Raw genomic sequence first — 202542 nt, forward strand, 5'->3', positions numbered from 1 at the left:
TTGCCTTAGGGCTTACTGTAGAAAAATTCTGGGAAAACCTGATTTCAGCACCTTCCTGGGATTATCCTCTGCCCAGGCAGGCTTCCCACATAATTTATTTGCAGCTGGACGTGGTTTTATGGAGAAGAGCATGGATGTATGGCTGGTGGTAAGGCTGAATGGATTATTTTGGGATGTTCCAGTTTGTGGCCACGAGTTGAGGCTGAAGGATGCATTCAAATCCCCTGTACCTTTCTCTGCTTACAGGAAGCTTTCTTGTCTTCTCCCTTGCTGTATTTTGTTGTTGTTGATTGGTTTTTCTTTTGTCCTGTCTTCATTTCTCTTACCTCTGGGCTTTTTGCATTTATCCTCTTGCTGGATGAACCGGTCACTCAACCTCCAGGCAAGACCATTAATCCAGCTGAGGCTGAACCATCTGTCCAAGCAGAAGCTATAGAGGGCTGTTTACATTTTTTGGTTTTTGATATCAGGGTGAAATGGAAGGAAGACCCTATTTTACATCTTGTTTGGACAAATTGCCATACTTTGTGGTTTTACCGTTGACAGATTTTTTTTTCCTGATTTCCCCTTCCAACTTGCCTTTGCAAAACACCCCCTAAGAATACTGCAAGTATTTACTGCTAGTAAAATAAGCAGAAAATTTCACCAAATTTTCTAATATTTTAAGTACTTGAAATTGTTGCCGCAGCTGCCTCTGTCAGATTCCTGAAGGTTGAGCAAGGTAACTTTGATCTGGACCTTTCCTGACCCCTAGCCCCAACCTGCCTGGAATGGGGTCTTGAGCTGTGAGCAGTGCAGGGGGACCCCAGGATGGGCTAGTCAGGGACAATGCTGTCTGTGAGTGTCCTCAAGCCCCTGAGAGGCCTGGTATTGGGTAACTGACAATTTTTTGCACTCTTGCCTTTAATTTCTGCCAAGAGTCACTTTGAGTGATGTACTGAAGACCCACGTGCATCTGAGCAGGTTTTTTATGGACCAGGCTCTCCCACCTGTACTCACTAATAATCCCTAAAAGAATGCAAATGTGTATACACGTGGGTTAATGCCTTGCAGGGCTTGGGCTACACCCTCATATCCCCAGAAGAAGAACAACACAAACACAGTAAGGGTCTATCTTCTCTTGAGTCTCCTTGATGCACCCACAGCTGTTTTGCCAAGGGAGTGGGTTGTCCTCTTGATAACCAGGATTGATTCAGATTGCTTCTCCACCAGGAAGAGTCATGCCTGCTTCCAAACCAAGCAAAACCAGGTAGCTAAACCCTTTACATTTCAGCTTCTTCGGGCTTTTATCTAATCAGTCTTGGTGAAAGGACTTCCAAATGTTCTCGCCCAAGCTCATAGCCTACAGTGTGACTTTAAATAAAGGTGTTTCTTAAGCAGCAGTATCATCTTGCCTCTCCAGTAACTCAGCCTTTGTGGACTTTCACCTGATGAACATGGGGGACCTCCTTTGAGGCTCTGGTTTGGGTCATCTCCTGAGGGTCACCTCCCAAATACACAGACCAAGTCAGGACTACAGTCTTCCAGCTGTCCTAGGCCCTGTCATTCTGACTTACTCATAGTCATAAAGGATACCAATGAGATAAGCCTGGTAATTTAGAAAACTTTAATCTCAGTTCCCTTATTCTTGACCCATTTTGTTTGTTGTTCTTCTTATAAATTTTTTTTTTTCCCCCCTGGTTTACAGCATGAACACCACCCAAGAATACCTTGGGCTTTGATGTACCACACCCTGTGGTACCAACAAGAGGTTTTGTAGGGATATCTAAAGCACTACATTTCACATTAGTTTGGCTTTGCTGACTTCAAGGGTTCAGGTGATGCCTTGGAATTATTGATGGCTCAGTACCATCCCTCTTCCTGGAGGGAAAGCCCATCAGTTACTTGGCAAGGAAGAGAAATAGATCTGTTTGCTTAAATGTTTTGTCTGGGATCCAAGATACCCTGTGTCTATTTACTTGGTTAATTTATCTTTATCCTGTGGGAGTCCTAAAAAGAACTGAGTCTTCTTTAAAGAGCTCCTGTAAAAACAATTAAGGTAATTAAAATTATCTGTGTTTGTGCTGGGTGACCTGTTTTCCTTCCCTACTTCACCCAAATAAGAGCTCCTTGTGATCTGAGTTCCAGCCCTACAGGTTGCATAATGCACTCTTAGTGCAGTTTTACTGCCTCCACCACAATTTCTTCTGCCCAGCAATGTGCTCAAAGAGAGTCTTTAATGCCTTTTCTGATTTAAGTAGTGATGCCTCCAACCGATTCATGATGAAAGTGGAACTGGCATCAACACCTCTGTGGCTTTGCTGAATGCTGTCTGTCTCAATTTCTGCTGGCACTGAATGAGAATATAGTCAAGAAAATTAAAACAATCTAATCAAGAAAATTAAAACAATCTAAGTTCAATAGATCGTAGTGACGTGTCTCAAATGGTGGACATTCATCAGTACCCTCATCAGGAATCAGTAGGTGAATAGACAGCTTTTCAGCTGTAGAAATACAGTTTTCCACTGTAATCCAAAATATTTTAAATGGCATTTGAAGGAAATTGAAAGCATGAAAGGATTGTAAAATTCAAAATAGATTTATTGATTTTGGTTTGGGAAAAACCCAGACCAAATGAAAGAGCACATGGCTAATATTTCAATCCCAATCAACGTGGCAATCATACTGGGCTTCTGTCTTCATATTATCCTTTTAAGATGCATAATTTTTCAGCTTAGGGATAAAAAAAGAATTAATTTTCTCAGTCTGTCTTTGACTAACACAGTTTTTTTAAAAAACAAATTACTTGTGACCAGGAAGGGTATTTCCTTTTCACACCTTGCAGTTCTCCTGTTTGTATTAACTCTGCCTGCTCCTCACTTATCATAGAATCATAGAACTGGCTGGGTTGGAAGGGACCTCAGGGATCATCGAGTCCAACCCTTGAACCACCGTTGCGGTTGCTAGACCATGGCACTGAGTGCCACATCCAGTCTCTTTTTAAATATCTCCAGGGATGGAGAATCCACTACTTCCCTGTGCAGCCCATTCCAATGTCTGATCACCCTCTTGGTAAAGAAATTCTTTCTAATATCTAACCTAAACCTCCCCTGGCACAACTTAAGACCATGCCCTCTTGTCTTGTTGAAAGTTGTCTGGGAAAAGAGACCAACCCCCCCCTGGCTACACCCTCCTTTCAGGGAGTTGTAGAGAGCGATGAGGTCTCCCCTGAGCCTCCTCTTCTCCAGGCTGAACAGCCCCAGCTCCCTCAGCCTCTCCTCATAGGGTCTGTGCTCAAGTCCCTTCACCAGCCTGGTTGCCCTCCTTTGGACCTGCTCCAGGACCTCGATATCCTTCCTGAGCTGAGGGGCCCAGAACTGGACACAGTACTCGAGGTGTGGCCTCACCAGGGCTGAGTACAGGAGCAGATCCTGCCACTTTATCCTTTCTGTATCAGTCCAGAAGCAACATCCTTGGAAGGTGACTCTTTGGATGTGTCTAAAAGAATCATAAGCTTATCAATGCCAAAGAGCTAGAGTTTCAGTGTGGTAGAGGGGTGTAGTCATGTTACCTGTGTTACCTAGGGGCAGAAATGGGATTTATTATGTATTTCTGATATAGAGCACTGTATTTAAGAGTTGAAATACAGTTGAAATAGGTTCAAATTAAATCAAGACAATATATCACCAAAGGTACCCTACATACTGTAATACTAAGTTGCAATAAAACCAGTTAAATCATAAATGAAATTAAAATCAAGCCTTGGGTTTGTTTTGTGGGGTTTTTTTTGGTTGTTTGCTTGAGTTTTATTATGATATGCTCAGTATAGTAAATTATGTATCAAAATAATTGTTAATACTAAGATTACCTTTTCTTATATAAAATCTAAAAATTTACTCTCAGTTTGATCAAGAAGTCTGGGCTAGAGAATTTTACTGAATAAACATAAAATGTAGGTGAACAGAAAAGTAAAGCTTTTTTTTTTTTGAACCACAAACTCAGAGGCAGCAACAGAGCTCCCTTTAGTTTTTATTGTGACATTCCTGTTACTGTCACATTGCTGTTACAGAGTCTTTCTATAATAAAACCATTAGCAAAACAGCTTCAGTTGGACTCTTAACAACCCTTAATTAAAAAAATCACATGACATACTCAAATCTCTAGGTTATTTTAGGTGCATAGAATAGCTCAGAGGCTCTCTTTAAGATGAGAGGGTATTTAGGATCAACTTGAATCTTGAGAATTTTTTCTCACCTACCCTCTCCTATCATTGGCCTTACTGACAGCTTTTTTTCTCAATCTTTCTTCAAATATCACACCTCTCAGACTCACTCGATTCTTTTCTTAGGAATCTTACGTATTTCAGCCTCCAAAATTTACAGATCAATCAGGTGTGAGCTCACAAAGACGCGAGTCCGCTTGAATTTGAGGCAGGTCACTAAAAAAATGGAGTTATTTTTAAGCAAGTAACTGAAAAAGGTCTTGCTGTTCTCCACATCACAGACTCTCTTCTTCTGATGTCTTTTTGCAGAAAAATTGTATGACAAATGTTTTTAAATTCTCAGTACAGCCTTATCACACTGAATGGTCTTTAAAAAACTCTTTGCAGTTGTTGTGGTAGAAGTCACTAAAGAAATTGCAATTAGAAAGAGACCCCTAACACAACAAAGTCAGCTGCTCAAACATCAATTTATTGGAAAAATATAACTAAGAACTCCTTAGTATAACCTAAAACCTTGTTCTTGGTAACATAGCAGGTAGGGTGGCTTTCCTGTTTCAAACTAAACTGGGTCATGGATCACCTGACTCATTTCTGAAATTCTGATAGAGAAAAATGGCATGAAAGTTGACCAAAAAAGAAAAATTTGACACATCAACCTATTCCTAGGCCAGCCTCAGCAGCTGCAGGTGATGTGCCATCACCCCACAGCAGTACTCATTAGCTCATGAGGCTTTTACAGCTGGTACAGGCTGATTGTTGGTGGGATTTTGTCCCCCAGGCAGCAGTCTGACTCAGCTCTGGAGCTTGTAAACCCACACAGGGCTTAAGGGTGTTACATTGGTCATTAACAAATTAAAACCCCACTGCTCAATTTGAAAAATCCCTTGTGCCAGCAGCTTTCTAATTTGTTCGGGCACTTTGGCAGAAAACATCTGATGGAAGTGGCTAGCAGAAAGGAAGGAAAGCATGAGAACAGACTGCAGAACATCACCTGACACAGCAGGGGGATTTTTTGCATGCTTATGAAGATATGAACATACCAGTCTGCCTCCTTGTTATTTTGATATGGCCCTGTATTTATGGCAGTTGCAGTTAGAAAATGCAAATGATGTGAGTGATGTTCTGGTTATTTAGATGCTGAAGGTGGTATTCCAGGCATCTGAGTGGGGTGTTAATGTGTGCCTGAGACTGTCACCTGTGCTTTACACAGGTTTTGTAATATTGCAAGTATATAATAGATTCATGCTGCAGAACACTGAGCACTCACCTCTGTTTCTCTGGAAAGACATTCTCATGCTGCACTGGAAAAACTCAGCTCATATTCTGTTGAATCAAGCCTTATATTAACCTACTATAGTTTTATTTTAAGTACAGTGGTGAAGCCATACAGCTATGCAGCCTTACAGAAAAAAAAAAAAAAAAAAGCTCAATTAAGAAAATAAAGTTTGGGAACTTCCTCTTTGTAAATTAATTGAAGTCCATTGTCAGGAACATTTAGGATTTAAATACCCTAATATAAAGTCACAATTCAAAGGAAAAGTGACAGCCACACAGCAGAGAGTGTGTTGTTACAGATAAAGCATTAGAGTAGGATTTTTCCTATCTGGATGCCATCGCTTTTTCTTTTACACTGAATTACAGCATTGCCTGGGACCAGTGATTTCCCTTGTCTGAGCCTCTTAGGGTTTGTCTGTTTGTGTTGATCCTGACTAGGGATACTGCTGTAATGAATAAAATAAGAACACATATGCAGCTCTTTGCAAGAGCTGAAAAGGGTATTATCCTGAAAAACATGCAACATAAATATCTAGGTTTCAGGATAAATTGGAAATTCAGAGCTCCTCTAGCCACACCATCTGCCGAGACCTACAGGCAGAGCTTGACTGGTATAGCATCTAGAGATAAAACAATTTGCAGCATAGAGGGATAAAAGTATCTCTGCAGCGGGCAGATTAAGCTGCTTTTTTTCTCATTCTAATCTGTTAATCATGCACAGGGCTTAAGTATAGCTCAAGGCAGGCCAGACATTAAATGATTTAATTTTGCGCTATTTATTGAACTGGATTTAATTTGAAGATAGGCTGTTACCCACTGCTCAGCAGTTCTTCAAAAAAATGAATATCCATAATGAGATTTCTGCCATGAATCAGTGATTGTGTGTTTAAAATGGGTCACACAGGGCTGGACTTCCCAGGCTCCTGCGACTGCAGCTGCATTTACAGCAGACAGGAGGGTTTCCCTTTGCAGAATTCACTTGAGGGTCAAATTTGGGGGCACTCCATCTAAATTACTTATTGTCCCTTTTTTTGGTTTTCTTTTGTTTAAAAAATAAGTGATGGGGGCCAGTAGCTTAAAGCAACTGCAGCCAGCACAGAAAGCAGATCATAAAAAGAGGGAGTCAGGTTTGGAGGTGAGGAGATGAAGTAAGTTTGAGCTCAGCCTAGAAGCTGGAAGCCAATTGCCCTGCTGGCCCAGGGGAGAGTCTGCAGCAGCTCCTGGGGAGAAGGGGATGGGCCCCACTTTCAGTAGCTGAAAAGGGCTGGGATGCTGAGAGTAAATATATGTCACCTGGCACCTGTAACACATACACTTGCTGCCAGCATCACAGCTAATCCCAGAGGGAGAGAAAGGACCAAACATGGAAAGGACGCTCTGGGAAAAGATGGAAAAACAGCTAAATAATGGAGGCTATTAAAGCATGCAGAGAAGAGGCTGCTATTCATTTCAAAACTTTTGCACACAAGTGCATGTTGCTGAGACTTACTCCTGGTTCAGATTGGTCCTGGCTGTGAGATCTGTTGCTGTTCCTTAGCTCACACACAGGGCTTGGAAGTGCTGACCAGCAGCAAAGCCTGTGTGTTCCTTCAGGGCAGTGATCTTTGGCTGCAGCTGAACATTTCTTTTGGCTGGGAATATGAGGAAACACTTTTGTAAGGAACCAAGACATTAAACAGGACTAACTTATAATATTCAAGTAATTAGGTCTGTTAGATCATCTACTCCCTTGCCACTTAAACTGGATTGCTTCATTTCGCACACTGAAAGACAGAGGTCTTACTTTCTACCATGACATGATTTAAAACTGGATAGCAAAGCAGAGAATCAGATCTCTCATGAACTGAATATATCAAGAAGGCAATAAAGAGGTTGAGTATAAAATTGCCAATGCCAACCTAATGCATCCATCTTTCTCTGCTTCTTTCTGAGTAAGGCAAGGAGTGCTTTCAATAATCACCAAGAATTTTGATGTTTTGTTTTTCCTTCTCCTTCTTCTCTCCTCAGTTTCCTCCTAGCAACACTCCTGGCTTGGTAAAAAAAAATGTATTCAGATAGTAAGTGAACATTTTTGGGATATAAATTGGAAAAGAATGCTAAACCCCAGAGGGAAAACTGTGTTGTGGAGATGAACGCCTCACCTTGCAGCCCAGGGAGGGCTATAGCTCTTGAGTGTGGCAGGTGGGTTTGGTGGGATGGGAGTATTAGGGACTCAAATTCTTCATTTGTTGTGACTGTACTGCTAAATATTTTCCTCGGGTTTACTGATAAAATCCTCAGAGCTGAAAGTGATGGAAAGTTAAAGGCTATATAAAGCAATATAAACTCTTTCCTTCTGAGCAGCCATCAGTCCAAGAATGTTGCCATGGATGTCCATCTGTCAAAGTTACTTGCTGGTACCTAGCAGTGTCTTGGACACATGAGAAAGTTTAGTTCTGATTATTTTTTCCCCTGAGTTCATGAAAAGTATGGAGGACATTTTAAGGTTTTTTTGGGGGGGTGAGAATTATGGCTATTATGGGCCAAGATGCTCCTGGAGAGCCTAGCCTACTGCATTAAAATATAAACCTAGAGAATACTGAAAAAGAAATCCTATGATGATTACTAAGGGTATTACATTCCCTCTGTAACTCAGTCAGCCCATGGGCAGTTAGATGCTATATCTGTTAGGGGGGTGCAGAGGAAAGTTTCTTTTCCTCACACCTCCCTACTTCTTCACACACTATCATCACACTTTAATCCCTGACTCATAACCAGCTTCTAGATGACTCCACTTACTTCTTTGAGTTGATCTATTTACAGAAATTAGTGACAGAACAAAACTTTCAGGAAAATAAGGTGACCTTTTCCAAGTTAGTTTTGGCCATCACAGTCTCCTCTGAAACGTGCCATTAGAAACATTCCTCCATCCTTCCCTTTTCCTATAACAGCTGCACATTTATTCTCTCCAGCTCAAGACATTTTGTATTTCTTAGCAGAAGACATTAGTTCAACACTAGTTTGTCTGGTCATACAGGGATAGAAAAATTATTATTTATAATTGGCTAACTCTCATAATATCAAAAGTTGTTTATTCAATTCCCAAGGGCCACAGTTTCATGTATGCCTCTTCTTAACAATGATTAATGGCACAGAGATCAATATCTTAACAAAATTAGGATTGTCTGTGATAGGGCCAACCCTTCAGTAAGTTTTCTTTTGCTTTCCTGAAAATCTCTTGCTGAGCTTCTGGATGTGTACTATCTTGGCAAAGCTACCAGATGAGTAAACACAGTGGACAGTATTACTGACCCCTCATGACTGTCCTGTTATCTCAAAATCTGTGAAAGAAAGGACATACAGCTACTTTGGGCACATGGCTTGAGGGCCAGCTGCCTTTGGCTGCTTCTATTTTACATGTTGGTATTTTGCCTGGGGTTCATGGCATCACAGGATGGTTGAGGCTGTGGGAAGAACCTCTGGAGGTCCTATGGTCCAATGCCCACTTCTTCTGACTTGGTTTTATACCTCTCTGTTGAAAGCATTTATAGCTGAGTCAATGACCTTGCCTGTCCTTTACAGTCAGTGGAGAAAAAGCACCAAATTCAGGGCACAGCTTGTCAGATCAGTGCAAATACCAGTTTTCAAATGGGATGAATCATGCCCAGAAACATCTGCTGCTCCCACTAACTACAAAGAGAGCCCAATCTAAAAGCAGATGCTTGTACTGGGAATGTCGAATCTGAGCAGATTTAGCCTCCTCTCCCATCTTTGTATTTGCCTTTTAAAGTCTCCTGACACAGCTCTGTATGTTCTTTCTGGTCTTGCTCCTTGCTGCTGAGCTTGAAAACTTCACCCACAAGGACTGGGTAGAATCTGCATTGTCCTGTCTGAATTAGTTCAAACCTCCAAGTGTTTTGAAATTCCAGCTAAGTGATGAAGGTAGACTTTTCCCACTGGGCTGACATCCTTAGACTGGAAGGTGCAAGATCCTCTTCCTGCCCCCAGGCAGGCTCTCTCTGGCTCCCTTTGACATGGAGACTGGGTGTCTCAGGCTGTGCAGCCTCAGCTGGGCTACTGCTGGTTTACTCTGCAGACTCAGCTTTGGTAAAGAAAACCTCAGCCACTCCTTGGGTTTTTTTGGGTTGGTTTGTTTGTTTGCTTTTCCTTCCCTTTTTATTCACACCATGTATTGGACACAAAAATACAATTTGAGCACTTGGTTAAAATCTAAGGTGACCAGCATGACCTTTGTTCATAAGAACTTCTTCAAGTTTCTAGTAACCCAAAACCAGTTACATCTGCTCTTAGGTATCACTTCATCTTTTTTCTCAATGTTGAGTTTCCTTGTCTTAGTTCCATGATTCTTGGAAGCTGACCCACGTTATTGCTGTCTGCTTCTTCTTGTCCAACAACTTCATGGCATTGCTGACTGATTTTCTTGATCTTTATTACAGTTTTTAATTTTCTACCTTTTTTTTTTTATGATTTTTTTTTTTAAGTTTCATGTTATACCTAGCCAGTATTAGATTGGCTTCTCTCCTAGTTCAACTTGCTTATAAGGCAACTCTTCCTCCTCTTTCACATCTTCTGTTTTCATAACTTTCTTCCAGAAGGTAGCAAAACAAAATTTGATTTATACACGTGTGGCTTAATACCAAAGGTGCAATTTAGTGAAAGTTTGTTATATCACCCTCCCCTTAAGAGCAGTCATCTGTATTATTGCCATCTTGTGCTTGAAAATGTTTTCCAAACCAAGTGACATTTGCCATATGACCAGATGAAAAGTAAAATAAATTAAAGAGCTAGCCAGGAGATTCAGGAAACAAACAAAAAGAAACCAAAGCAACAACAAGTTTTATTGGCTATCTGTGTCTGGAGAGATTCCCAAAGTCCTCTTTATGTTTTGTTCAGCTAGGAGCTGCCAGGACACGTCTGCAGCTGGTTGGAGCCAGGAGATGATCATCCTGACAAGCTGGATGCCCTGGCACCATCTCCCCTGCCACAACCTGCTGGTTACAGCAAAACTCTGCCAAGAAATTTCTCAGCACGCTAGAGATTGAGGTGAATATAAACACAGTTCTGGAGACATCATGAATCCCACAGCCATGACACTTCAGTTTTAAATAGGGTATTGATTTATGGCTCCCCAGTTTGTGAAACATGTCTCAGATAGCACTAGCTTGGGATTTCTCAACGTGTTTTGGAGATTCCAGGCTGGCCACTTGGTCTACCCTCTGTTAATAACAACTTCTCAATAAACAGTTCACTTCTCTAGTGCAATCATTTTCCTTTTGACAAATAGGTTCATTAATAGCTGAATTCACGAGAATCCAAGCACATAGATTTTCTGTATTGCAGGCCTGAACAGCTACTTACTTTAAGATTTGTTTGCTGCTAACAAGAAACATAGCTTCTTACTAGCTTTAGACAGAAAGCAGTTACTATAGCTTTGGGATTGCATCAATTACATCACGTAGCATCCCATTTTTGCCAGCAGAAAGGTGACAAGTTTGAAGAGGCTTGTGAGAATTTGGAGGTGGTAAAGTGAGGTGCTCTTCCTTAAAAGGATTAGAGTCTGATCTCAGTGTCACAAAGCAGAACTAAGCCCATTGAAAATACACAGGTGTTTCAGCCTCACAAGGAAGTTAATGAATATGCAACCAAGCAGGGTAGGAATGACTTGTCTCAGACAAGTTAAGTACTTGAATGGCTTGTGGGACCTATAGGAGGTTTAATAAGTTACTAATATATACCTGATCAAAAGCACAACCTGCAAAATATTCTGGAACACAGAACCCTTTTATAGCTTTTGTGCTGTTCAAAGCAGCAAAAAGGGCATTTCAGAATTGTTAGGATTGCTAGGATTGTTAGGAAGGTGGCAAAGCCAGCCAGCCATAGTTCCTCTGAAACCTTGCAGGTTTCACTCCTCTGAAGCCCTTGGCTCTCAGAACATCTCCAACCTTAAGTATGCTAATACTGTGTACAAGCAAGAGAATTTTTATTATATAAAAATAATCAGTCAGGAACTTGGACAAAAAATAGCAGCAAAAAATAAGAAACCAACTTTGACAGAAGCTCATCCACATGCAACTCCCTTTCTTGTGATTTCCAGATGGCATCCATATCTTCACTTGTTATGGAAGTCATGTTGATGGTGTCCTGAATCTGTCTGTCAATTGTCTTTCTGTACTTGATGCTGATGTGAGCTTGCCCTAGTTAGAATTCTTGATGTTGCAAGAAGATGCTTCTCTAGGAACTTTTATTTTGGAATAAGTCAATCTTTTTATTAGTCACCCTGGTGGCTTTCCATGTCCCCACACCAAAAAGTATGAGATCTGCCCTGAAACTATTTCTAAGATGTTCTTAGTTTTATGAAGGTTGTTTGTTACCTAGTTGCTTGTTGCCTATGAAGATAAGTAAAAGTATTTTCTTCCTGTTCTTCTTCTAATACTTCTCTATGCACCCAGGTGTTTTGGAATGCATATAGAAATACACTTTGATTTCTCCAATTGAATAATAAATTTCTTTGGCACTAAGTAATATTTCTAACAGATCAGGGCATTCAGAATAATTAAGATAATTCAAAGAAATCCAGTCACTCACTATAGTTACCTTCTACCTATTTCTGCTAGTAGTGAAGAAATATTATGCTGGATAGGGTGTTGCGCATCCCACTTCTAAGTCTGGAAAGGTTTTCAGTGGCTGGTGCATTGCTCTGTGAACATGGCTTGTACCAAAGCTACTAAGTACCTCGGGTGCTGCTCTGAGCTCACTGCCTTGGCCAAGATGGAGATAGTCCATAGGAGGAAGGGTATCACTCAACCATGTGTGTCACTTCTGTAAAGAACAGGTTCAGTGTTGTACTTCTGGGCTCCTTATATATTCTTATATATCCTTATATAGCACTGTGCCATATATATTGCAGCTGCAGAGTGGTCTAGAAACATCTGTGTAAGGTAGGTGTGGAGATCTATTTGAACCTGACAGATTCCAATTATTTGCTTGGCATTAGAGTTAGGAAAAAGTGGTGATGGTGGCTCTGAACTTTGGTCCCAAAAGCACTGTAGTAGCTACATTCATCCTGTTTGGTAGTAAGAGGAGCCTGACACTACCTTGTATATCCGCACCTGCAGCACTTTCCTCTTAAGACCACTGGAAAGTGGCAAGTAGGCTGTCCAGCTGCCAGCCATTCCCAGTGTCCTGCTTAGCTGCTCTGTATGGAGCTCAGGATATTCTTTGGTGACTTTGGATATTCTTTTGGTGATTGCTTAGCTCTTCGCTTGTTTTGCATTCAGATCTTCCTTTGGTCTTCTTTCTTCCTTTCTTCTGCTGCTTCCTGATAAACTGTTTTGCTAGTGCTGTTATTCTCCCTGCTTTATAAGTAGTTACCTCATGTTTTTTCATGTATTTTGCTTTTTGCAGCTGCTGTGATGAAACTGAAGCAGCTCTTCAGTTGTAGGGGACACACTGGCTGTTTCTGTCTTTCACTGGTGGGCTATTGGAAAGGTGTCTTACTTGCTCTCTTCATTTAAATGAACTTCCGTGATAGTTTCATGACCATGCTAATAGGGAATGTACATTCACCTATAATTGTTAGATTCTCCAGAAATGCCTTTTTTTGCAGCACACTCTAGAGAGTTCCATGGCATTTAATGCATCTGTAAGAAGAGCTCCGTAAATCAACACTGTATTCACACATCAAAATTTGACTTAATCATTCACCATTTTGATTAGATTCAGAGCCAGTCCAAAAGGGCCCAAAAGATTTTAAACAAGCCATGATTGTTATTTTGCATTAAAATTGCTACCTAGGCACTATATCTCATCTTCAAGGAACACATGCTGTCACAAGTTATCACAAGAACCTTAATCTTTTCTGTTTTTTAAATAGGTTTTCAATCCTGTATGTATGCTATTTTGTTTTCTTATCCAAAAATAAACTCTAGCAGTTCTTTCCCTGAGGGGTTCCCCCTGGGTCAGTGCTCGCTCTGCTTCCACCAGGACTGAGGCAGCACTGCCATATGCCTGTCACAGAAATTCTGGAAGTGGGCAATGGTGATTTTTGTTCTGATGCCTAATTTGCTTGAGCTAGACAACCTCCTAATAGTAAATTTAAGGGTACTGAAAGCTTTCTATTCTACCATTTTGCCTCATTAACTCCACATTTTCCAATTCGATTTTCATTACTGTTGTGGTCTACAGGGCTTCTCAGGACCTGGATTTCTTCTGTTTTGGCAAAAGCCCACCACATTCTTCAGATTAAGCTGTTTGGTGCAGATTAGTGGATTTTAAAAGGAAAAATCATGAAGGATCCTCATCACCAGCACAATTCTCTCTACTAAAAAGAATATACGGAGTTCTGCTTTTTTTAAAATATAGAAAATCAGAAAAATTGACACAGTTTTCATCACCTAGCTCCTTCTCACCAAGCTCCTCTTTTTCCCTCTCCTATCTTCTCAGGATCATACTGTGATCTTTGTTTAGACTGCTCAGAGGTCTTCCTATCTCCTTCACCATCTGTACTCTCTTTCATCCTTCTAGATGCAACAGAATCAAAACAGTTCTTAGTAAGGGCCATGCTAGTTCCTGAGAAACTTTGGAGCATCAAAGTAATTTTTCCTTCTTTCAGGCCAGGACTTTACCAGTGTTTTGGGTGATAAGGCTGCCTCAATCTCTGTTTCCAGCTCAGATAAATGAACAAGTAGACCTCTTGCAACACTCTGAAATGAAAAAATAAGGTTACTTCCAATTATTTAAAGATGCTTTAATCCATCTTGTAATCATATTAAATTAACAGTGATCTGATAAATGAAGCTTTTCCACAATGTAGCCTATTATATAACAATTATGTCATTTGCTATATGTTTATTAGAAAATTTCAGCTCAAGGACAAGCTCAAATTAATTTGTTGCACTTCTTTTACTCTTGAATGTCATCCTTACACTTTGACTTCCATTCTATGCCTGGAAATCAGATTCAAATCCCGACACCACCACTGGAGCCACAGCTAAAAGCTGCAACTCCACTACTGAGTGGAATAATGATAGAAAGGGGTCCACAGCCATAAGTAGATAGAGGTTACAATGGGCACAGAATCAAAGAAAGGCTCAGCTTGAAAGATACCCCTGGAGGTCACCTGGTCAAGCAGGGGCCACTTAAAGCCAGTTGCTCAGGAATATGTCCAGACAGCTTTTGAATATCTCCAAGGATGGAGATTCCACAACCTCTTTAGGTAGACAGTGCCAGTGCTTGGTCACCCTCACAGTAAAAATGTGTTTCCTGATGTTCAGAAGCAGCCTCCTGGTTTGATGTTATGTGTGTTGCCTCTGGTTCTGGGCACCACTTAGCACAGCCTGGCTCTTTCTACCATCAGGTATTTACACGTAATGATAAGATTGCCCCGAGTCTCCTCCAGGATTAACAGCCCCAGCTCTCAGCCCTTCCTCATAGAAGAGATGCACCATTCCTTTAATAATTTTTATTGCCCTTCATTGGACTCTTTCTAGTTGGTCCATGTGTGGCTTATTCTGGGGAGTCCAGCAGTGTACCCAGCACTCCAGGTGTGGCCTCACCAGTGCCAAGCAGAAGGGAAGGATTTCCTCCCTTGGATGCCCATTAACCAAAGGCACCTGGTGGCTTATGTTCAACCTGGTGTTCTACAGGACCTCGAGGTTCTTTCCTGCAAAGCTGCTTTCCAGCTGGATTACCAAGCACACATTGGTGCATGGGGTTATTATTCCTCCTCAGGTGCAGGACTATGCACCTGTTGAATCTAACAAGGTTCTTCTCAGCCCATTTCTCCAGCTTCTTGAGGTCCCTCTGGATGGCAGCACAACCTGCTGGCATATCAGGCACTCCCCTCTGTCTTGGCAGATGTTTGTGGCATCCACAGACTTATTTAACAAAGATGTTGAATGCTATTGGACCCAGTATTGACCCCTGGGCTACACCACTAGTTACCGGCCTTTGGGATTATCCTGGATTTGGGATACTGATCACTGCCCTCTGGGATCTGCCACTCAGTCGCTTTTCATCCCACCTCACTGTTTGCTCATCTAGGCCATACTTCAAAAGCTTCTCTATGAGGATATTACGGGAGACAGTCTTGAAAGCCTTACTGGAGTCCAGATAAACAATATCCATTGCTCTCTTCTCATTTACCAGGCCAGTACCTGCCTTGAGAAACTTTTGATCAAGAGATTTTCAAAGTTGGTGCTCCATGACTTCATAGATTGAGGAGTTTTACATATAAAGCCTTTATTCCCAGATCCCTTTGTAAACTAGTGAAATTGGCATTTAAATCTGAGAAGATGTAGATGGTCTTGAAAGCCCAGATATTTTTCTACATGAGGGAAGAAGCTGTTATCACATTCTTGTTTCTCTATAGATAAATGATTGCACATCAGCGACAAAGCCAAGCAACCACTACCCAAGTTGTGACATTTCTGCACATATGAACAGAACAACAACACCATCCCAGAAGGATCTGTCATGGGTGGAAACTTCAGCCAGCACATTTACAATCAAGACATTTCTAGAAGAGCAAAATATTCTTGGTTGGAAAGGGTACAATGAAAGAAGAAAGCAGCCATACTTTTTTGGTAAAAAGAAAAGCAGCAGATGGTAAAACTGTCAAAGAAAGTTTGAAGGCTTCATTGGGAGGAAAAATGAAGAAAGCAGAACCAGAATATAAATGGCTGTGACAATCTCCACAAACAGAAACGCTTGCTAGTATCCATGAAGGCCAGGTTCACACAGAGGATTAAGCTAATGGTTCCCCAGACTAATCCACCAACAGGTAAAAAAACCTGGGGCACAGGGCAATCCCCTCACCTTTTGGGATTATATTACTGAAGGAAAATGCACTATAGCCACATAAAAATTCAGAGTAAGGCATCATTTTTTCAGCAGATATTCTCCATGGCTCTGGTTTCACTAAGCTACAGTCTGACAGTTGCAGAGTACTTATTCAGTAACACTAGAAAGATTTCAATAGTCTAAAAATTTCCTGTTGGTATTGGAACATTGACTTAGGATACAACATGATTTCTATATTCTGTGACCAAGTCTTGCATGAAATTGAACAGGAGAAAGTATTGCAAGTGCTACTACTACTGACCTGGTGAGAAGTATCACAGAAACCTAAGCCAAACCTCACAGACTGCTACCCTCTGTTATTTAATCTGTATGAAACTATGAAAATATCACACATCTCTTGCTTTGCTGTAGTCTCCTGCTAAGCTCTTTTTAAATGTTCTTTCTGTGTGCTGACTGCATCCCTTAAGGTCTCCAACAGGCCCAATATCTGCTTTCTACCTCTTTCTTTATCCACCATGTCATATATGTTTGTTTTTTGTTGATCTAAAAAAAAAAAAAAATTACAAGTCTATAAGTTCAGCAATATGAACATGTGATGAGTGGCTGCTGGCCCACCTTCCAAGGTCTGTAAGAAAAAAACCTGCACAGTCAGAATTTTATTTAATATTCTACCCTGTAGCCAAAACAATGCTTCAGGTACATGAGAACTGTTCAATGATCTTTGCTGAAGCTGAAAATAATGATGTAATTAGAAGATTGGTAGTACACATTCTGTTTCAATAGTCAAATAACACCCCAGAGTGGAAATTTAACTGCACGTTAAATCCTGATTTTTAAGCGGGACTTTGACACAATAGAAAATTCCTCAAATTATGCCTACTGTCCTACTATCTTCTTTTGTTAGTCAGCTTGGTACTCTTATAGTTTCTTTATCTGCAGCCCTCTGGACTCTTTTTTTCTTTAGGACTGCATCAAATCTTTATTGGTCTTGCAGAAAAATCTTCTGAATCTGCAAGTAATGATACCCTTAACTAAGGCCCTGAAATGTGTATTTAAGCATACACCAAACTAACAGGAAGCACAAACCATTATAAATGGCAGACTTAAAGTCAGTTTCAACAGTTTTTTAAATCTGTCCTATGTTGTATGTAGTTGGGAAACTCCACCAGATGAAGAACTGAGAGTAAGAAATCATGGTTGCATCGCAAAAACTGTTGCAGAATGTTATCAGATTACCTCCTTCCTGTTAAGGATAAAGATCGGGTACATCATTTTCCTGTTGCCCTTCAGAATTATGTTTGTGTAAGTTCTGGTGTAAATCATGAGCTCATAGCCTTCTCTGGTACTTAGTCACCTGGACTGATTTTTGGCTAACCATAAAGGTAGGTCTTACTCTTTACAGATAGCTCAGTATTCACATTAGCTTCATACATCTTAGTTAAAGAAGAGCACAGCTATAACATATTAATGATAAATAATAGTTTTCTGTGACCCTCTCCAGCTAATTATTAAACAATAATTCTCCAGCTAATTAGTAATTATTTCTATAGACATACCTTAAAATTTTAAGTATATCTTTAAACACAATATTGTACATATACTCTCCCCCACTCCTGTGTAATTTATCCTATGCTCTGCTGGTAACAGAAGTGACTGATGAAACTGGGGGTTGGAACTAGATCAGCTTTAAGGTCCCTTCCAACCCAAAACATTCTACAATTCTATGATAGATGATAGTGATTGTCCAATGGTCCACTGCAGCCTGACACACTTCACCTGGAGCATTTCTTCTCCTGCCTTCAAATCCTGCTTGGCAAGTTGACTCCTCAGTTGAGGGTGAGAAGCAAGGGAGAGATTGCTAGGCCTTGCTGCTATAAATTGGCAAAAGGAAAATAGAAATGAAGCTTATGATGAGGAAAAGTATATAAAAAAAAAATAAAAATTTCAGCATTAAAGCCTTTTATGACTGAGGCAGCACAGATGTTATACATTTGTCCCAGCCCTTGTATCCTGTTTTGAAAACCAGCCACAGAACTCTGATTCATCAGCCACAGAGGGTGTACATTCATTACCTGGGGGCTTTAGGGTATGTGGTTCGTCCCTCCCTTATTGATGCCTCCAAGGGAATGGATCAGTGAACTGACCTGGGTTAAACTCCTGGAAAAACAGAAACAAGGCTATTTTTAACCTGAATCAATTCCCCGATTCAGGATTCAGCTCACTGTGTTGCTCCACAAAGAGCACAGCTGAGGGTGTGGGGGGAAATGGACTTGTACTGGGAAGCAGGAAACCTCTCAGACAGCACCGTCATTAAAGCCCATGTTTCATGGTACTCAGCTTGTCAAAAGGCAGCTGCTAAGATCTGGAATTCTTCTTGCTGCAAAAATCCCCCCTTTTTTTTTTTTCTTTTTTTCCCCTTTTTTTCCTAATGGGATACTGTGAAATGGGTTGCTGCCACAAAGGGCACAGCTGCCACAGGCATACTCCTGTCATGCTGCAAAGCCTGGAGCTTTCTCCCTGAGCAGAGATCAAAGAGACAGCATAAGCATGCTTAAATATATGGGAGATAACTACAGTTGGATTGTGTGAAGAACACCTGAAGGCTTAATATCTAATAATTTTGTCTAAATGCCATTCCTGGCATTCCAACTATCAATTACTAAGTTATATACCACTGCAGTGTCTACTGACTGTATAGACTTTTAATTAAAAACTAGGACAACAAATTATGTCATAAAACATTGTCTGACAAAGTCAAATAAAAAGACTGCGGCTAATCTAAAGTAGAAAAAACATACAATGTCGGAGGTGATGTAGGAAGATCAGTAAAGTTTTGCAGACATTTCCTTTGAATAAATGTTTAGTAAGTTAAGGCTTTAAAATAAAGGTCCTGGAGCAGAATCCTTCTGAGCTCATGCTCCTTTTGAGCATCCTGCCTGCAGATGTACTGCGGCCATCACTTCCTTGTAGTTCTGCACCTGAACCCTCAGATAAGATTTAGCCTACCTGGGTGAAAACACCCTAGTGTTTCTTATTATAAAAATCTCAATGTTATTTTATTGTTGTTAGGATTATGAAAATATATTAATTACTATATTTTTCATAATGCTTCACATTATGTTGATACATTAAACATATTTTAACTTAAAAAGGACATTTATGAGGCCTTCCTTCCACTACTCCTCCTGATCCATTAGCTACTACTGTAGTTATGCTAATATAAATTATTTTATGGAGATGAGGAATGAAAGACTTTTAAAAGACTTTTTTTTTTAAAGGCAGGTTACAGTCCAGTGGTTTTTTTTATGAGATCAAGGAAGGCAAAGCCCAAACACGAAGGACATGACAACTGCAACAAATCAGGGCCTGTTATAGGAATCAGTCCTGAGGGGAGACCTTATTGCACCCTGAAAGGCTGCAGCCAGGTGGGTGTTGGTCTCCTCTCCTAAGTAACAATAAAATGGAAAGGAGTGTTCTCAACTTGTGCCAGAGTAGGTTTAAGTTGGGTATTAGGAAAAATGTCTTCACTGAAAGGGTTGTCAGGCACTGGAACAAGCTGCCCAAGTGAAATGGTGGAGTGCTCATCTCTGGAGTTACTTGTAAGATGTGTAGATGAGGTATTTAAGGACATGGTACACTGGTGGACTTGGCAGTCCTGGGTTAGCAGTTAGACTTGATGATGACTTCGTTTTTTCCAAATAAAACGGTGCAATGATTCTATTCCGTGATCCTATGTACCAAATATCCACTAGGGGTGGTTCATCCAGCTGTGCAGAAGCAGGAGGCTCAGACAGGGAGGCACACAGCCAGCTGCTTTAGAAAAGCTGGGTGGCAGCCAGGCCTGCTGGTGCAGGGTGACCTCAGCAAGATGCAGAAATGCAGTCTCTTAGGTTTTAGGAACTCAGCAAATCTGACTGAAGTGGGTGACAGGGTGGCCCTCCAGAACACCTCTGAGTGACCGAGCATCCTACCCGAACTAAAATTAAACTTACAGAATAAACTCTACAAAGCAGAGCCGCCCATGGCTACTAATGGGTAATTATCACCCCGGTGACCAAGCCATGGCGAGGGTACTTGCCAAGAGCAGTGACATTTCCCCGACAGGAAGATGAGGCAGGGGTGTGGCTGGAGGGCTATGCCCACCCCAGCCCATCCTCTCCCGTCCCTCATCAGTTCCCTCGGTAAGCCGTGACAGGAGGAAGTGGGTGGAAGCTGCGCCAGGGGAAGTTTAGGCTGGGTGTTAGGAAACATTTTGTCACTGAGGGGGTTGTCAGGCATTGTTATGTCCTGCCCAGGGCAGTGGTGGTGTCACCATCCCTGCAGGCATTTTAAAGGCGTTTGGACCTGCTCTTTAAGGACATGGTTTAGTAGTTAGCTTATGGTGTTGGTCAAAGGTTGGAGGTCTCTTCCAACCTAAACATTCAGTGATTCTCTGAGGGCACCCCTGTCCCCCTGCCTCCGGCCCGGCGCACCCCTCCCTCCACATCCCCGGGGCAGAATGCTGTTCGGGGGTGCTGGCTCTCGCGAGAGGCACGGCGAAATCTCGCGAGAAGTGCTGCCCGCCCGTGGCGGCGGCGGCGGCGCGGAGGCGAAGGGCGGGAAGAGGCGGCTCCCCGAATCCCCCCCCTCCCCTTCTCTCCCCCCCAGCCGGTCCCGCCATGGCGGTGCCGCCGCTGGTCTCGCCCGGACACCGCAGCCGGTTCGAGCAGGAGCAAGACCGGGCGGTCCGCGCTTTGGTGCGCAGCGTGACCGGGCTGCCTGAGGAGGATGAGGATGAGGAAGAGTTGGGCGGCGGGCGGTTCCAGGCGGCGCTGAATTTCGCTTGGTCCAACTTCAGGTCAGCGCCCTCCAACCCCGGGGAGAAGATCCGCGGCTGCGGCCCTGCCCCTCAAGCCGCCGGGGCTGGGGGGCAGCCGGCGGGGCCTGTCGCCCCTCTCCCGCCTTGGCCCACCGGCGCTGCCGAGGGAAGGAGCCCCCTCGGAACCGGTACCGGCTGGCGGGCCGGATCCCTTCCTGTGTGCTGGAGCACCGCGGTGTGGTGTGACCCGCCTGGCAGCCGCTGCCACCTACCTGGTGGCTGCCGGGGTGTGGTACCGGGCCGTGTCCTGCCCAAGCCTCGGTGCACGGTGCCTGGGGTCCGCCCGCGGGTCCCTGTCAGAGGGCCGGTGGGGGGTTGCTCCGTCGCTGTGATTAAATTCGGTCTTTTAGGGCTGTTCTTCTGATCTCTGCAAAGAGATACCTTAGAGCATCTTCTTTTAGCCGGCAAAAAAATCTGTTTGCTGAAGGAAAGTGCAGAAATAGTAACTGTGTGTAAAGAACAAGTAAACAGAACTGCCAAATCAAGATAAAGCTTCTGGCCAAGAAGCTGCTTACATGAGAGGTTACAAGGCTGCAGAATAAAATGCATTTCGTGTTCTTTGAGCTTGTCAAAACTGGTTTTATTGGCCTGTAATGTGTATTATCAGCATCACTTTAGTGCTGTTACACTGACGTCTAAAATGCCCTTACTAGAACTTTACATTCTGCTCCTTCAGTTACCACTGTTGTCATTTCAGTGTCTGCTGCCAGTTTTTACATGTTTGGTCTCCAGTTTCCCATACCCTCCTTGGAGTCTTAAGCACTTGCATAATCTGATGCAGCAGGTACCCAAGCAATTTAAAATCAGTGCTACTTGTATTTTTTTTTAATGCTGTTTAAATCCATCTTTTGGAGTGAGTAATAATATAACTGCACTGAATTAAGTTGGACTGTGAATCCTAACTACTGTTAGGCTCAAATGAGCCTATTCAAATAGCCAGTGGTCAGCAGCAAAGGTCAGTCTGAGGTGTGGGAGATCTGGGTATGACTCTGACTGTAGTCAGTGTTTTGACAAGTTCAGCTCTGTTAAGTTTTCAGTAGGCTACTTGTACTTATTTGGAATATAGGAATATGGACAGCATCCTGGCATTGCATTTATTGGTTGTGTATCAGTGTCAGAATAGTTGCTTGTCAGTCATTATCCTCAGCCTGCAGAATGGTTTGGTGATGGTAACAGGGTTTCTTGGGCAGGTAAATGTGCCCTGTCTTCATCTCCTCTTGTGACATCTTTTGGTGACCCAGTTGCTGGTGTAGCTGTGTGGTCTTTTAGACTGGGAAATTATTGCTTTGAATTTGTTTTAAGAACAATGTCATTTAAACAGAGGGAGTGATGCAGAGCTGGTTGCAGGCTGTTTTGACAGGGCTGAGAAGAAAAGGGATTTTATGACAGAATTGTTGTCTAGGAAAATGGGTGTGGAACTTCAGCCTGAGATTGACTAATACTGTATTTACGAGCTGTGAGATCCTAGGTGGTAGCAGAAATTGTTTCTAGTTTCAAGTTTATGAATCGTGTGTTTTGTATTGTTGGATTTGATGATGTTTCGATGTTATAGTTCTCAGATTCATCTGTTCCTTTCAATGCAGTATGGTAGTTCACTTCTATTCATAATATTCCCATTTTGCCTAAAGAAATGTATACTTTTTTGGGGTGTGTGTGGCAGGGTCATTAATTAAACTTTAGGTAATAGCAGACTAAAAGAATTTCACTTACAACTTCCTTACAGCTTAATTTTTCTTTTCAGTAGAGATTTTTTGGTTATTTTTTTTATAGTTGTCTTTCCAGTCTGTTTTTTATAAACCTTCCAGTTCTTGTAGTTACCACCATTTTCCATTTGAGTTAATGATTTCCTCTGTAAACTGATGTTCTGTAGTAGATGAAATAAGCTACATTTCTTGACCTAAATGTTAGCTACCTCACTCATTAATGTTGTATATTATCATACTTTTGTTCCAAAGCCTTACATACAGCTCAAATAAGACTAATGAGTCCACACTTCTTTAGTGTGGACATGCTTTCATCCTAAAGTGATACTTATTAAAAATCTGTGCTACTTGCCTTACGATTTCATTTTCTAGCTTATTAGTTAGACATTGAGGTACTTTTAGATTGTCTTTCTGAATTCAGCCTGTTTAGCTTAAAATTTTGCTCCTGATCCAGATCCAGTAGTTCTCATTTCTGTCTGTCGTCATCAGAGTTTCCCAACTATATCCCGTACAGTTGTTTTTCTCTCTGTGGGACTGAGTACTCTAATTTCTTCTGCAAAGTTCATCTTCCCTTTCATGGTTTCGTATTTTGACCCTGTACATGCTGCCTTTGGTGCTCTATTTTCAGTTTGATTAAGCTCTCTTCTGGGCACTCTCCTTTGCTATTTATGAAGGAGTTTCATTTGGATTTAGAGGTCTTCCCATGTGGGTGTTTTGCATGTAGTTGTGATGCAAATATTTTTTGTGCATTTGACACGTATGCCTTTGGCAATATACTTCTTGATCTCCTCTCTCCACTTGGCTAACTGACAGCATACTTTGCTTAGTTTGCTGGTACAGTGTTAATTTTCCATTCAGCTGAAAATGTTGGTTAAATGTAACCTGTATTCCATTTTCCCATCTTTAAGGAGAGTTGCAGTTAATCCTTGAGTTAAGAGACACTAAGATTAAAACTTGTTGACATTTAAGTGCCCTTGCTGAATTAAATGGGTTATTAAATTAGTAATGTTGTTCTCATGTATGTAAATGAGCATTAATTTCTTCTTCATTTAAGCTTCCTTTATAAACATGTTGTAATACAGATTTCTTACACAGATTTCACCGTTTTCTTGATGTGAACAGTCACAAAGTAGAGAGGACGATAGAAGGGTAAGTTTCATGCTTATGGATTGATAATGGATTAGGTAACTTTTTTGAAGCATTTTTGATACTATTTTTGTTATCAGAATACATGAGAAATTGATAGTTCATTCTGACCTTGGAAAAGCAGCAAGCTGGAAAAAACTAACAGAAAAATTTCTGAACTCACCACTCCCAAGTACAGAAGAAACAAAGGTATGTACGATGAAATTTTTTTTTTTTTAACCCAGCACCTCAGCGTTTATACTGATAATTGGGACTTCAGTTGTTGTGGAAGTTGCAGATGACTTAGCAGTGGGTTTTGCTGTTGCTCTTCAGGTCATGAATTTTCAGGGTTGCATTCTTTAGTGTCCTTATTTGTTTTAGAAATGTGTTTGTTGTCTTGTCAGGGTTTCAGTATGCATGGTTTCATGATTAAAGTGACATAAAACATCTGCTCTGCAATGAGACTATGGTCAACATTGTGCAAATGTCCTCTGTGTTCTAGAACAACACGTAACTGAACAATTCTTACCTTTTGCATGCTTTTTTCACCTTAGGGTAGTACGTCTGGATGTTTTCATTTTACTGGTTCCAAATGGAGTGTTCCTGTCCTGTAGCTTCCTTATAGAGATTACCTGTATGTTTCAACTTGGATACATTTTGTATCAAATCAGTGTAGGAGGTGGAGTGAATGGATATGGCAAAAGTTACACTTAGGACACTTTTCAGTGTGATATTTAATAATGAACGTGATCTTTGAAAACTGAAAGTTCCTGTTATTTGGAAATTTAAGCCTGTGAATTAAAAGTTGTTTCTTCATCTAATGATATTCTTTAATAGTGCTGTGTGTTCTGAGTTGTAGTCTGGTTTTACTTCCTATTGAACTGATAATTCCTTTCTTTCCACTGCTTTAGATTTCCTCTAATTTGTGGGGAAAACCCTGGAACACTCAAAGTTATAGTTACTGTACTGTGCTCTTCAAATTTTTGAAACAATACCTTTAGTTGTGCTTGGTTTGAGAGTCAAAGAAAATTAGAACCAAACAAACCAAAACAAAAGGCCAAGCAAGTACCTAATACTTGAATGTTGCAAGTATCCTAGGATTTGGGAGAGATTTTTTTGTTTTCCCTCTTTTGAAAATGCAACTGGGGTATAGCTGGAGAGAGATAATATCTTGTATTTGGGAAGTTAACTGCCTTTAGTTTTAGCAGTGGCACATAAATTGGAAGATTGAGTATTTATCAGTATTATGACTGGTAAATTAAACACCAGCTCACACGTGTGATTCTGTCAATGACTTCTGAGTTTGTTTGACAAACTCTTGTAGAGTCCGTAATGTTTGATAGGAATGTATTATATTCCATATATATGCACTTGATGAGTATGATGCTGCCTTATCAGAAATTTGAGAAATTTTTGTTGTTTTTTTTTTTTAATAAAAGTGGATCTCATTTCCAAAGAGCTATGTAAGTGTGTATATATATGTGTCAATATATAGGATGTAGGCAGAAAAATCTCCATGTGTTTAGCTATGAAATGAAAAATCAGGCCAAAGAAAAGCCTTTGGTTAGTAAGAAATTGTTGTGCTGTAAGCAGGTAGTAGAGAATAGGCCATAACACAAATCTCTGCAGCATACCAGTGTGGGCACAACCTGAATGAAGGCCCCTGTTCACAGCTGCATTAGTGCAGTATAGGAGTTACAGATGCATTTTTAATGCTTTGTGTAGACTTTCAGATGAGGGAAGATAACAAGAACATGATATGAAAACGTAGTGACTATAGCAAAGTGTTTCAGCCAACTTCATTTTAGCCTCTATTTAAATAATCAGCCATACGAATAAGGGAAACTAAGACTTGGTTTCCTCTAGGCTCACTACTTGTGTCCTTTTGTCTCATCCATGTTAATGTAGCTGTCCATTATCACTTGCCCACTGGTGGCTTCCTGCTTTCACAGTACTTCAGGGCTCCTTTTCTCTATTTTCCATATTCTCTTATTATTAGCTCAGTAAGAAGCAGCTTATGATGTGGCTACTTTTGAAGTATTTGTATGTTTATTGCTAATTGGTAGGCAAAGAGGATGGGTAACATTCAGTATCATGCTGCAGATATGATTTTTGTAATTCATGGCTGGGGAATGGGGACCAGCGGGGAGCATTCCTGCAGATAATAGGCTTTTAATGCTAACTGAAATCTTCTAGACACTTACTGACTTGCTTTTCAAAAAAATGTGTTTTAAAGACAGATACACACTATTCCATACTGTCTCTTCTGTTGTGTTTATCTGATTCTCCATCCAACACCACCTATGTGGAAAAGCCAAGAGTCAAAGAAGTGGGTAAGTTCACAAAATGTTCTTATTTCTAATAAAAGATAAAATCCATTAGCACAATCCATTAAGAAGGACGTTTGATTATCTCATTCACTTCAAGGTACTTTATTGATTATCTTTTTATGATTTACGCATTTAAAATAGCCTGCAAATTTTTCCTCCCCCATTTATGTTACATCACCTAATCAAGTTTGCCAGCCACCAAAGTTCCTCAGGAGCTCTTTTTGACTTGTACTGCTGTCACTCACTAATGTTCTCCACCAATTCAGCTGTGCTTACAGGATCAAAGACAGGCAACAGGGTCTCTACCCTCAGTCTCTGTCTTGCACCTCGACAGGAGGTCTTCTGAAATGTCTTTGGTGGTGTAAATTGCTTTATTTCCTATGCAGTCAAGGAAAGGGAGGTACCTTTGAAGGTTTCCAGAGGGAGATCCTAGATAACTCGTTGCTAAAGCAGGGCTGCTTCACTCAGTGCCTAAAAATGAGGCTTGTGCTTAAGTTTGAGTGGATACCATCCCACATTTGTTTACAGTGTTGTATCATAGACTGAAAGAAGAATATTTCAGACTAACCTAAAGAAAATCTTGCATCTTAAGATTCCTTTTTGAATGATCTCTGCACATTCCCTCGGCGGTGTTTTGAATGCACTTTCAGCCCATTCCAGGAATGTGAATATGAAGAGGTTATCTCAAACAGCACTAATTACAGTTGAGTAAGCTTCATGTTTAAGATATAATATATTGTAAGTGTGATTGTTATTTTTAAAGTATTACACATCACATCATGGATATGTGGTGTCTTTTTCAGAGAGTAAGACAGTTCTTGCTTCATGTTGTGTACAGTCTGGGATCCCTGTGCATATGTAAATTATACATTTAGAATGTTTCCACTGAGCTAAATGGGACTGGTCATACTAAGTGATATGATGCATTCTTGCATGTTTTTCCACAACGTAATGTGAAACAGATGAATGTGATGATGGCACATGATGTTACATATTTTGAATGTGTGAGCAATAGAACTGAGAACTGAGGAATAAGCATGGTTGTTATGTCACTATTCACATGTCATGTTGAAAATCTATAACCTTGTTAAAGGAACAGTGGTGTAACCTTAAGTGGAAGGGAATGCCTTTTGTTTTAGATTTAGAATAACAACAAATTTTAGCTTTGAAAATGTTTTTTAGGGGAAAGTCCAAGTTATGTGACACTATTTTTATATTTATCCTTCCCTTAGAAAAGGAAGAAGAATTTGATTGGGGAAAATATTTGATGGAAGGAGAAGAAATTTACTTTGGTCCAGGCATAGACACACCAGTAAGTAATTTCACAGACACAGGCAGACACAAATACAGACACAAGCAGATTAACACTGATGCAAATGCTTTTGTTCTTCACCCTGTTTGACTTAGTCCTGCAACTAACCATGCTCCTTCTGCTAACCATGCCTGCTCCTAATCAAACTTGGTGTAGTTCTGTGATCTTTTCCAGTTCTTTTATTTATGTGGTTATTAATGTTATGTATGACTTAAACCAATCTCTGGTAGACAGTTATATTAGTCTTAGCTCTCTGAATTAACTTCTTGGTGAAAGAAAGAAGGGTATAGTTTATGTTTGGCTTGAATAGGAAGTTAAGAGATCTGTCTGCTGTGTTGTACTGAAGTGTGCTGGGTTTTGTTGCACTTTATAGGATTGGTCTGGAGAAAGCGAAGAGGAAGAAGACACTCAGCCTTTGAGCAGGGAAGACTCCGGTATCCAGGTAGACAGGACACCTTTAGAAGATCAAGATCCAAATAAGAAAACAGTACCTAATGTTTCCTGGAAAGGTTAGAATAAGCTGTAATTCCTCTGCTGCAGTCATACATACTCAAAGCCAGCAAACTAATGCAGTTTTATTTATTACTTTTGATGAGGTATTATGTTTTAGATGTAAAGCTGTAGTTTTAAGGTGCACCTTGTTCACTGCTGCTTGTTTTGTTTCTAAAAGTAAAGAAGTATTGTAGAAGATTTGATCTCGTTTCTGTTGTTGCTTGGAGGAAGAATTCTGTTTATTTCTGAAAAAATAGATACAGATGTTCCAATGTAGAAATAAAAACTTACACATTAAATGCAGAATGTGATTGTATGGATATAATGTAAACTTTTGTTAATTATCAGAATACTGAAACAAAATTTATTTTGAGAAGAGAAATGGTTGACTCCATTCTGGGTATGAAGCATTTTTGGAGAAATATAATGAAGACACTAGGGGCTTACTCTTGAGTAGCTTCAGGGAGTACTAGCTGTGTCTGTATTTTTGCATAAGATGTTGTAGAGGGTACCTTGCATACAGGGTGTCTCGCATAAGAAGACAGCATATGTTCATATATTGTATAAGCAGTAGCTATGTATCTGGCATTAGACAAAGTTTTCCTGATAATAACATCTAAGAAAAAAAAAAGAACAACATTTTTAGGTAATGTACTGAATGGATACTAAGAGGGAACATAGTGACAAAGTTGGAGATATTTGGAACTTTTTTTTTTTAAGTCAGCTTGGTTTGGTATATATAGTTTGAGGATTGCCTGAGACAGAAGCACGTTTTTGAGGAAGAACAGGAAACTACATAGTTTATTATATTCAAGTTTATTTTTTAGGACTTCTGCAACATTTAGGAGATGAGGCATTTCTGTATAAATTAAATTGTGCGTGATGGTGTCGTGTATTGTGTGTCTGGTAAAGGGTAAATAGTTGTTAACTGTAACTTATTTGAAAAGCTCTGTGATTGTGCAGCTGCACGGACAGGCTTATTAATAAATTTTGCATGTATTTTATATGCACTTCCTGGATAAATAAGATCACATCACAGACTGTCATGTGTCTGTTTCCACAGTAGGTGAACCTGATGCCCGAAGCTGGCTGGAGCAGCATGTAGTTCCTCAGTACTGGACTGGAAGAGCTCCTCGCTTTTCACATAGTTTGCACTTGCATTCTAACCTAGCTGCAGTCTGGTAAGAAAACAGTTGCACTTATATATTCCTTGGAGGCCTCTAGTGCTAAATCATTACTTTATTAAGCATGAAGTCATATCAATTTAGTTAAAAACAGAATTAAAGTAATATGAATTTATAAGATGAACAAACGAGTTGGTTTGGTTTTTTCCTATTAATAGATTCTTTTTCTTTAATTTAGTTTTTATTATATTTGTCATATCAGAGAGAGGTTTTTCTTTTTCAGTTAAAACAAATCTTATTGTTGAATTTTGTTTGGGCTGACCCTTACAAAGGTCTCTGAGGTGTGTTGTAAGTGGTCCTGTAAATGAGTAGTTCCCTTAACTTTTTGTTTGGTTTTGGTCTCCTCCTTACAAAGTTAGTCTTAAAAACAGATTTTGTATGTGAAAGGAACATGAAGCACAGCCTTGTGATCTGCTGTGGTTTTGGAAAGAAAATCAGAGGAAAATCATTAAAAAAAAAAAAGCCTATTTGTTCTCCCTGACCCAAATTATGATGTGTCAGTTTTGCATTAATACAGGTCACTAGATTTGTCCATGATTCCTTAAATAATTTCTTCATCAAGGAGTTGAATTTTTGTGTCAATTGATTATCTAGACAGTTAAGAACCAACACATACAGTGAATATTGGGAAACCAGTAACACAGTTTAACACTGGCCCAGCTATTAAACCGAATAACAGATGCTCTCTATTAATCTCTCTCTCCTCCCTGATAAAGAAAGGAGAGAGAATAAGGGAGAGACACTTAGGGGTTGGAAACTAAACTACACAACTTTAATGAAACAGTAAAGATAAATAGGAAAAATTACTAAATATATACAAATATACAGGAAAATGGAAAGCTCATTCCTCCCTCCTCTCCCCCTGTTAACTCTCACGTCACCACTGAGGCTGCAGGGCAGCCCTGGGAAAGTCCAGGCTGGAATCCTGGGGTCAGCAGCAGTTGGGAGCTGGAGGCAGGAACACACAGATATGGGCTGGCACGAATCAGGACCACAGGCAGAGGAATGGACAGAATCCTTCCAGGATGCCGAGTGAAGGAAGGGAAGAAGGGAAATCCGGAAATCATGGCTTGGCCCTCGTGATCACTCAAATTTATACTGAGTGTGACGTATATGGGATGGAATACTCTGTTTGGTCAATTCTGGCATCTGTCTTGTTTGTTCCTCCCCAAAGGAGGGCTCAGGTGGGACCTCTGTGTCCTCCTGGATGGTAAAATGTTTTCCTCAGAGCTGAGCAGTGTCCTTGGCTCTACATACCAGTCTCTAGCAGTAACTGTAAACATCAAGTGTTATCAGTTCTAGAAGCACACACTGTCTGAGAAACTTGCTATTAATTTCAGCAAGTGCAACTACTTAAAGATGTTGGGGAAACAGTTCAGAAATATACAGGTTGTGAGCAATCCTGACTTACTTCAACTTAGGCTACATTGGGTTAATACTTATTGAGGCCTAGTTAGAGGCCTGAGAATAAGCTAATGGGAAAGAGATAACTAATTGGCAACAGGAGAGGAAAATAATTATGTGAGAAGATGGTTCCGTGAGAATGGTATGTTGATTGGAATACAAAGCCACCCGCCTGATAACATAATATAAATAAGACTTCTCTATATATAGTGGATGTGAGTTCTTAATAAACGATTTTCCTGCAATCATATTGATGCGTACATGGAATCCTTAAGCCTCCGCAGATTGTTTTCCCACATAAAGAGACTTAGCTGAAAGCAAGAAGTACAAGACAGAAAATCACCTTTATCCTGGCCCAAGCCAGGACACATAGAAAAAAGCAATTTTGTTTCTGTTGCAATGTTACAAGCAGATCGATGGTTTATGTATGTGTCTGTGATATATAATCAGTATTACTTAATTTTGATTTTTTAATTTTGACCACAAGTACATAAATTTTGTCACAGGTTATATTAATCAGTCAAAATGCTTGAAATGTAAATAATTGTTTTGTAATTCGCTAAAACATGAAAAATATGGTGGAAGGTTTACAAAGATATAACACAAGTTTACAAGGGAAAGTTATTCGGTGGCTGTGAAAGTTTCCATTTCTTAAGTCAACTTGTGGGCTAAAGTGTGAGTTTTCTTATATGGGTTAGTGAAATTTTGCTTTTTAGCTTAGTATTCTTAACAGAAAGTATCTGAATAATTTTATTCATAGTATTGAATGGGAAATAACAAGACAATCAAGGATCAAAAAGGTTTTTTTAAAAAAAAAGGTAACCCAAAACAACCCAGATACAGTAGCTCAGGTATTAGCTACTTAATTGCTTGTTTTGCTGTATATGATGAGATAACATTTGAAAGCTTTCTATAGTATTTTGCTTAACAGTATGAAAACAAATGCTGCTTTTGTTTAAATACTTGAAATGCCCCCATGAACACTGAATCTACGCAGATATAACTAGAACGAAACTGGGCCTTAAGATTGTTGTTTCCTTCTTACTTTCAAGTGATTCAGCTCTTATTTCAGCCATTAAATTGTTTTCATTTCCTTTTTTTCTAAGGGACCACCACTTGTACACCAGTGATCCTTTATATGTGCCAGAAGATAGAACACTCGTCACTGAAACTCAGCTTATACGGGAAACTCTTTGGTAAGAGCAACATCAAAATCTGGCATCTTAATGGTTAGTATTTCTCTCAAAGAAATGAGAGATTTATCTTTAAAGTTGTGTCTGAAGAAGGAATTATTTCTGAATTTTTAGCTTGCAGGATTACTGACAATAAAGATGCTGCTTATGTGTGTTAACCATTCAGATTCACAAAGAATTAGCTGACTGCCTCTTATATGCACTGATTCTTCCAGTCTAACTGTTAAGCAGCAACTTGTTTGTCTTCTGCTGCCATGGAGTTTTAATAGTGTCCAATTTAGAAAGCAGGTTTGACATATCCTATAGCTGGAAATTACCTCAAATGGAAAGAAACTCCAAGAGGGGTTTTCTTTATGCCAGTGTTTTATTGTTTTTGTTCTAGCAACAACTTAGAGTACCACTAGCGTTGTAGTTGATCTGTGGTCCCCTTTTATTTGAAGAAAAGAAACTTCAGGCAAGGGAGGGCTAATTCTTTTATTAATTATGTATTTGTAAGTCTATTAAGGGAGAAAAATTAACTGCTCTTTTTGTTCATTTTCAAGGCTACTTTCAGGAGTGAAAAAGCTTTTTATATTTCAGCTGAATGATGGGAAAGTGGCTGTGCGGAATGATATTATTGTAACTCATTTAACCCATGTAAGTTGTTTCTGAATTTCCATGTTTCCACCATTGTTAATTTTGTTTAGTCAAAACACATCCATTAATAAAATTGAATGGGCTGTTCCCATATATGAGAACAAGGTGAAGTGATAGAGATGGCATGTTTTTAATGGATTTTAATTCATAGAAATATCTTGTGACTTAGTTTTAGTCTTTATAAAACACACAGTTTTATTAGATTCTAAAAAGTGTGGTTGTTTTTTTTGTTTTTTTTTCTAGAATTGCCTGAGATCTGTATTGGAGCAGATAGCAGCATATGGTCAAGTTGTTTTTAGGTTACAGAAGTTTATTGATGAAGTGATGGGACACAGCCCAGAAAACATACTGCATGGAACAATTTCCACTCCAAAGAAAGCCACTGAAGCCCCATTCAGAACCTATCAAGCTTTTATGTGGGCCTTGTATAAATATTTCATTAGCTTTAAAGAAGAACTCACTGAAATTGAAAAGTGTATAATCAACAAAGGTACTGTGCAAGGCAAATTTTACAAGAGGGGGGCACCCAAGGAAATTTTTCTAAGAGGGAAACATGCAAAACATTACAGAGATACGTATTGGAACTGTGAATGGTGCCATGTTGCATTTTAAAACCTCATTGATAACATTGATAAGTTTGATTTTTCTATTGGATGTTACATTTATACGTATTTGGATTTTTTTCCAGATAAAACAGTCACACTTTCAATAGTAATAGATAAGTTGTCTCCCCGACTGGCACAGCTGAAGGTACTTCACAAAGTTTTCAGCACAGGAGTAGCAGAAGTGCCACCTGACACTAGAAATGTTGTGAGAGCATCTCATCTGCTTAATACTCTCTACAAAGCTATTCTTGAATATGACAGTGTGGGAGAAGCATCTGAGCAAACGGTAGGGACACTAATTCCTTCCTTAGTAGACCAACACACTGGAATATTTAGTAACTTACATTTCTTTATGGTGATAGAGTGTGCCATTCAGCCAGCAAGGACTGAAGACAAATTTGATAGTCATCAACATCATGCATTACTGTTAGCTGACATGAGTTTGCTCAGCCTGGGCAAAATCAGATATATAGGAGATCATCAGCAGTGTGTTTTTAGGACTGGGGGGCAAAACTCTGGGGAATTGGGGGCCAGGAAGATGTTAAGAAAGAGGGAGCTTTGAAATAGTTTTGCCTCTTTCTGTTTCTACAGCTGCATAATTCAGTTAATGCTGAAATATAGGGGTTTTGGTTTTGACAGGAACTTTTGTACTATACTAGTGAAAATACAGTAGATGTCCTTTTGTTTCCTGTTTTCTACATTATAAAACCATAGAAGGGTTTATGGCTATCACTTAAGAGATGCTAGAGTGAAAGGAAAACAACTGTGATGACAAACAAAAAAGTAACACAAGAAAGCATGCACAAGGAGTGCTTCCATTAGAACTACTGAAGCTCAACTATTTAGTTTAAATTGTAATCTTTAAAACATCCCTAAGTGTAGTTATGTATATCTTATGACCTATAGTTACATGATTAAGAGGTTTAGCTTTGCTATATTGCTTGTAATGCTTATTGTAAAAACATGAAGCCACTTCTTTCTTTCTTCCTTTCAATTCAGGTGTCTCTTCTATTCTCTCTCTGGGTTGAAACTGTGAGGCCATACTTACAGACAGTGGATGAATGGATAGTCCATGGTAATTTGTTTGATCCTGCAAAAGAATTTATCATTCAGAGGTAGGATTGCTGATATGGACACACATAGTGCTGTGCAAGCATGAATACAAAACCTGCTGTGGAACTTGAGATTGCCCTTAGGGTAATTGCATTCAATAGGGAATCCTACGAGGTATTGTTCTGGAACAGAGAGGTTTTAATTTTTGCATCTATAATAAATAATCAGCAGCCTGACTCTCAGTTTGTTGACTTTTCATAAAAAGAAATTCACCATTTTTCAAATTAAAGATTTTTGCAAAAATTTAAAAAATAAACTATTTTATTCTTTTATTAATCTATAGTTATTGCTGATATGGTGTCTTGAATTACCTGCATACATAGAATGAAAATGTAACTTAGACTTTTAGCTCATAATTAATGACCAGTTTCCTTCCTATCTGCAATAATTAGCTGAACCTCTGCTAAGGTGGCTCAAGGTGAGCATGAAGAGAACAACTGCAGTATTGTAATAAATCCCTATTGGCTGAAATCTTTTCTAACATTATTGTGTCCTGCTTGCCTTTATGTTGTTCTGCAGTTGTGTTCTGACTGCTGCCAGCAAGGTTGATTTCAACTTCTATTTGAACTTAATTTTAATTATCTAGTATAGGTTGCTTTCCATCTGACTTCAAAGACCAAGTTGGGTATCTGAAGTAAATAGCATAAAAGAGCAAAGTGAAGCTAGGAATTGAGTTTCACCTACTCTTTATGAAGTGTTTCAACTTCCCTAGCAGTATTTGCTTCGTTGTGGGTATTAAATAAATCTGCATGTCAATCACTAATAATTTTGTTATTAGGGATGAATGGCATTGTGGACAAATTTAATTATAAGTATTTGATTTGCCTTGGTTGGGTGTGGTGATTATTTGATATGTATTTTTTAATCTGTTGTGAGATAATTATTTATCCTCCTAAAGCTATAATCCTTTCATAGAATCATAGAATCATAGAATTGGCTGGGTTGGAAGGGACCTCAGAGATCATCGAGTCCAACCCTTGAACCACCGTTGCGGTTGCTAGACCATGGCACTGAGTGCCACATCCAGTCTTTTTTTAAATATCTCCAGGGACGGAGAATCCACTACTTCAGTGGGCAGCCCATTCCAATGACGGATCACTCTTTCCGTAAAGAAATTCTTTCTAATATCTAACCTAAACTTCCCCTGGCACAACTTAAGTCCATGCCCTCTTGTCTTGTTGAAAGTTGTCTGGGAAAAGAGACCAACCCCCACCTGGCTACACCCTCCTTTCAGGTAGTTGTAGAGAGCGATGAGGTCTCCCCTGAGCCGCCTCTTCTTTAGGCTGAACAACCCCAGTTCTCTCAGCCTCTCCTCGTAGGATCTATGCTCGAGTCCCTTCACCAGCCTGGTTGCCCTCCTTTGGACCTGCTCCAGAACCTTGATATCCTTCCTGAACTGGGGGGCCCAGAACTGGACACAGTACTCAAGGTGTGGCCTCACGAGGGCTGAGTACAGGGGCAGAATCACTTCCTTGGACCTGCTGGCAATGCTGTTCCGGATACAGGCCAGGATGCCATTGGCTTTCTTGGCCACCTGGGCACACTGCTGGCTCATGTTCAGCTTCTTGTCGATCCAGACTCCCAGGTCCTTTTCTGCCTGGCTGCTCTCAGCCACTCTGTCCCCAGCCTGTAGCGCTGCATGGGGTTGTTGTGGCCAAAGTGCAGGACCCGGCACTTGGCCATGTTAAACCTCATCCCTCATGCCTTTCTGAGGCATCTAGATAGTTTATGATGGTTCATATAGTTTTGAAACAGCTTCTTCACTATTCTAAAAGAAAGATAAAGCATAGAGCAAAGATGGTACACATTTTCTAGTCAGAAAATTTCATATTTTGAACAAGGAAGTATTCAACAGCTTTTTATTTCTTCACAGAAACAAAAATGTTCCAGTTAATCACAGGGATTTTTGGTATGCTACCTACACATTATATAGTGTGTCAGAGAAGACAGAGAATGAAGAAAAGATGAGTGATAATGCCAGTGCCAGTTCTGGCAGTGATCAGGCCCCTTCAAGTAGGCAACACACTATGGTCTCTTTTCTGAAACCTGTGCTGAAGCAAATCATTATGGCTGGAAAATCCATGCAGCTCTTGAAGAATCTTCAGTGCCAAGATGGCTCTCCAAAGCAGGCTGCATCAAGAGGTGAGATGTTAGTTTGTGCACTGTTGTGCCTTAAGATGTCTTAACATTATGGATGCATTTTTTATAGTAATGTTTTTGTGATTTTAGAATGATATAATTATCTTTGTTGAATGTCATTGTCATGGCTGGTAACTTGAGGCCTGATTGAAAACACTCTTCCAATGCAGATAAGTGAAAAGGGCAAAGTGAATAAAGATTGAGTGTTCCCTTTGCTTTTTATTCTGTTATATTTTTCCTAAACTTGTTTTCATGTGCTTGCAAAACTTTTTTTTTCCCTTAGGAACCAAGCAAAAACAGCTTGCATGGGCTAATAATAAAGCTGTTTTGTTATAATAAATAGCTGTTTTTTCCATCACTAAGTGGTTAAAAAATTCTGAGCTAGCATGTGGAACTTTCGTTTTGTTTTTTTCAAAAAAAAGCTTACTAATAATTAAGTGAAATATATTTGGATATTTATGGTAATTATCTTGACTGATTGCAAAATAGCAAAACAGTGTAACCAATATGTATCTGCTGATTTTTTTCTTCTTCAAATACATTGTTTTGCTGTTTCTTGATGTTTAGAAGTAGAGATAGTTTAATTATTTTGGTAGGCTTAATTCCCTCTTTGCTGGGACACCATAAACAATTCTAGTCAATACTGCAGGGTTGTTTCAAGTGCTAAGAATTCATTGCTTTTGCACGTGAAGGGAAGTTCTCTTAATAGTCCCAGAAATGCTTTGTATTCCAGACACCCATTCAGCAATCCATTTGAACACTCCTAACTTCAGGATTTGGACTAATCCTACCGGTTTGGCGATATTGGTTAAATCTGTATTTTCCTTCAGAGTAGTGTAAATTCAGTATGCTAAAACCGACAGAGTAAATACTGGACTAGAGAGGAGTTCTTGCAGTTCAGAACATTTTCTCTCAGAACAAAATCTTAACATGGGATGTGTTGCCCACTCTAGATGCTGAACGAAAGAGTTTGTATACGCTGTTCTTGGAGTCGGTGCAGTCTCGCCTGCGGCACGGGGAAGAGTCTGTTCCAGATATGATTACAGAACAGCAGGCCACAAAGCAGAGCCTGATAAAGATGCAGTCTATAGCAGAAAGGCACTTGGAACTGGATGATGTCCATGACCCACTGCTGGCTATTAATTTTGCCAGGTAAATGAATGATCTTCCCTCTGTGTTGTTGCAAACAAGCGAGTGCAGCATTAAAGAGGAGCACTGGCAATCAGCAGCAGGAGCTTCGTACACATTACCCTTGTGCTTAGTTACAGAAAACAAATTTAAATTTGTGAAGAATCTGCTGCTTACATCTGTTAGCATAGAAAATGAGAGTGGTCATAAAAGGCTTTCAGCAAATAGATGTTTTGATAGTGAATGCTGTTGTGAATTCTAAACTTTTAAATGTGTTTGCTTGAAATGTGTGCACAAGGTCGTTGATTTGCACCAAGTATATTCTTCGGCAGATGCAGCTTCAGCTATGCTGTGCTCAAGTAATTTAACTTTAAAGCCTTCCAAAATTTATGTTAATTGCATAAAAATTATTCATTCTTGTAATTAGAAAAGTCAGAGGTTGTAAATGTCTTGGAAATTAGCAGGAAAGATAAACTCTGAAAATCTTGTCTATTTCGTGATTACAGATACAAAGTAGCTTTTAATGTTTTTTTCTAAATGCTAATTTGTGATTTACATGTTTTGATTTCAGTCCTAGGAGGAGTTTGTTTTAAATAAATCATAATTAATAGCAGATAATGCTCCATTATGTCCCTTGTTTTTTGGGACTATTTTGTTTATCAAAACTGATAGATTAATTGACTGATTCATCCAGTCTATCAAAGTGATACCTGCTGTGAGCTTGGTTTCCACTTACAAGTGTGTTCAAATAGAGAGTAGCTTTTTACAAATTGCTATAATGATTCCATCCTTTTTGTGACAAGATAATTTAACTTACGAAGTGTATACTGCAGATAATTCTCTTCCCATGGTACAATGTTTCAGATGATATATAAGGGATCCCATACTTAAGGTACCTCAAACCAGGTCTACCTTTGGTGGTGGTGGTGGGTTTTGTTTGTTTGTTATTTTGTTGTTGTTCAAACTTTAACTTTGTTTCTGTAATTTTATTTTACTTTCCTTGGGAAATTCATCTAACTGCTGTACATGCAGACTGTACATTCATAAAGATCCTATGATAATGGATTTGTTTAGTAAGCTGTATAGGTTTTGAATTTGATGTTGCTTTTTCAGAATTACTCCTTGAGCAATTACAGTATCACAGTATGCCATCCTTTTTGTTATTCCTGTTATTCCTGGTCCCACAAAACCAGTATGAAGAATCACTTAATAGGCTTGATATGTACTGTGGTTATGAAACAGCTTTTATTGCTTCTGTGCTATGTTTTTAGAGCAGAGGATCCAATTGATCCAATTAAAATCTTCGTAGGTACTACATTTTTGTGTTATGTATTATATGAATTGTAAACCTTCTTCCCTAAGTAGTTTGTTTTACTTTGAAGGCTGTATTTGGAACAGAGTGACTTTCATGAGAAGTTTACTGGTGGGGATGTTTGTGTGGATAGATCCTCAGAATCAGTGACCTGCCAGACTTTCGAGCTGACATTAAGGTCTTGCCTTTATCCACACATAGACAAGCAATACTTGGAATGCTGTGGAAATCTAATGCAAACTTTAAAGAAGGATTATAGGTAAGGAAGTAGATCTGTTTTTCCTTAATACTTTTCTCTGATTACCAGTGGCATGCGATACACTAAAAGCAAGAATTTTTTGTTGTTTTTCTATTCCAATTTGATAACAACAAAATCAGTAAGGAAGAAAGGGGGATCTAAAGTGATAGAATCCTGGGTGAAAACTTAGTCTAAATCAACAACAAAACTGTCATTTGTCATCAGTGCACATTCAATAGAGAAATTGTTTCAAACAGTACTTTTAATAGTGTCATTTGAAACCGGAAGACAAATTTTAGGAAGCCAGAGTATATTTGTATAATATGAGATTCAGTTATGATACTATAAAATCAGAAGAAAAAAAGAATAATGTGTGGTATTTTTATATTACTTAGGGTAGAATAGCCTATTCCCTTTACCTTTCAGGTGGTCATAAGTAGTCATGCTTTTCTCTTTCTGAAATAATGAATTATAGTCATGGTTCTCATGAGAGTTGTAGCTTTACTATTCTTCCTACTTTATCCAGTAGGAAAAATCATAATTTTCTGGGGCTCCATAATAAAGTCTCTTCTAAGACAGGACAGTCCCTGCAATTGCATCTCCTTCCCTAAGTTGTGTTTATTTTGGTTTTGTTGTTGGTTATTTTGTTTAATTGAACATATGAAGGCTGTCTGAGGATGAAGCAAAGAATTCACTGTTGACTTCATAAAGTTAGTGTTCAATACTGAGATACTGTACTGAAGATATTTTTTCTCTGGGACAGTTGAGTTGTATTTCACTTACGTGATTAAGACTGAGGAAACGTGACATGTTTCTTCCCTCTTTAGGCTTGTAGAATATTTGCAGGCAATGAGAAACTTTTTCTTACTTGAAGCTGGAGATACCATGTATGACTTCTACACGTCTATTTTTGACAAAATTAGAGAAAAGGAAACTTGGCAGAATGTTGCTTTCTTAAATGTTCAACTTCAAGAAGCAGTTGGGCAACGCTATCCAGAGGACAGTTCAAGGTAAAATGCAAAATTCTGCAAAGTATACTCTGTTTATGTTTCTTTCACACTTACCTGTACTAATATATTTAACTTGCATAGTGCAATATTTATTATTACATTCTCATTACAAGAATGTGTTTGAATCTGAGCTCAAACTCAATGAAGTTTTGAGCTATTGTTATCTCTTCTGCCCAAGTACACCAGATTAAATCAGACTATTGGTATTTAGCAATAAGAAGTAAAAAGAAGATAGTTAAACTAACTACTAGTTTAAAACAGGTTGTTAACAATTAAATCATTTACTTCCTCGTATAGGTTGTCTATATCATTTGAAAGTGTTGATACAGCGAAGAAGAAACTCCCTGTCCACACCTTAGATGGTTTGACATTGAGTTACAAGGTAGTGAGTTAATATTGCTGTAGTTCTTATTCAAGAACGGATTTTAAATGTTCTGCTGAAGTGACTTGCATTTTCTCTCTTGATTTCGCTCATTTTTTTTTCTCAGGTTCCTTGGCCTGTGGATATAGTTATAAGCCTAGAGTGCCAAAAAATTTACAATCAAGTTTTTCTACTCTTACTGCAAATAAAGTGGGCCAAGTATAGTCTAGATGTTTTACGATTTGATGGTAAGAAACTTCTTCATTGAAAGATACTCTAAAAATTTGTTCTGTGGTCTAAGTAGTGTGCTGCTTTCTCCAGTAAGTAGTATAAACCAGTCAGAATTTTGATTCATTCTATAAAATACTAATCTCCATTAGCTTTGCAAATTAGGTACATTAAGCAGGGTATGTTTTTCACTGGTTTTCAGCCTCAGGGACATCACTATTTATTCATGCATGCCTTTTGTTGCTTTGATTCAGGTCTAGTTAGTTATATTGCAAAATTGTTACCTAATCCTTCAGACCTTGCTGTTGAAAGAAGGTCTGTCTACCACACCCTAATGTTTTGCTTTATATAACCCAGGTTTTTATGAGTAGTACCTTGCAAACAACTGAAGAAAATAGGATGAAAAGTACTCTATAAATAGAGATTGAAATAGTAAGCAAGATAGTTTAGAATACATACTGTGAGCTACAATTTAAATATTAAGGGATTGTAGAAAGAGATCTCATGATGTCTCCTTCATCAGGTTAATGTTTATACTCTTTCTGTTCCATATAAAGTAGATACATCCTTCATGTTCTAGAAAAATAACTTAGAAAATTAAAAGATCATCTGTGTTTCACACATTAGTTAAGTAATTCTTTTTCTGTAAGTATGTAAAACTAATGTGAATGTAAAAGGTATGAAAACCTATTGTTTAAACTTTATGGGTATGGCTTTGTGCTTAATTCTTTTTCCCCTTTGTGGAGATAGCATGCTTTTTTTTTTTTAAGTAGATTTTTAAAATCCTTCACATAATTAGCATTTCCTTTTGTAGCATTTATCAGATTGTATAGTACATATTCTGTCAGACTATTCAGTTTTAATAACACATCTGAATCGCAAGAAAACCTTACATTAGTATTGTGTGCAGAATAAGAAGTAATAAATCTTAGTTTTAAATAACATTTTAGGTATGTCATAAGGAATTCAATATAATACTCATGCCTTTTCTTTTTAGAACTAGTCAGTGCTGCAGAAAACCCACAGGCTAAGGAAGGAACTTCTTTAGAACAAGGAACACCTTCCGTATTTGGACTGCAAACAGAAAATATAAAACAACAAATACATCGCATGTTCCTCTTACGAGTGAAACTTATGCATTTTGTAAACAGCCTCCACAACTACATCATGACTAGGGTCTGTCAATTTCCTTTATTTTAAAATCTTGTAGTTGGAAATGCAGTATTAATTTTCCTTTAAAACATAAAGAAAACAAAACCAGAAAGCAAAATCTTAGTTCAGTACCCTTTCTGCAAGATGGTTGTGAGCTAAATGTTTAAATTTAAACTTGTCCATTTTAAATGAATAATTCTAAAAATGCTTTAGAAGTTCTTTATGCATATGATTGTCCTTTGGGTATTATTAGTTCTTTCTGATTGTTTATCCCAGTGACACATGACTGAAGCACAGTCATGTACAAATAAGTTTCTCTCAAGCTGCTGCTCTATTAAGAGCTGTTGTGCTTATATAAGTGTTACTACTGCCATTTTGGTTAAATGGATCCTTCTCAAAAATCTCTAGTACACACATACTAGAGATACAAATATAAAGGCAATGCCTGTCAATTCATATCTGCCCTACTATTGCCTTTTTTTCCCCATTAATATAATTAATACACTCAATCATCTCTTCCCGGGATAGTCTGTCTGCCTTTGTGTATTGGCAGTATTCCTCTTTAGATGAGGAATGTCATTGTGGAGTTATAAGAGTTCAGATTTTTTGCTGTATTGCTGGTAATTTGGACTGTGAGCCTTATGTTTGAGAGGAAAAAGTGATTCAGGCAATTTTTGGCTATTAGAAAAAATAATAGAAATTGGAAGAGAGTCATAAGCCTTTGTGTGCAACACAGAATTTAATAAGTATGCTCTTCTCTTAAGATTCTTCACAGTACAGGCTTGGAGTTTCAGCATCAGGTAGAAGAAGCCAAGGACTTAGATCAATTGATAAAGATTCACTACAGATACCTGTCTACAATCCATGATCGCTGCCTACTGAGAGAAAAGGTGAATAAAGAAATCGTCATATTTGATATATTGAGTTTAACAGAACAAGAAAATAGTTTAATACTAATTATGCTGTCTATTTTGCAGTTCATCCATACTAAGCAGTATATAGGTACTCTCAAGGAAATGGTAGCTTTTCCAGAATTACCACTGAGGTACAGTTTCCCTTGCAAATCCCAGCTTAATTCTGTTAAGGAGAGAAGATGTACTTAAATTCTCTGTATTGGATTTTACATAACTGCTTTGTTCCTAAGTCATGGCAGGATCAGAACAAACTGAGGTTTGGTAAGGTAATGATATCCCACATATTGGCTGCTGAGTCCTCAGTAAAACACTCAGCCACGAAATGAGTTGAAGAGCAAACGCAAAATACATCTCAAATATGGAACAATTACATAGAACTTGGGAGGTTCTTTTTACAGATTGGATAATTGGTGTGTGATGCTTTTGTGTTATTATGCCAAACAACAAATTTCTGACTTTACTCCTTTTGTTTTAATTGCTATTCCAGGTGAGCTTTGTGAAAGAAGCTATAATGAAAGTGTTAAATTTAGTATTGATGTTTGCAGACCGTTGGCAGGCTGGTCTGGGAGCTTGGAAGTGAGTATACATACCTAAAATACTACATGGACATAATTTCACAGCTCAGAATATGAATTTGAGATATTTTATGTGTGGAATGGCAGAATCTGGTCAATGTTCTACAGCAGATATCAGAAATTAATTTCTTTTTTTATTTAATTTTTAAATACCAAATAATATTCTTTTTATTAGCAATAGTAAAATTTAGAACATAAGTTACATGCCGTCATGTCACTATATAATCAGTATTTTCTATTCAGAGATGGAAAATATATAACTTCTGAGTGTTTGAAGACACTGTAGAGCATAGCAATAAAGAGGGTTTTCCTGTGTACTTGTTTGTAATGTTAAACTGAGAGGTTCACAGGTTTGGTTTAGGATCGTGTTTCCTGGTGATGATTGAACATTGTAGGCAGCTGGATGCTTACATTCATTCAATGGCTTTTGGAAAGTGAGGTTAGTTTGACCTTCATTCTGGAAGAAAACACATTTTTTTTCTTTAACAAAAATAGTCATCCTAATGTAATCTAAACATCCTTAAGCTTATAATCTGAACTGTCTAAAAAAAATCGTGTGAAAATGTGAAGGTGTGGAAGTAATTGAAAGTTCTGACTTTGGTATCAAGATTTTCAGGCATGTTTGATTCCATTGGTTCAAATGCTCAAATTCTGAAATTATTTTTGGTCTAATTTTTCCTACAGTACTTCTGTAGAAGCAACCTGGAATGGGTGTCATATTTGGGATTTTTAGAAAAGATGTGTGCTTCCTTATGTGTCATGATCGAAGTTAGAAACCTGTCTATCATTTCCAAGATAGGATTAATGCACTGATCTGTGAGAATAGACTATTTCATTTGGATGGGACCTAAAATGATCATCTAGTCCAACTGCCTGATGACTTCAGGGCTGACCAAAAGTTATGTTATTAAATACATAGTCCAAACGCCCCCTTAACACTGACAGGCTTGGGGCATTGACCACCTCTCTAGGAAGCCTGTTGCAGTCTTTGACCACCCTCTTGCTAAAGGAATACTTCCTAATGCCATGTCTGAACCTGCCCTGATGCATCTTTGAGCCACCCCTATGCATCCTGTCCCTGAATACCAGGGAGAAGAGCTTGGCACCTCCTTCGTGTTCCCTCCCCAGGACACTGTATAGAGCAATGAAGTCACCTCACCCCTCAGCCTTCTTTTCTCCAAACTAGACAGTCCCAAAGTCCTTAACCACTCCCCACAGGCTTTTCCTTCCAGTCCTTTCACCAGCTGTGTTCCACTCCTCTGGATGCATTCAGAGACCTTCACATCCTTCTTAAATGGTGGGGCCCAGAACTGCACACAGTGCTGAAAGCGAGGCAGCACCAACACTGAGCACAGCAGTATAACCACCTTTTTTGACTGACTGACTGCTGATGCTGCAGGTGATGCACCCCAGGATGGAGTTTTGCCTCTTGTCTGCCAGGGCACACAGCTGGCTCACACTGAGCCTGCTGCAAACCAGCACCCTCTTCTGCAGGGCTGCTCTCCAGCCACTCCTCTCCCAGTCCATACTGTGTATTTCTGCTTGTGTAACCTGCTGCTTGAAGGATGAGTGGTAGTGGGCAAGTCTCCAAGGCTGTGTCTTAACATGCAAGGGCTGATCTGTGGCCCTGAGGCCAGCTGGTGGGGACTGGCTGACAGATGTATTTTTCAGGATTAATTCTTTCTGGCACATACCTAGAATTTGGATCCCACTCTCTGGTGGCATTAGGAAGTTGCTGTTTTTTGAATTCTTTTCCAGTTTGAAGTGTCAGAAATAATTTGTGAAGGCTCTTGACAAAGACTAAAACTCAGATATGTAGTTACATGCTCTTGGATGAGGCAGGAGTAAGTCATAGCTGATATCGTGTCATCTGTATCCTCTTGGGAGGGGGAAAAAGAAAAGGAGTGACTGCTGTGAACTACATCTCCCATCTCTGTTGAGCACTAGCTGGAATTCAAGGGTTGGCTGATAGTAAAGCAGTGTGGGTGTCCCTGTTTCATTTGGCAGTGTAGGTTTACCCCAAGGAGCTCTGAAGCAATATGGACCAGGAATGGCTGTGTTGAAATACAGCAATGTAGGAGCAATGGTTGTCAATTGAAAGCACACGGTTCTTCACAGTTACTGCAGGGATTTCTAAGATGATGAGGAAGTTACCAACACCACTGTGACAGTGTTCAGACACTGCTTTCAAAATTGCCTTTGTTTTCTAGAAGTGGAATACACAGGTGTAACTGAAATATTCTAAGTTGAAGACAGAATGCTATGCAAAGAGAACTTTTCTCATTTACTGTAAAGTTTTGGCCATCTTTTGGAGTGGCTCATCTGTTAAGCATTCCTCTGTTGAACTGTTCCATAGGATGGAGTCCATAGAGAAGATGGAATCTGATTTTAAAAACTGCCACATGTTTCTCGTAACTGTTCTCAACAAAGCTGTCTGTCGAGGCTCTTTTCCTCACTGTAAGTACATAAAGCTTGTCATACAACCTGTATTTACACATGGGGTGTGCTAGGAACATATTTACATTTTAATCTGTTCTAGTGTTTCTCAGTACACCTTAAAGAATCTCATTTTGTGACTTACTCACAGAGGGACAGAAATTAACTTCATTATTTTTTAGACTATTTCTGCCATCTTGGGTTTTATGATGGCTTCCTTCAGTTTACCTGCTTTCTTGATGAGGGCATGCTGATGTAGCCAAAGGAATGACAAGCAGTTTTCTAAACCAGTGAATGAAATTTCAGTTCTGTAGGGCACAGAAGAGCATTATTTTTGTTGCTGGATGACAGCTGTGATACATCCTGAAAGGATAAAGTTTTTGTACTATGGTGCCTCAGCTGTAACTGCACCAAGCTCTTGGCTCTGCTCTTGTTGGAACTTAACTTCCTGCATAGCAAAAATGTCAGAAGAGTGCTTCTCTGCATGTAGCCCAATATTAGCTTAAATTGCCAGTCAGTGCCAGTCTGAGCTAGGGGGGCATCTGCTGGATGGGGTTAGCTGCAATGCAGGTACATATTCTAATGTATCTAATAAACAGATAATATCTGACATCACTGCTACTCAGTCTACAAGAGCTTGTCTTTAAGAATGGCCTACTGCATATAACAACCCCCCCCCCCCGAGTTTATTCATTGTTAATCTACAGCAGTTTGTATTTAAAACAATTTCTTAGCAGTTCTTGCCACCTGAAGTAACTAGTGGATAACTGATGATGAAAGGGGTGAAAGACTGTCTAAACTGTCAGAGATGCATAAAAAGCCTTGCAGTCTTCAATCCTGAAGTGTTACACTTTAGAAAACAGTTATCTGCCTTTTAAACTAGTGGATTTAATATTGCAATAAATATTAGCAAACTGCTGCCAATGCAAATATTAATTACTTTTTAATGGTTTTGTTCACAGTGGAATCTTTAGCTTTGTCACTGATGGCTGGCATGGAACAAAGTTAACACCTGAATCCATTGAATTACTGAAGAACTTCAATTCATTGAATCACTAAAGAACTGGAAGCAGCATTTGTATTGAAATTCCTATGTTAAAAAGCTGCAAGCATTTTACACTCCAGCTTGAAATGTGTATAGCTAAATTCCACTGAGGGTTTGGAGCTGTGTAAAATATTTTAAAATGTAAATAATGTACAGGTATTTATGTGTATTAGTTGTGGCAGTATTTTTCTCTGTACATACGTGTGTCAACATCAGATAACATTGTACAGTGTGAAATTCATCCTGTGTAAACAATATTATGTGAAAATACATAAAATTCACTTCATGCTCTAAAAAGGATTTATTTTTTTAAGATGAATAATCACTGATTGCTTTTTGCATTAACTTTGCAGCTGTGCAAATGTCACAGGGCAGTGTGGAGTGATGGGACTTAATTATTATTCAAAAGCTTAGTTGAGTTTATTTGGCCTTTTTTCCTTTGAATTCATCTTTCTTAATGGTTCTTGAAAACCCTTTGGGGACAGTTGTGACTTGCAATAAACTGATGTAAAAAAATGCAAGACTATAAAAATGGGCTACTGCAAGCCATAAAATACCAGTACTTTTTATGTTAAGTGATCAAATGATTACTAATTTCTAGGTAAGTCTTTGTCAGTTTAAATAGGATCAAGGTTAGGATGTGTAATATATGTAACTACTAGGTTGTTGAGATGTTTCAGAGGTGATCCAATATGACTTGACCTTTTTTCTCCTTCTAAGCCTTTTGCAAACAAACCTCATATCTAATAGCTCTTGTAAATCAAACAATTATTGCAATACAGAAGAGTACATTTCTAGAGAAGTAAACATGGAACATGTTCTGCACAGGATGACTTACCCTGTCTCTTCCCTGTGGAAGTTTCTCTGTAGTTCTGGCATCAGTACACCTGCATTTAGAAAGAGAAAATCAGTCATAGCCATCTACCTCTTTATTTGACTAAATAAATTATTTGCTGAGTGGAATTTCACTGTTGTCTGTGTTTCTGCTGAAATCTATTTGGCAGCTGAAGTCTGAGGGCTGTTTCTGCAAGGTAAATGAAGTGTATTACTACCAACTGTGAGACTCTGTGGTTTGCATTAGAAAACTATTTTTTTTTTAGCTGTGAACTTTTAATGTCTGGATATGTAAGTGAATTGTATGTGTAAGTGGGTTCTTGTTTGAACAGTTTATCTCTGAAGGCTCTTCAAGTTATAGCCATAAAATGTTTTCAGGAAAAAGAATTTTTTTAAAAGAGTAACACTGGGAAATGTTCTGCTGCCCTCCAACATGTTCTTTTTCTGTGTGACCAGAGGTTTTGTCTTAGGTAATGTGATGTTTCTATTATCCTCTACTACCCCGTGACATGCTTTTCAAAGGGGATGGTTTTTGTGGTAGGTAGACTCAGACTAACATAAATACTATGTACTTCCTATTTACAGTGATTGTTTATCATTGGAGATTCCATGTTACTTATTGCATGCAGAGAAAGTGCATGCTCTTTATTAACTGTTTCATGCTCACTCAGAGTAAAACTGAATAGCATAATCAGAGTTTGAAAAGACATATTTGTACTAGGAAGTACTGGTTCATTACTTGGTAATGTATGTATGTCTTGCATTCTGTGCTTTTAAAAATCTAGCCAGTGATTGCCATATTTCTCCATTCCGTATGGTTGTTACCATACAGTGCTTTTCATAGACAGACTTATCTTGGATATTATGAGCTGGATCTGAGGGGAAAAAACCCCACTTAAATCCTTCATGCTGACGAAACAAAAATTCCTAGTAAACAATTTTACAGATTTTACTTATTTTTATAAAAATATTTTTTTCCTTCTTTTGGGACCCCGTGCAAGTGAAAGAATTTGCCATTTCACCCAGTTTCCTATTTGGGAATTAACCTTGCATTCTGCAGAGTCTTCTGTGCACTTAGGAGGTGGATAATGCCTACACACCATTCTTCAGCCAGCTTCCAGTATGTGTTTGCCTGTCACAAAAGCACAGTGGAAAATTGAGCTGTGTCAGTGCTGGCCAATTCCAGTCACAGACGGGGTCCCTGCTTAGCTTTTTGTGTCTCAGCGATACTCAGCTGAAAAACTGTCTTGAATGAGGCTGCCTTGTGGCATCCATTTCTCTTTCTTTAGAACCACAGAAAAATAAGTTGCTTTTTGTGTGGTGTTCATGGGGTTTGGTGGTGGGTTTGTTTGTTTTGCTTTTAATGTGCATGCCCTGTCATGTCCCCAGGACCTTTTCATCATTGCTCTGGCAGTGGTCATAATGTCTATTTACCTGTTGGGGGGCGGGGGATAGAAAGGCTTGCAGTGAGGTTTGGGGTATTTTAGCTTTTTATTTGATGATATTCCTTGTCACATTTCCTGATTTCTTTGCTGAGCAGTGTTGTTACTTGGGATTCTCTCCTGGGTCTGCTCCTTTTTGCCGTTTTTTGACCCTGTTTTCAAATCCCTATTCTTACCAGTATACCTGAATTTATTTGAATCTTAACTTTTGGGCACTCTTACTCTTTGGTGGAGGAGACCTACCACTTGAGTGTGCTTGACTTGCACTTGAGGAGTTTCAAGTAAGCTGTTGCAGAGATGTTAGAAAAACAAAGCCCGATTTATTGCATGCATGTGTAGATTTAAGGGGATTCTGTTGTTGGATATTGTTATCTAAATTCATTGTTATCTAAATTCATTCAAATTATCAAGTTTAGCTAAAGGAGAGCAGAAAAATTACCCAGCAAACCATGTAGAAACTGAGCTTTCTAAGGGGAGTATCTCCTAATTTTAAGCCCACTAGGTGGCAGGGTTTTGTGGTTTTTCTGTGTTAGTCTTCCTGAGCTCATGGCTATTGGTTTCATAAGGTCAAAAGGCTAATCTGTACGAAAAATTAAAAAAGACATGCATTTTCCCCTAAATATGTCTGATCTAAAAAGCATAAAATAAGAGATACTTATTTTATAGTTTAAAATAACCATTCTTGATTATGGAAAAGAGTTCTTAATGAATTATATTGAAGGGGAAGAAACAATCTGGTTTATAATCACAGCCAGATTATTTTGTTCTTAGAGAATTTGAAACTAGATAGAGGAAAAAAAGATCTATTTAGATTAAGGTCTCGGCCATATTCCTCTCTTTTATGCTGAGGCACACCTTTGCTAAACCTGCTTGGGTTTTTCAAACATTAAAATAACTATTTAAATGATGTACACAAGGGAGAAGTGAATGGCTTTAAAAAGCAACACTGATACAGGTGGAACAGCATGGATTTGGGTGCTTAAAAGTAAGGGTTTGGTTAGGTGCTATTAGAGAAGGTTGTAATACCATCAGATGTTATGTCTGATGTCTAAAATTCTTTGATGTCTGAAATTCTTTGAAGAACACACTGCATTACTGCATGCTGTGGCAGTTTTGTCTGTGCTTCTTCTCTGCCTTTGTATGTTCTCCAACTTCTGTCTGTTCTGTCTCATAAAGTTGCACCATGGAAGCCCTTATCCATCTAGGCTCAGTATTTTTCTTCCTTCTTTTCTTTCCTGTGGGCTCCTATGATATCTTGGACATTTTTCAGCACAGGTGTAGTAAATTCTCTAATCCTTTCTTTGCTGTTTAGTTTTAATAACTCCTAATTAACCACTACCTCTTTGAGGATTTCTGCTTGTGTCAGGCTATTGATACCAAAAAAGTTAGCACCCAGTTTTTGATTGTGTGGTCTCCATGGTAGTGTAGATTAAAGAGCATCCCAAAATCATTGGCTGTTTAAAGATATAAAAAAAATTCCTCTGACATGCTTTTTAATATTATTAACTGTACAGATTTATAATTTTTTTCCATCTTTTCTCTTATACTCTTTTTCATGCTTACAGAAAAACCTTTCCAAGCTGATAAAATTCATATTTATTGGTTTGTGCAGTGGCTTTTTGCTGTGCTGTACATTTATTGCTGTGGGAAGGCTTTTGGAGATCACAGATCTTGATTCTGTAGGACCTGTAAGAGCTGTTGGTCTTGGGGTCTAGATAGATGAAGAAGTTACCAGTGTTAAAGGGGTAGGACTGTGGTGAAGAATGTGGTATGAGTTGCCTAAGATATGTGCCCTGGTTTCTGTACTGATGTCTTGCATAAGCAAAATGAAGGTAATTTTTAATAGAATCAGGAAGGGATTTGATGCTTGTTCAGACCTGTCAGGGAGTTTGTGGGTAGAATCCGGCACGGTCGGCAGCGCAGCATTGCAGCTTTCTTGGAAAGCAAAGTGAGGGGACAGGGGCCTGTTTGACAGAGTTAAATCCCCCTGAATTAGCAACAGAGCGTTTGTCTAGCATTGCAGGGATCTGGAAAGCAGAACTAGGAGTTGACTAGATCAATGTGTTCAGCACTGGGAGGGAAATTGGAACCAGAGAGCTGCACATGTCATCGTCTGCTAATGGGTATTTATGAATGTGCAGCATGCGTGCCATGGTCAGCTGTGCCCTTGGCAGCGTGTGTGCTCTCAGGGGTAGGAATTTGGCTGTTCCTGGACTCAGAGGTAGGTGTGGGTGACCAAATGACTCTACATTTACCTAAGGCATATTTACCTTAGAAGCAGAGTCCTGGCTGTAGCATTGGTAAGAGTTTCATCTTAGGTAGCTGACAAGGCTTCCTGCAATTAAATGAAGCTTTCTTCCATTTGCTGACCTGGCTGCCCATTGAGAGCTCTGAGACAGCTGCTGCTCTGTGCTCTGCATCTTCTGCTTAAAATCCCCCAGGGGCCAAGCCCTTTGCATAGATGGCTATCTCCCCCTGAGAGCTGAAAAAATGAGTTTGCTCCATGTAGTGTGGAAGCATTCAGTCCTTCTGTGTAGCCTTGCTTTCCTTTAAACCATTTGCCATGTCTGTGAAACCTGTGCTGGCTTCTGTGAAAATTCTTGTCCAGTCCTTTGGAGTATGGACAGGTGGCTGTTGTGCTGCCAGAGGTTGGATTTAATTTCTTATCTGATTCATAGACAATTACTTATTTTCTTTCTTCATAGTTTTGCATTGTGTTCTTGGGGTGACTGCAGCCATTACCCATCATGGCTTCATAAATACCTTTCTGTGTCAGGTCATGACAAGTTTCCTGTGTTGCCTTACCTTCTTTCTGGGGATGACAAGATTTCTGTGGAATCAGCAGGTAAAACCCCCCCAAACATTAATAGCTGTGTGTGCTACTAACCTTAATTGCTAAAATGTCTGAGTGGAAAGGTGCAAGAACAGAGAGTACATCAGCATCTTAGAGTAGACACTGTGGCAGGACCACAAGATTCCTGTTGAAGCTCTCTCTGATTGCTGTGGAATGGAATTACGTGGATTGCTGTGGGCTCACAGTGGGAGACTGACTTTCTTTTCACTTCAAATAAATATTAAAAAGGCCAAAGAAAGAAAGAAAAAATAAAACAAATGTAGCTGAAATTCAGGAAGTAGACTTGTCTGTGGGTAACATAATGCCTTGAATAAAGGCTTTATCTAGTCCTCAAACAATTGGATTAAGCTTGGTACTACCATAATACCTGATGTTCATCTGGTAAAAGTATAGGGTACTCAAGTTACCAGAAGCATGATACATTTAATGTTGGATATGCCAATAAAGATTTTTGGCAGGCATGAGTTAAATTGCAGGTGTAAATAAATACCACCCAAGAAAGGGCTGTTTGAGATCCTAAGTCTAACTACTGGCCTCATGAAAACCACACCTGTGTTCCCACGGATAGGAGATCATTTACTGGCTTGATCAGCAGTATGTAGGTACATTTATCTTTAGCTAGGCCTGCATTCAGTGTGGCAAGGAGAAGCAGGTCATGGAGATGTGATGAACCTCTTTAACCAAATACTGTCTGCAGACCATGAATTGTACAGAATGGGAAAGATCAGGGAGCTGAGGGAGTAACACAGAATTTGAACAGGCAGCTGGACTGATGATGTGGACTCTTAAAACAGGTTTGATAAACATGCCTCATTTAGCATGAGAATATAGACATCCAGGTGGTAACATGTGATTGTCATCTTAATTCCAATATCAAATAAAAAAGTAGTGCCAGTCTTGACTAGCTGCATATCATCAGTTATCATCAATCTTTTTTTATCTGACCTTATCAGTAGCTATAAACTCGAGTATGGGAATGTTGATAAAGAGCAGATTGCTCCAGCAGTGGGGAAGTAGCTCCTTCGCCCACTCATTTATTTCAGAAGGAGCTCAGCAAGGCCTGGGGCAGCAGCCAACCCTTAGGATGAGCTGTTACTGCCAGGACAGCTTTGTGCCAGCTGGCAGCATCCTCCTTCCATGCAAAGCAGCTGCTCCTGGCACAGCGTGGCTTTCAGCAGGTATGGGAGCTGTGGTGGCAATCTCACACAGGGGCACTACAAAGCCCCACCTGTCCGGGAGCAAGCTGCTGTTGCTGGGATATCCTTGGGAGCTTTTGGCTTGGAGCAAGTTCCCTCTCCTTGCTGCTCCACCGTGGCTTGGTAGCAGAGGTCTTGCTGCTGAGCTGGACCAAGCAGCTACGTTAAGGCTGCTCTGAATTGGCACTCACCCAGGACAAGGAAGCAAAGCCAATCCTGCCTTACAGAGGGGAGTTATTCTTTACTTTAGCAAGGTCTCTGTCACAGAGGGGAGTTATTCTTTACTTTAGCAAGGTCTCTGTCACAGACAGAGTTTGTGGAAAAGAGCACAGGATGGATTGCACTGAACAGTATCAGCTGTCGATTTAGAAACCGAAGCATCCAGCTGTGGTTGTGTTTTACAGTGTTGACTGGCTGGGTTTAGAAACTGGGCTGATAAGAAGCCCATCGGCAGGATGGTGAGGGAAAGGGCACAGCAGCAAGGATGGGGGAACCTAACCTTGGAGAAGCAAAGGGTAGTGCATAAGAAACCCCCTTAAGTGTCCTCTAGAGGTTGCTCCTGTTGCCTTTTTCGCATTCGAAATGCCACCATTCATCAACACCAAAGTAGAAAAGAACAAGAATGGAAGACACCTCCCACTTTCACTTGTCTTTCACATAAGAAGGCTGAAGTTAATTCATTTGATCTATGTGCTTGAAATTCTTCTGACTATGTACAAACAGGAGAATCAGCAGCCACATCCTAGGAAATTATTGTTTCCTAAAAAAAGATGATATTTCAGCACTGGGAAAAACATGACTGTGAAAATGTGTCTGTGATATGATGAAATTGTAACAATAACATTTTTTAATGATGCATAACATCTCCACAAGTTGTGAGAATTCTTGATGATATGGAATGGGTGGGATAATTGGATTATAGGGTACTTGAAATACTGAGAATTAGGGAGTTTAGCAATTTATTCCAACTTTTGAAAGGCTTTTATTTTTTGTAGATGCTATTACAAAATGGCTATTTAGGGGAACTGAATAGAGTGGAAGCTTGTTTGGGAAAAAAAACCAACCAACAATAGATGAAGTGAAGGACTAATTACTCTGTTCTCAGCATAAAAATCAGTAGTAGCACAGTGTCCTATTAACAGCTGTTGAAAACAGAGACCTAAAATATCTTGCTAGAGCAAGATGATGATTAGAGAGGATTTTCAAGAGTAAATAAATTTTTGGATGCAACTTAAAGCGATCAAATACAACCAAATATGCTTTGAAGATGATTTGTTTGGAAGGTCCCATGCTCTCAGCTGTTGCCCATACATTGTGAGTTACATTTGCCATAAAGGAGTGGATGGAAAGAACCATCTTGATGAACTTTAGTGTAAGAGATGTGGCAGCTTCATACTGTGATGCAGCATTGAGTTCATTAGAACTTGAAATGGGAGAACATGATATGAAAAAAAAGAAGCAAAATTTAAAATGAACAAGCACATGTGTGTATTTTGTGTTTTTTACAGAAAAGTGAAAGTGGGAGGTTGTCCTCCATTCTTGTTCTTTTCTATTTTAGTGTTGATGAATGGTGGCATTTTGGATGAGAAAAAGGCAACAGGAGCAACTCTAGAGGACATTTAAGGGGGTTTCTTATGCACTACCCTTTGCTTCTCCAAGGTTAGGTTCCCCCATCCTTGCTGCTGTGCCCTTTCCCTCGCCATCCTGCCGAAATTGTGAAGTGGAAAAAAGTTAATGCCGATCTCACAGAATCATATAATCATCCAGGTTGGAAAGAACCTCTGAGATCAGACTCCAACCCTTGATCCTCTACCACCGTGGTTCCCAGACCTGAGTGCCAGTGAGTGCCACATCAGTCTCTTCTTAAAAACCTCAGGGATGGAGAATCCACCACCTCTCTGGGCACCCCATTCCATCTCGGGAGGTCCTGGGGCTCCGTTTTTTTTGTTTTTTTTTTCTGTGGTGGGGAAGCAGGGGGCTCCCAGGGTGGTGCCGGGGGCACCCGGACCCCTCTTGGGCTGGGTGGGTTTGTCGGTCATTTTGCAAAAAATCTAACTTTAGCTGGTTGTAGGCAAGTACGGCCGGGGGGAGCGGTCGTCCGACAAATATATTTATCTTCTGGTGTACAGAATTCCCTGTGTGCATGGCACGGAAAAGGTGGCTTGCATCCAAAGCAGAGAGGCGGCTCAGGCCGAGTTAGCTGAGGGGGCAGGCAGCCCCGGGAGGGCTCCGGGCAACCCAGGAGAAGAAGGAGGAGGAGGAGCCGGAGCTTGCCTAGGGGGGGCGGGGAGGGGCGGCAGGTTTGGGATGAGGCGGGAAGAGGAGGAGGAGCTGGAGAGGCAGGAAGGGTGTTTCCCTGCGCAGCTCCCGGTTGAAGTGACTCAGGCAGGAAACTCCCCGCCAGGCGCGGCCCAGGAGCGGAGCCGCCGGCCCGACGCGACCCTCGGCGGCGTCGGACGGGCCGGGTCGAGTCGAGTCGAGCGGAGCGCCCTGGGCGGGCGGACGGACAGACGGGGCCCTTCTCGCCGCCGGGCAGTGCCGTTCCCGGGAAGCCGGCGAAGAGCGGGTGAGCAGCGCTTCCCCGGGCCCGGGAGCGGCCTGCCCGCGGGGTGGGGGCCGGACCTGCGGCGGCCACTCCGCCGCTTCGGCTGTGGCTTCACCCCCCTCTTCCCTTCACGGACGCTTTGCCGAAGCGCCGGACGGTTCCGCGCCCCCTCCGCGCCCCTCTCGCTAGCGACTGGGAGCACGGTACGCTTATTTTGCTGCTATTTATATCCCTTGCCCAGTTTTGGGGGCTCCCCCGGGGCTGCTTCCCTCGCAGCAGGCTGCCGCCGACCGCGATGCGGGGTCCGTCCCCCCCGTCCCCGGCGCGGGGGTGCGGGACTCCTGCGGGGCTGCGGGCTTGGGAGGTGCCCGGTACCGCCGCGGGGGATCCCGCAGCTCGGGCGGAACCGGGACCCGGGGTTCCAGGCGTAGTTTCCTAGGGGCAGCTGTGTCTGGACGGCGGGAAAGGGCAGCCCGGTCTTGTGAGACGGCAGCGGGCAGGTGGCCGCTCCCTCCTCAGACGGGCCCCACCAGAGAGTGAAGTCTCAGGGGTAGTTATTAAAAAAGCTAATTTATAGCCTCTTTTCCGGGTGTGGGGTCTGAATTGTTCTCTCTCACGCGAAACCCGTGTGTCTGTAAGGCTTGAGGCGGTACGAGTTCTGCTTCTTACCCTGTCTGGGAGCGGGTTAGGTGGAAGAATGCAAAGGTAAAAAAGAGCTATGGAAGCTTGTCCGGGTTTTCAGATGGAGGAGGTGATCTGGTGTTTGTCTAAGGACGTGCAGCGTAATTTCCTCACGGGGAAGTTGGGTTTTATCCAGCTAAAACAATTACACTGTGGTGAGAGCAGCAATGTGAGTACAAAACTCGCCGAATGGACGCTCTGGTTCCCTGACCCTCTCGGACCTGTCGGTGGCAAGCGAGGAGATGAGGACAGACACACGCTTCATCTGTGGTAGCACTCTAGTGCTCCTCTAGCAGCTCTGCTAATCGTCTGTGCCTCTCAGGAGACTCCCAGTGCCTAGATATTTATTCCTGAGCTGTTTGATGACAGGTTTGAGTAGCATTTAGACATGTAAATGGTTGTTTGTGCCAGGGAGGCTGCTAGGAGGAAGTTGTCTTTGTGGGATGCAGCCAGTCTGCCTGAAGAGGTGGCTGGAAGCACACATTAGAGGGGGAGGAAAAGCTGTCTGGAGGAATTTCTGTTTAATTAGAAGGTCAAACCATGCCTTGCTGTAAACTGTGGGAAATAGAAAGTTTAGGCTAATGAGCATCTCCAGTCCTTATTGCATTCCAGTTACTTATTTGGTGCAGCTATTACAATTAATTTACTGAGCAGGTACACACACACTGTTGCTGGCTAGTGTGTTTTTCAAAGTGGAGCTTTTAATAATACTGTAATGTACTTCTGTGATGTCTGGATTATGTTTATATTAATTTCACTTGAACACACGGGTTTATGCTCAGACTATCTCTGAGCTAAATGCTTGAAAACACGTTCGTAGTCCTCCAGTGTTTTGGTTCTTGGCTTTATCCAAACCCTACTTCTACCTTTTTAAAACTCCTTTTCTTTTTGAACAAGGAGCTCCTCCTGATTTAATGTAAAAGGCTCTCAAAGTGTTCCCAGACAACTGGTCTGTGAAGTCTGGCTGGTGTAGGCAGCCAGTGCCTCTGTAGCTGCCAGGAAGGAGGAGGAGGAATTCGGAAGCAGCCTGTACAGCACTGGGTACAGTGGGAAGGCTTAGTCCCAGTATCAAGGCTTTCTCAGCTTGTCTTCTAAGAAATGTACAATGCACAGTAGCTTTTCTCTGCAGTAGCTTAGATTATCTTTTATTACTTTTTTTTAAACATTGTGTTTGATAGAATTTCTCAGTTGTACCCTGTGGCTTTTGGATTGCCATACCTAATATATTTATTTACCTAAGAAGCCTCTCAAAGTCTTAGGAAAATAAACAGCACAACTCCTTCCTTCCCCCAACTGCCCTTCTGAAGATGAGTAAGACTTTGTTTTTTTTGATTTACAGACCTTGGCTTTGATTATTCCTGATGTTGAGAGTGGGGTAGTGGTTGAGATGTGTGAACAGTGTTATCTTAAAGCTTCTCACTTAACAGATACCACAATATTTAAACTTAAGTGAAGGTGGATTACTGAAGCTGTTTAAAAAATCATCTATGTTATAAGAAAGGCAATGTTTCACAAACAGCTCAGGTTTTTCAGTTCTTGACTTCTAAGTGTGTGACTTAAAAAGCTGGTAGTCCTTTCGTGATGATATGCAGTATCCAAAGTGTTAATTAGCAAGATTCTTGCTGCTTCAGTTAGCCTTATGTGGAAATTTGCCCCTGGGCTTGAACCCACAAATTCTCCTGACCCATTATACAGACTTGAAAGTGTAATTACATAGTTAACAGTTATCTGTTCTAGCTACCTATTTTATATTTAAAGTTTGTCTGGTATACTCAAGTTTTGGTTAATGCCTTGTTTATTCATTCTGTGAGAAAGGTACCTTGGAAGCTGGCTTGTTCCTGAAGGCAGGTTTCACAATCTTGTCATAACTCTCTTCTCAGATTTATCCAGTTTTTATTTTTCATTTTGTCTCTCAAAGATTTCCAAGGTATTCAGGCTGAGGCAGAAGCTTCAGGGCAGTTGGACTGGATTTGTCAAGTCTGAACAAAAAGTCCCCACAACACTCCTTTTCTTGGATTCAGTTTGAATTAATCTGAAAGCTGTTAGGGTTGCTTGCAATGCTATACAAGAGAGAATTAATTTTAGCAGAATTTCCACACACATTTACATGTACAGCAAGACATTGTCATTTTGCAGTCATTGCCCTGCCTTTTGGGGCAAGTTCTTCATGTGGTTCCTTTGCTGTACCAACAAGTAAAATAAACTTTAATGTTGGGTGGAGTGTTACACCATTGTGAAGCAGAAAGCCAGCCATATGAGTGACTGAACTTCTCTTGAAATGGTGACTATGTGAGTTTCTGAATGCTGATTGTTTATATATATTTTAAATAGCCGTAGTTACTTTGACAAGCCCAAATTTAATAAGTAATTACTCTTAAACCAAATGCAGTGCTTGTTTATCTGGGAGTGCTGAAGGATCTTGACACAAACCAAGCGTGAATGGCCAGTGAGCCACATGAATGGGGAGTGAGGTGGTTCCTTTACAGTCCCGAGCTTCCCTTTGGCCATAGGATCTGGGTTGGATTAGGCAGAGAGGGAGAAGTAAATAGGAACAGATTTGGAAACTATTGATGTTTAGAAGATATACTTTGTAACAGGTGGCCTCCACAGGCATTATTCTTGCAGGGCATTCTGTTAGTTTTGGCTTCACTGCTGTTTGAAAATGTAACAGAAGTCACCTCTCTTTGTCCCTCTTGTGTGTGTGCTTGTGTGCAGCTCTTACACAGAAGCCTGAAAGAAGGACATTTCAGAATTGTGAATTATGACTCTATACCTACAAAAACCTGCTGGTAGCTTATTAATGGTACTTATTTCAAGCTATGGGCATCAGTTTAGGAGTCTTTGCTATACATCTGCCCTTAGAAGATGGCTTCTGTAGGGCTCATGGGTGCACAAAATTTATTTTTGTTTTGGATATGTGAAACAAAGTCCAACCATAGAAAATGGTTGAGTGCAAGCAGATTTTATTTGACAATTGACACAGGCAAAAAAAAATGTAGAAAAGAGGTAGAGAGGAAAAGAAGATATAAGAGAGAGAAAAGAATGAGTAAGAAAATGGTAAGAAAGAACAAGAGAGAAGAGAGGAGAAATAAAGGGTAAGAGTGGGAAAAATGAGAGAGAGAAGGCTATTCATTTTAAAATTGCTCTTTTGAGACAGCTGCAAATCAGTGAGGTCAGACACACATGCACTTTGCTGTGTAATGCTGATAACTGAGTGTGTGTATTGATTTGTTTGGTTTAAGCATAATTCCATTAATCCACACCACCTGCTTTTCTAGTGGCAAAATTAATGAATGATGCATGGAATAGACTTACAACAGGAAGACAGAGGGTGCAAAATAGCAGATAATCTTTCTATCTCTTGGCACCAAAAATGTGGTAACATCTTTTGAGTAGCTCCTTATCTCTTGTAAACACCCACAAAAAACCCTGAAGCTTGTTTTCTTCGTAGAACTTACAAGATTTTCTCTGTCATTATGTACTGTTTGTTCTCTACCTCTATTATGCCTGTAAACATATGTGTGCAGTGTGGAAAAAAAAAAAAATCCTGTTTTCAGATGGTTTAGTGTTTGTTGGGGTTTTTTTGTTGTTTTTTGGGGGGTGAGGGGAAGTGGCAGTCTTGGGCTTCAAACTGTAAAAAGTAGGCTTGTGGTAAAGGTGGGATACGTAACATAAAGGTGGCACAAATAATTGTCAGGTGCATCTCATTAGAAACCTCCCTCCCCTCAGGCTGACTGTCAGCAAGTGAATGTGTAGCTGTGCAGCTTTTCTTGAGAAAGACCCTTGTGGGATGGGTGATTTAAAGTTGTGAGCAGATCTGTCTGGAGGTGCTGAGCATGAGGAGGGAGCCCATCTCTCTCAGGCCTTCCTGTCTGGGAGGTGGTGGCCCCTGATCCCAGGGACAGCTGGAAGCAACACTTGTGCCCTACTGCCATGTCCCTTCACCACGTCTTTAGTAGCTGTTTCGTTCTGCCAGACCTCTGCTCCTGCTGGCAGGGACCCCAATGGGACATCAGTCTCATGGACTGCTGAGGCACTGAGCTCTCAGGGTGGAAGTGCTTTGGTAAGCTGGATGAGCTGCCTGCTGGGCACTCACTCCCTCTGTGGGTCTTACCCACCTGTGGTCTGTCGGGTGTGGATTTGCAGCCCTCCAAGTAGTGCTGTGAGGTCCCCATTTAAAACTCTTCTCAATAACCAGAGAGAAGGAAAGGTGAACACAGTGGTCCTTCAGCTGAGTGGCTGCGTGTGTGTTGCTTGGGGTGTGTGCTCTGGCATAGGCACAGATTAAAATTCATGTCCTCCACAAGAGGAGAGGTTCTACCTGCTAACTTTTATTAAAGCTTTTTAATTTCAAGTAATTGGGGAACAACGTGAGGAAGTGATGCCTCTGTTCTTGCTTTTGTTGGAGGTAAATGCCAGGACAGCAGCTGTCTTGTGAACCTTCCCCTGGTTTCTGGGTCTTCCTGGTTTACAAAGCAGTTATTCATGGAGTGAAATTGCATGCTTTCTCCATGCTTGGACCAGATATTAGGAGATTTTCTCAGTTTAATGGGATGTCTCTCACCAAGCCTGTCACAGGGCTGGTTTCTGCAGGTCTGCTCTTAAGGAATACTTGTCAGGAGATAGTAGACTGACCAAGCAACTTTTTAAAACCAAGAATTACTCATTTGGAGCAAAAAATGCTGTTCCCCCTTCCTTCCATCAAAAGGCATCTTAAAACTTCAGTGTGTAGCCTTATGCTTATTAAGTGACGATCTCTACCAGTTATTAGCAGGACTGAGTCTCAGTAATGTTGTCATGAATGAACATAATACTAGGTAAAAGGAAAAGACTGAATGGTGCTTTTGATTATTAGAAACAAATACTGAGATTTGCAAAACCAGCACTGTGGTTTTGTGCTGGGATGCAAGTCTTGAGAGCTGATGAGTCTAAATGGTGATTCTACCTCTGTAAATGGTACCTGGAGCTTTCAGAGGTCTTTACCTTTATGCACTACAGGTACACAAGAGATTTGTTTCCAAAGTCTAGATAAGAAATACAGTGTTGCTGTGTTGTCATTTTAAAATATCGGAATCCTGGTAGGGACACAAACACTTTGTTGGCAGGCAATAAAAATGCTGTAGACCTGAACTTGATTTATAGTTGTCTTTCAGTAAAGTTCTTATTATTTTAAGTGAATTCACTGACCCATTAAATCAATAAGGAGACTGCACCAAAGTATGCATTCTGAACGTAAAGTTTAGGTAAACTGTCATGTGACATTGCTTAAGATGGATGTGGGTGCTTTTGTCAGGTTATGCCAGAAGTAAAGCTTTTGGTGACTTCTCACTGAAATTGGATATTTTCATGTATTGTATAAAATGTTACAGATGATGAGCTCATTTAGAGGAAGGAGAAATCTTACAATAGTAAGTTATTTGCTTCAATAGTAAGTTACTTGCTTATTTCTGTTTTCCACCCTGCCCTCTAGTAATTCCTTAATTTTTTTAAAGAACATTACATTTAAAACTCTTGTCTGTTTCTCCCTGTCCTCCCTGAAATGCATGTGGTGGCACATTTTTTAACAGCTTTCAAAGCCTTTTTTCTTTTTTATTTTTTTAAGATAACTGTGATTTTTCAAAATTGTACATTACTTTTGTACAGTGTTGGATATTATATGCAAAAGATATTTTTAAGGATGAATAGCATCAGTTTGCCTAATGTATCTTTCAACTTATTTTTCAGATAAAGGAGCGAGCAATTTTTTTTTTTTCCATGAATGAAAATTGAGAGAGTTGTACTGCTGATTTTAGTAAGTATTTTCAGGTAGCAGTGGAAATGTCGCTGTGCAGCCTCTGTTATAAGAACTAATTTTTATTGAAGCGTTTTTTAAACTTAAAAGAAGGCAGTGCTAAAGCCAGAGCTTCAGCTCCAGGCTTGGTTTGGGGAAACCTGCTGGATATCAAGAATATCTGTCATGTCATGGGGCAGACGTGCTGCAAGATGGAGCTGGGATGCATCCTGCAGTGGCACTGTGGAAGGGAGACTTTGGGGCCTGCCTCGACGTGGGCAGCTGTCCCCTGCAATGGCTTGTGACCCCCCTGCAGGTGTGGGGTGAGACTGATTTTGGAGCAACCCTGTCTGGAAATGGGCTCAAGAGGAGAGTGTTCTCTCTCCTGAGAAAACAATGTTTTCTTTTTTCTTTTTTTTTTTTGGGTCTTGTGAAATGAAAGTACAGCTCAAGAACTTGTTTGCTTAAATAAACAGTTTATCTAAGGCTGGGGGGTTGTGTTTGTTGCCTAAATTAAAATCTAAAGACTCCAGACTAATGACTTGATTTCTGTGGCTCATCTTCCTCACCTCTAATAGCAGGCTGGGTCTCAGCCCACCATCTACTGCTCCTTTGGGCACATGCACACAGGTGTGCCCTTCGTGGTTTAAGTAACAGTGGTCCCTCCAGGCCAAATACAAAGGACAAACAGCCAAACCTGTGTTGAACAGGTACGAACACGAGGAATTTGTGTTGGTGTCTTTCTGCAGGATGAACAGTGCTGTGCCTGGGCAATGCCAGGCTGACCCCATGTGCACATGGATTCTCCTTTCTGGGGTAGTTACTGCTCTTGCTGCTTCTTTCTTCATTCTTTGCAGAGTTCTTACACTGGGAGCCTTTTTGTGAAGAGCTTTTCAAAACCATTGAAGATGCCATAAGCACTGTGCTTCACAGTTTAGCTTCTGTGCTAAGCTTACACCGTGCAGCATAGTTTCCTAACATGCTCAGGCAGCAGCAGGAAGAATTAGAAATGGAAGAATGGAAGAAATGCATATTGAGGACAGCTGCAGGAGATAGCAGCAGCCCAGCAAGATGGCCAAAGTGGCAAAACAAGGTTAAACACCAGGGGAGGGAAAGAGTAAACTGTGTGAGAGTTGAAAAAGAGAAGGGGATGGAGCTGGCCAAGATGCAATAAGAAAAAAAGAACTGGAAGTTGGAGGGCAAGCAAAATCTAAGTTGCAGTTCACTTAACTCAGATATGTATTATCAGTTAGTGTTAATGGGGTGAGGCAAGTAAGAGTAGCAAAACACCCTAACCTAGAGTGAGGCAACATTTAAATCTTTAACTCTAGCCTGGAGAGGCCAGATATTGCAGAGGGTTTTTTAAAAGATACGTAAGTTTAGAATTAATAATTTTTATGTGTTCACTCGGAATCCTAACTCAGCTCTGTAAGAACTGGCAAATGGATACAAGTCCCCTCAGCCATATATCTCTACCAATAGCGGATTTTAAAATATTATATTGGTGACATATATTGGATCTTGGGCTTCGGGCTTAGGTATGCAGCTAAACCAAACCAAGAAAAACCCCTCTATGAAATGTTGTCACAGAAATGCCATTGCAGAGGGGGTTGTGTGCTGCAGACGAAGCTGCACCAGCAGGCCCACTCTCCTTGTTCACATGGGTGGGATGCCTTTGGAGCAAACTTAACAGCATCAAGCTTCTCCCATATCATCTTCATGGATTCTCAAGTAAAATGAGTGGGGATGAGTAGGGTCAGTTTCCCCTGTTTGAAGTGTGTGTGTGTGTGTGTGTTGCATTGCCCTTGAGATTCCTGCTTGGGGATAGCAGTTGATCCTACATTTTATCATCAGGAAATTGCATCTCTACTCCAAAGCTTCAAGATTTGCAAAGATACAATAGATGGATGGTACAAGCCAGGCTGCCCATTGAAGTACTCTGTGATTGCTTGCTGTGTTGTCCACTCCAAGTGCTGCTTCTGTAGAATTAATATGTGCCTATCCATGTGCTTCTTCTGGCTGCCAGCACAGCAAGCAGAAAGAAATCCACTTCTGTGCTAATTTGCCAACAAGAACATAGTGACTCCAGCCTCATGCTATAATATGTGAGTGCTTGAGTTACATCACATTCCCTAATTGTGGGAGAGTTTTCTTACTGAGTTTTCATACAAAGGGGGTTGCTGGTAGACATGTCCCTGGTGGCAGGCATCAGGGGCTCTGATTCTGTCCTATCGTGATTCACCATTCACATATAGGCTTCGCCTAAAGAGCCTGAGAGTTCCCATTTCATAGAATCATAGAACTGGCTGGGTTGGAAGGGACCTCAGAGATCATCAAGTCCAGCCCTTGAAGCACCGTTGCGGTTGCTAGACTATGGCACTGAGTGCCACATCCAGTCTCTTTTTAAATATCTCCAGGGATGGAGAATCCACTACTTCCTGGGCAGCCCATTCCAATGCCTGAACCTGTTGTGATGCTAGCAGAGTATCAGACCTTTCCATCATTGGAAATGTGCTTGAATTCATCCAGGACATTGGGAGGGAATGCCCATAGTTACTTGACAAGTGTGACTGATTGTCATCTGAGTGCTGGTGGTCAATGTGTCAGAGCCATTTCAGCTACCTGACAGCATCGTTAGCAGTGGTGTCCTCCTGACCTTGATTATCTTGTGGGAGGGAGGAACAGTACTGACTCATGAAAGGATGGCTTTTAGGTTGTATTAATAGTGCTGCTGCTTACTGAAGTGCCTGGTGCTCCAGAGAATTTGGATTTTGAGGTAGTGAGGTTGGTGTATCATCGAGCACTCGAACCTTGACTGCATGGGCATTGCATAGGTATGGCTTGTATAAAGAGATGGAAATTGCTTGCTGTGATAATCTCTGCAGGGGACAGGAGCTGGGCTGGTGGCACTGCAGGCAACTTTGAGTAGAATGCATGAAAAACTCACACATCACTGAACACAAAGTGCTTTTAGTTTGGGAAGTTGAGGTTTTCTGAAAAAAAAAAAACCAAAAAAAAACCCCACCTTTCTGTGCGTCAGCCTTATGATTTCCTCCAAATCTGTGTCTGCCCTCACGAGGTTATTTCCACCCCTGTGCCTCTCCAACAGCAGGGCAGAGCAGTTGATGTGAGCCACACCAGCCTGTAGGAGCCTAATAATAAGTTATTTGTTTCCATCATGTGGCCATTCTTCTGGGACTTGCCGTGGTGCTGAGATGGGATAATTCAGTGCCAGAATTTTTGTTTTCCCTTTTGCACCTATTGAGCCTATTTATTCCAGTCACAGATGTATTTTTGAAAGCCTAACAGTCTGTCAAATCTGCTGCACAAAGGACTGTCAGCTGCTGTTTGCTCTCTCCAGTCTTTTACTTTAATCAAGCAGGCCAGTAAGTGATGTGAAAAGCATTTTTCTTTGCTCCTTCAGCTTATGCAAATCTGTTGCTTAGGAACGAAAAGGAGCTCCAGTCCCAAAAGGAACATCTTATGCCGATCCCCTTGGCAAAAAGGCAGATTGTGCCATCCAGAGCATGGAAAAAGAGTGTTCAAAGGGAGGAGATCCAGTGCCTTGCTATTCTCTGAAACACTTTTGTTATCGGTCTGTTAAAATATTTTCTACCCAGTCTGAATTGATAGGTGTGCAGTTGGACAGCTGGGGCTCATGAAATATAATTAAAAATAGAACTAAAAGGGAGTTTTTGAGAAGAGATCTTGGAGGTCTGGAAGAGAAGTATTTTAGTAATGGCTGTTCTGGTTTTGGAAGAGAAAACCCCATTCCTTTTGATAGCCCTTGCTTTCACAAGAGTCTTTTATGATCAGAGTTTTACCGTTTAACTTGAGTAGGAACATTACTATAAGAAATGGCCTCCAGGAAAGCTGGTGAGGGACTTCTTAGGATGTCAGGTGGTCATAGGATTAGGGGGAATGGTTTCAAACTAGAGGAGGGTAGATTTAGATTAGATGTTAGGAAGAAGCTCTTCACCAAGAGGGTGGTGAGACACTGGAACAGGTTGCCCAGAGAGGTGGTGGAAGCCCCATCCCTGGAAGTTTTTAAGACCAGGCTGGACAGGGCTCTGAGTGATCTGATCTAGTGGGAGGTGTCCCTGCCCATGGCAGGGGAGTTGGAACTGGATGATATTAAAAGTCCCTTCCAACCCTAAAAATTCAATGATTACACAGCATATTGAATCAAATTTCCTTAATAGAAAAATGATGTAATTGACTTTCTACTAGGCAGTAGCACAAGGGAACAGAATAAACCTGAAAATGTTGTGTTGCTACAGGGAAGGGTTAAAACTTCTGCTGTGCAGGCCAAGCCTATTCCTGTGGGAAACTTGTCATTGGTTCCCGTGGAGTTCACTGAGACTGGTCACATATACACTAGTTCTGCAGGCTATTCACTGATTTAAAAATTTGTGTCTATTTTAATTTCTATGCATGGACTGTAGAATGCCTTTGCTCCTCTTTTTTGAAGGATATGCTTCTCTTCCCACTCCTTAGCTGTTGCACATAGGATTTTTCTGATTTTCATCATAATATTCTGTCCTGTAGATTAAGCTTCGATTTATTCATTTATGCCTGTTTAAAAGGGCAAAACAACTCCTGTGGATACATAATTTATGGATTATATGGCAATTGTAATCTTCAATATTCATGCCAGGCTTGATATTTTGTTTTAATTTAGGATTCAGAGATGCTTTTGCAGATGGAGGAAAGAAGAGAGGCAGAGTCAAGGGAAGTGTTGTTTAAAGTGCAGACAGACTTCCTCTTTGTCTTATTTTGAGCCTGGGAACATGTACAAGCACTTGGAGGTCAAATGCATCTATTTAAAAGCAAAATGAAAAAATGTGTCCAGTGGACTGAAAAAAGTCAGGGCCATCCCTTCCTAACACTTGTTTTCAGTCAAGTTAAACAGTGCTCTAATCTGTGAAGTCATAAAATATCCTAAATTTTCTGTAGCCAGCAGTTTTTTGTTAGTTGTTTAAACTCCACCTAAATTATCTCACTCTTTGGCATGATCATTCTCTGATCTTTTTGGTTAATCATTTTTTTCCACTTACAGTTTTCAGCATTTGAGATCTGTTTGGGTTACGTGGAGCGTGGTCTTACCAAAACCAATTCCCTCACTGTCTCCAGATATCTCTGCTTTCTTGGGCTGTATTCCCAAGCTAACGTTTGCATGTGTTTTATTTGTGTTGGATGTATGCTGGTTTCCAGAGCTGACATTGTAGTGGGTGCAGCTGCAGCCATCTCTCTGCAGCAGGAGCTGGGGTGTGCTGCAGCATCTCTTCTTGCTCCACTTCTGCAGTTGCAATGCAGTGTTGCTCTACATCCTGCTGTAACTTCTCTTGCAGTGGAGAAAGAGAGAAAAGCTGTGCTGGGGTGGGTCAGGCTTTACTCATCCCAGCTCCGAGCCTGGGGTGAGGCCCCTGGTTGCAGTCCAGATACTGCTGATCCAGCATTTTGTCACCCAGGGCCCCAAACTTCCCTCTCCAGCAGTGGGAACTCACCATGCAGTTATGGTGGCCAGGGGAGGAGATGTTTTCCCTGAACTGTTTCAGGCTGTTTCAAGTGTAACTGCATTTTGGATGGACTCATGCTTCTTTTAAACTTCATGTTTTCTTGGCACTCATGGTTAAATATAAGCTTTCAAGAATTTCTTAATTTTGTGGGCTGGTTTTTTTTTTGGTGTTTTTGTTTGTTTGTTGTTTTTTTTTGAGATGTGTATTGAACATGCTGGTTTCCACGAGTGGTGTAGTAAACCTTGTGGTCTGACTTGTATGGTTTGTAAAAATGAAGAGTTTATGTTAATTTCAGTGCTCGACTTTCTGTTATGCACCTATAGTCTAAATTACGACTGTTTCAAGCTTTGTTCCAGGAAAAGCACTTGCACTGTCTGTGTGAAGTTGGTTTCTTGCCTTTCCCTCCATACCCTGTTGCTTTTCCTTAATTACAGAGGAAGATTATCCAGTGCTGTTAATTTTCTGACTATTCTCACCCTGAGATTCACCATGTCACAGCTCTTTGCCCATTTAGCTCTTCTGGCCTGCCTGGCCAAGCTTATCTGGAAGTGGTGGCGTGTGCTTTTGGGGCAGGTGGCTGCTCTGAGGATGCCCCTCAGAGGGGTTGGTTCTGCTGTTGCTGCTATGGGGACAGCTTGGGCACCTTGGCAGTTCAATCAGGAGGAAATGGGACATTTCAGCACTCATTTTCAGGGTCCATCCAGAAAGTGGGATGAACGAGTGGAGGAAAGTGATTTTATCCATCACTTTTTCATCACTTTTCTACCACTATTAGCTTGCTGTAGCCCTTCATGCCAGAGCAGCTTAAGGACCTGACTGAACTCATCTGAGGAAAGATGCTCAGATGCTCTTAGACCATTGGAAGCATTCTGGTAGTTAAGCTGAAAAAAACTCAGCAGATCCTTTATTATCTCTTGCATGCTTTTTTTAAAAAAAAAATTTTTCTTTTTTTATTGGAGTTCAGTGATAAAAGGAAATCACTGTACAAGAGCAGCTGAGCTGTTGGTTAAATGAGAGAAGCCTTTGCTCACCTTATCAGTTCCAGTGCCCTGTGCAGTGAGATTGGCTGCTGCACCTCCACTTGTAACATCAGTGCTGGGGAGGGTTCCTTCTCCACAGCGTTTCCTGCTCACTCCTCACATCTTTCCCTTGCTCTGCTGTCACCTAAGCCTTTTTTTCATTTTTCTCATTTTCCATGGAAGTTTCCCTTCCAGGGCACAGGGTGGTAGCAATAGATTTAGTTTTGTCTGTCACCTGATCTTTCCAGTATGGCAAAAGATGTGCTGTAAGAAGCTGACAAAAAAACCCACCTGGAAAATATCAAGGTGTAGCGGGAAGAGCCTTTCTTGCTCATGAGTCTCGATGAGCTGCTGGCCTCTCCATCGCCTCGCACCAGAGTGAGCTCTGCTCTGTGGGTGTGTGTCCCACCTTTATTGGCCCCCTGATCTTGCTCATGCCCAATAGGGGCCTGTCCTAATCAGGCATAGGTGGACTCACACCCACTCTTTGGCAACTCGAGGCACCTGGTTTATCTTGTTTCTCTACACCTGGGTTATCTTGTTTCTCTACATTTCCCCCCCCCCTTTTTTTTTTCTTAAAGCTTTCCTGGTTTGCCCTAGCTTACAGGATTTTTACACACACACATTTTTACAACACTGATTACAGGATTTTTACAAACATTTGAACATTTTACACTTATAGCTTACGGGATTTAACCCTAGCTTATAAGACTGACACAACACTGAACATTACACTTAAACATACAAACATACACTTATAGCTTACGGGATTTAACCCTAGCTTCTCACACTGCTGCAGCCTAGGCAAACCATTCAATGTCAGCCCAGGCACTTTTCACAAAGTCTCTGCCTTTCTGACTTGAGTTGTTCTTCTCCCTCCTGTATCTGCTCTTCTCTTGGCTTCCCTCTGCTCAGGGGTTTCCAAAGAGAGAATCCTTATCTTGGCTTCCCTCTGCTCAGGGGTTTCAAAGAGAGAATCCTTATCTTGGCTTCCCTCTGCTCAGAGGTTTCCAAAGAGCTTGCTGGTTCCTCATGGGTTTCTGGTTCCTCATGGGATTACGGGATTTAACCCTTCCTCATGGGATTCCATACACGGGTTTTAACCCTTTCTCATGGGATTCCATCCTCCTGGCTTCCCTCTGCTCAGGGGTTTCCAATCCAAAGAGCTTGCTGGTCATACCTTTCAGGGAGTGTTAGCCCAGGCACTTTTTCAAATCAGGGAGAATGTTCCTGTTGCCAGCTCCTCACACTGCTGCATTTCAGAAGTTCTTCTTTCAAGTTGCCTGCATTCTCCACCAAATATAGCAGGAAGAGCCTTTCTTGCTCATGAGTCTCGATGAGCTGCTGGCCTCTCCATTGCCTCACACCAGAGTGAGCTCTGCTCTGTGGGTGTGTGTCCCACCTTTATTGGCCCCCTGATCTTGCTCATGCCCAATAGGGGCCTGTCCTAATCAGGCACAGGTGGACTCACCCACTCTTTGGCAACTCGAGGCACCTGGTTTATCTTGTTTCTTTACACCTGGTTTATCTTGTTTCTCTACATCAAGGTGTCTAAATTGCTACTTGTTGCAAGCCCCCATGTTTCAAAAGGGAAAGCTGCAGGATTACCCCTCTGTTACCCCTCTGTCTGTGTGAGGATAAATCCTTAAAGATTTAAAGGTGAGGGTGTTCAGGTGCTTCCAGGATATCAAATCTTTGAGTGAGCAATGCAAAAGAAAAAATGCCTCTCAGCTATGGGTTTTAATCATTGTTGTTTATTTGAGGGAAATTTAAAATTGTTACTTCTTTTTCAAAAGGTAGAGCAATGACTACCAAAAAGTGAATGCGTTTGCATGAGGTGTGATAATCTAAATAAATCAGTGTCTTCTGAAGAAAAGTGCTGTTGGAATGGTCACTTGACAGACTTTAAGTCCTGGGTATAATGCCAGTTTGCAAATAAATTAAATCATATGTATTTATTCCTCTCCAAGAAGTTACATCCCATTCTTTCCCTATATATTTTCAGGGTACTTAGTATGTACTTTCTGATTTTTTTAATAAATGTTTAGTGATAATGTACCACCCTCATCATCTCCTGATCTTGTTTAATGCAGTCATAGAATTTAAGCAGAGATTTTTTTTTTTTTTTAGTTATAAGCTTTATTTTTTCACCTCTAAGTAGATATTATTGAACCCAGTTATTTGAGGTTGAACTTTTTGTATTGGGAATTCATGTCATTCTAAAGCTCAGCTGGATTAAGGCCATTAGAGGCAGTTTGTGGGGAAGTCTTGGCTAAATGATTGTGGCAGTGGCTAAGAGGAATTGAGAGGTAATTTCTGCATTTTTAATATGGTCTCAAGAAGCTGAGAGTTAAGTTCATTTGCTTTACTCCTATTAATTTTTTTTCTTAAACCTTGGTTGCCAGCTACAATCTGTTGGATTGTGTGTGTTGTTGCTGAGTACATTTAAAAACTACCTCCTATCATCACACAATTTTCCTGTTGTAGCTGTTTATAGACTGAGTGCTTGAGTTGTCTTTTTGATCTTCTCTTTGATAAATAACCTGACCTACTTAACTCTATCACTGGGAGAAGACTTAAAAACTTGAATGTTTTGGGGGGTTTTTTTGTAACTACTGAACTCCATAAAATTTGGGCCAATTTTCTTAACTTTGATCTTGAGAGCTGAATAGCATTATGGCAGTCTTCTCTCTCAAAATTCAAAAGTTAATGCTCTTTTCTCTATTCCCTGCTTTCTCAATGCTCACCTTTTTTTTTTTTTTTTAATTATTATTTCTTTTGGTCATTTGTCTATTTTTTTTCCCAAAAGATTTTTCCCCATAATTTGCTCCTGTTATTTTTTATTCAAATAGTCTGGACCCTTAGGAGGCCTGTCACGGTTTAACACTGGCCCGGCAATTAAACCGAATAACAGACGCTCTCTATTAATCTGTCTCTCCTTGATAGAGAAAGGAGAGAGAATAAGGGAGAGAGACTTATGGGTTGGAAACTAAACTACACAACTTTAATGAAACAGTAAAGATAAATAGGTAAAATTACTAAATATATACAAATATACAGGAAAATGGAAACCACATTCCTCCCTCCTTTCCCCCAATAACTCTCACGTCACCACCAAGGCTGTAGGGCAGCCCTGGGAAAGTCCAGGCTGGACTCCTGGAGTCGGCAGTAGTTGGGAACCGGAGGCAGGAACACACAGATATGGGCTGGCACGGATCAGGACCACAGGCAGATGAACAGACAGGATCCTTCCAGGATGCCGGGGAGGAAGGGAAGCAGGAAAAGATCTGGCAAAGATCTGGCTCGGCCCACGTGATGCCTCAAATTTATACTGAGTGTGACGTATATGGGATGGAATACTCTGTTTGGTCAATTCTGGCATCTATCTTGTCTGATCCTCCCCAAAGGAGGGCTCTGGTGGGACCTCTGTATCCTCCTGGACGGTAAAATGTTTTCATGCAGAGCTGAGCAGTGTCCTTGGCCTGCATACCAGTCTCTAGCAGTAACTATAAACATCAAGTGTTATCAATCCTAAAAGCACACACACTGCATGAGAAACTTGCTGTTAATTTCAGAGAGACTACTTACAAGGGACTTAGCTAAAAGCAAAAGTATAGAAACAGAAAACCACCTTTATCCTGGCCCAAACCAGGACAAGGCCTCAAAGAGAAAGACTGTGAAAGAAACACCCAGGGCTTTTTCTAATATAGTTGGAATTCAGAATAAGGAACTTTTGCAAATACTTCAGCTTTACCCTGTAGAGATGGATATGTGAAAATTAGACTTCTCTATTAGGAATGACACTCATCTCCTCTAGATACCAGAGTAATGTGAGCAGGGCACTGTGTACCATGCAGTTGTGTTGCTGTGAACAACATTACAGAATTATGACATTTAATAGATGGCAAATCTTTTGTCTGAATGTGTTTCAATAATAAATCAGCTCTGAAGTTCAATCAGAATGTAAACAACACTAGAGAGACTTCAGGATCCGGTGCTTTTTAATTTTTATTTTATTTTAATTTTGTTTTATTTATTTTTTATTTTTATTTTTTTCCTTCTGAACAAAACGTGAGGAAGGTGGCTCAGTGACCTTCTCTGCATCACAGGCTTTTCAGAGCAGGTGAGGCTCAGCCAATTGTCATCATCAAGAAAAAGAATATCTTAATTTAACCTAGTCTTGTATTAATGTATCCAAAGTTTCCCTAAAACCCAAGTGACTGATACCTTTGACCCTTGAACATGGACTTGGCACTGTAAAGCTCAAGCTTGTCTGTGCAAGAGACAGGGATTTTTTATTTTATTTAATTTTTTGCTTTGAAATCCAGAAAAAGAAGCTGAGAATTGGCACAGATGCTTCTGTCTCCTGCTTAGAAAGCTGGATGTGCTTATCAGACACCAAAATTTAGCAAACAACCATGATGTCATCTGTGATTCTCTTTCCTGGAGGGAGGATGTCAGATAATGAAAGTTTTTAAATCAAATTTTGTAGGTCTGGGAAAATGTGTTCTTGGAGTGCATTTTGACCTTAACACTGTAATGATAGGTCATGATACAGAGATAACAAAAAGAAAAAGGATTGCATCAGAAGGAATTCTTATGTGTCTTCTACATGAGAAAGTACTTCCTGGGAAATCTCAGGTACAAAGCTGAAAATGCAGCATTGTAGGAATTGAGTATGAAAGTAATTTTTACATCTTGGGTAAATTTACTAGTATAACTAAAGTTATCAGTATGACTACAGTATTTTAATTTGTTCTCATTTAGGTAAACTCCTAATCAGACTGCATCTTCTGAAATGTTCCAGTAGGTTTTGAAGCTTCTTATGATGGGGAAAAAGGGAGTCTGTTAAAATATTAGCTCTCCTGCCCAGTAATTGAACCTGTAACAACTCATAGCGAATTATTCTTAAGGAGGCAAAATTACAAAGTTTTGTTGCTGTGTAATTCTAGTGTTCTTAAATTAATTTTCCTGAGACTCACTGGGGAAAAAAAAAAAAGGTCTTGCCAGCCCTCCATTGCTGTACATTAGAAACAGCCTTTGTCATGTGGAGCTGGTTTTATTGAAAACAGCAGCAAAGAAAGAAGGGAAAAAACCTCCCAAACTTCAAAAAAATCTTTTCTATCCTGATCCCAGGGCTTCTGCATCAGGCAAGGGGTTGGCCTGGGCCATACAGAGGTGTTAGCTGGCTGTGGGATGATGTCTTCTGGCTGACACTGTGTGAGTGTGGCCAAGCCCTGGCTGTCCCCCTGCCACCCCCGTTGTCAAACCTTTCCCTGCTCCTTCTCGGGAAGCAGAGGGAAGCACAAGTCCTGCCCTCCCAAAGTTTGCAAACGTGCCATGAGCTGGGCAGGAAGGAGCCACTGCCTCTTTCCCATCTTGCTGGGTACCACAGCCAAATGCTGAACCAAGTGGGTTGGGCTCGGCCAGTGAAACACCGGGCACGTGGATACCTCTGGCAGAATTACAGAGTGGAGCTCTCAGCGAGTGACCTTAAAACAAGAAGGCTTTTGTAATTGTCCGTGTCCAATTGCTCATGTTTTCCCTTTTAGAAAAAGACTGATCTGTCTTTGGGAAATCAAGCCGAAGGGCTTGGAAAAATGGAGCTTCCCCTATTTCTTTCAGAACCCAGAAGGTAGCAGGAAGCTTTTGTTTCTTCACTTGCACCTCTGGCTTGGTACAGGGGATTTTCCAGTCTTCTGCTATTAGATAGATGGCAGGGATAGTGTGGTGGTAGGGCTTTGGGTTTTTCTTATGCTTTAGTTTCTATTTTTAAATTATTTTCCAAGTATTAAAAAATACACAAACAGTTCAGCATCTGGTAGTCTGACCACAGAAAGCTTGTAAATGTTGAGGACAAAAGTGTGAAGGTGTGCTTTCTGAAATAAGCATGTAATGGCTGGACCCCATTTTAGGAGGAAGATGGATTTGGGGAGAGGGAATTGATACTTTCCTTGCACTCAATCACAACTCTCCATTACATGGATACTGGCAATAACTTTTCATATGGAAAAGGCAGCTGTTTTTTGCTATGATTTGCAGAGCAGTTTTTTGTAGCATGTCCCCATTGTGCTTGCTTGGGGTCAACCTATTATGGTGGTTCACCTGTCCTGTGGGGCAGAAGGCCATGGCCCCAGCAGTCCCACCACTGGCACATCCTGGAGCAGCTGCTCAGCCAGGTGTTTCTGCTTGGATACAGAGGCTGAGAGGAGGAATCAAATTGAAAAGAGTCTCTCAGTTAAACCAACCTATGTCAAGTGTTGTGTTACTGTTGTCTTTTCTAGCTAAACCTTGAGTTGCAGATACTCAGACCAAAAATTAAAATACTATTTATTTAAAGTGCTCTGACTTCCTCCCAGTTCTGTTCTGTTTCTTTTAGGGTAAAACTGTTGAGGGTCTGACCTCCTCATAGGACTTTTACCTAGACATGGTATTTTTTTGGTCATTTGTTTATTTACTGGAGGGAGGATGCTATGGTTTTTGCCACTCTCTAAGCTGAGAATAAGTGTGGTTGTTGTGAAGAAGCTTGAGTTGGGTGTAGACAGGTGTTGGGCAAGCATCCCGGTGCTGGTCTGCCAGCCAGCACTCCATTCTCTTCAGTCCTTCCTTGTTTTTCATCAGGGGTCACAAATTGCACTAGGTGGGTGTTTGTTCCTTTATTTATTTTAACAAAACCTGATATACTCAGGCTTGAAGAAAAGTTTGGGCTGGGACTTCAAGAAGCAGAAGTGCTCTGGACCTTTCTGATGTTGACTGTTTTAAGTTGTGAGAGGGCCTTCTCCAGAGGTGCTGCATTAGCTTTGCAGCAGTTGGAACACAGGGTTGGTCTCTGAAGGCAGATAGGTAATCACTTCTGACTACTTTCTTCCCTTGGTTTTTTGTTTGTTTGGGGTTTTTTTGTTGTTTCTTGTTGGCTAAGTCCTGGGTGGCACGTACTAGGCAGGACACTGCTCCTGGGGGGTGTGGGCATTCTGTGTTCCTGGCCTCCTGGCTGGAGCTGGGGACAATGCTCAGCTGCTCCTTTCACTGTATGTGCATGGTTTTGCTCTGATAAAGTGGAGGGAAATTACTTGCAAATCCCCATGGAAAAAGTCAGCTTGATTAGAGGTGTTAGCTTAAAAATGAGGAATTTTTTACTCCAAAGGATGAGAAGGTCATTACACAAAAGTATATGACTGAGTTGTTCCTACCCCAGGCTTTTACCAAAAATTTTGTCTCGATGCTGTTCTTGATTCAAAACCCCATGCAGTACCATCAGTTTTAGGTGTAAGGAGATTTCTGTGGTCCTGAGGGGCTTATGGGCCTATCACTAACTGCTCAAAGTGGATCTGGATATCCTGGGACATGAGACACTGGAGACTGCTGGCACCTTCTGGCAGATGGGTCTTCTGAAGATGGGCTGGTAGTAGTATCTGTGCATTAGGGTTTGAAGACACATCTGCTCAAAACTGAGCATTAAGGGTCATCCTTTACTTTTGGTGTGTTTCTGGTGTGCAGCAGTGAGGGAAGAGAAATATTTCTCAAGTAAGGAGGAGGATGTTAGTCATCTAAGTATTTTTTTAAACTTGTATACTAAAACCAGATGGGTTTCAGTTTGAATCTTTTCCTTCCACTGTGGTTGAAGGGGAACTGCAAATTTCCTACAACAGAAGTAGTTCTTGCTCTTCATTTGACTCATTTGTTTTCTGTGTATGTAACAACACATAAGAAATAATAGGTATGTGTGGATACATTATCTATATGTATGTATATTTTAACTAGGGCCAAAATGACTGCTCAAGTAACACTGGAGGATGCCTTGTCCAATGTGGATCTCTTGGAAGAATTACCATTGCCAGATCAGCAACCATGTATTGAACCCCCACCATCATCTCTGCTTTACCAGGTATGTTGTCATTCATTGTAGGAAGAATTTTTCCATTTCCTGCTGTGGTTCAGAAAAAGAGGACTGTGCTTTGCAAAAAACCAAACCAAACCAACCAAAAGCAAAGTGTGTTTATATTTGCAAATTTGTGATATATATAAAAATTCTTTTCCCTAACAAAAATTTAATTCATATTTTCTCTGCAGCCAAACTTTAACACTAATTTTGAAGACAGAAATGCATTTGTCACTGGCATCGCGAGATACATTGAGCAAGCTACAGTCCATTCTAGCATGGTAAGGAGATGTTCAGATATATACTTTCAGAAATGTCTTTTGTCTTGATCAACCAATGTTGCTCAGAAGTTTCCTGCTTTCGTTGTTCATTTTTCAGTATTCTGAGGTTAGCTGGATTGACAGCTAGCTGCTGTAACTTGAGTGAAAAATTACTTTCCACCCTCCCAGATTTCAAATATTTCTGTCAGTTTGGTGGTGCTGGAGGGGTTTTTTTGGCTTCCTCACTGAGGAGTTGGTCATTTATTGGCATACTTTTGTGTAAGGTATTCCGTGGCTTTAAAAGTTCCACAATAGAAGATAAGGTTTCATGGTAATAACTCCATCTCTGCTGATGGTGTAGCTGTTCTGGGACACGGAAGAATTTTGGTGGCTGCAAATGTTGGTCTGTACTGAACTTGCCATTTCGTGGCACTCTTAGAAAATGAGGAATAATATGCCTTGTATTTCTAGAGGAGAGTTCAAAAATGCTGGAATGGGCAGATTAGGCACCTGATTACATGCTACAGAAAACTATGTAAATTTGCACCAATCTACTTTTAAATTATCTGCCAACTCCTTAACCTCTTTTCATCCTTTGGAAACTCTTGGGCCTCTCCTTTGATGTGTGAAGAAGGATATTATTCTGGCAGTCCTGACTCTTTCGTCCTTGACAGTTCCTCCTGCAGTGCCCAAGTTTAAATGGAAAAGCAAACACCACCCTCCCTTCTCAGATTGGCATTTTTATTTATATTTATAGATCACAGTGTCTTTAGTTTTGGGAGGAAAGAAACACACACAAATAAATCTGATCAGGTGAGATAGTAATTACATAAGCATAATTACTGCAGGTTTTTATTAGTGATCTGATAAGTATTTGTTGTCTTAAGTGGTATGAAGATGATGGTGTGAGTTCTCTCAGAATTAAGTTGGACGCTAAAACAGATGACTGAGAATAAATGGATTTTTTTTATAGTTGGGTTACAGCCAATCTGAACCTTTTAATTATATTAATACTGTATTGCATACATACAGTATTATGTATCATTCAGCTTGCACTGTATGTGTGTTTGTACCTTTACAGTCTGATAAGAGAAACAGGTTTGTTTGGGCAAGGATTTGGAATGATGGAAAACAAATGAATTTAACCCTTTTGTATTACAATACCTAATCATGCCGAGTGTCTTTTGTACAGAATGAAATGCTAGAAGAAGGTCAAGAATATGCGGTCATGTTATACACATGGAGAAGCTGCTCAAGAGCCATTCCTCAGGTAAAGAATGCAAATTACACTGTCATGCAACATCTTAACTTCTTCTTTCTTGTGTTGGTGCCAAGTTCCACAGATAGAGCTTTGTCAATGAGCTTGGAAATGTATACTTTGACTACTGAGTTACAGAGAAGAATTTCTTTTGGGTCTGGGTACTAGTTGGATGATTCTATATGGCATCTATAGCAATACTTTATGGGTTTTGTGTCAGTCTTACTGATTGGTTCAAGAGTAGTATATGGGTAATGTACTCTGGAAGGAAAACCTTTGATTGCCAGATCTGTTTGAGGTAAAATTTTCATTCCAGAGAATTCACCCTTCCCACTCCCCAACTTAATACTTAAATTCAGAGCAGATTTAACAAGTAGCAAAGCATGCAACAATTAACAGTCAGGTTAAATGTTTTAAGTTTCTAGACAGACTAGGTAGTGATTTTCTAAGTGTCAGAGCTACATAATATTTTCTTGATCCATACGCAAAAATAAAACACTGCGAATAGGTGACAAGTCCTAGGAATTGCTGCATAGGTGTGGGGTGGGAAGAATATTAAGATACGTCAGAAAACTGAACAAAATTATAGCTGTGACTTGACACCTACCTGCTTCATAAGGATTTTATAATGCAGTTATTTTTGTACTGAAATGCCAGGGGTGTAATTTAAATATTCAGAGTTAAAGTCAGGAAATCTGTTTTAATTTCTGTCCCTATTTTAGTGCATGATTTTAAGTCAGTGGCTTAGTGTGTAGAGAATAGTTTCCTAACCATACAGACGTGTATTATTTGTTGTGAGGTAACAGAAAAATCTTAGAATTTTTATTTATTTATTTATTTATTTATTATCAAACAGTTAAGGTTAGTTTCTGAGGCTTTATCAGGGAAAGTACCAAGTGTAATGATCTCTTTAATTATCTTCAGGTCAAGTGCAACGAACAGCCTAACAGAGTAGAAATTTATGAGAAAACTGTGGAAGTTCTGGAGCCAGAAGTTACAAAACTGATGAATTTTATGTATTTTCAGGTAAAAGGAACGGGAAAAAAAATGGTCACTAGGCTTGTGTTTTTATGTTGCTATTTTGTATGCTTGATATTGTGTGCTTACATACCTAGTCATTATACTTGGAAGAAAAAAAACCCCATATTGTCTCACAGAAGGGCAGAATTTCTAATGCCTGTATTAATGACTTTGGGAGATCTCCAAAGATCTTCATCTTTATGATGAAGACTTTCATCATAAAATCAAAGGCAATCTCATATGGTCCCTTACACAGCACATGGAGACAAAGATTTTAGGAAGAAAAATAAATATAATACACGTCACATGTATACATAAAAGCATCTCAGCACAGAAAACATTTGTTGGAGGATGAGGGAGCCACAAGTCTGGACACCAGAGCAGCAGGTGCAGCCTTGCTGTGGAAATTCCTGCTTAAATTCCTGTTTAATTCCTGGGCAAGCTTAACCCAGTTGTTGTGACCTGCCAGGAGCCCAAGCTCCAGAGGCGCCTGAGAATAGCAGCCTTTATTGCCTTCTCCTCCCGTCCTGGCAGCTTGCCCTTTGGTTCAATGGACTGAGGATGTTTCCAGGCATTATCTGTAGGGAATTGAAGCAGCTAGAGCCTGTGAACCCCAGAACACACAGGAAGAGGAGGCTGAATGAACTGTAATATCACCTCTCGTCTTCCCCAGCTAGCGGATCTTACTGACAAAAACCTATCTCTTTTAATTCAAGGAGATTAGTGCCCTAACATCAGAAGGGATTCCTTTTTACATTCAAAGTTGCTGTCTGTTTTGTTCTTGTAATCTCCATCTCAAATGGCCCTGATGCAAGCTTGGAAAGGAGCCCTGAAATAGAGATGTGTCAGGATGATTTTGAGAGTTGGCACATACAGTTTGCTGTGTTGCTTTTTGTTTTTAAGGGAACCTAACCACTACCTGCCTTTTTAATGCATAGACACTTCCTCCCTGAAGAGCACTAAATTACTTGTTTCAAAGGGACTGAAACCTTCTGTGACTTCAGTCTGCAAAGAACAACCTTGCTGTTTGTGCCGGGCAAGCTCTGTGCCAAAAAAACCCTGGTGACACTTGTAGCACACACCAACTACACAGAGGTGTAGCTGAAAAGCCTGTGCTGATGCCTTAATGGCCTTGCATGCTTTAAACATTTTTCTGCCTCAGTGGTGCTTTTCACTGGACCAGCTCCAGTTATGGGATAGAACTTTTTCCTTTACTCCTTGTTTATTTCCTCTGTGGTTTTTTTTCTCCCCTCATTAGAGAAATGCCATTGAACGGTTTTGTGGGGAGGTGAGGCGCTTGTGCCACGCCGAGAGGAGGAAGGACTTTGTTTCTGAAGCCTACCTGATCACGCTGGGCAAATTCATCAACATGTTTGCCGTACTGGATGAGCTGAAGAACATGAAGTGCAGTGTGAAGAACGACCACTCAGCCTACAAGCGGTAAGTGGCAAGGAGCAGCGGGACCCGGGTCTCTGCTGCTGGGATGCAGGGCTCCCACCAGATGGCACCACTTGCTCTTTTTCTGACAGCTTCCTCTTCTGAAGTGGCCCATCCAAGTGGGGGGCAGGTTACCTTGAAACTTAAGGATGCATTGATTGCAATTAGGCAGTTGAGTAAATTTATTTTCTTTATGCTGTTCTTCTTGCAGCAAAAGTTTTTTCTGACTTTTAATGACAAGGTGGCAAATACTTCTTTCTTGGCATATATTAAATGTAGTGAATATATTTTGCTTATTAATGTTTTGGAGTTTTTCGTTTTTTTTTAAGAGGAAACTGATCCTCTCTGTTCCCTTGTTCTGCTTTCATGCCATCCTATCCTATCCTATCCTATCCTATCCTATCCTATCCTATCCTACCCTACCCTACCCTACCCTACCCTACCTTACCCTAATCTTGGCATCCACTTTTGGCATTTTTAGCTAAGAGTTGACATTTCAGCTTTGCAGTTCAAGGTTGTTGTGACTGCAGGTGTGGCAGTGAGGGGAGAAGGGTGGAATATCAGTGGCCAAGTTTTCTGCTTGAGTTGACAGATGGTATTGGTTATCTTTTGTCAAACATGGTGATGAAAGCAGCAGGGGAAGACTGTCTTTATGCCAGCTGTAGCATCTGTGGTCTGTCATGAAGAAAACCATTCAGGCAGTGATTAGACAATTTTATCTACATTGCTTCCACTTACATGAGATTTAATTCCTGTTCCTACTAGTAGTTGCCTTTTGTAGCTGTTCTTATGCCCAGAGACTTCTTAAATTTGCTTGGTTTGCCTTTCTTTTTCTTTGGAGGTGTGCTTCTGGAGGACAAACTCTGTTTTCTGGAAGGCTCACTTTTCCTGGGTTGTTGTATGGCCTGGCTCAACAGAGCCATTGCTGGATAATACCCCGTGGTTTTTGGGTTGGGTTGGATTTGGTCTTTTAACAAAGTGGGAGATTTGCAGCTCATTTCAGATAAATTATGTCCATCTCTCCTACAGTGAACTTTCACCTTTTCAGCTATTTCCTAAAAAACTTCCCTTTTACAAAACTGGACCTTGATGCTTCATTTGTCAAGTCTGTAGCCTGTGTCTGGATAACTCAGATTTGTTAAGCTGTGCCAAAAAAGCACTGCCTGTGTCTGCTTGATTCAGGAGTTTGGAGGTGCACCCAGGTTGACGATCCTGCATGAGCAGTGAATGATCCACCACTGTACTGGCACCTCAGGGTCTGCTGACACCTTACAGTTCCCCTGGCAGACTTAGGGGTCAATTGTGCTTCTATTGAGAGGGGACAGGTTTGCAGACAAGCAGTCCTGCTGAAGGAAAATGCTGGTTTTTCTTCTGTTTTCCAAGAGCTGCTCAGTTCCTGCGGAAAATGGCAGATCCTCAGTCCATTCAAGAATCTCAGAACCTCTCCATGTTCCTTGCCAACCACAACAAGATAACACAAGTAAGCTTTAGCTGTCTTTTTGCAAAACACAGTGCCTCAGAAAAGTCTTCCAGTTTGGTAGTAACTGTTGTTCCCCTGGGAATATAGGTAGTTGACTAATATCCTTTTTTGTTTTTGTTTTCTAGTCTTTACAGCAGCAGTTGGAGGTGATTGCTGGCTATGAAGAGCTGCTTGCAGATATTGTGAATTTGTGTGTAGACTACTATGAAAACAAAATGTATCTAACGCCCAGTGAGAAACATATGCTTTTGAAAGTAGGTTGTTTCTTTTTTCATTACAAAATTAAAAAAAAGATTGATTGAGCAGGACACAGATGTTTAAATTCCTGTTTGTTTGAGATTTTGTGGTTTTTTTTTTTTTTTTTTATAGAATCAAATCAACCATATAGCTCAAATTATTCCATTTCCCTCCCTCTATATTGTCTTTATTACATAATAAATCTGTTTAGAAAGTTTCCAATCAATTTTTGTTTTTCATAAATTAAAATTGGCCCAACTGAATGGCGGTGTTGTTAGGAAACCAGTTCCATGAAATTGTGTTTTTGTGAAGTATAATGCCAACAGAAAGGAACTATAGTATTTTATTTTTAGGTGTGGGATAAGTTTGTATAAAAGGCTTTTGGAGGTATCAAAGTGGTTTGGGTATATTAAAGACTTCAGGGAAGATGCAGCTTCAAGTTAGGGTTAGTAAGTAGATAGGCTAGTTAGCTGGAATATGTACATATAATAAGTGCTGGGCAATGTGAAGTGTGGTTGGTGTTATCAGCTGCATGTCTTGCAGTGGAAAAAAGGTAGAGATTAAGAACTGAAAATTTGCCTCATTACAAATATTTTGAGCCCCTTCATTGTTTAACTTCTGAAGATCTTTGTTTATTAGAACCAAACTGAAACATCACAAAACAATACGTGAACTCTCAAACATTTGCATTCTGTCTGGAGGGATGTGCAACGTGTCTTTCATATTTAGGCCTTTTGTGTGGTAAATGCATGCTGAGAAGTTGCTGGTGCTCAGCTCTTGCTGTTGTAAATATGGAATTACATCTTTATGCTAATGCATAATTTGGACAAAATGTTACTAGATTCTTTTGAGTTGCTTCTGAGCTAAGTGTAGTTGAGAGATGTGCTGAAGACCATAAAAAGCAACAGCTCAGAGATGTTAGATCTAAGCTTCTGTTACAAATGGTTGCATATTAAAAATTTTAATAAAATGGAAGTGAAAAAAAAAGCAATCAAACCCCACCCAAACTCTAGTTTCAGTGAGACCTTTATTTAAGCAAGTAGCATCTTTTAAGGTTGACTAATCAGGCTAGTGTTAATGTAAAAACTATAACTATACATATAATAGAAGTGTATGTATTTGCAAATATATTCTGTTTGAAGGAAGGTGGGTGTTTGAGGACTCTGTTTTTAAATATTTGCTTTTTTAATGATATGAAGAATGGTCTTACTGTGGCAGGCTTTTAGCTCTAAGATACTTTTCCACAGAAGTTTTTCTTTCTTTTTCAGGTTATGGGCTTTGGATTGTACCTGATGGATGGAAGTGTCAGTAACATCTACAAGCTGGATGCAAAGAAAAGGATAAATTTAGCCAAGATAGACAAGTACTTTAAGGTTGGTTGAGAGAGGGTTTTTTTAATATGTGATTTTAAAGGTAATTACCTTGGTGTTTTAAATGTAATTGAATAGAATAAGGATCATGTTGGACTTTCAAATGGGTAAACAGAGGTTTCCTTTCACTAAGATTTGTGTTTAATAATTAATCTAATCTGATTTATTCCCTGTACAGCAGTTGCAGGTTGTCCCACTGTTTGGTGACATGCAGATTGAACTTGCAAGATACATTAAGACCAGTGCCCATTATGAGGAAAATAAATCCAGGTAAGGGGGAGAGAGAAACATAGAAGGGAGGATTTGGGCTGGGGAAAATCAGACCCTTGGAGGGTATTTTCATAATCACACGCCGATCTGTGGTAATTACTTTATTAGGATTTTTGCCTTGGTATACTTTTTGATGTAGGTATTTTACTGTTGATGTACTTCCCATAATAAATACAGCTGAATAAACAGATTGTTAAAAGACCTTTCAATGCTGCTGAGCCCATTCTGGCATCTGTGACATTTTTTTATCAGCTGAATTGAGAAGAAATGAATGTTGCCTTACACTAATTTTCATTTTTTCCTTTAAATATGAAACTTTCTTTAAAAGAAATGAAGGATTTTACTAAGCAAGGTGAGCAGTAGTAGTGCATGGGTAAATAGGCATGTGTATATTGTATATGGAGCAGCAACTTAGCTTGTCTCCCAGCTCTTTTTTTTTTTTTTTTTTTTTTTTTTTTTTTTTTTTTTTTTTTTTTTGTGCTAGGTGTGCAGCACAGCAAAGTGGCTGGAAAATGCCATGGTTCCATGATGTATGGTTATTGCTTTGTTTTAGTAAACGTTTCCATACTCCTCCAAGACCTTCCCTCCATGCAGTTACATGAATTTAGAATGCAGTGCTTTGCATTTTAATTCCTGCAGAAAAAACCACATAACCTGCATGTAATTCCTAAGAGAAAATGAACAACACTGGGCCTAGCGAGCTACTAAAAACATGAGGCTACTTAACATGACATTCTCAGTAGCATGTCTTTTGTGTCCCTCTTGATAACATGCTGGCAGTATTTAATAATGCCTTTTTTTTTTTTAATAGTAGGCAGCATACTGTCAGCTCTTCATAGTTAAACAAAAATAACAAAAACCTCTCTACAGGTAGGTAGGTGTATCTTGCAGCCTGTATGTATACTTCTGCCCTGCCTTTCAGTACTTTTCAGTCTTGTCCTTAAGTGAATGCTCCAGGAGAGAGATGCTTGATTACAGTTTTTTAAGACTGGCAAGAAGTGCTGTTTGAGCTCAGAAAGACAATCCATCACTAATGGGTTGTGCAGGGTCAGAGGTGTGTGAGGAGAGGAAAGGCCTCAAATAGAGAAGAAGGGAGTTTTTAATTAAAAGTCATAAAAAAGTCATGCTTTCTTTTGCAGTATCAGTTGTACAGCAACTCTAAAGTTGCAGTTTAGGGAGTTGTACTTCCTAAACTGATTCTGTTGTTTTTTTGTTTTTTTTTGTCTGGAACAGATGGACATGCACATCTTCCAGCAGCAGTCCCCAGTACAATATATGTGAACAGATGATCCAAATCAGAGAAGACCATATGCGTTTCATATCAGAACTGGCTCGTTACAGCAACAGTGAGGTAGGTGTGTGGGATTAGAGCTATTCATACAAATTTCACCTCACTGATTAAAAGTTTTCATTAAATGGCTGAACAGAAGGTTAATCCTCAGGCTAGGTAAGTTACAAAGCTTGATCACCTAAGAAAAGCTGCCTGCTGGGCTAGTACCCAGTCTCCGCATGATATTTACACTAATTAAATTAAAAATAATGATACATCATACAAACTGAGGTATTATTCTGCTTATATATATACATATACATATCATATATATATACATCTATATATATATACATCTATATATATATACGCGTGTATATATATATAGATGTATATATACATATACATACATATCTAGGCCAAATATCATAGAACTTTTATCTTGTCTCTTTTGGAATAAGCCATCTATCCTTTACTCCACAAGGGTATTAATAGCAGCTTAAATGAAACTAGAGAGATTAGCTTAAAAAAGAACAAGAAATGAAGAAATGGACACTTATACACACATGTATACATATATACAACTCATACCATACATATATAACCAGTGTCTTGAATTCATCTGCAGCAACATTTGGTGATTAGGGATACCAGTGATTTCTATTACTTGACATAAATCTATGAAGTATAACTATGTCCCTAGAAGAAAAAGCTGATATTAATGCAGATGTTGGTATATGATGCTGTTTAATGCTTAAAAGAAGTCTGTGTAGAAATTTGGTTCTGGATGTGGGATACACGATGGTCTGATGTGGGGTTGTTTTTGTGCTGTTTAATAATGTTTTAGGTGGTGACTGGATCTGGTCGACAGGAAGCTCAAAAAACAGATGCTGAGTATCGGAAGCTCTTTGATCTCTCTCTCCAAGGCCTGCAGCTTCTCTCCCAGTGGAGTGCACATGTCATGGAAGTGGTATGTTACCCAGGAAATAAAATCAGATGAAAAAGAGGTGGCTTGGTGAGGTTGGACAGGCTTTCCTTTGATGGAATGAAAAGCAAGTTGTGTTTAATTCCCTTAATTCCCCTTCTTTCTTTACACATTTTCTCCTCCTGCTCCTCACCACATTCTCAGAGGAAGGCACATGAAGTTCTCTTAAGACTAGGAGTAATGTTGCTGCTTTGAAGACTCAGTAGCTCATACAGTCTCATACAGTGCATTCAACTATTTATATTTAATGGATAGGTAATCACCTGTGAGCCTTGACCAGATGTTTTTACATTGCTCTTGATAGTTAGATTTTGTAGACCAAGAATGCATTATTTTCCCTCAAAAGTTGTTTAAAATTATAATCTGTTAGAAATATCTGTAACCAACCCACAGTGACATAGGAGGTGATAGAACAGCTTCAGTTTGCTATGTCTAGGCATGATTGCTCAGTAAATTAAAGTACTTGAGTCTTAACCAAGGACACAAAAATGGATGGAAAGGCTCCCACTGGCCTTAGATTAGATTTTTAGTCAAAAGTGAAGTGTGGGGAAAGGAAAATTTGAGAGGAAATGAGGGATGGGAAATTCATAACCTGAAGTGTTGTTTCTCTGTATAATTTATTTTTAAAACAGATGCCAGTTAGCAAAGTGACTGTTTTTTCCAATAATAAACTGGTTAAGGCAGAAATTGAACAGGAGGATGCAGGAGTCCTTTTTATGCTGCAGACACTGAGATCAAAGCTGCATGTTCTGGGACAGATTGAAACAGATGACATATTGCATGAGGGGAGCCAGACTTGCTCCTCCTCTGCTTCTGATGTCTGAGGAAGTGTCAAGCCAGTTGTACTATGTAAATCCAGTGTGGTCATGGTGAGCGTAGCTAGAGACCCAGTTTTCTTTCATTTCTCTATTTCAATGGCTTCTTTTAAAAGCCAGTAGGTGAGTCATGCTTTTCTTCTGTATTATCCTATTCTTATTTAAATGAACAGTGTATTTTATGCTGAAAATCTTGTTCTTATTTTTGCCTTTTTAAGAGAGGTTGCTGTCATGTATTTCTGGCCTCTGGAGCTCCCACACTTGCTCCCCTTGTTTCTGTCACTGCAAACTGCTGCATTCAGGCTCTCTGCACAGAGACAATATTACTCTTTTATTATAACTCTGTAGAAAGTCTCTCTTTTTTAGCTCTATTTTTGTCCTTCCAGTTCCACAACTTGAGCACCACAGCAGTTTGGGGTTTTTTGTCTATTATAATTTTTTTTTCTTTCTGTTTTGTGTATGTTCATGTAAGTTTGTGTTCACCTTCTCTCTGTCCTCTGACTGTGAATCTATTGTGACCTAGAGATTCCTACTTAATTACCTGCATTCTGCTTTCACTTGGTTTCCATGAACCTTGTTATATCCTTCATGTTCAGATAAAAAGGTTTCAGCATACATCTGATGCCCTGCTTAACCTTCTCAGCTTAATGCCTCCCCAAAACTCCATCTTTAATAATTTCCCCCATGTCCTATTTGTAGCACTGAGGTTGCAGAGTGTGATGCTCTTCTTTGCCATAGGTAAATTGGTGCAAGTCTTAATCCATTATAGTAGGCAAATTTATGTTGCTCCATAATGCAGAGATAACATCAACATCTTGCTATTCTCTGAACTCAAACTCTAAGAAAATTCTATTTGAATGTGACTAGAATTTCTCATGAAGTGTACCCTGGTGGATATTAGACCATCCTGACACTGCTCAGGAGCATTTTGAACTGTTTGTAGTGACTGAAAAGGCAGTGTTTAAGAGAAATGAATGTTGTGCAGGTGGTATTGTCACAAATAGTGCAGCTATTTCCACACCCTTAAGCCTATCAAACATGCAAAACAAACAAACAAAAATCGCTGTATTTTTCCAGTTGTTCTTTGAATACTAAATGTGAATATTTGGCCAAGTTGGAAGCTCCTCTTTTAACGTGTGGGTGTGGTAGAGTCTTTTGTTATGCTCTGAGGTATGTTATTTGTGTTCAGCTATGTTTTATATTTCTCAGGCCTTTTTTCCTCCCTCTCCATCTTTTTTCTCTGTATTGTGCTGTGTGAACTGCAGTATTCCTGGAAGCTGGTACACCCAACTGATAAATACTCTAATAAAGATTGTCCTGATAATGCAGAAGAATATGAAAGAGCAACAAGATACAATTATACCAGTGAGGAGAAGTTTGCTTTGGTTGAGGTAAGATAAATCTTTATAAATATTTTTTTTAATTTTTTTTTATTAGGCATTTTTCAAAGATTATTCCTATGCAAAGGAAAACATTCTGTATAAGCATTTTCTACACCAATTACAAGAAGACAGCATGTCCTGTGTGACTCTGAAACAGTGTGTTTTCTTCCATTTAGTATGTACCAGGAGCACAGAAAAGCTAACCTTTATATTTTGAAACTTGTTGGCTCCTCTTTTCTCATTTTCCATATTTTAAAAAGGGCTTTCTAAACAGTTATACAAACAAACAGAAAAATACACTTCTTTTTTTTTTTCTTTTCTTTTTTTTTTCCAGGTGATTGCCATGATCAAAGGCCTTCAGGTTCTGATGGGCAGAATGGAAAGTGTTTTCAATCATGCCATTCGCCATACCATTTATGCAGCTCTTCAGGACTTTGCCCAGGTCACACTAAGAGAGCCATTAAGACAAGCCATTAAAAAGAAGAAAAATGTAATTCAGAGGTAGTGCTTTTGTTTTCATCTTCTCCTCCTGTATTCTTTCCCCCAAATCTTACTCCATTTGTTGCAGAATTTCATGGCTGTGAAATTTTGCCTCTTAAAGTCTGTACTTCCCTGCTAGTCTACCTGGTATTCAAAATCAGATATTGGTTGAATATCTATTGGAAATTGAAAAAGTCTGAAGTAAAAACAAACAGCTGCCAGCATGGCAGCTGCAAGAAGAGTCCAGACTGTCTTGAACTCCTTAGATCTACTGCAGGAAGTTTATTTTTATTTATGGAAAGATAAGTACAGTAATATTGAAAGTAGAACTAGTATTTTTTATTTTAAAAAAAGGTGTTAATGCCCACCTTCCTTATTATTCCAGAACTTCCTCTGCTTCTGTTTCATGTTTATGCCCTGCCCCACAGTCTTACCTCTGCCCTCTTAGCAACCTGCCTTCTTTCTTAGCTTTTGCTGCTTTTAGCTTATTAGTTTTACACTTCTTCTCCAAGTGCTCCATCTGCCCACATTGATTGGTGGCATTTCCTGACCTTATTTTTCTGTCCCTAATTGCTTGCTTTTGATCTAGATTTGTTTATCATTTGTTTACTCCCATGTTTCATTGCAAAGCTCTTAGTGGTGAAGGTCTTTGGCTAATTAGGCTGTTACTGAATGCTCTGACAAAAGTACCATCACAAGCTTCTGTCAGGTATCTGAAGTCCAGTTCAGTATTTGGAGTTAAAAGTATGAAGCTAATTGTATAAATTCCATCTGAATTCTGGAGGTCTGCTGGGAGCAGGAATTCTGCTGCTTCTTTTCATTTCAAGCCAGAACTGTCTCTCTTTGGTTTGGTTAATAATCTGCATTGGTTTGATTGAATAATCTGCTTTTCATAGTTTAGGAAAATAAAATGGCTTGATGCTCATGCTGAGGATCCCAGAGGTGGATCCTTGACAAATGACATTTTTCTCTGATGAATCGATGTTAGAGGCCAGCTTCCTTCTGTCAGAGAAGGGCTCTGGGCTATTCTTTTTGATAAACAGTGCAGAGAGATTGTTTGGTGGATGTGGCATTCCTGGAGTTGTTCGCAAAATAATTTCTGGTTGCCCTGAGCAACCCCAAGCTCCCAAATCCCGTTGCAAAGTTTCTGTGCTTGTGGAAGAGGGCTTAAAAAAATTAGAAACATTCTCACCAGTGCAGTTGGATGTGTGACAGTCTGAAGTAGTGTGAATTGTGTTCAGTGTTTTGCAGGCCATCAGAAAGACAGTCTGTGACTGGGAAGCTGGGCACGAGCCTTTCAATGACCCAGCCCTGAGGGGAGAGAAGGACCCCAAAAGCGGGTTTGACATCAAAGTCCCAAGGCGTGCAGTGGGACCCTCCAGCACTCAGGTATTTTCCTGCCTGTTGGTTGTGATACCTGTCAACAATTACTGCATGAAATGTTTTCTCTGTGGCCTGAACTATATGAAAATTTAAGGTCTTGGTTTTAATGTTTAAAATCTATTTTGATTAGATTTATATTTGCAAAATTATATACACTTAAGCAAAATCCTCTCTCTGGGTTGCTCTCACTTTCTACTCTAATGCATAATTTTTCCAAGTGTTCGATCTCCGTAATTGGACTTTCTGGGAAGAAATATTTTCTCATTGAGCTCCTAATGTTTTTACACAATACTTTTAATTATTTGAATTATTTCTTGACTGAGTCCCATCTCTGGCATGGCTGATGAATTTTTTGTGTGTGTTAAATCTCATTATTCAGTAGGTGTCTATGTTGTTTTAAAATTTGTTTTAAAATATGATTGCCCATTAAATATGGGAGAGCATTTGACTTCTCATAAGATCCCCCTTACTGCAGTAATGAATGATGAAAGTGATCCCTAAAATCTATTTAATCTTATGTTGCCACTAAAATGAGGTATTTGAAGTGTGTTTTCTGTGGTAGTCATTTAAATCTCATACCTAGAAACTCTTTCTTGTTACCTCTGTGTAATTCTCTTTTTTTAATTTTCTTTGTGGATTTCTTTGGAGAGTGTAAGGTCTGGTGTTCATAGCTCAACTGAGAAAATGAGATAGTGAGCACTTTGGGTGAAAAACTGATGGCAACTGTGGTTTATAAAGACAATCTTTAAATACCTAAAATCTGTGGGGAGGAGAGGATGTTTGGATAATAGTCTTTGGTGCTAAAGAGTTGCTTAAATTCTGTTAAGGTGGGTTTAATGAAGCTTTTATTTTGTGAATTGGAAAAAAGTGGTTTGATTTCTCATTTTCTGGGGGAAAAAAATATCACCACCAGTGTGCTTCTCCTGTGCTTGGTATGTCTAAGGGCTGCACTGGCTGTTCAGAATCCACAGTTCTGTTTGCTTTTTCTGCTCTGGGCTGGCACACTTGTCTCGGCTGACAGGAGGAGGGGAGGCCAAGTATGTTGATTTTAGATAGGTTTTCCTGCGTTACTTACAGTTCTGAAACATATGAATTGGTAATACTTGGAAATCTTTGTGAAATAATTTTGGGAAGCAGATGGCTCTCTGAGCATCCTCTGAAATCAGCGGGAGCTTTCCCTTTGCTTTGAGGGAGCGCCGGGTCGCGGTGATCATTCTGAAGGGGAAGACCTTTCTGTGTGTCCTCCTCTGCACGCCTACTGTGCTGCTTTTCGTTTTTAACAAACTAACAAGTTTCCTCTGCTGCTGTTTCCCCTTCCTTATTTACCCGTGTGTTTTTATTAACGGATTCTCTCTCCCCTGCCTGCCCCTGTCTGTTGGTTTTTAGCTCTACATGGTTCGCACTATGACAGAGTCCTTAAACTCTGCCGAGCTGTTGAAGCAGCTCAAGTCTCTGGGACTGGAAAAGCTATTGCATGTGACACACAAGTTTCTGAGGCAGTCCTACATCTATCCGCCTCTTTTAAACTTTGGTGGTAAGACATTACTTATTACTTTTACTTTCTGTGGTGATGTGAACTGTTCCACTGCAAGTGGTCTGAGTGTCAGTGGAGGTCCCCTTGGCATGGGTAGGCGTTTGTGCTGGTGTGTAGGGTAGCGTGGCACCTCTTCCTCTTGCCTGAAAGGCTCTTACCCACACAGTGCCAGTTTTCAATTTGAAGTGGAGTAGTCGCTTACTGATAGTAATTCTCAGTGTTGCTCAACTAATGTACCGTGTGTATTTTCCTTTTTTCCCCCCCTTTCCACCACAATTGTTTCCTTTAATGATACAGCTTTACATGGTGAGAACTATGTTAGAGTCCCTCATTGCTGACAAAAGTGGTTCCAAGAAAACCTTGAGAAGTAGCCTTGAGGGGCCCACCATATTGGACATAGAAAAATTCCATCGCGAGTCTTTCTTCTACACTCATTTGATAAATTTCAGTGGTAAGATATGTAGATGATCAGTGTCCAGCTTAGCATGTCCTAACACCTCTAACACGACCTGGAAAATGTTTCCGATTGCCTAAGTCAACATACCTTTGTTTTTTTTTCTATCAAAAGCCTTGGTCTGTCCAAACTTTTTCTCAGACATGATATTCAAGATTGTGGTGGGATTTTTATTTTGACTTGTTATACATTTGTTTATAATGTGTCAAATTTCATATTGTTACCTCCCTTTTTAATGTACGTACTTATAAGCTTATACACATTGAAATTTTAAAAAGGAAATAGTTTTTGTGGTTTGGGGTTTTGGGGATTTTTTTGTTTTGTTTTGTTTTTGTTTTAAGTACAGAGGATAAAATTCTCTGTTGTGGTAAATTTGATGTCATTTCACTACTCTTACTATTCAGTTAATTGTAATCGGAAACATACTGTCCTAAAGAATTCACCTACTGACATTGAATGTATCTAGTCTTTGTTGTTACCATGCTGTGTTGTCTTTCATTTTTGTTTTGCTACCCGACTCCTTTACCCTCAGAGAAGGGGGAGCCTGTTTTAATATATGTTAATATTGGTCATACTGCTTCTGGGGAATGACACTTCAAAAGGTCTTCAGAAGATCTGAATGTAACAAGTTCATTCTCATTTTTGTTCTCAAGCCTTCTGTAAAAGAAGGCTTGTGCCAAATGTTTTCTGGAGAGGTGGGAATTGCACCTCCACGCCCTTGACAGCAGCTTTAGAAACTTTTTGGTTTAATCCTTCCTTTATGTGTCTTGTCTGTCGTTTCCTGCCCATCTGATCAACAGGAACATGTGGAGTGATTCAGTCCTCCAGAGGGAGAGATGGTACTGGTGGACATGGTACAATTTTGCCTCCTTCGCCTGCTCCTTCCCTAGTTCAGTGTATGGGTTTCACAGCCCTAAACTGAGAAATTAAAATAGAAATCCCCTGGTGCACATAGTTTTACTCTTTAAGTGGTAATCTGGTCCTCTTTCACGCTTTTTTTTTTTTTCCATAAAATGGTAGCACTTTTGGGGACCAATAATGGAATTCAACACTCTTTGAAAAAGTCAATGGGCTTTATGTTTTGAATTTGGTTTACATATTTGGCTATGTATAGTTGTAGTGACTCACACCTGCTTTTTTTGTGTTTCACATTGCATCGTCAAAATCACAGTTACATTGTTCCTGATGTACTTTTATAAGAAGTGTAATTCTTTCTTTTATATTCTGAAAGAAACCCTGCAGCAATGCTGTGACCTGTCCCAGCTGTGGTTTAGGGAATTCTTCTTAGAGCTGACCATGGGCAGAAGAATCCAGTTTCCCATTGAGATGTCCATGCCTTGGATTCTGACAGACCATATTTTGGAGACCAAAGAGGCATCGATGATGGAGTAAGACCCACTTGTTTTTTTCCACTTAATCATTATTCTTAAATTTGGACACTCCTTACTGTAATGTCACTGCTTTAATTGGTTTTAACAGGCAGTCACTGAGAAGGTATTCTGAATATTTTTAAATTTTTCCTGTTAACATTTGTCAATTACCAAATTCTCAAAGTTTTATTTTTGAAGTGAATAATTTAAATATGAAGCCATTCATATAAGTATCATTGTACCAGCCAAGTATGTTGCTTCCTGAGTCAGGAGTTCTTAATTATTCCTCAAAGACGTTGAATATAATGCATAATGGTAAAAGCATAGTGCCATTTTGATGCAAAGTTACAACTAGAAAACAAATTTCAGACTGCAAACTTATCTATACAATTTCCTGAACTAACAAAAGACTTACTTAAGGAGAAATTGTGATACTTTAAATGTAAACTCAAAAAGTGACCCAGTTTGCATGAACCACATGTAGATTACAATATTGACTAGTCTACAGCTTCTTAGCTTGCACCATTCTAAAAAGAATCATAATTTCTATAGACATGTAACTCTTTTCTCTTTTTATTCTTTTTCATTTAGGTATGTTCTGTATTCTTTGGACCTCTATAATGACAGTGCTCATTATGCACTTACTAAATTTAAGAAGCAGTTCCTCTACGATGAGATTGAGGCAGAGGTAAAGTAACCTTACATACTGGAGGAAAATAGTTGAATGTGAAAATGATGCTAAAGGCCAAGACCTGTTACAAGAGGTTCAGAACAACTGGAGATAATAAACTGAGAAGGCAGACCAGAAGATGGCTTAACTGGTTGGGTGATAATGTTGTAGGAAACCTGTAGACCTAATGGAAAACACCTCATATTAATGCTGAAAACTGAATGCCATCTTCTCTTGTACTGGGAAATTTGGAAACATCAACTTTATTAATTACATTTGATAAACAGTGGGAGATCTTGGCTAAGGTTCCCTCTTTTAACTTTCTCTAACTGTACAATTTTTTTTCCCCTCCAAGGTAAACCTGTGTTTTGACCAATTTGTCTACAAGCTGGCAGACCAAATATTTGCATACTACAAGGCAATGGCTGGCAGGTAGCTATTCCAGTGGCGAGAACTTCTGTTCATCCTTTTCTGCTTTGCTTTGCTGTTTTAATATACTTTAAGCATTTTTTTCCTTTCTTAATAGCCTGCTTCTGGATAAACGATTACGTTCAGAATGCAAGAATCAGGGAGCAACCATTCAGCTGCTGCAGTCCAACCGCTACGAGACTCTGCTGAAACAGAGACATGTCCAAGTGAGTTGGCTCCTACTCTGCTGTATTCCTGTTGCTTGGCAGTTTTCCAGAGGCACTGATATATGGAGATACACAAGACTCTTTCTGTGCTCTATGTTCTGTCATCTAACTGGCATAACTGATGCTTGAAGTCAGCTTTTTTGCCGTGCGAAGGGGTAAATTAAGAAAAAGAAATTAAAAGGTTCTGTTTTAATGGAAATGTCTGTTGCAGTTAAGCAAACACAAACCAAATGGAGTGTCATGTGTGGTAGCATTGTCTTCCTAGTGTCTTCTGCCTGTTTTTAATATGTTGTCGGCACAATGTCATAAAAGCATAAAATGCTGATGTAAATACTTTTATATAAATGCAACGTGCTATTTTACTTCTTTTTATGAGAATTGGGATCTAAATTGTTGTACTTCATTTGCTAATGGATTTATAATTTTGTCTGTCTGCTTTGTTTCTGTGTGTTTGGAATGCAAGTTCACTGTGTGAGAGTCAGTTAATCTGCTCACTGTCCTTGAGCAGCTTGTCTTGTAATTTGACTTTCAATTCAAAACATCATGACATTTTTTTCTTTAGCTTCTTGGTAGGTCAATAGACCTGAACAGACTGATCACTCAGCGAATTTCTGCAGCCATGTACAGGTCAATGGAATTGGCAATTGGTCGATTTGAGAGTGAGGATTTGACTTCCATCGTGGTGAGTGTCGTGTTGCAGTTTTGCTGGAACACTAGTGCTGCATTTGGGGCCTAGATGCCAGTTTTGGTTTGCTTTAATTTAGTTTATTTTAATGTAATTTCTCTTTTAAATTTTGTTTTCCCTTCAGATTGCCCTCAATATTGAAATAGCAATCATAGCGGGTCTTTTTTGTTTTCCTTAAAACAAAATGTTTGGTCTGAAAATCTTTGAAATCTGACAGCACTGTATGGAAAGATGACCAGTAGTTTGATGCAGAGCCAAAGAAAGCCAGTGGACATTCCTTCATTTGGTTACTGCACAACAATTTTTAAAAGCAGTGCTTGAGTTGGTTTTTGGTTTTTGGAGTGAGAGATCGTGTTCTTTGTGTTTGGTGTTTTCAGTGTCTTAAGTCAGAAACAGATTTATTTTATCTTGCTATATTTTATTGAAAGTGCCAGAAATCATACCTGGAATTTCTTTTTTGAAGGAGAAACGTTATGAAAGGCCATGGTCATATATAGTTGTGTAATTTGGAGCTAGTAATTTTGTCATTACCTTCATAACATTTGTCTGGTGTGGTCTTTCATTGCATCTTAGTTCTCTGGAGTAAACCGTGCGAAGGATTTATGGAAAATGTGATATTATCCCTACTTGCACTACCACAAAAGTTAGTTCACCAGGGCACTACTCAACAGAAATAATGTAGTGATAGTCTGTAAAGGAGGAAATGCAGAAGATGCTTCTTAGCCTGTGTCTCACCCCATTTCAGTGTTGGAGTTTTAATTTTTTTGCTTAGTGGAGGAAGAGTTGGCACAGATGAGCGTTTGAAAGCCACTGGCAGTGTGGACTGATTTTATGCACACCCTTAAAGTCTTGGGTTTGGTGTGAGATAGTTATAAACAGTCTCCAGAGAGACTGTTTATAACAGAGCCTTTCCAGCTCATAGCATTAAAACAGGAGACTGTGGGAGAGTCAGTTGTTAATTTTCACTTCTTTCTAGTCTTCTATTCTGTCAAGGTTATTTATGTAACTTCAAGTATCTCCACTTCGTTAAATGCACTGCTGACTTTCTTTCCTCTTTTTTTTTTTTTTCTTTTTGTAGGAGCTGGATGGCTTGATAGAGATAAACAAAATGACTCACAAGCTTCTGAGTAGATATATGACTTTGGACAGCTTTGATGCCATGTTCAGAGAAGCAAATCACAATGTGTCAGCCCCTTATGGAAGAATCACTCTTCATGTCTTTTGGGAACTCAATTATGATTTCCTTCCAAACTACTGCTACAATGGATCCACTAACAGGTTAGCATGGCAGCCTTTTGTTAGCAGCAGTTCTTCCACCCTCCTCAAACTTCTTTCCTAGCATATGCTGACAAGTCCATCTCCATTCATTTCATGTATTTTCCACTTCTATTGCTTTACTTGAAATGAAGCAGAATGACTCATTTTGCAAAGTACTGTCAAATGTATGAAAGCCTGTTATTTGTCGACAATAGAAGTCAAATGTAACCACAGCATCCAAATTCTGACATTTTAATAACTTAGCTACAATATGCTGAAAAATAAAATGTGTCCAAAAATACTGCAAAAGTGCGTACCAGGAAGATATTTTGGCAAACAGGCTCCTCAACTGTGAGACAATGGAAATAAGATTACATTCACAATTCTGCATAAATGTGAAGAAGAACATTGTTTATGGAAAAGGGGAAGAGTTCAGTGTTCTGAAGTACAGTTGCAGCCTTTAAGGGGAGAGAGTAATGGCAACAGAAAGAGGAAGGTAGGATCTGAAGTTTGAATGAGTGGAAATCGCAGCGCTTGTGACTTTGCATTTCTGGGCTTCCTGCTTGAGAGCTGTTTTTAGGATTTATGGTGCTTTTAGCCTTTACTTAGATTTTGGTTAAAGCACTGTGCAGTGACAGTAAAGTGATACTGAATATTGAGCTGTAGGAAAAGGAGGCAGCCTGTTCTCATCTTTCTATATCTTCTTGGAGAGCTTTCACTGTCTGACATGTTCTCTGATGGTTCTGTTGCATTTAGATCCAAGATTCTGTCTGTACCGAGAAAAAAGTGTTTCTTGTATTTCAGTTTTAGCCAAGAATTTTCTGTTACATTAATCTGAGTACATAGAAGAGTTGAATGTATTTCTGGGGAAGCTACTGTGGGGTTGATATATTTGGAGATCAACATTGGAATATTCAGTGTGATGTGTTAAGGTTTGTATAAGCTTAGTATTAAAAAAAAATTGTGATGAAATACTGATCCTTCAGCTGTCAGCTTTAATAAAAGACACTTAGTAGCTCCTGTAACAATTCAATCTGTGCTCTTCCTGGCTCTAAGGACTCTCTTCCTGGCTCTAAGGACTGCTTGGAAAGCAGACCACACTGCTTGGGAAGCGAGCATGAAATGCCAGAGGACACTACTAGGACCCTGTTTATTGTCTGTTTAAAAACTGTACACACAAATTGGGTTAGGCTGATCTTCAAGTATTTCAGATAATAAATTCAGGATATTTAATTTAAGAGATGATAAAGGGAGCCATATCTTAAGAAGTATGTGCATCGTGTGTCTAATTTCATCACAGAATTGCTTTGGTTTCAGTCAAAACCAGCAGTATGGAGAGAATTAAAAGTGTATGTTGCACAAACTGTGTGGTGCCTATTGATACTTTTGCTGGGAGAGGGGACAGAAGTTTCTAGCCCTTTTTATAGTTCCTAAGCTCATTTTGTCTATTTGTGCCCTGCTGTTAGTGAGCTGTAAACTGATGACTTCTCTCTGCATTCAACTGTATAGTTATTGTGTAGAAATACAGGAGTACATAGTGCTCTGTGTGAGTTGCTGGTATAATTCTTGACTTGATAGGTAATGTTTTGTGTGAAAGCCCTGTGTAAACAAGGGGAGAGAAGTGAAAGCAAAAGGCTGGAAGAAAGAGAAATACATAGGATGGAAAGCAGAGAGATTGCTTGGTGGTTGAGTGGTTGGTGGTGCAGCTCCCAGGAAACATGTAATCTCTGGGGCTTGTCTTTAGGTAATTTGACCATGGCCTGGTTGTAAGGGTCCTTCTTTTAAAGTTAGTGTTTTGGTCAGATTAAGTTTGTATCCCTTACTTTTTGAAGCTCTTTTTCCCCAAGAATGCCTGAATGTAATGATTTCAAGCATTAATAAAAGACTGTTTAGAAACTCTACAGGTTTGATTCTAAGGCCATGGCTATTCACACAGAAGTACTGAAACATGTGGCACATGCTTAGTTATTTGAGACTTAAGAATTCTTTCATACCTGATAACGTACTGAGATTAAGCAGTGAAGCTGCTGTTAAAAGATTTATCAATTACATAACAGCAGCTGCCAGTTTACTGAAATTTGGTCTCATTAGTGCTGGCCAGCTACACAGCCATGCCCAGACTGTGCAACAGTTTTTGGAGAAGGAATGTGGAAATGAGTGAGAGGACACCTCTGCAGATGGACAGTTAGCAATGAAGTCCAAGGGTGTTTTTAATCCACCTCTTGGCATTTAGAAAAGAAGGAGAACAAGTTTTGGATAACAGTATGAGCATATGAACTGCAAGTGAGGTAAAAACCCAGTGTCCTGGCTCTGGCAGCAGCCATGCAGAGGCCGAGCTGGAAAACAATAGGTGCTTCTGGTAGGTTTTTTTTTTCCCCAAGAAACGTGCCAATATCTAGCAACAATTGGGTCTTTCTGTAAAATAAAATGGTGTCACGTTAGTACCTTTCTGGCTGTTTTACAGGTATTTTTTCCCCCCATTGTTTTCTCCAGTCCTTTTTTTTAAAGCTGTGTGAGATTTTGGCATTCATGATGTGGTGTAGTGAGGAGTCTGCAGTGTGACTGTGAGCTGCATGAAATGGTAGCTCTCATTTTGCTCTCAGGCTGTTGCCTGCCAGTTCTGAAAGTAGCTGTGAGCAGCCATTTGCCACTTGTTGTCTTTTCAGTGCTTCTTGGGATTTATTTTAAGAGCTCTCTATCATATTGGCCCTCAGCTGCATGGTTTTTCCAGCCAAAGGTGTTTTCATACCAGGAATTTTTTGTGCTTATGTCCATGTCTGTACTTTTTTTCATTCATATGTTTGTGGAGTTAGGAGGACTAGGGCTGCCCAAAGGGTCGAAATGACATAAGGACAACTTCCAGATTTGTGTTCTTTCTTCTTTTCCACTATCTATAGTGTTCCTTTTTCTGCCTTGTTTTCTTTACTTTAATTCTAAGGTGGTCTTTTTCTTGCATCATAGCAGGTTTTGTTTTCAGGGCTAACAGAGGAGCAAGCCTGAGATGGTGTAGACATTTATTTGGATTGATGCTTTTCTTTGCTTTTGTGACAGAAATGCCACAAGTTTTCTGAGAAAGTAGTCAGACTTGTAGCTCCATTTCTGCATTATCCAAATCTGTATTCTCTGCTAAAAAGTCATATGCTTAGCACTTTTCTAAATGCAGTATGACATTTTCTTCTGAGGATACAGATTTGTCACAGAATGAATAAAAACACTGGATTTTTATTTTTCAGTCTTCCTGCCTGCTTTCCCCTTCCTTTCATGAGTTCCATGTCTCCCTTGTGCTGCTTGTAAGACTAGTTTTAGAAAGAGAAGAGCTGTGCCTTTTTGTCTTGCATATATGCTGTTATAGCTGCTCCTCAGAAAACTTTCCAGCCCTTTCAGATGGTGCTGGAGCAAACCTGAAAAGCAGCACTGGTAGTAAAAACTTCCTACTTTCTGCTAAAAGGAGCCAGATGGTGCAGTTATATAGGCTGATGCAAAATAGAGGTGACTGTAGTCAAATTCTCCATCAAATTTGACAGCAAGCATCTTCCCCCACCTATAGAATAATAATTAAAAAAGAAGTCTTTCTTCCAAAGGAAAATGTAGTAGCAATGGGGTGGGAGATATCTGTTACTCTTTCATCCTCTGTTTTGTCTGCTGTTTCCTCACACTTCAGTTCGTAGCCTCCTGTTCTTTCCATCTTGACATTCATGTTCAGGAAGTGTGAGTTAGATGTAGCACTCACTAAGAGAGGAAGTGTAGGACTACTCTTAGATCTGGTTGACAGGACAAGCTAATTTGAGAAGGCTGGAAGTGTTCCTACCAAACAGGGAGGTTCAGAGTGACACTTTCTGTATGAACAGGGAGCATTTGTGACATCTTACTACTTCTGAGGTGAAGCTCAAGAAGTTTATGAATGATCTGGTGTCTGTGGTAGCAAGGAAGTGGGCTTACTGACTGGTCACTTTCAGATTTCCCCCTATTTTCCTAAATAGATTATGGTAATTAGGATCCTAGAATCATTTAGGCTAATTTGTGAAGTGCTCACCGTGAACTCCTTCTTTGCAGGCATCACGGAAACACTGATATAAAATTATTTGACCCAAAAACCACTTTGGGGCTCATGTCTTTTAGCAATCACTGTTGCAAAGCTTTGGTAAGCCAGTAGGCTTTTTATCTGCTTAATCTACTTTGACTGCTTGGAAACTGTGTTGATTAAAATGGTTACATTGCTGTGACATCATCGACACTGATTAAAAATGAAAAAAACTGATTATCTTGGAGTATACCAAAACCTGCATCCAGCAGTATCTGGGGAAAGGCAAAAATTTGCCTAGCTTTAGCGTTGATATTGTAAGAGCTGCTACTTCAGGAATGTTTCTGTTTCTTGGGGGAGAAGCACAAGGAAGCCAACCAACAGGATGTCAAAAAGAAAACACACACTCACACACAATCAAAATTTGAAGAATAGCAGGTGATGCTGAACTGTAAAGGCTTTTTTATAGCCCTTAGTTTTGAGAAAATAAGTCTCTAATATTTAACTGAACGATGAATTGGGACTAGTCAGGTACCTCCTAGAACAATGCGCTCTCTTTGCACTGTTATACCCTCAGTCCTTAGCCATAGCACTGCCCAAGACCTCTCTTTCTCCTGCTTCCAGTTCTTAACATCTGTCTTCCTTTCTTAGCATCTTTTCCCCAAGTCTCAAAAGAAAGTATAAATAAGGTGCTTGCTTCAAGTCTTGAAGAAACCTTTAAGGTTATTTTGCTGCTATTCTAAATATTAGAAATGGAGAAGCCTTCAAGAATGTAGCGGAGCTCTGGGGGACACAAAGAGACATATGCATTTCTATGGAGCTAATGAAACTTAGAGACTGTGTCTCAGAAGCATTTCTCTGGTGTTTGTTTTCTGAGGCTGCAATTTTCTTTTTCTCAGTCCATATGCAATCTCACTCTCCCAGATACCTAATGACACTGTAATTTAAATATATTCAATATTATAATGGCTTTTTGATAAGAGAAAGAATAACAATTGCATCTTCCCAAGTCATTGGATGTACCCACCTTTCTATTCTGAAACACTCTTTTGCTTGGGAAAATTTGAATCAAATCAGCTCTTGCCCAGTGTGTTTGTGCATGGAAACCCAGTCTTACCTCAAATGACATGTTATCTCATTTGATTTCTTTCATTGTTGAGATTTTCTTAGGGCTTGAAAATTGATGCCAGTTTAAAAAGGAGTAGAAAGAAGGAGGAATGGAGTAATCTCTGAGAATGTCATATGTTGCAGATTACTTTGAATTCAATCAAATGTTTACAGCCTCTCTGGCAGACTCATTAATGAAGTATCTGTGTAGAGAACAGATTCCAGTAATCTCAAGAGGAAGTTTTATGTTGCTTTGTAAGTAATAGAGAAGGGAGGAAGCTTATGAACTGAGGAAATGTAAAAATAAGGAGATTTAAATTATACATATACATTTAGTATAAAAAAGAATACACCTAAATTATGCTTTTTCCTCAAAAGCCATAAATGCAAGCACTTTCTGGACTAAAGCAAGTACAAGTACTTTTGGAAAAATAGGCTGAAGTACATATGAACAAGTAGCTGAAACAGAGGGTATTTGTATTTTGAGCATATTTTAAAAAGGTACAGAAAACCTTGTTCTGAAGTTGTAGATTCTCACAAGAATGATTCTGATTACTCACAAATAAAACACAGTGGGAATAATTGTAAGTAACATGGTGCAATTTATTCATGCTTGGGTGAAGCAATTTTTATTTGCATGGTTGATTTTCTTTTCAGCTAGAAAATGGATGTATTAAAATAGAATTTCTGTCTTTCTAGGCAAAATCATTAATTAGTAATTTATTTTGTATGTTGATAGAAATTCAAACATATTTGAAACAAAACCAGATGATGATACACTTGTATCTTCTGACTTTATAATGTGCTGCGAGCTTCCTTTCTTAAAACTTTTTCCTACATGTATTTTACTGAGCTCTCAGAACAGCCTGATCTGATTCAAATATTAGGTATACATTTCTTAAATAGCTGTTTTTCAACTTTCCTGTGTAGATACAGCTTTCCACTGTTTACCAAGAAATCCGTTTTCTCATTTTAAAAAATAAAGTAGCCGTTCAACCTGTAACCGCTAGCACCAGTAACTTTACTTAGTAAAATAAAGATAATCAGAAATTAGAAAATCAGAATTGTAGGTGCTGGTAACTTCTTCCTGCAATGAAACTGCAGTGCTGCTCAATGTGCATTGCAGCTCACAGGCAACAACATCAGGAGTGGGTCTGTGCTGCCTGTTCATGAGAGGACTTGTGCCTGCAAGGCTCTGCCCATGGCTCTTCAGACTCCAGGGCTCCCAGTTTGGAGTGTCCTGTTTGATCCTCTGTTTTGCAGTACTCCATGGCTTTGTAGTTCTCTTGTCATTCTCTTAATAATGTATGAAGATAAAGCTAAACATGGTTTGTAGTGGTACCTGCTTGCACTAAAACATGACCAAAGCTCTGTAAAAGGCTATTGCTGCTTGGTTTGTTGCTTCTCTTTTTACTGGGCCAGGCTAGAGTTAGAAGTGGGAAATATTTTGGGACCTTGCACACTGATGGAATTGCAAAGTCCTGGTAAGTGATGGAGCATTGCATTATAATTTGTGTCCAGGCTTTTAGGCAATGCAGGCTGTGTGTTTCCTTGGTTTCAACTTGGGCTTAAAGGCTATCGGTCTGCCTTTGATTTTGAATGTAGACAAAAGTAGTATTATAGAGTAAGACACATTAAATGCATACCTGCCAACCTAAGTATAATTAATGAATGCTTTATTTTGTTTTTATAGATTTGTTCGGACTGTGCTACCATTTTCTCAGGAGTTTCAGAGAGATAAGCAGCCTAATGCACAGCCACAGTATCTCTATGGATCGAAGGTTGGATTTAATTCCATTTATATTTATGGTTTGCTAATGTTTAAAGGTGTCTTTTTTAATTGAATAAATTATGGGATATGAAAGTCATTAAAAATGGACTCAGATACATATTGTGAATATTTTAAATTCAGCGCATGCCTTTTTCAGGCTTTGTGGGGAAGCCCACTGCATGTTTCAGCCAAAGTGAAAATTATGAGTCTGATGGTTAGTCTCATCTGACACAGCTAAAAATAAGTACTTTTCTGAACCACCTTGCATTGCACAGTTGCTTATAGTAGTAGAGCAGACCCAAAGGAAAGATTAATTAGTCATCTGGTGAAGTGAGAATAAGAGCCCATCTTGGGTGCAGCTGCTCCCTCGTTACAATGATGGAGACTGTGATGGCAGGAGAAAAGGGAACAGACAGGAAAAACTGCTTCAGATGTTATCTGACTTAAAATGAATAGTTCTGACCATTCTAAGCTATCAGATGCCAAACGGCTTAAATTATTATTATTTTTTAAAGCAGCATAATTTAAAATTTATGTACTCAGTTATCCTTGTAATTTATACAAGTGCAATGTGTTAGTTGCCTGTCTTGCTATTTCCATTATCTAGCTCATCCTTAAACATGAGCATAGTGTCACTGTCTTACTGTTTCAGCACACCGTGTCTTAGTTATATGATGCAGTCTCTGTAAAGTGATTTGCCCAGCCAGCTACTTTTTGAGAGCTGGAGAGATAGCTCAGGAGTTTTGAATTGCAGTCCTATTGTATCTACTGCAATTGTAAAACTGTCATGCTTTGAAAATGTAGAGGAGTTAGAAAAGGATTCATGTAACTTTAATGTGGAATGTAACAGCTGACTGTCTGGTGCTCTGAACAATGTTTTATGTAATTGTTCTCCCACAGGGACCAGTAAATGATAGGAAAGTGGGATTTTCTTACATTAGAGTTATTGTGTTCCTTACTATTTTAGGAATTCACCAGATGCAGTATAAAGAGCAAAAGCCCCTGTGAATGTAGTAGAGAAGGCTAACTTAATTTATCTAAGTGATGATACAGTGGGGTGAGTGACAGAGGATTAAGGGGTGAACCTTTTTTATCAGTCAGGTTACATTATTAAAATGAGTTTAGTAATCTTTGCTTTGAGAGCTATAGATTTTCAGAGAACTGGTTATTTTTCCATATGAGCAGGAGCAATCAAGGGGGCTTTTAGAAGCCTTTTTAAAGCAAATTTCATAACTAGCTATATCTGTAGTAGCAAATATTCCTGACTCTGTAGTTTTAGGTTTTTCTAAGAGTTTATTTTTATTCTTAAATGTATTTGGGAATTGAGGATATCTGAATGGAGTTTTAGGAGAATAAATATTCTTTATATAGCAAGGAACAGATAGGAGATCTTATGTGAAAGAGGCCACATGTGGTATAATTGCATTATATTATCCTGTGTATTATATAGCCAGGCTTTTCACAGAGCACTTCCTCGTTTGGGTCCTTTAATAGATATATTGTTAAACTGTTCCTGAGTGACTAGTGATGGAGCAGCTATTTATTTTTTTGCTTTATTGTCGTTTTTGAGTTTTTGATGTATTCAAGATATTCAGGTGAGTACTTTGAGCATATAGCCAAGGAATATAAGTTTTTATTTTCCTTATTGGACTTGTTTGTTAGGTTTGGGTTTTTGAAGATTTTTTTTTTCCAAGCAATGCATAATGTTTCTCTTTTCATGTGGTTTCCTGTGCATTTATATGTGTAAGTAGGAGATACATGTGCCACTATTGGACTGTATTGGCTAAACACCTCCTGTGCAGAAGCTTTGCATGAGCAGTGTTCTTGCATATGAGTAATTAAATAAATTTTTAGTTTTGCTCTCAAAAGTGTTTACATATTCTCAGATATTTCAAAATGGACCAAAGCATTTTGTCTGTATTGATGTGTAGCATAGACAGTTGTGTTCACGTTCTCTGTCACATCTAAATTTTTCTGAGTGGTATATTCCTCAAATTAGGAAAACCGAAACCCACAGATACAACTTTCTTCTCCTGTCTGACATGAGAGCAGAGCTGTTGGGTGGTGAGGAACTGACCTGCAAAAAGCTCAACAGCCTTTTAAATGAGCTGGAGTATTTTAAAATGTCATTGAGCGTGGTCATTGAAATCCCTTTACTCAGTTGAAACAAGTGTTGTATTAATTAAATGAACATTAGCAGATTGAAATTCAGCAATATGGGTCGGATGCATAAAATACTTAATGATCTACATACACGAAAGAGTTTCTTCTGGGGATTTGAAATTAACTTTGCCAAATACTTGGGTGTATTTCCATGGTAGCTCTTTGCCTCCCCAATCTGATGTATGTGTGCCTTTTTGTATATTTGTGTTTGTGTATAAATAACAAAATTCACAAGGTGAGTTGCCTCAAAACTGCTTTCAGACTAAACTGCTCCTTTTTCTCAGTATAGTATAAACATGTGTGTAGAGCTTATATATGAATGTAAATATGTGTATTGGACTGCCTTAAAACCTACATTTAAAAGATTCAGAGAATTAAACAGGCTTTCAGGGGCCCTAGATACTGGCAGAGATGAGCATGTATGTGTCTTGGCTCCATCCCTTTAACATTAAAATCATCTTTTGCCTCTTTGGTGAAATCCTAGTCAGATAAGTGTTAGCCTCAATGTGATTACAAGATCATTTAAAAACATTTTATTCTGTCCCTGCTACTCAGCCACCCGTTTTTGGCAGTAAACCTGTAGTGTTGGCTTCATGCTCTGAAGAGAGCTTTCAGTGTCTGTTTCATGAAACACCTTCCTTTTAAACAGCAGTAAACTGTTGTCATCTTCACAGTTTATTTAAGACTGGTGTATAAGACAAAGAAAAACACGTCAGCTGGAGGAAATGCTATGTAGGGGGTGAAGAACACATCATTTCTAACTCAACACAATAAAGACGCCTTTTGAAGTGTTTTCTAAAAGTAATAACTTGCCCCCATTCAGCACACATTTCTGTGTGTCATAGCTATTTCTAGGAGTAAAAAAGCAAAGACAACACATCAAGCTTCTGCCAGCTCATGTCTTCCTACCAATGTGAGAGCTGACGTCTTTCACAAGTTGTGGGAAATGTTGTCAAAATATGGGAGCTGAAGAGACCCACTGCCTGCTGTGAGATGTTTGGTGGGTGCTCTCTTGCCAGACTTGTACCCCGGGGCACAGTGGAGAGGGGTGGCAGCAGTTCTCCAGCCTTTACTGATACGACTGAGCTGTGTCAACAAGAGCTGACTTGGTGCCTACATTCCTGTTTAAGAGCAGTTTAGAATGCCTGCAGTCACAGTGTATTACCTTATTTTTGCAGATACACCGTGTTGTACAGCAACAGTAAGATTTATTATGTTTTTATGAAAGACAAATGCACTTAACAGATTTAAAACAGGGTGACTTATTACACATAACCCAGACAGTTTGTGCTGTGTTGTGAGGGTGAACAGATTTCTGTCCGAAGGGCCTCTCTTGGCACTTTGCCATGAAGTTCAAGGCAGAGTGAGATAATCAGCGGATTTAATTGTTACAAAAATAAAATGTGTTTTGGCACATTTTCACTTCCTTGCCCCTTGGTTACACAAAATGTACTCTCTGGCTGGTAGAAATTTGCAGTTGGTGAATGAGTTTTATCGTTAAAACTGAATGGGAAGGGGAGAAGGAAGGTCCAAGAGTTATCTCTGTGAACTCTTTCTTCTACAGGGAGTCACTTGCTCATAGTTAGAAGGTAGCGTGTGGCGGGTGCAGAAGGTGACTTGTGGTAGCTTGTGCAGAAGAGTCCAAAATGCAATAAACCAGGGTATTTCTTCAGTTTTGCTAGAAGTGTCCTTACAGAGTCACTATCTTTCTTATGTTTTTAGACAAAGGGGAAATTTCAAAGACAGGTGGCAAATGTATTCCATTAAAATCCAGGTGAGTTTAGTTTAGATGCTGAGAGTGACAGCATTCACATGGCAGCTCTGGTGAGCACCATGGTCAGTGAAGAGCAAAGTCTGAGTGCTGTAGTTTGTAGTGTGCAGTTTGAGAAGCATTGGGGATGTTGGGATAAAACACTGACAAACCACTCTACTCAGGGTGTGTGTTCCAGTTACCTGTAGTGTAGCAGTCTGGGTTGCCATCTTGGCTGCTGAATGCCTGCTCAGTTCTAATTTATTCTAGAAGAAAAAAGAAAAAATCTCTTTGTCACTTTTTATTAATTTTTCTATTTGTTTGATGATTTAGACTAAAAATCAACCAGAAAATCCCCTAAAAATGTCAAGTGATTACTTGCTACATGCTTCACTTTTAAAAGAATGGAGTGTGGCTGAAGTGCTCACTTCTTGGGAATCTGAGCCATTGTCTCTGTTGGGAAATGATGTGACACCAGAGGTACAGCCAGGAGCGCTGTGGTGAGCAGTGGCAGCTCCTGGTTTTGAGCCTTGACAATGTACAGACTGCATTTGAAGCAGCTGGGATGTTGTGTGTAGTGAAAATCTGCCTCCTGATAAGAGGATTCTAATTTACAGCAGAGCACTGTCTTGTTGTTGGTGCTTGTTGCCAGCTTTTGGATTTCGGCATGATGGGCTCCTTGCATGCTGAGGGATTCTCTATGATTGTGGCCAGCTGGATGCCACCTGGATGCTTTTCTTCGCTGTCCTGCATCACTTGGCTCTGCCTGCCAAGCTGCCCTGAGGTGGGCACCACACTTTTGGGCCATGCCTTCCCATGGTCTTGTTCAGAGGTCTCGTTTTGCCCTTGCAGACGCTCTCGTCTCCTGCGGCAATAGAGGTGCAGGCAGCCGTAGAGGAGGATAGCTGCAATGATGAGGAGCAGGACGCTGCTGGTGAGCCAGATGCCCAGTGCCAGCTCTTTCTTGGTGTTGCTTTTGGATGCCAGGTCTTGTTCCAGGGTGTTAAAAACTCTGCACTGGTCACTGGAGGGGTTGGCAGACTGGCAGGTCACGCACATGATGTATGTTGTTAGTGGGGTTAGGTTTTCAACAACAAAGGAGGAGCGACTGGTGGGTACCCTCTCTTCCTTCTGGAAGTTTTTTCTCGAGTAACTCGATAGGTTCCTGTTCCAGTTAGGGTGGTACATGACGCTGTAAAAGCTGTCGGTACAACTGGCCATTTTTGGCCAAATGACCATTGCTGTGTTTCCTGTGATGTTTTGGACAGTTATTCCCATTGGGATGTTTTTCAGGCGTTTTTTTTCTCTCACGATGTTGGCCTCTCTCTGGAGAGGGAAGATGTTTGTTTCCCAGGGAGGTAGCTGAGAAGCTGCAGCACTGGGGACGTCGTGTGGATCCTAATTGTAGTGCTCTGTAATTTAGGAAAGGAGTTTATTAGGCTACTATGCTGTGGTAATAGTGTGTCAAAGTGAGAGCTGACAGTTCATGAAGTTTGGAGAATTTTAAACTGTACCTTTTTTCCCCAGAGAAAGACTAGATATATGCTTATAAGAATTCAGCCCGAGGTTTTGCCTTCTGATCCAGGTGATCAGTTGCATCTTGTTTCCATGAGACAAGGGCTGGGGAACCAGTTCCTTTCACAGGCTTTTTTTATTCAGATGACTGTGCACTCGCATCAGGGTGCAAGGGGCCACCAGCCCTCAGCATCCCATTCAAAATTCACCTCTATTTCAGTTTTGGTATGCATGCTACTTGTGTTTGGGACAGACCCTAGAAGAAGAACTTTGGATGTTTTTGTCTTTAGTGATTAGTAGTTCAAAAATGTTAAGGGAAATAAGAATTCAAGACTCTTAAAGAGGAAGAGGTGAATATGCTTTGCGCTTCTGAAATATCCATCAAGCCCACAGGGAAAAGAAAATGATCAGAAATTTACACTGCTGCATTTGTAAATGCCTCACTCCTTTGGAACAATGCTGGAGTATTCTTTTTAATAGAACAAACATTTCTAATCAAGAAGAAAAGCATACTATTTAACATAATTTTATGATATGAATCTAACTCTCAGGGAAAAAAGTGGCATTGAATTCTAAACTAAATTTAAACACTTCATAGTTTAGCATTAAACTAAAAAACTGACAGATTGACTACCCAGCTAATTAACTACCTGTCATCCAAAGTACTTGCCCAGTGAGTGTGTTGATAAGTGGGGTTTGGGGAGTTTTGTTTTCTATGAAAAGGAATTCAGCATTTGCTTTCCTCTCTAAGTCTGAGCATCTTGCATTTTATTTTATGTATTTAGTGGTTTTGGTAATTTCAAATCTTGCTTTTGTGAGCAATGGATTTCCTTATGTTAAGTGGCAAGTAAGATGGGGCAGGAGTTGATCTTGAGAGATAAATTCCTCCACCATCCACAGGTCTTGATTTTTGCCTGTCATGGTCAATTGAAAAAAAAATGTTATGTGTAAACACACCAGATATTATTTTGTCTCCAATATAATTTTAAATTAATTTCTCATTCCCTGATACTCTTTTTTTTTTTTTTTTTTTTTTTTGAGTTACCACATGAATAGCCACTGCTAGAGCAGCAACTGCATTGCTGGCATCAGAGTCACAATATTTTGTCTTGATGCTGGTTAGCATTCTGGAAAAGCTTTCTCAAGCAAGGCTTGTGTGAAACAAAGTATTCACTGTAGCATACCTTTTGGGTAGATAATGTTGCTTTTTTTAAAAAGAAAAGAAAAGAAAAGAAAATACTCTTTTCTCATGTGTTTAGTGATTGCATGCAATTCCATACTCTAGGTAAAATTAACATTAGAAAACCTGCCAATGTTTTGAGATTCTGAGTTTGAATTACCACTTTAAATGGTATAAGGAAAGCACCTATTATCTGCAGTTTTCTAAACACTTTTTAAAATAGTATCTTCCATTCAGTACAAAACATTTGCTTCTGCATTGGTAGACCTCAATTAATATTGTTTTCTTTTAATAACAAACAAATATGACAGTATATACATATTTTTTCAGGTTTCTTTTTGCTTTTACTGTTATGAGGAGAGTAACTTTTGAAAATGAATCTACCTCAGATTCTCTCTCTCAGTTTAATAGTCAGTTGCTAGTGACAAACATGAAAGCTTTTTCCACTGTGAAAGTTCTTTACTTTTTTAATGCACATCAATGCCCATGACAGTAACATTGTGTTAATTGTTTATGACTTTATTACAAAAAATAGTAATTATTTTTTATGATCAGGTTTCAGATGTTAAGTTTCCTGGCTAAATAACATTTGGCTATTGAAAATTCTTTTGATGTAGAAAGCCTGTCAGATTTGCTCATGAAGTCTTCTGAAATTATTCTGTGATACTTTTATTGCATTTTATACTAGATAAGAAAGCTGGCAGTATATATTATTTTAGTGGGATTTTGGATTATATTAATAGTAAAAATTTCTGTGACTGTTACGTATGAAAATTGTTGCTCGAGGCTTTTGGATTATACTTGGAATGGGAAGAAGAAGATGTAAGTTTATTTTCATTACAATGTATAACTGTAGGAATTACCGATCTGGGTAGATGCTGCTGTTCTAATCCTGTGGCAAGTGCACCCTTTTTGGTACAGCAACAATATAAAGAAGGGAGTTTACTATCAAGTAAACTTATTATCAGACAGACATGTTTTGGCATCTACTCAACTTCTGCAAATATTAAAATCAGGAGCATTAGTAAGATTAGAGCTTTTATTTGCTCTCTTGTCCTCTCTCTATCTGGTAGTTCCCAAGTATTTAAAATTATAATTTATCTTTTATGGAATACTTCCTAATACAGTTTAGAAGCAATAGTTTTATCCTTAGAGCATTTTTTAAGTATAATGTTTGGATTTAAATTACAGATCAATAATACATTTCTATTGTTACAAAACATCGGTTATTAGAAGACACATAATTACTGGCTTGTAAATATCTGGAAAACCTTTTTGATGTTTTATAGATTATGGAGTCAGTACTTACCTTCACTTCCTGATGAAAATTTCAGAATGGAATGTTCATACAGTGATGCTGCTGTGAAAATAATACAAACGCTGTGTTCTTCCTCACATGAGTTACCTCCTGCCTGATCCCTGTTTGCCAGTTTGCTTTTTTCTTCCCCTCAGAATCCCTGGACTGGATTCTCATTGCTTGGTGCTTTCAGTTTTTTCCCTCCGTGGCTGCTGGTGGCATGGTTTCTTTGTCTCTTTCACTTAAATTCACGCAAGAGCACATCTTCTCTAAAGGTGTTGTTGCCTTGCTTTTCAAAGAACATGCAGGAGAAAAAAAAAATGTCTTTTTCCCCCCCCCCTCCTCTCTTGCTTGCTTCCCCTTGGACAGTGTACTGCCAGAACATCCCTATTATATGCTCTTGTGCCTGTACCAGTGATGCCGTGTGAGTGATTAATGTGAGCACTTTGATGACATCAGCAACTAGCAACTCTCTCCCCCCCCTTTTTTTAATTTAAGTAGGGGAGGGAGCAAGCATACCTAAAGAAAAAAAAACACAACAAAACACCAAAAAAGAAAAAGAAAAAAAAATAATAATAATAAAAGAAAAAGAAAGAGGTCCCTCTCTCGTTGCTTCTTCTCCTCCCCCCAACTATGTTAGTGGCTCCTTCCTGAAGGATTTTTATGGTGTTGTGCTTCATGGGGGGTAGCAGCTGTGATGTGTGATGGTATTTTCTAAATCCCTTGTCACAGTTCATAAAGCTTCTCTAATCCATCATCTACAGGTGGACCATTTTAGGTGCTTCCCGGTGAGGGTTATGTTAAAGAAAGGTATTTAGATACACTTTTAGGTCGACTGGCTTCTTATTGTAGAATATTTTTTACATGTTGTAATTGTAGTTAGTTTTTACATATTAAAATCATGTTTTTATGGCATGCTTTTCTATGACAAATATGTGCTATGTGAACAGGAGTTCGCTCCCCTTAACCTCATGGCATTAAAGTGCTTTGACTGGTGGAGTAAAATTCTTCTTGCTTTATAGGTGAAATAAATAGTTTGGACACATTTTACACAGATGCAGACAGAGATTCAGGCACTTAAGAAATACAACTAAACCTTTGAGTACATTTCAGTATTGGCAACTCCTTGAATTTTCACATTGCAGAAATAAATTTCTAGTTACCACTGCCTGTGTTGTTGAAACACCGGAAAAATTAAGTTATTTTCTCTCTGTGTGTGTTTTAATAACACATGCAAAGTTTCTCATCAAGGTCAGGAGTTTTCTGATTCAGCAGGTTGTTTTTGGATCTCTATTTCTCTCTTGTTATGACCTAGATATTCTCTTCTGACCTGGTGCTTTTGGGTATTTCTTTCATAATGCAACAATTTTTGGCCCCACAAAATGAGGCTGAGAAGTCTTGGCCTGTTGCCAAATTTGCATTCATTATATGTCAGAACCCTATTTTTACATTTCCAAGTTCACGGTTTAAAACATGTTGGAAACTGGTATGTAGATGTACAAGACAAATAAAAATGTGTATCTTCTATCCTGAACTCTTCTAAAGATGATTTGCAAGCCCTTTTCTTTTATGAGTCTAAAATCCTCTAAGGACTTGGTAGAATTTCATGACTTGAATTCCTAGTAGGTTTTTTGTGCAGTACCATGTTCTATAGGATTTGGTATTGACTGGCAGGGCTAAGTGGGGCAGGATCTGTGTTGGAGGGAAGGTCAGTGTTCTTCCTGGATGCTGGTGAAGAAAAAAATTGTGTTACAGCTGATGTGTGTGTGGAGTTTAAAGTATAAGAGTGTGCTGTCTTTTGTACATGTATGAGAGAGTGAATGCTGCAGAAAAGGAAACACAGCGGAATCCCCTGCATGAAACGTTGCCAAGGTTCCCTTTTAAAACTGTATTTTGGGTGATTAGGAGAACAACCCACATACAGAAGTGGAGGATGTTAAGTTAGCTAACTCCCCTTTAATGCATGGCTTCAGCACACAGTTCCTAAATGCCTGCACAGGATCAGTCTGTGCTATTGTATTTGCTTTGAAGAAATGGTAGTTAATATGGCAAAGCTCCTGATCCTATTTGTGGAACTCTGGAATAATTTCCATGAGGTTACATCCCAGATGTAGATTTGCTTCAATTTTGTGTACAGCTAAGAGACTTGAGAAAGAGAGATCCTTACTAATTAGTCATAGAGAGCAGGAACTGCAGAAGGCTGGGGGCTTTTTTTGTTTTTTGAGGTTTTTTTTGTAATTGAGTCCTCAGAGACATAAAAGAGCTATTAAGAACTGAAAATTGAAGTAACTTCTTTCAATATGTTTTGTACATAAAATGGATGACAGGAAAAGAAGCTGAGCTTTAAACTCAGGGTTCTGAACAGTGGCATTGACTACTTTTATCCTTTTATACCTTTTATCCTTTTAGCCAGGAAATGTTCATGGCTTTATATACGGTAAGTGTATGGTATGTATGGTGAAAGTATATTATGGTGAAAAATTTTTAGTTTTTTCTTGCTAATCCAGACTTTTTGGTTAGGGTTCCTGATTTAAAGAAGGGAAGCTTTGTATTTTAACTTTCTGAAGAGATCATGAAATAAAAAGTTTCTCTTTTCAACATGCTTTTAAATGTGGTTTAAATGAGATTATTATACAGATGCAGTCAACTGAAATTGTCATTAATCCTATCTGTTCTCTCATTTTAGGCACTGAATCTGGCATATTCCAGCATCTACAGCAACTACAGGAATTTTGTTGGTCCCCCTCACTTTAAAGTAATCTGTAGACTTCTTGGGTATCAGGGTATTGCCGTGGTGATGGAGGAGTTGCTGAAAGTTGTCAAGAGCCTGGTATACCAGTTATCTTTAATTTTCTGCTGTTGCAAATGGCTTCTGATAGGAAGTGTGTCAAGGAAAAAAAAGAAAGAAATATCTCAGATAAACAATCAAAATGTTGCTTGCACTGAAGTTCAGTATAAGCTGTGTTTGAAAGTACTCAGTGTCCTGTAAAAGCAATGATGTGCCTTGGTAGCCTGAACAGTTGGGTTCTGCATTGGAGATTAGTTTAATTTATGGAGACCCATGCTGTTTAGGTCCAGGTAAACTCTGGAAAAATACAGACATTTCAAATTAGTTGATTTACTCTTAAAAGTTACACTGTAAATTCTCTTTTTCTGTATTTTTTTGAGAACAGCTTTAGTGTGCTTTCTGCCTTGCTTAACTTCAGGGCTTTCCTTAATAACATCACTGACAGGTGACGCAAGGGAGGTTTAATCTCTGTGCTTGATCTAGCAATGGATAGCATCAAGCCTATTTAGAAGAGTGCTCAGACCAGCTGTTGAAGAAGTTATCCATACAGCCTGCCTGTCTTGTATTGCAAAGGACCTTTTCTGTAACTAGGAGGAGGTTTGAGGGGCTGGCTGTTCTCTGTATTATCAGTATCTCTATACAGTCATAATACATTGCAGTTAAGCTTAGGCCAAAGAATTGGTCTTTTCCACCCTGTCCCTGTTGCCTCTAACTAAGGAGCATGCTGCCAAAATAACCCAACTGGAGCTGGGGATAGCTGTAGTTTTCATAATCTCACTTCAGACACTTGGCACACTAAAGTAATTCTCCCAGTGTTCTAAGTGGGTTTTGATGTTCTACAAGGTTGGACTCTGAAGAGGTACTGTGGTCTGATCTTCAGGAAAAGAGGAAAATACAAATTTTTTTGTGTGGTTTGGGCTCAAATGTTGGGTTTGGGGGGGAGGATTTACTTTTTTTAAGTATTTCTTCAGGTGGTAAATCATCTCATTTCATTAAAGGTAGCACTGAATGTACATGTATAAAGGAGGTCAAATGGCCTGGGGGGTGGTATCCTGCTGATACCTGATGCTAATGCTCAAAGGTAGGGAGACAGGTATGAGATGGGTGTCTAATGGGAGGAAAGCGGACTGACTGTAGGCTGGGTCTTTGTTTTAACTGGTGCTGTTTTTGATTGTTGCTTTTGAAGGCATTCAAATGCAACTTTTTTTAACCAAAAATCTAAAAGTTAGATAATGGAGACAGTCTGCAAGTGAGCAACATGATTTCCTGGTTTTTACCTTCCTGGCCTTAGCTATTGTGCCACTCTTCTTGTAGCAAAAAGTGGCTAATGCCACATAAAGGAAAGTGCAACTGTATTCCTTCAAAGAAGTTGCCTTTTTAAAAATGACTGACAGAATTAAATGCAAGATTTTTAGAGCTTTGTCGGTTCATTTGTAGTTTGAATATAGTTTGTTTTAAAGTTTTTTTAACTCAGTAACACTGACATGTTCACATCTGTTTTCTTTTAGTTACAAGGGACTATTCTTCAGTATGTCAAGACCCTAATGGAAGTGATGCCCAAGATCTGTAGGTTACCAAGACATGAGTATGGTTCTCCAGGTTAGTTCATTTCTGGTGTTACCATCATAGCCTTAATAAGATTATACTAACGTTGTCTTCTGGATCATGTTGCACCTCTCTTCTCTCTCCCAGTAATCAGCACTTAGTATTTTTTTTTCTTTTGTAACAAGATTCAATGAATATTGGACTTTCTGAAAGTATTCACTAAGGTTGTAAGACTTCTATGCTTAGAGCAAATAAAAGGATGACAGTCTGTATATAGTTAGCCTTATGATTGATCTTGAGCTAAGATACTCAGAATACCAGCTTCTTTTTCTAGTCTTTCTCATAAGCAAGTTGAGCTCTTCTCTCTGCAAGGTAGTGTCTAAAACCTTTTGTTTTTAAATGTCTACTTTAGATTTAGATAACCCTGATTCTCTGGAAAAGCCTCTATTCTCTTTTCCTTTGCCCTTACCAAATGTAAGAGAAGAGGAATGGTACTGTTCAGAGGCAAACTGATGCTGCCAGAACAGTTATGTCTGGGGCTTGTGTGGGGTGCTTCTTAGCCCCTTAACAGGAGGTGTGACAGGTGCAGAAGAAGAAATGACTTTGAAAGCTGCTTGCCACTCTGGAGAAATAATTGGTTAGTTAGTATTTATCACATTGTTCTCTGAAATTCTGAAACTACTTCCTCCCCCCCCTTCAAAATATTCCTCCTCCGCAACTTCTAATTAACACAAATTAATACTTCCATGTGCCTCCCACCTTCTGAGTATATATTTATTTTTCCAGAGTCTCTTAGGTTTATTAAATGCCACTCCAAGTGGAATGAGGTTGGGTTTTTTTCTGCTTCCCACCGCTTGCTTGACGCTTGTTACCAATGCGAAACGAAATCGAGGACTTACTAAGTGTTGCCTTCCTGTTTTTCTCCCTGGAGCATAGAAATGGATGAATCATGGTAGTTAGCAGTGTAAAAATAATCTGAGGTTTTTAGCCACTCATTAAGATCTGACCGCACAAGCAGTAGGTATTCTCAAATATGGTTTTGCATCACCAGGGACTGCAATGCTGCAGGTGACATGAGGAAGCTCATAGCTGATTGCCAGAAATGCTCACCTGTAAGGAGCATTTGGCAGATGTCCAGGGACTTAAGCAGAAACCTCCTCTTGAGGTTAAAGGGCAATCTCTCATATAGGACAGGCAAAGCTTTACTTGTGCAATGGTAGCCTTCATGGAATTGATTAAAGCAATTATCACTTCACTGTTTTGTGGAGATAACAAACTGCTTTGACCTTATCTTTATTCTTACAAGAGAAATCTCATGTGTTTAGATGCTTTACTGAACTGAGAGGTCAGAGTAACTCTGGCTGGAAGACCATAGCAACTAGAATTGGATCTCAAAACCCAACCTGATTCTGTGCTCCTTCACTGCAGCAGGTTTTGTCTTGACAAGTGTATTTTTCCTGTTCTGAGCTATTTCTAGCAGTGGACACTTAATATCTTCCTGGAGAGTCTCTTCCAAGAAATGGCCATGGCAGTCTTTATAGCACTATCACACTGCTTGCTTTTTAAAGCTGCTAGACAGAAAGCACATGGAAGCCCCAGGGCCCCAACATGTCCCTCTCACATCACTGAAGAGTCAAGTTGTGCTTTCTGACTCCTCCATCACTGAGCTCTCTGTCCTTGCAGCAGCTCTGGCAGACAAAGGAAAATGTTCTCTGCAATGAGTATGTGCAGGAGATTTTAGCCCTCATCTGGCATCTTGAGAGGAGCTGCCAGATTGTAAAAGGGCAGATTCAAATCATGATTGATTTGAGTCCCCGTCCTCTCATTTCTGTGCTAAATTCTCCTCCGTAGCAGTCTCTGCCACACCTTGTTTACTTGGTTTGCTACAGAAAATACAAGAATACAGAAAATACATGTGCCAACTGCTGTCTGTTCCCTCCTCTGCTTCCAAAAGCTTTCTGCAGTAGTTGTAGTAGCAAGTCCGGGTATGTCTGCGTGCTGCTTCTATTCCTTCATAACGGATCCTTTCTTTATAATTAGCACTACCTACACATACAGACCAAAACTGTGATTCTCCTCTACAGACTGAATATATAGATTCTCATCTGTCTTAATGTAACATGCATTTATCAATTCAGAATTGATTTCCCCAGTCCATTCTCACAATGCGAAGTCATTTAAGTATGCCCAGTAAGTGATCTGTTAGCTATTTCATAGCCTTTAGACTTCATATGGAGAGCTTTGTTTGGACTCTGTAATTCCTTGAGCCCTACATAATCAGCCCTCTAGACTTGTGGATTTCTAAATGGTGATTTATTCCTGCTAAAAGGAGCAGGGTACAAACAGTGGCATCAGACTTGTCCTGTTTGCCAATGGGTTTGTTTCCATAGGAACAGTCTAAAGCACTGGGGAACTTGCTCTCTTGTAGTCATAAAAATATTTGTCTAAAAATACACTAAGTATAAGGATTTTTAAAGGGACCTTTTAAGGTTGCTAAGGCTCTTAAATGAATATTGGCCTGTAAGAGTTTAAGTGTGAAATTTCTTCTTAGAGATAATGTTTTCTTCCACTGTTTTTCTAGTATTTGAATATGGCATTTCTGTGTTTGATAAGTGTTTTGTGTCCTGCCACTTTGAAGTGGTATTGGACATGGTGAGGAAAGTAATTTGTCAGCTCTGTTGTTAGATGCAGCTTTTTTTTTTTTTTGTCACTGGTTTATCACCCCTCAAAAAGAAAGATTGTTTTTTTAAAAAAAATAAATCAATGAATTTAGCCAAGGTATAAACTTGGTGAGAAAATAGACTAATTGTGTCTTTTTCCTAAGCATAGCATTCCTATATTTCTTTAAACAAGCAAACAAAGAAAAAATAACAGAGAAACAAAACACCCAGAGCTGATGCAGGGAAAACCCACCTATTACTCCAGGCCATGATCTCTTGAAATCCCACGTGTTTGTGTAGCAGTTTGGGGAAGCCTTGCAGTGTCCCATGCTGCCAGCTGGAAACACCTTCTCAGCTCCTTTGGCACAGCAACCTGGCAAAAAAGCTGTCTTCCACCATGCTTTTTTCTGGAATTTTTCAGGTCTAGGGTCTAAGAGAAATGGGAGCTGGCCTGAGGTAAGAAATGTGATGGAGTGCAGAAGTGGCTGGGGAAGCATCCCCTGGGACGTGGCAAAGAGCCAGGTTTTTGATTCAGTTTGGATGACTAGGACATTAAGTCCATTTTTTGGTGGGGGCATGGGAAAGAATAGTAAGGAATTTATTCATAGCTTTTCCTGGAATACTGGAGAAAGGTTTGGTTGAGTATCACAGGCTGCTTATAAGAATTTGGGTGCAACCCAAATCACCTAGATGACTGTAAAAGGGCTGTAAGGACTGGTTAGATATACTGAACACAAGATATTTCTTCCTCACACAATAAACACAGTGTGCAGGCTCAGTGATCATTAATTCCCAGATTCATCTATATGCTTAAACATCACAAACATTTCTGTTGACGATAGTGGCTTAACTGCTAAGATGCAGGGTTAGTAATGTCTTTTATGAGCAAAAGAAATATTTGTAGCTAGTATTTGAAGGTCTACATGACAGTGAATACAAGCTGAATGTCCTTACAGCACCCAGTTTCTTGAAAGTGGTTTTGCTGTTGCAGATTAGCAGATTTTACATTATAATAATCATGTCAGTACTCTGCAGAAAATAAACCAAAGCACAACTAGACCAATAGTTATATTCAAGATCTGGTTTGTTGTTAGCAGTTCATCTGTAGACTTAATAGCTAATTTTCACCCTAATCTTTTAGGTACCAAAGTTGTTACGAGCTCTGGTACTTGTTGGATTGAAGTCTGTAGGTGTGAATTGAGATGGTTTTACAGAAAATGAAAGGTGACCAAAGTGAAGAAATCCAACCAGCTTTGCATTGCATGTGTTGACTTGATCTAAATTAATTTTGGTACAGACTGTACACCTGAAACTCTGCATCTGCTGTTTGATTACTTTTGAGATAGGATTGTAGAAGCAGAGATGGAACCTAATCCTTTATTAATCTTCTATATTTTACTGGTTCTATTTTATATCAACAGTCCTTGCTTTTGTTGAGATCTGTGTAAATCAGAAACTAGGATTATAAGATCAGTTATTATGACACCTAACATCATCCTATCCACAGGAACAGAGGGATTGATTAATTGATTTCTTGGTGAGAAGGAGCAAAAACTCTTAGAGTCATTTGCCTTAAAAAATGCTTTGTGTATATAACTAATTCAGTAACTTCTGAATTGTACCCACATATAAAATAAGAAGCAAGGTAGCATGCAGTTAAGTGAAATCAACTTTCCTAAGACACTTGCTCATTTTCCAGGGTTTCAGTAGGCAGGCTGAGTCTTTCATAAAAATGCAGTTCTGTGTATACTGTATGGTACAAGTGTAATCAGGAATGCCATTGCTCAAACATAATGAAAATATGATGATATATTTCTGCCACAGGACTCCACTGGGGAGCAGATCGTGCTTTCAGTGTCATTTCTATTCCATCAAAAATGGAAAAGATTTTCAGTTCTACACAGAAATGTGTAGCTTTGTGAACTTTTGTCTGTTTTGCTGGTAAATGAGAAGGAAGTAGTGCATCACTGAAATCATCATTGATGCACTGCTTGGAATAACTATTGGAATAACTGCATACTTAATATTGGGTGTCAGAAATACAAAATAAGGACACAATTTGTTCATTAATACATGTGCCCAGGTGAATGTGTTTATACATCTGTAGATGGAGACTGCAACTTTGAGTGAAAAAATGAAGATCTGTGGTAAGGATTTTGAGAGGGACCCTTGTCACCTGGAATGCCTGTAAAAGACAATATGTAGTTTTTCTGGTATGAACCTCACACTTCTGACTTCTTTGCTTTTGGGTGGACTTACTGTCTTGCTTTTTTTTCAGTTGCAACTTCAGTATGGGTTTCAGTAATACCTTTCCTTGCTGCCCATCACAGTCCCCTCTGCTGCCTCTGCATTCTCTCTGTGCCATCCTGCTTCTTTATTTTTGCTCTGGGTGACTGGGGTTATTCTCAGGATTTCATTTCAGAGCTGCCCATGTATGCCTGATAAAATTTTCTCAACATCATTCCTGGCACCAGTCTCTCTCTCTTCCCAAACTCCACAGAGAACCCATAGATTGGGTGGGAAATTGAGGGGATCCCAAACCCTCCCACTCCTTTCCAACCCTGCCATGACTGGGGGTTGTTTCCTTGTTGCAGTAGCAGAATCATTCTTGCTGCCCTGCTCAGCTTCTATTTCCTACCAAATTGCTCCACACTCGTTGTACAAGATAAAGGAAAAAACATCCCCATGTCTGTCCTTGTTGCCAATATCTTACTTGCCTGAATAATTCTTTCTCACCATGGTAACTATGTGAAGTCTACAGTTACCATGTTTTTGGGAGTCTTCCAACCCTTCTGGCCCTTCACCACCAATCTCTGTGTACATGCCTTGTACACTAAAGCCAGAAGCATTGGTATGTGTTCTGGTTTGATTTCCTGTATGGCACGGACCTAAGTCCAGGTTAACTCAATGGACTTTCCAGAAATCTTTGGTGTGAGGAAAGTATCTGGCTTGACTTCTTACAGTTGTTCCTTAGACCACCTGTGTTGCTTGGCCAGAAAGCCCTTTTATCAACAAAACCACAAAGAAAATACTAGGGCATGTAAATCAAACACACTGTAGGTTTACGGTAAATCTTGCTTCAATGCCCTCACTGCATTTTTTTCCAAGCATTAGAATTGTTTTGAGAAATTTTTGACACATCTTAGAATAATTTGGGTTGGAAGGGACTTCCTGAGATCATCTGGTCCAGCCCCTCTGCAGTAAGCAGGGATACCCTCAACTAGATCAGGTTGCCCAGAGCCTCATCAAGCTTCACCTTCAATATCTCCAGGGATTAGGCTTCAACTACCTCCCTTTTCCATTTTTCCACTATTTTTCGTGGTAAAGAACTTTTTCCTAACATCCAATCTTAATCTCTCTTCTCTCAGATAAAACCATTGCCCCATGTCCTATCACTTCAGGCCCTTGCCAACAGTCCCTCTCCAGCCTTTCTGTGGCCCCCTTCAGGTACTGGGAAGTTGCTGGTAGGTCTCCCTAGAGCCTTCTTTTCTCCAGGCTGAACAACCCCAGGACCCTCAGCCTGTCTTCACAGGAGAGGTGTTCCAGAGCTCTGATTGTTATTGTGGCCCTCCTCTGCACCCATTCCATCAGCTCCATGTTCTTCCTGTATTGAGGGCTCCAGAGCTGGATGCAGTACTCCAAGTACCAATCAGACTTTTCAGCCTTATCTTTAAAAATAGGATTTCCAGTATTCAGCAATGCAGCATCTCATTTCAGGTGTTTAAACAGCAAACACAAGTGTGCTCTGCTGCTTAAAGACCTGGGAATTGCAATTGGCCTTTTATACTCCATCATTGAATGGATGCTGACAGTCTTTTCCAGGGCTTTTTCATAACATGGCCCCCTGTTATGGGGAGAGAGAAGCTGGTGATGGGCTGGCATTACTGGTTTTCTTTTTAGCTAGATATAAATGTGTTTCCTTTGAATAAATCAGGCTTAGCAAGCACTCATTACATCTGACCTTTCTCCAATAGGTTTTCAGCTCAGTTTTTCTATTGAGTCACTAAACTGCTAAAGTTGGATCTGAAATGTATCTCCACTGATCATGTGTGGAAACACTCTTTAACTGAAACTTTCAAGTGACAAACAGTTCTTTGAAATATAACAGAGCCAGCTCTGCAGCTTCTCACCATGGACTTCATTGTTACTTTGTTTTGCTAGTTTAAGTGACATGAGGCTTTCTGTAGAAGTGTGTGAGTTAGCTGTACAGTCCTTCCTTCACTGTCTGTTCTTGAGTTCCTTTGCTGAATTTGAGGGATTTCCCTGCTGTAGATACACTCCAAACTGGATTTTATATTTCTGTGCTCTCCTCTCAGCCATTACCTTGCTGGGTAAATACCAAAGTCTGATCTCCTGCATGGAAGTGCTCATCACCTATGTCTAAGGAACACATGGGAAGGTGGTAGGGGCATCTGTGCTCTTTCCCTGTCTCCTTCCAGTTGCTTTAGATGTGACTGGGTTAAGGTTTAATAGTCTTATTTATTTTAGTGCAATGGAAATGAACTGCAGTATGTAGTGTGTGATTTGAAAGCTTTGCATGGTGTATTTACTTTTGTCATCAGTCAAGGTTTTTGGTGGCTTTTTAAGAGAGGTGTGTGCAGACAGGTAGAAAAATGCTGACAAAAATTACATTATAAAAAGCCAGAGAGGTGTCTGACTTACTGTAGTTCTCTGTTCTTCCTCTCCCATCCTGCACATGGCTTTAACCTCTGCAGTGCTGACCAGGTCAGGTCTCTGCAGAAGCTGTCAAGCCTGGAGTCTCTTGGGCTTGTCTCTAACCAAGAAAGTGTGCAATCTTTCTGGAGCTGGAGGGGGGTGAAGGAGCTGGAAATCCACCAGTGCAATAAATGTCACCATTGTTTGGGAGAGATTTGGTGGATAAATGCATATTTATGTGAACTGCATGCTTTTTAAAAGCATAGTTTTAGCTGTTTCTAACAGCTTTTAGCAAAAATTTGACAGAGACAATATTCCCGCTGTGCTTGTCAGCAGGATCTGATGTACCCTTGCCAGCAGAGCTTGACTTGGGATGTCTGCATTTAATTGTTTTGTGGGGTTGCAGATCACCTTTGGCTGCCTGTGGCACTGTCAGACTCAGAGTCTGGCACCACCTCTGTTCCCTGTGTCTTTAGCACTCTGCCTCTTCCTGTCCCTCTTGTCCTGGAGAATAACCACTGTGGACTGAACATGTCAGGGGACATGGCAGCCTGGTGACAGAGGCTGGAGCAGGACTGACAGCAAATGAGAGCAAATGAGCGAATTTCCTCCTCCTGGAAATTATTTTCCTACCTCTTACACTGGCTCTGTTTGCCAGGAGTGAGAAGCTAGGTGTTCCATTTTGCATGATTTATCCAGTTAAAAGGTCAGCACACCTCTCACTGCCTTAACCTTTAGTAGCCTCTGAATTTTTATCTATTGATCCTTTTGGTTTCCTGGAGGCTGCACGTCCAGAGGTAAAAAAAAAAAAATCTTCTGTGCTCTTAAGTGGAACCAGAACTCTAAACCTGCATCCTCCATTATTTGTGCTCTGATACACTGTATTTATGCATATGCAGTGCAACCCTTGAGTTGGTAAATTGGTTAGAAAATTGGTGTGCTTTTGAGACAGAAAAATTGATCCTATTCCATGTGACTCTTATCCACATGACCAGAATCTTTTGTCTGCTTTCCTGAGGTAATAGTTGTACCCTGTGTGATAATCACTAGATTTCGTTCTGACTGCTCATATTTAACTTTTTCCCTTCTCTTTTGATTTCAGGTATCCTGGAGTTTTTTCACCATCAGCTGAAGGACATCGTTGAATATGCAGAACTGAAGACTGTCTGCTTCCAGAATTTGCGGGAAGTGGGAAATGCTGTCCTGTTTTGCCTCCTCATTGAACAGAGTCTGGTAGGTGCCTGCTGTGCTAGTTTAAAACCCATCTGTCTCTCAAAATGTGCTCTCCAATTTTTGTTACTAACGTCACAAATAACAAGGTTGAAATCTGCAAGTTCACTGTTGCTGATGGACAGATGGAGAGAAACATTTCCCTGCTCTGATCTCTTACAGTTTTGCAGGGGGGGTGTTGTGTCTGCTGGGTAGCAGGGATGCCTAACTTTGGGTGAGAGGCATTGCCTCATCTATGGTACCTGAAGATCAAATATTGTGACCCTCATCATAGATTTATGATCAAATACAGTATTCCTGCAGTCCGTCACAGTGTGGCTGCTCTCTTGATGTCAATGAGTTGTGCAGCTGGTACTGTTATTTTCCTTCACTGCTTGTCATTTCTCTTGTCATCTGACATCCCAAAGTTAACGTGGACTTTTTGCACATCCTTCTTGCTGCTTGGAGGGCTGGCAGTGGCACCTGCTTTTGCCAGGCATTCATCTGTCTTAGCTTGAATAAAACTGTGAAAAGTGTCCAGTCTTTCAGCTGTTTCCTATATGCCTTAGCTTCCTCCTACAGCATGTGAAGCTGTCCACTACTAAGGGCATGGGGCTACAATTGCTCTTTATCCTTACCTCTTGTTTTCTTTTCCCTTCCTTCTTTCACATTGTTTAATCTGGCCCCCAAAATGGCCAGACCTGCAATTTATTGTTCTTTTTGGGTGCTTATGGAGGGAAAGATGGGCATTGCTTCTGGACTAGAAAAGCAACAGGTGTGCTGTCTTCTTTTTCTTGTGTTGTGCTTTTGAGACTTGAGTGGGGAGTCTTTCCACTGCCTGTGTGTACAAGGATGCTCAGCACACACTGCTGCTGAGACTGGGCTGCCCATCACTGAGATCTTTGCTGACTGCAAACCAGCCACGTCATTTCCTCAGCAAGCTGGCTGGGAGCCTTCCACTGCATGAAAATAGAGCCTCATGTAAGTCTTGTTGTCTAGGGTGTATTAAAGCCATCGATGTTAGGTAAGGTAATGAAGACATGATGTTCCTCAGAGTCCTCCTGTTCATGCTGTTAGAAGATGACTCCCTGATGGTGGAGAGTAATTGGAGGGACAGGTGACAAGCAGGAAACCCATACTGAGTAATGGGTAGCTGAAACAAAGTGAGAAACTGGATCACTTTGGATTCAGGCTAAACAATCCACTCTAGTGGATTGTGGAAATCCACAGTGGATTTGGAAAGTGGAAAGCCAGGCAGGTGGAGGCCCTCACTGCTTGAGGGTGTACAGAAGTAACATGAGTGCTGGAGGTATGTTTTTTGGGACACCACCTCAGTGACATTTTCTAGTTTTATACCCCAGCTTGCTGCCCCTCTTGGTTTTGGCCTCCTTGGTGCTCTGATGTCCTGTCACGAATTTCAGTATTTTTCCATTGCGGTCATCTTTCATAACTTAGCTGGACTTTACCCTGGTGCAGAAAGTAGGTCTGTAGGGCATCTCTGCTAATGGGTGGGTCTTGTTAATTTTGACTACGTAGGACATGAATTGTTGTGGTTTTGACATAGAATCAAAGAAGCATTGAGTTTGGAAAATACCCTGAAGTGAAGAGCATCAAATCCAGACATAAAGAACTAGATGTGGGAAAGGTGTATTAACCTCCAGTACCCTGCCCTGGCTGAGAGTGTGGCTGATGAACATCTCTTCTAGCACTGAGGGACTACAAATAAGCAGGGCCTTTGCTCCAAAAGTCAGGAGAGAGGCTTAGCAAAGTCACACATCTGCTTCTGGTCATCTCTGCATCTTCTCTGTACCTGCATACAGCAGTCAAGAATATTTCCCCCCATCCCTAAAGATGTTCTTGAGAGGTGGTTCACTGCTGCTGTCATATGTCTGTCTGCCTGTCTGAGAAATGCCCCCAGCAGGATGAGATGCCCCCAGCAGGATAAGGGGTTGCAGGAATAGCATTGGTTAAAAATAACCAAGCAGAGAGTTAGCTTATTCAGGGCTCTGTGCAGGAGCTGTCTGTCACTTTCACACTGAAATTACTCACTCTGAATTAGTCTTTTTAATAAATACCCTGTCCTTTACAAACTGCCAGCTGAGCGTGGGAGGAGAGCTGCTGGAGTTTACTTGGGAATCCAAGGTAACCTGGTAAAATCAAATGATCTTTGGGAGCGATCCAGTGAGGAGAGCGAGCAGGCAGCGTCTCTGCGGTGGTGGCAGTGGCTGGCTGCCCTCTGGTGTTCCTGCGATGGTGACAGCATGTTTTGGAAACCTGTTTTGGGGATTTGATGTGGACTGAGGATTCTTCAGTCCTAAATGCCTTTCATTTCCTTTCTGTTCCAGTCCCTAGAGGAGGTGTGTGACCTGCTGCACGCGGCGCCCTTCCAAAATATCCTGCCCAGAGTTCACGTCAAAGGTAATGGGCGAAGTGCAAACACCTTCCTAGGGTTATGCTTTCCACTTCTCTTGCTGTGCTCTCAGCGCCTGTCCCCCAGCCATCCTTTATGACACCACTGTTAATTATGACAGAGAGGCAACAGATTCAGGCATGTTTGCCTGGCTGAATAATGTGTGCTTCGTGGTGAGGCTCTGTGCAAAGTACAAGAGGAAGAGAGGGAATACTGTGACGAGTGGGATGGATACCCAGGGTGGTATTACCTCTCTATGTGGAATTGGCCAGAGGCATTTCCAGAAGGGCTGTTTAGCTTATATGATTGTCAATTCAGTCAAGATATAATAGGCATATGTACCTATAAATATATGTATATATTGATCTAACAGGGTATATAGGCAGTCTGTCAGCATAGTAAGTAAACACAAGTGGTCCCTGGTCCCAGTAGTCCTTTCACATGCCTTTTTATTAAACTGGGCATGCAGTGGTGAATGTTTGCAGGTTTGCTTCCTCTGATATTGGCTTTCCTCACCCTTCAGCATCAGAAAGAGAGTTATTTTTCCCCTCATGCTTCTCTTCTTTCTGTGTTACTCCTTTGTCTCCTTTCCTCCCCATTTCTTGCTGCCACAGCTCAGAGAAAAATCCCATCAGCTAAAAGTCTTTGAAAATATTTCCAGACTCACCATAGGTACTTGAATCTCTACATAAAACTACCCAGACCATTGTAAACAGTATTTTCCCATTTGCCAGAGAACATTTCCTACTTGCCAGTGATGAGGGTATGCCAACTGCTTTTTAAGTTTTGCTATACATGAGATTCCACCCTGATTATACTGCACCTTCTGAAGTCAATCATTTTATGTATGATGAGGATGATTTACTTGGCTTAGTAGAAATGGGAGTCAAATATATCATCATCAGCATAGTAGAGCCCTAGATTCTTTCTCAAATTAAGTTAATTACTGAAATGCATCCTACTACAGATGCTTTTGTTTGCACATGCAATGCAGTATTTAAAAATAAATATTTTTCTAAAATTACATTGAAGACTAATCAGGTATTTAGGACCGAAACTACCCATACAAATAACATGGGTATCTGCACTGGATAAAGATTGTGTGAAAATAAGAATTTTCTTTGTTAATTACTATTCATTAGTCCTGTTTTTTTTTCTTTTTTTTTCTTTTCATTTCAGAAGGTGAAAGACTCGATGCTAAAATGAAGAGACTAGAATCAAAATATGCACCATTGCATTTGGTTCCACTCATTGAAAGACTAGGCACACCCCAGGTAATCTCTCATTTCTTTCAGAGGCAGCTGAAGAAGTTTCTGAGCACTAGAAAGCCTGTTCTTTCACATGCTTTGATAGCTGTGTCAGAACCTCAGCCTCAACATTCAGCTTGTTCACACAACAGGATTTATTATTTTTTTTTTCATATCTGTGGAGTTGGTACAGCTGTTAAAGCTCAGAAGTTTAAAACATTTGAGGCTGGGGTGGAATGGACACGTTTTGGAGAAAATGCTAATTTGCATGTATGTTGCCCTGTGATACCCTGTTGGTATAAGGGTCATCCTGAGAGGTCCCAGTGCAAATTCCACCAAAACCAATCACTTTTCTTTTGCACACGTGTATATTTTAAAACAATTGTTCTGCTCTCAACTCTTGGAAAATGAGCTCAGCTGAACTGAACTTTCCTGGAAACGGAATGACCAAAGAGAAAATTCTTGAACTGTTTTTGCAGCTTCAGCAGTTTTCTCTCAGTGTGAGGGGTACATCAATTCCCTTCTAAGTGCAGCAGCTTACAAGTGGTTGAGATAGGAATAGTAGAAACTAAGAGCAGAGGGCTCTGAAGCTTTTATGATGCTGTGTGCTGCAGCTTGGTAAGTGCTGCTGCACTGTAGCAATGTGGTGCCACAAGCTGGGACGAACCCTGACCAGGGTTGCCATTTGTGGGTTTTGCCTAAGCCTGTTTGTGCTGTCTTTGGAGCTTCCCCTCTCTAACTGCAGCAGCCGAAAGACAGGCAGAGGAGCAGGAGCTGCTGCCTGTATTAGCAGCAGAGCACTGAACTCTGGTTCTGCTTTCTGCCTCCACTCAGGACACGACTTCTTTAACCTTCCCTGGGACTAGTCCAGGATTAGCATTCCTGTAGTCTGTGTTACTACAGCAGTTGCCTGGCTGCTGGAAGAGGCTTTTACAATTTTCTCTGAATGTTTATTCTGCTGAACTGAATCCCAGGTTGGTGGCCTCTGACCTCACCTCAAGCCAGGAGGAGGATCTCCTGGAATAAACCAAGTAAAACTGCAAAAACATGGTGCTGTTGGGTTTTATTATTTTACATAAAGTCTCGGTGTCAAGTGGCTTTTACCAGGCTGTGCTCTTCCCTTCTCTCCCACATCAGCAAATAGCCATTGCCAGGGAAGGGGACTTGCTGACCAAAGAACGCCTCTGCTGCGGCCTCTCCATGTTTGAAGTTATCCTGACGAGGATCCGCTCCTTCCTGGATGATCCCATCTGGCGCGGGCCCCTGCCCAGCAATGGGGTGATGCATGTGGACGAGTGTGTGGAATTCCATCGCCTCTGGAGCGCCATGCAGTTTGTCTACTGCATCCCCGTGGGAACGCACGAGTTCACCGTGGAGTACGTACTGCCAGCTGCCAGCCCTATCCCTGCGGCCAGCAGCGCTTGGCTTCTCCTCCCTGGAACTGGCAGGGGGGCCCAGAATGGAGGGGTTTGTTCTCCCATCTCCAAGAGTGTAGGGGGAAAACAAGGGGAAGGGCTGCTGCAGGCACTGGGAAGGGCTGCTGCAGTCACTGGGAAGGGCTCATAGTCCACGAACACAGATGTTATTGTATCTTTAACAAAAGTAACCCTCTATTTTTTTAAGTGTGGCCACTGTGTAATGAATGATCCCATGACAAACAGGCCCTGGCACACGTCTTTCAATAGTAGTCAGACCCCTTATGGGTACTGAAGTTGAATAAAAATGCTGAACATTTGCGCATTTATTTCTAAAAAGTATTTTCTTCTCTGATTAAGAGCAAGAATAAGCATTTGGAAGTTAACACAAGTTAACCAGGGACTAGTTAGTTCTTGGGCTCGTTAATTTTGCTAATATCCTTATTTTGCAAAACTTCTGATCTGTAATGTGCTTAGGCTGGATATTACACAAAGCTTCTTCACTTGAAAGGGTTATCAAACACTTGGAACAGGCTGCCCAGGGAAGCCACTGAATCACCCTCCCTGGAGATGTTTAAAAGATGTTAATGTGCTACTTAGGAATATGGTCTAGCATTAGGCTCAGTGGAGTTAGATAATGGTTGGACTTGATGATCATAGAATCAAAGAATAGTTTGGGTTGTAAGGGACCTTAAAGATCATCTAGTTACAATCTCCCTGCATGGGCAGGAACAACTCTCACCAGACCAGGCTGCTCAAAGCCCTATCCAATTATCTGAAAGGTCTTTTCCTTTAAGAACAGTCCCATGATTTTGTGCTTTTCATTGAGCAAGTATGGAGGCAACAGCATAGCACAGTTCTTCCTTTCATGCCTGCAGCACAAAGGAGCAGAGCAGTGTGGAACTCCCACCTGGTTTTCTTTGAAAGTGTTGTTTCCTTCACAAATGAAATGTAAAGCTGCTGGACTCAGTATTTTTGGAGTAACTCTTTATGTTGTGTAAAATGGGAGCAGGGGGGCCTTTTTCCTGTCGCTGGGCTCTACTGAAGAGTCTGCTCCATCCTCTTTCTACCCACCCTTTAGATATTTATAGATATTGATCTCTCTCAGTCTTCTACTCCTCAGGCTAAAGTTTCATCTCACTCAACCCTTCCTTGTAAGGCACTCCAACCCCTCCATCATATTCATAAACCTTATTTACTAGAGATTTTGCTGTATTTTCTGGATCAATGCCTGACATTCTAGAGTGGTGTAGATGTAGTTCTGTATAATAGCTGGTTACTGGGCAAGCTGTAGGTGAAATGTGCTTCATGCAGTGTGTTTCCTGTCTCAGGCAGTGCTTTGGGGACGGCCTGCACTGGGCGGGCTGTATGATCATCGTGCTCTTGGGACAACAGCGGCGCTTTGATGTGTTGGACTTCTGCTACCACCTGTTGAAAGTCCAGAAGCATGATGGCAAAGATGAGGTTATAAAGAATGTGGTGAGTTGGAAACATCCATTCTCTATCTGCTATAGGAATAAAGACATCAGTCAGAGCTGTCTGTACTCAGATGCGGTGCAGATGTAACAATTGCACAAGGGTATTTAGGAATGAAAGGTAAAGGCATTACTACTGGAATGGGAAGACTGGTCAGTGTGAATTCTGATATCCTGAAGAAGTGGGATTTTCTTAATGCTTCTCATCTCGTGTATGTGCATTTGGGTTATGACAAGCTTGCTGTAAATTGCCCTTTTTTTGTACAGAAAGCAGGCCTGTCAAAACCTAAAATGCACCTTGGATTGGTGCTGGATTAGAAGTGTAAGGGAGACATTCATAACACTGCTGGGAGAAAGTGACATTTTTGTCTAAAACTTTTTATCTCCAAAGCTAACTCCTGTGTTTCTTTTTCTTTCTGTGTTTTTGTTTTGATATTTGAAGCCTTTGAAGAAAATGGTTGAGAGAATTCGCAAATTCCAGATTCTGAATGATGAAATAATTGCTATTTTGGACAAGTATCTGAAGTCCGGCGATGGAGAGAGCACACCCGTGGAACATGTGCGCTGCTTCCAGCCACCCATCCATCAGTCCCTGGCCAGCAATTAGACTGCCCACCTAATGATACTTCTTGCATCTGTTTGGGCTAAAAAGTGTGAGAAAAAACCCAACAAACAAAACCTACAGTTTTAAGGAATACTCTCTTCGTTTTTCAGCATGCCTGTGCCATCTGAGTGCACTGTCCTCTTCAGTCTCCAAGCAGAGTAACTGTATACAATCTAGACTTATTTTTCTAGACTTAAATTTTATACACTTTGATTAAAAACCTGCAACTGTAAAAGATTTTTTTTAAATCTCTTTGCATTCCTGTACCGAAGTGGCCATTTGGGAGTGGACTGGCATAATTTTTCCCCTGAAGCTAACAAAACGGTAGCTATGGAGGATAAGAAACTGGGGTGTGTAGCAAAATAATTTAGAAATCAATTCCTGATTGTTTGTATTAGAGCATTAACTGCTTAATTAGCCTTTATTAAAAAGAAAAACCAACAAAAAAACCCACAAAAAACCACAAACACACACACAAAACAACCAACAAACTCTGCTGGTGCTTTGTGAATAATTTTTCTAGTCAGTTGATTATTTTTTCTCTTTGCAAAATTAATCTCCACAATCTTTGAGTAATTATGAAAATGAAGGCTAATTAAGGTGATTGTTTCAAAGTTATTTAACATGGAGGTGACTGATCTTTCTAAAATGCAGTAGTTTCATGGATTAGAATGGAGACTGTTTGCTTTTTCTTAATGAGAGCTTCTAACAATTTATATTTTAGTTGGTGATACACACCAAAATACATGTTTACAAGTGATAAGGAATTCTTGTTTACAAGAATCCTGAATACAGTGATCAGGTGTATTCTATCCCAGTACATAAGCTCTAATGATGTTAATCATGATTTACTTATAGAAAGTATTTGTTTAATTACACTTAACTGTATTATGCAAACACTGCATGAGTAAAATTGTTTGTAAAACTTTGCAACTGGAAAACTTTGCATTTTAAAGTAACTACTTGTGGCTGAACAGGTTAACTCCTGTTTGCTTACTATGGGATCCCAAGAGAGCTTTTTGGCTGGCTGGTAGGATCATCCCAGTATAAATGTGAGCTGAGATGGCTGGAACAGACACAGATGGATAATTACACATTTTATCTGGAATATGGATTTCTGGAGATGTTCTTTAGTTAATGTTTCTATCCCAGTGTAAAACCAAGAACCACATCCTCTTGAGATCCTGTTTTTTTTCCCCCTTCTCTCTTACTAGTTCCAGGCTAGGTTAGAGCACATTTTTAATCCTGCTCAGCTCTTTTCAGAAGTCTCACAGCAATGGAATCAAGTGCAGCAACAGAGAGAAATCTGTCTGACAATGAAGGCAAGCAGGAGAGGAGTGAGGTGTAGGTACTGGGGGTGGAAAAGAATGGGATTTGGGGAAAAGAAACTGAAATTTCTCCTCAAACGAGTGGGTAAAGGTTTGCCAGGCAATCAATAAGCAAATTTCCACTACCACAGCAAGTTTCTCCAGGCTGGGTCTGTGCTTGAGCTGCTGTGCTTGTGCTTTACTGCAGTATTTCTTTACAAGGTGCTTAACACAGTTTTCTCTAAGAACCCTTTATTTTTAGTTAGAACAGTTTATTTTTAGTTCTTCACAGCACAGCATCAATAAGACCCCTAGCCAGCCAAACATTTATCTGTGCTTAAGCTTCCATTAAGGAAATAACAAATTTAACTTGTTGAGATAAATCATTGGTTTAGGGGTAGGTCTCACACACTTGGGGCTCCAGCTTAACACTGTAGTGCACACATAGTTTAAGTAATAAACACTATTTTAAAGAAATATTTTAAAATAACTAGCCTTTGTGTGAGCAAATTATAATTCTTACCAGTTAACTGGCAGCAGTAACAAAAATGTCTTTAACATCTTACAACTACAGCCATGTAATTTTTTTTTCCCCTTAGTCACCATAGGTTTAAGAGAAATCAGGCATTAGTCCTTCAAGATATTTGCTTCACATTTTTAAAGGTAGCTTACTATTTATTCTTTTTTAGCACTATTTTAGACTTTTAAATGGGTTAAAATCTCATCACCTGGTATAACTGCTTCTGCTACCTAAAAAGAAGTGTCAAGCAAAGTGCACAAAAGATATTTTCTCTCTCATCCAAAGCGGTGGGGCTGGAGGCAGAGGTGCCTATTACACCACAAAGTAACAGATTACCCTGTATGAAACTGGAACCTGCTCTCCAGCTAGGCTGGTGTTTCCTTACTCGAGGTGGTAACCTTGTGTTCAATGACTCCTTAGCAGTTGGACTCCTTCCCTGGTGCTCTTGGTTTTGCTCTTTGTTGCAGTAAGCATTCAGAGGGCTGGGGTTCGTGACCATGTGCTGCTGATGAGATGTCCCTTAAAATTAGGCAGAAGTTCAAATCTCACTCTTCAACCAGAATTCAGAGTCTTTTTCTTACTTGAATATACAACATATACCCAAGGAAGGCAGGAGCTGTGGGAACTGTTTTTTTGTCCTAGTAGTAATCTTAAATTTTACTCTTAAAGAGTAAACACTAAACCTGACAATTTACAGCCAAAACTAGTTCTCTCAGTCTTAAATAATTTCTCATCTTCATATCTATGGTAGAAATGCTCTAACAAAAAATAAAGCACTAATTTTTTGTTATTTGCCTTTGTGGATTTAAATTACCACATACCTGTCTTGCCCCCCCCTTTTTAAGCAATGACATTATGTTCCCATTATTGGCCATTTTTTAAAGGCTCAGCGTCACAAGCAGTAACTGTGTTGTTGGAACAAAACTGCAATCCTGGGAGTTCAACTGGTAACATCAAAAACAGAGCAGCTCTGAAGAGCGGGGGCAATATGGTACAGGAAAGACAGACCCTGAGCTCTTCCCCAAGAGGTAGTAGCTTTTTTTGGCTATTATTAAAGACTCAAATCCTTCCTCCTCCATAATATGGCAAGTTTTAGTTACGCAATCTTTTCAAAAGATTAGTCTTGCTTGGATGTAGCCTTCCCTTTGCTCTTCTACAAAACAGGACAAGAGTACTTACTGCAGCTCCTGTTCTAGTCTGTTCACAGTGTTCAGTCAGGGTACAGGTACAAAGGATCCAGGTTCACTGCAATATTTTTACCACCAATGCAGAAATAAAGCGATTTATTTTTGATAAAATTGTCATTAGTGCAATACATCTTTAAACAGAAGAATTAAAGTATTTACACATAACTTAAGCAACAAAACCAACTGTGGTCTGAGGTCATTTTAGTATTTTTTAAAGTAAAAATAAGGCAAATAAAACCCCCTTCAGTGTTCTTTATCCAACCAAATTGAACTTAAAAAATTAACGATTGTCTACACATACTGTTAAAAAGTATGATTCCCCGACAAGCTCAGACATTTCACAGCAGAAAATTTTTTTCCAGAGTTACAGAATTGTTCTTAGGTCGTAAGTAGGTATTTTCAGAAGGCTGACAGACTTCCATTTCTCCTGCCTGAGAGACTCTCAGTGGATTGCATTTCACCTAGACAGGCAGAACTTTCTTCATCATGATCAAAGCAGTCGTAGGTGCTCAGCAAAGTACCATTTGCTGCTCTATCATCCTTCCGCAAAGAGACAGGCAGATTTGCTAGGGTGAAATTAACATCTTTGAAGGCATGCAATAAAAAGATCCCCACAATAATAGTCAGGAAGCCACTGAGGGTGCCAATAATGTCATCAGCCGCCATGTGCTGCCATTCCTTGAACAGGATGGCAGAACAAGTTAAAACAGATGTTGTAAAGATTACATAATATATCGGAGTCACTATCGACGTGTTGAATATATCCAGAGCCCTGTTTAAATAGTTGATCTGCGTGCTCACACAGACAGTAAGACATAGCAGCAGAATCCAAAACAAGGGATGTTGCAGCACTGCTTTTCCTGCAAGAAGTTCCTTTATAGCGATGCCCAAACCTTTTACACAGGAAACAGATAATGCTCCAATCACGGAACAAATGGTTATGTACACGAGAATGTTGGTCTGTCCGTGGCGAGGTCCCACCACAACTATTAGAATTAAAGACACAATGACAACAAGAGTTGCGAAGACCAGAAAACCTGTGGTTTGGAGGGGGAAAAAAAATCTTGTTATTTATGTACTCTATCAAAAACATCTTAAGAGGTAACACGAAAACATGAATGTGACCAGCTCAACTTATATATAAGAGCTCAGGATCTTTCTCATTACTCCTCCAACATCAAGTTTAAAAACATTTTAGAGTGAGCTAGCTAAAACAAAGAATGAGCCTGTAAAGTGTTGTGTTACCTCGAGCAGTCTATCAGCAAGATGCCTCCAGGATTAGACTGCTGTAATTGCTTTGCACACAGACTCACCGAGGCGTAGATGCCACTGGATACAGGAGTGCATCTGAATGCTGTTTAAGGAGGTACGTTTTGGCAGGCTGCTACATTCACCAACAGATGATACACTATACTTAGGTCCTTCCTTTAGATGAGCTTTTTAATCTCTGTGCTTGGCTCTTTCCTCACATTGAAAATGAGATCTGACTTTGCACACAGAGTATTTTGCAGATGTGTATTTGTTAATGCCTCATCATCCATGTAAACATAGGAGCCAGTATCCACTCACCACAGCAACGACTTTTCCCATTTTAAGGCTAGCTCAGAGCAGGGCTTAGAGAATGCCAGCTTCAATCAAAATTTACAGAACTTGTGATTACCCAGCTGAGCTGCTGCATTTGTTTAAATTGTCATCTCATTGGTTCATATCAAGACACTTTGTCCAAGGCCAGCCAAGTTCACTGGCATCATGCAAACCTTCCTATGGAATTAGATCACAGAATTCACATCTCCATCTTGACAACATGAACCAGACACAGGCTATCTTCCTGGAACTTGAAAGCAGCAATAATGAAATTATGATAAAAAATGATGAGCTGCATACATTATCAAGACAGCATTCTTCTTACCTGGATCACCTAGTTTGTGGGACATTTCATTTAAAGTTTCTACTTCCTCCTCTTGTGGAGCGTGAATTACCATCACAGTTGATCCCAGTATACTTAGCAAACACCCTATTTTTCCATGTAGATTCAGTTTTTCATTTAAAAAGAAAGATGACAGAATGGCACTAGAAAAAAAAACATCACCAAGCTTCAGCAAACATGTAATTAGTAACATCTCATTCCCTTGCTCATCAGCTTACGGTTGTTTTGACTGTACAGTACAGGTCATTTGCAATGTGCAACTTAAAAACATCTCAAGATACTTTCCGCAGACAGAGCAGCCTGCTCGTATTTGGCATCTCTCCCCAGAACCCCTATTTAATGCTGCCTCCTAAAAACCTTTGTATCTATCTTACCTTAGGAATGAAAATACTACTCTGTTGTAGGTATACAACATGCTTTTGAAAGGCAAAAGATGATAGCTTTTCAGATTGAGGTGTAGATGCATTGCTAGAACCCTTTTATAGCAGTCACTTCATATTTGGAGTTACTCCTGATGTTTATAAGCACTACATATTGTTAAGAACAAACCACATTTATTACAACATATTTAAGTGACATATTTCTATATAAATATTCTACTTTCTGAAATTACACTGCTTTCTGTTAGTGTTTCTTACCTTACAAGAACACTGAGAGCTCCTAAAGGAGTCACTAATGTAGCTGGTGCAAAAGCATAGGCAGCAAAGTTAGCTACTTCGCCAGCTCCCACTGCAGAAAAATAATAAAACCCAAACAGACAGAGTTAGGCAGTCTTACACAACAAACCTGTGCATCAGGGAAAGTTTTCTTGTAGACACAAACAAGCAGTAAGGGAACAATGGAAAAAGCTAATTATGGTGTTCAGCTAACAGTACTAACAGAACACACCCCACCCAGCCCCCAGTCTCGTATTTGAAGAACAGGCTGGGGAACTACAACAGGTATTAAAAATAAATCAACCTAATTAGAAGGTGTTCTATTTTGGTGTCTTATGTTGTAGCTCCACAGCCTGCCAACCTGACTCATGAACTTCTGCATGCAGATATCCACAACAGCAGAATACAGGGCAACAGCTACATGAAGTCATGGTTACCTGAACACAGGCAGTAAGCTCAGAGTTTAAGGAATGAAACAAAGCTCAGAAAATATACATTGTCCCAAAATATGCTTCCCTCTAAAGAACCCTGTACCTCTAAACACTTCTCTGCTGAGACAAAAACCAGAATGCACATGCTAGCAAAAAGATACAGAAAACCAACCTCTGGGTCTGGTTCTGTTGCCCAAAGACGGAAGTTAAATTACTGAAACCTCTGGTGTGAGAGAAATTACACCGAAATCATTAGAGATGAACCCATCAAATCACCAGACAGCATTACCATACACTGTAGAATCTACATCTTACTCCTTTTTTGCAACCACTGCTGCCATCTGTGGCATAGTTATTTAAATATCATAGTGCAGATTATACTTTTCATACTTACTTGAAAGAAGTCCAGCCCACCACAGCCACTCCTTGAGATACGCATGACCACCCTGACCTAAAATTGAAAGAATGTTTGCTACTCCACTGACAAACAGTAAGACATCACTTATTGCCCTAACATGAAATAATTTTTACAGCCCATGCCTTTGAAAACATGGACAACCTTTTGATAGTTAAGGGGGCTTTATAGTTAAGGGGGTTGAAATCAAGTATCTTTAATTTTTGATGTGCATATGCCTCTTACAGCCTACTTTGAAAACATTTAAATTTAAATTTAAACTTTTGTATTAGAAATGGCACTGATTATCATATCTGCATTACTCTGAAAAATAGTTCTTTCAAGTCACTATAGTGACATAAAAGCCACATTATATGTCTCTTCCAAGAATGCTATTTCATGGAAATAGTGCATGGCCTATGTGGTTGATAGTATGTACATATGGTGTGAAATGTAGTCACGCTTTCCCATTGCAAACCAGGAAGCATAAATGATGTACCTCAAGATCAACCATCTTTTTGAAGCAGGGTACTGCATTAAAATATTCAGATTCAACCTTCTGAATCATCTGAGGATGCTGCAACCATTCTATCTAAATCTACCCTCTTTCAGTTTAAAACCATTGTCCCTTGTGCTGTCACTACACGCCCCAGTAAAAAAAAAAAAAATCCACCTTTATTTCAAGCTCACTTCATGTATTGAAATGCCACAATAAGGTCTCCCCCCAGAGCCTCTGCTGAACAACCCCAACTCACTCAGCCTTTCCTCACAGAACAGGAGCACCTCTTTTCATGGCTCTGTTTCATGGTCTTAACCCAACAGTTCATGTCCTTCTTGTGTTGAGAGCCCCAGAGCTGGACACAGTAAGAGCTGGAAACACTACTCCAGGTGGAATATCATGAGAACAGAGGGGAAGAATCACCTCCCCTTTGATGCAGCCCAGGATACAGTTGGCTTTCTGGGCTGCAAGGGCACATTGCTGGATCATATTGACCAACATCCCAAGTCATCCTCAGGAATACTCTCATTTCCTTGATCCTTCAGCCTGTACTGATTCCAGGGACTGCCACAACTCACTTGCAGAACCTTGCACTTGGACATACTGAACTTCATGCAGCTTGCATATGCCTGTTCCTCAAGCCTGCTGAGGTCTCTCTGGATGGCATACCTTCCTTCTAGTGCATCAACCACCCCACTCAGCTTGGAGTCATTCACAAATTCACTGTGGGTGCACACAATCCCACTGTCCATATCACTGATGAAGATATTAAATAGCACTACTTCCAGTAAGAACCATTGAGGGACACTACTTATTACACACAGTTATTACATGAGATTTTTAGTGTTCTAAAATAACCTCCTGGAACTCAAACAGTTAACATTCTCCTAAATTCACTCATTCAGGAAGCACAGATGTTAAGAGTGCTGCTTTCAAGTTCAATTTGCAAGCAGAATTAACTCACATGCAAAGGAATTTTTCAGAAAGCATCCCTAGAGGGTGTTGCATGCAAATTAAATAGTATGTATTGTACACAGAGTTAGATATACCAGAGAAAAAACACATCAGCTATGTGTTTTAGATTTCATATATCTGTAATGAACCAAAAAAGTCAAAACAAGATCTTAAGCTTAGTAATCTTTTGTTAAACAGAAAAAATTTAAACATCAGCAAATTCCTTAAATATGTATTTACCTGCTCTCATGGAGCCTTTTCTAGCTAACCGCAGAAGGCCTTTCTTTTTCAGGATGAAACTTCCTCCAATGAAAATGCTGGAACTCATAGCCAACACCAGACCAATACAGAAGTCATATTTTCCACGAGTTTGGCTCATCTCGTAAACTACTAAAGACTGTCACATTGATCAATGAACAGCAGAACTTCTGTTACTAAAGATAATGCAACACCAAAACCTGAGCAAAATAAACACATCAGAATTAAAGTGGTAAAAATATACACTGATACATACTGTGTAAGAAAATCCTCAACAGCTCATGTGACTGGTTCCCTGTGTATGATCTCTGCTATGAGTGCTTAAGGAAAAATAAGAAAGAAAGAAAAAAAAAAAAAGGCAATCTCTGAAGCATGTGTAAGCTTGATCTGAGTGACTAACAGTTCTGAAAGCACGTAAGGAAGAGTTTCTGACCTGGCATATAAAACCTGAAAATCAAACAAACAGAAGGTCTTTGAGAAACATTAGGGAAAACCTAAAAATGTGTTATTTATTGTTCTATTTATTAAGCATACAGACCTAACTTGGACACATCATGTAACTGAAAAACTGATCAAACAATTACTTACATTGAAATCAGTTTGTAAGAGAGTCTGAAAACCGCCACAGCATTTCTTCCACACAAACTCCCTACAAAAAATGAGAGATTAGAATGGGTGTTCAGCCATATAGTCATTTCCTAAACACAAATAAGTTTGAGATGTATGCACAGGCACTTACTCTCTTAACAAACAGGGAAACTGGAAAAAAAATAAGGCATCTATTTTTTAATCCATTTTACAAAGAGTCTCCCATACCTGTACAAAGGCTCTTTTCAGCTTAGCTACAGTAATAGTTAGGAGCTTACAGTTGAAAGGCTTTCACTTAGCCTGCTAGGCAAGACCTTCAACAACAGCTTGGTAGAATATACTGAAATCAAGATTTCACATGCTGGATCTCCAGCTTAACAAGAAATGATTTTTCAGTTTATCTCCTGTTATATGCTGCAATGAAGATATTCTAGATTCCATGTAACACACAAGGTTTTGAATTTAAGGTATCTCTAAATAATTTTTGAACTGGAAAAAAAAAGCTTGTGGTACTCTTTATAGTAAAAAGGACAATGAAAACTATTTCTAGGCTTTGATTTCAAGACAACTGATAATTATGGTAGTATAAAGAAATGTTCTAAAGGAGAAAGACACCTATAGATAAAAAAAGTTTACTGGAAATACTGATCACAGATGTGCCAAGACTAGAATTTCATTCTTAAACTTTAACAAGCTTTTAGTAAATGTTTCCATTTCAGTGCTTATTATAATCTGAATTAAATGGCTTTAATGTTGAGATACAGTAGCATGGTCCCCACATAGAAGTTGAATGCTGGTGTCAATGTACAGCAGTATCAAGCAGTCTCTTTCATGCCCAGGCAGTGATGGATGCACTGGGAGCTCAGGACTAGAAAAAAAAACATATTTTGATTTCCACACCAGGTCACAGTTCTGATTCCTGCACTTGCTCCTTCAAAATCCTGTTTTCTCCCAGTGTTACCTTTCCCTGTACTTTCTTGCTCCCTGCTTTGATTAATTTGCCACAACCCTAGGAAAAACCAAGGGGGAACTTCAGGTAGGTTAACATTAAAACTGAACAAAGATCCTCTGACTGGCATTCAGACCTGTGAAAAAGTATAGGAAAATATTCCCATTTTAAAAACATTTAGATTCAACTATTCAAAATGCCGCAAAATCCACAGTTCAAAATTCTTGAAGTCTCTTCTCTCAATTCTTGCATAATTGTATCTTATTTTGTGGGAAAAATAAGTAAATGAACTCCAAGATTCTGCTTTCATTTTCAAGCAAATTTAGAAAATAAATTTAAGTAGGTTCTTGCATGATAGAAAGTCACCTATCAAACAAAACCTAAAAGAGAACTCATCAGTGCAGGGGACAGACCAGAACAAGATCTCACTAACGGTATCTAATATTTCCCTGGTTTTGAACTCAAAGCAAGACTGAAGAATAAAGACATTTTTTAATGCAAGGAAAAGATACCAAGAGACTTGTGACTGCTCTCTCTACCATCTTTTCTAGAAGTCATATGCCACACTATTCAGGCAGTGATGATAAAAACGTTCTTCTAGCTCTAGCTGGTCTAAAATGTGATACTGATGTGATACATCATCTGTGCAAGGGGCTTCTGCTGAGCTTTTCTACTCTACCAGTGTTTTCAGTAGTTGCTACTCTAGGTATATTACTAATGGGAATGTTTTTACAACTGTAACTGTTTACTAAAATAGAAGTCACTGACAAAACCCTTTTTCCCAACCCCCTCTAGGGCTAGCGTAACTTCATCTATACAAAACCACTTCTGACAAAGAGGTAATAAGAATCAATTAGTCACATCCTGACATTTTTCACCCACTGCATTTCAGAGACAAGGGAGAAGCACAGGCTGTTTTTCTTAGCAGCAGGGGAAGAATTCAATTGCAGAAGAATGATGAAAATTTGTGAGCCATGTTAATTTTCTGAATTTAGATTTCAAAACACCCCAAGGATGCTACACTTCAAATCTAGTACTACGTTCCCCCTTGGGCCAAAGTCATTAAAGAGTTTTTGATTCCCTGTCAACCACTTCATAAATCTTGCAGATTACTCTAATCTTCTTCACGTAAATTAAGTCCAATTCTTCTTGTCTTATTTGTCCTCACAGACATAGTTATTCCTATGTCTTTTTCTGCCATACTCCCATCTAAGGTTTATACAGATATCTACATTTGCTGACCATTTCTGCTACACAGTCATGGTGAACTTCTCTCTAAAGAGATTTAGTTCACTTTGCATACAGTACAGATGTAATTTGCACATGCAGAACTGGCAGATATAGCTGCAAAGCCAAAGCAACATCATGCAGAGGAAGTTTTATACTTCAGGAAATCAGTAGTTTAATTCTAGCCCTAAGACTTAGTAAAAGAGGAACTAATATGTCCTCATAAATATCACCAAGAAAAACTATTGCATTTGGAAAGAAGAAAAGAAAATGCCACCTAATGAGCAGTTTCTGGAACAAATACTCCTCTCACATTTCAGCTTTGGGACATGCCAAAACAGTCCCACTCCAGCAGCCAGGGACACTACAGCTACACATAAGAGAAAAACCAGAAAATGTGGGAGTTAAACAAACCCAGCAGCAGTTTTAGTTGTATTTGGTGTAGTTCTGTAAAAGATCTTTAAGCAAGGTCGCAGCTGACTTTCACACAGAATATTTAATTCACCAAAGACTATCAGGTTCATGGTGAAATACTAGTTTACTGCTCTGATTTCAGAAATTTAACAAGAGAATGAATGAGAAGTTCCAATCCAGAGAAGCTACAACATTTACTACGTATCAAATAATCACATATTTATGAACTGCCTGTGGAGCTTTTAGTATCATGAGTCATAACCCTAGGTGCCCACCAGTGCAATGACAGCATAGGGAACATAGGCTGAGTTTGGAGGTTATCAGACAGAGAAATATGAAGAAAAAGCTCTCAGAAAGAAGAAGCAGGACAAAAGTGGTAAGTAGATAAGCCACAAAGTTTGTTTGTTTGTTTTAAAGATGTAACAGAGACCTGCCCTAGTTTTGGTGCTGTGACTCAATGATCTTCAAAGGTCCCTTCCAACCCTCCACATTCTGTGAAGTATCACAAATCTGACAAGATGCACACTTTCTGGTCTAAACCATGAGGCAACACTTCTTACACTCTTCAATCAAAAGTTCTTTTCTCCCAAATGCAGCACATATGCAAAGCTCAAAAGATAGTACATATTTATTATAACAAGTGAGCTCTCTAAGTATTCAGAAACACTAAAAGAGTTGTCCTGAGATTAAATTATATTTTACATTTACAAACAGATAAGCATAAAGGAGTGCAAGAGAGTTATCAGTCAAAGAAAATTAGTATCACTTCCACAAGCTGTACATTGTATGGATGCAATAATTAGAGTTGGTAAAAGTAAACACAGTGGATTGTTTCAACTTTCCCTACCTTCCCACCAGCCCTCAAGAGTTCAATAGACAGTCTTGTCTCCTAGAAGTAATCTAAATATATGCTAGAATATTTAAATGCTAGAATTGACAATTTTCTGTTCTAAAAACTGATCTTCTTTACTGTTAATAGGATGATGTCACTAAGCTAAAAAGAACCTTAACATACCATTTATGCCAACCCTTTGCCATGTACAGCATCATTTCACAGCTCCTCCCCTTTACACACCATTCAGCCATGAAATAAGTAGAAAGGAAACCTGCCAAAAACAGCAGTCACCCTTCAATGGTGTTAGTCAGGAGCACTGGTTATCAGATAATCTTCATCTAGATCTTCACTTTGACTATGCAAGCCTGTTACACTTGTCCACTCTGGACTTGGAAAACATCCCTTTATCTCAGCACCATGCTAATCTGCAAGTTAGGTGCTCTGCCCTTCCTGCCCTGCCACCCTCTGGATCCTTTTCCCAGTAGTCCACTTTTTTTTTTTTTTTTAAAGAAAGGAAAAAAGTGCAACTCTCAAAACTAAGTATCTTACCCAAGTTATAATTACTTTTGCAATACAGTAGAAGACTATACTTCTTCCTTTCATACAACCCAAAACAGGTTCTTTTTTTAGTCCTTCCTGCGCCGTCATCTTCAGTTGACTCATCTTCAACTTCCCTGTTAGTATAACCTCTAAATTCTTTTCTACAGAGTGACTGTTCTCTAAAAATCACATGTTTAGCAAGCTATTCCTGTCTGGGTGTAATAACTTTCACTTATTCCTATAAAAAGGGATGTATTTTATTCAGAAACATTTCCTGAAACTATTAATCTGAGATTACATGCTAGCAATCTTTCCTTGCTCAATACCATTATTTCTTTTTGTCCTTTCAGCCAGGTCACTAATACTAAGCAGCAAAAGATTCAGCCATGATTCACATGGAAGAACTTTTAAACAAAGGCCTGTTTAGACAACAGATTTGTAATAGTTACTCCAGGTACAGCCACTGAGCATCTTTGGAACTGTCCTGTGGCACTTTATTTTCATTTATGCTTATTTACAAGAGCTTCATGAGAAGTTTTATGCTGAGGAGTTGAATCAAAAAGCTGCTGCTAAGAAATACACGTTGACTCCTCCTTTAAACAAGCATAAAAATCACAAAACCCAGAAACACTCCCTAACAACATAAATGGAAATGTTCAGTGATGAGCCTTTCAAAGCCTTATCATACATAATTTTTATCATAAAAATTTTATCATACAAATTATTGTACATTTTTTTCCAAAATGCAGAGGTATTCAATTCTTAATTTCAATGTTATGTTTCTAAAATACAAGTTAATAATACCATTAATTGGTGTTTTAAGACTTCATTTTAACTTGAAAGGATAGATGCATTTTTATTTTTAATTTTCATTTTCATGCATGACAAAAGACTGTATATTGTCTCATCTATACTTTAAAAAGAGACAGGATTTTTGTTTTAAAAAACACTCAAATAACAGAGTAGTGTGACTTAAAATTTTATCTTCCTTAGGCAGGTCTCATTTGAACCATTAGTTATTTTATCCTTTTGCTTTTCACTTCACTAATCAGAGAAACCAGCTTGCAATCTAAGCTATTATTTAGAAGATAACAAGTTGAACTGAAATACTATCTTAGTCTTTTCAGCTTCATTTAGTAAATGCTAAGGCTTTTTAATTATAAAAACTAATACATAGTTCCAGTTGTTTAGTATAGTGAGTTTTCAGAGGATTTTTATATACAAAACTCTGTGGAAGCTAGGAGCACAGGCACTGAAATATTCTCAGTGAGATTACTAAAATACCACAAATATAGCGAATTCTGTAATCCAAGTCCTCCTCAGTTATGTTCTGTCCACTTATAAACTATCCTTAGTTATACATACAGGTATGGAGAGAATATTGAAAGGACAGCTAGAACATAGCAATGAGATAAAAGAACTGCCAGTTCAATACTTGCTACATGCATCTTTAAAAGGCCAAGATACACATATATTATCCAACGATTCCATGTACATTATTTAGGGAAGAGTATGTTCAGTTTTGCACTGTGAATCTGTTCCAATACAGACACAGTTTTCCAGCTCTGCCAAAGTTAAACTTGTGTGCAATCTTCTACACAAAATTATTTACATATTATAGAGGCAAGGTTAAAAAAATATCTAATTTGTCTATAATATTATCTAGATGCATACATATAATGTTAAAGGAACTGGCAAAAGTACTCAGAAAGCAGAACATACGGTAATAATTCTAAAGTTGCCTACTTTTAAAGTTTTAGTTAAACTGTGGAGAAACTTATTCCTCATAGCAAATTTCTATTAATAAAAAAAAAATGCAACAAGCATTCTACTTTAGGAAACTGGGAGAAAGCAAGAAAAATGCCACACAATGTTTTTTTACCTCTTATTCTTCGCTTTTTGTACTTATTCTCTTCTATAAAAAAAAAAAACCTTCAATTAAAGCAGTTTCACATACAACTAAAAACTATCTTCACTAAAACAGAGTGTTACACATTAACTGAGTGTAAACTAAAGATGATGTTTTGTAGCTGATACTGTATTGACCATTTCCTGGAAGGTCAGCAAAACAGACTGAAGATAAAAGTAGAGGACAGCTTACTTCACCTTTGGTGTACATGGTACATGAGCTCCACTCTCAGTAGGATGAGTCACCAGCACTTCAGTAGGTTCACTGAAGTTCTACATTAAGCATTTAAGGTAATTTCAACTTAAAGATAAACCAATTAAGTTAGCCAAACCTCTATATTAGTCACAGTTATTGCTTTGCCATGACTGATCATCTGTTATAACCCACTTTTTGTTTGCTGGGATTTCACCCTGAAAATTAATTACTTCAACAAAAGCAGAACTGACATGACACTGAACTCTAAACACGATACTGATGAAAGCTTACGCAATAATTTCCTGACAATGCACCTGTTACCTTTCAGTGGAAAAGGCACACAAAGAGGCACACCACAAGCATTCATCGAGAGCCATGATGACTTAACTTTATTAAGTCTTAATTTAAAATGTTACATATATTGTTGGAAAATAGGAAAAGTTAACTGGCTGAAAAAAAGAATGGAAAAAACCTCAGGTACTAAGGGATCAGACCCTGCCTGTATCTTCACAGTATGACAATGAAAATAAATCAGCACTCTGAACTAAAACGCAAAACTAAACTTGTTTTTTTTCCACATCAAACTAGAGCACTGTCAGGGCTCTGAAGTTCTGATGAAGTTGATCTGGAACCAAGCTGAACAACCCTGAACCTCAGCTAAACTCAATCCTGAGCCAAACCGAAGACAAACTAGTTTCACTCCCTGATAAACACCATGCACGCTCCATGAAGAAGCACAGCAGCTCTGGCAGAACTAGCACACTGTCACCTTCTAGTGCTGTCCACTTCTACAACCTGACAAGCACTAAAGAGTTCTCTTTTCTAATCTTGTCTTTCTTAAACCCAATCCACAGCAAGTTTACCACTACGGAAAAACCCACACGGCGAAGCCGTCTTTGGGCTTAAGCAGCCAAGTCCAACGCCCGGAGCCGTGACAGCCACGCACCCATCACCGCCACCGCGTCCGGAGGCAGCAGCGGCTCAGCCCGACCTGCTCGCTCCTCACCCGCAGCGCCGAAAGCCAAAGCCATAGCGCGGCTCGGGATGAGGGAGGCGAGGCAGGGAGTGAAGCACACCGACACTCTCCAGGAGACAACAGGAAGGTAGCCACAGCCGGAAAAGCCGGGCCCTGGCCAGCGAGGACGGTCCGGAGAGCGGAGGCGCGGGCAGAGCCCCTTCCAGCGGCGGGGGCCTCGCTCCGGTTGGGCGGGCCGCGGGCTCGACCCTCAGCCCACTACCCTGAGCGCCTCAACTGACCCTCAACCCCTCCTCTCCTCATCCCGCCCTCCGCGGGGCCAAGCAGGATTGCCCCCGCCCCTCACCCAGCTTGCTCCAGCCGCCCCCCCTCCCGCCTCTCCGCGGTTACCTGCGATCGCCGCCCCTCACATCCCCGCCGGGAGGGGCCCCGCGGCGGCCGCCGCGCGCCGACGGAAAAGAGGAGAGGGGGAAGGGGGAGGCCGGAGCGGGCGGTGGGAGGGGCCGGTGCCCGCGCACTCCACCGCCATGAGGGGCGGGGGTAAAGGAGGGAAGGGGGGGAGCGGAATGGGGAGAGAGCGGCGGCCGGCGAGGGCAAGCGGCAGTGTCCCGGGCCCGGCCGCTCCCTCCCCGCAAATTCCAGCAACGCCCCCCGGAAGGGGCGGGGCGCGCACGGGCCCAGAAGGAGGCAGCGGCGGGGCCGGGAACCCCCCGTCTCCGGGCCGCCGGAGCCACGTGCCCCGCACTAGCCCCTCCCTTTCCCTTCTCCGGGGGCTCGGGGGCGGTGCCCGCTGCCGCCGTTAACGGCTGTTAACTGCCGGTAGCCGCCTCTCTGCGGCGCCCCCTAGCGGCCCCGCCGGTCACAGGTAAGCGGCCAGACAGAGCTGGGCAGCGGGTGGTACCGGGGAGGCGAAGGACTCGTCGTGGAACCGGTTCGGCCTGACCCAGCGTCTGCTTCGGCTTGTAAAATACTCTGTAATGGGTGGCGGGCAGCGTTGTGACAGCGACGCTGTTGCCCCTGCAGCCGCACCTCCTTCGTTCCCGCCTCTTGCTTCAGGCACTCCTGCCAAAGCCCGCGTTTCCTTGTGCTTACATTTTTACAGAAAAGAAGGACTCAAAGTGACAAACAGTGTGCACGAAGGGAAGGGGACATTTTATGTGGCTGGGGAAATCGCATGTTTTACTAATCCCAGGTCACACACTCTAGATGCATACTTTACAAACAAAAAAGCTTTAATATCACGTGAAATACACGGATAGACAAAGCTTTTCTTCACAGCTTATTGTGAAGACTGTTCGAAACGGTCGTAACAAGCTTCAGACTCCTTGGGTTCCTTCAAAACCACTGAAAGAGGCTTTACAAAGCTGCCTTGAAACACTAGGTCTAAACAACGCTGCCAGAATGGGTGTGATAGCTCCACACTGAAGATGCAGCTCTACCTTTTTCAAATAGGATGGGACTGTCCTGTCACATCCCTTAGTGACAATGGTTTCTTCTTGTTTATCCTTCCTCAGCATTTGTGTTGAAATCACCACAGTCTGCAAAACCAGCTGATTCATTTTTGCTAGACTTGGAAACAAGACAGGAGATGCAGTCTTGGCTTTTCATCACAGTATACCCCAAAGATACTCTTCATCACCTTACCTGTTATGTTCTTCCTCATTAAAAACAGCCCCTCAGTCCATTACGAAACCAATTTTTTTAGGTTGTGCAAAGCAAATAGGGAATAAAATAGGCCTAAAATTTATCTAAGACAAAAATTCCATTCAGCAATTTAGAACTAGTCTACTACTCATGACATACACTTTGCACTTGTGAAGTAGTTTTTTAGGTGTGTATAAAAATAATATATGTATATATATATAAAACCCACTAAGCAGTATGCAGTTAGTACCTATGTAATTACACAACAGAAGGTGATTTTTCTCTGTTATACATGATACCAAAACCATGGAGTCTCTGAGAAAATTTGACAGCTGGTGAAAATGGATTTTAAAAACCACAGAACTTCAACACCTAAACTAGCTAAGCATCAACAGGAGTATCTAAGTACTGAAATCTGAGAGAGTCCAATGTTTACAGGAGCTAAAGAAATCATGACAAATTTTAGAAACACACATATATGTAATGAGAAATTGAACAGTAACATCTGAAGCCAGTCTATCAGTTTTTTCCTTCCTCTCTACTTCTACTCTCATCCTTTCAAAACCAACCTAAAACAATAATGAAGGGAATAAACATCTGAAAATACTAACTGAGCTCCTTTAAGCCTTACAGACTCTTTGTGGGACTTCAGCCATTATCTGTTAATCCTTGTGGTTCTTCAACTGCTAATTTGATTTAACATACTGTAATCTTATCACACAAAATAAGAATTTTTTTTAAGTGCTCTCAACTCTGCACAAATCATTAAATCTTCACTTCAAAGCCAGGGGTTGTTCTCAGTAATAGAAAATACTCAAAGGATCTCTGAATAATTTTCAACAGCATGGTATTTCAGACTCGTTTGCTGAGTATCTGGAGAGAACTCCAGGTATCAGAGAAATGGTAACCTGCCTAAACTCATTCTTGTAGGGTGACTCAGCAGCACAAGCCGTCTGAGCTCAGTGAATTTCACAAGAGAGGTCAGCTAGGGTAGGTGCTTTTGCAAGGCCACGGACAGGGTTCTTCAGGGCTCAGTATCTATCATAAGGTTTAAAAGGACAAAGAGCAGTGGTGCCACACACACAGCTCAGGGAGCATTACTGGGTTAGCAGGTGGTCCAGCTTGTGTTGGATACCAGCTCCTCCTCGTGCGGTAATTTCTGACCACGTACACGCTGTGAAGGGGTTGGGATGAAAGCCACCACTGCCTGGCCACCTAGGGCTTCTCTCTGGTACATGGTGTCTGGGCAGAACAGTGTCTGCTGGCAGAGTTTTAAAGCATCCCAACAGGGTTGTGAATCCAAGGAAGTCCATACCTAGCAGAAAATTGATGAGGTAATCAGGCAGCTGTAGCACAGTCTCTGGTGGCCACATCTCTGCTGCGTTTAAAGAAGATAGCTGAGCAGAACAAAGCCAGGTCTGCGAGTCTGCTCATACAACAGTCATGTACAAGGGACTTAAGAGACTGCTGAAGCCTTAATCTCTCAGAATAAACTTCAGAAAAATCATTGGGACTTTTTTTTTTTCTTTTAGCACTACCAGGCTTTGGTCTTTAACACTTTTCACACATGATCTGTGGGTGCTACACATACACTCATGACTGGTTACATCCCAGTCTGTCAGTAATGGTGTAAACAGCATACTTGCCTTTATCACAACGCATAGAGGCTTAACTCTAGAGATGCACAAGAAGAGAATCGTTGAATTTTCATCCTAAATGTATGTCCTCAAAATCCATACTTGCTCTATTTACTAAGAATCAGAGATGCTGCATGAAAGCTGCTTTAGTTTTCTGGTCTTTGTACATTGCATTAATATCATCGACACCTTTCATAACAAAATTGCACTTAATTTCTTGATCATAAATCTCACAATTAAAAAGTTAAAAAGCAAAACCCAAAAAACAAAAAAACCATGTCTGAAAGTCATGAATTTGCCAGTATCAGATACAAGGAGCTAAGAATTTCTGATGAAGGATTCATAGAAATACATCATGTTAGGGGTTAGAAGGGACCTTGAAAAATCATCAAGGCCAACCCTAAAGTAGGTCACACAGAAATACATCCAGCTGGGTTTTGAAGGTCTCCAGAGAAGGAGACTCCACAGCCTCACTGGGCATCCCATTCCAGTGCTCTGTAACTCTCACAGCGAAAAAGCTTTTTCTTATATTTATGGGCAACCTTCTGTGGTCCAGCTTGTACCCATTATCCCTCGTCTTGTCATTGAACATCACTGAGAAGAGCCTGGCTCCATCCTCCTGGCACTCAGTCTTTACATATTTATAAACATTAATGAGGTCACTCCTCATTCATAGAAAGAATTTCTTTACGGAGAGGGTGATCAGACATTGGAATGGGCTGCCCAGGGAAGTAGTGGATTCTCCATCCCTGAAGATATTTAAAAAGAGACTGGATGTGGCACTCAGTGCCATGGGCTGGTAACTGCAGTGGTAGTGGATCAAGGGTTGGGCTTGATGATCTCTGAGGTCCCTTCCAACTCTGCCAGTTCTATGATTCTATGATTCTCCTCTTCTCCAAGCTGAAGAGACCCAGCTCCCTCAGCCTTCCCTCATGCTCCCTTCATCATCTTTGTGGCTCTGATTAGATGTGCAGACACTGAGATATTCCAAGTGATTCCTTCTGCAGGAAGCTGTTATGACAGTAAATTAGATCTGGTGACACAGACTTCCTTACAGCTGTTGCCACTCTATGCACACCCAACTGTGGAGTAATGTATCTTGGAAGAAAAGGTCCAGCAAGCAGCCAGTGTACAGGAACACAGGAGCAGAGCACATATTAAACCTTAAGATGCAGTCTGAAATGGCTCAGGCCCCAACAAGCATGAGAAGTGTTAGTTTTTCTTGTGATCCAACTACAGCTTGCTACTAGACACCACTATACCACTAAGCCCTTGTGTGGCAACTGGTCTGTACAGATGAAAGAATCTACTACTCTCAATAAAAGCAGGGCTGCTATTTTATTAAAGGGTAATGGAAATAGATTTGGCTTAGGAACTGAGATTATGCTGTTGAGCAGCTAGATGTATGGGAAACTAGTATTTTTTAATGTGATAAAGAGGAGTCACAAAACAAGCACTGAGCTAGAAATAAATCATTTATTTTAAAACAATACAGGTTAATAAATAGATTAGTTATCAGAAAACTTAATAAATAGCCTTTTATAATTTACACAAGGCAAATACAACATGCCTATAACTATTTCTTAAAAAGCAAAAAGAGTAAGCTTGACTTGTAAGCCATTAACAAATCTATATATACATTATTTGGAAGCTAATAAAATAAACCATTTTTATGTAATCTGTAGTAACTATATTGCAATAGCATTGAAGCAACCAAACCTGACACTGTATGTTTGTTGCCATCCACCTTTTCCCCATATTTTTTACATTCTGGGGTGTGTGGGGGAGTCAAAGGAAAAAAAAAATCCTTTTTAAACTGTGGAGCTCTCTCCTTAACTTAAAAATACTCCTTTTGCGTAATATTTTCCACTCTGTAGAGCAACTGTCAGGGGTGGGGACCACAACAATAACAAAAAACCCAATAAAAAAACAAAACCAAAAAACTAACTTGTAGCTTTTAAAAAAGATTTCATAATCCGTAATATTTCAACACTGCTGTCTGAAACACTTGGGCACAAGTTAATAGTAACTGTTGACATCATTGGTGCCTAACATGGTTCACAGAAAAGTCTGCATCACTTAAGCCCATATTCAGTAGCACCAAAGAATTATTACAAAGACTAATATCTGTAAATAAAATATAACAAGTAATAGATTAACATTTGATAACATTTGATAGCAAAGCTTCAGTAGTTACACCGTCTCAAGACAACCAAGGAAGATAAGCAGAATCCTTGATGTTTTATATTTGTGAAACAGAGTGAGAAGGGTATAATGTGCAAATAATGGCCCATTTTAAACACCCCACATTTAATAACCCCAAATCTGTCTTCAATTACAAATCCTTTTTTTTTTTTTTTTTTAAATAAAAAGGAAAGCTAGACCTCATATTCTAGTATTTCAACGAATAAAAGCTAGAGGTTTTATTTTTCAGTGCTAGTTACTTCAGGAAAATATGTATGTTCAGTATAAACTGAGATTATTAATAGGAAGCCTCTCTTGTCAGACTGTGATATGACAGGTTCTTAATATTGTTAGTTGCAGCTCACTAGCAAATAGGCTTTATTTACACATACAGAGTCCTGGAAAGTTAATACAGCAGTTAACTTGTTCAGATATTTTTCTTCTTAAAGTATTTAAGGTGTAACAAATTTTTTTTGGTTGTATAAAAAGATGTTTCTATTCTCCTACTGAATATGAGGGATTTTCGTGTTTGACACCTAATTAAGATTGTGACTGACATATGTAAATCCTCCATACACTGAAGGGATAATGATCAAAAAGTTATCTTCAAGTGAGTACCAAGTAAATAGGTTTGACAAGAATAATAGAAGGCAGACATACAGAGTGAAACACCTTTCATATGGATCTGAATTTAATTCAAGTGCATCCCACCACTGTAATGAGTCAACTTGTTGTGTGTATAGCCTCTCCCCTGTCTACTTTTGGAATCAGAAGTCATCTGGCTGGTAACTGTCAATAGACATAATGTAAAAAAGAAGGGGGAAAGGGCAGACCTGCAAGGGACACCAAAGCTCAGGAGACAACTATGCACATTTGCTCCCTGAGATGATGGAACTCAGCTACCTGTCTTATTCTAAGTGCTTACTTGTCAAAGAGGTGGGGGGAAAAAATAAAAAAAAAAAAAAAAAAGAGAGAGGGAATGGCTTAAATTCAACTTCAGGAATGCCTCCGTTTAAATCAGAAAAGCAATGGGACAAAAAAAAATAGGACACCTAGAACAAGGAGGGCATGGGATGGAATGGGGAAATAATCAAACCAACCATAATCATGACAACATAAAATGCTAATACATTTCTAAAGTTAGAACTGAACCAGATATAGGTACAGCAGAAGTCAAAAGAAGTTTGCTGCATACTGAACAAAGTAGAAAAAATTAAAATAAAAAAAGTTGGCATTTTTTAGCATTCATCACTTAAAAGGCTGCAGATAAAAATGACGTGCAAGGCCACAAGAATTTCTTTCATGTTATGTGCTGGGTGTTGACATTCATGTTTTAAACAAGGTTAACTAGACATCTCTAGAAAGCCCATCACAGATGAGGAGCAGCTGGGGAGAAGAAACCTATGCAGACATTTATGAGCTGTAAGAATGGTCAGAGGACCACGGAACACGGCTGCTACTTCTTACTCTGCATAGTGAATGTTTGTCAAGTAAACTTGAGTGTGTGGTGCAGAAAATGGCAAGGTTTAGACAGGGCAGTCAAGTTATTTTGGATCTAATATTTACTAAGAATTTGCATATGCAGTTAACACACTAGGATAGGCACTTTCTAAATAAATTGGAATGGATTTTAAAACGAACCAAGACAAATATGGCCAAAGGAGGAAAAAGATGAGACAGCAGTAATTTCAATTTTAGCCTAAAGATTTTCACAGAAGTCTTCATACAAAGGCTAGTACAAAAACAACATGCAACTCATGATCTCTGAACTTTAAGTTTGAAAAGACAACTTGACTGCTTCAGAAAACAGCTAGTATTTTAAAAAGTTGGTCACTATAGGTCTTATACCTATGTCCAATTCCTGTTTCAATCAGACAAAGGGAATGAATAAGACAAAAATAATTATTTGCTGACAACCGTCTTCCAATCAATAATGGACAGAGGCTCATTTTAACCAGCTTTCATAGAACAATTCCCATCATCCATGATTATCAAACTTTCTAGAAACCGTACACATCCATACGGATGGCCTTTTCTCTGCTAGCACTTTCATTTCACCAAGATACCCAGTTTCCATGCTGGACTATAACAGTGTGCATTTCTGCCAACTCAGACTTCTTCCCCTCAGTTTGGAGCTCTGAAACAAGCTACCCAGTAACACAGTAGGGCTCTTACTCCTTCAGTATTTGTCCCTGCAGAACACTGAATCTTTAGGATCCTCTGTTCGTGATCATTGCTGCCACCAGAAGGGCTTCTGACATTCCTTTTAGAATCACAGAATCATCATGGTTGGAAAGGCCTTTCAAGATCATCAAGTCCAACCATCAATCCTACACTACCTTAGCCACTAAATCATTTCCCAAAGTGCCATGTCTACTTGTCTTTTGAATGCCCTCAGGGACATGGCTGCCACCACCTCCCTGGGCAACCAGTTCCAATGCCTCCTCATTTATTCCCTCTTCCAGTGAATAAATTGTTCCCAATATCTAATCTGAACCTCCCCTGGCACAACTTGAGCCCCATTTCCTCTTGTTCTACTGATAGTCATTAGGGAGAAGAAGGCAAGACCAGCCTCACTACAAACTCCTTTCAGGGAGTTGTAGAGAGCAATAAGGTCTCCCCTCAGCCTCCTCTTCTCCAGGCTGAACAGCACCAGCTCCTTCAGCCTCTCCTCATAAATGAATTTTAAATGAAAACTGAGGCTGAATTCTAAGGTAACATTAATTCAGGTCAACAAAAAGAACCACGAGACCTGACAGTATTACTCCCCAAAACTCCCCATTCCTGTCAGCCAGCCACATTCATGATTTCTTGATGAAGTGTCATGAATATTTTCAAATGCTGTCTCGGAATCACACTGAGGATTTTTTTTGTTTCAAGAAACAGGCTGAACTAGAGATGCTGAGTTCCACTGTAGCCTTTGTACTTCAAATGGAAACCAATGTTCACTGCTTTTCAAGCTTTCCTTGTAAGTCTTTGACTCGAGATGTTTTAACTAGCAAACAGAAGTACAACATGAAAATTAACTCTTTCTTTGACATATCAACATTCTCTAAATGGCTTAAAGCTAACAGTTCAGAATCATTCCAATCATAGCTTAAGCTATTTTTACTGCTTGTCAAAATATTATTGCTGAACTGTTCACACAGGTCTGTAAATTACCGGATCTGAATGTATATCCTTGTTGGCTGGGACTTGCCTCTCTGAATGCCTATGCTTTTTCAGTCATTTCCCATGTAACAATAGGATCAAATCATCTTTTTTTGAGCTATGAGAAATCTCAACCTCTTCTGTCTCTTACTTTTTTTTTTTTTTTTTTTTTTGGTGGTTGCTACTTATTAGCTACTTCACAAAATTACTTCCTGTATTTAGTCACTTAACTAGAATAAGGGTATGCTGGACTGCTTTAAACAGCCCTCCCATAGATTACCTCTTCCACTAGGACTACAGGTTTTTCAGAAGCTGTCAAGGCATCTAAGGGTTTCAGTTCAGGTTTGTGAATTCTTCCAAAAATGCATGTCTCCTTCTAAATGCTTTACATGTCTAGAATTTGAATACAGTCCAACATTACAGACAGTGAAATTGGATTACTAACCAGTACAGGCCATCTGAAACAGATACATTCATATTTATGCAGTATTTTTTGGATTACAAAGGCACTGAAATAGTTCTGAGCTGCTTACAAATAAGCCACCATATAGGCAATAAGTCTGTGCATCATTTCTACATCCTTCAGTCTTTCCTTCTTCTCCCAATTACAAATTCTCAGATGAATGTGATATGTCTTAATGCACTAAGTTACAAAGAAAAATGCATACCTGGATACTACCATCAGCTGATGAGTAATTAGTGAAAGATTTTTAATGGTCCACTGCTCTGTATAAATAATTTGATTTAAAAGTCCCCAGTGTCTTCACTGCATGACAGTCCAAGTCGCCAAGACAGTCACTAAACAAAAGACAAATCTGCAGTCTGTGGGTCAACCAACATTTGTCTCTGAATTCACTGCCTTGATGGTGAACACATTGCTATACTGAGATTAACAGATTGTTCCACTCACTTTTTTCCCCACATATTTTAAGGTATACATCACTCATGAAAGGTGTAAGATTGAGTGCATTAGAAACTGATGTTCTCTGCCCACCAAAATGGTACCTCAGAAACTGCAATACCAGCATTAACACACAGGTCTGTCAGAACATCCCCTGATCTTTTCTGATTAATTACCTTTTACAGTATGGAAGTACATCGGTCTCTATGCTTACTCAATCAGTGGTTCAAATTAAGGTCATTTATTGTGTTGACTGGGGTACATGGACAACTGTTCCTTTGAAACTGGATGGATGACTCCAATTCATTTCAGGTAGGCCACCAAATCATAGGAGGGTAACTACCAACCTGAATCATATTTGAATCAGTGACCTAGAAATGAAAGGCTCTGCATTCTTCCCTGAGCCATCCAGTTCCCCCTTAATTTTTTTTTTAATCTGTTTTCATGTTAGGTTTATTTAAGTCCCCGATATTGAAGTTGAACTCCTTGAAGACTTGTATAAGAACAATTCCAATAGATACTGTGGTGAATCCACAAGCCATCCCCAAGAAATCTACAACTCCTACATTACTCCATTCCCTGAAAAGGATGGCTGAAGCCAGCAGGACTAGGGTGGTAAACACAACGTAGTAGATGGCACCAAACACAGAGGAGTCGAAACATTCCAGTGCCTTATTGATGTATCTGAACTGAATGATAATGCTACATCCTAACACTGCCAGAAGAACCAGACAGAGGTACAGAGCCCTTTGACTTGAGGGGTTATTGTGAAAGATATCTTGAGCAGCCAGCCCAATGCCTTTTGTGCTGGGAACAGTGAAACTGCCCAACAGAGAGCAAATACTGATGTAGACCATGATATTAGTAGGTCCGTGAGCTGGAGCTATCCAGAAGATAAGCAGGAGAAGCATTAGCAGCACTATGCAGAGATAACCCACGAAAACTGGAAAATAAAAAAGAAAACAAGATAATATCAGTGTGAGAACTCCTGGTCTTCTAAAGATTTCAGCAGGCAAATCATGTCGTACCAATGAACTTCATGTATACAACACAATTAAAGTTTGCTATTGAATACAGATCCAGACCACAGAGCTTTCAGAGGTTATATGGGCATCTGCAACTGATGATGTTGTCACATTCTTTGTGTAAAACAAATAATTAGGTAGTAAGATACACACTATTGTACATCTGAACTGAATTTAAGATAACTTTTAAAAATTCTCTTTTCCACCAGGATTTCTCCTGAAATGTATGTTTCCGTATGACAGATGGCAGTAATAACACCTCTTAAAGCATGGTGTGTGGATCCAGCAAAGAGCATAAACATAAAGTTAGATCCCATTAAAGTGAGGAGGGAGAGCTGGAAGAACTGGGAGGCTGTATCATCAACATTACAGCAGCAGTACACAGATTAGCATGATGAAAAAAATGTAATGCTTCACAATTTTAAAGTAATATATTTCTGGTTCATTTTGGTCAGATCAAAATGGCAAATTTAGACCTTGGTATTTATTTTCTTTTTTTTGTTTGCAATTTTTTTTGATAGCTGATGTTACTATATTTGATTTTTTTTTAAACACCTAAAGCAATTAAATAACAATAGTTAGCAGTTTAGCTCTTATGGCAGAAAACCAAAAGTGGGTCTGGCACTTATTAGCATTAGTATGTGTCCTCCAGGAACCACTGGGTCTTTACATTCTCTGTGAGAATGAACAGGCATTTCAGCATATGTCTCAATGGTGTATTTCTATGCACCTTTATTGTGCAAAGAAATGCAAACAATGCAAATAAAATGTGCTTGGAACATTCCTGGTATCTAGTATGAACTCTTAATTAAAAAACACCAAAAAAAAAGCAGAATTAAAGAACAAAAGACAATCAGTGTTTCTTTGATGGTGTGAAACAACTTAAATTGAGATCCTGCAGCCTTTCCTTTCATCTCCATGTAGCAAGATGCACTTTTTCATAACTACAGAAAATTACAAGTTCAAATGGCCATTGTTCTGAGCTTGCTGTGCAGGATATTGTTTGCAAAAATATCTCCATTTTCCTTTCTGTGCACATGTATCAACATATCTGCTGAGTTCCAAGTACAGTGAGGCACACTGTTACCACACAAAAGCTGTACTGGTTTACCTCTATCACAACATGCTTTCTTCAGAAGTCAATTTTCCTTCCTGATGGCTGTGGTAAACCTCTTCCTCCTATGTACTGCTGATCATTCTCACAGAATCTTTATCAGTTAATAAAAGAACCAAGTACCTGGATTCGTGAGCTTCTCCTCAAGCTCAGCCTGAGTCGTTACGCTCTCAGACTTTGGGGAGTGGATGATGAGAACAACAGACCCAGCGCAGCTCAGCAAACATCCCAGCTTGCCAAGAATGTTCAGTTTTTCTTTCAGTAAGTAAGAAGCTAAAATAGACCTTTCAAAAAGAGGAAGAAAATTAAAAGTTTGACCTCACCCTGTTAATAATGCTCCAACAGTGATGTCCTGCATGAATTTCCCTCTTAAAGGAATAGTACCAAATGTTGGTGGAACCTCGAAAAGCATTTCTGATCTTAGGGAAGATTAATCCAGTCTCGGTGTTACTCAATCCTTGATTTTCACCTTAAGGAAAAAACCCAACAAACCAAAGCCCACAACAAAAAACCCAACCACAACACCCCTAAAACAAACACACATCACCCTCTCTAAAAAAACCCCTAAACCATTAAACCAGGCATCTGGTACCCAGGGTAAGATGTCAACATTTTGGTGAGCTGTCACAAAGCCCCGTTTTATAGGTGCAACACAGTCATGAGGTAAAAGCGGCCTCTGGTTACAAAGATCACAGGGCTCAGCTCAGACATGTAGCTGACTGAGACACACAAGATTATGTGGCCTAGGGTAAAATAATAGGTGGTAAATAGAGCCCCAATGGTGGGCTTCATAGTGTATAAAACTAAAGAGGCCCATACAAAGCAATCTGCACTCTGAAGTAGATGAGCAGTGCAGTCAGACACACGATTCAGCAGCCAACAGCAGGCAACAGAAAAATCTCAATGCAACACACAGCTTTGTTTTCAAAGAACTGTACTTTTTCACTGCAGTAGGGTCACAACAGTAGTTCAGCTATTCACAAAACATTTAGTTGCATATTAAACTCCTCTCAGGAACAGTCACTGCCTTTTTTGTTGCCTCCCTTCACATGAACATGACATTCAAGAAGCTGTGGGTATGCATATGCAAGGGACTCCATCGCTTCAGGAAACTGGGCCAAACCCAATTAAATGAAAATCAGCACCAATAGACACATGTGGGTTGTGGACAGCAGGGGAGAGAAAGAATGTGAGACAAAAGGGAAGATCTACATAGGAAGAGAACTGTAGAACAATCCAGAACAAGCAACAAAAACCCCAGATATTTATCTGTTTCAGATCATAGTGATAGTTTAATCAAAAGATACTCAGGAACCCTTTCTTCACCACTGCCTGCCCCCTTCCCTCCCTCCCCCTTTGCTGGGGAAAACAGTAATAGGTGACATTGTAACACACCATTAACACTCACAAGCCTGACATCTTCTCACTGGAACTCCAGTGATCATTGAGTCTATCTGACATTTTATTTAAGTAACAATATTCAGATAAGGATAAGAACAAGAAAAGCAAACTCTTACCCAAATGGAACGCCAAGAGCTCCCAAGGGTGTTACTAGCACAGTTGGAACTGCAGTGTAGGCCAAGAAATTCCCTATTTGACCCAAAGCCACTGTTAAGGGAACCAGAAATAAGCCTTTAAATCCCTTTGTAAAAAGAAGTAATGAAAACTTACTCAATACTGTTTGGGAAAGACTGACCTAATGGGAAAACAGATGTTAGAAATTTGCTTAGCTCTGTTAATTTTGCACTTAAACAAAATGGCTGGAATTTTTCTATACTTAGAATTATTTTTTTAATATAGGATTCATATTTGCCACACAAGAAGATCCAAGAGGGCACAGTAAATAAATTTGCAACTTCTGTTATTTGAATATGAAAAAGACAATTAATTAGAAATGCTCATAGATTACACTCAAATATCTCAATATGATGCTGAAGTATTTATATTAAGAGTGCTAAAAGATATTTAAGACATGATTTCAGTTTCTGAGCAGATACATGTAACACAAATGCACTTGGTTATAGTTGCTAACAGCAGTATCATATTTTGTGAGGGGAAGTAAGGACATTACCAAAGAAGGGAATCTATTAATGATATCCTAACCACATGCATAGGGGCTCTTCAATATGCAGTAGATGACATCAAATTTTCACAGCAGTAATTCCTGATCACTGTAAAAAAAAAAATGATCCCTGACAAGTCAGAATAACAGCCTCACAGTATTTTCTTTTCTTTCCCCCCAAAAAAGCAAATCCCAAGATGCACCACACTATTGCACATCACAGCTGTGATAAACAGTTCATGCATACCAGCTTTCAGTTCAAATAGAAAAACTAGATGGTTTTGCAAGTGCTGGCAAGTTTATAATAAGTCAACACGATGCTTGCATAGTTACAGGGTCTGTGGTAACTGGCAAGAGCCTTGAGATTGAACACAAATTATATACAGCTCAAATTTCCAGTTGATGTTAAGGGCATTTAAAAACATTTCAAGAATTCGAGCTGTCTTTGTGCTCAGGCTGGCACTGCCCTCAACTATCAAATATCCTTACCATCATCCTGTTCTTTACACCTGCAAAACACTATGCAAACATTATTTAATTTACCAAATTAGCTCACATTATCAGTAGAGCTGAAGACCTGCCCAACCCACAGGAAACTCAAAGGAGACAAATGAATTTACAAAACAGCAGAGTGTGGCAGAATTACACTAATTCAGTTCACTGAGGCTTTCTCCACGTGCAGGAGTAAGCCAGAGAAATCAATAAGCAGCATTTCTGGAGCACAAGTGATGGTTTCCTAAATACTCCCTGCCCCTAGGAACTGAATAACTCAGCTATCAGCCTGTTTTTCAGCAGACTTGTTTTGCAGCAGACATATGTGGCAACTTTGGCAATATCCTCAAGGCGTTTGAAGGCACTGGGGCAGACCTTGCAGGGAGGGCAGGACACAGCTAGCACAATGTGCTTCTGCAGGTTACATGTATTTCCAAGTAACTCTGTGAAAAGGTTGCCTTTTTTTGGAGGTCACCTGCTTTAAGTTTCTGGTGGAGGAACCCTGACAGATGGCACCAACACCGATCCATAAAAGAGGTCTCTGAAGCTTCAAACAGCTCATATTTTAAGGCAATTGGACTTAGAAGCTTTTGGTGTCACCACGGAATAATAGTAACAGTCTCTTACTGCCATGAACGACACACCAGGACTAATTAAAACTAATTAAAAAAAAAAAAAAAGAATCTCAGTAATTGCTACCATGCTGACAACCCACTTAGGCCTCTCTCAATAGAAATTCCTCTCCAGATACATGAATGCTGTTAAGTCAATACACAGCTTCAGTTCTTTAAGGCACACCAAGCTTTAAGCTTGCTACAGGAGTACCAATATCCCCTAAATTACTGCAACACAAAATTTGGTGCACACTGACATACCTACATTAGCAAGGAGATCAGATCTGTACAGCAAAAAATGTCACATTTATGCACGTCAGGGGGTTTATTTCAGACCAACTTCAGCCTGCTCCCAGAGACTGAATGTCTATCTCCAGCTGGTGTGCATTAGGCAGGGTCCTAGAGTGCATATTCCAGCCTAGTTTCATCTTAAAGTCCAGTTCAGGAGCTCCAACACTGCTCCACGACATAAAAGAAAGCCCATTCCATGGAGACAAACAGGAGATTTGCTTCCCAAGTGTGTTCCCCATCTGCAATAAGACGCCGACATAGATGCATCCACTATAAAAACCAGCCACATCTATGCTGCTATCAAAACCTTCACTGAAACTAATTAATTAGCCAATTAATTAGTTTAATGCTCATTGAAATACCTGTACACATGCTGCAATCACTCTTTTGACTTTAAAAAAAAATCCCTTAGCAGAATCTGCAGCCCTTCCTTTGAAGTCTTCAGTACTCCAGAGGATCCCAAGGCCCCAAAATGGGTAGGCAGTGTTATGCTGAGTCAGCATGCCAACACAGAAATGCTTGTTCACCATCTGAACAAATATTATGAAAACAAGTTGACAGATTTTATGCAGGTTTTGTTAGTCATCCAAACTCCAAAATCCCCGCTTGAGAAAATTATGCCAGCTGTTACAATTTCACCCAGATAACTGAGGATTTTCCTAATTCCCCAAACATTGCCTTTCTCTGCATCCCATAGGTGCCTGCCTGGCCCTTACTATTGCTGTTTGTGACTCCTGCAATTCTGAATATTTAACATCCTTAAGCAACTCTTCCCTTGGTTCCTTTGTAAACGTACCGAGTCTTTGTTTTGAAATACCTGCACCTAGCTACTGGACAAAAGCCAACTGATACCATTCCCTTCAGCTATTTTGCCTTCATTTGATTCAGTCAGCTCTTCTAACCATGAAATTGTTTTCTCTGATTCACCCAGATGAACTTCTGTAATAAAATATCTCTTATTTTAACTCCTTCTGCCTAAGGCTTCAAGATGGGAACCCCACAAGTGATAAACAGCGGTGATTAAGAACAGATTTATTGCTACTTAGGCAGCTGTGATCCTGGCACTACTTAAACTCAGGTTATATTATCTGAGGACTTTCCTCTGAAGCTCTGTTGGCTTCTACATTTGCTGTGAACTTTGTCCTTGAAGGGTTCTATCAGTTGCATAGCTTGAGGACAACAAAACCAGAGACTTACCTTGTTGCCATGAAACAAAGGCCACAACTGGACACAGCTACTTCTCATAAACAGCACCAGAACATTTTCAAATAATTTGCAAAAGGCTGAATTAGATTCTTAAACTGGGCTCCAGTTTTAAGCTCATGGGTAGAACTAGGGCTGAACTGTAAGAGGAGAAACCAAGCTGCTCCCCATGCTCTGGACTCCCATCAGAGAGTGAACTTGGCCTGAGTAAAGTTTACAAAGATACTAAGAGTGAAATTACACTGATCTCGTATCAGCAACACACAAGGCTTCTACATTAACCTTGTAGACTAAAAGCAAAACTGAAATCATATCTGTCAAACTAGAAATCAAAGAGGATTTTGTTTTTGCTTTAATTAAGACTGGCTAAGTGCTTTCTGATCTAAAAAAATATGTCCTCAATGAGCCCTTTTGTGCAGAGCAACAATTTCTTATTTAGCTTTGACTTTTATTAAAAACCGAGTGGACCAGCACAATTCAGAGACACAAACTGTGCAAGAACCCAGAGTCAGAATAGCACATGGTTGCCAAGGGCTGCAAGTACCAAAAGGTTCAGAAATCAGATGGCTGATTTGGGATTGTCCCAGCTCTTTGACTTTTAAAACACTCTCAGAGAGAAATTACTAAGGGTGTGATCTTTCTGAGGGATAGGAATTTCATGACAAGTGAATGTGAGACTCAAGATGAGAATTCAGATTTCCTGATGTCTCATTTAACCAACTAACCACAACTTTTTCCCTATAATAATAATAATAATAATAATAATAGAAAAGTAAAAATCAAACCTTTCAAATACTTACTTGCAATAGTGCCAGACCACCATACTATATCTGTTAAGTATGAAGTACCTGGAAAAGGAAGTATATGAAGATGTATTAGAAAAATATGACACTGCAGTAATGGAACTATGCAAGAGAATAATGTCATCAGTCTCAACTATTATGGACCTTCATCTTATCCCTTTTCTTCAAGGCAACTGAATGGGAGGAAAACAAGACAGAAAGTGCTCAGATTTGGCCTAGGGTATCCAAGTTTGATCTTAAGACAACATATTAGTCAGAACTTCTGGTTTTCAGTGAAGTCCCTATGTGATGCTAGCATGTTATTACTTAGAAGAGCATCCAAAATGTCACCAAATGCTTCTGAGGGTACTGCTGAAACAGAGATTAGAACCAGTACCAGGAGAAGAGAAAACCTATGGAAACAAAACATGATTTGGATCAATTAGTTGGGTAATAATAGCCTAAATGAAATTATATCAGATAGATGTGCCAGAGAAACTGCTCTGGCACAGAGTTTTGGCAGTACCGTAGCGTGGACTCCTGCATATGAGCACTGGAAAATACTGTGACTGAAATCTCTGAGTTCTAGACACAAAGCCACATTTCAAAGAGAGAAGCAAAACCTCTGGATTGTCTCTTAGTGTCTCCTAAGATCAAAGATGATTATTTTCTTAATCAGGTTCTAGGCACCTGCCTTGGGATTCTCCAGGGGAGTCTGTGCCCCATGTTTCCTAAGTTCTGTTTCTGTAGAATATCAAGGCTAATGACCACTTACTAAACTAAAGCCCAGCCTTCCCTGAGCACAACCTTGGCATCACACTATGCTCTTACATTCTGCTCCTCTTTCTAGAAATTCAGCTCTGCATTTATTTGGGAAGATGCTCTCGCAAGAGCTGCTGGAGCAACAGGCAATATTGTACCTACTATGAAATCACAAATTAAAGAAAAACACAGTAATCTGTAACTCTGGAGATGTATAAAATATTGAGCCCTTAGAAATCACACTATATAATTGAAATAAGATGGAAAATGACTAATGAAAATGGCCAGCTTTAGAGTGGGTGTAATAATTTTTTAGACTTTGTTATGCATATAAAATAAAAACTGTTGGGGGCACAAATTATAGAAAATATTGACTCAAGGAAGATAACTTTGCAAAACATTTGTCACTCGCTGCTGTTCCTAACTAAGCAAGGATTACTAATTGCATTGATACTATATTATTGATTCAAGAGAGAAGGCAGAAAAGACTTGAAGTGCCTCCTTGTTAATTATACAGCACGTAAATTTAAGTCAGTGGAAAAAAGACATTATCTGACACAGACCATCTCAGGCTCAAAGCTCCAACTGGTAAATTCAAGCTCAACCGCACTGCTTCACACCATTAAATGGAAAGAAACCTAGGGTATTTGGATGTCTTTACACTGAGATACACAAATAAACATCAGTAGTATCTTCAAAACAGGATGTTTTACAACTGCCAATGCTGAGATGGCAGACACACCACCACCCCCTTAACCACTGAAAGCTCTTCAGGAGTGTTTAGACCCAGCTACAATGCAAAATGGAAACTTCTCCAACTGCCTTTGGAGAGAAAGTAATTTATATCTCTCCTCTCATTGTTTCCCTTAAAAAATAAAAATAATAATAATAAAAAAACAACCCAAAATTTGTACTTATGATGCAAACATCTCTGAGGATTACAGCCATTCTGGGGGGAAAGGGGAACAGACAAACAGTAGAGGCGATTAATAGTAGGATCAATGCAGAAAAAGCAAAATAAACTTCTTTGATAAGGCTGCCAGCTGTAGGAACATAGTTGCAAGCTTACTCTGCTCCACCGCATCCACTCTAAACCTAATAGATGTATTTCCGCATGGAAATGCATTGCTACTCTAACAGGGACCATCTGAAATACATGTATGTGTATTTATATACATACACTTATGTATATGTTGAAAATACCAAGCATGTCCTGGTCACTAAAAAGGATTTTTCATAAGAAAGACTTCCCAGAACTCCCATGCTCTTACACACACAGACACCATTGCCTGCAAAACAAATGGCTGTTGGTCACAGAAATGCAATTAAAAGGTCTCACACAACCCATGTTTACAACTTTTCCCTCACAAAAGAGCACGACATTAACAGCAAATAAATGTGTTGCATTTTCCTAGAGCCAGAGAATCAAGAAGCAACCAGCAAAATGCTATTCAGAGGCTGCGTGCTTTGGGGAACTCCAGTTTCAGAATAAAATACAGAACATCCTCATACTCTGGGAATTTACAGGTTTGGTTTGGCTGAACTGTCTAGATAGCACAGTCAGTTCCTGGATACGTTCATCTCAGAAAACAGTAAGGAAGCATGAGATGGCAACAAGAAAAAGAAAAGAAATTATTTCGTGTGATTGGTGTGCCTTTATTCTCTACATAAGGAAACCACCACATAGGTAACTTGCAGTGCGTGCCTACGGAAGAACTAGAAAAAAACAAGTGTCAAGATATGCCGGTGTTATTCATTACAAAAAAACTACCCAAGCCAGAGAAGGGGGCAGAAAAGTCCCACATGTCCATGAAAATGCCGCAAGGGAAACCAGTGCCGGCACGCAGACGCGTACACACGAGTCCCCAGAGCCGTATGACATCGCGGCAGCATCCCGGCCAGGAGGCCATGCCCGGGGAAGCTGTTGCTGATGACCACCTCAACGCTCCCCTCCTTGCCCTGCACCTGCCGATCCTTCTGCCATTCCTCACACGCCTTACGCCGCGCTCCAACCCCGATGTCAAACACGCGTGAAGTGACAACCTTAAGGCCGGCTACTGAAGGGGTCCCCTTCCCCAGGGGGAGTCCCACCGTGAAACACCCTTAGCAGAACATCTGCCAAAAGCCGGGGGTACCGCTCCTCCGCGCCCCCCGCCTCCTCCCTCCGGCTGTGCCGCCGCCGCAGGACGGGCTGGGCCCCCCGGCATCACCCCCCCCGCCTCCCTCGGGCGGGCCGCCGCCGCAGCGTGGGGCAGACACGGCCCTTCCGCGGGGGCGAGGGGCGGGAGCGGCCCCCGGGAAAGGCCGGGCTGCCCCCGGGGTGGGGAGCCCGTCCAACACGGTGCCCGGGGCGATGCTCCGCAGAGCGGGAGGCTACCGGAGTGGGGGGAGAGGCGAGGCAGGGGGGGAGCGACGGCGCGGAGGTGAGAAGGAAACTGGGAAGCCCCGGGGAAACCGCAGCGCCGGCGTCCCTACCTCTCCCGCGGGCCCGCACGATCCCCTTCTTCTGCAGGACGAAGGTGGAACCGTTCACCAGGCTGGAAACCACGGCCACGCTCAAGCCCAGCGACACGGCGGCGGGGCCGGGGCTCTGCGCTGCCCCTTCGCCCGCTGCCGCACCGACCGCCATCCGCATCGCCCCGCTGACGGCTGCTGCTGCTGCTGCTGCTGCTGCTGCTGCTGCTGCTGGTACGGCGGCTTCCCCGGGCCCAGCGCACCCGGTACCGCGATGCTGCGCCGGGACCCGCCCTGCGCTGCGCCGCGCCGCGCTGCGCGACCCGCCCCGTCGGGGGCGGCTCCGGGCGCCCGTCCCGCGCGGGGACGGCAAAAGGATGACGTCATACCAATGGCACGTCGCTGCTTCCCCTCCCCCCCCCCTCCAAGCTCCGATCTGACGTCACGGCTTTGTGTCGACGCTCTTCTCCGCGGTGTCACGGCGGTGTCGGGGCGAGGCGGTACCGGGCAGAGGGACGGCGCGCTGGGTCCGGTGCCGGCGGCTTGCGGCCTTTTGAGGCGCGGGTGGAGGCGGTGTCGGTGTCACCGCCGTGGGGGAATCCTGAGTAAAAGCCGTGGGCCCTGCCGGAGCGAGCTGCGGTCGTCTGTGGGCAAAGGGGGCGTGGGAGGACAGAGAGATGTGGGAAGATGCGCAGGGATGTTCAGGCTGCCCAGGGAGGCGGTGGAGTCCTCATTCCTGGAGGTGATAAGGAAAACGTGTGGAAGTGGTACTTAGGGACGCCGGTTTAGCAGGGTGGACTTGGCAGTGCTGGGTTTACGGTTCGGTTGGACTTCGTGATCTTAATGGTCTTTTTCAACCAAAAGAGTGCTCTGATTCTGTGTGTGAAGGGGTGCGGGAGGAGGTGGTTTGCAGGAGAGCAGAGGGAGTGCTGCGGGGCCAGAGTTTCTGATGTGGGGGCAGTGCTACTGCTCTCGCTTTCCCTTGGGGATTTAAAAATTTGTGTCAGCTCCCTGGTCTGGCCGAGAGTATGGTGTGTTGCAAGGGTAGGGCAGGAGCAAGCTAAAGGCCAGATAGGGGCTCAAGGCTCCCACCGCAGCCCCCACCCATGACCTGGAGCTGCAGCTTGATCCATTCCACCAGCAGCTGGGTGAATGTGCCCAGTTACAGCTGGAGAATCATCACTTGAGCATGTGTCTACAGATGTGAAAGCTCAGCTGCTGCCAAGGGTCATGCAGATTGCCTGGAAAGTGTGGAATCCACAATCACCCTGTTTTCATCCAGCAGTAAATCCCAGAATCTGCATTTATTTACAGGAAAATCTTCACTCTCTCCTAACAGCAGCTTCTCCAGATCACAGCCTCTCTCAGATAGCATTCAGCAACTTTCAGGTTCCAGGGGTGCAGAACACAACTTATCTTGCCATCACACAGAAGGCCTGAGGGTTCCTCTGGTAGCAATATCTCTGGGTCCATTGTGGATATTGAAAATGGTGGTTAGAACCTATTCTCTCAAAGCCAGAAGTGCTGAGCTGAAAGCAATCTTCCTTGCTAGGCAGAAATATTTTTTTAGCACATATTTCATTCTCACCATTCCCAGATAGGTGTTGAAATAGATCAGTCCATACATGGAATACTGTGGCAATACCCATTAAAGGAAATGGGACACGTTATCTCGGATTGTAAATGAAAGTGGACACATTTGCTCTTTGCAACTATTGGGCATTCTTCAAAGTATGCAAAATTTTTAGCATTCCCAGGAAACATGAGTTTAGAGAAGAGGAAAACTCCTGAAAATGCTTTTCTTGCTAGCATATTTCTCAGACTGCTGGCACTGTTAGAGGCAGTTGTCCGAGGAAGGCACAGGAAGGCTGCAATATGCTTTTGTTTAGGTTTAACAGCAAGCAGGTGCAATACTTATTTGCAGCATTGCCTGTGTTTTCACCTAGGCTGCTTCATCAGGTCATTGTATAAATATTTAATGCTATGGAAAAGCGAATTCATCCTTGTGAGATGCAGAAGACCTGCAAAATGAGAATACAGGAGGTGGAAGAACAGTTGTCCATAGCAACACTTGGAAACAAAGATAGAGGTGAGGACAAATACAGGCTAATTATAAATATCCAGTTCTATATACAGCCTAGTAACATGTACAGTGAAATTTATTACAGGAAATAATTTATGCTTGCACAGTGGAAAAATTATATAAATTTAACAGCCTTTGCATCTAATTATCAGTCAGGTTCCTAAACAAAGTTCAGACCTGAACAGTTTTTATATAAAATCTCTCTTTGGTGTGGTTGAACCAAGACAAAACCAGGTAGAAACGATCTCAAGAAAACAGTTTATTTCTCTCTACCCATGTAACTTTAAACTCCTAATTGTAAAACTTATATATGCCTTTCTGAAATACATATTTTGATAAGTAATTCTAAAGACACTTAAGTGGCCTTATTCAGTTAGCTACTATTACACTTGCCATATAATAGTTGTAGTGTTCTTGAGGATTAGTCATAGACTAAAATAATGATATCACATCACTGATAAATATTAAATTTGCAAATATCTTGGAAAATGGAGCGTGACTTCCCTAATGCCTTATAAGATCACTCTATGCAAAAAATCTGCATTATCTAGTTTACTAACATTCTGGACCAAAGCCATAAATATGCCTCAAAGGTAACACCTATTATAATTATTTAGATGGAAATTATATGGCTTTCCTTAAACTATTACATATAGAGAGTATATAAACTCTTAGGGTCTATCTAGTCTTCTAAGACAGTTTCATTTTGATAGCATCATTCCTCCTGCTGAGGTTTGTTAGCAGAACTGCAAAACAAGATGTTTTGGGCTAGTGTGGCTTTTACATTGCAATACTGCAGTATTCCTGATGCCACAGTGATCTGATGTCTCATGAACACATAAATTGCATAGGAGTAACCTCAGATTTATGTGTCATTTCCCCCAGCAGACTCTCTCCCTCTCTATCAGTCTTATCTAACTCTAACCTAAGCAGTCATGCTTCTAGTCCCACGCTTGTTGGCCACTTGTTTTTTAATTCAAGCAATATGTGAGAGTTGGTATAAAAAGCATATGGGTTGCTTTCTAGAAGTCGCTAACTCCATTCTGGTGGAGTATGGATGTTCAGGATCAGTCAAGAGGTATGAGCAGTATTTAATAGATTTGTGTAGGGCTCCTACCTGGAGGAAGGAATGTGTGATTGAGGTAAGGCTCTTGGAATTGAGTGAACAAAGTGGTAGAGTTTTGTTTTGTTTTGTTTTGTTTTGTTTTGTTTTGTTTTGTTTTGTTTTTCCTGGGGTGTTGGTAAGGGTGGGTTCTTCCCTGATTTGAAGGGGAAGAAAAATGCTCCTGCCTTATCTCAAGGAGTGCATTGCTTCCTCTGTAATGGCTTGTGTCTCTCTGTTACGTTTGTATTGTGTACATTTTTTTTTTAATTAATTAAAGCAGTTGTTAGAGTGTTTTAGCTGGGCTAGAGGAAAATCAGATCAGCCTATATGTGACACAGAATGGCAATACAGTAGCTGTGCCCAGGAGATAATCTGAAGCTCCTTATAAAAGAGCAGGGTAGAAATTTACCAGCAGCTCAGTAACAGTACCAAGAGTATCAGACCCTGAGGCAAAAGCAGTAATTCTGCTTGGTGGAAGCACTACAGAGATCTTCTCTGCCAGCAGTTGAAGCAGTAGGAACTCAGACTGCAGAGAAAACATCAAGAAGACAGTGGCAATCTTTGCAATTTTTTCTGGCTCTTGAGAACCAAAAGAAAAAAGGGATAGTAAGGGCAGCTTTATGAAGACTTGTGTAATGGTCCACTGAAGAGGTCCTAAAAATCCTTTCTTAGGGGACTTGAACAGTTGCCTGGAGTATAAATGTGGTGTAAGTGAGCTGGTACTGGTATGACTGGGTCCTGCTTTGGCAAGGAAGTGACCTGAATCTTTGTTGTAATCTAGCTCGTGGTTTGCTCTGGGCATCCATACCTGTGGAGAGGAGAATGAATGGAAACCTGCTGAAACTGCACTGCACTGATGGGTCAGGTTTTTTGCTTGCTTCTTTACGAATAAGGACTTTGTTGAACTGGACCAGAGATGACAACATGTACAGTCTCTGGGTCCAGGTTTGGGCTTTTAAAGTCCGTAGTGGTCTTTGTGAAGTGAAATCATAGCACTGAGTTCTACTGCACTGCAAGCAGTGACCACAAGACTACTGAAAACATCCTCTGGAGCTAGAAATAATCCATCTGAGCTTTGATGTCTGAAATTGAATTACTAAATGCTCCTTACATCCTGTCTGTAATATAGGAGGGCACCCAAGCCTATAGATTACACGAGGAAAGGCAGCCCTTGGAGTATAGTGGCTTCTTTCAGAGCAGAACACCAGGCTGCAAATCATAACAAGCCAGTGCTATGCTGAGTGGAAAAGTGAGGGCAGATTAAGTTGCCTGTGTTAAAGGGTCCAGGGTTCATGCAATGGAGCTTTGTTATTGATGTACAAATCTGGTCCAAATGAGTAATAGAAGCTTGCTGTCACTTTTGCCCACGAAAAACAAATTATTTGCTAAATTACATGGCCACATATAATTCAGCATCCTTTCTGAAGACATGATGCAAGACTGATGTTAGGCTGTTGATACAGAAAGCCTGTCAGGTGTACTGCAGACAGATCATACCCATCTCAGCTCTCCTGTGAGGAAAATGGATCTCTTCAGAGAGAATCTGTCCTTTGTGTGGCAGGCAGAAGCTCGTAAATTCATTCTGATGGAAGTTCATGAGCAGGCTGGGGAGAACCCAGGTTATTTAACATCAGGAGTGCTCACATTTGCTGTGCAGAAATCACTTCTAGATCCCCAGTGACTAGGGAACAGAAAAAAACCAGATTTTTCAGTAAATCTTGTAGCAGATGATGTACTCATTAATTGCAAACTCTGACCAGGGCATACTCCTCTATCAGAGTTTCCAGGAGTTGAATACGCCGTCTTAATATGATGAATATAGTATATGTATATTCAGCATTTTTTTTCAGACATAAGAAGTGTGGTGAATGCCTTGCACATGCTAATATTGTAGTAAGAACAAGTCTTTCAATGAAGGTATGGTCGTTACAATCATCTTAAAAAACCAAACAAACAGAACAAAAAACCCCCAAAAAACCCAAACCAGACTCTATCGTAGTCTTGCATGCAAAGAACTTGCCTATCTTTCCTGTACCTTAGCTGTTAATTAGCCACATTAATCTTCTGCTCAGTTAAAGAGAGTTCTAGACCATGTTTCAGCTTTATAGATGTTGCCAGTATGTTATTGTAAGCTTTGACATAGTGATCTACATCACTTCTATCCTGGTTTGAGCCAGGATGGAACTAATTTTCTTTTTAGTAATTTTACTTCTCAGTGAAATCTGAGAAGTTAAAATCTAGTTAAATACTAGTTAAATCTATGTAACTGCACTTCCTGAGGTTAACAGCACATTTTTCAGTCAGTGTCTGCTTCTAGGAGTGATAAAGCTGGATGTTTCTGTCTATTACTGGAGAATGGTATGCAGAACCAAGGTCACTGCTTGATTCTGCTAAACTTCTGGGACAGAAACAAAAGGGAGGATCCTCCTGTGGGAGGATCAACAGGTAACCAAAACTGAGCAAATGGAGTATTCCATCCCATACACATCATACTCATTATAAATTTGAGGGATTTTTTGTTGGTGGATGGTGTCCTGGGAGTACTCTCTCCATTCTTCTGCCTTTGATCTCAATCTGTGCATTCCTGATACCAGCTCCCATCTGCTGCTGGCTCCAGAGGCCCAGTTGAGGAGTTTCCCAGGGCTGCCCTGCAGCCTTGGTGGTGGCATGAGCATTACTGTGGGAGTATGATAGTGGGTTTGGATGTACTTATATATATCTGTATGTATTTCATTGTTTTCATTGTTACTGTTTCATTGCAGCTGTGTAGTTTAGTTTCCAAGCCATGTTTCTCTCCCTTATTCTCTTCCCTTTTCTGAGAAGGAAGAGGGGTTAATAGAGAGTATGGAATTTGTTTGATTGCCAACCCAGCATTAAACATTGGCAACTTCATAAGCTGCACACCAAACCAGCATGCAGTCATTACTGAATCACCTCTGCTGGTGGGCTCTTCCCATTAATCTGGTCAGCTGCTGAATTCAGTAAGTGAAGACCAAGATTTAGGGTATATCTTGGAGACTTGGACAAATGAAATTCTCTCAAGTGGAGAACATTAGAGGCACTTCTCCTCATCAAGTAAATTCACTCATTAGACTTGCTGGGAAGTTCCAACAATATGTACATGGCTTTTCTACTTCTTGGTTCCTCAGAAGATAATTTTCTAGCAGACACCTCAGGGAATACAGCAGCCAACTGCCTGCTCAGAGATTGGTCTTTGTAAGGTTGAGAGCATCCTGTACTGCAAAACCTAAGTTTCATTATAAAGTACATTTGTATATGGGTGCTTTTGAATGGGGTTGGAAGACTGTAAATGCATTGCAGTGAATCTGAACTTTTGTTTTTTATTTTTTCTAGATTTATTTAGATTATGAATCTATTTCATAATGAGAATGGTCTGTATTTACTTTCCTCTCCAAGCTTCACTTTCAACTGACCATGCATTTGCAAACTGGAAACCTCTGAGCTTCTGGAACCCAGTTATTGAATTTTAGGTGTTTACAATATGCCACCATCCTAGTATTTTATCTACTAAATGTGTGCCTTATCAGCAGCAAAGGTACATTTCCAGCTTCACTCACTGTTGCCTCTGAGGGCACAAAGCAGCAGCCTGACTGCTCTGGAAGAACAGTACTGAGAAGCTGGGGTTCCCAGGTCTGGTTAAACAGGGTCCTATCCTTTAGCAGGATAAATGGTGATGGGCTGATGCAAACCATTTCTAGGGTGAGTCTACCAGACAGCACATGGAAAAGGAGGCTTTCTATGAAGCTCCTCTGGTCTAAATCAAAGCAACTGCAAAGCCAGCCAGTGTAGTATTTAATATGTAGTATTTAAAACTGAGTTAAATATTTAAAATATTTAAAAGAGCTGTTTTGAGAACTGTAGTGGAAGGTATCTGTGGTAGTTACTTACCTAAACTGGAAGGAAACCAACTGGCATGGAAACCAACTAAGCACAGCCAGACAGTCAGTCTGGCTGTGTTCAGCAGATGTTCAGTGTTATTGCACAATCATTGCACATGCTGATCTGCACCTTTTAATAAGACAAGGCTGTATTTATACTAATTGTAACATTAAGATCTTAGGCAATGTCAGAGAGGAATTGTCACCTTCTAGGGAAATTCATTAATCTTCTGTAAATCCTAGCAATGTCTACATTTAAGTCTTTTTTTCTTAGTAGTCAAGGTGCCTACTGTATGAAAGATCCATGTTAATATCCTGTTGTGTGTCATGAATCTTGACGTAAAAAGAGTTTCAGTGAGGATTAAAAATGCCTGGGTTAAATTTTCTCTGAATTAATTGAAAGCAGCTGACAGGAATGCTAAGTTAGGTAAAACTGGAAGTCTTGCTTTGGGTCCTTTGTAGATGAGGTACCAGGGATATGAGGCAATTATTAGACTGAATCCTGAGCTGCTTTTTTATTACACTTATGCATTTGGCATACATATGTCATAAAGCTGTCTTTGATAGTGCTTGCTCCTTAAATACTTACTCCAAAGGGCCCTCTTACCAGCAGTTCTACTGCTAGTTGGCACAGCCTTATCTTTATTTTGGTTATATGAAGACAGTGATTACTGGTACCCTGACAGTGATTCACTTGTACATAAATGGTATTGGGGGGTTGCTAAGCTGTCAGAAAGATACCTGAGAACAGGTATCCCTGTGCTTAGTTGTCACTAACTTTGAAGTGCCTAAAAACATTTATTGGCTATATGAGATGTCCAGCAAATATTGTAGGTAGCGTCAGCCTTTAGGGGAAGTCTTCCTGTGTATAGACTGCAGAGATATTTAATATACATTGTACTTTTTCTAGCTTTAATGATAAAAAGTTTTTTAATGCTGATTTTAATGATAACCATGACTGAAATGAGATCTTGTGGTTGAGAGTCACAGATGACTGTAACAAATAATACTGTCTCAGGTCTAAAGATCTAATCTTAAACTCAATGAAACTATGAGATGCCTTTGTCAAATAAATGTGACTTAAAAAAAAAAAAAAAAAGAAAGAAACAGAACAAAACAACACTTTTAAAAGGAGCCTGAGAACAAAAGCGTATCTTTAAATCTTTTGTCTCAGAACATCTTTCCTTCAAATAAGGCTGACTGCATAATAGAAATGTGAAAGGCAGATAATTGCTACTTCAGCAACAGAAGAACAGGAACATGTGAAGCTTCTTCCTCTCTCATTTAGCCAGTAGATGAAACAACTGTTCTCTACCTTAATGTTTCTTTTGGACTCTGTTTGGCTGACTTCAGTTATGTCACCCCCCAGAATTAGTATTTGAGAGAGTCCCCTCTTTTTGGCCCTTGGATAAATAATTATTTTATCTGTTTGTTTTGTTCTTTCCTTTTAACAACTTCTGCCCCACCCTGAGCTCAGGGGCAATAACAGGATCAGCAACAGCTGCCAGACTAGAGCAGTGGAGGCTTTCAGCCACTGTTGTCAGAGTTCCCTCTCCTCAAAAAGCAAGAAGCCAGCTGGATTTTGAGATGGGCTGTAGTCAGATGTACAGGGAGAAGGAAATTTGCCAGCTGCAAAATCGAGTAGAAAAACAGAGATCTTAGCTCACAAAGTGGAAGTATGGTTCCTTCATACTGCATTGCACCCAGGACTCCTGCCTGGCTTAGGAGGAAAACACATTTTGGGTAGAAGCTGCTTTTTTCTGCAGGTTTTTATGCCCATGCCAACTCTTCCTGCTTTGGGAATAGCTGAGGACCACTATGCATATAAGATATCCTGCAAAAGACATGGGGGCTGCCAAGCAGTAGCCCATTCTTCTGCCTTTGCAATGGCAGCATGGCCAGGTGGTTGCAGATAGTACAGGGAGATGTGAAAGTGCTCTTCCCTCTACAGCCTGGGCACCTGTATTGTAAACCACATTGTCTTGTCAAATGATCTAAACAGTGAGAAAAAACAGTAGCAGCAGGATCAAAACCATGGTTTGCCTCTGCTAGAAGATAGCCTATAGCCTCACAACAACTTGAGGAAATGACCACCAGGCTGAGATGCTGAGACAAAGTGTTTTGTGGAGGTGGGGGTTTTTTTTCTATTAAGTAAGAAAACAGCCTGCTATTTGCTGCAGTCCTTAAAGTAAATGCATGCAAGCACTTGCTCATCTAAACTGTGAAATGCATAACAGCCTCTGAGTTTCAGCACTGAGCTCTTCTCAATGTTTGAGATTAAGCACATGGATTTACTAAAATGAGTGTGCTGAGCAGGAAGTGGCACACCTAAATGCCATCTGAGTGTCCAGGCCTTCAGCCTTCTTTTCCACTGGTTCACTAACTGGGCAGCTGTTTCAATGCACAGAAATTGCAAGCAGGAGTATGCAGGATTTTGGGTACACAGCCATTATTTATTAGAGGAAGCACACAGAAGATAGCTAGAGGTCTAACACACCTAGCACGCAAGACTCAGCACTGCAGTGCAGGGTGGGATGCTCTTCTTTGGACTCACAGTTGTGTCAGCCACAAAGGAAAGCATCAGTCTTTGTGGCTCCTTGGAGGAGGCTGTTCCTCTGTCTTGCTGGGTTGTTGTCTTCTAAATATCTTCTGCTTTCTTCCTTAGTTTTATAACTTTCACATTAGTGTTTTTCTCCTGAGGCCTTGAGTTAATAACTAATATGAGTCAACAATTCCACCCCTATTTTTTAACATGCTTTTCTAATCTTGCCTGGCTCTCTTGCTGCCTTAAAACAATTTTCCTCAGTAAAGCCTCACATCTTAATTAATTGGACCTTGGGCTGTGGGCTACTGTTTACAATCTTTGGAGACAACATGGCATTTCAGCACATCTATTTTCAAATAGAGTGGTTGGTGCATTAGGGACTGGGGAATAAATCTCTTAGTGAGGGAAGGCGACCTGTCCCTGGAGAGCTGCTGACAGGTGAGTAGGAGTGGGAGGAAAGCAAGAAGATGACCTGGGGACAGAGCCAGGAGATGAAGAAGTGCTTAAAAAGGTTCCCTCTGAGTGAGGAGATAGGCAGCACCAGGAAGCGTGGATTTTGAGAACTGTTGAGGAAAGTCTTTTCCTGTTGTCTCTGATTCTGGTGTCCCTGCTGAGGGGCACAGATTTGGCTTTGTGGCTTGTAGCAGTCAGACTTCTGCTTTCTTCATCATCTTGCTGTCAGGAGCTTCACAGAGCTCTTCCTCTGCCCTCTCCTTGTCAGGTCCCTTGCTGCAGTCCAGCCAGCACTCCCCTCGCATCCATCCAAACCAAAAGCAGCTCTTATATGGGAAAAACACCCAAAAATCCAACATGTACTTATGGTGAGGGGGATGTAGAAAAGCAATCTGAGGACTGCTGGCTTGATGCATCTTCTCCCACACTGCTGAGGAGGAAGTACAACTTCTCTGCATCCCAAAAAAGCATGGCAATATTTGAGTGCCCAAATGGCACTGTGTGCGTATATGACAGGGATTTCTCCTTTGTCACAGGAAATATCTCTGTAGGGACCAAGTCATGCTAGTACCTGTCTGGCTCCCAGGGGAAAAGCTAGGGAACCTGTGGGGACAGATGCTCACCTTGAAAAAGTAGCATCCATCCATCCATCCATCCATCCATCCATCCATCCATCCTCTCTGGCCCTTCCAAGCAGTTGTCCAGCCTGTGAGCCCTGCATAGCAGTGACTTAGGTGTAAATGTTTCAGTGCATTGCTGTTGGTAAGCTCTCAGTGTCCTTTAGGGTGCTGCTCAGATGAGATCCCTTCATCAAAGGGAGCCTTAGGACTGTCTCCTGCCATCTCATGACAAACTGCGTCCTTCATACAAAACCTAGAAGCTAAGAAAAATGTCATTTTTGCTGCTGGCATTTACTTGTTACTTGAATGTTGACAGAGTCCCTTGCCTTTCAAGTCCTCTCTTTGCTGCTTTTTGATGGGTTTTTGTTCCTGGATTTAAAAAAAAAAAATCTTCCAATTTTTTTTTGTGTTCTAATCCACCAGGGTTTTTCTGGCTGTTTAGCTATGTTCCAATGACTGAAGTTTTTGAGGGGTGAACCTCCATGCTTTCTATCTCCTTTCTAGTTAGATAGTTAATATTAATGCAATAGGTCTCTGACACTGAGATGAAACATGGGGAAAATATGAAATCAGGATAGTTTCTTGAATTTTGATGCAACAGTAATCATTAGCTTTGACCCTCTACCTATAGGCTAGAATTAAATTAACAAATTCCCTGCTGTGAAGCTGTTTTTTTTCAATATAACAAATACTTGCAAACTGAATCAACAACTTAACTGTAGCATGTGTTTTATTAGTCTGACAGTCTGGCCAGTTTAGGTGGCCCGTGTGAGTAAAACACAAAGTATGTTTAAAATGGTGGCATCAGAGTTGACAAGAAATACCAACATTCATGTTTCCCAAGCAATTTTAATACAGACATTAAGCTGAAGTATATGTGGATAGTGCAATGTTGGTTCAAAAAGCTGAGAATCATTGTATGTGTACGACATGGATAGAAGTTAACCACATGGACTTGCTTTAGGAAGGCAGCTACTATGAGGCAGAGGTCCTCAGCTTCTTGGAGCGGTTGAAAGATGCAGATAACTTAGGGGTCCAGGTGAAAAGGACTGTCATCTTCAACAATTGCATATGGTGAGGGATAGCTGGATTTTCTTGCTGTCAGGGCCATGAGGGGCCCTGTAGGTGTGACTTGTCCTGACCAGTCTCAGTTGGGACCTCCACCTACACTCTGTTTATTAAAGCAGGACCTCCACCGAAGCTCTGGCCTGGGTGTGAGCTACATCACAGAATCTAGTATCATAGAATCACAGAATGGTTTGGGTTGGAAAGGGACCTTAAAGATCACCCAGTTCCAACTCCCTCCCCAACCTCCCACTAGACCAGGTTGCTCCATGCCCCATTCAACCTGGCCTTGAAGTAGAATTACATGATGAAACAAAATGCTGAAGACTCCACCTGGGCATCGTGAAATGGGGAAAGCATCCCAGCAGCCTGTACCTGAGCAAGAGAAGAAACAGCACCTCAAATGGTCCTCTTCCAAATACAAGTGCCATTAACTGTTCCAGTGCTAATAAACAGCGTATCAATGTGTACTCCCAACCAGGTCCCTGACATGCCTGAAAAGTTGTTTGCATCTCTAAGACTCACCTCAAACCTGACCTTGTCTCCTTGCCTTTGTCTGTCACCACCCTGCTTTGCTTGCCCAGCTCAGGGACTGTGCCCTGTTGGTGAAGGCACTACCTATGCTGTAGTCAACTCCTGGCTTGCCTTCCCTTCTACAGTATTGCTGATCCTGCTGCTCCCTGACAGCTCAGGTCTTCCAGAACCTGGAGCTGAGTACCATATAGCCTGTTCCCCAGGCTGTGCCGAGGTCTGTCCCCAGCAGCTCATCCGCTGTCTCCAAGGTCATCTTGTTATCCAAAGTTGTCCCTGCTGTTCCTGACTGATAGGCAAAGCCTGCAGGGAGCCGTGGTCAGAGTGCAAAAGCAGACAGCAGCTTACGAGGCTTTGTTCACATCCCCTGCACTCAGGGAAACCTTTGTCCCTTGGCTCCTTGAACCCTTCAGCTGGAGTTGGGCAAGGTGTAATGGTCCTGACCAGCAGCCTGTTTTATCATAGAATCATAGAATCATAGAACTGGCTGGGTTGGAAGGGACCTCAGAGATCATCAAGTCCAACCCTTGATCCACTACCGCTGCGGTTACCAGACCATGGCACTGAGTGCCACATCCAGTCTCTTTTTAAATATCTTCAGGGACGGAGAATCCACTACTTCCCTGGGCAGCCCATTCCAATGCTTGGTCACCCTCTCGGTAAAGAAATTCTTTCTAATATCCAACCTAAACCTCCCCTGGCACAATTTAAGACCATGCCCTCTTGTCTTGCTGAGAGTTGCCTGGGAAAAGAGACCAACCCCCCCCTGGCTACACCCTCCTTTGAGGGAGTTGTAGAGAGAGATGAGGTCTCCCCTGAGCCGCCTCTTCTCCAGGCTGAACAGCCCCAGCTCCCTCAGCCTCTCCTCATAGGGTCTGTGCTCAAGTCCCTTCACCAGCCTGGTTGCCCTCCTTTGGACCTGATCCAGGACCTCGATATCCTTCCTAAACTGAGGGGCCCAGAACTGGACACAGTACTCGAGGTGTGGCCTCACCAGGGCTGAGTACAGGGGCAGAATCACTTCCTTGGACCTGCTGGCGACGCTGTTCGGATACAGGCCAGGATGCCATTGGCCTTCTTGGCCACCTGGGCACACTGTTGGCTCATGTTCAGCTTCCTGTCAATCCAAACTCCCAGGTCCCTTTCTGCCTGGCTGCTCTCCAACCACTCTGTACCCAGCCTGGAGCTCCCCATGGGGTTGTTGTGGCCAAAGTGCAGGACCCGGCACTTGGCCGTGTTGAACCTCATCCCATTGGAATCAGCCCAACTCTCCAGTCTGTTCAGGTCCCTCTGCAGAGCCCTCCTGCCTTCCAGCTGATCCACACTCCCCCCCAGCTTAGTGTCATCTGCGAATTTGCTGATGATGGACTCAATCCCCTCATCTAAATCATCAATAAAGATATTGAACAGAACCGGGCCCAACACTGATCCCTGGGGGACACCACTAGTGACCGGCCGCCAACTGGATGCAGCCCCGTTCAGCACCACTCTCTGGGCCCGGCCCTCACCCAGCACAGGGTGCTCCTGTCCAATCTGTGGGCTGATAGTTTTTTCAGGAGGATGCTGTGGGAGACGGTGTCAAAGGCCTTGCTGAAGTCCAGGTAGACCACATCCACAGCCTTCCCCTCATCCACCAGACGGGTCACCTCATCATAAAAGGAGATCAGGTTGGTCAGACAGGACCTGCCCTTCCTAAACCTGTGCTGGCTGGGTCTGATCCCTTGCCCATCCTGCAGGTGCTGTGTGATTGCACTGAGGATGATCTGTTCCATGACCCTGCCAGGCACTGAGGTCAGGCTGACAGGCCTGTAGCTTTCCGGGTTCTCCTTCCAGCCCTTTTTGTGGATTGGTGTGACATTCGCCAACTTCCAATCATCTGGGATGTCCCCAGTGAGCCAGGACTGTTGGTAGATGATAGAGAGAGGCTTGGCGAGCTCTTCTGCCAGCTCCCTCATCACTCTTGGGTGGATCCCATCCGGTCCCATAGACTTGTGGGGATCCAAGCAGTTCAATAGGTCACTGACTGAGGAGTTCTGCTGAGGAGGTAGTGATCCATTTCACAGGCAAACCAAGTGGGCCCAGGGCTGTGCTTTGCTGTATGTACAGGCTGGCCTTCAGGCTTGTGCCATGCTGCACATACCCCTTAGCTGCAGGACAACTTCAGCCACTTCACAGCAACAGCTCCCACTTTGTACTAGTGATTACACCACATCCTTGCTCTTACCTAACATGGCAGCAAGAGGTTCTCATCTCAGCATCCTTTCTGTATGACAGTAGAAGTGATGAATACAGTTTTTTGTTTTGGTTTTTTTTGTAAGAATATCGCATAATAGCTTGAATGATGAAAATGGGGTAACCTTTTCCATGGACAGGGTCTCTTTACCATGCTGTGTGTAGGTCAGAGGCCCATTTGATGCTGTGTGACTCAGGGTTGTAAGGGATGTAAGATTACCTGTACTATTCTCTGTTTCTGTATAGTGTTAGATTTAATAAATAGGATTTTATATGACACTGTACAGAGTCTGAGTGACTTTCTTACTGGTATCATCATAGAATCATGTAATCATAGAGTATGCTGAGTTGGAAGGGACCCATCAAGATCATCAAGTCAAGGGTGAGAAGGCCCACTGTGCTGGTAGAAACTCCATGACCTCATTGCCCATACATCTGCCCCATGAACATAATGATGGGAAAGCAGGTGGCCTGTGGGCACACCTATGCCTCGTCACTCTCTGATTTTGCAGATTAGCTCAACGACAATCTGACACATGGGTTCATCCATCCCCCTGCCTCCCTTGCTGGGGCCCCTATGCTTTTTTTTGTCAAGAGGGATGGGATCTCCATGTCTCTGTATATTAGTAATCTATAAAATTAGTCTGAAATAGCTGTGAAAGGCAACACATTTGTGGATAGTTATAAAGGCATCAGCCTTTCAGGGTTAGGGAAGAAAAAATACTATTTTATTGAATTTCTGGTTTAAGCAGCCTGACTAAGAGGTGAATCTTACTCATACGAGCCTTTTGTTAAAGGTTCATCTTCTTTGTAAGATGCTGCCTCAGTATCTGTTTTCAGCACGCTATGTAGTGACAAGAAGGCAGGACCAAGCTGCAGTGTCAGTGGGAAGGAGGGAGAGGCTTATCACTCACTAGGTTTTGATGGAGTATAAACATAGAAGATTCAAGGGCTGTGAAAAAGATGACAGCTGACTTGTCAATGGTAAGAGAATAAATGGATTGTGAGCAGGAAAAAGATTATTAGATTGGCAACTGCAAAAAAAGCAAGACTCAAAACCAGGGAGAAAAAGTGTAGGTCAGCAATGGGAATGAGAAGGGATGATTCTGACTAAAAACTGTGCCACCCAGGGTGGCAGAATTCAAGTTCAAGATAAAAGGTGTGAGAGGGAATAGTCTGGCCACTGTCACTAATAGGGTGGAAGAAATTAGGTTTGGGGTTTTTAATTAAAGATTTTTCCAAGTGAAAAATTTCAACAACAAAATGTCACCCAATCACTGCACACTAACAAAATTTCATTGGACTGAGAACCTTCTTTTAAAGGTCACATCACTCTGATTCTCATATCCTGCACTAGTAGACAGTGACTCCTTTATTACATTTTCTTAAAAACAATGGAGGTGAGTATGTGCCCTGTAATAAAGCTGTTTAGACTTTAATGTGTAAAATGGATTGAGGAACTAAATGGGTATGAAATGATACAGAAAATTCCAGTGCACACACTTTCTTAATAAATCATTGCATCAGCAGGATGAAAGCATTTACTAGCTTCAGATTTAGTTCTATCTGGATGCTGATCTATGCCCAGGGTTCCAAGACATCTAAACTTACCTTCAGTTTAGCTGGATATGTATTTAAATGGCTGGTTGTTCAATCTGCCTTTCCCCACATCTGTGCTGTATCCTCCTCTAACAGCTTTGCCATGCTTGGGAAGAGTAGAGTAAAACACTGTCATTATTATAAGTCAATCCTCTTTGAAAGAGAAATTAGTTTCCATCAGACACTTCCCTCATGAAAGAGGGATTAGTGAAATAGCAGGGTAAATTTTGTGCAATGCGTTTGTTTTTTTTGTTTTTTTTTCCAGCATCCCTTGTTTTTGTTGCTCATCGTGCACATTCTTCCCACACTGTGGAGCTCTCTCACCAGGGAAATGGGAGGATGGGCTGGTAAATCCTGAACTTGCACTGAAAAGCAACACTAGGTTAAAGACCTGGACAGCAGGCCATCGTCTGGAGGGAAGGATGGTTATTAAAGAGGAAGGAGAGCATCAGTCCTGTATTTAACACCTTTTTCCAATGCCTTAAAACATTTTCTCTGCATTTAGTGGAGGAAATCTAATGTTTAAGATTAGCAATCATCTGCAAGCCCATAAGGCAATTAATGCCAGCTTTCATGTTAGCTGTAGTCCTTCTTTCCCAGGGTCCCCTTCCCTTCTTTGCCCAGCACTAAGTTGGATTTTTATAAATTATGGCTCACTCATGGGCAAGATGTCAGAAAGCTCAACAGCTCAAAGACACAGCCAGCTCTTGTGAAATATGTAAAAAATAGTTTCTTGAATGCATATCTGAAGGGAAGGCTTTATACTTCTTTCAGAAAGATTACTAATTTTAAATCCTTCAGAGCTAAGAGCTAATCTGAAACTCTGACAAATCTCATTTGTAACCACTTCAGAATAACCTGTAGAGAAATAAGACATCCAGGTGCCTCGAGTTGCCAGTGAGTGGGTGTGAGTCCACCTGTGCCTGACAGGCCCCCTATTGGGCATGAGCAAGACCAGGGGGCCAATAAAGGTGGGACACACACCCACAGAAGGCAGCTCACTCTGGTGCGAGGCAATGGAGAAGCCAGCAGTTTGTTGAGCCTCAGGAGCAAGAAAGGCTCCTCCTGCTGCAATAACCTATTTAGGCCAGTGGTTGTGTCAGTACTACATGGTTTACTACACCTGTGTAGACTGATTAGACCTGGGTGTAAGTTTCCTCCTCTCCTACAGAGCAAAAGAGGGGAAAGGGGTCTGAAAGATAGTGGCTGTCGTACAGGTCTTGATACAACTCAGCCTTGTGCTATGTGGCTCCAAAAATGGAGAATGCCAGTATGAGTATGAAGCAGTACCCCCATGATAGAATTATTTGTAACTTGTCTATGCTTCAAACTGGGATTACTGCATGTTGTAGACCTATGAGAAAGTTGTGTCAGTGAGCAGCAGAGAGAAAAGCTGCCTCTTTATCTCCTCCCCAGCTGCTGAGCTTCAGTCATGCTGAACCTTTTGGCAGGGGGGCAGAAGGGACCACGGCTCCTGTGGAAGGACCAGCAGAATGAACTTGCTGGTGAAGTGGGGAGGCAGGGAGTCAGCAAGAGGGGAGCGAGTATAAAGATGGGAGAGAAATTCTGGTTGAAAGAGGGAGCCTGTCCCTGTAGGGGTCAGGCTCACAGCCATGCTTCAGAAGTCATGGAAAAGGACTTTTCCATATACACTTCTCTGAGTCCCTCTGCGCTTGGTTAGCACAAAAACTGACTGTCAAGTGCTTTTAGACTTTAGAGAAATGGAGGGACCCCAAGGTTCAAAGGACATGTTTTCAAGTCTTTTTAATATAGCTCAACCAGCAGATCTGAGGCTGGGTAATCTTGTTTCGCTACAACACACGAGATTCCCACAGAAACCCTTTGGCATGCTTACTTCAGGAGAATGGGATGAAGAAGAGAAATCCAGCACTGCTGTTGGCTGATTCATGGTCCACCAAGCCATGGAGAAAGGTTTGGCCTCCAGATACAACACACATGGTCCTACAGCCATGATATTCAGTGTTCCTTAGTCTGTGAATCTCCATACAAAACCACAGTGCTACTTAGGCCTACTCTTTTAAGTTATGCCATTTGTAAGAAGGTAGCAGAGCCTATGATTTATTATTTTCATTGCATGCAGACTAAGGCAACCATAAGTCAGATATTTCATGTTCTTCTACCCTACTAACGCTTAAATCAGTAAGGTTTATTCAAAAGATTTCTCATTCACTGGAAGTTGTAACTGGTGAGACTATACTACTGCAAAGGTTGTTGAAATTCAGAATGCACATAAACCTTTAGATCTATCTGTGAGAAGGGAAAGTTGTGAGGGAGTACAAACGACTGACTTGTTCCTCTACTAAAGGAGCCTCAGGGCTTTTGCAGTGCCTGTTGCCTCCTGGGCCTTTTGCTGTGGTTTCAAGGGGAGGCTGGGAAGGCTGTCACTCATAATTGGTACTTCCGTGAGTAACCTTCAGGAAAACAGGGAGGACTGGTCCTATTTGTACCACTCACTCTGTGTAAGTGTCCACTGCTGTGCAAGATGCTTATGGTCTGTCTATTCTGTGCTAAAAAAATAATCATCTTTAACAATCTTTCATACAATTGTTAAGATGTGTGCCAGGTAAACACTTTCCACTTTCTTGTAACTTTGGAATGATGCAGTTGAGCTCAAACTTCTCATTCTTGCTCTCAGCCCAAGAGAGACAAAGTTAAAGTTAGGGGGTTATATTTTTTGACACAGATTTTGTAGTGAGAATTTTGCCATGTGTAATATTACTGTGATGCTGTTTCTGCCTTAAAGAAAAAACACAAAACCTGTACAGTGACAGAGTTGAGGCTTAAAATATTAATGGATCAGATATTGAGACAAAACAAAATACATATGCTTCCTTATAGTATTAAGTTTTGTGCAAATTTATGCGTAGCCTCTTACTGCTAAAGCCTTAGGGGAAAAGGCTTAAAGAAAGGAAGCGTCAAACTGGAATTGTCAACTTGTCCAGGTTCTTTCCAGGCCCTTCCCTGAAGCCCAGAGCACAAGCAGCAGGGAAGAGACTGTAGGCTAAAGGCAGGCAGGGTTAGATGTCAATTAATCATCCCTTCACTGCTCAAGGACTCTTCACTGCCAGTAAATGTCAAAGCTGAATTCCCTTCAGGAGCACTCTCTTGCCTATTGAGGAGCAGGATTTGCAGGAGCTTTGCTTTTAGTAAAGGAGTGGATGCTGCTGAAGAGGAGGGACATGCCTTTGAGTGGCTTGATCTATGTATAGCAGAAGCTAAAAACAGCACAGGCAGGTGAGGCCCTGACAGCTCTCCCTGGGGGAGCCGTGCTGCCTGGAAGGGCAGACATGGCCCTCGCTGCTTCTTCATGGAAGGTAGAGTCAGCACACATTTCTAGTAGCCCTTTACTCCCTTAGGAAAATAAAGCTTGTCCTTTAAAATAGGGAAAATAAATAGTCCCTGTTAACATAAGAAAGAGTGTTTTCCTTGTTCCTCACAAATAACCTTTCCCCCCAAAAAATGCTGTTCCTGTAAAAGTATTGGATGAGCAGATGACTTGGAAATGAGACCTAGCTGGCTCTGAGGCATTAAGTATAAAAGGAGATGTTCTTGTTCCATTTGTGTAATTCCTGTTTTCACCTTTCCCCACCCCCTCTCAAATTCCAAGTATAAAAAGGAGTTGATTTTTTTTTTTCGTCCCTAGAACAATTATCCTCTTTTTTGGACTGGAAAAGAATCTGGTAATCTCCTAGAAGATGGCAGTAAAAAATGAACTCATCTAAGAATTTCAGCGAGACTAATGCTGACAGAGGGACTGAAACATTTGTTTTTCTGTTCACAGTGGTGTCCTGCGTATAAATCAACAATCATATTTCTTGGCTCGATCTCCAGTGTGATGAAGCAAGAGCAATATCTGATGCTGCTGGGGCAACAATTGTAAAGTCACAAGGAGCATGAACTGTCACTGAGAGGCACCCAGAGTGGCAGCTGGGCTGGGATTAACACAGGCAGCGTGCTGCTCTCTGCTCTGCTCCTTCATAAAAGGCAAGGATAGAGTCTGTTAGCTTCCTCGAGTCAGAGAGCAAGGTACATTCTGTACATTCTCTTTTTTAAGGCCCCTTCTGGGAAAAAAAAGGTTGACCAGTGCTTTCTAGAGTGATTTTGGGGCAAACTTTTACCACTACTAGAGACATGTTACACTGCTATCCAGCCAGAGGAGCAGCAGGCAGGATCTCAAGATTTTTTGGCTTTCATACCAGAAGTGGATACAGCCTTCTCGCTCTTCAGAGACTCAATATAATTTTGACAGTAATTAAGGATACTTCATCTACTACAAAATCTTGTTTTAGGCTGAGGATAACAAACATGAGGACAATGTTCAATGGGAATTTTGCGATTATTATTGACTGCTCTTTTTTTTTTGATTCACCCTTAAAGGCTGTTGCATGAATAGCTGCAGTTAAAAGGACAGGAAAATATGAACAATAAATGAACAATAGCTAGGTTTTGACTCAGAGAGCACTGAGCTCTCAAAAGAGTCCCAAAGGAATATGTATTTCTGAAAAGCACAATAGAGAAATAAAAGCAGTAGGATGGGATATGACTTAAATTCATTTCCTCAGAGAGAGAGCTGATGCTGGCTTTGGTCTAGAAATGTAGTTTAAAGAGGCTGAAAGAAATATTGGGAAATAAACTGGTCTGAAGTGTAAATGTGTCGGTGTTTTGATAAAGTGGAAGGGATTCTGAAAGGATGATGGGTGGAGGAAACAGGCCGACCTCCTGATATATTGACAAAAAAAACCAACCTATTTTTCATTGTGATTAATAGTGCAAATCCAAACCATATTAGGCAACAGGCGTGGATAACTCTATTAGTCCAGTATGTCTTCAGTAGATCAGGTACTTTTCTGCTATGCCATGGATGAGGGCTTAGTGCAGCAGCACCATTTCCATCTTCTCTGGCATGAAGAAGAAGAAGGACTTATGAGTCCCCCCCCCCCCCCGAGTCTCTTCACCATACTAAAGAAGCCATTTATCCTTGGGTAATAAGTTCATAATGTAAGTAGGAGAGGGGGCACATTCTTTGGCAATCTTCTAGCTGTAGCTTTTGAAACCTCTGCTCCCAAGCCCTGTGGTGTCAGCCTATCAGTGGTGTAGACATGAGGTGTTGTAGTGATTATCTGAAGTCATCATCTTCCAGATTTTGTATGTTCAGCTCTTTGGGGCTGTAGACTTAAACTTCAGTCCTTCAATTACATAGGATTCATCTAACCAGATCCAGCCAAGAGCAGCATGTGTCCCATCATGTTTCATGCCTTCTCCAAAGCTCCTCTGGCCTCATAGCACTCGTAAAATACATGTTATTCTTTTTCAGGAGCCAAAAGATGTGGAATTAGGGTCTCTTTGTGATCATCTTGAACACTTTGGAATCAGCAGGTCTAAGTAAGTTCCCACAGAGATATTTGAGATGATCTCTGCATTGCTTATGCTAATAGTTCCGGGAATACTGTGGAAATAAAAGAAAAATGGGATGTTAATGGTGGTCCAGCCTCAGACATCTCACCTACCCTATAAAGATAATTAGATCTGTTGAGCTGCATTGATCCTAGTGAAAATTACTGGGGTAAAACTGACACAGCATTACTCTACAAAAGGGTAGGAAGGAATTGATACAAGGAGATTTGGAAAGCTTCCTTTTTAAGCAAAATTGATCTTTGCCATCTCTGAAATGACAAATTCAATAAAAGTTATTATACATATTTAATAGATGTAACTTTCTTAAGACATTAGACTTTGTTTTGACTGGAGTTTACTTTTGTACAGCATTTGGCAAATACATATGAGATGAAACAGTTGGGAGGTAACTGGGCAATAGTAGAATCACAAATGCACGCTCAAATATCTGTCATTGTGGAATCACTGAATAAACATGCTCCAGTGAGGCTCTGCACTATTCCTAGTGAGCAGAAAATGAAATTTGCAGATTACACAGGGAGAGGAAGACTGCCCCACTCATCATGCAGAGAAACCTGCATTGTCACTTATCTGAGTGGTGTCAAATTCAGTCAAACAAGAAGGAAGGCAAATTACCACTTGTGGAAGGGGGCTGGGAGCTGAGGAAGAAAAGAAAGGGGGTGCATATCCTCAAAAGCAGTTTTCTGTTAGTAGGATTTGGCACATTAGTGGAAAAGCCTGTGTATGTGTATTCTTGATATGCAAGAGCAAGAAGTAAGTAATGGGAGACAGAATACGTATAATGTACTGTATATAGTATGCTAAAGTAGGATGTGTAGCTCTACTGATAATGTTTTAAAAACCTGTTGAAAAGCTAGTGATGTAGAAAAGCCTTGTAAATTATTTGAGAGATGAAAGAAAATATCTGAGAGTTACCAACTTGAAGAACTTGGTTTACATCTCTACGGGCAATCAAAAGTTGATCAAAGGGATCATATAATCCCTTCCTTCATGGTGAGGAGGTATTGCTATTCTTCAGCTGAGTGGGAAAAGCAGAAAGAATGAGTAGTTACTAGTTAGAGAGGTTATGTATTTCTTTCATTTTGTTAAGCAGCAGTAATGACCTGCGGGGGCAAATTCCCAAGGGAAGCAATAGGGTACCTGGTCAGGGAGCACCAGCTGCCTTGAAAAGGAAGAGGAACCAGGTGTGCCAGCAGGACAGGTCGAGGCAGTGATCCAGGATTCTTAAAGTTCTGCTTCAAGGCTGGACAGCTGCACTGTGGATCAGCCTGGAGCCCAAAGAACCAAACCCCCAGGAGCTGGGGGAGGGTACTCCTGTTCCCCTGGTAGACCTTTGCCTCTTGATGGCTTCGCATCTAGGCTGGGAACATGTTTTCTGTCATCTATATTTGACTGCAAAAGCATAAAATTTTACAGACTATGCTATACTGAAAAATGGACTAAATAATGTCACAATTCTGAAATTAAGGTCTACAGTTGTATGAACAAGCAATTTGTAGAAGTTACACTAATTTAAGCTGTGGAAGGTAACAGTGCAACACTATGACTTGTTGACCCACAAGTACAGTAATTACAGCCACAGTTTTCTTGGTGCTTAATTTTACTGGAGTATTTTAATTCCCACCCTGTTAGAATCTGCACTGTTAGGCTTCTTCGGTTTGAAGGCCAAGGAGTTCATAGGATCATAGAATCATAGAATTGGCTGGGTTGGAAGGGACCTCAGAGATCATCAAGTCCAACCCTTGAACCACCATTGCAGTTTCTACACTATGGCACTGAGTGCCACATCCAGTCTCTTTTTAAATATCTCCCGGGATGGAGAATCCACTACTTCCCTGGGCAGCCCATTCCAATGCCTGATCACCCTCTCTGTAAAGAAATTCTTTCTAATATCCAACCTAAACTTCCCCTGGCACAACTTGAGACCATGCCCTCTTGTCTTGCTGAGAGTTGCCTGGGAAAAGAGCCCAACCCCCACCTGGCTACCCCCTCCTTTCAGGGAGTTGTAGAGAGTGATGAGGTCTCCCCTGAGCCGCTTCTTCTTCAGGCTGAACAGCCCCAGCTCCCTCAGCCTCTCCTCATAGGGTCTGTGCTTGCGTCCCTTCACCAGCCTGGTTGCCCTCCTTTGGACCTGATCCAGGACCTCGATATCCTTCCTAAACTGAGGGGCCCAGAACTCGACCCCTCATTGCTATCTCCTGGCTCATGTTATTCCTTCCTGCTCCACTGTTCTCAGCAGCTTTGTTCTCATAGACAGCAGCACCAAAGTCACTCAATGCAACCTCCCAGTAACCCTGCCTGCCTCTGCATTGCCCTGAAATGCTGGCAGACATCTCCCTTCTGCCTCTGCTGCAGGGCAGCCCACCACCCCCAGCACCTTTCCCACTCTGAAGGTCTCAAGTTGTGCCAGGGGAACTTTAGATTAGATATTAGAAGAAACTTTTTCATGGAAAGGGTGATTGAACACCAGAACGGGCTGCATGTGGAGGAGTTTAAAAGATGTGTGGATGTGGTGCTTAGACTTGGTAGAGTTAGGTTAAACGCTGGTAGAGTTAGGTTATGGTTGGACTCAGTGATATTAAAGATCTTTTCCAACCAAAATAACGATGTGATTCCGTGTGTGGACCAGCACTCGGCCCCCAGGGCGTGGGTGTCCCTGTCCTGGGCTGTGCCTGATCAGGAGATGTTTATTCAGCCCACTGGCTGTAATCCAGCCCATTGGCTCTTTGCTTTTTGACAGACTCAGCTACATCACATGACACTGTTTCTGGGCCAGGGAATGGGCTACTCCAGCATCCCATAAATTATATAAACAGTCCTTGGGCAAGGAGGTAAAATTGACCGTACTTGAATTCCAGGAAACTTACGGCTGTGACCCTTTCTAATAAAAACACACAAAGTGAGCATTTTGGCTGCTCCTTTTTTGCATGGAGAGCTCTTGTAAATGGGATCCCAGTCACCATACCTCCTACTTGCTTGAAGCTAAGGGATGCCTTTGTGATTATAGTAGAAATATCTTGATTTTGTTCTGACAAGAGGTCACCCAGGTATCCTAGAAATTAACAAGCCTCTTGCAATGTGCATTTATTTAGTGTATTTTTAACTGCTGTAGTGTAATGCCACCTCTAAATATATAGGTAAAGTACTGGAAATCTAATTATTTGTAAGGCACCTAGCCAGTGCTGCAGCTCCTGAACTCTTTCTTCTGTCTGATAATGGTAGGGTGAGTAAAAATCACCCTTTCCTGTCCTTGATCTCCACAATGTCCTGGGTATGGTGAAGTGGATGAGTTCCAAAATACACCAAGCTGTTAGCCCTGATTGTTGTACACTTTCAAGTGCAATGGTTGCATAAATCTCTGGCTCTTCTCCCAGGCATTGATCCATTACTCCAGTAAGGCTATTCTAGAATGAGAGAGGGTTTTCAAGTTCATTGAGATAATGAACTTGCATTGATACAATTTTCTTGCAATATTTTTTTACACATTGAGATTACAGGGTCTGCTTAAAACTTTTAGCTCTCCAGATATGGCCTTAGCTTTGACCATCTGCTTGCTGCAACTCACAAATTTTTAGTTGATTTTTGCCAAAGTACTCTGGAGGTCATTCGCCTGTGTATGCAGTATACCTTAAATCTGGGTGAATATTTTTAGCAATCTAAGTAATTTATGAGAGGCTCTGTTAAAAGTATGCAACAATAAAATTGTTCCAAACTTAGCCACAAGACAGCATTATAGTGGGACAGAAAATGTTTGCAGAGTTTGAATGATGTGACTCATGAAAGCAAAGTCTGTAACATCTCATCCAACTAGACAGTGGTCAAACAGAAATGGCTCACTTTTCCTTCAGAAACTGTTTAGTTCCAATATTCAATTTTCCTGCCCTTCCAATGATCGTTGTAATGGGACTGCTGTTCTGTTCTTTCCTTAACCTTGTTGGTTATTATGTGCTCTCATGTCATATATTGGCTTTTGAATGAACTGGAAAATAAATATTTACATTAATGTTCATAACACAAATAGGAGAACTTGGGAATATAAAGTTAGTTCAGAATTATACTCAATGAAAAAAAACAACCCCAAACAAGTATCAGCTGATTTATGATAACTGAAGTCCTTAACAAATTACTACACATTATAGTGATTGTAAAGCTTGCATGGTCTGTATGGTATGCTAATAGTCTTGAGTGAAACACAGAAAACCAGGACTGCTCAAGTGCTGTGATCTTTAATTTAGAGGATGAATTGTATGAAGGACTTAAGATGGCTCTGCAAGATGCTTTCATTATAATGGCAATGATCAGTTAAAAAAATGGATCTTTTATTACTTTGTTTTCCAGTTGGGATGTTAATGGAGACTAACTGTATACCATTTTTTATTTCTTTTGAAGTCCAGGATGGGTGTGTCAAGGAAATACATGGCATGGTGCTGAGAGCTAAATTTAAATGTAATATTTGCATAACAGTCAAAAGTGTCTTACAGTACAAAATCACATTTACTCTCTATCACCAGCACAATTCTGAAACATGACTCTGAAAAGCTAAACAGTGGAGCTGAATTAACACATGCAAAGTAGTTCACATTGGCAGTTACCTGTTTTATACTTTTTTCCATTACTATTATTCTTTATTTTGTTGTAGTAATGATTTTAGACACACTAGAATTAGGATGTGTTAATTTTTATTGCAGTTACATGATGGATATTTAAATCTCCGAGGGTCAAACTCTAACCTAATCTGGCTCCTTAGCAGCCTTTTCCAACTAAACTAATCTAACAAGAAGACTGTAATGCAGATTTAATATCAGGCACTATATACCAGTGAAGTAAGGCAAAGCATCACTTAGAGTAATCCACATTTTCTGTCTTTCTGATCACTATAATCTAAAATACATCCAATTAACCAAAATGTATTCTAGTAATGCAGAAGCAGCTGTAAATGAACTGTGACTAAAATTATTTCTTCTTTTTTTCTTTTTCTGTATTAGACCAATGAAATATTAAAGATCTATTGATGCCTCACTGCTACTAAAATACCACTTGACCAGAGTCTGGAAGCCTGTGTTACACACAGAGGGATCAGTGATGTGTTAGGTACTGAAGTTATAGGTGTCTGTATAAATGCAAGCCTGTAGAACCACTGCTCTTATGTAGTTCTGACCACTCAAAGTATCATCTGTGACGCCACTTACAACTCTTACATTAGTTAGTTGGAAGTCTGTTAGCTGCTGATCTTACAAAGAGTTAACATGTTAGGGAATTTTGACTCCATCAGCCTCTGTGAGGGAAGCCAAATTACACCTTACACCTATGAGAGTTTGTGACTCTTCCACAGAACAGCAAAAATGCTAAAATAAAAAGTAAAATATGTTTATTAAAATTTTGAAGATAATGAAAATTGATACCAATTTCTGACAATGGGAAGAATCTGACAGAAAATGTACAGCCACGTATGCCTAGAATCTCCTACCTTTATGGGGCTCATTATAGGCAGGGGGTTGACATAGTGGTGAGGATGTTACACAAGCATTGTCTCTAATGGGCCAGACAACCTGTAAAAGGTGGAAAATCAGGGCATGAGTTGGTTGATTTGCAGCAACGTTTGCCTAGGTGGGACTTTTTAGAGTTTCCTTTTTCCAGTTCAATTTGCCTTCTCTCTATGATAGTCAAGCACCACCTCATGTACTCTGTGGCGTGTTGCTTCTCCTAGTGATGGCATTGCATTAAATGGTGGAGGAACCCCTGAACTTTGAAGAAGTACTTTACTAAAGGGACCTAAAGGACCTTTTACCTTTTGTAGTGTGGTCTGAATAATTCCTGTATCTAATACCCAGAAGGAAAGACAGATGCAAATGAGTTAATTAACCAGTTAATGAATAATGAAAATAGACACCAGGCACTTCTGTTTGCAGCCTCCTCTTGTATCCAAAACTGAGGTACGAAAGCAAGAAGACTCGAGAGCAAACTGGTCTAATGTCCCAGCCCAGCATGGTTTTGCACCAGGGTTGAAGTTCAAAATGTGATAAAATAATTTGTAAAACTGAGGCTTCTGGAGCTTCTCCTCAGTGATGGAATCAGTATTAGAGAAGAATGTCACTATAGAATAGTTTTCAGTTACAGGTACCTTCTAGTGAATCTCATTTTGGTTGAAGGTCTGAGAAAAATTATGACCTGTGGCTATAGTCATAAAGGATCTGCTTTTTCCCCAGTAGTCTCCCAAGTGTACTGAGTAACTGTTTTGTTATATATGTTATCATCTTTTACTTTGGAATTACTTTTTTTCCTAACTTGTTTTTTATGTACATGTGAAATACTTGATCTTAGCTTGTTATTTTACTACTAAACAATGACAATGTAATATGACAAGAAGCACTGCATTTGTGTTGCTGCTTTTGCTGTGGTGGCTTAGGTTAGTAAAATTTGTTTAAACTTGAGTAGCATAATTCTCCACTGGAAAATTGTTCTGCTACTTAAAGGAACTTGTAGTGAGAACTTTGAAGTAGCATTTTCTGCAACAGGGAACTCTATTGTCAAAACACCACATAAAATGCAAACCAAATTTAGTTTGCAGTCTCATGGGAGTAAGTCAGCTCTAACGTAACAGGACTAACATCACTGAAGTGAGCAGAGTTAACTTATCAGAATTGATTTTAGAAATGAGATCAGAGTCCTGTGACCTTCCTTCTGATAAAGAAAGAAAAGTACTGCATAATCAGTGAAAGTGCCAAGACAAGATTTTACTCTGAGCACCACCAGTGCAAAGTTCATTCTTCCAGCCTTGTTATCTTGAAGAAGAATTCACTTCACTGACTTCTTTTTCTCTGTGGGGAGTGGAGAGATGCCTGTACTTATGAGTGCAATTCCTCTGTCCTGCTTTAGGGTACTGTGAGTTGCACCTGAAGTACTTTCTACCATGGTGGAGTAGTAGGTCAACCTAATAGCAAAAGTTTCATAAATATTTGTTAAAACCTTATATACTGTAAATGAAGCAGCAATTTGAAATTAGTACAGAAAAGAAGATTCATAGAAGCTTATTTCCCAGTGTTGCTATTTCCCAGTCTCCAATTATCTTCATGGGATTACGACTGAGATAAGATGAAAAAGACATTCAAGTTCCAACTTTCCAAAGATTCCAATAACAACAGATATGTTGAAATGACATCACATAGAGACAAAGCTGTGATCTGGTTGAGAGCTGACACAAAACTACAGCTCTGAAGAAAGCATCTGAAAGATGGCTCCGACTGATATAGAGTGTTTAGTGGTGTTTATACTCTGGGACTAAGAGCAGAAAAGATGACAGGTGCAAATGCTGTTGGTTGCAATGGTTTATTGAGCTTGCATACCACAAAATCAGTAGAAAACTAGTGCCAGAAGAACCTGAAGTACACATTGTCTTGGTAGATTGTTTTCTTTCCTCTTTGAGCTAATTACTTCATTTTAGAGCACCAACATTGTTGGCACCACCCCCAAAATTCAAGGGTGCAATATAGATTAGCATGTCTGCAATACCATGTTTTTCTCCCTTGAGGATAAAACAGTCTCTGAATTGGAGTAAGTGAGGTGGGGACTGGCAAAACAGAGGGGGTGCAGAAAGCTCCCTTTATAAATGGGCATGTTGCAGAAACACAGCGGAGATTCTCTACAACAGTTTTTAGGCATTTGTGGAGAGGGAGCTGTGGACAGTTGCCTGATTCATAAGCCAGGTTGACTGATGATGTTGTGGGCTGGTATTAGCTTTACACATTAAAGACAGATCTAACAATTTGTCTCGATTCCCTTCCTTCCTCCCCTCAACCTGGCCAACATCCCCAGGCTTATGCTTTCACAAACCTCTCCTTGACCTTTCTATTCTGCTGCTAGAGCCTCTCCCAACACTGCAGCAAGGACAAAACATGGCATAAGTCCAACTTTTTCTTTTTTTTTTTTTAAGGGTTTTTTTTCCTTATGAAGCATTTTTGGATGAAAGGATACCATCTGGCTCTAGGTTAACAAATCCTTTATAGAACTACTGCTTCCTTTCCTGGTTAAATGACTGTAACGATTCCTATCAGCATTCATAAAGTGTTTCCCTGTATATTAAGCAATGTATAAAAGCTAAAGTGGTTTTGGCCACCTTCCAGGCCTTAGGAGAAACTCAATACTTGGTAGCTTCTAAATGGAAAAAATTAAAATTAGCATCATGTGTCCTTCTTATATATTAGGAGATTTTTCTCATGCTTTGATTATTGGCTAAGGGATACTGTGCCCATCTCTGTCTAGTGAGGTTTCATCCTAGTGCATCCACCTACCCAAATCAAAGGGTGCAGACTTTTTAATTTCAGAGTTATAATGCATTTAATGCTTCTCTTGTTTTGCCAAATCATTTCCATTTTGCTTCCAAGTCTTCTGAAATGAGCTATGCTGTGCATAATAATTTATGGAAAAAAATGCAACATTTGTGTTCATCTGCTTAAACTCAAAATTTGAAATGATCTTGCTTCTCAAAGTGCCTACTGAACATCTCTCCATCTCCAGGTGACTGTGAAGCATGTTGCATTGCCCATTGATGGGTTAATCTGTAAATGTTAATTAGGCAACTAGTCTCCTGTCAGACAGAATTATTCCAATACTGATAACCTATTTGCACGGTATAATGATAATACAGGATCATTCTGTTCTAAATATATAGATTGGTTTAATAATAGTGAGGTAATATTTTGATTTGCAGCGTAATACCATGTTGATTTCTACTGTCTTCAGCATTGCCTTGATGTTTGGGTGGATTTTTAAATTGTATCTTGATAATTTTGCAAATCAAATATTTATAGGTGAACAGTTTTTTGAACAAATCTTAGTACTGTAATATATCTTTGGATGGCATTATTAGAAAATCTTATACTGTAATTGAAAAGGTTGTTTAAATGCAAGCACTTTCTGCTGGATTTTAAGTTAACCATTGTATTTAATTTGAAAATGAGAGAAAGCTTACAGGGGTTGTTATTTTCTAGTAGATGAAATACATATCTTTTCCATCTGAATTTCTGATATATCCCTTACTGTATACCAAATACTTTAATTTCAACAGGTCTGTAATGGATATCTGAATTGATAATTTAAAGAAATAACAGGAACAGCCAAAGGGAATTCATTACTGTTGTCGAGTTCAAAGCTGTAGGATGAAATCTGATCAGACTGGTTTGGGCTGTAAAGTGAGAGACTCCCTGGATAAAAAGGCTGGGGCTGGCCTGGGGGAAGCAAAACAACTTTTCCTCTCTGTAATGAAAGACATAACCTGGAAAACAAACTTTTGGGATTGCATTTGTCTGGGAAACTAAAAACTACTGTAGCTATGGGATGAATAAAATAAAGGATATAAGAGGCTGGATTTTTGAGCTTAACAAGGTCAATGAAAATGTTACTGCTTGCTTTAACAAGGACAGGAATCACTGTAATTTTTAAAATAATTAACTATGCAAAATGTAATTAACAATGGATTCTAATTAGCTACCTTTGGAAACTGTAGGTTTATTGTGACAGTTTTTAGTTGCTCTGGCCTCCTTTTTTTTGTCATTTTTCTGTACTCTGAATTGCTTTTCCAACACCACCTCTGCATTTGAGCTGTGCCATCTCTACAATAGAATGTGACTCACACAAGACTGTTTTCGCAAAGAAAAATTGTCACAGGAGAAGAGCTTACTGAAATATAAGCAATATTCATAGTTTAAAATCAAAGTAAAAAAACAGAGGCAGGAATGGTTTAACCTAATTCTCTTTCATGGTAGAACACTAGTTTCCAAACTAGACAAAAGTATGTAGCACTGGCCAGCAAAGGTAGGAGTGAAATCACCTTGGAAGTACAAGGAGTGTGAAGGATATAGGTTGGAACAGAGATATTTTAAAGAAAAATATGAGAAGCTGCAGGACTTACATTGAAAGTAACAAAGGAGCAGAAAGCCATGCAGAGAGACAGACGATTTTGTCTCATTGTACTGAGGAGTCATGAGGAAAGAGTGTCAGGATATTGATTGGAAGACACTTGGGTTTTTGAACATGGAAGACGCTTCCTTTGTTTTTCTTCTTCTTATGTAAATAATATTTATTTAGTAATAAAAATAGCTAGTAGAAAGTTCCATTGTGGCCACTTAAAAATATTAGCATATGTTGGAAGGAAGAGAATTCTCTAATGTCCTTACTGTCCTGTTTTCCCCCTGTAGAAAGCACTGGTGTGGCATAATAATATGTACTGACTAATTTGGATTAATGGCATTCTTTGTGCATAAAATAATAAAGAAGTAATGGGCCTCATTATGAACTTTTAATTGCATCAAACTGAAATTTTGGCTAACAATTTAGTTCCGAGTATTAAATTAATAAATGCTAATTGTAAAAGTTTCTCACTTTCTTTGGGAAAGCCTTCATCACTGAGAAGTAAGCCAGGACATTCTTTGAGATTTGTTTTAGGCCCAGAGTGGACTGGATTTTGCATTTTGTGGATAATAATACACAAAGGCCTCCAAACTCAGTGGGAGAACTCAACACAAATGGCTCTTGAAAAAAATTACAAACAAAAAAGGCATTGTCCTGCAGTGAATAGTTAGGCACCGCTCTTACAGAAATGGTTTTGTGCCCCATTCGCATGCATAACAATTACTGATACTCACTAATGAGAGAAAAAAATGCCCCACATTCCACTGGTTTTGTAACTATAATGGCCTCCCTAGAGCTCACACATTTTAAATAATTATTATTAGGAAAGATTTGATACTTATACCTAGAAGGCCTGCAGGTAGGACTAGGTATTATTTTTATGTAAATATATACTTGCTTACTTTTGGTCCTCTTTGTTAAAAAAAAAAAATTCATTCTCATGACTTATTTGTTGGCTCATAAGGTTTTGCATTTAGTTACTTAAGAAGCAATTGCTTTTAAATTTTGAGACTGATCTTGTCAGTACTTATTGACATCATGATCCCATTGTCACAAGTGAAATAAAAAGATATATGGTGCTGCCCAGATTGTCCAAAGATACTTCTCTTCCTTCTGCCTGTTCTTCTTTAGATTACTCTGCTAGTTTTATTTAATTTCATCAGTGTCTGTTCTTCTCCATCTCCTTAGGCCTGACTTGACAGTGCTACAAATTGGCACTGCAGGGAGGTGAGGGAGAGGAGCATCATTCACACTGCCAACCCTATGTTCTTCACCCTTTTGTGGTTCACACAGATCCCATGTGCAGCACCATCCTTCTTTTCCTCTCCTTCCTTCACCTCTACACTGTTTCACCTCTTGTAGAAGGTGGTATGGCTTTCTGTCACAGTTATAACAGAAGAGAGGTTTTCTGCCCAGAGCCAGACATTTTTAGAGCACCCTGTATTGTTTGATGGTGTTCTGAGATGAGAGCAAGAAAATGTGACCCCTTGGTTTTAGCATGCCTTCCATTCCAATCTATTTACTTTCTGCTTTAATCTGTAATAGTGGTTTTACCATATGCCTAGAAATGGATACATGATAGATGGTGTCTGTCCAGGGGAACTGGATTTTCCCATTTGAAAAGGTTTTTCACCCAGAGGGTGGTCCAGCACTGAAACAAACCCTCCAGGGAAGCAGTCACAGTACCAATCCTGCCTGAGTTCAAGAAGTGTTTGGATGATGCTCTCAGGCACATGGTGTTGTTCACTGGGACAGGAGTTGGACTCAATGATCCTGATGGGTCCCAACTTAGCATATTTTATGATTCTATGATTTCACTGGAGGAAGCAAGAAAGATGTGCAAGAGTTTTGGCAAGTTTGTGGTGAAAGTCGAGAGTGCTTCTACCCTCATCAGTGGTCTGCCCTGCAGCTCCTGAGGATGTTGGTCTAAGGCAAGGACATCATATCTACTGAACGATTTTCTTTAGTATAGAGTAGGTTACTTTAGCAAAGTGGTGCACAAAAGATGATGGCTGGAGAACTGATTTGCAAGATCATATACCCTGCTTTAAGATGGAAATATGCATCAGAAGAGTGGAGCAGAAGGCTTCTTAGGGTAACACATCAACTGTTTGGCGTCAGCTTGTGTTCTGAAGTCTGTCAGACCCACACAACATCAATAACACAACTACCTGAAAGGAGGGTGTAGCCAGTGGGGGGTTGGCCTCTTTTCCCAGGCAACTCTCAGCAAGACAAGAGGGCATGGTCTTAAGTTGTGCCAGGGGAGGTTTAGGTTGGATATTAGAAAGAATTTCTTTACCAAGAGGGTGATCAGACATTGGAATGGGCTGCCCAGGGAAGTAGTGGATTCTCCATCCCTGGAGATATTTAAAAAGAGACTGGATGTGGCACTCAGTGCCATGGTCTGGTAACTGCAGCGGTAGTGGATCAAGGGTTGGACTCGATGATCTCTGAGGTCCCTTCCAACCCAGCCAATTCTATGATTCTATGAATATTACTTCGGTCATAGAATCACAGAATGGTTAGGGTTGGAAGGGACCTTAAAAATAAAAACCACTTTGCTTTTTTACAGTGTTTCTCAAAGAATAATAACTACACGTGTAGTTATTATTACATTTTGCCTAAATGCCAGCAGGAGGTCTGTTCTGTTACAATGCCATTGAGTCTGTGCCTCCACGCTGGCCAAAGCCAGCCATGGTCCCACCTGCTAAACATTGCTCCTACATCATTCCTCAGCTGCTGGGGAACTGGATATTAAGTATTGAGAGAAACCTTGGTTTTGGCTGATTTTAACTTCACACTGCTGATATATTTCATCGCTCTCTACAAACCCAGCCTGAGGCACAGCAATTTGCCTCCACTCAGCTTTTCCCTGGAGTGACAGGCTAGCTGTCCCCTGGACTCCCATCATCAACGTGTTTTCCATCAAGCTGCCCAAGGAGTCACCATCCCTACAAGTGTTCAAAAAATGCGTAGACGTAACACTTCAGGGCAGGAGTTGACAGCTGGCCTCGATGATCTCAGAGCTCTTTCCCAACCTCAATGATTCCATGATCCTTTCCCCAGCACCCTACTCCCCTTATGCCCAGGGGCATCACTTTCTCCTCTCCAGCCTCGACTATTTCAGGCTGTTTCTGCCATCTTGTTCGCCTCTGCACCCGAACTACTCATTATTCTGCTCGGAAACACTTGAAAGCTTCCTTTTTTAAAATTTTTTTAATAAAATATTTACGGTTTGCAGATGGATAACGTGACGTAAAAAAACCCCACCTACACCTTCTTCTTAGAACATACACCTGCATCCAATCTAAAAGGAGACCTTTATTTGTGACAACCAGCTTGGCGTCCAGGCCAACCCCTGAAGGAACCCAACACTCCCACCCCCCCAATCCCCCACAGCTCTCCCCACCGCTC

At 40.4% G+C, this 202542-nt stretch overlaps 5 protein-coding genes and 1 long non-coding RNA gene across 18 annotated transcripts; 2 read left to right on the forward strand and 4 right to left on the reverse strand.

Moving 5' to 3' along the window:
• Positions 1–18060: 18060 nt before the first annotated feature.
• On the reverse strand, positions 18061–21650 carry LOC115600446. Its single transcript, XR_003988969.1, has 3 exons — positions 21347–21650; positions 18349–18433; positions 18061–18147 (listed from the first exon to the last, which is right to left on the reverse strand). It is a non-coding gene; the product is annotated as an uncharacterized LOC115600446 (long non-coding RNA).
• On the forward strand, positions 20840–48287 carry TUBGCP5 (tubulin gamma complex associated protein 5). 2 transcript variants are annotated; one of them, XM_030469234.1, is made up of 24 exons: positions 20840–21113; positions 23933–23986; positions 24064–24172; positions 26199–26295; positions 26885–26995; positions 27525–27604; positions 27978–28113; positions 29160–29277; positions 31791–31880; positions 32420–32513; positions 32757–33003; positions 33202–33404; positions 34118–34233; positions 36105–36373; positions 37324–37522; positions 38881–39069; positions 39876–40058; positions 40356–40440; positions 40547–40667; positions 41645–41823; positions 42564–42689; positions 43201–43289; positions 45645–45745; positions 46687–48287. In XM_030469234.1, the coding sequence occupies exons 1-24, from the start codon at positions 20935–20937 to the stop codon at positions 46731–46733; spliced, it is 3222 nt and encodes a 1073-aa protein (XP_030325094.1). In that variant the 5' UTR covers positions 20840–20934; the 3' UTR covers positions 46734–48287. The 2 variants fall into 2 exon arrangements, with proteins under 2 accessions (XP_030325094.1, XP_030325095.1); XM_030469235.1 differs by lacking the exon at positions 26885–26995 and having other exon boundaries at positions 20894–21113; positions 46687–46916.
• Positions 48288–55493: 7206 nt separating this feature from the next.
• Positions 55494–131802, forward strand: CYFIP1 (cytoplasmic FMR1 interacting protein 1). 6 transcript variants are annotated; one of them, XM_030469029.1, is made up of 32 exons: positions 55494–55510; positions 55574–55661; positions 76391–76514; positions 76700–76789; positions 77961–78038; positions 78951–79052; positions 80305–80486; positions 81867–81963; positions 82089–82217; positions 83469–83573; positions 83749–83840; positions 85074–85191; positions 85958–86080; positions 88176–88301; positions 88627–88793; positions 90014–90161; positions 91987–92140; positions 93375–93531; positions 94105–94201; positions 94539–94615; positions 94710–94818; positions 95381–95500; positions 96582–96781; positions 103582–103669; positions 114251–114394; positions 115861–115951; positions 124316–124446; positions 126768–126840; positions 128012–128106; positions 129217–129455; positions 130826–130973; positions 131412–131802. In XM_030469029.1, exons 3-32 carry the CDS (start codon positions 76398–76400, stop codon positions 131574–131576), a joined length of 3762 nt encoding a protein of 1253 aa, XP_030324889.1. In that variant the 5' UTR covers positions 55494–55510; positions 55574–55661; positions 76391–76397; the 3' UTR covers positions 131577–131802. The 6 variants fall into 6 exon arrangements, with proteins under 6 accessions (XP_030324889.1, XP_030324884.1, XP_030324888.1 ...); XM_030469024.1 differs by lacking the exon at positions 55494–55510 and having other exon boundaries at positions 55528–55843; XM_030469028.1 differs by lacking the exons at positions 55494–55510; positions 91987–92140 and adding an exon at positions 91542–91689 and having other exon boundaries at positions 55528–55661.
• FNDC9 (fibronectin type III domain containing 9) lies at positions 108179–108850 on the reverse strand. The gene has a single exon (XM_008498098.1). It carries the CDS (start codon positions 108848–108850, stop codon positions 108179–108181), a length of 672 nt encoding a protein of 223 aa, XP_008496320.1.
• Positions 131803–134653: 2851 nt separating the features above from the next.
• On the reverse strand, positions 134654–147983 carry NIPA2 (NIPA magnesium transporter 2). Of its 7 annotated transcripts, none has more exons than XM_030469031.1 (7): positions 147730–147983; positions 140295–140355; positions 139689–139845; positions 137996–138052; positions 137153–137243; positions 136497–136657; positions 134654–135624 (listed from the first exon to the last, which is right to left on the reverse strand). In XM_030469031.1, exons 3-7 carry the CDS (start codon positions 139825–139827, stop codon positions 134987–134989), a joined length of 1086 nt encoding a protein of 361 aa, XP_030324891.1. In that variant the 5' UTR covers positions 139828–139845; positions 140295–140355; positions 147730–147983; the 3' UTR covers positions 134654–134986. The 7 variants fall into 7 exon arrangements, with proteins under 7 accessions (XP_030324891.1, XP_030324890.1, XP_030324894.1 ...); XM_030469030.1 differs by having other exon boundaries at positions 139689–139906; positions 147730–147982; XM_030469034.1 differs by lacking the exon at positions 147730–147983 and adding an exon at positions 147370–147606 and having other exon boundaries at positions 139689–139906.
• A 4094-nt stretch (positions 147984–152077) lies between these two features.
• On the reverse strand, positions 152078–167954 carry NIPA1 (NIPA magnesium transporter 1). The gene is made up of 5 exons (XM_030466488.1): positions 167676–167954; positions 164457–164504; positions 160512–160602; positions 159118–159278; positions 152078–157798 (listed from the first exon to the last, which is right to left on the reverse strand). The coding sequence occupies exons 1-5, from the start codon at positions 167833–167835 to the stop codon at positions 157287–157289; spliced, it is 972 nt and encodes a 323-aa protein (XP_030322348.1). The 5' UTR covers positions 167836–167954; the 3' UTR covers positions 152078–157286.
• Positions 167955–202542: the final 34588 nt, after the last annotated feature.

This window comes from Calypte anna, chromosome 1, assembly GCF_003957555.1.
Source record: "Calypte anna isolate BGI_N300 chromosome 1, bCalAnn1_v1.p, whole genome shotgun sequence".
In the NCBI taxonomy this organism is placed as follows: domain Eukaryota; kingdom Metazoa; phylum Chordata; class Aves; order Apodiformes; family Trochilidae; genus Calypte; species Calypte anna.

Excerpts from the sequence above, each read along its gene's own strand:
- CYFIP1 (XM_030469029.1), top strand. The coding sequence starts at position 76,398 with ATGACTGCTCAAGTAACACTGGAGGATGCCTTGTCCAATGTGGATCTC. Across the intron at positions 92,141-93,374 it reads TCATTTGATAAATTTCAGTG|AAACCCTGCAGCAATGCTGT; the intron begins GTAAGATATGTA and ends ATATTCTGAAAG. Across the intron at positions 96,782-103,581 it reads TACAATGGATCCACTAACAG|ATTTGTTCGGACTGTGCTAC; the intron begins GTTAGCATGGCA and ends TTGTTTTTATAG.
- TUBGCP5 (XM_030469234.1), top strand. The coding sequence starts at position 20,935 with ATGGCGGTGCCGCCGCTGGTCTCGCCCGGACACCGCAGCCGGTTCGAG. Across the intron at positions 28,114-29,159 it reads ACCTAATGTTTCCTGGAAAG|TAGGTGAACCTGATGCCCGA; the intron begins GTTAGAATAAGC and ends CTGTTTCCACAG. Across the intron at positions 40,059-40,355 it reads TATCCAGAGGACAGTTCAAG|GTTGTCTATATCATTTGAAA; the intron begins GTAAAATGCAAA and ends TTCCTCGTATAG.
- FNDC9 (XM_008498098.1), bottom strand. The coding sequence starts at position 108,850 with ATGGGAATAACTGTCCAAAACATCACAGGAAACACAGCAATGGTCATT.
- NIPA2 (XM_030469031.1), bottom strand. The coding sequence starts at position 139,827 with ATGAGCCAAACTCGTGGAAAATATGACTTCTGTATTGGTCTGGTGTTG. Across the intron at positions 137,244-137,995 it reads GTGGGCTGGACTTCTTTCAA|TGGGAGCTGGCGAAGTAGCT; the intron begins GTAAGTATGAAA and ends ATTTTTCTGCAG. Across the intron at positions 135,625-136,496 it reads CCACAAACTAGGTGATCCAG|GTTTTCTGGTCTTCGCAACT; the intron begins GTAAGAAGAATG and ends TCCAAACCACAG.
- NIPA1 (XM_030466488.1), bottom strand. The coding sequence starts at position 167,835 with ATGCGGATGGCGGTCGGTGCGGCAGCGGGCGAAGGGGCAGCGCAGAGC. Across the intron at positions 160,603-164,456 it reads GTGGTCTGGCACTATTGCAA|TGGCTTTGGGTCAAATAGGG; the intron begins GTAAGTATTTGA and ends TTCCCTTAACAG. Across the intron at positions 157,799-159,117 it reads GGAGAAGCTCACGAATCCAG|TTTTCGTGGGTTATCTCTGC; the intron begins GTACTTGGTTCT and ends TTTATTTTCCAG.